At 33.4% G+C, this 288358-nt stretch overlaps 5 protein-coding genes and 2 long non-coding RNA genes across 11 annotated transcripts; 3 read left to right on the top strand and 4 right to left on the bottom strand.

The window, feature by feature from the left end:
- Nucleotides 1-58115: 58115 nt before the first annotated feature.
- Nucleotides 58116-83870, top strand: LOC145305226 (tryptase gamma-like). Its single transcript, XM_080146817.1, has 14 exons — nucleotides 58116-58162; nucleotides 59509-59565; nucleotides 59982-60029; nucleotides 62153-62253; nucleotides 62831-62975; nucleotides 63604-63701; nucleotides 65257-65310; nucleotides 78165-78207; nucleotides 78626-78697; nucleotides 79027-79088; nucleotides 80434-80544; nucleotides 81149-81246; nucleotides 81548-81645; nucleotides 81858-83870. Exons 1-14 carry the CDS (start codon nucleotides 58157-58159, stop codon nucleotides 82026-82028), a joined length of 1164 nt encoding a protein of 387 aa, XP_080002943.1. The 5' UTR covers nucleotides 58116-58156; the 3' UTR covers nucleotides 82029-83870.
- A 5522-nt stretch (nucleotides 83871-89392) lies between these two features.
- On the bottom strand, nucleotides 89393-203949 carry LOC145306122 (furin-1-like). 2 transcript variants are annotated; one of them, XM_080148076.1, is made up of 50 exons: nucleotides 203542-203949; nucleotides 197479-197523; nucleotides 195728-195792; nucleotides 195034-195076; nucleotides 194108-194188; nucleotides 159299-159380; nucleotides 158447-158502; nucleotides 153961-154015; nucleotides 151862-151927; nucleotides 151267-151314; nucleotides 146615-146679; nucleotides 146417-146493; nucleotides 144029-144101; nucleotides 143585-143622; nucleotides 139737-139813; nucleotides 139026-139136; nucleotides 136866-136978; nucleotides 136558-136644; nucleotides 134211-134296; nucleotides 130035-130075; nucleotides 128767-128874; nucleotides 128430-128504; nucleotides 127975-128051; nucleotides 126867-126928; nucleotides 125618-125686; nucleotides 125198-125260; nucleotides 124700-124762; nucleotides 123411-123510; nucleotides 122556-122621; nucleotides 113842-113953; nucleotides 113256-113314; nucleotides 112649-112737; nucleotides 105655-105762; nucleotides 105374-105434; nucleotides 105224-105257; nucleotides 104292-104397; nucleotides 103712-103818; nucleotides 102639-102712; nucleotides 102331-102422; nucleotides 101337-101404; nucleotides 100495-100576; nucleotides 98735-98810; nucleotides 97857-97926; nucleotides 97279-97420; nucleotides 94603-94661; nucleotides 93404-93471; nucleotides 92127-92176; nucleotides 91746-91812; nucleotides 91021-91110; nucleotides 89393-90900 (listed from the first exon to the last, which is right to left on the bottom strand). In XM_080148076.1, exons 2-50 carry the CDS (start codon nucleotides 197502-197504, stop codon nucleotides 90834-90836), a joined length of 3654 nt encoding a protein of 1217 aa, XP_080004202.1. In that variant the 5' UTR covers nucleotides 197505-197523; nucleotides 203542-203949; the 3' UTR covers nucleotides 89393-90833. The 2 variants fall into 2 exon arrangements, with proteins under 2 accessions (XP_080004202.1, XP_080004201.1); XM_080148075.1 differs by lacking the exon at nucleotides 105224-105257 and having other exon boundaries at nucleotides 105340-105434.
- LOC145305601 (uncharacterized) lies at nucleotides 178498-180793 on the bottom strand. Its single transcript, XR_013874634.1, has 2 exons — nucleotides 180491-180793; nucleotides 178498-179727 (listed from the first exon to the last, which is right to left on the bottom strand). It is a non-coding gene; the product is annotated as an uncharacterized LOC145305601 (long non-coding RNA).
- Nucleotides 203950-208056: 4107 nt separating the features above from the next.
- Nucleotides 208057-237563, bottom strand: LOC145305811 (uncharacterized). Of its 3 annotated transcripts, none has more exons than XM_080147635.1 (26): nucleotides 237514-237563; nucleotides 232796-232877; nucleotides 232478-232558; nucleotides 231807-231883; nucleotides 231107-231170; nucleotides 230027-230695; nucleotides 229456-229536; nucleotides 227898-227974; nucleotides 226180-226345; nucleotides 224460-225176; nucleotides 223892-224080; nucleotides 223559-223632; nucleotides 223130-223221; nucleotides 222670-222785; nucleotides 222100-222167; nucleotides 220587-220642; nucleotides 220008-220104; nucleotides 219259-219339; nucleotides 218826-218994; nucleotides 218670-218723; nucleotides 218073-218267; nucleotides 215820-216417; nucleotides 214501-215472; nucleotides 214022-214129; nucleotides 208874-210571; nucleotides 208057-208682 (listed from the first exon to the last, which is right to left on the bottom strand). In XM_080147635.1, exons 2-25 carry the CDS (start codon nucleotides 232862-232864, stop codon nucleotides 208875-208877), a joined length of 6567 nt encoding a protein of 2188 aa, XP_080003761.1. In that variant the 5' UTR covers nucleotides 232865-232877; nucleotides 237514-237563; the 3' UTR covers nucleotides 208057-208682; nucleotide 208874. The 3 variants fall into 3 exon arrangements, with proteins under 3 accessions (XP_080003761.1, XP_080003763.1, XP_080003762.1); XM_080147637.1 differs by having other exon boundaries at nucleotides 215835-216417; XM_080147636.1 differs by having other exon boundaries at nucleotides 232796-232871.
- Nucleotides 234406-235026, top strand: LOC145305813 (uncharacterized). The gene is made up of 2 exons (XR_013874713.1): nucleotides 234406-234615; nucleotides 234865-235026. It is a non-coding gene; the product is annotated as an uncharacterized LOC145305813 (long non-coding RNA).
- Nucleotides 237564-237565: 2 nt separating the features above from the next.
- LOC145305812 (uncharacterized) lies at nucleotides 237566-258901 on the bottom strand. 2 transcript variants are annotated; one of them, XM_080147638.1, is made up of 23 exons: nucleotides 258066-258901; nucleotides 257521-257599; nucleotides 256584-256967; nucleotides 254952-255030; nucleotides 254283-254361; nucleotides 253707-253770; nucleotides 250506-250529; nucleotides 249928-250031; nucleotides 249624-249687; nucleotides 249128-249234; nucleotides 248743-248807; nucleotides 248403-248477; nucleotides 247622-247735; nucleotides 247143-247197; nucleotides 246746-246837; nucleotides 245198-245279; nucleotides 244593-244677; nucleotides 243332-243362; nucleotides 242900-242996; nucleotides 241700-242430; nucleotides 241305-241367; nucleotides 240463-240611; nucleotides 237566-239731 (listed from the first exon to the last, which is right to left on the bottom strand). In XM_080147638.1, exons 1-23 carry the CDS (start codon nucleotides 258107-258109, stop codon nucleotides 237761-237763), a joined length of 4638 nt encoding a protein of 1545 aa, XP_080003764.1. In that variant the 5' UTR covers nucleotides 258110-258901; the 3' UTR covers nucleotides 237566-237760. The 2 variants fall into 2 exon arrangements, with proteins under 2 accessions (XP_080003764.1, XP_080003765.1); XM_080147639.1 differs by having other exon boundaries at nucleotides 242900-242993.
- A 1307-nt stretch (nucleotides 258902-260208) lies between these two features.
- Nucleotides 260209-275695, top strand: LOC145305810 (nose resistant to fluoxetine protein 6-like). Its single transcript, XM_080147633.1, has 2 exons — nucleotides 260209-260344; nucleotides 272260-275695. The coding sequence occupies exons 1-2, from the start codon at nucleotides 260292-260294 to the stop codon at nucleotides 274937-274939; spliced, it is 2733 nt and encodes a 910-aa protein (XP_080003759.1). The 5' UTR covers nucleotides 260209-260291; the 3' UTR covers nucleotides 274940-275695.
- Nucleotides 275696-288358: the final 12663 nt, after the last annotated feature.

The following is a 288358-nucleotide window of genomic DNA, read 5'->3' as shown; positions in this document are numbered from 1 at the left end:
GATCCCTGAGTTTAAAGCATCCAATAAAGATACATAAAAAGTACCCATCGTTTTTGAGCACCACGGTGGGAGAACCTGTAAATCTGTAAATGAAACCAGCATGATTTATTTTCCAATGTCCTCTCCCTCACGGAGTAGTACTAATATTGTATGCCCCTTTTAACGCTAGTTTAATAATGATAGCAATCTTTAATACACTAAATTTTACTTACTGCCCTAACCATACTTATTACTATTATTAAAACAACTTCTAAAACAATAATTTGGTTTGTAAAAAAGTGAAAATTCAGGGAGGGAGGGGTCATTGGGCTTAAAATCATGTGATACCCAAAGTTTTATATAAAAACAGCCTCTGGTTCTTTGTCTTAGATTTTAAGTAACAGTATATATTTTTTAAAATTATCATAAACATACAGAAGGATTATTTTTTAATCATCATTGGGAATGGACATCAGTTTATCATCCATTGTCTTATCCCTTAAGATCCCTGTAATATTAGTGTGTGGTGGACAAATAGCCCCGAAGGTAAATTGACCCCAAACCCTAAAAGTGTTCTGTATGTTCCATAATTCCCGCAAAATTACTAGTTTTTAAATCGCAGCTTGTGTCATAAAAGTAAAAGAATAGATGGGAATATGAGCTATATGTAAGATAGGGACAATGTCCCGATTTTGCATTAGATCTTCAAAATCAGCTAATAACTTCGGAAATATAAACACAGCTTAATCCCTACAAAATAACAAAAAAAAAACAAATTGCTGGCACGCGAAAAGGGTCTCTGCCATTTGGGGCATGCAGTTATCTTGATCCTACATCTACACTAAATACATTTATTGTTGTGTATTGAATTAAGGGCTAATTTTAATTACAATATTGATTTCAAATTTGCTATAAAGGTACATGTTATGATAGGATACAATTTTCGAGAGAAGTATTTATATCACTTTTCTACCAGATCTTTAAAGGAAAAATTACTTAGCACTCTAAAAACATTACTATTGCTAGATGTTAAGATGCAAGTTGTTGGTTTAGTGGTGGACAATAAGGTAATTAAAGCATTAAGCTAACAGGTGGATGTTGTTTTTTCTATATGCAATAATGGATACCAATATACACTTCTTCTCAATAATAAAAGTTGGAAATCTTCAATAAATATAGAAGGAAAGAGAAAAACAGGGAAAGTTGGGACTGTAAATTAAAATGACCAACAGAGATTCTTCAGTTGCAAATTTAATCTTGATTATTATGATTGAAGAGATACATTCATTTATTTCTCATTGTCTTATCTCTTGAGAGATCTCTGACTCTTAAAACAAATTTACACAGAAATTTTTTTGTAAAATAATTGCTTTTTTGCGTATTTGATTGAATACCCAAGTTTTGTTTCAATAGAGGGGAGTGGTAAGATTTATTTTCAATGCGAAGCTACTCAACAAATAAGTTCAATAGATAGGACAATAATAGACGTTTAATTTATAGTCATCCCCTATGATTACAAAGAAAATTACCCCTTCTGTAACTTATGATTATTGGTTAAAATTGTGAACACCGCAAGTTCGAACTAACCAAGCAAGATTTTAAATAGTACCCAAAGTTTTTAAGCCAACGAATGAGAGAGCTAGTCAATAAAACTTTGGGTACTAGAGTAAATAACAGTCTATTGAATGGAAGGTTTAAAAAAAGAATTTACTATGTTCTTTAATTTTTTTAAAACAATTAATTGATTGGTTTTCAGCTATTTTAGGGAGTTTGATTTTGTCCTTAACCTTTTCCCTTTTACATAATGATTTTTTAATTAATGTAATAAATTTTGATAATTTTCATGTATTTTATTAAATAACACAGGTTTATTGTTCTTATGCTGTGCTGCTTATGGACATTTACCCTTGTTTAAAATTAGTCTAATAAGAAAGAAATTTAAGTAAAACCTTTCATTTGTCCAAAATAAAAGCTTCTAAATATTTCTTTTTTAGAGAATAATTTTTGGTTTGATTTTATTCATAAAATCCTACTTATTACATTAATTATAATGAATGTCTTCAGTTTAATGTAATGAAAGAGTTTAATTTTTTTTTTTAAACAGAGGCGTGCAGAAGAGGGCTGTATCTACCCCATTACAACAACTATGGGGAGGGGGGGGAGTGACTACACTCCCCTAGAAGTACACCCACGTACACACCTCTACACCTATTATATTGGACTTTAAATACAAGGGTACCCAAAGTTTTACACTCACTTTCTTTGGAATAAAAATTTTGGGTATTTCTGGATTGGTTGATCTAATAATAACAATATCCAAACTTATCTATCAATAACTTTATTTTATAATGAAATTTATTTGTTTATCATCATTGGAGAAGAACCTCAATTTATCATCCATTGTCTTATCCCTTAAAATCCCTTCTAAAGTAAATAGAGGCAATAATTAGAACGAAAACATAAAATTTTAAAATCACAAAACCTTGTTATTTTACTTAACTAGAGTTTTTAGTCACTTAGGCTATTCAATCAAACTTAACTAGTAATCTATATAGTAGGAGCATAACTATATTTAGGGATATTCAGTGATAAGACAAAGTAATGTTCATTGTTCATCCCCAATTATTAAAACAATATTACCCCTCCTTTAGAATGAAACTAATACTTAAACAGTTTGGACACTACTGCATTGCAACAGCCAGCGATTGAGAGCGCATGTACATAAATATTTGGGTATCAGTATAATTTACAGTCCAATGTCTTTTCCCTCCATCCCTACGATTAAATCATTAATGTGATGTATATTTAAATTTAAAGACTATAAAAAAAGATAAATATTCTAATAAATGATGATGTTTAAATTTTGATTATGCCCCCAAGTGTATATCGTGCTGATAGGTGCACACTACGGCTACTCTATATATCAGGTTTGTCTGTTTGCCTGTCTGTTAGTAAATTATTATTAGTAATTTCTTCTCCATTGGCTCAAAATCTGTTGGTACTCAAAATTATTATTGTGTAAAATTTTCAACACTTTATGCTGTAAAATACACTGGTACCCTAAGTTTTATAACGATGTTATCTTTAAAAACTTTGGGTTCTTTTATTGAATTTTGATTGATTGGCTCCAAACTATTAGTGTTTAAACTTTTAAAAATTTCTAATCTACAAAAGGGATAATTTGGTTTACTATCATTGGGAATGCATATCAATTTATTATTATGATAAAAAAAAAAAACAATATTTTCATACTTTGGTTAGGAGAATCTTCAATTAAGTTTCAGAAGTCTATCTTTAATAGCAGTAGTAAATCATGCAACTTAATTATCCGTACAGACAGACAAAGTGAGTTTTAGATAAGAACAAGGATGACAACATCCATAAAAGCAAAGCTCTGAAACCTTATCACAATCAAACATTAACACTTGTAGAGTGTCATAACTGAAAAAAAGAAGAATGTAAATGCATAAATATAAACAAAATTGTAAATTATAGAGATGCTTCGCTTATAACATTGTTACCTTATTGTAAAAGGAATCAGTATTGCAAAAATTAGATTAATAGAATAATTACATCACATAAAAAATTCTAAATCGTAAGCAACTGTTATACGAATCATCATATAAAGTTTGAAATCGATAGGGCAATTCTAACATGTCTAAATTAACGAAAATAGCTAACCGGACGGATGGACATACATCCAGACCGATCCTAATTATAGAAAAGCTTCGTTCATAAAAACTACAGACAAAAATATTACATATAATAAACAACACATTAAAGAAGTTCATTATTTAATAATATTTTTTTGAAACAACTTTTTCATGAAAAAATAACCAATAAAATTGGGATTGGTAGTCCCATCCGCCCCTCCCCCCTCATTTCTTCCCTTCTTCTTAAAAAGATGGAGTGGGGAAGTTGTGGTCAAATGGGAAAGGAGGCGTTAACAGGAAATAGGCATTTTAGAACATCGTTTTCTTAGACTTACGTCCACTCACCCCTCCCCCCCCCCTCTCACGATATAAAAAGAGTAAGAAATTTGTTGAAGTGTAAAGAAGAAAAGAAGATAATCAGGGAGGAAGGGACATTGGACTGTAATTTTTACTTGTAAATCGCTCTTTTGTTTGTGGGCTTGAAAACTTTTATGACTTATATAAAATAGTGGCTACGTTCCTAGAGGCCTCTAGGGACACTTGAGGAGGGGAGAGTCGAATTTACTAACCCAATTTCTTATTTGATATTTTAAAAGAAACAGTAAAAAAAATTTGAGGGAAGGAATTTTTAATTTTAGTAAAAAATTTTAAATTTTTTGGGTGGGGGGTAATTTTTAAAGGTTTTTTTTCCTCTTGGGAGTGTGGTGGTACCCTCCCCCAAAATAGTTATAAACCTTTCCGGGACCTATGAGAAGCTACCCTGTAAAGGAGAACCCGATCGGTTCAGCGGTTAGCGAGATCCTTCGCTACAAACAAACAGACAGAAATCGTTCTACTTTGTATTATAGATTGTCTACTCCCTTAAGATCCCTAAATTGAATAAAACTAAAAAGGCAATAGAAAAATTAATTTATTACCATCCATGTAAATATTAAAAGAAAAAATCATAAGAAAAACATAGATATGATTGGATTGACTACAGATGGAGAATACCTTCCTGTAAAGCATATGAAACTGAGACTTCAGAGACTTTCAGCAGAACCTTCAACAATTTTTAGAAAAATAAAAATACACCATAAAATAGGAAAGAATTAATTTCATTCCAATGTTTTCTTAAAACTTGAATAACATGGCAATCATCTATTTACTGCACTAGCATTTAGGGGCTCTATATGCAATGGTTGATAATGAGCAGAAACATAGATTGAAAATATCCCAAAACTTTCTTCTTCTAATAAAATAACCTAAAACCATTTCTGGACCTATGTGAAGATTTCCTAAAATGGAGAACTCAATCGGTGCAGCAGTTATCGATATCTTTACCTACAACCCAAAACCTTACTACTTTATGTAATAGCATTGACATTCCTTTTAAATCCATTTTGAGATTATAAATTTTGAAATGTTTTGTCCACAATTGTATTATCCATTTTTATGCACGTATACGATAAAATAAAAGAACAATTCATTCCATATGTAAAAGGGGGAAGTGGAAAAAAAGAGAAAAAGAAAGGAGAAAAAGAAAGATAGAAAGAAGGGGAGAGCGAGAGAAAATTTGAAGTAGAGAAATTGTGAGGAAAAGCAGTAAAGGGGAAAACTGTCCGTCGGTTTTATAGCCGTATAAGGTGTGTGTTCGTATGCACAGGGTGGCTGAATATAAAGATAAATGTATTAAAGCAAAAATGTTTGATTATTGAATAAGAGGCAGGCTATTATTGATATTAACTATTAGAATCAGACAATATGTATCTTGAGTAACTCTATTCTGAATACATAATACTATTTAAGCAAATATTTAAATTTTTAGGACTTGAATACAGAGATGTTCTGATTATGTTATTATATCTTGTTGTCCAATGACAAGAAACATTTTGTATATAAGTACTAGGGCAGGTCAATTTGCAAGCTTTTTGGGATTTTCACATTAGTATATATTGGCAAGGGTTACTGGGCAAATATAAAACCCTGTGAAACTTAAAGAGGTTTTGTAATCAAAAAACAAAGGGCACAAAGACAGGTATAAAATGTGCCCGCCCCCTTATAAAACAAAAAATTTAAATTCCTTCAAACACAGGCATGTTGCATATCTAAATGACCGCATTGAAATGCTGATTACGAATTTGAAAAATATTGATTCAGTCTGAAATGATTTTCAAATAACCTACAGTTTTGACTAACTCAGCTGTTTTAGGTACTTAATGAGATCTTATTCGAACTCGGAGCACTATTTATAAAAATACTTTTTTATATTCAAAAATCTGCATTTCAATGCGGTCATTTTGATATATAACATACCTGTGTTTGAAGGAGTTTAAATTTTGGGTTTTTTAAGGGGGCGGGCACATTTTATACTTTAACTTATTCAAATATAAAAAAAAATGTGATATCTCTTATCTCATTTTGTAGTTAGTAACGTCAACATTATTAATTCTAATACAGGAAAAACTTTTTGTCAGACACCCTGTATATAGAAATGTATATGTGAGTGCGTGCTTTCAGACCAACTTTTTTTTATGAGTGAGTGAGCGCATAAAGAGAGAAAAAGTTCTTTTTCATTTCTCCAACACTTTTAGTTCTTCCTAGTCTGTGTGCTCTTTTACACACGACGACGGACTTTTAGAGTTCGCGAGTCCGTCCGTACTTTTTTTCCGCACGGCTTTTTGGAGAGTTTTTTTGAGAAGAAAGAGAGACATGGAGAAGAATAAGAAAGCGTAGCATATGTTGAACCGTGCATACACACGCACACACACACACATTCTCGCGCACTTTCACGGTGAGACAACACATTACATGCCTCGAAGGCCTTTTTTACCATCTCTCTCCATTTTCTCTCTTTCTACAAAAAGAACAAACTCAAACAGCCGCTATATACCATAAGTGATAATCAATGTTATGTGCTTGAAAATGATTTTAGACATTTTGGTTCAAAGTTGAAAAAATGTGGATTTTTTTACACATGTTAGAAAGTGGTTTGGTAACAAATTCTTATCATATATGTATTACATCTAAATGTGTTACTTTTGAAGTAACTTTCTTTTTAAACATAAATCTGGTTATCCCAGTTTTGTCAGAGAAAAATAATTTTGCCTCCAACTTTTCAGCTAACAAAAATAAAATTAAAATGAACAATTACAAGATTAAAAACAGTTTTGTGAGCCCTGAGAGGCTAAAGACCTGGGCTAACATAACTGGTATTAATCTTATGCTTTTATTTTAATATTAATATTCATGGAAAATTGTCTGTAATTCGATGCTGTACATTATTTTTCAGTATAGCTGAAAACCAGATCACATCCAGTGGATATGAAGCGGTTTCGAAGCCATTCTTTTTTACTGTACATTTTTACTATTAAATTCTAAATGATATTGAAGTTAAAGACACTTCCATTTTAACAGACGGGAAAGTTAGAGGCTTTGTGTGATATATTTGGTTATATTACATTGATATTTGATTATATTAATGTTCCTAAAGTAAAAGCAAGTTAAATTTCCAGTTAGTTTAAAGGACACAGTAAGTTATGTTTTTGTAAATCCATTTAGACATCTAAAACAGCTTTTCTAATTAAGTTACACTTCTATGAAACAAAACCTTATAATGTATTACCTTTCTGAGTAATATATGTAAATTATTTAAAGTTGCATGACTTTTAAGGGCTACTTATATAAGAATACGAGAAAAGTCATAAAATGTTTGGTCATAAAGGCTTGAATATTATATAATGTACATTATTATACATACATTTTTAAAACTAAAAGATTTTTCGTCGGTTGAAATTAAAACAAGGAGTGTTGTTTTCCTTCTATTCACATAAAAAATGTATCAATTTATTCCAGTGGGGGGGGGGGAGGGGGGGGGGGGTACATTGGGCTGTTTAAACACTAGTCCTCAAAGATTTATAATGTTTCAATATGTGCGTTTTTAAATATATATTATTATACTTGTTTTATACAGAAAAAGTATACAGGCAAAAAAATGGACGGACAAAATTAGTCATAAAGTAGATTGACTTCTAACAAATATTTAAAAAAATTTCATTAAAAAAACATTCAACCCTTAAATTAATGTATTTAATTTTGCATTAAAGAAGCATTTTTTGGGGAAAATAGATAATTGTTTTTTAGTATGACTTCAAAACCATTGTTATCCTCTGGATTAGTACCAGTTCTAAGCCATAATGAAAAATCATGTATCGAATCATATTATAGACAGCTTTCCACTAATAACAAAATTATCTTACATTTTTTTTATTTTAATATCCGCGGAAAGTTGTCTATAATACGATACAATAAATATCTATTTATTCTTTCTAAATTGTGGACTTTCTTTTATCAATCCATGTTCATAAAAAATCTTTGAAATTAAAATATGTAAATTAAACTTATTAGATTATGACAAAAGATCAAACAAGGGGGACAACATCCATATAAACATAGCCAAATTATTGATTAACATTAAATCCTATTAAATAAAGTAGTAGGTTTTTTTTTGTCTGAAGCTTAAGATCTTGCTAACCAGTAAACTTTACATAGGATCGTTTTAGGCTATTTAATTTTTAGATTGACGTCTTTGTATGGTTTTAGGATACGTTTTTGCCTTTCACTGTCCCTTTGAATATAGAGCTCCTAAATGCTAGGAGCTCAATCCTTAGTAAATAATTATCTAAAGCAAGTATTTAATCATATTAATTAAAGTTGCAATATGCATAATAGACTTTAAGATAGTAAAGAACATTTTTGTAAGAGTTTTATCAAATCCCTACGTTGATGTATACAAATTGACGTACAAACTCAAAATATGCAGAGAAAAGCTTCGCAAAAAATTATAAAGATGAGATCAAACTTTTATTTTTTGTTGAATATTTTTAAGATACAGGGAGAGAGGGGACATTGGACAGTTTATTATCAGAGATCTAAAGGGATAAGACAATTGCCGATTTATGTATTCCACAATGACCCAATGACGATACACAAAATTACCCCGTCTGTTTAGTGGTAGAAACAATTGGACACACAACTTTCTGAACAAACTAATCAAAATTGAAAAGGGCCCAAAATTGTTAACCCAACAAATAAGATCGTTATCATTGTCCCCTCCCTCCCTGGTTGAAATTTTCTTAAGGAAATGAATGTTGTCTACGTCAGAAGTGTTACCGAGCTTGAGTCGGGGCCTTTAAATTTTAAATTAAAGTTAACATTTATAGATTGACATGTAAAGACGATTAATTCATGTTCTTTTCTGATATGAATAAATCAAATTACACATTCTCTAGATTAACATTATTCGTTGAAAAGTTTTGACACTGCTAGTTTGAACCAACCAACCAATCAATCTTTAATAAGAATACCCAAAGTTTTAAGCAACAAATGATAGGTCGTGACCATAAAAACTTTTATAACATAGAAACAAGATTCTAATGTCTCTTTCCTCCCTGCTATAATGTAGTCAAGATATACATTCAATTAAATTTTAGTTTCTTGAATTAAAATTTTATAGACCGGAATTGTATATCAATGGTTTTAAAGATCGGACTTACATGTAAAGGAGTGGCTGATAACTATAGAAAAATACATAAAAGTTTACAATATTTTTTAACCAAATGTTAATATTATTACATTTTACAAGCGAAGATACACTCTATTAATACATATGTCTGTCCGTTTGACCGTCCTAATAGGGAAAAACAATTTACTTTGTTGTCATCAAATAAAGGCGTAGGATTTTCTGGAGAAACTAAATATAATCAACTTAATCCTTCGGTTTGTTAGTAATGCTCATGGGGATATAAAATTTCGGGAGATAAGAGATCAAATAAAATAATACAAGTTGGGAAGAAAAAAGTACGGTTTATAGACATTGCCAATCTAAAAATCTCTGTTATTTAGAAAGTACTTTTATTACATTTATGTAACAGATTTTTTTTCTTTTCAAATGTACATCATCATGTACAAAAAAATATAAAATAAGAACATCAATGAAAACTAAACTCTTGAAATATCAAAAAATAAGAAATCTTGACTTCAATTTTAGAAATTGAAGATTCCTAAACCATTTTGAAAGAGTAGTAACTCTATTATCACCACCTGAATGTCCGCACGTCCATTTATATATATTATAAACTAGCACCAATGGGTTCTGTAATCAAAGGGGATCAGAAGGAAAGAAAATAGCCTAAAACCACCACAGAACTTATTTGAACCTTGCCTAAATTTTAAAAAATCGGTTTAGCGGTTATAAAAATATGTTTACAAAAAATAGGATGTATAATTGTCAAAAAAATTTTAGCTTTACTTTTAAGAATGATATTAACCTTGTTTATAATAATTTGAACTACAATAGGAAAAACTTAAGCTGATTAGTATTTGATTAAGGTCGAAAGCCGTTACCTTTTACCAATTCAGTCATTAGCCCTTAACAAATCAATATAAAAAACAACTGCTTAATTCATACTCTAAAAAATAATTTTCTTTTTTTCTTATTTTACTCAAATATGTATTATGTCCATAAGTGTACCTTCCTTTCTTCTGAAAAGTAATGGCTTTCTAGGGCATAACTGTTGATTTGCTTATATTAATAACCAGCGGATACGTCACTAGAGGCCTTTAGGGGCACTTGATTTCGATTGTTTTACAAAGAAAAAGTAAAATAAAATGGTGGGGGCATTTTTTCCTAGGAACGATTTCTCATGAAAGGTTGAAAATACCCTCACCAAAAATAGTAAAAAAATTTCCCTTGATCTATAAGAAGCGTCACTATTTAGTGTTAAGAGTGTTTTTGTCGCCATATTCCCGGTCTAATTATCTAGTATAATAAGTTGTAAAATATCTCCCGCATATTTTTTAGAGTATTACAAATCTTCTTGAATTTGATGAGAAAATAGTGGTAGATTTTCTTAACTTTATTACACGGATTTTTTACATTACTGCTAATAAAAATATTCGTTGTAAAAGAAAATCTACACTATAATTCAAAATGTCTCCTATTTAAGATAGACGGCTGCATTTTTGAGTAAATTTCTTATACCAGAAAGCACACATTATATAATTTACTTGATTCGTTGGTCTGTCGGTAATTCTACAAAAGAGTTATACTCATTAATTTATAACTTAAAATAGCCTATCAAAAGCTATTTTAAAAATACGATGAAACCCAATACTTCGTTTTCTTTCCAAAATCCGATTCAATACGTTAAATTATGAGATTTTGCTAAAATATTTGTAGAATAATTTTTTGGTACATTGAATGAACACTAAAAAAAATTCTTGAGTTTTATTATAATGATAGACATCTAATTTTTCAGCCGTAAATATTTGTCATCTGGATATCGCAGGGAGGGAGGAGACATTGGACTCAAAATTATACTGGTACCCAAAATTTTTCTCTAATGAATAAGGTAAAGGGGATTATAAAACTTTGGGTACCAGTGTAATTTACAGTCCAATATTCCCTTACTCCTTTAGAAAATCAGGCAAAAAAGGGATAGTATATAGCAGTTTAATTTAATCTTTATCTACAATTTGCATTTATTCAATGCATACAATGACCATAATGGGGAGATGATATTGGAAAAATATTAATCTATCCTCACTTTACCTATTACACTAGTCCCCAAAGTTTAAAATAACGTTTTCTGATTGGTTGGCTTGATAACTTTGAATAGGATTGGTTGGTTCATTAAGTTGAGTGTCCAAGCGTTTTAACCACTAATGGTTATCTACAGAAGCGGTAATTTTGTCTATCATCATTGGGGAATGTATATTAACCCTTTAGATCCTTGGAATTAATAAATGATTTTTAACCCTTGGGGGCAATGAATTGCAGGGAAACAGGGAAGTATAAATACCCAATAATGATAAACAAAATTATACCTTCTTTAGATTAAAATTATTCGTTGAAAAGTTTAGATCCTGCTAATTTGGTAACTACCTAATCAAGATTTCACAAAAGTCCCCAAAATTGAAAGCACTCAAATGAAAGAGCGTATACTTTGGGTACTAGAATAACTTACAACCCATTGTCCCCTTCCTTCCCCGAGTTTAATATATGTAGTTCTAACCTAGGGTGCTTGCAAAACTTTTGAGACGAAAAAGGTGTTCAACTGCCTTTACCCTCTCCCTATATTGGGGGCGCGGGGTCTAGACGCCAATTTAATACGCAAATATTTAATGATTGATTTGAATTGATCATTGTACTTAAAGGGTTAGTGATATGACATCGAAAGAAAAAATGTGTTTCATAAACAAATGTTTCAATTTAATGTTGTATTCTTTCATAAAATAATTGAGAAAAAAATCATTTAATTCAAATTTATTTTGAAATATTTTGGTTAATGCACCTGTTATTACAATTTTCTGTGGTTGGAGTTACAAAACCTATCATCTTTTTTTGTGTGAAATAAAGTAATTTTTTAAAATCATAATTCTACAATAGCATTTGAATATTTCTCTTTCTCTTCCGTACTATGTTGACAAAGATGACAACATCCATGAAATCTAACTTAAAGATAAAAATTTGTACCATAATTCAAGTAACATGCACAAAACTAATAATATATACTAATCAATAATATCTAATGCAAAGTGTATAATACCAAAACCACAAAAAAATTATATGGTGGAGAGGAAATCCTTTTTGCAATATGATCTAATACCATAAGAAGTTTTTATTTGCAAATTACATAATTCATACAATAAAATATTGAAATTAATCTATACTCCTTTGTATTTTCCTTAATTAGTTAGCTTTTAAAGATTTTCTTCACATTTTACTTGAAAATAAGATTATTAAATGAACTTATTGGTTTACCATTTCAGAGATCTTTTAAATTAGATAGACAAACAAGGATGACAACATTAACAAAAGCAAAGCTTTAAAATTAGAAGGAAGGACAAATGAACAATAACTCTTGTAGAGTGTCACAACTTTAAAAGAAAATGTTTTTTGTAAGTCTAACTTTTAGTAACAACTATAGAATTGCTACACATTCACAATCATATTTAATTGTTATATGAATCAGCATTCAAAGTTTGAAATTGATACAATAATTCTAAGATGTCTAAATTTACATAAAGGGAAAACCGTTACAGAAGAAAGGACAGACCAACACAAATTATAGATATGCTTTGCTTTTAATAAATTATTGTTATAAATTAGCTGTGCTACTCAATTGCCCACAAAATCTTGAAAGCTATCGCTAAAGAATCATTTGAATAATTATTCATAAATTATGTTTTGAAATAATTTTTCATTGTTTCTATTCCAAGAACTAAGTTCATAAACCTAATCAGACCTCTCAGTGTTTCTGCATTCAGAGGAAAAATAGTTCGCCTTACAAATAAGAGAATATTGTTGAACATTGAAAGAAAAAGAAAAATATGAACAAGGATGAAGGGATAATTATACTGTAGGTAAACTGTTCTTGTACCCGAAGGTTTATATACATGCCGACTCATTCATTATCTCAAAACCTTTGGGTACTTTTATTAAGTCTTGATTGGTTAGTTTAAGTTTCCATTTCAAGAAGGAATGATTTTGTTTATAATAATTAGGGTTGCATGTGCATCAAGTTATCATCCATTCCCTCATTGTTAATTTATAAGATCACTGCATATGAAGCTGATCAAAACCAACTGTAAAGTATATATTTAACATTAACATGGGAAATGTAATACATTGTAACTCTTATTTAAAGTTACTTTTTCTTTTAAAACTAGAATTAAATACGAGGGTAGAGTTAACCCAACCCACCCCCAATAATTCTTCCTTCAATCATATTTAAATAAAAATCTCCTAATTTTGCACAAATGTTTTATTCTATTTTTCTAATGTTTTGTTTTTGTAGCTTTCCACAAAATATCATTACTTAGATAAATCAATATTATTACTTGGTTGTTGAAGCAGGTTATTATGTACTCTGCAAAAGTATACCCGCAGATAGGTTTTGTTACTCCTTTTTCAAAAAGTCATGCCTTAAAATTTGTAGATTCGTAGAAACACTTTTAACTGGCGAACCTTATTTAAATTGTGTTTCTTGTCTGTGTTTAGGTCTTGTTAACAATTGATTTATTACCCTAGATGATCAGTACACTTACATAAAATCCATCCAATCTAAAAAGGATAATAGTAAAAAAAAATTAATTTCCCGTTGTTTGAGTATCCAGTATGTAATTTACATAGACCGTCAGTCTGTCAGTCTTCATACAAAATATAGAATTACATGAGAAAGGTTTTGTGAAATTTTTTTCTTGATTTTAACAATGATATTTATATCTCCTTGTTCGTATTCTTATTCATGTTTTTTAATTGCTTCGCTACTTATGGATATTGCTTTACGATATAATTTCTCAAAAGCTAGTTTTCTCATAAGAGATTCAACTAATTTATAGCTGACCAATTATATGGACGAAATGATGAAAGGACTGCTTTACCACAATGAGTACACATTTTACCAAAAATATGGTGTGATTGTGATTGATCCTACATTGTGTTCCTATTGGCCCAATTAAGATATTGGGTATCTAGACTTTTTATATTTATTCCTTGTTAACAGACTTTAGGTACACAGATCAACACGGGTTATGCTAATTGCCAGGGATCTAAAGGGAATAGACAATGGCCTTTAAATTGATATACATACTCAATAAAAATACTTAATATTACCTCTCCTGTAGGTTACAATTGGTGGTTGTAACGTTTGGACACTGAACTTATTGAACCAATTAACCAAACTTTAATGAAAGTCCCCAAATATGTGAAGCCACCGAATAAGAAAACTTTAACAGACGATTTTAAATCTTCTATAATTGCTTGCTCTATATTTTAATGTCTACCATTGATAATGTTTTCTAATGGATATAGGATATACGTGGATATTTTGGCAGGGGAAAATTTGTCGTCAATTTAGCTTGCTAACATGGACCTCATTTATTGGTCAGTTCTATTTTTCAGAAGTTCTATTTTATCCAGCTGCGAGCCTCACTTTATCAGAGTACAGGAAAATCTGGTGCAACATCCAAATAATAATATATCCATTTGTTGTTTTCTGACTATATTCATCAAACTCTCCACCCTTTAAGTATTAAAACACTAGAGTTGGCTCGATATAATTATCTCCCTATTGGCTAGTTTTCTATATGCATATCTATTTCTCAATAAATCTATTTTCCTCACCCGGCATTACTATCTAAAAGAAAGTAAATATTTAATAATTTAAAGGATTTTTAAAAGATTTTTTTTAATTATATTTTTTTCTTTACATTACCATCACCAAAGGGTTAATGATGATGATTACAATTTTAGTTTAATATTTGAACACACAAAATGTCGCCACAATCGAATTCTTTTAAAACATAGTTTTCTTAAATTTATCATATTATAAATTTAATTTTCTTTTTTATGATTAGAAATTAAATACATCAATATAAGGTAAATAGCAACACGAAATGAAAAAAATGAATTTATTTTTAATAAAGTAAAATAATGGGTCTTATCGTTCTGGGCAATGAGAGTTTATTATGGATTATTGGAGCACTATGAGTTTTAATCATATTTTCCTTGGAAAACTTGAGCTCGTTTATAGACATTTATTTCCTATATAGATCTGACATGGATCTTGAAGCAATTAAGCAGGCCGTTTTGTACATGTTAAAAATTGGAAGATTTCATTAAATAAAAGTAATCGCAAATATACTTAGTAAATAAATAAAATATTCAAACATATTTTTTGAAAAACTTCCAAAAACCATTTTTGTAGCGACACTTAGAATCAGTTTAGTAAAAAAATATCTCACTTATAAAAAAAAATGTGGTAGCTCTGTATTTGAAAGGAGAAGATAGGCTTAAATTAAAAGTTAATAAAATAAAAATCAATAGCCTAAAACCATGCTAAATCTTCCATAAAATGAAGAACTCAATTGGTTCAGTAGCTATCGAAATCCTAAGCTACAAACATAAAAACTTTACTTTATATCTTTAAAGCTATCTAAAAGCCTAGCTACAAACATAAAAACTTTACTTTATATCATACCACTAGCGGCTTTGCCCCTAGCCTCTAGGGGCTTTGCCCAAATAGGAGATTTAAAAAAAAAATAAGGTGAAATTCGTAAAATGACAAAGGAAATCTTTAGCAAATTCTTAAAAAAAAAATTAGGTGGAGATTTTTTTGTTTTTGGGGGGAATGGGGGTGTACCACCCCCAAAGAAAATAGCTTAAAATACCACAGGACCAATAGGTATATACCCTGAAGAGTAGAATCCGATCGGTTCATTGGTTACCGAGATCTTAAGGGAAAGACGGACAGACAGACGGACAGACATCAAGCTACTTTTTATTATAGATAACATAAAGTGATGAACACAGTTTTTAAACATGTTATTTTTGTTTGATAAGTCCAATATACGGTGTTTCATTGTTTAATTTTTACAAATCTTCAATTGGTTATAAATAAAAAGACTTGATATTTGGGTGAGTAAAAAATATATAATGATTGGATAATAACAAGTCTTGCTATGCTACATTTGGTTGTTATTGTTCGCATTAAACTATTCTAAGCTTCTAGCGTGTCGTTTATCAAAAGATTTTGATAATAGCTAATTGTTCATCAATTTTTAAGCCAATTTGAAATCAGAGAGTTATTACAATACTACAAAATAAGAGAGATGGCACATTTGGTTTAACCCTTAGAATTAGACCCTTGAATAAAAATGTATATTTTGCAGCATGCTTAAGGAAGGGGGTAGTGCTGAATAATAGCCTAAAACCATCAAAGGAGTCATATCTAAAAATTTGCGAGATATTTTGCTTTAAACACTTTTCAAGTGTGACTTCAAAATCGATTAATATACGCTGGATTAAAACTCGTTGAGAGTCATACTAAATACCATGTATCGTAACTTGTTGTAGAAGCATTTCCGCGGATAGTAAAATTAAAAATCATAGATTTAAAAACCAGTTTTGATATTATTACAATGTTTCAAAAAAAAGTATTTCTTTTTATTTGGCCTATTTTGAAGGGACTCCTTTTTTATAATCTTGACTTAATCGCGAGACATTAAGGTGCTTTTCATCGTTAATGATTAAATGATTACAAATTTATTCATCTTTCTTCGTAGTTCATTAATCTTTGTTTTCAAAAGTGAAGGTTTTTTGTAAGGGTCTGTCCGTACGTCTTTCCTTACGCCTGTCCGTCCGCAAGCAACTGTTAGATACGATTTATTAAGTGTAGCAACTCTATAATCGTTACCAGAAAGCCAGTACCTTCATTTAAAACAATTTGATTGTTAACTTTTTTGACATTTTTTTGTATGTTAAATTATCCTATTAATCTTAGTTGGGGAACACTGATTCCTGGGACAACAAGGTACTATATTTAAAGCAACCTTTCCTTATAATAAAGTCATTAACATGTAAGTACATCCTTAAACAGAATCCTGTATTTAGTTAATTTTGCAACAATTTTGTTTACATCTTTTAATTAATATTCATGTTCGTTTGTTCTACCGTTTGATTTCAGAGCTACGCTTTCAAGGATGTTGTCTGCCTTGTTTAACACGTAAATCTTGTTCTAAACATTCAAGATTTTCTTACTGTTTATTTCTATTTAACTTTTTAAAAAAGTGATTTTAAGGGATAAGACAATGGACGATAAATTGATGTACGTATGACCCGAAAGGTCGCTTTTTGTTTATTTTATGAAGAAATGTAATTTAATTGTATGTGTAATGACTTGATCCTACTAGGTTGACTTGGAAAATATTTACTTTGGGCCAATTTGACAAGATAGGATTTAAATGTCTTTTTTTATTTCAAAAATAACGATTTCTAAGCCTATGAGACAAGAAAAATAAGATTGATTTGGAGGGACATCGAATTAAGTTTAGTGGTGTGGGGGGGGGGAGGATGTCAACCCTCTTTAGAAAAATTAAAATATGTTTATAAAAAGATTCCTGTATTTTTTAGACTTGTAAATTTACATTCTGCTTATTAAGTAATGACAATCTACAAATTTTAATATGTATGGCTTATTTTACTCGTATGGATGTTGTCAAACTTGTTTATTCTAACAATAATGATATCTATTCATTTTAATATTTCCTTTTTCCTTTCTTTATTTATAAAATTGCATCTAAAATTGAAATGGCAATAATATGAGGTGTTGCCATCACAAGTATCCAAACATAATTGATAAAAATCTTTAACATAATTTAAACATTTTCTTGGAAAAAAAAAATATTTTTTAGAACTAGCCGCAATAGTTCTATTAAATATAAATTTTGTTGTCTGCTAGAAATTGTGTTAATTATTTTTATTTAATTTTGTCTGCTAGGATCATAAAAAATTCAGCGGCAATTGCGCGCTAGTACCCAAAATCCCCAAAATCTTGCTAAATCCTTCTCAGACACTTATAGCTGGTATCCAAGGCTTGAGAACACTAACAATTGATTATTCGAAAAATTGTCCCCTCCCTTACTCCCTGGGGGTAATCACCAAACCTAAAAAAAAACTATCAAAAGCTACTGTGAAAATACGCCGAAATGACCCTTTAAATGCGTTTCACGATAGGGACTATACCCAAAAATTAAAAATAGTCAATCATATAATAAAAATAATTACTACAAAAAATTGTTATTGCTACGCTATTTTAAAAAAATCTGCAGTTCTGTGAAAACACAGGCATGAAAAAAAGGCTTTACAATGAAGAGTTGTGTTGTAATAAGGATGATAAAACATTTTCATATCTCATCTAGAATAGGAAGCAACAATCTTTAAATCAATATAATATAATAGAGTTTCCATAAAGTCTTCGAAACCGATTAATATCCGCTGGATTAGAACCAGTGCTCAGCCATACTGAAAAATTATCTATAACATAACAGACAATTTTCCACAAAAATTTAAATTAAAATCATAAAATAATTACCAATTTTTGTTAGCATGGGCCTTTGGCCCCACTGGGCTAACACAATTGGTTTTAATCTTAGAATTTAAATTTTTTTTAAATACGTTGAAAACTGACTATAATATACAATGCGAAATATAACTATTCCAAACTTCTAAGAGCGTTAAACTATTCCAAATTTTTTTAATATACTTTTCAATTAATCCATGAAAAATAATTATTGTTATGATTTCTTTTTGTACACTTTAAACTCGGATATGTTTTAAGTTTTTACAAATTATAGAACGTTACTTTCTTTCTTATGGTATTGATTTTGTAAAATTTTTCTTACCATTAAGTTATTTATTGTATTATAGACAGCTTTCCGCGATCATTAAAATAAGAATATATAAGATTAAATCAATTTATTATTTTCAATTTAATATTTATGTAAAATTGTCTGTAATACCATTCTAAACATGATTGTTCAATATGGCTGACAAATGGCTGTTCGAATCCGGCGTATATTAATCGTTTTTGAAGCCATACTGGAAAATAAGTTCTTTCTTTGAATAGGAATTATCAAAAGAACATGGATGACAATTGACAATAACCATTAAAGCGAATCTCAAGAAAGTAAACAAACAAACAATAGCTAATTTAGAGTAACTTCGGGGTAATTACCTGTAGAAAGAACGAATTATCTTTTAAAAGGCTGAACAAAAATCCTTAGTAAACTTTGGGTAAAATAGACCTAATGTGTTTTATCAACCAAGAAATCACTATTTTAAAAGTCTAGCTTAAAGGATGATAATATTGTGCTACACTACTATTATTGTGCCTAAATGTTATAGTAATCCACATTTGAAAATTTTATAAGGGTAAAAGATAATTTACACTGAAAAAATAGTGTTTAAAAGGCTTAGAAATAAGCTTTTGTAAGAGACGTACCTACTGCTTATTTGGTAATGATTATAGAGTTGATACACTTTACCATTTTATATTGAGAAGTTTAAAACCGATAAGACTATTCTAAAATACATAAATTAATGATCGGAGCTTTTTGTTACAAATGGACAAACTGATCGTTCCTATTTTTAGCAAAGATTTTAAAAAATCTATTTACAGTATTTTTATATAGCTGTAAATAAAGGACAAATTACTTTATTTGCTTTGTAAAAGGATACCGCCTAGATTAAATTAAAACAAAATATCGGCTTTTAAGTTTTATATCAATGGATTTTTTTGTGTGTAAAAAATAATCTTTAGCATATCTTGTAAGTGAAACTCTTATTAGAATAAGTTTGTACGTTTTTCGTTAACTTTCTACATCAAATATCAATTGTAAACCCATAAACGGCATTAATTAAATTAGTCATAATCAGAGCTGACACAAAAGCTTAATACTTAAGGACATAATTGTTCTTGTTAAAAATAAAAAAAATAGTTTTTTACTAGCGAAACTACTTCATAATTCAATTAGTATTTTCTTCATTCTGCCAGTCCGTCCGTAACGCTTAGAGAAAATCTTATTTTAGTGGCTGTTATTTATGCTTTAAGCTTCAAAAATTAAGAAAACAAAAAATGGGAATAGTCCCTTTCGTAACATCGCCCCATAAGGGGCGATTCGTAGTATTTTTAAAATTGCTTCTTATAGGTTATTTTAGGTTAGGTTAGATTAGGTTATATTGGGTTAGGTTGTTGCCCCACAGGGTTAGGTAATGGGCCTCGCGGGGGTAGAGCCCCCCGCAGGTGCTAGAAATAGGAGAAAAGCTACTGTGGAAAATACGAAGAATCGCCCCATAAGGTGTGATGTTACGAAAGGGACTATACCCCAAAAAATATTATTTCTGTAAAGAATTTTTTTATAAGGACCCATATTTTGACAATTGAACTCACTTCGCCGTTTGTCCATCTATGATATTTTTTTGTGCCTTGCTTCTTATGGATGTTGTCATCCTTGTTGATCTATTGAAAAGAAAAGATTGAATAGATAATTCATAATGAAGTAAGTTAATCATTTTTAATGAATAAGACTTTTCACTAATTTGGGAAACACCCAGTAAGTACTTTAAGCTGGGAGGGAGGGGACATTGGGCTGTTTATTACACTAGTCCCTAAAGTAGTCCCTAATAATGTTTTTTATTCGTTAGCTTAACAACTTTGGGTGCATTTTTGGAATTTTTATTGGTTGGTTCAAGAAGTTGAGTGTCCAAACATTTCAACCACTAATTGGATTCTACAAAAGTCGTATCCCAAAGTTAAAAAACCAAAACAAAAGTTAAAAAGACTTTTAAACCCAGGGAGGAAGATGTCAATTGTAGTTAAATTGATAAGCAACCCTTTTTAAAACCCTATTTTTTAAAAGCAGATTTAACACTAAAGATTTAGCGAAAGCTGGATTTATCGTCATTGTTCTATCTCTCTATCCCTGTGAACCCCGCAAATTTTAGCAAAACAAACGGAGCAAAATTTTGGCTGAAGTACATTTGGCTAACATGCTTTAGTTTAGCACCCTATAATTATACTTACTTAAACTTGATTACTTAATATATTCTTAAATGAGAAGCTTTTCTTAATTTAGGGTCGTTCCGTCCGTAACGTCCGTGCAAGTTAGAATCATCCTAACGATTTTAAATTCAAGCAATCTCTTTTTAGTGTGTTATCTCTTTGGAGGGTGAGGGTAAACTAAAAGATAGGATTTCTTGACATATAGGAATCTTTACTGTAAAGGAGAGCTATATCAGTTTAGCGATTAGATAGACAGACAAACAGACACACACCCTACCAACCACGTTAATATAGGATTTTTTCAGTATTTCTGAAAATGAGAGAAAGCTTTTATTACTTTTATTTAACTCGAGAAAGGTTTACATTTCTTAAAATTGAGATATTTTTTACTATTCTTAATTTTAGTGAACAATTTGAGTTTCCCATAATTAAATATTTAATTGACGCCCCCCTAAAACCAAAATCAAGGGGGAAGGGAGGCTGAGCTTTTTGAGGGTGCATTTTAGACAACAAGAGCGGTATTATTTTAGTGTCAGGAGGATAAATACACCAACCAGGTTTTCACCTTTTACATAATCAACATTCTATTCTTAAAAGTAAAAAAAGCTTCCTTTGACTGGTATATTGACTTGTTTAAAGGGGGTGTAGAGGGGTGTCTAGGGGTGGACATATAGGGGAGTGTATAGGGGTGGACACCTATGGGGGTGTATCCACCCCCATTTGAATACATATTTACTTACAAAGTAGGCAAATTAAAACCTTATAGAACCCTCTATTCGCATTAAAAATCTACCATAACAACAAGAAGTATAATTAAGAGAAGAAGGTGTATAATTATAAAAAGGATGACAACATCCATGAAAAGCAAAGCTCGACAATATTTAACTTTGGAAACCTTATCATGAGTGACAACAACATTGATAAAAAAAAAATTAAATATTATTCAAAAGTCAGAACAAAACTTTGTTTAATTACAATTTAAACGTACTTACATTTCATGAATTAGTAAAATAGATACTTTTTTATGTTAATATGTTTTGTTCTCCTAGTTTTCACCGTTAATTCCAAAAAGGTTAAAAAATCAACAAATTTAAAATGGACGAAGGGACTAGAGTTGTACCTTATTTTTCAAAGAATCACGACGCAAGACGATCTAACTTGCCTAAATTAACAATCAAAACGGATGTTTAGACGGACGGACGGACCGAACATAAATTTTGAAAAAGCTGTGCTTTTAAAGAATATAAATTATACAACTGTGTTTGAAATATAAAATCATTGAAATGGAACAGAAGCATGTGAAACCATATTTCGTTGCACTTTCACTCAAAGTTCCAATCGACCCCCCCCATTTCCTTAATTTATAAAAATGAACTATTGCTAAGGGGACTGGTTGGTTGTTTAACTGCATAACCATCCGGTGCTACCCAGTACCTAATAAAACCTAACCTTAAGCTGTCATATAGTAATAACCCCTCCCACCAAAAAAATAAGGGAGAGGGGGTGGGGACTTGAACATGCACACTGAGGGAAATTGGACATATTTTAAATGTAAAGTGTTTATTCCATGTAGCTAAAAACTTGTGGCTTTTCCCCTTGCTTATCTAGTCGAAGCCCCAGTAGCGGGTCCTTCGTAATATCAATGAGAAAGTTTTAAAGAGCAAAAAAATTAAGATATAGGGGGGGGGGGGGGGCGGTGATGTAAAATAAACAATTAAGGACTAAAATCATTTAATCTAAGCAGTGTTTAGTGTTTTTACAAGACTTACAAAATTGTGTAAGTTTTTAATATTTTTTGTTGTTTTCAATTCACACTTTGAAGTAGACTTTCCTTAAATTAATATGATTTGGTTTTCTTTTCAACATAAATAATATAAATTATTGCAATTTTTACAGGAAGTTTTAATTATTAGACAAAAGTTTGTTTGTTTATGTTTAGGGATCTTAAGGGATAAGACAATGGACGATAATAAATTGATTTACATTCCAATCTACCCCATCTGAAGATTAAATTTGTTTAAAAGTTTGGACACTTTCAGTTTGAAAGTTTGAAGTATGGTTATAAAACTTTGGGTACCAGAGTCATTTACAGTCTGATGTCCAATCCTTCCCTGTTTTGTTTTGATATTATTGTAATAATATTAGAGTATGATAAAACCATCCTAATGCCTTTAATCTGTATTATAAAGATTTCTTAACTTTCTTTATGTATTTAATACATGTTAAAATAAACTTCATTTGGTTGGTTCAAACTGGCAGTGTTCAGACTTTTCAACCAATAATTTGGGGTAATTTTGTTTGTACTCATTTGAGATGTAAATCAAGTTTATGCACTTGTCTTAACCTTTCAGATTTCATCATCATATATTATTTGCTTATTTTGAATGAACATTCGAATGAGAGAACCTTCACATAAAACTTTGGTTACCATTCCAATTTATTTTCCAATGCACCCTCCCATCCTAACAAACAACTATCATTGTTAAAAAAAAATATTTTCAGCTTTTAAAAGTTAAGGATCTTTTTTAACAATCTATTGATTTTTTGAGCGTTAATTAGCTAATTTAAAATTTTTAGTGGTGCTAGAAAAATACGATAAAGAAGCTTCTTTTAGACTTTTAAATTATTTTTAACACCTATTCGTCTTAGGAGTTAATATTTGAAAAATTAGAGCGTGGATTATTATATCAATTATGATTTTTTATATAAAAAGCTAAGAATCTTATTAAAAATGGATATACAGACTCTCTGGTAATCATTTCAGAGGTGCTACGCTTTTGTTTGAAACCAATAGGACATTTCTAACATGCCAAAATTAACAAAAACTTATTTTGACTTATTTCTTTTTTTTATTAAAATTGTTATTATGTATCCAAGCTAATAATGTTGAAAATCGACATAATTTGCCTATGGGTGGGCAACTACGGTATGCATACATTCTTGTAAAGATATTTTTTGTACAGCGAAAGAAAAATTAACTCGTTAAAATAAAAAAGATTCAGTAAGAGAACAAAAATCAAACATAAGCTTTTAAAAGATTAATAAAGATGATAAAATACATGAAAATATGTAAATAAATCTTCAAAGTCAAACATGAAAATTGATAAATCGAAATCCAAAATAATCTGTTGAATTGTATAAACATGAAAGCAACATAGATTGGCAAACTTTCAAAAGCATTTAACGTGTTAAACAGCTTTTTAAAATGATCCATCAGATTTGACCTAAACCACCAATTAATTATTGGAAACATGATGGGGTTTTAGACTATTTTCCTAAGACCCCAAAGCAAATAGTTAACTTAAACGCATTGCCTAATCGGTCCAGCTGTTTGCCAGATTTTGAGCTTCATCCAGACAGACAGACGGACGTACAGACGTTGCTTTACTTTAAATCTAAAAAATTCAAGAGGTGGGGGGAGGGTTGATTTAGTTCATTTAAACTTAAACTGGGAAATGGTTTATTTTTTTAGTTATTAGATTGATTTTCATTATGCATTTACTGATTGAGAAAGATATACCATACAGAGATAGATGGGTAGGTAAATAATAATAATAATAATAATAATAGAACTTTTATTCAATAACTCTTCAATCCTGTTATGAGTAAATCACATAGACAATTAATTATTATATTGAAATTACATGTTAATATTTCATATACTATCGATAATAATTATATGTTTTTATTATTACTGGTAAACATAATGGCGGATTTTGATAAACTAGGTGATTTCTCTTGGCGGCCCAGGTGTGGCTGAGCCTACTTCGGGCTGGACTGTGGTTGGTGTCGGTACCACTTTCGCCGGCCGGTAACCGCCAAATAAATGCGGATCAGAAAGTTATCCGCTCGTGGTTCCACCGCTTTACCATCTGCGAGCTCGCCTTCACTTCAGCTTTGTCTGCACCTCCCTCTCCATACCCTCCATATGTCAACCTTTACAGCAATGTTAGTACGTGACCGGTCAACGAATTGACCGGCTAGCGATTAGACAGATAGATTAATTCTGCGCCCGATATGGGAACATGAACCTAATCATGACATATAGACATTTCGTGTGACTTAGTATAGTAAAAAGAAAAGACAAAAAAAAAAGGAAAGAAAAGGAAAAGGAATTTGCAAAAAAGAATTTTGTTTGAAATAGAAATTGGAATAAAAAATATGAGAATATAAGAATCTCAGCAGGTTTCTAAATGCGTTCCCCCGCAAAATTGAAAGTAAATTATTAAGTTGAAAGATAGATAATATAATATTTTTACCCAACTCCCCCTGTCCCCCCTACAAAGATAAAAAAAAATAAATCTAAGAGGGGAAGATAAGGATAAGAAGCTTGATTTATTTTTGATTGTCGTGTCCCTGTGTTTATTGAAAGTTATACTAACTAACAAGAAAAAAATATTCTAAAACCTATTATTCATTAGTTACTGGAAAAAATGGTTATTGTTATTTTTTTCCTTTTGTTGGTCAAAACAATTTTTCAAGAATTTTTTGGGGGTATCATAGTGAAAAGTTGTAGTTTTGAACAATTTTAATTTTTGATTCGACATCTGTTCATTAAGGAATTTTATCACTAATCTTTTAAAAGTGTTTATAGTTGACATTTTAGCTTTCATTTATCATATTTTTCTTCAAAAATAATTTTAAGAATACTAATTATAAAAGCAAGCTCAACATAAAAATTACTACCTTAGATAAGTATATAATATATAGCAGTAAGAATTTTTGTCGAAGGCTAGAGATTTGAATAGTTACTGAACTGCCTGAGCTCTCCATTTTAGGTAAGCTTTATATAGGTCCAGGTAAGGTTTTAGGTTATTTAAGTCTTGTGATGAAATTAGGGTATTTTTTAATCCTTAGCACATAGATACTAAGTATCTTGTGGCACAGCTAGTACTATATAAAGTAGCAAGGTAATTTTGTTTGCACTTTAAGATTCTAACCACTGAACCGATTGAGTTCTCCATTTTTGGGAAGCTTTTAATAAGTCCCGGGGTGGTTTTAGGCTATTTTTGAACCATTCCTGATTACAGAGCCACTAGATGCTAAAAGGGAAAATTTCTTTTAAATACATATTTTTTTCTTTCAGAAAATGATCAAAAATTTCAATATAAACACATACAATAAATCAAGATTAGATTTCTTAATTAGAAAATTTCCTTTTCTGTATTTAATAGATTTCCAATTAATGCATTAAATAAAGTAATATAAACAATTAATTATTACTTATCTAAGAAATTAATGAATTAAATTCTTTGCAATGAAAATATTTTAAAATATACTCCAAGAATTTAAATATTTATACTTTCATTTAAATTATTATATAAAAATTACAGGATGTCTGTATCTTAAAATCTCGATAACCTCTTGACCGACATGGTTCTCCTTTACAGTGAATTTTCTCATAAATTTTCTCATTGGCAACTTATCCCCCCTCACCTTCCCTAAAGTGATCCTAGAGGCCTCTAGGGGCTTAGCATTTAGTGTGTTCATATCAATCTTAAAATTTTTGGTTAACTAACTATTTCTTTCCTTTAGACGCAAACTTTTTTCACAGCGCTAAAATTTTTTTTTTCGCAGCTTTGAAAGAAATCCTTTAAAATAGATAGAAATCATTAATTATATGTTTTGGTTTCTTGCTTTTGATTTACCTAATGGTATCTATCTATACCAAAGTATATTAATAACAAGTTGCATTCTTAACAACTTTGAGACCTTAAATGAATTTTGATTGGTTTGTTCAATAAGTTGGGTGTTCAAACGTTTCAACCACTAATTGATTGGCCATTGTCTTAACCCTTTGTATCTTTTTTGACATTTTCCCAACAGAAATCAAGCCACCACGAAGAATAACTGACATACATACTGACAAAGTGAGTTATAGAGTAGATTCTTGACGGGCATAAGAATGTTCAAACTAACCCTTCAAGTTTTCTTGTAAATTACATTTCCCATGTAAAAATAAGACAGAAAGACAAAAATGTATTATAATATGATTAAAATAATAAAAAAAACTAACAACTAACTAACAATTTATATAAGATGATAACATAATTATGTAATAAAGTTGCCAGGATTCGAACCCAAGTCTCATCTCATTGTGGTTTCACATCGTGTGGTGTTAAGCTTCAGCTTTCTAAACCTCATAAGCTGCATGAAAAGGTGTTGATCAAAAACCGCCAAATTATTTTATTCAAACTCTCACATATTCTGGTCTGAAGAATTTGGATAATATTCGAACACTTGTACCCCATAGTTTTGTTAGGTTAAAATGTCTGGGGTACTTTTTATTAAATCAATTTTGGTTATTTTAAACAAATTACCAGTTTCCAATAATATTTTTTTTATCTATAGAAATGGCAATTTTGTTTATCGTGATTTATGATGTATCCTCAAATGTCTTATCCCTTAAGATGAATGTTGTGTGATTTTCTGTATGTGCGGATTTGCGAGCACTGGTCTGATTTTTTGTGTTCGTGTAAAACAGTTTTCCAAAAAGTATATATTACCTAATTATATGGTAGCTGCGCTACTTTAAAAATTGGTTCTTTTGTAGAATTACTTGTACGTAATAGAAAACCTAGAACTCTGTCCAACGTCCAAACAACTCATCTTCGTGATTTCCGGTATTTAGCCACGCTAGAGAGATACACATTTATTTCTAAACTTTTTAATATTTTATATAAAAGATTTAGAAAATACATGATTAAAACCTCTGAGGATATTTTATAACATTGTACAGCAAGGACATTAACAACAAAACAATTGCAGATAACAAATGATTTAATGTACGATATTTGCCTAGAAGTCCTATATGGTAATGGTGATAAGTTGCGCCTGTAGTTTGGCCTAGGCATTCCATGCACTTCTTTTACTATTAATGTCATCTTTGCATGGTTATAACGCGGCTAAGATCATATGATCAAGCTAATTGCTGGAAAACATGTTGTTTAAAGCTAAAAAATGTATATTTTTAAGTGAAGAGTAATTAAAATTTCGGTTTCAAGATATAAATATGACGTTGCGTCTTATTGAAACCAAGCTAAGCCATTTTTAATTTTTTTTTGTTTTTGTCAATAGATTCATACCATCAAATTTTATCCAAATATTACTATTTGACTGTCTGTTTGGCTGTCTGTTTGGCTGTCTGTTTGGCTGTCTGTTTGGCTGTCTGTTTGGCTGTCTGTTTGGCTGTTTGTTTGGCTGTTTGTTTGGCTGTCTGTTTAACTGTCTGACTGTCTATCTGACTCTCTGTCTGACTGTCCGTCTGACTGTCTGTTTGACTGTCTGTTTGACTGTCTGTTTGACTGTCTGTTTGACTGTCTGTTTGACTGTCTGTTTGACTGTCTGTTTGACTGTCTGTTTGACTGTCTGTTTGACTGTCTGTTTGACTGTATGTTTGACTGTCTGTTTGACTGTCTGTTTGACTGTCTGTTTGACTGTATGTTTGACTGTCTGTTTGACTGTCTGTTTGACTGTCTGTTTGACTGTCTGTTTGACTGTCTGTTTGACTGTCTGTTTGACTGTCTGTTTGACTGTCTGTTTGACTGTCTGTTTGACTGTATGTTTGACTGTCTGTTTGACTGTCTGTTTGACTGTCTGTGTGACGGTCTGTTTGACTGTCTGTGTGACGGTCTGTTTGACTGTCTTTTTGATTAGTCAGTCTGTTGGTTTGTTTGTCTGTCTATCTGTCTGTTTGTCAGTCTTAACATTTTTTTTACAAATATATGCATATTTTTTAAATCTGTCTGTTTATCTTTTTGGCTGTCTTTCTATGCAAGAAACAAATATTATTTATCATAGATGTAACCATGCAGAGCAATTTTAACCAACCAAACATCTCCACTCCCTCTTTTCACCTCTTCCTTTTCTCCTATTGCCCTTTCTTTCCCTTTTTTTCCTAATGGTTTATCTATCTATCCATCTCTGTACGTGCTGTGCGCAATCCCGCGTCTGTTCGTGCTGCAACACAAAACCTCATAGAAAAATCCAGGAGAAATTTGGCGCGCATTTTCTTTAACAAGGATGTTTTCACAATATATCTATAATATTATGTTGTAATTTCTCAATTTTTCCAGTGAAGCTATCTAATTTATGATTTAAGATTTTGCTATGATTAAAATTTTAATTTAGCTATTTTTAATTAACTCCAATGTATGGAAGAGTAGAAATTCATTCCGCGCTGTCTATACCAACTTCGTGCTTTTTGTTTGTCTGTCTGTCTGTTTGTCTGTTTATTTGTTTGTCTTTCTGTTTGTTGTTTGTCTTTCTGTTTGTTTGTTTGTTGTTGGTGTGTTTGTTTTCTGTTGTTAGGTACTGAAACCATATATTTATTTAGTGTATATGAATTTGTTGAAAGGCACTTTTTTTATTCACGAAAAGAGTGTTCTATAAAGCTAAGCCTCAATAACTAAGCAGTCTGATCCAACTGAGGTCTAAAGCTCCCCGTAGGAAAAAGTTTTTTTTAAACAGTACATAAAGGTAAAAGTTTTTTTAAATCTACTTATATTACTATTAAAAGCTACAAAATAGCCACACCACAAAGTGGCCAAAAAAGCCTCAGGAGTCTGCACACATAAATTCAGACTTCCATCTTTCATAGCAACTGAGAATTTCATGAATTTATGAATTAGGTGACCAAGAAAGACGGACATACTCTAGTTAAATAGGATAGCTACGCTTCTTTAAATAAATATGATTAATATGAAAATCACAATATCAATGTCTAACCAATGCAGAAAAATAGCCTAAAATCCTCAAGGGCCTTTTTTGAAAATAAAATATAATAAGAATTAGTATACGCATAATACATATGACAAGCATCCGTATGTTCTTAAGATCTTAACAGACAAACCGAAAACTTTATATAATAGTATAATATATAATATAATATAATATAATATAATATAATATAATATAATATAATATAATATAATATAACATAATATAATATAATATAATATAATATAATATAATATAATATAATATAATATAATATAATATAATATAATATAATATAATATAATATAATATAATATAATATAATATAATATAATATAATATAATATAATATAATATAATATAATATAATATAATATAATATAAAATAATATAATATAATTTAATATAATATAATATAACATTATATAATATAATATAATATAATATATAATAGTATAATATTAATACAAGTTTTTGATAATTGAGATAACCAAGAGACATAATATCTGAATGGGCCAATAGGATACAAAATCACATGACAATAAGTTGGCTTTGAATAGTTTAACTCCTTAGGATAAAGTTAGTTTTGTAGAAACTATATGCTCGAAAATTCTAGGTGTTTTGTCTGATGTGGGAATTTATTTTTCAGTTTGACCAATTTTGGGGTAAGATGGATTATTTATATATAATATATCCTTTTTTTTAAATTACAATAAATTGAGCTACAATACGAATGAAAAATGTTATTCTTGTATCTATTTTGAATATGGATAGGGAAATTTCAATAATTACTTGGTTACAGAGAGGTGTGTTCATCGTGTCTTTATACAAATAAAGGAACAATTAAAATTGTTTTTGACTATTCGAGCACAGAAACATTTCCAACATTTTTAAATAAATTGAAAATAATGGTTTTTTTTATAAATAAGGATTGGTTTGTTTAAACTAGAAGTGTCAAATCTTTTAAGATTTACAGAAGGGCAAGGTTTTTAAATCGTCAATTTATTGTTTGTTGTCTAATCCTTGGTTAAGACGAGTGCTTAAAAAAACTGTTTTTTGTCTATTCACATTTCCCCTTTTCTCTGGTCCTTTTTGATGTTAGTTTGTTCTTTACATCGTTTGAATACATTAAAGGGTCATTGAAAATTTTGACTTCAAACATTTATCAAACAAGAATAACAAAAACGAAACAAGCGAAACTTAAAAAATCAGACAGTTAATAGTTATTTCTCGCAAGGTATTATAAACGGCTTTCCGCGGATATAGAAAGTACAATTATGAGATTAAAACTAGTTTTTTTAGCCCTGAGGTGCCGAAGGCACAGGCTAAAAAAACTGGTTTTAATCTTTTGATTGTACATTTCTATATTCATAGAAAGCTGGATATAATACGATGCTTGACATAGTTTTTTCGTATGGATGAGAACCGGTTCCTATCCACCGGATTCGAATGAATACGAGAAAAGAAATATAAAGACACAATGCATGAAATATAAAACAATATCTAGTCTAAAAAATGTATCCAAAACTTACTTAAAAACTTAATAGCTTATTTTAAGACTTGATCATTAAAATTCAAAATTCTTAATAAACTTACAGACTTTTGGTTTTGGTCTAAATTGTACCTAACTGTTAAAGGAATCATCATGCCAAGTTTAAAATCAATAGAACAAAACATATATTAACCAAAAAAAGGAAGCACGGACCTACCCTATTTATGGGAAAGCTTCGATTTGATAAAGACATAATTATTTATCTTTCTATTGCTTCTTTTAAATATTGATTTATCTTTGTTTTAGACTTTTATGTTTACGATACCTTTCTATCTATCGTTTTTCTCTCCCTGCATTTAGCGATCTTCCCCCAAAACAAATAACTCTTAGGGTTAAATGTAGGATCTATAGAGTAGCTTTGCTGTGAGTAAGGGAGGGTACATTGGACTTTATATTATACTGGTACCCAAAGATCTCTCATTAGTTGAGTTAAAAAACCGTTGGTAATTTTATCAAGCTTAATTAGTTCCAAACAATTCAACTATAGTTTTAATATATAAAAAAAGGTAATTTTGTTTACCCGCATTGGGAATGTACATCAATTTATTGTCCAATGTCTTATCCCTTAAGATCCCTGATTAATTGAGAGTTAAAGGTAGTTGAACTTTTCTGTGAATATGAGACGTACATATTTAGAATAATTGTTCACTTTACACAGCAAAAATTTTAGAAGATTTTTAACAACAATACTAACCATCTTAAGGGATAAGAAAATGGACGATAAATTTTTACACATCCCCAATGGGGATAAACAAAAGTATCCCTTGGGAAATTATAGTTTGAACCATTCAATCATAATCCAATGAAAGTATCCAAGGTTTTAATCCAACGTGTTTTTTTTTATAATAATTAGGTAATAGTATTGGCTCAAATTTTTCAATAGTGTACTTTAGCCGTTTTGTAAAGTCACTCTTGTTTCTGAATATGACTGCATAAATCGGTATTTAATTATTTGGATGTTGCACCATATTTCGCCTACTCTGAAAAAATGATCTTTCTAGCATGCTAAACCCTCCATCCACCCATTTACCTCAACCTAACTCTCCCCTCCTACTGGAAGAACGTATTAGCCAATAAATAAGGACTAAAGTAGCAACCTAAATTGACGACAAAATTTCTCCTGTCATGATATCCACATATATTATATCCATTACTGAATAAGATTAAGTGGTCGACGCCTAAAATAATCATGGGTTAAACGTTGAACTCACAGACTTACTGGAATATAGGGATGATCCAAATGAAAATAAACTATTCGTAGGCCATTTCAAAAAATGTAATAGTTATTTCTCGCATCGTATTATAAACGGCTTTCCGTGGATATAGAAAGTACAATTTAAAATTAAACTAGTTTTTTTAGCCCCGAGGTGTCGTATTATAAACGGTTTTCCGTGGATATAGAAAGTACAATTATGAAATTAAAACTAGTTTTTTTTAGCTCCGAGGTGCCGAAGGCACCGGCTAAAAAACTGGTTTTAATCTTATGACTGTACATTTCTATAATCGTAGAAAGCTGGATACAATACGATGCTAAACATAGTTTTTCCGAATGGATGAGAACCTTTTCCTATCCACCGTAATCGAATGAATACGAGAATAGTTATTTATCGTATATAGACAACTTTTCGGAGATATTAAAATGAAAAACGGGACTAACAGAACTGTTATTTTAATATTCGTAGAAAAGTGAGTGTAATATGATACTTTACATAATTGAGTATGCGAACTGGTTATAATTCACCGGTATTAATCGGTATTGAAGCCATGCTAAAAAATGAGTATGAATACTTCAGTTTACATACATAATAGGGAAAAGAAAACATAATCTATTTACAAATATAACTTTTTATCCCTGGATTTTCGAAAATCTTTGAAATACAATTATATAATCGTACAAAGTAAAAACTTAGTTTACACGAAATTACCAAAAAATTTGCATTTTAAGAATAATATATATTTGAATACAGAGCCATTAGACGAAAGGCTTTCAGCTTCTAGTAGATAATACGTGTCCAACAAAACTGGAAATAATCCTATATTCTTTTTTTTTACTATCCGTGGAAAACTGTCTATAATACGATATGATAGATAACTATTTATTTCATTTGAGACTTTTAAGAAGCTTTGAAAATTAATTTATTTCTAGCGACACATTATTAAATTTTATGTAAAATTTAACTATTAAAAGTATCAATTAATATCATGTTATACTCAAAAATACAAATTTTAAAGCCATTACATAAAAGGCCATTATGTTTTGATTAGCATAAAATAACCCATTTTAAAGCCACCCCTTCGCCTTTTTGTACAAAGGCAAGGATGGCAACATCCACATAAGCAAAGCTTAAGAAATAGAAAGTCGGACAAACCAACTTAAAAAATATAATTGATAAAATCGATGCATTTTGTGGATGTACTTACATTTTGGTAATTAATTTTAAAGAAGCTATGCTTTATTGTCTTAGGACTCATTACTTGCAAAAAGAAACATAAAATAAAAAAGTAAATTTGTTGTATTGATTTAGAGTTTCTACACTTTCCTGATTATACCTAATTGTTACAGGATTCAACAATTATTAAATGACTAATTGGATGGGCGCACCGACATTAAGTGTAAAAAAGCCTCGCTGGTAAAAATCGTTTTTATCCAACCCAATATATTGTATAAAATGTTTTGTAATATGACATTTTAAAATGTATTTAATAAACCTATATTTAATTCATACACTTTTAATCTTACTAAAATCTTTTTATACTGAAAAATACCACTACATATAAAGAATTTTTTCTGTCTGTCTATCTTTTCTTTTGTAAATGTTTTTGGTCGGTTTTTCTTAGAGTTCTTAGTCGGGCACAGAATCCTCCTTTTTATTTGGAGATAATTAAAAAAATATTAGATATATGGGGTGGGGGAGGGTGGGGGGTATCTGTTGTTAATTGTTACCTCAGGCTACACTAGATTAGTTTACATTGGATACAAATTGCCCCCACAGGGTTAGGCCACGCATGTGTGAGCCCCACAGAGGTGCAATTTTAAAATATGCCAGGAGGAGGTTTCTTATCTCAAAGGTACTTTGAGAGAAAGCACTGTTTGATCTAATCAATCTGTTTTTCTACCATAAATTTAATAGTCAATCAAAAAGGGGGGAGGAGGGGGTGTTGTATATCCCACCTAAAGTATTTTCAGCCTAGAGAGAAAACATTTAGAAAGATTTATGAATACATTTTTTATTCCTAAATCTAACGAAATCTATTAGTAAGCGAAGCAGAAAAAAAGTATTTTTTTATCTTTACTTTTGATCATTTAAAAATGTTGTCGATTTTAGTATCATGACTTTGCCAGATATATATCATCCACTATTTATCAGGGATCTACAGGGATAAGACAATGGAGGATGAATTTTTGTTGATACCCAATTATGATACACAAAATTGCCTCTCAAAAAAATTAAATGGTTAATTTAAAAAGATTGGACGCTGCTTGTTTAATCTAACTAATCTAGATTTTTTTTAAAGTACCCAACGAATGAGAGAAGGTGGTCATAAAATTTCGGGTCCCCCTTCATCCATTGTAGATAAATTTTTAGTTTTTTGTTTAACTTTTTGATAAAAAATAAGTTGTCTTTTCCCTGCGCCCATATCAATGATATTTTGTAGGATATGCTTTGCATACAAATATCTTTTAGGTATATTGCTATTAAGAAACAACTAAAACGGGGTGTTGAGAGGTGTCAACAACCCGATTAAAATCAGAATTGGTAACCTTTCTTAAGGCTCACACCCTCATGGCAAAACCCCGTGCACGCTACTTGCTATAAATAAACAAATCTATATTTATTTTATTAATAATTTTACTTCTTCAGACAGTTTATGGTTTAGATCCTTTCGCTTTACCAGAAACATAGAATGATATATTTTATTTTAAAAGTAAAGCCACATCATACGATTATAAACACTAGTAGAGTGTCAGAATTAACTGATACAGTCATCATACTAGGATTATTAACACTAGTAGAGTGTCAGAATTAACTGATACAGTCATCATACTAGGATTATAAACACTAGTAGAGTGTCAGAATTAACTGATACAGTCATCATACTAGGATTATTAACACTAGTAGAGTGTCAGAATTAACTGATACAGTCATCATACTAGGATTATAAACACTAGTAGAGTGTCAGAATTAACTGATACAGTCATCATACTAGGATTATAAACACTAGTAGAGTGTCAGAATTAACTAATACAGTCATCATACTAGGATTATAAACACTAGTAGAGTGTCAGAATTAACTGATACAGTCATCATACTAGGATTATAAACACTAGTAGAGTGTCAGAATTAACTGATACAGTCATCATACTAGGATTATTAACACTAGTAGAGTGTCAGAATTAACTGATACAGTCATCATACTAGGATTATAAACACTAGTAGAGTGTCAGAATTAACTGATACAGTCATCATACTAGGATTATAAACACTAGTAGAGTGTCAGAATTAACTAATACAGTCATCATACTAGGATTATTAACACTAGTAGAGTGTCAGAATTAACTGATACAGTCATCATACTAGGATTGAAATCTATAAGGCAATTATAACATGCCTAGATTTACCATAAGAGCTATCCATTACGGAAGGACGGGCGTATAGAACTTAATCATAGAAAAGCTTGGCTGTAAAAATAGTACTATTCAAATGTTGCTGTGTCATAAATATAATCTTACTGATAACAACTTGAAATTTGTCAAAAAATACCATTTTTACTGATAATATATTTTCTTTTTTTACCTTCTGAACAAGAATGACAACAGCCATTAAAGCTCAATAAGCAGAAATTAATTTCTAAGTCTAAACTAAATTGTATATAAATTGCTTAAATACAGGAAAATATTTAAAGCCATACTTACACTTTTAAGACTTCATTATGAGGATGTTTCGCTCTTAATGTTGTATTTTGTTGTCCTAGGAATCAATGCTTTAAATAGACGCACGGACTTTCTGTTGATGATTATATAGTTGCCATGCTTTCTAAAAATCATACCGAACTATTACAGAAATCATTATTCAGTAAAATAAAAACTATTAAAACCTAGAAAAATATGTATGTCTAGATAGCAAGGTATAGGCCAATAAGAACTATTTAAGAAAGCTTGCCTTTTAACTTTAAAAAAATATAGATAAACTATATACAGCTAACTTTGATGGGGATAGATAATTATATATCTATATAGATATTTAGATATCAAGAAAGATATCCAGGAAAAAATAGAGAAAGCTTATTTAAATGATGGCGCAACTAATTGAAAGCACGATTAGTCCTTAATAAAAGAGATTAAATAGAGTTATAACACAAGAGAAAGAAATACTTGTATCAGTTAAGGAGATGTAAATACTTTCCGTTCATAACTTTTTCTTATTTAGTAGGTAAGATAGGTCTAAGCCCATGAAAGAAAAATTCTTTATTATTATAAAACTTGATTTGTAAGGAAAAGAAAAAATGTTTTGTTTGTCATTTAAGATCTCACTTTCCACTGATTAAGTTATCAAAATTTTACTAAATCTTTACCTAAATCACAGGATAGTTTTTGGCTATTTATTTTGTCAGTTAGTTTTTGCCATATTCATATACAATTCACTTAGATGCTAGGGGCGCAGCTTTTAGTTCAAACTAAAATATCCGAGATTCTTACTACTCTACTGTGCTGAAATAAATTGCTTTTACATCGTGGAAGAATAGTTTTTAAATGAAAATTTCCCCACAATTGACATTTAAAATAACTGTAAAGGAATTTAAAGGGACTTAATTGGGAGGGAGGGGACATTGGACTTATAATACACTGGTACCCAAAGTTTTATAAACCCGTTATCATATTCGTACTTAATTTAATTTTGAATAGTTGGTTCCAAACTAGTAGTGTCCAAACTTTTCCATCAATAATTTTAATCTACAGAAGGGGTAATTTTGTTGGGGATAAATATCATTTTATCGTCAATTGTCTTATCTCACTTAAGATCCTGTGCTTAACGAATTAAAACCTTGATAGAGGGAAGTTAAAGCTAATATTCGTAACCCTCATTAAAAATATTTGGAGATGAATTGGTTATTTGATTACTGCTAAAACTAATAGTTTTGACATTTTGAGCATATAATTTTTTGATTATATGTAAACTAAAAAAGTAGATAAATATTTTGAAAACCAACCAATGAAAGTGATTTGCTATTCATTGATCAGCTAAAAAATACGGGGATATGCAAAAAGATGTTCTTTCAGTTGTGCACATTATTTGCAACATTCAAAATGTTCATATTCGGCAAATTTCATATTATCAAGCATATCTAATTTTCCTTATTGAACAATAACAGTTTTATCACATAAGTACAACATCAATTAAGATAAAATAAACTGTAATATATTGATCTTAACAATTTTTAAATAGACATGAAAGACAGACTCTTGAACAAACAACCTTTGCTAATATTTTTTTTATTTTTTTTCTGTTGTAGTGATGGAACAAAACCTAGGTGAAATTTTTTGCACAGAGCTGGTTTTAATTTACACATTTTTGCAAGGCATATTTGAAGACAGAACATGTATATAGTATTTTATAGATTAATATGGGGGAAGAGGTGACCAATCCTCCAGTTAAGAGCCCAAAACCTTGGTATTACCATATATTTGTATCAATGAAAGTCAAAAAGCTGACAGACAGACAGACAAAAGAAACATCAAAACAAAGTTTTAAGAAAAATATAAAACATGGAACTAATTATTAAATTAAGTATGATATGGCCTAGCAATGTCTCTACTCTTGTTAAATAAGCAGGTCCGTTTGAGATCTAAATATTAAATTTTACAGTATAATTTTCTAAGAAATACGATGTTGTAAGATTTACCAAAAAAAATTATTGCACTATTTTTTTTATTGATCTATTCCAAACAAATTACAAAATAAATCACATTCAACTGACAACCAAACAGTTTTTAAAACAAATTGAGTTTTAGATAATTTGCTCATTCACCCTTGGAATTTTTTAAAATTTAATCCTGTAAAAATTTTTTAGGAATCTTCTTATGTAAAATACCAAAAATATAAACTTAAAGCAGCTGAGATTTTATCACCATTTGATTTAGCTTTCTGATAAAAAAATAAACACATTAGAACACACCTTAGTGATAGAATAGCGACGTTACTAGATTAAGGTTGCAGGTTATTGGACTGTTATTTACACAGGTACACAAAGTTTGAAACCTCATTATCTTTTTTTATTGACTCAAAAACATTGGGTACTTTTAATGGATTTTGATTGGTTGGTTTCAAACCTCCAAAATTTACAACCAATAAGTTTAGTTTGCAGAAGGGGGTAGTTTTATTTATTATCATTGAAGATATATGTAAATTCACTTCAATTCACTTCTTGCCAATTGTCTTATCCCTCAAAATTCCCTGAGAAAATATTGAACCAAATGATTGATACTTCAATTTAAAAGGGAGTTAACCCACCTCCCAATTCAAAAGGTCAATTGGTCATTTAACATTTTCATGGATCATTCCATTATTTTCATCTTTTTTTACATAATTCTTTCAGACATTTTCAATCAATAACACAATTTTTTTTTGAAATATTGTTTGTACGAAGTAGCAAATGAAATGTATTGCACAACCTTTGTTTGTATGTCCTATTTATTTAGGTAGCTAGTAACAAAATTACGAGTGAACCACAGAAATCCCTCCCCTTGCACCTCTTATTTTTAGATTAAATATCTAGCCACTATGGAAATTTTACAAAGAGTGGCAAAATTTTCTTAGGGATATCTCAACCCTAACTTAACCTATCCTAACCTAAAACTAGCATCAAAATTACGATTTTCCCCAAAAAGATTGTTTTGGATTCCCTCTCAGTTAATCGGCTTAGTAAGAACACTATTTTATCAGTAGACTAAAAGATGAGATATTTTTGGGGAGAAATATGATTCTTTTGATGGCCAATCAATTTTGATGGTTGTTTTCAGAAGCGAAGCTACTCTGTAAGCAAGGTACGTTCGTATGCCTGTCTGCCTGCCTGACCGAGATACTAAGATTAATTGGCAAAAAGTTAAAATTTATCTTAATCAGGGAGGTGGGAGGGCATGCATTGTATTGTATAGCTTTAACAAAAGTTCCTGATTCGTTGGCTTTAAAAAGTTTCTGAGACTTTAATTAGATCTTGATGATTTGTACAAACTTTTCCAGCAATACTTTTGATCTATAATTAGGGGTAATATTTGCAGAAAATTGTCTGTAATACGATGCTATACATGATTTTTCAGTGTGGCTGAGAACAAGTTCTATTCCAGCGGCTATTCAATCGGTTTTAAAGCCGTACTGGAAATTATGTTATCAACTTATTTTTTCTTTATTGTTTGAAAAGTTGTATAATATTTCAATAACATAATTGTTCTTGATTTTCTCTATACTTTTTAGGCTACCCTTTAGAAATAACAATTATGGTTAAAGCTTTTTTCATGGTTTCTTATATCTTTTAGTGCCATAAAATAGTTGTATGTATGAATGTGTTTTCAATAAGATTGATCAAGACTTTTCAGGGAAGCTTTGACAAATTTTATTATTAATCCACCACATCCAATTGTAGGCTAAGCCTCTATTTTTTTAAAAAGATATAAAACCCTTGGGAAAAAAACTTATTTTGATTCTTTGATTCTCCCGTTTATTCATCTTGAATCTTATTTTAATGGTACAAGACCGACAAACGGGCAGACTTACAAACTGAACTTGTAGAGTGGCTTTCCTTTTAAGAATTTTAGTAGCCAATCCTAAATACCAATATTTGTATTTGCTAACAGGGATAAAAGGTATAAATGTTCATAAAATACTTGCCACTAAGTTATTTTTTTTATTAAAATAATTAATTTTAACAACTTTTGTACAATAGCATGCTTTATAAATGATATAGGCTACACCCCTAGAGGCATCTAGGTACAGTTGAGGGAGGCACGACGGGATAAATCGACCCAAGTAAAAGTGAAACTTATATTTATAAAAGGTTGATAATTATTACACTAAGATAACTACTAGGGTAGATAGAGTAGGCCAGAAAAAACAGCTGAAAACCATCCTACGCTTTAATATAAAAATAAAATAGTGACAAAAAATCGTACTTCTTTGTATAATAGGCCTAGCATCTGCGCCTCTAGCATTTAAGAGCTCTGTATTATACTTTATAAAATGAATCAAAACAACTAATTCAATAAGTAAATACAAATTTTCTTCAGATGCCACATCCCTTGGTCTCTGATCAGTTATCTGATCTTGTTTTAACATAATTTATTGCCTAAAAAAGCTGAGCATACAAGCAACCAACTATTAAAGTCTTTTTTTGTCCTTTCATCTGACTATTAGCACGATTAAATAATGGGCTTAGCTTCTATTTGTTTTGACCAACTAAGCATTTCAGTATAAACAACAACAAGAATAATAACATCACTAAAAACGAAGCTCCAAAATTGGAAGGTAGGACAGATGAACATTAACATTAGTCTCAGAAACTTATAAATTAGCAGAAGGATAATTTTTAAGTTTTAAGAATTGCTTTTAAATGTGATGAAAAATTGTCTAAATACAGAATACTATTTAAGGAGATATCTATTTTTTTTAAATTGATTGTTGAGAAGCTTCGCTTAAATTATTGTACTTATTGTCTTAGGAATTAATGTTCCAAAAATCTGATAAATATTGTCAAAAAAGGACAATTCTAACATGCCTAAACTAACAAAAATTCTTTAGTGAGTCCCATACCAAATTCAATCAATTGAAATGTAAGTGCTTGCAATGGATATAGGATATACCTAGAGATTATGACATTTTAGGTTGCTAACATTGAACTCATTTATTGGTCGGTTAGTTCATCAAGTAGGTGGGTAGGTGATTGGGGAAAGGGGGTGAATGGGGTATCGTTATGGTAGATTGCTGCTAGTTTCATTTATTAGAGAACAAGAAAATCAGGTGCAACATCCAATTAATAATAAATCCATTGTAAGAAATGTTTGCACAATCAGACATGTTTAAATAGTAAAAACTAATGCATTAGACATTAAGTCAATAAAATAAAATGTTAAGCATTTATAATAGCTAAACAAGACACATAAAAAAGGAACGTAATCAAATTTAAAAATACGAGAATACATATAGAGAAGAAACAAAATAACTTACATAAACTGATTTTAGACTATAGGGACGTACAGCCATAACTAGGTTATAGAGTATCTGCGCTACTATTCATATGACCACTCCTTCCCATATATTTAACTCTAAATTTTTTGTGCTTTCCCTCAAAGTGCCTAACGAACACTAAAACAACCCTTTACTTATTTTTGAAATAGATCGAAAGTAAGGGGGGGAGCCGGAGGGGTAGTTTTTTCTTAACTCCAGCGGAGGGTCCAAACCATCGGTGCCCTAACCATACGGGGCTACCCTATAGCCTAAAAAAACACCCCTCCCCACAATTCATTTCAAAATAAGGTGTGGGGGGGGGGTTTCTGTGCTCAACTAGGCATTTTTAGGAAAAATCGCAAAACTTTTTCTACCACAGAAACGTCACATAAAACTAATAGTGTCCATTCAAAGCTGCAAAAAATAAGGAATTTTCTTATATCTTAATTGGTTGATACAAATATAGAGATAGGGGTAATTTTGTTTATCATAATTGAGGGCGTGCCTAAATTTATCGTCCATTGTCTTATCCCTAAAGATCCCTGAAAGTAAAAAAAGTTTGTGAAAGTAAAAAGTAGATTTTTTACTTTTTTCGTTACATTAAATAAAAACCACATAGACTTGTAAATGTTGAAATTTATTTAGCAAGTTGATATTTTTATTTTGACATTTCAAAAAAGGGTTTCTTACATGAGTTTTTTTTATATACAACTAAACAAGTAAGATAATTTTTTAAGAAAGGGAGGGGGTCATTGAAATGCAATGCACACTGGTTCCCAAAGTTTCACAGACACGTTCACTTATTGGTTGGCTTATATACTTTGGATACTTTGAATAAAGTTTTCCACTAATAATTTTGATCTACAGAAGGGGTAATTTTTATGATAATAATTAAGGGTGTATATCAATTTATAGTCCATCGTCTTATGCTTTTTCAATTTTACCTTTGTCAATATTACAAATATTAACGGTCAAAGCTATCCGTTACAGACTAACAGACAGATTGTTAAGAAATAAAAGCTTAGCCTTTAAAAACATCATTAGTAATAATAAATCGTTGTAATGTACAATTAAATTACTTTTGGTAAAACCACATTAAATTCTCATATACTAAATGTTAAAAAAGCCTGTTTATATAGCATTAAACCTACCACATAGTTTTATGCGAGGATAGGGATAAGGTATACTAAAGAAACTTTCATTGGGTGGGAGGGGACAAAGGACTATTTATTATATCTACATGTATCCAATAAACATCTGTTGCCTCAAAAACTTTGTATACCTTATTTAAATATTAATTAGTTGGTACAAACCTATAATGTTAAATTTTTATACAAATATTTCTCAAGTCAAAAATTATTTTTTATAAATAGGGGTATACATCAATATATATATTTTTTGGTCTCCTTGGTTGAGAAAAAGTAGGAAAATAAAGGTTAATCTGGAATATGGCATATCAATATGATATGTAGACTTTCCTAAATAGTTGTCTAAAGCCTTACACATTTTTGGTGACAGAAAACAAGAAGCCCTAAAATGTGAGCAAGTTTAAAAGTACATGGGCAAATAAGAACTGAAATACTGCTTTAAAAAGTATTATTAGTATGTGGGTTTGTTTTCAATTCAAATAAACATTTTTAGAAATATTAGTAAAATTCAAGAAAAACTTACTCTACAAAATCAGGCTTTGAAATATCCTGTCACCAAATTTTGTGTATAATAATATTTTATCAGTGGCAGAATTTTTAAACAATGGTTCTGATATTTCAGATGATAAGCTAAAAGTCAAATTTATTATTTATTTCAGACATATGAAATGTGGCGTGTACATTGTACAGGTTTTTGCCAGGGGGGTAAAATCTTAATTTTAAGGGGGTTGTTACCCCCCTTTTTTCTTCGTCTCTGTGTCTATTAATCCTTCTTTCTGTTGAATTTTTGTCTAACATTTTGACATTTGTCATTTGCTTAAACCCTCAGAACGATCATACAATCGGTTCAGTGGTTAGCTAGAACTTATTGTACAAACCAAAAACAAAACTTTTTTCATATGACAGGATCTAAAACTTTATTACTTAAATATTTAGATCTATATATTATTTAGTCTATGTCTGGGATATGATATATTTGATAAGTGTCATTACAAGTAAATATAGTTTAATATTCTGATCTATATATTATTTAGTCTCTGAATGGAATGTTAAATATTTAAAAAGTGTCATTACGTGGCAAATATAGTATAACTAGAGTTGGCTCGATATAACTATCTCGCTATTGGCTAGGTTTATTCAATGATTTATTTACTTTTTATGGATTTACAATATAAAATACGCTCTATATTTCTATAAAATCCTTTCGTGGCATTCTTTTACTAAAAACCCACCTTGTATTGGCATAGTTTAATAACCAATTCAAAATTAATCTAATAACCTTTACAAACTGACATTTTAATTCATACATTTTATTTCACAAATTCACTCTCTTTAGATTTTTTTTGAAAAAAACGACATGTTGTAACATACCCAGTGGTGGGTTTTTATAAAAAGAATGATGCGTTTTTTTTTATCTTTCCTTTGTCATAAAATCTATGTACTTTTCTATGTCTCTCTTTCTCTCCCCCTCTCTGTCTCTTTCTCTCTCTCTCTTTCTGTCAACAATATTTTCTGAAACAATATTTTTAAATTTTGTATACTTTAGCATGTAAACTAAGGCTTTTAAATTGTAATCTTTATCCAATGTGGCTCATTTGGTTAAGGTGTCAGGTTTGAGATGTTAAGTTTCAAGATGAGTGGTTCAAGACTCACCACTGAAAAAATTTTTCAATCTTATATACTTTGTCATGTATATTAAGGCTGTAAAACTATAATCTTTATCCAATGCTTATATGGCTCTTTTGGTTAAGGCGTCAGGTTTGAGATGTCAAGTTTCAAGGTGGGTGGTTCAAGACTCACCACTGAAACATTATTTTTCTTTCAATTTTATATACTTTTGCATGTAAACTAAGGCTGTAAAACATTAGTCTTTGTCTCAAGTGATAAGTTTCAAGATGAGTGGTTCAAGACTCACCACTGAAAATTTTTTTCAACCTTATATACTTTGTCATGTATATTAAGGCTGTAAAACTATAATCTTTATCCAATGCTTATAAAGCTCTCTTGGTTAAATGGCAGGTTTGAGATGTCAAGTTTCAAGGTGGGTGGTTCAAGACTCACCACTGAAACATTATTTTTTTAAATCTTATTTATTTTGGTACATAAACTAAGGCTGTAAAACAGCTCTTTTGATTAAGGTGTCAGATTGAAGATGTCAAGTTTCAAGGTGGGTTGTTCAAGACTCACCACTGAAACATTATTTTTTTTTAAATCTTATATACTTTGGCATGACAATTAAGGCTGTAAAACTATAATAATTGTCTCATACTGATTTAGCTCTTTTGGTTTGAGATGTCAAGTTTCAAGGTGGGTGGTTCAAGACTCACCACTGAAACATTATTTTTTTCAATCTTATTTACTTTGGCATGTAAACTAAGTCTGTAAAACAATAGTAATTATCTCATGATAATTTAGCTCTTTTGGTAAAGGCGTCAGGTTTGAGATGTCAAGTTTCAAGGTGGATGGTTCCAGACTCACCACTGAAACAATTTTTTTCTTTCAATCTTACATACTTTGGAATGTTTATTAAGGCTGTAAAACTATAGTAATTGTCTCATGCTGATTTAGCTCTTTTGGTTAAGACGTCAGGTTTGAGATGTCAAGTTTCAAGGTGGGTGGTTCAAGACTCACCACTGAAACATTATTTTTTTCAATCTTTTTTACTTTGGCATGTAAACTAAGGCTGTAAAATAAAAGTAATAGTCTCATGCTGAATTAGTTCTTTTGGCTAAGGCGTCAGGTTTGAGATGTAAAGTTTCAAGGTGGGTGGTTCAAGACTCACCACTGAAACAATATTTTTTTAATTGTATATACTTTGGCATGTAATAGCTTTTAGATGTTTTAAGTGACTGTTAGTATAAGGTAAATGTTTAAAAATATTTTTTTACTCTTACCAAATATTAATTATTATCTCAGAGAGTGAAAATGATTATTAGTGTTAAGGGTAGATTTGAACCATCTGACCTGAACTGGAACCTCATCTCTACCCCTGAGCTACAATGACAGACATGAAAGAGAGTAAAATTTTAAATTATACTATAAGAATTATGTTTTTGTCTATCCTGTCTTTTTTCACCACTGATAATTGGTCTCCGTCATAGCTCATTTATAGAATGTCGGTTACCTTATCCGTATGATGCGGGTTCGAGGCTCTCCGAGAGGGGCGGGGTTTTTGTAGTTGTTAAAAATTGGAAGAATTTATAAAACAAAAGTTGTCACAAATATAGGTATTAAATAGTCTGATTGTTTAGATTTCAAATATTTTTAAATCTGATTTTTAATAAATTGATATTGATATTTTATTTTTTATTTAAAATGGCTGATCAGTCGGTTTGCTGGTCTGTAATTCCAAAAATAATACAAACGAACGCCGGGAGAGGCAGTACATAAGGAATCAAAACCAAGAAGATTCATTGTTCATGTGCATTACACTAAAGTTTTGTTACAACGATTTCTAATTCGTTGTAATAAAACTTTGAATACTTTGACTGAATTTGGATTGGTTGGTTCAATAAGTTGAGTGTCAAAAGTTTCAACCACGAATTTTAATCTACAAAAGGGTAAAATTAAGTATAATCATTGAGGATGTATATTAGGGTGGGTCGATTTTGGAATTTCACATTAGTAGACATTGGCAAGGGTTGCTGTGCCAATATAAAACCCTGTGAAACTTGAAAGAGGATTTTTAACCCATTAGTGCCGAGCGCCACTTTTATGGGCCAATCGAGCTGAAAATCTCAGGGAAGCTTTATAATGGTAAAAACGGAATTCCATTTTTTTTGTTTTGCTCTAGTGGCGTGCACAGGAAAGTTGCAAAAAAACCCGGTTCAGCCTGGCCATAAATACCAACCAGGCATTATTTGGGCGGTTTCCGCCGGCATTAAAACCCAGTTTTGTAGTAAAAACCCGGTTATTTCGGCCGTTTCGGGTAAAAAAGCCCGTTTGTCGAAGTTTTAAAACCCCACAAAAAAGGGTGTAAAAAAACGATAAAAAAATCATATAAAAAATAATAATTTGAATAAAACGAATTAACAAATAGATGTACTTGTCAATAAACATTAGATTTCACGAAAAAAATCAGCAACTTTACTATAAAAACAAAAAAGTTAGAAGGGTATTTTGAATTTTCATGATTTTCAAATTTTGTTGATCTATACCGGCAAACGGAAGTAAGCTAAACTGCCTGCTTCAGGGGGAAATGAAAGCCAGGGTAGTAGAGGGGGGATTCATACTGAGAATGATGCAATTATGAAGCTGGAAACCGTTTTTTTTTCATTTTTTGGAACCGGGTTTTAATACCCGGTTCGTCACTAATGGGTTAATCCAAAAACAACGGGCGCGCGGGGGGTATAAAATGTGCCCGCCCCCTTATAAAACCAAAAATTGAAATGCCTTCAAACACAGGCATATTGCATATCAAAATTGCTGCATTGAAATGCTGAATACTGATACGAAAACCGTTTTGAAAAATATTGATGCAGTCTGGAATGATTTTCAAATAACCTACCAAAATAAACAATATTGACTAAATCAGCTGTTTTTAGGTACTTAATGTGATCTTATTCGAACTAGGAGCAATATTTTTCAAAACAGTTTTTAGATTCGTAATCAGCATTTCAATGCGATCATTTTGATATGCAACATGCCTGTGTTTAAAGGTATTTCAATTTTTGGTTTTATAAGGGGGTGGGCACTTTTTATACCCCCCGCGCGCCGGCAGCCATAAGAGCCAAGTCACTTTTGAAACTTGAATGGGGCTTATCATACATATGACTTCCACAACTTAGGATAACAGTAAAATCTAAAAAAAGGGGGAAATGGGCCCACCCTAATGTATATCAATTTATAAATTCATCAATTCTTCTTATCCCTTTAGAATACCAAGACTCTAACCCCTGCAGGGTGCCGAATCTTGTATTAAGCTAACCTAACCTAACTATAGTAAGTAAAGTTAATCTGCAGAGTATATATCATTGTAATGTACAAATCTTAATCAATTTGCCTTTTAAATAATACATTCAACTTGTAAGATTTGTAAACTAGATTATTATGAACTTTGGTATTTTAACTGTTAATTAAGCATATGTTTTTCTCCAACAGGAAATCCAGGAATCTCATGGGATAAGACATTGGACAGTAAATTAATGTATTCACCCAAAAAATATTTATTGGGTGGAAAAGTATGGATATAGAAAGTTTGTACAACCCGATCAATATTTCTAAAGTTCTTCAACTAGCGAATGTGATATTGAACTTATAAAACTTAGGGTACCAGTATTATTTATATATCATTGTTCCCTTCCTTCTTGTTTGTACCGGTTCCATAACATACATATATATGACTTTCATCTTGATAATTATCGCCCCAGTCTATTCCAAATTTCTATGTCTACATGGATTTCAACCAATTCAGCTATTGCAAAGTAGTTATGCCCCTAGAGGCCCGTAGAGCACTGGGGAAAAGGGGGGGAAGTCGACCAAATTCTTTTATATTTTAGAAAGACCTATAAAAATTTAAGAGGGGGGGAATTTTTTTATATGTACCCTCTCACAAAATAGTCACAAATCTTCCCTGGACCTATCAAAGCTTCCCCTGTAATCGGTTCAGAGGCTTGTAATTAAGAGTCTTTGCTACAGATAGATATCCTGTTGCTTTAATATAAGGATACTTTTTGCTAATTTTGTTTAAACATTTCAGATTTGAAAATGTATGAGATTTCCTTCTAATATTGCAGTCCAAATAAACAAAAAAAATGACACTAGTAGAGTATCTTCGCTACAGTATTTACTGTGTAAGAAAGTATGAACCTTTGTTTTGACAGTAAGTCAGTTGGCTCTTATCAGGGAGGGAGGGGATATTGGACTGTAGATTATACTGTCCCCAAAAGTTCCTAAACACGTTGTGTAGGGATTAGGATGTTTTTTTTACTGATCTATACAAATTATTAGTATCAAATTTTTCACTGATAATCCTTATCTAATGAAGTATAATTTGCTTGCCATTGTCCTTTCCCTTAAAATCCCTGACTTATCATGGACTTTTACTTTACCCTAATTAGTTCACAGGCGTTGTAATAGAAATCTTGTTAAGGCAAGCTGTAAAAGGCAGCTCATACAAATAACGAAATTAATTCGGAAGAAAATCACGAAACCTATACGTGTTTTTCAGCTGTCGTTGGGGGGCAACACGTCGTTAAATTGACGACCTCTCCATTTGCCCCCCAAATATTATTTTAGATTTATTTTGCTTGTTGGTTATACCTTATTCCTGTGTAAAAGGGACAGTGGCGTGCGGTAGGGGATAGAAAGGTGTCAACATTCCCTTAAAATTGAAATTGAGAAGAGCTGTTTTCCCTTTTTTCGATGGCTTTACACCCCCCTAGTGAATGGCTGTGCACGCCACTGTATAGGAGCTGGAACATGTCACTAGAAGAGAAACAATTTTGCCTCTAATTTATTCACACCAAAAAAATATTACTCCTAAAGCAAATTAAGGTCCCAGGAATGTTTCCTTTAGCAGTTCCCAAATATTGCAAATTAACCATAAAAGAAAAAAAAGATTTTGATGTTTTTTTAAAAGCGAAGCTTTTCTATAATTAGGGTCGGTCCGTCCGTAACGGATAGCTTTTCTCGCTAATTTAGGCATGTTAGAATTGTACTATTGATTTCAAACTTTGCATGGTGATTCCTGTAGTAGTTAGGTACGATTTAGAAAGCGTAGCAACTCTATAATCATTACCAGATTGTCCGTATGTCCATTTAAACATGTTGATTTTTTTACTTTTTTAACAACAAATTTTTATGTGATCTATTAATCCGACTGATCTGATTTTTGGTAAACTGATTCCTGGGACAACAAAGAACAATATTATAAGCGAAGCAACTCTATAATTAAGTCCTAAAAATTTAAGTATGTCCATAAACATTACTCTGTATCAAGCAGTTTTACAAAAATTTTACTTACAATTTTGCTTCGACATTTATACATTTATATTCTGATTATTCATTTCTGACACTATACAAGTGTTAGTTTCCGTTTGTCCTACCGTTTCAGTGCTTCGCTTTTATGGATGTTGTCATCCTTGTTTTGTTAAGATTAAGGATGGGTTTCTAGCCCCTGTGGGATCTATCCTGCGGGTCTCTTTTAACCTTTGCACAACCGAACCTAACTCAAAATACGTTTGAAAATACGTTTTTATAAAATAAATTGTTTATAGTAATAATGATATATGAAGGAAACTGCAAGTGGCAGTAATTTATCGAAACTGAAGAATTTCAAATGTTTAAGTAATCCCATACAAAAACATGATAATATGCATTGAAATTTGATATAATGTGATTCATGCAAAGATTAGGTCAAATGAAATTTTTTTTAAAAATTAAAATATTTCATTTCCAGTATGGCTTTGAAACCGATTAATATTCGCTGGGTTAGAACCAGTTCTCGGCTATACTGAAAAATAATGTATAGCATCGTATTACAGACAATTTTCTGCGGATATTAGAAAAAAATCATCAAATTAATACTAATTTCCCTGGGGGAGGGGCCCGGGGGGGGGTTCAATCTTATAATTTTTTATTTTAATATCCGCGGAAAGCTGTCTATAATACGATACGATAAATAACTATAATAAGCCTGAAAACATTTGGACTAGGGTTACAGAGATTAATTTATATTGGATTCACCTATCTCTGTATATGTTTGTGGTAAGAAATTTATACATAAAATTCTAACTTGCCTGAACAAGTTTAAAACATTTGTTTAAAAATTGAAGATTTCACAGAAGTTGTCTTTTTATAGATCTTGGACAAAGTAGTTTCAGACAAAGTAGCTTCGGACAAAGTAGCTTCGGAAAAAGTAGCTTCAGGACAAAGTAGCTTCAGGACATTTACTTAAGAAAAGTAGCTTCCTAAGAAAAAAATAGTCTCCAATATAGCCGCAGCGCTCGGCCCCCTAGCCTATAACCTAACCTAACCTAACCTATGTTAGCCTCAGAACATTTATTTAAGAAAAATATCATCAACTGATAATAAATAGGTGGTTTAGAATTTCGTAGATTTTGCAAAAAGTGGTTGATAGATTTTTACAATTTTTAATATTGTTTTTACAAGTTTTAATAATGTTTTTACAATTTTTTGGTTAGGTTAGGTTATAGGCTAGGGGGACGAGCGCCCGCGGCTAGGAAGGCCAGAGGGCCGAGGGCGGCGGCTATGACCTTTATTAACAGTGGAGGCTACTTTCCTTAGGAGGCTACATTGTCCTGAAGCTACTTTGTCCGAAGCTACTTTGTCCAAGATCCCTTTTTATAAATAATAAAAAGTATGCATGAATATTCTAAAGCATTAATAGGACAAAAAATAAATCAGAACTGGTTTTAATCCAGCAAAAATGAATCTTTCTCAGGGACATCCTGAAAATATTAAATTAAAATGTAACAGGAAAACTGTTTAAGAAGAGCTTTTTAAAACTTATTTGCAAAAAATTAGCTAATTTATTTTTTTTGCTAATTTGATAGAATTTTCTTCCTAGTTTATTAAATGTAATTTCTTCTCAACCAGTTTTCTTATCGGGAAATTGCATCAAAACACATAATAGCATGCCTTACAACAAACCAAATAAATTCGTGATTTTATTAGTTTAAAAAGGCATACTTGGAGAAGAAGGGAACAATGTACTGTAAACTATACAGGTACCAACAGTTTTATAAATCAGTCCTATTATTTGTCAGCCCAAAAACTTAGGGTACTTTTATTGCTTGGTTTAATATAGCAATGTCCAAACTTTTCAACCAATATTTTTAATCTACTGAAAGTGTAGTTTTGTTTGTTGTCATTGGGGATGTAATTGAACATGTATTTGCTTTGTTTTTTCCCTTAAGTTCTCTGTTCAAGTCCATTATTTAAAGAAACAATGTGTGTTTTAGATGAAGCTTTTTTAAAGTTTTATACATATTGCTGTATGACACGGACACCTTCTTACACAAAAACAATGTTAAAAGTTAGTACATTAATTTGTTAGATGATATTATATACCAGCATACTACTTTTTTCAGGGAGGGAGGGCACTATATATGGGTCCCCAAAGCTTTATTTGTTGGCTTAAAATCTTTGATTTGGGGACTTAAATTTTGATTGGGTTTTACAAATTTTCAGTATCTAACCTTTCCACTAAAGGGGTAATTTTGTTGATTGTAATCTGGGATGTGCATAAATATTTTTTTTAATCCCTTAAAGTCCCTGCGTTTTTGCTTCCAATTTAAGCAGCTATCATTTTTAATTAAGAATAAATTCTTTTAAAATTATCGCTTATATACCCTCTAAAGCTTTTAGATTTATAATATAATTATAAAAAGAACATAATTTGCATATTAAAAATTTTAAGTTAAAAAAATGAAGGATTTTCGCCTAGGGTTGCTATATTCAAAAGGTTAGGCAAACGCAGAAAACAGGATTAACCCATACACATGATCTGAAAATATAATAGCCTAAGACCACACCGGGACTAATATGAAACCTCCTTTTAATTTGGAAGTCAATCAGTTCAATAGTTATTGAGCTTCAGACAGAAAGTTTTACTACTTTATATGAAAGTTACTACCATAAAACTGACTAACTAACTTTGGTACTCAAATCTTTAATTGGATGTTGCACCAAATTTTCATGTACTCCAATAAATACTACCAGCTGGCTAAATTAAATTATCCCCCATCCCCTTTATCCAATCCTCTCCACTCCTACTGGATAAAAAAAACTTAACAATAATTGAGAGGTCAATGTTAGCAACCTAAATTGACGAAATTTTTTCCCCTGTTGTCAATATATCCACGTATTCTATATGCATTGAATTGCTGAAAATTTTGGAATAGTTATTTCTCGTATCGTATTATAAACGGCTTTCCGCGGATATAGAATGTACAATTATAAGATTAAAACTAGTTTTTTTAGCCCCGTGGTGCCGAAGGCACCGGCTAAAAAAACTAGTTTTAATCTTATGATTGTACATTTCTATATTCGTAGAAAACTGGATATAATACGATGCTAGACATAGTTTTTTCGTATTCATGAAAACCGGTTCCTATCCACCGGATTCAAATGAATACGAGAAAATGTTTTATGTAAGCATATTAGATTTAATGCTTCATAGATAAGAAAAAAAAAGAATGAGATATGTCTATCTTATCAGTTTTTAAATAAAACTGGATAAAACATTTTAATAAGAGAAAAATACTCTTTTTTAATAAATAATTCTCTGAATTTGTACTACTTATGTATTTACATCATTTACTATTATATGAAGTAGCATAGATTTATAGCTGTAACTTAAGATTTTAATAATTATTGTTACAATTTTATCCCAAAAAAGATAATGAAACATTGCTATAAAATAAAAATAAAAGTTAATGTTTTATCCATAACAGATATAAAGATATAAACATTTAAGGTGTGGTTTTATCATTGGATAAAGAGATATGCCGATAGAAGACAAATTTGATCCTTTGCATTTAAAAAAAGGTTACTTTCTTTTTGTTGGAGGGATATATGTTGTTCTTATCGTACAAAGACGAAATGGCAGTTTTACTTAAAGTGCTTAGTTTATCATAAAACACCTACCACCCCCCCCCCTCCCGATCTTATTTTGAGCTAAATCTAAGAAATAAGTCTTTTGCTTGTTTGTTAATTACTTTTGGTCAGGCTAGGTTAAATAATACTGGGTAATGGTAGCCTTGCATGGATTTGGCCCAACAGGAAAAGGCCCCTTTGCGGTAAGGCATAGAGAACAAGACTCCTCCCCTAATTTATTTTAAAATATGAGGGAGGTTCAGCGATACAGCATCAACAAAATTTTGAAATATATTTTCTTGTGACATTTCCCTGAATTGGTGAGTCGTATTGGATTAAAATATTTAATATATCAATTCTGACATAAGAAATTTAACTGTCACGTTATATCTTTTGCAGGAAGGGGTTTATCAGGGATGTTAAGGGATAAGACAATGGAGGATTATTTTAAAAATATCGAAGATTATGATAAACACAACTAACCCCTTTTGTAAATTGAATTATTGGTTGAAAATTTTGGCCAATACTAGTTGGCATATAACCAATCACAATTTAATAAAAGTACCCAATGATTTTGAGTCAACTGTTAATTTTGGGTACCAGTGTAATTTACATATCTTCCCCTCCGAGAACAATTGTGTTTATAAAACAAAGGTTTTATAAACACAATCTCTCATTCGATGGCTTAAAAAACTTTTTTAAAAGCAAAGCTTTTCTATAATTAGGGTCCGTCCGAGACGGATAACTTTGTTCTTTAATTCAGGCATGTTAGAATTGTCCTATTAATTTCAAACTTTGCTATGTGATTTCTGTAGTAGTTAGGTACGATTTAGAAAGCGTAGCAACTCTATAATCATTATAGAATGTCCGTACGTCCATTTTAACATGTCGATTTATTTTTATGTGAAATAATTATCCGATTGTTCTGATTTTTGGTATACTGATTCCTGGGACAACAAAGTACAATATTATAAGTAAAGCAACTCTACAATCAAGTCCTAAAAATGTAAGTATGCCCATAAACATTTCCCTGTGTCAAGAAGTTTTTCAACAAATGTTTGACTTTTATTTTATCTTAATTGGTCGGTTCAAATTAGAAGTGTCAAAACTTTTCAACCAATGGTTTTAATCTGGCAGGGCTCAGAAGCTACAGTATCATTTAGTAGCAACTTTTATCAATTATCAGCTGCAACATAAGCTGAACCAAGCTATAGATGGGACGGTTACCGGCCAAATATTTTTATTTAAGAATTCAAATAAACAGAAAAAGAAGATATCTATAATACAAAGTAGAACGATGTCTGTCTGTTTGTTTGTTTGTCTGTCTGTCTGTCGGTTCAGTGGTTAGCGAAGGATCTCGCTAACCACTGAACCGATCGGGTTCTCCTTAACAGGGTAGATTCTCATATGTCCCTGGAAGGTTTATAACTATTTTGGGGGAGGGTACCACCACCCTCCCTAGAGAAATTAATTTTTTTTTAAATTTCTCAATTTTAGAAAGAGAGTTCAACGAAAAACAAACATTAAACGTAAATTTTTTTTACTTTTTCTTTTAAAATCTAAAAAAAGAAATTGAATATTAATTTCGACTCTCTCCTCCTCAAGTGCCCCTAAAGGCCTCTAGGGGCGTAGCCGCTAGTAATCATATAATGCTCTAATCATGACTTTGCTTGTTTTTAACAAACATAATACACCCATTATTCATTTTTAAAAAGCAAAGTTCTTCAAAACTTTATTCAGTTTTGTAAAAACAAGAATATTTATTTTCAGTAATATCAAAACTTTATTACAAACTAAAATACTTTTTAAAAATGATTTATAAAACTAATGTCTAAATCTTGTTCGTAATTCCCAAGTGCTGTTACAAACAGTATTATAATGATTTTTTATTTTGCTTTTATTTATTAGCCCATAGTCTCTAGAAGATAGCGAGGAACGTCAGGGAAATAGCTTAAAACCACCCAAAGATATTCAAACCCAATTCGGATTAGCCTCAGACAAATAACCTTACTACTTTATATAATAGAATGGTACTTTCTGCTCAAATGTTTAATTTTCATCCTTGTCTTACTTTTCCAGACGCTACAATACACCAGGCATCTACAGGGATAAGACAATGGCCGAGAAATTGATGTACATACTCAAAATTACCCCTTCTGTAGATCACAATTAGTGGTTAAGCGATTAAACACTCAATCTAATAAATCAATCAATTCAAATTCTTTAACAGTCCCTAAAGTTGTGAATCCAGCGAATAAGAAAGCATTATTATAAAACTTTGGGGACTAGTATTATAAACAACCCAATATCCCCTCACATTCTGACAATACACCTATTTTATTTAGATATCTTGATATTATCATAAACTAAACAAGGATGACAACATCCATTTCATTGTACCTACTCTTCCTAGGAATTGCAATTTTTAAAAATCCATGACAATATAGAATAATATAATGTAAAAAGTAAATATACAAATATCAGAAAAATTGACATGTTCAAAAGCGATGTACGGACCTGCTACTAATTGATAGAGTTGCTAAGCTTTCTCAATTATACCTCTTTTTGTACAGGAATCCTCATGGAAATTTTAAAATCGATGGGATGATAATAACATTTCGAAATTAACGGTTAGAGCTATACGTTATAAACGTAGATATAGAAAAGCTTTGTTTTTAATAATTTATACACTTTTAAATCAAAATGTATTTTAGAAAATTTTGGAAAAACTGATTTAAAGAAATACACACCCTTTAATTTATGTCAAGCTGTTATATGTCAAAATAGAATACTAAGTAAAGGATAAAACATTGGACCTAAATCAAATTGGTACCCAAAGTTTTATTATTCGTTGGATTCAAATGTTTTAGTAAATATATTAAATTTTGATTGGTTGGTTTGATTGTGTTCATCATTGAGGTTGTATATCAATTTATCGTCCACTGTCTTTTCCCTTTAAACTCCTGAAAAAAGTAAAATAAGTAAAGCCTATAACAAATATACTTATAATTTATTTACTTGTAACAAAACTAACCTAAGAAAATGATGTCCCAATTTTTTATGTACAAAAGTAAAAAACAGTTCCAATATTATATTAATTTTAAAACTTAAAAAACACAAAAATCTAATTTGTTTTGTTTATTTAAAGAAAATGGAGTAATAATTGATCAATTAAGAGACAAAACCATAAAAGCTAAAACATCAAAGGGGTTTCACAAGAGATCTTAAGGGATATGACAATGAACGTTAAATTGATTTACATTCCAAATTATGATGAACAAAATTAAACCTTACTTAGATTATTATTATTGATAAAAAGTTTAGACACTTCTACTTTGAAAATTCAATAGAAGTACCCAAACTTTTTGAGCCATTGAACAAGATAACGCATTTTCATAACTTTGGGTACCAGAATAATTTACATTCCAATGACTCCTCCCTCCCTAGTTTTTCGACAGAAACTCATAACCCTACAACCCAGGGACATAATGGATGGAAAATGGTCAATTAAACATTTTTATAAAGTTTAGCTCAATTAATAATCAAAATAGGCTAAGTTGCATTAGCTCTAGTATCCAAAGTCCAGGACAACCAAAATCATTAATTTTAGATCCATTTGCCCATCCTTAAATCCTTGCAAAGCCCAATCTTTTGTGTACTCAGACCCCAAATTATCGGTATGTCAAACTAAATTACTTTATTTCATGTTTTATGAAGAAATAAGGATGCCAACATCCATAAATGCAAAGCTAGACATATTAGATAATTATTGACTTATTAAATTACTTCTATTAAAAAACTTAATTATAGGAAAATCCCTTGCTTATAACAATGTGCCTAACAGTCCTAGGAATCAATATTTCAAATATTAAGTAAATAGAACAATAATATCATATAAACAGTATTGACCGAAAAGTCAACATTTTTCAAAATTTGAACTTCGGCCTTTTTTGTAATGGTTGTTGCCTTTTAAATGATTAGGTCAAGACTGAAATTTATCGGACAATTCTAACATGCCTATAAAATAACAATCAAATCTATCCATTACGGACGAACCGACCATAAGTGTAGAAAGCTTGGCTTAAAGAAACGTCAAATCATCGTAAATTCTAAAAAGCCAATAAAATACAAAACACAGAAAGCTACATTTGATGAAGTTACATAGTTTCTATTTACATTTTATATGTACAAAAAGACAGTGATATTAAATCTAATTTATTTTTTAAGTTTAAAGCTACCTCTTACTTCGTCTATAGCAGTATTAATTAACACCTTAGTAGCGTAGCTTCTTTATAATTCCAAATATTCGCCCGTCTGTCTGTCTAAAAGACTTGCATGGGGAAAAACGTGATTTTCTCGGCTGCTGTTTAAGTTAGACGACTAAAATTTCTGTTAGGATTCCCTTTACTGATGAACAACCAGTATGTAATAATTCTTGGTCCGTCGTTCCTGCTACAAAAGTCTAATACATTTTTCTGCTCTATCACTCACTTTTGGGTATTAAGTCAAAACATCTTTTGTATGCATTCCTAATAAAATATTGAGAGGAAATATGTTAACAAAGTCAATGCAGGGAAGTAGGGACCAAACATTGGACTGTAAAATTATACTGGTACCCAAAGTTTTATATGAACATTCTTTCTTTAAAAACATTGGTTACTTTTGTAAAATCTTTATTTATTGCTACACACTAACAGTGTTCAAAAATATTAATCAAATAATGGTAATCTACAAATGGGGTAATTTAATGGATATAGAATACGTGGACATTGTGCCAGAGAATTTTTTGTCAATTATGTTGCTGATATAGTCCTCAGATAGGGGAAGTGGGGTATTCTTTTCAAAATAGGTTTATCTAACTATCAACTTTCACATTTTCAAATTTGAATTTTTCCAAATATTTCAGATAACCATGTAAATAATGAGAAGTTAAAAAATCTACGAAATGATGGTAAGAATAATTTTTAATATCTTGTGTAGATTTGCTTGTCCTATTATATAAAGTAATAAGGTTTTTGACGGGAATAGTTTTATGTCTCGGAAAATATTGATTAGAATTGTCTGTACTTTCAAGAAGTTTATATACATGTCTTGGGTGGTTTTAGGCGATCATCCTGAACTCTCTCGTGCTCCCCTAGAAGCTAGGGGCGAAGCAACCAGTAATATATAAAGTAGTAAGGTTTTTTTTGTCTGTAGCTTAATATTTCAGAAACTACTAAACCAATTTAGTTTATTTTCGTTTCAGGAAAGCATCGCATAGGTTCTAGGCTTGTTTTAGCATTTTTAATTTTAAGATGGATTTTGGCTATTTTTCTACCCTTCCATACTCATTCAGATACAATTCCCCTTAGCACGTGAGGCGCAGCCGCTATAATAGGACAATTTTAATTATAAATTGCATTATTTTGGTTTGATTATCATTAATCATTAAGTTTTCAAATGATAGGAATATTTAAGTTGAACGTAGCATTCCTGATATCCATACAGCTTTGAGCTAATTAGATGATTCTTTTATGATGAACATTTAGATTCTGTTTCCCGAAAGATTGCATTGTTTTGAATTAATGGGACAATTCTATAACTTCAGGAAGATTGCATTGATATCGGGCTATCCTCAAAAAAATATAAAAAGTTTTCTCGTATTCATTCGAATCCGGTGGATAGGAACCGGTTCTCATCCATACGAAAAAACTATGTCTAGCATCGTATTATATCCAGTTTTCTACGAATATAGAAATGTACAATCATAATGTTGTACATTCTATATCCGCGGAAAGCCGTTTATAATACGATACGAGAAATAACTATTCTCGTATTCATTCGAATCCGGTGGATAGGAACCGGTTCTCATCCATACGAAAAAACTATGTCTAGCATCGTATTATATCCAGCTTTCTCAAATATAAAAATGTACAATCATAAGATTAAAACCAGTTTTTAGCCAGTGTCTTCGGCACCTCGGGGCTAAAAAAACTGGTTTTAATCTTATAGTTGTACATTCTATATCCTCAGAAAGCCGTTCATAATACGATGCGAGAAATAACTATTAAATTTACATGATAATTGTATTATTTGATTTTAGCTCCGTTATGAAGTCAGAGATTTTTAATTAATAGGATGATTCAATCAATACGAGTTTACATGACCTTGTTATCCTAAGAGATGATTTTTTAAAGCTTCAAATTATATCATTTATGTTCAGAATGCTTTGAATTAATCGGATGTTTCTTTCATGGTTATGATTGATAAAGGGTTATTCTAAGGTTTTAAATTAAAAGAACAATTTTTTCATTTCAGGTTGGATGTAGTGGGGTGTTGTTGGTGAGCTTGGTGGGTCTGGCACAGTTGTCCAGGAATGGATATAAAATACTTGGATATTGTCACAGATTCTTGCATACTGTGATAAAATGTTTTTCCCAGCTGGCTAATATAGTGATACTTATCTCCACCTTCACCCCCCCCCCTCCCTATGATGATATAAGACGGCTTTTAAACCGATTAATATCCGTTCGATTATAACCGGTACTCAGAAATACTGAAAATTTGTGAAAAGCATCGTATTACAGACAATTTCCCACGAAAATTAAAATAAAAATCATAAAACTAAAACCAATTTTAATCATATATTTTTTTCATTTCGATAACCGCGGAAAGCTGACTATAATACGATGCGATAAATAACTCATCTGAGGATTATATTAGCGACCTAAATGAAGGACAGAAATTCCCCTGTCACAATATCCAGGTATTCTATATCCATTATGTCCAGGTGCCAAGCACAGTTCTCAGATTTCTCAGATCTTCAACGACTTTTGGGGGTCAGTTTTTATTTTTATTTTTTATTATTATCAAAGCTTCTCTATAACTAACTTCTAAGGGAGAAATGTGTTTTGTAGTTTTGGATGTTGTCATCCTTATTACTGTCTATAAGTACAATTTACTGTAACATAAAATGTAAGAAATGTTCAAGAAAATTCTTGTGATTATTCCCCTTAATAATTTACTTTGTTTATTGAAATAATTAACTACTAAATTAATTGAAAATAATGTGTTCCATGTATTTTATGACTTTTTGCGGTTAGGTTTTACCTAGAATTTTCTATGTTCGTTGTCCGCTAGAAGAGGGAATTTTTTTTGATTTTTCTGATTTTGAAATATTCTTTAGTGATATTTTTAAGAAAAGCTACTCTATAATTACATCTGTCCTATCATATCCTTTGTGTAACTACTCTTTTAGTTTAATTAATGAGTCTTTAATACGTGATTAAAACCTTTTTAAATTCGCTATTTTCACCATATTATACGTTTCTTTCAATCACAATGATTTCGAAGGTGCTTTGACTTTTGTGTCAGAACCTAAATTGGGACAAAGTTCATTTCATTACTCTAGGTTAGGTAACTTCATTTCACTTTTCAATAAAATCTAAAATGCAGCGGATTTTGAGAAAATTAGATTTGAAAATTTCAAGTTTAATTTTTATCCCCTAGGAGTTATCGCATAATCATGACAAGAAAAGCAAAGATTATTTATTTAAAATTTTGAACAACTTTGCTTTTATAAAGTTCTTCATAAAACCACTCCTAAAGGGAGTTAATTAATGGCCAATTTTATCAGTTGCTTTGCTAAGGTCACGGAAATTCAGCCTTAAGTAAATCATATATAGAGAGGTTTTATGAAAGACTTTATAAAAGCAAAGTTGTTCAAAATTTTTAAAAAATCTCTCTCTCTCTCTCTCTCTCTCTCTCTCTCTCTCTCTCTCTCTCTCTCTCTCTCTCTCTCTCTCTCTCCCTCTCTCTCTCTCTCCCTCTCCCTCTCTCTTTCTTTCTCTTTCTAGTAATAACAGAAAAGAACATTTTGAGTGATCCTAAACCTCTTAGAATACACAATGCTGGTCTCCAAAACTGCGTAGGATTTTATTTTATTTGATCTATTCCTGTTTATTTATTTAACTCATTGTAAAAGTATTTTTATAAAACAGATTTATTTATTAGAAAACCGACAATACTTTTTTACTTACTCTTCGTACTTAAGTTACAATTAGGTTAGATTAGTTGCGGCTGGGCAAGCTAGTTCATCGGGGCCATTAAAACTCGTTAATCTTATAATTTTTTATTTTATTATCCACGGAAAGCTGTTTATAATACGATATGATAAATAGCTATTCCCCATAAATGATTTAGAGAAAAATATATTTGCTATTCTATAATTTTCGTCACATGAAAAAAAACACCATCGTAAATTTGTAGTAAAAATTATGTACGAAAGCCATTTTTATAACTTTTATTATTCTTAAATAAACAACACAAACAAAACATTCGGCTATAAACATTAAAAACTAGTAAAAAAATGGGGGCGAAAATAGAATTATTTTAAAATGTAAAACGGTTAAAGAATAAGAAATGAATTATTTGACAAATTGCCGTGCAAAAAAGAAAATCATATTTATGTAGAAAATAAATATAAAAACGGTGTTTTAACACAAAGTGCCTATAAGCGGAAGCAGCTTATAGTGCCTATAAAAAAAGTGACGTAATACAATACAATACAAATAACACAGCCCTGCGTGGTTACCCAGGACCCAATATAACCTAACCAAACAAAAAAAAACATAAAAGTAGAAAACTACCCCTTACCCCATTCTTATTTTAAAGATAAAGGGGAGTTTATGATAGCTCAACAGGGTACGTACATTGTGTGAACGAGACCAAGTATTGAAAATCACTTTACCAAAGGCTTAAATATCCTCTTACGCTCAAATTCTGATCCAAAGTTTATTTTGAAAATACTAGAAAAGGACAAAAGCAAGTATAATGATTGCTTCAATTCTCTTATGTTTTCTTAACTTTACCAATGAAATTTCTTATTTCTTTTTCTTTAGTAACAGTAACTGTAAACTTCCACTGCTGTGCTTCTTAGGCAAATAATTGTTCTTGTGTTTAGTTTGGAGATGGTTACAGTTCCCGCAGCAGTAGGACACCAAGATACCAGCAGTACTATCAGAACCAGTTCTTTAGATTACCCTCTTATAATTCTAGATACAAGTAAGTAAATACTAGCAGTACTATCAGAACCAGTTCTTTAAATTAAAATGTAATTATATGTGTATTGATATTCAACATATTTTTATAATATTAGCTGTTTTAGGGGGTCCTCGTTATTAGTTGTGGGGACAGTTATTAAAATGGATATAGAATAAGCGAAAATTTGACTTTACCCCATCCCCACTCTGACAATGGTTAACCAATATCTGAGGCCTGTATTAGCAACCTTAATTGACGAAAAAAATCCACGTAACCTATTGCTATTGATTATGACCCCATAATATTTATTTCTATCAAATTTGCAGGTTGGTTATATTTCCTTACATTTTAACAATTTAAATGGTTCCAAGGACCTTTAAAACATTTGTCTCTAAAAAGTTTTTTCTTTAATTTGTCTGTTACAATTAACGAAAAAACCCAATATAACCTGAATTTACATAAAAAAAACAACCCCTGCCCCCCCCCCCCTCCTCTTATTTTCATCTTATTTCTAAATAACGGGAAGAGGATTATGTGCTTGACTTGGCACTTTGTGGGAAACTGCCGTAACATATATGATTATAAATACTCTATTTAGTAAAATATTGGCAACTCCTCCATCAACAACAACAACTACAACTACTACCACAACAACAACCACAACCCCGAGGCCAAGTGCTCTAGAGAAATGGGGGAAACGGTGTGGAAAAAGATACTCCGGCTACAGGCCGGATAATAAAAAGGTAACACTAGGAATTTTTTTCCAGGATCCGCAGGATTAGAACCTGTTCTCTCTCAGCCATACTGAAAAATCATGTATAGCATCGTAATGCAGGCAATTTTTCATAAAAATCATGAAATTAATACTAGTTTTGTTAGTCCGGGCATTCCGCTATATGTATTAACTCTACCCATAAGGCGGGGACCCTGTCCTGATCAGCTAGCAACCTCGGAAATATAAACACAGCCGAGTCTCTACAAAAGAATAGAAATCATTTTGCTAGCAGACGATAAGGGTCTCACTCTCAACCACTTGGGCCACGTAGTTGTTTGGATTAAACATCTATTTATTGTCCTAACAGAAAATGAAAAGTATATTTGGTGAAACATCTCAATATAACTTTTCATGTATATATTACTACTTGGAACTTATACCAAATTTTCATATTCTCTAATAAAGTGAAACACGAATGGGCTAAAATAACGATTCCCCCTTTACCCCATCACCTCTCCTCCAACAGGATAAACTAACAGACCAATAAATGAGTCCCATGTTAACAAACTAAAGTGACGACAATTTTTCCCATGTTATAATATCTATGAATATTATTCATTCAATTCAATTCAATTAACTTTTGTATATATGTTTAGAGGCGACGTGGAAGAATCATTTGGTCAGATCCAGACAGTGCTGGTGCTAATCCAGCTCCAGATGGAACCTTTCCATGGCTGGCTTCCCTTTTTCTCAGGTATAGTTGATACATACAGGGTGTTCTTAAGGCTTATTAGTCCTTTTGTATTAAAGCTGTTATAGTAAAATTATAGACTACTACTGACCGTTTTAAAGGATAATAATGAAAAATCCACCAAATAATCAGGTAACAGTCTACAAGGTAGTACATAACCAGTTGATTTTGTTGAAATTAAGACTGATCTACAAGAAAAATATGCCTAGGTGATTTTTTACGACAGCTGGTGGTCAAACGGTGGATCACAAAGACTTACAAACAAACGCTTTGCTCTGGACACCCTATAGATAGAAGCTGCGCTACAATCTACAGATCCTAATTTTCAAAGCACAAGCAGACTTCATTATATATTACAGAATCTAAATATTTAACACATACAAAATATTTTTACTGTAAAGGTTATGGATGGTTGAATTAGTAAAAGAAAAAGCTTCTAAAAACTGACATATATCATATTAAAATCAATAATGATAATATTCATAACAGCAAAGCTCAATAAGTACACTAACGGAATAATATTTTTATAAAAAAATAATTCTTTATTGAAAAATGATTTAAAAATCTAAATACAAACTGTCACAAAGGAAAGCTATATAGTTTGTTTGCTCATAACATTGTGAATAAGAAATATTTTTTACTCAAAGTTACTATTAAAAGGGGGGAAGGTATTTTTTCTTTCTTTGTTTTTTACTTCTGGCAAGATAGGTCAGGTTATTTTGGGTAATCGGTAGCCACGCAGTTATAGACCCGCAGGTTGAAAACAGCTCCTCTCCCATATTTTCTATATATTTCAAAAAAGGGTGGAGGGTTTCATTGCTCCACAGGCACTTTGTGGGAAATTAAAGTCTCCCTTAAATTTCTAAAATTTTCAATTTTTTTGTCATTTCTCTTGGAAGGGGGGTTGTACCCTTCCCCAAAATAGTTATAAACCTTCTCAGAACCCATGAGAATTCTACCCTGTTAAGGAGAACCCGATCGGATTCGGTTCAGCGGTTAGCGAGATCCTTCGGTACAGACACAAAGACAAACAAACAGACAAACATTCTGTTAATTTAGTATAAGGATTAAACCCCATTGTCACAGGATTTTTTAGAGGCGAAGCCATAATTTCAGAGTATGTAGTTACGCTATAAAAGTGTTTCATACGCCATAAAAACCAATATTTATGATTCAGTTTCACTTTTACACCTATAGATCATAAGGCAGTTTTTGTCATTTTACTAATAACTTTCACAATTTCTTCTCTACGATTTGCTGCTATGTTTAATTTTTATAGATATCTTTTCTATAATTAACTTTGTCTGTCCGTGCGTCAGACCATCAGTCAGGTTTATAGCGATATTGGAGAATGAGATTTACTCAGCTGCTATTAAAGCTATGATTTTTACTTACTTTGACTGCCAGTTCTTCTATTTTAATGTTCTTCTTTCTCTTTCTTTTTCACCCGTTTTATAATGATCACTGGATATTTGCTTATTCATTCTGCCCTTTTGTCAATCCATATTATTTTGTTCTTTGCTACTTATTGATGTTGTCATCCTTGTTTTCTTTTCAGACGGGCGTCCGGTGAAGCCTATTTCATGTGTGCAGCTGCCATCGTTACAGACAGGTAACCTTTTATAGCCAAGCATGGACGTACAAACAGACATTTAATTGTAGAGTAGGTGCTAGCAGGGCGGGAGGGAGGGGACAATGGACTGTTTATTACACTAGTCCCCAAAGTTTTTAATAACTTTTTCTTATTCATTAGCTTAACAACTTTGGGGACTTTCATTCAATTTTAATTGGTTAGTTCATTAAGTTGAGTGTCCAAACGTTTCAACCACTAATTGTAATCTACAGAAGGAGTAATTTTGTTTATCATCATTTGGAATCCCTGAGATGCTAGACAATTGATAATAACTTTTTCTCTTTGAAATTTATAAATCTGAAATTTATCCAATCTATCATATTATATAGTTGTTGAAATTTTTTTAAAAATCCACCTCAGGGGTTTGTTGGTATTCAACTTAACAATGTCACAGATTTTTCGAAATTAAATTCGAAAATTAAAATTTTTCTTCAATTTTGTGAAATACAATTAAATTAGTCACAGAGAAGCTTTTCCTCTAAACTAGAAATACAAACATGAATGCATTAATTTATACATTTCTTAGAAATAATTTAGATTTACCTCAGAAGTGTAAAGTTACACCTGCTTAGGGCAGGGATCTTAAGGGATAAGACAATGTCCGATAAATTAATTAATTAATAAATTAATAATTTTTATGACAACTAAACATCTGCGCTATAACTAAATGTCTGTCCATCCATTATTTGTACTTCGCTTCTTAGGGATGTTGTCATTCTTGTTGAAACGAGAATACCCAGGGATGGAGGGAGGGGACATTGGTCTCTTTATTATACTGGACTAAAGTTTTATAATAATATTTTCTTATTAGTTGGCATGGCTCAACAACTTTGATTAATTGGTTCATTCAGTTGAGTGTCCAATAGTTGTAATTACAAAAAAAGGTAATTTCATAAACATAATTCCAATATGACCTATAACTTGAAATAAGTAATAAACAAAAACACCAAAAAATAAACCCACCCTTTACTAATTTTTCAAATATTATGGTGGGTGGGTTTCTTTGCTCAACTAGGAACCTAGGGGGAAACCGACACACATGCATTGCTTAAGATTTACCTCTGATGTTTCATGTACGTCATATTAATTTTATATTTTTAGATGCAAAGCATCTCTACATATATGAATGTCCTTCAACTTTACTCCAAAGGAAAGTAACCGTCTATTTCTTTATCAGATGAGATCATGAGATAACAAAATAATGAAATATGAAATACCCTTCCTCCCCCCTCTTGATTATTTAACATACAATATTACCCGATATTAAATTAGTGGTGTAAAAGTTTGGACACCAATATTTTGTACTACCCAAATTTGTGTTTATTCCTGCTTTCATAAATCTATGGACGTTTTGCTTACTTGTTAAAAGCGAAGCTGTTCTAAAATAAAGGTAGGTCCGTCTGTCAGTCAGTCCGTAACGCTATGGGGGAAATGTGATTTTCTCGGCTGTTATTAAATATAAACAACTAAAATTTTTAGTGAAGATTCCTAATAACTATGCACATCTAATCTATAAATTGTTTTGTCTGTCTGTCGGTCGGTCATCCCTCAAAAAATGTAAACCTTATTTTTTAAGGTTTCGTGATTTTCTTTATATTTTTTCTTATTTTCACTCTTTGTTTTCTTTGTTATAAGAAGTGAACATCTGCTTTATAGCTCACTTTGTCTGTGTGTCTATTTCTTACTTTTTTTAGGGAATTGCGTGAATTGCTACTTGTGGATGTTGCCATCCTTGTTTTTAGTATAAAACATGTACTTTTAATTAAATTATTCGCATTTTGACGTCAAATGCTAAAATTAGGTATTTATTCATGCACTTAGTTTTTTGTTGCATACCTATTCTGAAAGTAATATCTGTTCGTCTGTCTGTTTAATAGTCTCAGTTATATGTAGTCATGTTTTAGGCCTAATACTTAAACAAGGATGACAAGATTCTTAAGTAGCGATGCACAGAAAACTAGATGGACGTATAGACAAAGTGATTTTAAAAAGTAGATGTTTAGTGGTCATAAATCAAGAATAAAAATAACAGCAGTCGGTCTCAAATAGCAGCCAAGAACTTCTAACTTCTCCTATAACATAATAAACTGACGGACAGACGGACAAAGTTAATTACAGTGTAGCTTTGCTACTAAAAACAGTGTCAAAACTTTTAAAGTTTCTCGTGCACATTTCAATCTATGATTTTTGACAAATCTTTTTTGCACGCAATTTCGCATGATATATTTAATAATCTCTCAATACAATGTTTAAAACAAATAGCTTAAAGAAACAGTAAAGTACAATTCTTAAAATAAAATAGGAATATATTTCTAAATTCGAGGAGGGAGGTCAGGATTAGAAACGGTTCTCAGCCATACTGAAAATCGTATATAGCATCATATTAATGACAATTTTCCACAAATATCAAAATATAAATCATGAAATTAATACCAGTTTTGTTAGACCATAGTGGCTGAAGGATTTAATTTAATGATTTTCCATTTTGATATCCCCGGAAAGCAGTCTATAAAACGATGCGATTATTAAATATTCTTAATAAAGAACCTATTTTTTATTTAATCTTGATAAGTAGGTACAATTTAACAATGTCTGAGCTTTTTTATCAAGAAGGGGTAAAAATGAAAGATTTAGATCAGTAGAGCGATTATAACAAATAAAAAAAACATAATTTTATTTGTTATCAAACTGTCCCATTATTAAATTGCAGGAAAATAGGGGTATTTAGAGAACTATTTTAGAGAAGAACCACTACCAAACCAAGAGATATCGCAAAAAAAAAATATTTTAAAGGGCCGATAGGCGGCGCCAGTTTCTCAACTTAAATATTTTAAAAGAAAACATTTAAGTGCCGATAGATGCATAGATTTTAATTTCTAAACTTTAATATCCATATCCCCCTGACACATATAAGAATAAATATATAAAGTATAGATACCTAATACCTTTATTGGGATAATAGGAAAACAATGTACGTACAACCAGGATTCTAAATGGATAAGGCCGTAAATTAATGTACATATCCAATGATAATCCACAAAATTGCCCTTCTGTAGATTACAATTTGCTGTAGAAATGTTTGAACTCTCTACTTACTGAACCAACCAAACGAAATTCAATAAAAGTTCTCTAAGTTGTTAAGCCAATGAATAAGAAAACGATATTATAAAACTTTGGGACTAGCGTAATAAACAGCCTAATGTCCTCTCCCTTCCAGATGTACAACCCAATTAATCTATATAAGTTTTCTACAAATAAGTGAACAGTAGAAAAATAGCTTCGGAAATTTTTTTTTACTCGTATTACTGGATAAGTCATATGTGTACTATTTTAGGTTTAATAGATTATTATATCGAACAGACCATCTGTGTCGGTATGTATTTCTTGTATTCCCCGGCAAGTTCGAACCCATTAATCCCTTTTTTCCTTACACCAGAATTCCCCAGAGAATGAGTGTGTTATGCGGCATTCCTAACTAACTCCGCGCGTGGCTTGTAAACAAACAAAAGAGACGCGCACTTTTCCTTTGATGATTCCCATGTGAGGAGCTACGTGAATGAAAATAATGTATTGCTTGAATATACATGCGCTCTGATACGTGGAAGATCTCAAATAAGCCTTCCTGCTTAGTTTGACATCATATGTGGTAAGAATTTATCTTTTAATTCTTGAAAATAAGCGTAGAATGGTACAAATTTATGAAGAAATTTAAATCATTAATTTTTCAGCAAATAGACCATTTAACTGCTAAGTTTTGATATACGAATATTTACTTTTATATTATTGATTATTTTATTCTAAAATTATCAATTTCTGATGCGATTTAATATGATTCGTGCCAATTTTAAGTTTTTTAGAAAATTCATATTTTTATTAAATTAAAATCACGCAACCTCGATGTTACAAAATAATAACAATTAATTTTATGTAATTAATTCTTATATTTTTGTTTTAGACTTACTGTTTTCATGGTAATAAATACACATTCGTAAACTTCACTATGTTGGTCATTCGGAGGGCTTCGAGATAAGATTTCGAGAACGGCTAGGCATTGCGTTCCGAAACAATGAAAACAAGACAGAACAGATGCAGCTAAGAAGAATCTGTGAAGTTTTGTGAATGTGTTGGTTGTGATACCTTACCACACATTATTATAGTCATAATCAGTACAGTTAACTTTAGTGACAATCATGGGTCCTAAAAAGAATAAAGGTGAACAATTGGGAAAGCGGCTGCGCCCAGCCGTTGAGGCCCTAACCAGTGAGCTAAGTAGAGTGATGAAGTTGGTCAGTGATTCTTCAGAACTTGATGTTAGACATTTCACTAAGGAGTCAATCCTTGTCCATGACAAGTTCGAGACATTCGACAGCATCATGGTCGGTTTTAGCAAGCTTGGTTTGAGAATCCAAGAGCTTGATGAGTTTAGTGACATTTATTCTGATATAGTTACTGTGCAAAAAGACTATAGTGCTTTGAAGGACGCTCTTGATGCTATAGAAGAGCTTAGTGACATTCAAAGTGTTGTTGATTTAGTTGGTGATAATTTGCCTGACCATAAGGCTGAACTATATGATCGATGCTTGAAGATTGTGAAAGTTATTAAAGGGTCATATTTTCCCTTACCCGAACCAATTATAAACACTTTGTCTGCTTTGATGAAACGATTGGCTGAGGTTAAGCTTGAACCTATGAAGCCACCCACAACGACGGCGGGTGCCTCGACAGCATCGCCATTTGTGTCACCGTTTGGCACACCACAGTTCGGCACCGGTTCTATGTTCACGCCAGGATACATGAATCGTGTCGACGAACGTCTTCTTCCCTCCTTTGACGGCCAGGAAGCATCCTATGTAAGTTTCAAAGACAATTTTAAAAAGCTTACTGTAGGACAGGACCCGTCATATTTACAGTTATTGTTGAGCAGTGAGAAGGTCTGTAAAAATAAAGAGCTGAGACTCCAATTAACTCAGATTCAATCGCATGAATCTCAGTGGGCTTATCTTGACTCGCGTTTCAAGTCTAAGACACGTCAAATGCTCTGCCTTTTCAACCAATGGGAGAAGAAGTCTAAACCGTCGGACTCCAACCAGATTGTGACTGTGTTAGCAGAGTTTGGTGGTGCAGTTAGCCAGCTGGAGCAGCTGACTAAAGATGATGAAGATGATGAGGTTACCACCAGCCAGTGGTTGACCGTGATCCTTCTGGAGATGTTATCCAAGAAGTTACCCCGAGATTTTCAAGATAAGCTTAATCTGGCGTTGGGCTCAATGGATGTCCCAAACGTGCCAAAGTTGTTGCAGATTATTGAAGAGCAGAGGGGCGCTATTTTGATGAGGTGCTCGACTGATACGGACACCCCCTCTAAGAAGAAAGGTAATCCTGCGGCAGCTGCTACAGCTGTAGGTAAACCTGGGTCTCCAGCAAAGACCAAGAAGAAACAGCCTTGCCCGTCGGAAGGTTGCAGTTCTGAACACTTGTTGTTTAAGTGTTCCAAGTTTAGGGATTTGTCTGTTCCTGAACGTAAAAACTTTATCAAGAAGATTGGTGCCTGTTTGTTGTGCTTGCAAAAAGGGCACAGGGTTGCTGATTGCCCTAAGGCTGATAGACTTGGCAGCTGTACCATAGACAGCTGCAACCAGCCTCATAATAGTTTATTACATGAGTCTGTTGCTGGTGGACAAGTTGCGGCAGTTTATGAATCACAGTTGTTCAGCAAGAATAATTATATGCTGATGTTGCAGCAGCTGCCAGCTGTGGCGGCTGACAATCGCCAAGTCACCGTCAATGCAATGTGGGACTCTGGAGCAAATCTCACATTGATTTCTAGAAGTATCGCCAAGAAGTTAGAGTTGCCATCAACTGGTCGCACAGCTACTATTTCTTTGGCAGATGGAAAGAGCCAAGCATGTCCTACAGTTAAAATCTGCTTGGTTGACCGCAACCGGAATTGCCATATTCTGGAGGCGGCGGTAGTGCCCAGCATTGGTACTGAGGAAGGGTTACGTTCTATTAATCCTGCAGCCGCCGCCGAAATTTTTGATATGAAGCCTGATAATTTCTCTATGGTTGACGGTAAGATAGACGTGCTTATCGGTCATCTGACACCAGCTATGTTCCCGTGTGCAGATAAAATGGTTGGTGATTCTAGACTGTACAGAAGCTTATTTGGTACAGGTTATCTAGTTGTGTCTGCGGATGGCAGGACTGTTGCAAATCCTGTCGCTTGTAAAGCTACTAAGCTAGAGGTCAGCAAGATGGAGTTCCTTTCCACAGAAAGTTTGGGGATACAGCCGCCATCAATGTGCAGCGGCTGTAAGAACTGCCGCCATTTCGCCGCCATTGCCGCCGGGCAGTCCGCCTTGGACGTGCGTAAGCGGCAGCTGATTGAAGAAGGTTTGACACTGGATCTTGAGAGCCGTATCTGGACGGCTTCATATCCTTATAAGACGCCGCCAAGTGTGTTATTTGATAATTCAGAGCAGGCGTACAAGATTTGCCTGCGTGACCGGCAGAGAATGGTCAAAAAAGGCGAATACGATACTTTCTGCCAAGTGTTCAATGAAGCTGTTTCTCGTGGCGTGTACACAAAAGCGTCGCCAGAAGACCTGTCTTATACTGGGCCTGTGTATTATTCGAGCCTGGTCTGCGCATATAAAGAAAGTATTTCCACGCCGTTGAGGATATGCGCCAACTCTAGCCTCTGCTGCAAGGGGCTGAGTCTCAACAGTATAATGATGGACGGGCCAGTTCCATTATATTCCCTGATGCACAATCTTTTTCGGTTCAGAAGCTATAAGTGTGCACTCGTTGCTGACATCCAGAAGTTTTATAACAGTTTGTTAGCTACCTATGAAGATTCTCAGCTGAAACGTGTATTTTTTGCTGATACAGTTGATGGAGAGCCGGAGGTTTACCTCACCAGAACTGTCAATTTTGGTGAAGCCCTCGCCGGCGATTTGGCCGTGACCGCCCTCAGACTCACTGGTCGTATTTTTGGTGGAAGATCCCTGCAGGATGTTCATGATGTTTATGGATTTGAGAAGATTAGAGGTTCTGACGTTGTAGCCCATCAAGATGTGTGGAGAGATGTTCAGCAGCCACTCAGATCTGAATTTGTGTTGTATCAAGATCCTCCTTCTGTCAAATTGGAGACTTGTACTTACGTGGATGACTGTTTAAGCGGTCATAACAGTAAACCTGAAGCTGTCCAGCTGGTCCGAGAGCTGGAACAGATGATTGAACCTGGAAATTTCAGATTTAAATCTGTTATTTATTCTGGAGATGATGTTGACAGTGTGAAAGTTTTGGGCATTGTTTGGGTCCCAAAACAGGATATATTGTTCTTGCCTGTCAGAGCCAACCACGGCGCGAAGATAAAGGGTAGAAAGTTACTAGAAGACCTGGATTTGGAGGATCTCTGGAGAAGTCTACCTGAGACGATAACTAAACGAGAAGTTTGGAGAATCGTGCAACAGTTATATGACCCATTGGGTCTTGCAGCACCATTGCTGCTTAAATCCAAGCTGTGTCTACGCTCAGTTTGCATACATGGATGTGACTGGGATGATTTCATACCTGGAGAGTTGAGGTCAGAGTTCGTGAGCAGCCTCCAGGACAGGGCGGCACTTGGAAATGTGTCGTTCAGACGTTCGATGGTTCCTGATAAGCCATTGGGGCTTCCAATGGTAATTGGTTTCTGTGATGCATCAAGCTCAGCCTATGCAGCCATCACCTACCTGAGATGGCCAGTTGCTGGAGGATTTGATGTAGTTTTGTGTTGCGCCAAGTCACGTGTCGCACCAGTTAAGATTGAGTCTATACCAAGGTTGGAAATGCTATCTTGTCTAATCTTGGCAAGGCTTGTGGATACAGTTGTCAGAGCCCTACCTTTCAGCATCTCTGGCAAAGTATTCTTTAGTGATAGCAGCTGTGCCCTGGCGCAGTTATCCAGTGACAGTGTTATGCTAAATGTTTTCAACAGTCATCGTGTTTCTGAAATACAACAGTTGACGAGCCCTGATGATTGGAGATGGGTTCCAACCCAACACAACATTGCGGATTTAGCTACGCGAGGTTTGTGTACAATTGAGGATGTACAACCTGGATCTACATACCAGGAAGGTCCAAGCTGGTTGCACCTGGAACAGGACCAGTGGCCCGTTAAAACGGCGGGTGAGGTTAATGCATCTATTCCTGAGAGTGAGCTTAATCCAAAGATGGCGAAGCTCAAGGTAATGTTCACACAAATGGTGGACAATGATTTCTGGAGGTCGCTGGCAAGGAGGACCTACAGGCAGGCAAGAAGGACTGTATCCGCAGTTCTTAAGGCTGCCAACCGTTTCAAGTTGCTACTTGTTAAGAAACGTGGTGTTGTAACAAATGAGGATGATGGTAGCAACAATGATAGTTCTAGGTATTATGAGAACTATACTTTCACAAACACTTACTTGGATTCTGTTTGTGACCTGTTTTTGACATCCTTCAACCAAGAGAAGGAGATGACCATGGACGCCGAGGGGAAATTCGACTCTCTTCAACCGTATCATCACAAAGTCCAGGTTTGTTGGCCCATAGTGGGTCATGATGGATGTTTTCCTCTTCGGTCATTTACAATACTCAAAATGGCCGCCAGAGGTGATGAAGCTCTTGAGGCCGCAGCTGGAGGCCCAAGGAAAGTTATGAAGGACAGCCCAGGTGTTGTCTTGCTTAGCCGCCACAACAGGCTGGCAAAGCTCATCCTTCAACAGTCTCACGATGAGCTAGGCCATGGAGGCCATCGTAAGACATTGGCGCAAAGCCGAAGATATGCTTGGATCACACATGGCCGCATGGAGGCTATGAAAGTGGTCAAGAATTGTGCTGCATGTTCCATTGAATATGCCAAGCGTTCGAGTCCCGCAATGGCTAATATCCTGCCAGACCGTGTGGAGCCGTCAGTGCCCTTCCAAGAGGTGCACATGGACCTTGCGGGGCCCATAGAAGTTGTGAAACCTGGCGTTGGCACCAGGAATACCAAGACGAAGTACAAAGTCTGGTTTTTGATAGTAGCTTGTAGATTTACACAGGCTGTGTTTATTGATGTTTTGACAGATTATTCAACTGAAGCCGTGCTGGTCGGCTTGAGAAAACTTCAGGCGTTTTATAACATGCCAAGAAGAGTTACGACTGATCGTGGTACCAATATGGCTGGTACCAAACGCATTCTAGATGAACTTTTGAAGGATACCAGGATGCATTTTGAATGGCATCTTGTGCCCCCAGCTGCACATTCGTTCGTTGGCACTGTGGAGAGACAGGTTGGGCTGGTCAAGCGGGTGTTGAACAAGAAGTTGGCCGGTGCTACTGTAACCTTCAATGATTTACTGGTGTTGTGTGCTGAGACAGCTAGAGTGCTGAATTCAAAACCATTGACGTATGCCACTGCAGGAGAAGACGTCAATACCTGGAGAATAATTTCACCTGCTGATTTGCTTGGAGGCAGGACAAATGATGCAATCTGTACGTTTGAAACCGGTTGCAAAGAACCCATTACCAGGAGGTTGGAGAACTTGGAGGAGTTGACCAGGCAGTTCCATCAGGTGTACAAGGAGCAGCTCATGCCCAAGCTGTTGAAGTCCATCAAGTGGCGCCGCAACAAGGTGCTGCTCGAGCCAGGAGATGTGGTGCTTGTTGATGACAGCACAAGTTTGATGAAGAAGTTTAGACTGGGACGAGTTCAAGAAGTGCGCCCAGGTGGAAGGACCGTGGTTGCCAAATACAAATTATCAGACGACGCAGCCGCCACAGATAACGAGACTTCCGCTAGACGTCTTCTGAAGATTGATCTACCCAAAGTTTAGTATAAGTATCGTTCTTGTTTAACTTTGATTTTATTTTTTCGGTAGATTTATCAGATTTTTTTTTCGAAAAGTCAAAAAACGCAATTTTTGATACAATTTCGTTTAAACTTTCAAATCGATGCAAGATTTTTTTCACTTGAAATGCAAACTTAAGTTTTTTATACGTTTTCGCAAGTTCTTTCAATGATTTAAGTCTTTCCGAGACCTGGGATTTTTTTCGAGGAAGATTTCCTAGGTACCTACGCAGATATAAACATTTTTATCCTTGTTGGATTGAAATTTGATATGATAAGAAATTAACAAAATGAGATTTTTACATCATTTAAATATTTCTTTAAGATTTATTACAATCACATAAATAATTTAATATTACATGCATATTAAAATTATTACTATTTACCTTTGAACTGATGTACCTAAAGAAAAATGCAGATTTTTTCGCGATGAATTAAGTAGATTCTTTGATTTTCGTAGAATTCAGCTTAATAAGACCGCTTTACGACGTACCTAAGCTCTGTTTCCTCGGCCAGGCCCGACGCAAAACGGCAAAACTAAAGCATAAAATATTTTATTTTTAATTTTGATTTGCTTTGATTGATGAATTTAAAAGTTTCTTTGAATTATTTCATGATTCTTTTTATTTTTGATTTGAATTAAACATCACTAATTATGTTTGTTTCAGTTGATGCAGCCCTGCGCCAGAAATCCTGTTAGAAATTATGCAGTATCAAAAGTTGTGATGGAAAGTCATAACGTCCAACAGGATAGCTGGAACATGGCATTTATTAATTATTGATGGATATGTTAGTTTGTATCTTGAGGGATTCATTCTAACTGAGGCCCAAATTGCCTTTAATTATGACTGTATGAATATGTATATGTTGCTTTCTTCTTAAAACAGAGAGAAATTGCAGATTCAGCATTTTAGAGAAGTTCTTTTCTTATATTGAGCTTTTGTTTTATTTTGGTAAATTTAATTTGCACATTTCAATTGCAATTTTTATTTTACGCGATTTTGATTCACGAAGATTTAAAATTATGAGATTTTAATTTTCCGAAGTTTGATGATTTTTTACAGTCATATTTTATTTAGATTTAAGTATCTATTTTATTAAAACATGTTTAGATTTAAGGATCTTACTTATCTTATCTGAAAAATGTTTAGATGTAAGCAAGTTATTTTTCTGTCGGAGAAAAATTCTAATTATTGAAAAGTTTTTATGCAAATTTACTTTTCTTTTCTAGCAAAAAGATTTAGTAGAAGAAATGTTATTATTTAATCCTTCTTTCTTTTGATGAAAAAAGTTTGAGTTGATTATTTAATTATTGATGCGATTTTTAGTATAAAAATCACTTACCTATTTTATTATGTAGGTACCTATTATAAGTTTAGGTACTGATGATTATTAATTCATGTATTCGCAATTACATGGTCTGTAATTCTAATTTCATTTGAGATATGAGGCCATGATATAATGAGATGTGTGAGTGGTAAATGTGCATTTCATGAATGTTGAATGCTTTTCCCATTCCTTATTCCTGTCCTTATGTGGTAGCTGAGGCGGTTTGAGTTGTTGTGGTATTCGTAAGTTTCCATAACTAATTTTAGGCCTTATGGCCATGACATTTTAAAACTCTTGTAATTTATGCGTTATGAGATTGTGATTTCGTGGACACTGTCTGCACGCGTATTGCAAAGTTGAGGTATTGTGTTCGATTCCCAGTGAATAGACGGGTGTGTGTCGGTATGTATTTCTTGTATTCCCCGGCAAGTTCGAACCCATTAATCCCTTTTTTCCTTACACCAGAATTCCCCAGAGAATGAGTGTGTTATGCGGCATTCCTAACTAACTCCGCGCGTGGCTTGTAAACAAACAAAAGAGACGCGCACTTTTCCTTTGATGATTCCCATGTGAGGAGCTACGTGAATGAAAATAATGTATTGCTTGAATATACATGCGCTCTGATACGTGGAAGATCTCAAATAAGCCTTCCTGCTTAGTTTGACATCATATGTGGTAAGAATTTATCTTTTAATTCTTGAAAATAAGCGTAGAATGGTACAAATTTATGAAGAAATTTAAATCATTAATTTTTCAGCAAATAGACCATTTAACTGCTAAGTTTTGATATACGAATATTTACTTTTATATTATTGATTATTTTATTCTAAAATTATCAATTTCTGATGCGATTTAATATGATTCGTGCCAATTTTAAGTTTTTTAGAAAATTCATATTTTTATTAAATTAAAATCACGCAACCTCGATGTTACAAAATAATAACAATTAATTTTATGTAATTAATTCTTATATTTTTGTTTTAGACTTACTGTTTTCATGGTAATAAATACACATTCGTAAACTTCACTATGTTGGTCATTCGGAGGGCTTCGAGATAAGATTTCGAGAATGGCTAGGCATTGCGTTCCGAAACACCATCTATGTTGCTAAATCTATTCAGACTCCCACTATATACTTAAGACAAATTATCGCATTTTTTGCATAATTTTTTTTGATTCGTAGAAATTTTTAAAATCTGTGAAAATTTCCCTTATAATTATAGTTTTTCTTGTTTATACAGTTCTTTGAACTTTGCTTAAACAATAAATGGGAAAAATCAAAATTACTGATTAATAAAAAGAAGGTGATAGTTACTTATATCAACGTTGTTATAATCAGATTTCCGCGTGAGTTAAAATTGAAAAAATACTCAAATCAGTTTTGTTAGCCCGACGATGGGCCGAAGGCCCGGGTTAATATGATTTTTTATTATGGCTGCATATTTTAATAAGTTTCGAAACCCCCTTCATCCTTATTGTTTTGATAATTAAAAGAACAAATCCAGATCTAACCATGCAGGGCTGGTTTACCAAGTTCCCAATTTAACCTAACCTGATAAAAAGTAAGAAACAAATTTGTGTATTCATTTAAAAAATGAGCACTTTGTGGGCAATCGTCGATTATTTTTTTTCTAAAATTCTCTTTTTTTAGAGTACTGGTATCGGCAGCCCATTGTTTCAACGAAAAATTCAAGGTAATTTTTTTTCTTAAACTATAAACAAAAACCTTACTACTTTTTATAATTTTTGGAAAGTTTTCGTGAATCTATTAGTAATGGAAGTTATTACTATGTTCTAAAAGTGGAAATATCTCTTACCTTTCTTGTATTATTAGCCCCTTAATATCCACAAAAAAAAGGGGGGGGGGGCGTAATGACATCTAAACTTTAACAGTGAGCAAAATGGTCTAACTATTGAGCCAGATTCTTGAAACTTTTTAGGTTAGGTAAGAAAACCCTGCGAAAACGGGATTTTAAAGAATCTAGCTTAATGTTTACACCATTTTCCTCACTGTTTAAGTTTAGATGTCATTATGTCATCAGTTTTTTAAGTTTTACATTTTCTTTATTTCTATTGAATGCAAGAGAACCTAATTTTATCTTTGAATGCCAGGATGATGATTGGTTTGTAAGAGTGGGGGACAATTTTATTGCAGAGGCGGATCCTAGCGAACAAACATTTCAGGTTGGTAGATACTGATAGATAGATAGATAGATAGATAGACAGACAAACAGACAGACAGACACACAGCTGAAAAAACAAATAGATAGATACACAGGCAGACAGATACACAAATAGATAGACAGACAGACAGATACACAGATAGATAGACAGACAGACAGATACACAGAGAGATAGACAGGCAGACAAATAGATAGACAGATAGAAAGGCAGACAGACAGTTAGACAGACAGACAGAGAGAAAGATGAAGTTTATGATATGTATTTTTACTTGCAGAACATATAAATATTAAAGCTCCTTTGAAAGCATATTAACATCCTAATTTTTGCAGGTTGAAAAGATCATCAGACACGAAGAATTTTTGCCCCTCAGTGCTCCTGGGGGCGATGGAAGGTAGGTACACCCTAGGAATCATAATATTCAATAAATTCCAGGTTCTAAAGAAAATATTAGGGAGTTATTTTTTTCTCTTTGAAGGGTGGTGGTACCCAATCCCGTTTTAGATATAAACCTTCACTTCTTCCTACTAAAATTAACATTGTACAAGAGAACCTTATCGTTCCAGCGGTTAGGGATGTCCCTGTGTATAGACAAACAAACGGTTAGACATCCTCATACTTTTCGATAAACTTTTTCGTTAGATTAAAACTTAATTAATTAGGGGAGGAGTCGATTATGGATTAAAAAAGTTTTTACCAGTTCTCTCATACGTTGGCCTATTCTATCGATATAAAGGCACTTTGGCTACCTTCTCCACATGATATTATTTGACAAATGTTTGATAAGTTAGATTTTGTAGTACCTACCAATGATATTATTTAACAAATGTTTGATAAGTTAGTTTTTGTAGTACCTCCCACTTTCCCCTCTCCTTACTCACACGCACACACACACACACATAATTCCTGCTTCACTATTCCTACAGCCTCTATCTTCTATAGACAGGTAATAGCTATTTTAGTTGCTTGCGAAGCAGCAAATAATGCCCAATAAAAATGACGTCATGCAATACAAATGACCAATCATAGGCCAGTATATAGTTTACCATTAGTCAATTGCAATGTATACTGCTGACCTATTATTGGTCATAGGAATTGTATGACGTCATTTTTATTAGGCCCTAATTGTTGCTTCGTTGCTTGCCTGTTTTTCAGATCAATTTTCCTTCATTTAAACCTAATGCGTTGGGAGGTAGTGTATTTAATGCCCCCCCCCTCACTTTTTTTTCTCTGCCTAGTTTTTGACAGGGCTTGGCAGCCGCGCGTCAGCCGCCTGTAAACCTCAGAAAATTAGCTGGAAGTCTAAACCTGACCAAAATATGGCAATCCCTTATTCTAAAAGAAATTCTAAACGGTTTGAAATTTGAGGCTTAGCCGCGGCTGACGTGCAGCTTTCGACCCCTGGTTTTTAAGGTGTTATATTATAGTTTTTGTATTTCTCCTAAATCGAATTTGTAAGTAAATTGAAACCCAATGAAAGAAATAATAAAGGAGAAAAAAGATAGCTAAAATTTAAATAGGACGAGAAAGATAAATGGGTAGAACGTCTCTAGATAGCTTTATAGTCTGTATTATTGTAAACATTAAATGCTGCCCTATTTATCGAAACAATTGTCATTGTTTCAAGAATTATTTATTTTTGTTACTTTAAAGAAAATTTATTGCTACGGTTGAATATCTAAGAGCTTGATTAGTTGATCCTAATATTTTTCTAATATTAACTTGAATATTTATAATAGGAACGACATTGCCTTGTTACTGATCCGTCCCAGAAAACAGTTCAAGCGAATGCTCTTTGATAAATATGTGACACCAGCATGTCTTCCAGAACCTGATACTGGAATGGACAGGTAAATTTGGAGAAACTTATTGATTGATTGATTGATAGATAGATTAAAAGATGAATAGATAGATAAATCGATTGATTGATTTACATATTGATTGACAGATTGATTTATAGATCGGTTGATAGATTGATTGATAGATATATTGCTAGCTTGATTAATAGATTGATTGATAGAATGATTGATAGTTTGATTGATAGATTGATAAATTGATTGATAGATTGATACATTGATAGATTGATTGATTGTTTAATTTGTAGATTAATTAATTGGAAAAATGATTTATTGAAAAGTTGATTTATTGACAGATTTATTGATATATTGATTAACAGATTGGTTTGTAGATTGATTGTTTAGTAGATTGATATGTTGGTAGATTGATATGTTGAAGTTATTGATTGTTAAATCTTTGATTATTGGATTGATTGATTAATCAATTGATTGTTTCATTTATTGATAGATTGATTAATAAAATAATTATTTGGTTCATAGAGTGATTGATAATTTGATACATTTATTAATCTAATAATATAAAGGAAAATGATAAATTAAATTTATTGATCAATTGATTATTATTTTATTACTACAACATGAACTTTTTACTGTTTAGTTGGTTGTACAGTGACTGTGAGATAGTTGGGTGGGGTATGCAAGAGTATAACAACACAGACAGCTATCCGGACTCTGTTAGAGCAGCTTCTATACAAGGTAAATTGATAATTATAATCAACGAAAAACTATCTTAACTTATCTATCAGCTAAAAAGCGCTGTGTATTTTTGGCAAAGGTGTAATTTTAACAGAAATGTTGCCAAAAATACAGCAAAAAAAAATTGATAAAATCACACTCACTGTTTGTCAAAAACATGACAATACTTTTGTTAGTTGTAGGAATGGCAGCACACCGAAATATGTAAAAAAGAAAAGGGGAGGTCGACCCAACTAGATTGGAAGATAAAAACTTTTTAAAATAATTTCTTTAATTATAAACCATAACTTTTGTTTTGCAGTTGGATCTGTTGATGACTTGTACTGCAACTATTTGTATGGACGTGATGTGGCCGCAACTGGAAAATTTTGTGCAGGAGGCAAGGTTGATGCTTGTCAGGTAAAAATAAATAGCCATTGGCCTGCCGAAGGAGAGTGCCTATGACTTTTAAAAAAGCTTTGGTAGTAGTTTTTTATGTTTGACCCTTCATAACAAAAAATTGTTTATGATTAAATAAGGCTTGTATTTGGCATTTAATTATTTTGGAGGTTATTTAATGCTGTTGGTTTCCCAATCATTTCATAAATATAAATCCATAATAAATATTATAGGAGGATTCCGGAGGTCCTCTGATGTGTGAGCAAAATGGCCGGTACCAACTGGTGGGGCTGGTAAGCTCTGGCAAGGGCTGCGGCAGCTATCCCGGCCTCTACACAGAGGTGGCCAAGTATACAGACTGGATCATTGACTGGGTCAGTGTTCTCGATACCATTGAATTCTAAATTTGGCAGATTTTTTCACCTGCTGCTTAACAGAGGACGACATTAAGGTGGTCGCCATATTGGAAAACAGTTTAGCGCCAAAAGATGTTTTGGTGTCTTTTTTAGTGGCATAGCGACTGAGCATTAGTAATACATTTTACAGTTTTATTCTGTAAAGCAAAACAAACAAAAATGCCACAGAAAAAGTGAAAAGGATAATTTTTTAATGGCTATGCAAGAAAATCAGTGATAATCTCATTATTATTATTATTATTGTAATTAAGAAATATAATCATATGTCAATATTACTATCTAGATACTCATATTAATTTAAGGGAACGGCAATAATTTTATGTTTTGTATTCAAACTAAAATTTTAGACAGTTTAATTTGTCTATGTAAATATTTTTTAAGGTACTATTGTGATATAAGAATTATGAAAAAAACCAGTGAATTTGTGTTAATATGTAATCTTTTTTGGAGACCTCATTCATTTCTCTTTAAAAATATTTTCAATTTCTAAGGATAGTAAACGTTTATAGGCTATATTTTTCGTAAATTTTCATTGATTATTGATTTCATGTTTAGAGTACATTTTAGGGTAAAGCTTTGACATCTCATGTTGTTTTTAATTCAGCAATTTAACACTTTTTTCCTCTACTTTTTATGTACCCCGATTCATTTGAAATTTCATTTCCATTTCATCATGAATATTCAATAGGAAAAAAACTTCGATTTCCATTAAATTATTTAAGACCAAGACGAACTTTGTTTACTTTACACATAATCATAAAAAATTGTACATTATGCTTGGAAACAACGTTTCTCAAAAATCAGCCATGTGGCGGCATAAAAATGAGGGATTATCCATCTTTTTTATAGTGGTTTTCTTTTCCACTTCTCCTCTCACCTTCCTTATTTTTATGACGTCATATAGCTGATTTTTGAGACACTTTGTCCCCTTACGACTTTGTATATCATGACTAGTGACTATTTTTAATTTGTTTACAATTCTAATTAACTAACTTCACATAATAGGGAGAGGTCAGAAACAGCCTAAAACTACCACAAGACATTAATAAAGCTTTGAATTGGATTGGAATTTTGATTTGGAGTATATAAGACTGAAACAAAACAAAAAATACTTTTTTTATTGTTCCTTTTTGAACTATTTTATAATTCATTTGATTAATCATAATCTACTCAATTACTTACATGTAGACTGTATTATTTAAATTTTTTAGTGTCTTTGACTTAAGCAAGACTAAGTTGCGATTATAACTACCTCCTTTTAAACTAGACAACAACTTTGTTACTAGATAACCATTTACGAGATTTGACTGGGCATACATATGTACACACACACACACACTCAAACACCGGACTAAAACTATAGTATTGTGAATATAAGGGCACTATTAAAAGATTTAGATTAGATTTTATATTTATGTAGCTATGACTTCAACAAAATATACGATATTGTTACAATTTAAATCATACATCTACTTTGATTCGGATTTAATTTTGACTGTACTAATTGACTATGTTCTAAATGACAAAAAGTCTTCTAAGTCTAAAGATTATAATATGCTAAACTAATTAATATTGAAAACAAAACAAAGCATATACAAATGATTTTTTTTAATCGTGACAAAAAATTATTTGAAAATACTTCATTCTAAATTAATTTTGACGAAAAATAAACATGTAACAGTTGTCCTAAACATCCATGACTTAAAGACTTTATTGAATTGACTATTTGGCTAGATTATATAATCTTTTAACTCGACGACAATATTAGGTTAGGTAGGTTATATTAGGTTAGGTGATTGTCCCACAGGGTTAGGAAATTGGCCCCGCAGGGTTAGAGCCCCTCGCAGGGGCTAGAAATAGGAGAAAACCTATTGTGAAAAAATACGAAGAAGCGCCCTTTAACCCTTACAGATCGGGCCCCAATTCCCACCTTAATACATCGGGAGGGGGGGCTCTTTGAGCCCCCCCCCCCTCTATCTCGGGTCCTGGTACAGATAAAGACGTTAAATTTTTTTCTGGTGGTTCATGTGTATTTTTAGAGAAAATTACTTTTTCTTGTCATAGCGGCCAGACCGCTCCTTAGCCGCTTTTTAGCGGCCAGCCGCTAAATTTTTAAACAGCTGTAGAGCGGCCAATTTTGCAGCTAGGATGACCAAATTTTAGGACGAACTTTTATTTTTCATAACAAAAAAATTATTTTTTCTGATCATCGCCGAAAAACTGAAATTAACGGAAACCGCCATTTTCGGCGGTTACGGCGGTAAAACGGCGGTTGGCGGCGCAAATTAATATTTTATCTATTCATTATTGCTCAAGGATTTACCAAAAAAAAAATATAGGTCTCTAGCTGTAATAGAAGTTACGATATTCATGATTTATGTCTGTAGTAAAAGCCGGACAAAAATCGGTCATAAAGTCGGTCAGGGAGCGGTCAAACGGTCATAATACCACTTTTCTCAGAAGGTCATTGATATATAAGTATTCATCAAAAAAATTTTAGGTTTCTACCTTATACACAAAAGTCATAATGTAGAAATTAAGATTTATTTAGAATTTTTTCAAATTTTTTTTGCTACCCAACCGACTTTGACCGGACACCACGACCGACACAGACCAGATATCCTAATAAAATCAACTCTTGCCGACGTATAATTACTAAACTTAAAAACAAATAATTACAGCTCTCCAACTTACCTACAAAAAAAATGAGATTGAAAAAACTAGAGGGGGGGGGGCTCTTTGAGCCCCCCCCCCCCCCCCGATCTGTAAGGGTTAAGGTGCGTTGTCACGAAAGAGACTATACTACAAAATAATCTCGTATACCTACTTTAAATACTTTATTTAGTTTTTTTTGAAAAGGAAATTTTAAGACTAAGATATTTTTTATTCTAATCCACATAAAGACGACATTGACAATCTTTTGAAACCGACCGACACAGACCAGATATCCTAATAAAATCAACTCTTGCCGACGTATAATTACTAAACTTAAAAACAAATAATTACAGCTCTCCAACTTACCTACAAAAAAAATGAGATTGAAAAAACTAGAGGGGGGGGGGGCTCTTTGAGCCTCCCCCCCCCCCCCCCCGATCTGTAAGGGTTAAGGTGCGTTGTCACGAAAGAAACTATACTACAAAATAATCTCGTATACCTACTTTAAATACTTTATTTAGTTTTTTTTGAAAAGGAAATTTTAAGACTAAGATATTTTTTATTCTAATCCACATAAAGACGACATTGACAATCTTTTGAAACTTGATAAGCCATTAAAGAGATCTTAAGTGACTTATAGACATAGAATGACACAAAGACAATCAAATCGATAACTAGGTTTTTTTTTCTCGACAAAATACCTTTACAAAAAGTGAACTTGGCTGACAAAATATAGACATCATTTTCTAAAATAAATGACTTTAAGATGACTTTATAATCAATGAATCATATGTTGACTTTATGACTACACAATTTTAAAAATAATTATGAAAACAAGAGAAATTTGTATCATTAAAATTATAAAATTGATGCAATAAGAAAACTAATGTGTTTTTAAACTTATTGAAGCGTTAAACCATAAAGTTGATATAGAAAAGAAATCTTTAAAATTGGAAAAATAAAAAGTAGTTGATATAATCTAACAGAGATATTACACCTAAAGAAAAACTATTCTCTCGTCGGGTTTTCAATAAAATTCAGTAAAATATGTATTTTGTATCAATAAAGAATTTTAGATATAATCATAATTGCAAATTATAAAACTACTTATCCTTTAATTATAAAATCCATTTATAAAAAGCGTGAATTATATTTTTCGCTTTCTTATTTCCGATTTGTCATACACTTAAATTCATGAGCGTGCGGTAGGAGGGTGTCTACAGCCCCCCCCCCCCCCCCGATGAAATTCCCCTTTTTCATCATCCCAATAGTCCACAATACATTCAACTGATAAAACCCTGTGAAAGTTCAAGCTTTCAAGAAAAGACAGCGATGGTGGATTTATTATTACTTAGATCTAACACCAGATTTTCATGTTCTGTAATAAATTGAACTCTGTAGCGGGCTAAAATAACGATCTTTCCCATTCCCAACCTTTACCTTATCCTCATTCCTCCTACAAAGATAAACGGCCCGACCAATAAATGCGAGGAGAAATTGCAACCTAAATTGATGAAAATTTTCTATTGTCATAATATCCACGTATATTTTACATCCACTACTTTGATCAATGTTAATTTTTTGAAAGAAATCAATGATTTTTTGTAAATTATAGGGAAAAAAGAGAAAAATCTAAAAATCTACCAAAGGTTATTTTCAGAAGAAAAAAACGTGTCTTCCATAAAAAGCCATTATTATATTAGTGATAGTTATTGAAATTAATAATGTAATATTTTTGTATTTTACTTTTAATAATTTTTTTTATGTAATTTTAATAGTGAAGAGTTTGAATTGAGTATGGTATCACGAATTATAATCCTATGATTTTAGGGTATAAGACAAAAGTCAATAAATTAATAGATTCCCAATTATAATAAACAAAATTACCATTTCTGTTGATGAAAATTATTGGTTCAAAATTTTGGACACTAAAGGACTAACCAACCACCTATAATTAAAAGTACCCAAAGTTTTCGAGCCAACAAATAAATTGGTAATAAAAGTTTGGGTACCAGTGTAATTTACCTCCCCCCCCCCCCCTGAACACTAGAAAATTTTTATGGGATAAGACACAATACCAATAAGAAAAAACGAATATTTTGTTCCTAGACACCAATCCATCCACAATTACTTGGATGTTGCACCAGATTTTCATATACTCTAATAAAGTGTTACTCCCAGCTGGCTAAAATAACAATACGATCCGACCCATTTGCCACATCCCTTCTCCTACTGGATGAACAAACTTACCAAAAAATAAGGTCCATATTAGCAACCTAAATTGACAAGAAATTTTCCCCTGTCAATATATCCACGTATTCTATATCCATTTCTACACCATAATCACTTCAAATTCTTCATTAAGAGATATAAGTTTTCCGGAATTTTAATGTAGGGAGTAGATTTGAAATCTGCATCAAATTTTAAGGATTTTTTATAAAATTCGTTTTTTGTAAAATTCTTTATCTAAAAGCGAAAATACATTTTAAGTTAATTAATTTTGACCAATAGGATAGGTGGATTTTAAACTACCTGCGCTCTAATTGGTTGAATGATGTACGACATCCAATCAGAGCGCAGATTTTTTAAATCCACCAATCACAGATGCCAAAATTAATTAACTTAATTTGTATTTCCGCTTTTAGATAAAGAATTATACAAAAAACGAATTTTATAAAAAATCCTTAAAATTTGATGCAGATTTCAAATCTACTCCCTATATTACAATTCCGGAAAACTTATATCTCTTATTCTTCATCATACAAATACTAGTACAAACAATTATTAAAATATTCTTGATAATCATTTTTTACACACGTTATTTCAACAACGATAACAGTAATTTTTCGCATCCAATAATAGACAGCTTTCCGCGGAAAATAAAATGAAAAAAATAAAAGATTTAAACCAGTTTTCGAAGGGCCTGGCTAACAAAACTATTATTATTTTACTATTCGTGGAAAATTGTCTGTGATACGGTGTTTTAATGATATTTAGTATGATTGAGAACCAGTTCTAATCCAGCGGACATTAACCTGTTTCGTAGCTTTACTGGAAAATAAATTCTGATTGTTTGTTTAATTTGCAGATATACAGCGCGCGCGTTTTAATTGATTTAAATAGTGTAATGTGTTTAGGCAAAATTAGAGATTTAGAAATTTTCTAAGACAATGGCAATGAAGGAGGGGACATTGGACTTCAACTTACACTGGTACCCAAAGTTTTTAAACTATATTATCTTATTCGTTGTGTAATTTTATTGAATTTTAATTGGTTTGTTCATTGTCTTATCCTTTTAGATCCCTAGATTTTTTTAGTAAAAGGCTACAATAATAACACACGCATAAACTGTTCATACTTCAGATTGATTAAAATCGCTTAATAAAAAAATCTGCCATTATTTTAATTTAGGGTATAGAAAAATTTATGTGTGCCCTCATTCGGTGGCTATATAACATTGGGTTATTCAATCTATAGAAGAGTTAATTATGTTTATTATCGTTAAAGATATTTATCAATATATAGTCCAACGTTTTACCCTTTCAGATTGCGGATATGTACCTTGCATATTATTGTTGGTTTGCAAGAAAATAGACAAACCCCAATTTCTATAATACAAAGTAGAATGATGTCTGTCTGGCAACTCGAGTAGTACTTAATTTTTTTTTAATTATTTGAAATTAGTAGTGGCAGCTCCAGTAGTACTTAATTTTTTAAAATTATTTGAAATTAGTGGTGGCAGCTCCAGTAATACTTATTTCTAAATTACCTCTTGGGGTACAGCCCCTAGAGGCTAGAGGCGAATCCGCTAGTTCATAATATAAAACAGCCTAAATCCACATATAATATATATACTAAATTTCTCTTACGAATAACAAAAACGAACCTGCTCTTTCTGAGATATTTTGCTTTAGCACAAAGCCCTTTTAAAAAAACATAGTTTTTCTATGATTGGTATAGGTCTGTCTGTTCATAAAGGCTTGCTAGAATCGTTAATTAAGCATCATATAATTGTCCTTGCAAATTTAAACTTGGCATCATGACTCCTGTCACAGTCAGATTTGGAAAGCGAAGCAATTTATTGATTGTTACCGGAAAGTCCATTTAAACATGTTCATTTTAAAAAAACCTTTTTGACCAAACTTTCATGATATAATCAAATCGTTCTTGTTTTATAATAATGATTCCTGGGAAAACAATGTACAATATTATAACCAAAGCATCTCTAATATCAAGTATTAGAAAATCAACAAGTGATCTTTGAAAATAAAGATTCCCAGAACAAAAATCATGTCATTAAACACTATTCTAAATTCCAGAATTTTCCCCGTCTGAACTACAGCTTTGCTCGTTTGGATGTTGTCATCCTTTTCTAGTTTTCTGTTTGGTTAAACTCATAAAAACCCTAATACTGAACACTAAATTATGTATATTTAAAATATTTAAGTAAAATAATAGAGGGGGCAGGGGTTAAATGACTGTGTGTCATGGGGCGAGGACCCTATGCCGGCTTTCATGTATTTGAATATCAGCCAATAGCGTCGAGAATATTTACACAGCTTAGTAGCTACAAAAAAAAGCAGACGAAAAAAGATCCCCGGCCAACACAGGAACCAGGTAGTTATTTGGGTTTTACAATTTTACTTTTTTATAGAATATGGAACATATTTTGCAGGTGTTTAAAAATTTATAAATACTTTATCTTATATATTTTATTTATATATAGAAGTTTATTAACAATTGAAATACAATTTTGAATTATTATTATTTAATCTCTACAATGTAAAATATTCAAAACAAAATAATTAAATCACAGAATATTACAATTTTTATTTTTAATAACAAAATTTATTTAATTAGAAAAAATGAGCAAAAATATCATAATGTAATTATTTTTTTTTATTTGGAATTATGTTTTGTGATGTTTCGTAGATTTTGACTGAAAATATTCATAAAGAAAATTTAAGTATTTATATTTGATATTTTTATTCATGAAAGCTAGCTACCTATACATAAAATATTTTTTTTATAGCATCGTATAATAATACAGTTTTTCAAAACTGGTATTGATTTCATGATTTTTATTTTAATATTCGTGGGAAACTGTCTGTAATACGATACTATACATGATTTTTCAGTACAGCTGAGAGCCGATAAATCGGTTTCGAAGCCATACTGGAATAATAATTAATTGTAATCATATTAAATATCACATATCTATTAAAAAAAATTAAAAGGCCCTTCTCAAATAATTTTGTCGTTGGTATGAAAATGTCATTAGATATATCGATATGATGTCAGTTAAATCCACTTTATATTAAAGCCATATAGACTACTTAAATCCTTGAAATTGCATTGCATATCAATATAATGCAACAATTTTAGCAGGGCTAAAATAACAATCTCCAATCAATCCCCTTTACCACATCCCCTCCCCTGCTACTGGATCAATTAACAGACCAATAAATGATTCCACGTTAGCAAGCTAAATTTTGGCCAATTTTTCCTGTCATAATATCTACTTGTTCTCTCTTTATCCATTTTGCAGCCGTGCATAAGCAACATGAATAATTATACTCGTTTTATTGATATACATACGGACAAAGTGAGTTATAGAGTAAATGCTTAAGGCCATAAGAATATTCACACACAAAAATTGAACCATCTTTAGACTTTTTGTGTAATTCGCATTTCCCATGGAACAGACGGACAAAATAATGTGTAAATGGATGCGCAGAGGTCATAGAAAATATCAGCTATAATTTTTAAATTATAGCAGTTAAAATCACGTTCCACCTCAGCGGCAAAGATAAACGGACGGACTGCCAAAACGAATTATAGAGTAGCAACGCTAGGCCCTGCAAAAAAGTATAAACTAAACAATAGATTCCGGAAGGAATATTTCATTTGAAGGAAACATATTATGCCTCTAAATTATTCACCAATAAAAATACCTTTAACTTCATAAATTCGGATATTTTTTGTTAAATAGTGATTATGTTTGACTGGTAGAAAATTAAAAGTAAAAAGTTATTTTTCAAATGAAACATACCCCCATGATTGAGATTACTGACTCGTGGTTTCTGATTGGATAAGATTATGGCGGGAATATATTTGGCGGGAAAAAAAGGCTTATTGTCAGCTGTCGATTATTTGATATTCGTCTCCCTCCTCTTCTTCGTCAGAGCTGCAATCTCGGCTATCACTGAAATTAAAATATGCGTTTCAATCAGGAAGATGAGAGGACTTTGAAATGTAAATTTCACGAAGTTCCCAAAGTTTTATATTATTTGTTTGCTTGACTAACCCCGCAGGGATAACTTACCTAATGAAAGGTTTCTGGTCCTGAAGGTCTGTAGGGTTGACTGGTATCTTGCAATACTCTTCGCCCTGTCGTACCAGTCGATTCAGTTTTCTAAAAAAAAATAACATCTTAATATTGGTATCCTTAAAGCTTAACGAACGTTTTATTATTCGTTGGATCAACAAACTTTGGGTACTTTTACTGAATTTGATTGGTTGGTTGTTTTCAACCAAGAACTTTAATCTGAAGAAGGGGTAATTTTGTTTATTTTTATTGGGTATGTACTGTACACCAATCTATTGACCATTGTCTTATCCCTTAAGAATCCTAGTTATCAAGACAAATAATATAGCTTTACAATATGATAGAGATTTCGGGAATAGTTCCTTTCGTGACATCAAACCTTAAGGGGCGATTTGTCGTATTTTTAAAATGGCTTTTTATAGGTTATTTTAGGTTAGGTTAGGTTATATTGGGTGAGGTGATGCCCCACAGGGTTAGGTAATTGGCCACGCAGGGTTAGAGCCCCCCGCAGGGGCTAGAAATAGGAGAAAACCTACTGTAAAAAATACGAAGAATCGCCCCTTAAGGTGCGATGTCACGAAAGGGACTATACCCAAGATTTCATCTAACCAACAAATCAAATTGCAAACGTTTTGGGCATAAAAAGCATAAAAAAAAGTTTAATTAGTAAAAAAGTACATACATTTTTTACAAAAAAGGCTTAACAAAAAATTAATCTTTACCTTAAAGCTGCTTTCAACTTTGATTTTGAAGTAAAATATATCACAACAAGAGCTAATCCAATAACACCTAGAAAAGAAATAAAATAAATTGGTGTTTACCTTAAAGTGTCTTGCGTGCACTGAACCCCTACATCAAAGAAGGGGTTGGTGTCTTTACTTCTTTGCCCAAACCTTGCTGATAGCCCTAATATTGCAAAGCCTCTACTTGCACTAACAGACTACCCTGTACCTAATGTGACCTAACCAAGCCTGTCCTAATGTAAAACAAATAAACATAATAATAGCTTAGATCATCACATTTACCCCATAGTGGACTGCCTCACAGATTAAGTAAACAAAAGAGTCATTGTTAAATTAAATTATTTTAAAAAAATAACTTACCAAAAATACCCAAGAAAAATCCCTTAATTGTTGAACTTGCTATCAAACTTCTGAAATTAATTTTCAAAATTTAAATTTTATTCTAATCAAACACTTATAATAAAGTAACAGGATTTGCGTCTGTCTGTGTGCCTGTTTGTGCCGAACCACTGAATCAATACTGTTCTCCTTTACAGTGTAGCTTCTCTGGCATGTTTTTAAAAAGTATTTATGAGAGAAATCCCCCCAAAAATAAATAAAAAATATAACTAGTGCCGCCTAGCGTCCGTTTAAATATTTTTGTAAAACAGCTGATCTTAACATAGATTGAAAAAAAAAACATTTACGTGCCGCTACAGGCCTCTTGGGGCGTAGTCACTTAAAAAATATAATTTTATTTTCAAAAATCAAACACTTTCTTTAAGTCAAACAAACATAAATCAATTTTGTATTAAACTCATAAATGCAGCTGGGTAAAGACATTGTACTGTTAATCACTCTAGTACTCAAGGTTTTATAATCTCATATTCTTTAATTAAATATTTAGAAACTATCCAAAAATCTATCTATCTATCTATGTTAGTACCTAGTACACAAACCAAGAACACCATACAAATAATATGTTATCTATCTATCTATCTATCTATCTATCTATCTATCTATCTATCTATCTATCTATCTATCTATCTATCTATCTATCTATCTATCTATCTATCTATCTATCTATCTATCTATCTATCTATCTATCTATCTATCTATCTATCTATCTATCTATCTATCTATCCATCCATCCATCCATCCATCCATCCATCCATCCATCCATCCATCCATCCATCCATCCATCCATCCATCCATCCATCCATCCATCCATCCATCCATCCATCCATCCATCCATCCATCCATCCATCCATCCATCCATCCATCCATCCATCCATCCATCCATCCATCCATCCATCCATCCATCCATCCATCCATCCATCCATCCATCCATCCATCCATCCATCCATCCATCCATCCATCCATCCATCCATCCATCCATCCATCCATCCATCCATCCATCCATCCATCCATCCATCCATCCATCCATCCATCCATCCATCCATCCATCCATCCATCCATTCATCCATCCATCCATCCATCCATCCATCCATCTATCCATCCATCCATCCATCCATCCATCCATCCATCCATCCATCCATCCATCCATCCATCCATTCATACATCCATCCATCCATCCATCCATCCATCCATCCATCCATCCATCTATCTATCATCTATCTATCTATCTATATTAGTACCTGGTTATTCTGGCAGGTGATGTACACAAACCAAGAGAACCACACAGACAACATGAAGTTCCACTTTCCTAATAAATTGAAAGAAAATTTTTTTTTTTGTGAAAACGTCTTTGGAAATAAAATAATACAGTTCCTTGATATAGGAAATCAGATTATAAAAGTCTTTTCTATAAAAAAAATCTAAAATTGGAACAAACTTCAAACAGATAGATTTTTTTCTCTAGAGACCACTGTTTTAGAGGTCCATGAGATTACAACTTCAAAATAAAACAAACTATCTAGTAATACTTCTTGCTGTGTTCATTTGTTCAAAGGAAATATTCCATATCCCATTTGTTCTCTTAATGGTCATTTGTCTTTTGCTTCTCATTAAGATTTTCTGCTATTTTCTTGGAGGGTGTGATACATCTGTTTTCCAGTCAGTTTTTCAGTATGTCTTTTAGCCTGGCTGTCTTTCAATCTTTCAATCTGTATGTCTGTCTGTCTGTCTGTCTACCTGGATAGTATAGTAGTACAGCAAAGAACACTTGTGTATATCTGTTAGTCTATCTTTTTGTCTTGTCTTTCTATCTGTATGATTGTTATTCTGTCTGTATGTCTGTGTATCTGGCTTTCAACAAGAAACACATGTGTTTGACACCGTATACAACTGCAGTTCAGTCTGTTTGTCTGTCTGTCTGTCCATCTGTCTGTCCATCTGTCCATCTGTCTATCTGTCTGTACCTGGAAAGTAGTACAACAAGGAACACATGTGTTTGACCAAGTATCCAACTGCAGTTCAGTCTGTTTGTCTGTCCATCTGTCTGTCTGTCTGTCTTTCTGTCTGTACATGGAAAGTAGTACAACAAGGAACACATGTGTTTAACCAAGTATCCAACAGTAGTTCAGTCTGTCTCTCCATCTGTCTGTCTGTAAGTCCATCTGTCTTTCTGTCTGTCTGTATTTCTGCCTGTCTTTCTATCTGTGTGTTTGTCTGTCTGTCCATACGTGTGTCTGTCTGTCTGTACCTGGAAAGTAGTACAACAAGGAACACATCTGTGTGTCTGTCTGTCTTTATGTCTGTCTGTCAGTCTGTCCATCTGTACCTGGAAAGTAGTGCAACAAGGAACACATGTGTTTGACCAAGTATCCAATTGCAGTTCAGTCTGTTTGTCTGTCCATTTGTCTGTCTGTCTGTCCATCTGTATGTCTGTCTGTACCTGGAAAGTAGTACAACAAGGAACACATGTGTTTGACCAAGTATCCAACTGTAGTTCACCTTAAAAAAAAATATATATAGCCCTTCCATAATTAGCAGGGATCTTAAGGGATAAGACAATGGAAGTTTAATTGAAGTACATCACCGATGAAGAAATACAAATCTACCAGTTAAAAAGTAAAGAGTTTAAACACTGTTAATTAGAAGCAACCAAACAAGATCTAGCATATTTACCCAAGAATGATATAACGCGTTTTTGAATTTGAATATAATGAATGATATAACGCGTTTTTAAATTTGAGTATAATTTTGAGTCCAGTGCCCCCTCCCTCCCTGGTAATTAGGACTGGTCTTCTGTTTCTATCCTTTTAACGTATAACTTTACGATCAACTATTCTGTTGCACGATCTTTTTCTTCAAGTCCCAACTGTGCATGATAATAGGTTGCGACTGTTTATGGGCTAAGGAATATCAAAAATCGACGCAACCCAATCTTTCCCAGTTTTGTATTACTTTTGTAGGAACAAGATTCCAGTGACGTCATATTTTTCTTTCCCGTAAAAGGGAAGGGGGGAAGAAAAAAAGAGATGGGAGAAAAGGGGGTTTTTCCCCATCTCTTTTGAAGAGATTTTCTCCCCCCCTTCCCTTTTTCGGGAAAGAAAAATATGACGTCACTGGAATCTTGTTCCTACAAAAGTAATACAAAACTGGGAAAGATTGGGTTGCGTCTCAAAAATCTTTAGAAATAAAAGACAATTAGAAAAGTTCTAGTGATGAATTGCTTCGCTACTCAAGAGTTGTACTGAAGTATTTTATGAAACATCCAAGAAATTCAACTAACATTGACATCTTTTATTGACTTTAACCTTTTTCTATGTAATGTGATATCAATACAATTTAAGACCATTCTTTCAAAAAAAAGAAACACAAAAAGATAGATAAAAAGAGAAGAAGTGAAAAGTGAGAAAATAAACGAAATATTAATGAACTACTTTATATAATAGGAGATAAAAGACAAAATACAAAACGAACAATAAAGTAAACGAACTTTAAAGGAAATCTTATAATAAAACATTAAAGTTGAAAATTGGAAGCACGAGCTTTTATTGGGTCTTTGAATGTCAACTAGTATTAACACATTCAAAATGAGCAGAAAGCAATTTGCTAGCAAACTAAAAAGGCCCCACCACCATAATTGATGGCTAAAAAATTGCAGTTACTTTTTTAAAATTTTGATTAGTAAGTTCCAGATTAGTTTAGTCCAAACTTTTCAACCAATGTATTATTCTGCATGTTAAGTGCTTTATTTATCACCTTTAAAGGATGAAGGATAAATAAGCGTCCATTGTCTTATCCCCTAAGATCCCTGATTAGTTCATGTGTGTGAATTAAATATCAGACGACAACACATGCTCAATATTGTACTCAGGGATCTAAAGGGATAGGACAATGGAAGATAAATTCATCCTCAATGATGATAGACAAAACTACCCTGTAATCCGTAAATTAAAATTATTAGTTATAATGTTTGGACACCACTAATTAGGGAACCAAACTATCAAAACATGTATGTACCCAAAGTTTTAAGGCCAATGAATAAAATGAGCTGTTTATAAAACTTTGGGTACCAGTGTTATTTACAATCCAATGTTATCTGCATCCCTGTCTTGTGCCATTCTTTAAAGTACACTTACAATTTTTTTCGTTCGTCCGTCTGTAAGATCCGTTGGTCGGAAACATTAATTTCTTGGCTGCTATTTAATATTGATATTTTTAATCATTTGTATAATTATATTTTATACAAAGGATTTTTGGATCATGGAAAGAAAACTAAGTGGCGTGTATCGTCGTATTTTCACAGTAGCTTTTCTCCTATTTCAAGCTCCTGTGGACGTGGAGAGCTCTAACCTTGCGGGGCCTATTTCCTAACCCTGCTCGGCTAGCATTAACATTTACCTAACCTAAGCTAAAATAACCTATCAAAAGCTACTGTGAATACATGACGAAACCCTCTACTTCGTTTTCTTACCAAGATCCTATTTTATTTCTTTAAAACTGAATATTTGCTAGCTCACCTTAACCAAAGGTCCATCAATAATTTTTGTATATCCTTTTTATATAGAAGGGCAAATCCTCTAATTTTGTGCAATGATATATAATTCTAATTAAGAATCCAACATTTGGCAGATTTTCATAATTTTACATAATTAAATTTTAACTGCTAGAATATTTTACTTTAAAACTCAGATTTGGAGGAAGTAGACATTGGACTCTAAATTATACTGGAACCATAAGTTTGGGTACTTGAATAAATGATTGTCTCAAACTAGAGTAGTGTTCAAACTTTTCGACCAATGTGTTTAATTTACAGTATAGGTAATTTTTTGGGGGGATGTACATCTTCTTATCTCCCATTGTCTTATCCCCTGAGATCCCTGGTAAAACTTAACATTAGATACTTGAAAGATTCTAAGTTAAAACGAACAAGGATGACAACATTTCACAAATTTTAAGTTAAACGACATAAATACATAATAAGTACGAACAAATGTGGACACTCCCCCTTGTATTATGCCAAGCAAATATGATTAACCTAACCTAACATGTTTAACAAAAAAAACTACTCTCTACCTTCTAAATATTTTGAATTTTTTAAAATAAAAAACCGCCAGTTTACCTTTACAGCTGTTACACTGGCTCCTGCCGGGACCGGAGCATGTGGCACACGTTGGATGGCAGGAGACACACTGACCGTCAGACTCAGTCAGGTACAGGTAGAACCCGCTCTCACAGCCGGTACAGTAACCAGACTCAAGTACCTGAACAAAAATAATAGATATATATGTATGATAAGTGGATATTGTGACAGGGGAATTTTTTATCATCAATTTAGGTTACTTATAATATATATATAGTCATCAGATATTGGCCAATGCGTGCCTCCATGGGTAAGGGGAGGGGATAGAATAAAGTTTAATTAGCTAGCTGGAAATAGCATTTTATTAAATTAGGTGAAAATCTAGTGCAATTTCCAAGAAATTATATGTCTATTACGCAAATATACATTACACATAATTAAATATATTTCATCCCTGGAGGTTTAGAATGACAGGATGACATAGAAAATGGCGTACCTCCCATCTGTAGTCGATGGGTTTTTTTTTCTCATGGATAATTTAAATTAAGGAGTAGCTTCGTTACTAAAAAGGGATAAATTACTGCTAAATAAGGTTTAATTAATGCTATAAAATTCACCTTTTCTTGTCCACAAACCGTACAATTCTTGGGCGAAGGTCCTGTACATTCTACACAGCTTGTGTGGCATCTAAATCATGAAAAAATAATCAGTTATTTTTGCATCGCATTATAGACAGTTTTTCTGTTGTCCCCGAGAGGCCGAATCCCAGGGCCAAGAAAACTGGTTTTAATTAAGGAGAAAGCCATTTATTATTGTACATTGTCATGTTTAAATCTTTTAAAATTGTACACCTAAATATTTTTAAAACCCCGACAAAGATAACAGCATCAATGAGATCGAAGCACAAAAAAACAATAAATAAACGTAAAAACTGAATTATTGATTATAAATAAAATAAAATTACAAAGGTATCTTTTGATGTTTTAATTTCCCCCAGGGCGTTGAGGATTGGCGAAGTGACGGACAGACAAGGTGAAATTTAAAGTAGCTTCACTATCAAAAAAAGTAAGGGGGGGGGGGGTAAGTTCTGACACTGTGACTTACTTATTTGGGGGAAAAGTTTACTTTTGGGATGTATTTTTCTAAAATTAAAAAAATTTTGGATTTGGCCTCCAGGTTTAGGTGCTGCAGGCCTCCAGGTTGTCTCTAGCATAGACGTCCCAAATAAAAAAAAATACCTCTATGAAATAAAGATTACCCCTCCCAAATAAAAAAGCTTGGACGCCTCTGGTCTCTGGACAGGTAAAAATGAAAAAAAAATTTTTTTTTTAATATTTAGAGTTCAACTTATAAAACAAAATATTCATCTTTTATCTTCAAATAAGACAAAGCCTATGCACCCTGTTTACGCAAAAGTGTCAGTACTGACCCCCCCCCCCCCCCTTGAACAAAGATGTTTATTGTATTGCGGTAACAAACAAAAGAAAAATAATACCTGTGACAAGAATTGCCCGTCTGGAAATAACCTTTTGGACATTTCTCCCCGCACTCGCCACCTGCTTGCAGTAAACCTAAAAAGTAAACATTGAAACATTTCAATTTTTACAATAATTTGTTCGTCAGTTCGTTTATCCAATAGGAGGGGATGAGATGGGGTAAAATTAGTTTAAGAGAGGAATCGATATTTTAGCCCGCTCCAAGTTTCACTTGTTTAGAAAGTTTGAAAATCTGGTGTAAGATCCAAGTAATAATATATCCATTGTTACTTAATAATAATAATAATATTTAATCTCAAAAATTTAAAGTTAAATTTTGAATGAAAAGAATTGTAATTTTAGCGCAGGGGGAAATCTTATAAAACAACAAATTTAAGCAAAAGCTAATGTTAAAAACTATGGATTTAATACCATAGTAATATTTCAATTTTAACAATTAATTTACCTATAGAAACTTTTTTTTTAAATACCAAAACTTTCATATTCTTACTTGTTGTTGCTAAATATGTATATCTAAATTTGACTGTTTTATAATAACACCTTTTAAAAGGTAACTTTTTTTCAATAGAAATGTTTTTGTTAAATTTTAAAGAATAAAAGAAAGAACAAAAACTGAAATCGGCGTTTTAAATTTTATAAATAAATTTTATTATTTATTTTAGTTTAGTTCATTTTGTTAAAGAACATGTCCTAAATTTTGTGATTTTAAAACAAAAAATAGCTAGTCTGTGTTTTTAGTTAGTAGTAGATGTAGAATGATCCATAGAATTTAGACATGCAATCGGATTTTTTTTGTAGACCTCTTATTTTTGAAGTAATTTAAGTTTTTTTGTTTAAGTTGGTTTTAAGGTACTTAAACGCAACAAAGAAAGAATCCAATTGCCATTATGAGCAAAAATTGTAAGATCTTTAATCACTCTTACTATTAGTGTCACTTGCTAGATATAGCAGTAATATGTACCATTTTTAACGTCTCTAGAATGACGCCATTGACTTATCTCTGTAACCCTGGACAACTTTATAAATCCGGGAAGGATTACCAAATTTTAGCAATTCCTCTTAACTCACAGAAAAATAATATTTATTTTTTTCAGTATGGCTTCGAAACCGATTAAAATCCGTTGGATGACGACCGGTTCTCATCCATACTGAAAAATGATGTATAGCATCAATTAAAGACAATTTTCCACAAATAATAAAATAGAAGTTATAAAATTAATACCAGTTTAGTTAGCCCGAACCTTCGGCCAGTCGGGAATAAGAAGAATAGTTTCAATCTACAATTTTTTATTTTAATATCCGCGGAAAGCTGTATTTAATACAATGCTATAAATATAACTATTCTTTTGTTGCTAGTGCTTTGTTCCTTCATCTAAAGGCTCTGTATTGGAAGGCATGAAATGGCCTTAAATCATTTCAATACTTTATTTTGAAATAGCCTAAAGCCTTCCAAGGAGCTCAATCGTTTTATGGGTATAAAAAAACTCCTCAAAAATAGATATTACCCTTCCCTGGTACTATGAGAAGGGCCTCTGTAAAGGAAAACCATATCGGTTAAGTGGTTAAGGAGATCCTTCGCTTCACACACACACAGACATCCTATTACTTTAGTTTAACTTAAAAAAATAATATCGATATACAATGATTAAAGCCAGGCCCATAACAATCTATACAGGAGCTATGACATACTACTATATATAGTAGCTACATTGTAAGGAGAACCATATCGGTTCAGTGGTTATTTATTTATAAAATATACCTGGATTACAAGATATACAATGATTAGAGCCAGGTCCATAACAATCTATACAGGAGCTGTGGCAAACCTTACACACGGATTCCTAAAAAAAAAATAGTATTGTTCGTTTGTCTGTTAGGCTTTCATAATCATTTTGTTAGAAATAAAATTTACTAACTTTGTTCGTCCGTTTGTCTATTATGACTTTTAATTAATGCTAGCATTCTCGCCCCTAGCCTCTAGGGGCTTTGCACCAAGAGGTAAGTTTTAAAAAAATTGAAAAGAAAAAAATCCTAGTGCTGCCAATTTATGTGAAGTAACTGCCTAAAAAATTTCATTTTGGGGGGGTTGGGGGTGTCCACCCCCTAAGAAAATAGCTTAAAACCACCACAGAACCAATAGGTATATACCCTGAAGAGTAGAATCCAATCGGTTTAGTGGTTACCGAGATCTTGATCAGACGGACAGACAGACATCGTTCTACTTTGTATTATAGATTAACATCATAAATCTATTATTTAAGAGGAAAAAGTATTTATATGTTTTGTTTTGTTTTAATATGAAGTAGTATATACTATATATTCTTGCTAGAGGATGGGAAATGAAATTAGATTAAAAAGGATAATGTAAATAATATATTGCGGGGAAAGGTAAGGAGAACCGTATCGGTTTGGCGGTTAGCGAGATCCTTAGCTACAGACAAAAAACACTTTACTAAGATATTATAGGATTTAGAGAATAATTTTAGTCTTTATGCAAATAGGTTTCGGTTCAGCGGTTAGCGAGATTCTTCGGTACACACAAACACACACACATAGATCCTGTTACTTTTATATAAGGATTTTACCATGATGAAAGCTTACCTGATTGGCGTGATATCCTTTGGGACAAGATACTTCACAAGTTCCTTTTCCTTCAACCAAAACATAACCTTAACAAGATTAGTTACATCAATACTGATGCCTATTCCAAAAGAAACAAGAATAATTTCCATGAAAACTCATGCCTTTTTCAAATGAAATAAGACCACCGTCATTTTGTGTAGTCATATATCTAGAAGTTATTTTCTAGTATGGCTTCGAAACCGATTATTATCCATGGGATTAAATCCGGTTTTATGCTATACTGAAAAATCATGTATAGCATCGTATTACAGACAATTTTACAGGAATAATTTAATGAAAATTTATCCTACCAGTTTTGTTAGCCCGGACCTTCGGTGACAATAAAACTGGCTTTAAACTAATAATTTAACATACTTTTTTCACAATTGTACACATTTATATGATACTAGCGGCTACGCTAATATCTAATTTGAGAAATAATTTGTCTATGTTACGATCAGCTGTTAAATTCATGTCTCTACGCAGCGCCACTACACTAGCGACACTATGCGGCGGGAATATTTCAATTTTTTTCGATTTTATTGTGATTTCTCTTGGAGAGTAGTGGTACCCTCCCCTAAATTAGTTATAAACCTTCCCAGGACCTATGAGAAGCTACCCTGTTAAGGAGAACCCGATCGGTTCAGCGGTGAGCGAGATCCTTCGGACAAACAGACATCCTGTTACTTTCGTATAAGGATGAAAACTACCTGGTATCATTGTGTACACTTTCCAATATTACACTCTCTACATGGAGGTGTACATGTGTATAAATATTAGAGTATGCACTTTCTAAAAGTATTTATACACTTGTATACACTTTTCATAATAAGAAAACTACCTGGTAAACATTTTGTACACTTTCCATTATTACACTCTCTACATGGAGGTGTACATGTATGTAAATATTAGTGTGTACACTATCTAGAAGAATTTGTACACTTGTGTACAATGTACACAATAAGAAAACTACCTGGTAAGCATTGTGTACACTTTCCATTATTACACTCTCTACAAGTGTGAGGACATGGCTGACAGCTGCGTATGCTCTCAGAGGGATGATATCTAAAATAAAAAGAAGATCAGGGATCTTAAGGGATAAGACATTAAATCATGTACATCCCCAATAATGAAAAACAAAATTACCACTTGAAAAGTTTGGATACTAGTGGCTAAGAACCAACCAACTAGAGTTTTATAAAAGTACCTAAAGTATTTAGGCAAATGAATAAAATCACTAATGCAAAACTTTGGGTACCAGTGTAATAAGTCTAAGTTTACCTGTCCGGACATGTTTCAACACAAGTGGATATTAGCAGCCTATGGTCAGGATAACAGGAGGAACAATCTTGATCCTTAATAAATATAGATTGTAACAAGGATGACAACATCCATAAAAGCGAAGCACTGAAACGGTAGGACAAACGGATATTAAGTAAAATTGTAAGTTTTGTTGAAAAACTGCTTGATACAGGATAATGTTTATGGACATACTTACATTTTTAGGACTTGATTATAGAGTTGCTTTGCTTATAATATTGTTCTTTGTTGTCCCAGGAATCAATATACAAAAAAATTAGATCAAACGGATAATTAGATCACATAAAAATTTGTTGTTAAAAAAAGTAGAAAAATTTACATGTTTAAAATGGACGTATGGACATTCTGGTAATGATTATAGAGTTGCTACGCTTGCTAAATCGCACCTAACTACTACAGGAATCACCATGCAAAGTTTGAAATCGATAGGACAATTCTAACATGCCTAAATTAACGAATAAAAGCTATCTGTCTCGGACGAACGTACGGACGGACGGACCGACCCTAATTATAGAAAAGCTTCGCTTTTAAAAAGGATGACAATATAAATAAGTTGTGAAGCATAAACACATCATAGATGGACAAACGTACAAAGTGAGTTACACAGCAGATGTTCAGTTGTTGTAAAAAAAAAAGTGGGAGGGGGGGATAAAAAAGGGAGGATAAGCTACCAGACTAGAATTAAACAACAAGATCTTAAGTTCCAATGTAAAAAATCGTGATCCTAAGTATAGATAGATAGACTATACAAAAATTATTGAACTTATCTGGTGCTCGGTTTATCCGCAAGGTGAGGATTCCTCCCCCCCCCCCCCCCCCTGAAGCTGGTAATACGGAAACACCTATCCCGTTCACCCCGTTTCCCCCATTGTTCGCTAGGCACTTTAAGGGAGAGCAGCAAAACGCGACCCTTACCTAGGGACCAATACAAGCATAAAAAAATCTTTAAAAATAGGTTGAAGAGATATCTTTTTGGTTAAAAGAAAATTGTGGAAAAGGCAATAACTGTATGCCAATGCACAAAAAATGCCTACCTTAGGACCAATACAGGTTTTACAGGTAGAATGACAGGCCAGACAGGTTCCTAGGCCGCTGTACATGCCAGGCTGACAGCTCAGGCTTTCTGGAGGCAAACATTCACCTGGGAAAATTGATAAAAAAAGTAACAGGATGTCGGACTATCTGTGGGGAAAGATCTCGCTAACCGCTGAACCGATACGGTTTTCCTTCACAAAGAATCTTTTTATAGGTCCAGGGAAGTTTTATAATAAAAGTAGGCTACCTTCACTCTCCAAAGAAACAACAACTCTAGAGGAAAATACTCCACGCTTCCCCCCAATTATTTTTTCTTTTTAAAACTGAAATTAAAATGTAAATCTACCCCTTCAAGCCTTAATTAAAATTAAATTGTATTTAAGCCATATTCCTTTATTATCTTTAAATACGGTAATTCATATATTCGAATCTTAAATACGATAAACAATTACTTCTACTGGACAATAAAGTCATTGGTTGAAAAGTTTTAAAATGTACCCAAAATTTTAACGAGTAAGAACACTTTGGGTACCAGGGAATTTTACCGTCCAATTCCACCTTTCTCCTTGATTTTATTACCTGAAATGGATTTGACCCAATCCTTTTTACATCTAACACAGGTACCATCTGGGCCGTGGCATTCGTCGCATCCGTGTGGGCACGACATACACTCATTCAGTCCATCCTAGATTGATAAATTAATGGATGGATATAGATAGATAGATAGACAGATGATGACATCGAGGGGGCTTTGTATCGCTTCGTGTTCTAAACCTCTCCGCGCACCTTGAAATATACTCCGCGTCTTATAATTGCGGTGTAAAGCGTCCATTTGCCCGATAGACATCAAATGCTTTGATTTTACGAGCTTTGTTTGAAAGTCCTAACTGTGCATGGTAATTTGTTATTCCTGTCTATGGGCTAAGGCATTCTACTACACTTACTGTTACTGTCACGCGCCTGATAAAGCATCAATAGGTGCAATTTTTAACGTCTTTAGTATGACGCGGTGTTGTTCAGACTCGAACCCGACACTACCTTTAAGCAAGCCGACACGTTACCAATGCCGCGTGTTAGATAGATAGATGTAATAACTGTGAAAAATAGCCATGGTGACGATAGCTGTACATCGCCGCTAAAAGATAGATAAACAGATAGACAGGTGGATAGATAGATAGATAGACAGGTGGATAGATAGATAGATAGACAGGTGGATAGATGGATAGATAGATAGACATGTGGATAGATTGATGGATAGACAGGTGGATAGATAGATAGATAGAGAGGTGGATAGATAGATAGATAGACAGGTGGATAGATAGATAGACAGGTAGATAGACAGACAGACAGACAGATAGATAGATAGACAGATAGATAGATAGACAGATAGATAGATAGATAGACAGGTGGATAGATAGATAGATAGACAGGTAGATAGATAGATAGACAGGTGGATAGATAGATAGATAGACAGTTGGATAGATAGATAGATAGATAGATTGACATAGTACCTGTGAAAAGTAACCAGGGGGGCAGTAACTGACAGCGCTGCTGATAGATAGATAAACAGATAGACAGGTGGATAGATAGATAGACAGTTGGATAGATAGATAGATTGACAAGGTACCTGTGAAAAGTAGCCAGGTGGACAATAACTGACACAGCGGCGCTGGAAGTAGAAAGATCCTGGTTTACACTGCCCACATTGAGTGTCTAAACCACCTGGAAAAAATAAATATTAAGTAACAGATTTAGTTAAAAATGAAAAATAAAAAAAATATAAGATTAAAACCATTTTTGTTAAACGGGCTGAAGGCCCGGGATAACAAATCTGGAATTAGTTTTATGATTTTCATTTCAATATTAGTAAAAAAATTTCAGTATAGATGAGAACTGGACCCAGTCCAGCGGTTTTAAAGCCATACTGGAAAAATTTGGATACCTGTACAAGTAAGACAACTGGCATGGCAGGGTAGACAGGTTCCTTCAGAACTTGGAAAGTGTCCAGGATCACAGCTCTGGACACATCCGTATTTTCCCAGGTATAAACCTTAAAAACATTAAAATTATTGATTGAAAAGTTAGGCCACTGCTTGTTCGGAACAAACAAAAATTGGGCATTTTTAAGGGTCTTAAGGTATAAGACAATGGACGATAAATTAATTTACATCCCTAAATTACCCCTTACGTGGATCAAAATTATTGGTTGAAAAGTTAGGACACTGCTTTCTTGAAACTATCCAATTAAAATATTTAAAAAGTACTCAAAGGTTTTGAGACAGATAAACAAACAGACAGATTGACAAACAAAACCTGCATTACATAAAGAATAAATATACTTAAAGGACCACCCTCAACGTCACAAAAAATGGTTTTTGATATTATAGCCCCCATAGTGCCTATATGAAAAATTAAAGACCAGTTTTCCATACAATTTGGGGTCGGAGATTCCGAATCTGGCGTTCATTTTTATGTAGCTGACCTCCTTCATGCCGAAAAATGGCGCCAAAGTTGACTACCCTTCGAAAAATCCGCGAACAACAATTTTAGCAAAAAAAAAATCTACCAAATTATTTTGATCATAAGATAGATAGATAGTTAGATTTTAATTTTTTTCTTTCTTAAACGTTGAGAGAGAGAGAGTGAGAAAAGGAGATAGAAAAAAAGAAAAAAGGAGATAATTATAAAAGGGAGAGAAAGAAAAGATATTTTTTAGATAAAATAAATATAATATAATATATAAATATAGAGAGAGAAAGAGGGAGAGAGAAAAGTGGAAAGAAAGAGAGAGAGGGAGAGAGAAAAGGAGAAAGAAAGAGAGAGGAGAGAGAAAAGAGAAAGAAAGACAAAGAGAGAGAACGGGAGAGAGAGAGAGAGAAAAGGAGAAAGAGAGAGAGGGAGAGAGAAAAGGAGAAAGAGAGAGAGAGAGAAAAGGAGAAAGAGAGAGAGAGAGAGGGAGAGAGAGAGAAAGAGATAAGAAAGGAGAAAGAGAGGGAGAGAGAGTAAGCGAGAAAAGAGGAAAGAAAGAGAGATAAAGAGAGAAAAGGAGAAGAAAAGAAAGAGAGAGAGAGAGAGAGAAAAGAAGAAAGAAAGACAGAGAGAGAGAGAAAAAAAAAGAATAAAGAAAGACAAAGAGAGAGAGACAGAGAGAGAGAGAAGGAGAGAGAGAGACAGAGAGAAGGAGAGAGAGAGAGACAGAGAGAAGAAGAGAGAGAGAAGAGAGAGAGAGAGAGAGAGAGAAAAAAAAAAGGAGAAAGAGAGAGAGTCCAAGAGAGAATTAGAGAAAGAAAGAAAGAGAGAGAGAGAAGCAGAGAAAAAGAGTGAGAAGGAGAGAGAAGGAGAGAGAGAGAAAGAAAGACAGAGAGAGAGAGAGCGAGAGAGAGACAGAGAGAGAGAGAAAGAGAGATAGAGGACAGAGAGAGAGAAAGAGAGAGGACAGAGAGAGAGAGAGAGAGAGAGGACAGAGAGAGAGAGAGAGAGAGAGAAAGAGTGAGATAGAGAGAGGAGAGAGAAAAAGAGAGAGTGAGAGAGATAAAAATGAGAAAATGTGTTAGATAGATAAAAAGAGAAAGAGGGAGAAAAGGAGATCCGCGAACAACAATTTTAGCAAAAAAAAAAATCTACCAAATTATTTTGATCATAAGATAGATAGATAGTTAGATTTTAATTTTTTTCTTTCTTAAACGTTGAGAGAGAGAGAGTGAGAAAAGGAGATAGAAAAAAAGAAAAAAGGAGATAATTATAAAAGGGAGAGAAAGAAAAGATATTTTTTAGATAAAATAAATATAATATAATATATAAATATAGAGAGAGAAAGAGGGAGAGAGAAAAGTGGAAAGAAAGAGAGAGAGGGAGAGAGAAAAGGAGAAAGAAAGAGAGAGGAGAGAGAAAAGAGAAAGAAAGACAAAGAGAGAGAGCGGGAGAGAGAGAGAGAGAAAAGGAGAAAGAGGGAGAGGGAGAGAGAAAAGGAGAAAGAGAGAGAGAGAGAAAAGGAGAAAGAGAGACAGAGAGAGGGAGAGAGAGAGAGAGAGAGAGAGAGAGAGAGAAAGAGATAAGAAAGGAGAAAGAGAGGGAGAGAGAGTAAGCGAGAAAAGAGGAAAGAAAGAGAGATAAAGAGAGAAAAGGAGAAGAAAAGAAAGAGAGAGAGAGAGAGAGAAAAGAAGAAAGACAGAGAGAGAGAGAAAAAAAAAGAATAAAGAAAGACAAAGAGAGAGAGAGAGAGAGAGAGAGAGAGAGAGAAGGAGAGAGAGAGACAGAGAGAAGGAGAGAGAGAGAGACAGAGAGAAGAAGAGAGAGAGAAGAGAGAGAGAAGAGAGAGAGAGAGAGAAAAAGGAGAAAGAGAGAGAGAGAGAGTCCAAGAGAGAATTAGAGAAAGAAAGAAAGAGAGAGAGAGAAGCAGAGAGAAAGAGTGAGAAGGAGAGAGAAGGAGAGAGAGAGAGAAAGACAGAGAGAGAGAGAGCGAGAGAGAGACAGAGAGAGAGAGAAAGAGAGAGAGATAGAGGACAGAGAGAGAGAAAGAGAGAGGACAGAGAGAGAGAGAGAGAGAGAGAGAGGACAGAGAGAGAGAGAGAGAGAGAAAGAGTGAGATAGAGAGAGGAGAGAGAAAAAGAGAGAGTGAGAGAGATAAAAATGAGAAAATGTGTTAGATAGATAAAAAGAGAAAGAGGGAGAAAAGGAGATAGAAAGAAAGAGGGGGATAATTATAAAGTGAGAGTAGGAAAAGATATTTTTTTGGTAGAATAGAAGACCTTACGTGTAATCACCTTATAATAAAGATTGTCTGTCTTGTTTGTCTAAATGTTTGTCGGTTTTCTGTCTATTCTATCTGTTTGTTTGTCTGTTTGTCTGAATGTTTGTTTGTCTGTTTGTCTGTCTGTACTGAAGGATCTCGCTAAACGCTGAACCGTTATGGTTCTCCTTTACAGGGTATTTTCTCATAAGTTCTGGGAATTAAAATATATTTAGTGAACAAGGATGATAACATACATAAATGCTTAACAAAATGTGGGGCATTGTAAAGTGACAGCTAGGAATGGAGGAGACATATAGTTGAAAATTTACTGGTACCAAAAGTTCTTTTAAATAATTATCTTGTTCGTTGGCACAAAAGCTTTAGGTACTGTTATAAATTATGATTGATTTAAATTTTAATCTACCGACAGGGAAATTATATGTTTAGTAATTGGGGGGGGGGGGTATATTTATTAATGACGTTGTACATCAACTTATTCCATTGTCTTATCCCTTCTGCCTATCTGCTACAGAAATGGATATATAATACGTGTCTATTGTGACAGAGGAATTTTGTCGTCAATTTAGGTTATTAATATATAGTTCTCAGAAATAAGTCAATACCTTCCTCCATGGTAATGGAAAGGGATGAGGTAAAGTCATAAGAGGTGATTGGGATTAAAGTATACTAGCCAGCGGAGAGAAAAATTTTATTCCCGTATTTTATATCAAACTGTATCCATAGCTACAGGAATCCTTTAAAAAGATTTAAATAAATAAGTTGATATTATAATTACTACTAATTACTACTACTAGTTGCTTCAACTTCAGCCTCTGATAGAAGGACAGGAAAATAGCCTAAAACTACCCAAAGATATTTGTAAAGCTTCCCTGTAAAGTACAATCCATACAGACCAGTAATTTTAAAGTTAATTGACTTCAGACAAAGTGAAAAATAAAAAATATAATTTTTCGGGGGGGGGGGGGTATTTTTTTTCCTAGGAACTATTTAAAAATACTAGCGACTACGCCCCAATGCATTTCGGGGCACTTGAGGTGGATGGAGGATTGAAGTCGAACACACCCTGTTATAAATTAAGTTTTTAATAGAAATTTTTTTTTTAAATCGGGGAGGGGATGGTCATTTATTCTAGTGGCAATTTCTCTTCTGAGGGTGATGTTCCCTCCCCCAAAATAGTTATAAACCTTTCCAATAGTTATGAGAAGCTACAATGTAAAGTAGAACCATATCGGTTAAGATGTTGTTACTGGGTGATTTTTTAATAGGACAAAAATATTGCCTAATTTAACCCATTTACTTTTGACATAAATTAATGAACTATATCTTATTTTCTTCATTGGGTTGGGGAGTTTTGTGTAAGAAAAAAATATTTAGCGATCTGCTGATTACAAGTAATAATATATCCAGGTTCAGGATCTTCTTAGTAACAAGGATGAAAACATCTATAAGTAGCGAAGCACAAACAAAATCTTGAAAAGCCGAGAAAATCACTTCATGTCGGATGGACAGACAGACGGACGGACAGAAATTTGGAATTGTAGAGTAGCGTCGCTCCAAAAAAAATATGTTGTTATCTTGTAAACATAAATATGTAGTTTTAATGTTATGAAAAACAATATCATGTCAGCCACAACTGCTTTTATTTAAATAAATATTAACTCTTGAAATTGCATATCTATTGAATGTAAACAAGTAAGTGGGTATATCGATCCAGGTTATTTAAACTTTTTCTGTCTGTCTGTCCGTCATTCCTTAACGCCATGGGAAAAAAAAATTTTCTCGGCTGCTATTAAAGATAGACATCTAAAATTTTAAGTTAAGATTTTAATGGCATATGCACATCTAATCAATACATTGTTTTGTCAGTCTGTCTGTCGGTCATACTTCAAAGCAAACATTATTTTTTAAGGTTTCGTGATTTACTTTTATTTTTTAATTTTTAAAGAACTGAACATCTGCCCCATAACTCACTTTGTCTGTTTGTCAATGATATTTTTCTGTTTATAACTTAAGTTAATCATGAATGGGAATAGAGAAATTCACGAAAATCTAAAAATCTAGAAATGATCTAGCACCCCAATTAATAAACAAATCTTAATAAAACTTGGTGAAAATATGTAGAAAGTAACAGACAGATGGACAAAACAATGTATAGATTAGATGGGCATATGTCATAGTAATCTTCACAAAAAATTTCAGCTGTCTATCTTGAATAGGAGCAAAGAAAATCATGTTTCCCCCATAGCGTTACGGACTGACGGACGGCCGACAAACAAAGTGAATTATAGAGTGACTTCGCTTCTAAAAAGTATGACATTCCTAAAAGTGCAGCTTTAAAATCAGAGGAAAGGTCAGACGAACATTAACCCTTTTAGAGTGTTAGAACTTGTAAACAAATAAGTATAAACAAAATTGTCCTTATTTTTGTTGCAAAATTGCGTAAATAATTACGTTCAATTTTAGGACTTGATTATAAAGTTTTCTCGCTTATGATATTGTACTTTGTTGTCATAGACATCATTATTCAAAAATCAGATTAATAGGATAGTTATCTGCATGCAACAGTTGGTGTAAAAAACGTTACAACCACTGATCGTAATCTACAGAAGTTTATCACCTTTAGGAATGTATTTCAATATATTAGCAATTGTCTTATCCCTTTAGATCCCTTTTATTTGATCTTTTTGTTACGTTTTCTTTATTCTCTTTCTCTCCCTCGTATTATCTCTTTTTTCTCTCTCTCTCTCTCTAATATTCTTTTTCTCTCCATCGCATTATCTCTCTCTCCTTCTCTTTCTCTCTCTCTTTTTTCTTTATCTATCTCACTCTTTCTCTCTCACTTTATGTATTATTTTTTCTCTCTTTCTCTTTTTCTCTCATTCGCTCTCTCTCTCACTTTCATTCTCTCTCTTTCTCATCTTCTCTCTCTCTCTCCTTCTCTCTCTCTCTCTCTCTCTCTCTCTCTCCTTATCTCTCTTTCTCTTTCCTTATCTTTCTTTCTCCTTTACTCGCTTTCTTTCTCTCTCTCTTTCTCCTATACTCTATCTCAATGTGTTTCTTACCTTATCTTTTTCTTTCACTTTCTTTTTTTCTCTCATTCGCTCTCTCTCTCTCTTTCATTCTATTCCTCTCACTTTCATTATATCTCTATATTTCTCTTCTTCTCTCCCTCTCTCTCTCTCGTTCTCTCTTTTTCTCTCTCTTTCTCTCTCTCTGTTTCTCTCTCTATTTCTCTCTTACTCTCTCTCTCTTCCATCTTCCTTTTCTCTCTCTCTCTCTCCCTCTCTCTCTCTCCCGCTCTCTCTCTTTGTCTTTCTTTCTCTTTTCTCTCTCCTCTCTCTTTCTTTCTCCCTCTCTCTCTTTCTTTCCCCTTTTCTCTCTCCCTCTCTCTCTCTCTCTTTCTTTCTTTCGCCTTTTCTCTCTCCCTCTGTCTCTTACCTTTTCTTTCCCTTTCTCTCTCTATCTTTATATATTATATTATACATTTTATCAAAAAAAAACCTTTTCTTTCTCTCCCTTTATAATTGTCTCCTTTTTTCTTTTTTTCTATCTCCTTTTCTCACTCTCTCTCTCTCAACGTTTAAGAAAGAAAAAAATTAATTATATTTATTTAAATCTAACTATCTATCTATATTATGATCAAAATAATTTGGTAGATTTTTATTTTGCTAAAATTGTCATTCGCGGATTTTTCGAAGGGTAGTCAACTTTGGCGCCGTTTTTCGTGATGAAGGAGGTCAGCTACATAAAAATGGACGCCAGATTCGGAATCTCCGACACCAAATTGTATGGAAAAATGGTCTTTAATTTTTCATATAGGCACTATGGGGGCTATAATATCAAAAACCATTTTTTGTGACGTTGAGGGTGGTCCTTTTTTACTCTTTGACAAACTTCATACATCTAGACAAACATAAAACAGACAAACAGACAGACAAACAAACATCACCTGTATCACATAAAGAACAAACACTTGGAAATTCTTGGCTCTCTGACAAACTACAGACATATAGACAGATATACCAATAGAGAGACAAACAAACAGACAAACAAACATCACCTGTATCACATAATGAACAAACACTTGGAAATTCTTGGCTCTCTGACAAACTACAGACATATAGACAGATATACCAATAGAGAGACAAACAAACAGACAAACAGACAAACAAACAAACATCACCTGTATCACATAAAGAACAAACACTTGGAAATTCTTGGCTCTCTGACAAACTACAGACAGAACAACCTTCCCCACATTTTATACAGCTTCTAAACAAAACATATAAATATGTTAATTTTTTTATAAATGCTATAATAAGTATCACAAAAGTTTTTAAAAAGTTCAAAGAAGGGTTTAGGCTTTTGGGCAGCAAGGTGTGATCTCTCTCCAACCTCCCTACATAAATTTAATATCCAAATCAAAATTAAAATGGAAGGGGTATTCGCCGTGGAGGGAGGGGACATTGGGTAGTTTATTACACTAGTCCAAAAAGTTTTATATTCGAAGCTTAACAACTTTGGGGACTTTAATGAATTTTAATTGGTTGTATCATCAAGTTGAGTGTCCAAACGTTTTAACCACTAATTGAATCTACAGAAGGGGTAATTTTTTATCATTGGGGATGTATATCAATTTATCGGCCATTGTCTAATCCTTGGGTATTCGCCGTCACCATTATACTACGGACGAAGCCAATAGTAGTTGGATAAAAAAATGGTATTAAGAATTAACAGACTTACATATTAATATAAAGAATAGCTTTTCTCTATACATATAAAACTGTTACCTTTTTGTTGTATCTTTTGTATATCCTTTTGGACAATCTTTCACACATTCTGATTTATCCTAAGAAAAATTTTATCTGAGTTATGATTTAACAATTCAAAAAGGTTCATAATACAAAATTTAAATATATTTAATTTCATGTTTTTTGTGTCTAAAGCAATTAAGATTTTTGGCTGAAAAAAACTATTGTTTGAATCCAAAGAAAATCATTTTCAATTCTTTTAACTTACAAATTTTACCCCAAAGTTGGGGTTACCATAAACAACCCCAAACGGTTTTTTTTAACAAATCAGATATACTTTCGACATTTAACATAAAAATCCGTGTTTTTATCCCTTTTCCTCCACAAAAACTTTATTAAGCTACTTTGTCCAAGATCCGAGTATTTACATTATCAAAACATCAGAACTTCAATTTATTAAAACAGCTTCACCTTTTCTTCACTCTCATCTTTTTACATATTGTAGCGAATAATTGTAGGAATCATCACGCAAAAAATTCGGCTTCATACCTTACCCATAACTACAGACGGTTGGACAGGCGAATAAAGGACTTTATAGAGAAGCTAGCTCTGCTGAAAAGTATACCTCAATAAGATGTAAACTACTGGAGCAGTGAAGGCATTGGTTGGCAGACGGGCCATAACATTGAGAACAGCTGGCATCACATTTCTCACATGTTCGAGTCTCTTCTTGGCTTCTAAAATTATTTAAGTTTGCTAAAATCTAATTAAGATAAGATTTTAGATAAGATTTATTTCCTCTAAGGTGCATATAATTAGGACGAGTTACTAATAAAGTTTACAATTTTTGACTATTAGGTTTCTTCCTGAAAAAGATTGCATATTAATAAGTTACTAAGTTTCTTCCTGAAAGAGATTGCAGGCAAGATAATTAATAAATAAATACATATTATAGTACACAACTTTCATTGTGATAGATAAATAATCAGATTGTAATTTATTAGCATATTAAGATTCTGTAGTACATTTATTATTTATGTACCTAGCTCAGGGTTGTAGTGAACTTCTCCTTCCCCGTTCACCTACATTTTACATTTTACTATACAATTTATATATAATTTGAACACTGAGCAAGCTGTGAAGCGAGTGGATGGCTTAACCCCGGCCGGGGTTGTTGAACCGCAGTTCTTCGCGGCGCTTACCAAATCGTTTCAGAGCTTAGAAAATAGTTGTAACAATTTTAGTTACTTAACTAGACATATAAAGACATATATAAAACTACTATACTAAGGTATGCTGAATATACCATCTAACAATCATTCCACTAGAATCCATACGGGGTTTCCAAAAATAAGACCAATACAATTAGGTTATTGGTGCCATGGAAGTTGGCCATGTTTTTATTCCCGTTATAAACTGCGACTCCCACCGCCCTAACGTTCCCGGATTTAATGATTTTAAGAACTGAGTATTTTAAATCCCGTGGGATTTTAATCCCACATTTCTTTGATACCTGCTAATTTATTTCCGAACCGACACTTTATTCCTACATCCCTGTGGCGTTTATTAAATAAGAATAAATTTACATATTTGGGTTTTTCGTTAAGTAAAAACTTGAGGGCTTGATGGATTTTAAACATTGCAATAACAAGGATTACATATGTACGGTGGGCGCGCATATGTACCTAGTAAAGTAAGGAGAAAATGAAGAATATTATCTGAAAAAGCTAAGTAAAAATTTAGTAAAAAAGGAAAACTAAAAGAAGATTATGAGTATTTAGAGAAAAACAGACTTAACTAGACTTTCATTTAAGTTATTTAGGTGGCGACGTGCATTGGCAGTTTTAATATCGTGTGTAAGTATGTTCGGCTAGGTTTGTTATAGAGTGGCTTTGCTACTTTGAAATGTAATTCTTATTTAAGTTTGATATTAAGAATGTGCTTTTTTGTTTGATTCAATTTAGGAAGGATAAAAATCATTTTTAGAAACACATCAGTTCTGGAATTGTTCTTCGAGTGAAGATTCTTTTATAAGGATTAATAAGACGTTAAGACTTAAGAAGAGAAATTTTGACTGTAGAGAAGTTTGACATCAAGGACTGGAAATAGAGATAGAGAAGGAGATGGCAGGTTTGGCGCTCGAGTGGCTGCGCACCAGAGTTCTGACCGCAGCGGCCAGTCCTTGGAGTAACTTATCTGGGCGTTTAACAAACGCTTCTTTGTTGGCAGAGTTTTATCTCTGGGAGGTTCAAATTGAGGACGATGTTTACCTCGAAATGGCTGGGGTTTATGACGAGATAAATGAGCTGCGCTCATTTATTTTTGTCAGGCAACCCCGCAGCTTGACAGGCCACCTGTCCGGGCTGTGCTCTTTGCGGCGCACACAAGCCGCCGTCCTTATCGTCGAAGGAAGGCTTTTGGTGTGCGCGGAAAGATGCGCTCAGACTCTTAGTGCGCGGCGTCGGTCACCTTACCTGCCAGAAGTTGTTGACGCTAATGAGGATTAAATGACTGAGTGATCTGATCTGAGGAGGAACTGACCGACGGTATGGCTGAGTGAGAAGGGTGGAAGAAGAGTTTGAGGAGAGAGAGTGAGCTAGAGACTAAAGACTAAAAGACTAAGTGAATGGATTTAAGTTAGGTTGAACACCTGTAAATATTGACGCCTAATTTAGTGATGAATGTATAAATGAAAGAATTGGAAATATGTATCAACCAATCGTTTAGATATTTTAGTTAGTTAGAGTCTGCTAGAGTCACCTTACTCCGGCGCTTAATACCTATGTAACCGCAGCAACAACTAAATAAATAAAGAGTGCATGAAAAAAGTTTTGATTTATTTGTAAAAAATTGTTAAAATAAATAACCTCTCCGAATTAATGGATTAATTATTCACGTTAACAATCCTCTGCTGCTGCTGTTGTAAGTAACTTACGTCGTTGTATATCCAACCTCACAATAAACTAATACCTCAACAACTTAATAACGCCAATGCTACTCTATAACTGGGTGTTTCCGTGCACAAATATAAGATTTTTTCCAGCCAGAAATAAAATAAGATAGTTAAGAATGACAATGGAATTGATGAAGTTAATGATTGATGGAGAAAAGGATTCTTGGTGATATTTGATGAATATAATGAGTATGAATAAACATAATTAAGTTTAAAAAGTTAAGATTTTGGGAATTTGGTGAAATTTTGTAGGAAGCACTATATACCCCCCCCCCCCTAGCTACCCGGGTGAGAGATCGGATCTTACAGATCCTATTTTTTGATTTTTGAGTTTAAGGCATAGATAAATAAATATTAGAACACTTACCATTAGTAGAAATAAGTGATTTTTGTTTTTTATAGGTACCTACGTAAAATCAATTTGGTTAAGAAAGTAGGTGAAACATTTTCTATTGAATTCTTTTTCATTTACTATTTGTTTTATATTGTTGGGGAGACTGTTAAAAATTGTGGGAAAAGAATGAAGGGGTGAATTTAGTAAAAAATTTCTATTTGCTCCATTTGCGTATGCAAAATTATTTACATTTCTTGTGTTGTACCTGTGGCGATCACGGGAGATTTCCCAGGTATTATTAAAAATTTCTGGCTGTAAGCCGTGTAGGTACCTATACATAAATTTACAGACGTTAAATTTAATTAATAGATTAATGGGTAAAATCCCATTACTTTTAAAATATTCTGCTGTGTGTGCTCTACTGGGTAAGTTTTCTATGATTCTTACTGCTGCCTTCTGGATTTTCAAAATTGGATTTAAAAGATAGGCTGGACAGGCTGTAAAGAGAAGGCAGCAGTATTCCACATTTGCCTTAATATAGCTGGAATATAAAATCTTTAAGTGTTTCTTATCAAGCAAGTGGCGCATAACGCGCATAGAATAAATAATCTTTGAAATTTTTGCATGTACTTTTTTAAGGTGATAAGAAAACTTTAATTTTGTATCCAGACTGATTCCTAAGTGCTTTACAAAACCCTCATTATTATCATCTACAAGGTTTAATTTTGTGATCTTTTCAGGGATGCTTTCACCTACGTTGTTCATGTCTATGTAGACATTGAATTCCGTTTTCAATTGAATTTCTTCAGGGGTAAGATTTTCTCTGGGGGAAGTAAAGACCATAACTTTGGTCTTGAGGGGATGGATTAAGAGTTCATTTGCGTTATACCAGGCGGTCAGCTTAGGGATAGTTGTTTTTGCGAGTTCAATCAATTCCGCTAATGAATTTCTTTCCATGAAGGTTAGGGCATCATCAGCGAAAAGATTAATGAAAACTTCTGGGCTACAATTTGCAAGATCATTTATGAAAATTAAAAATAATACTGGGCCAAGGACTGACCCCTGTAATACGCCTATGATAATCTCTTCCAATGTAGATGAAAACAGCCCCTTAAAGTACACCTTTTGACGCCTATTACTATAATATGAACGGAACCATTGTAGTGGTAATCCCCTAATCCCTGCATTCTTTAACTTTTCAAACAACAGATTTCTAGGGATCATGTCGAAACACTTCCGTATGTCCAAAAATATGGACATACAGGAATTGTTTCGACCTAGGCACTGAGTGATCATATTTGAGAGGTCAAGAACATTATGGTAAGTTGAGATGTTTTTCCTGAACCCAAATTGTCTGCAGTTAAAAAAGTTTTTTTCATCCAAAAAATTTACCAAGCTATCGCATACGTATTTTTCCAGGGGCTTGCTTAGGTTATCAATCAATGATATACCACGATGGTTATCCCTTTGATTGAGTGAACCTGATTTGTGGAGGACAATAATTTTGCTTATCTTCATTCCATCAGGAAAAGTGCCAGATTGAAGGGAAAGGTTATAGATATGGCAAAGGGGGTGTGCGATAACATCCGCACAACGGGAAATTAAGAACATACTTACATCGTTAATGTCTGTGGACCTTTTGGGCCTGATGTTTCTTATAAAATTTATCACTTTGAAAGGATAGAGAGGTTCAAAAAAGATTGAGTCTTGGATGGGGGGGGGTAAATATTCTGCAAAATTTTTTCCTGTTGTTGGGATCTCAGGTTTAAGGGAGGTTCCAATCTGGCTAAAATAGGAATTGAATTCGTTAGCGATAGCTTGGTCACCCTCTACTTTCCTATCCCCGACCTCCAAATATGAACACTCAGCACTCTTTTGATCAAATCCTAGCATATCTTTTAAGCAACGCCATAATTTTTTACTGTCTCTGCCGCAATTTCTTATATTTGATCTATAGTATTCAAGTTTTGCACGTCGTACATTTCTATTGTAAGAGTTTCTATAAGAGTTATACAACAGCTCACTTTCCCTTGTTCTTTCCCTAAGAAAATTGTCATGGAGGGTGTGTTTGTGCTCCCTCATTCTCAAGAGGTACTCGTTCATGAAGGGCTGTTGGGGCTGGACCCTTAAGTTTTTTTTGACTTTTACAATGGGGCATAAGGTGTTGTATAACTCAAGAAACTTAACTATAAAATTACTATAGGCAACATTGACGTCATTTTGGTTAAGTACATTTGACCAATCGGTACTGAAAAGTGCGTCATTCAGTGAATTAATGTTATCATCGCCTAGCAACCTTTTTTCATAAGAATCAGGTTGTTTTGGTTTTTTGTTAGCATTAATTCTATACGCATTTATCAGCAACAAGTGGTCACTTATTTGTGATGTTAAGACACAAGACAACATAAGATTTGGAATAAAATTACCAACACCAAAAATGTCAATCAAAGTTGAAGTGTTTTTTGTGATTCTAGTGGCTCTGGTAATTGTATTCAAAATGCCGTTGAAATTTAATGACTCTAGCAGACGCATACTTGGGCTGTTGTTTTCATTAATCTTGAACAAATCAAGATTAATGTCTCCAACAATAAAAAACGGTAGGTTGAGTGACATAATCCTATCCAATAGTTCAAGGTAAATTTCAAAAAATTCATCAAGTTCAGCATTACTTTGATTAGGCGGTCTATAGGTGTTCAACACCAAGAATTTAAATCCATTAAACGAACATTTGAGACAGATAGATTCACATATACGTTCTTTAAAAGAGATATTGTCAAACATTCTTACTACTTTATAATGTTTTTGTACAAGTAAACCCACCCCTCCCCCCCTTTGTGATTTTCTAAGGTTGACATGCCAGTTATAGCCTTCGATATTATACACATCAAAATTTGCATTGGAATTTGCCCAGAGCTCTTGACATGCAAGAACGCTGGGCCGTATTCCTTTGCAATTAAATTTGTCTATGCACGCCACCAATTCATCAAATTTAGAGTTAATTGATTGACAGTTTAAAGAAAATAAAATTATCAGTTGTTCTCTAAAAGATTTTAATTTTGTTATTGCTTCATTTTCGGACATATATTGACAGTTAATACCAAATTCCTTGTTGAATCCATCAAAATGCTGGCCATAAATAGGGTTTAGGAGGTCTAGTGTCGGGTTGAGATTTAAATTAGCAGGTACCTGTTCATTTAATCCATTAGGGAGGCTTGTAGGGTACTGGTGTGGAGTCTAGGTTTATCGCAGGAGGATTAGCACGTATATCATCCAGTGGGAACGACTGAAAAACAATATATATCAGCATACATAAAACATAAACATATTTACAATAGTAATAATAGTGAAATAGATAAAACATTTAGTCAGGAGGTGATGTGCCTCCGCTCTTTACTCTTTCCCCCCCCCCCGTGGTGTATTTGCTAGATACAAAATCTGTAATCAGTAATTTTAATCTAAATGTTGACATAGGGGGTAGGTAGGTTAAAATAGAGTTAAATTCTATACGTGTGTTTTTTATTCTTTTGACAACGATGACAAGGAGAAAAAACAGATCAGAATTAATTGTGATACAACATATAACATATGCTGTGTTACATAGAACTAATGGATTAAATTAGTAATTAGTAATAAAGTCTTTGAGGACAGTAAGTATTTGTTATCTGCTCAAAAATAACTATCTATTTATTTTATCTTACTGTCGTTAGTTTTCTTTGCAGTTCTTGCAGGCAGAGATTTCAGTTGTGGTAGCGGCTGCAGTCTAGCTGAGTCCGCTTCTGGCTCCTTGGCTACTGGGCGGGCTGCTGCTGTGGCAGGGGCTGGAGCTGCTGCTACGTTGGATGCTGCTGCTGGAGCTGGAGTTGGAGTCGGCTCGGCTGGGGCAGCTGCATTCTCATCCTCGGCCTCAGGGACATCGGCGGTTGCCGTGTCAGAGGTGGTGGCGGGCTCCAGGGGTGGGAACTCGTCCATGTTGGCAGCGTTGGGAGGAGGTTCAAAGTTATCCTCAAAATCATCCTCTGTGATGAGGGGATTGCAAAACTTTGAGTTAGGGAAGAACGATCCTCTGTCTGTGTAGGGCACGCTGTTGTATTTGATCAGGGGGGGCTCCGTTGATGTGTTGAACAGCTTCTCGGTGCCAGGTATTTGTTTAGTCATACCAATTAGTGTGTCGGCAAATGGATTTAGTACTTTTTGCCATTTAGATCCAGACTTGATCTGAAAGGCCACAGTCTCTCCCATTATTTTCGTACGGGAGATCAGCTTAGTTGAGTGCAGAAACGTCTGGACGCTTTTATTCAAGCGCGTCGCGTCATACTGCACTTTCATCATTCTTCCTGGGTAATAAGGTGCAGGGGACACACTCTGGCTGGCTGACTTGTACTGGTTCATCTTAGCTGTATACTCCTCGAGGACGGGACGCTTGGAGATCATTACCGCTTGGAGGTGGACACGGCTATGAAACCTGAAGATGGCCTGGGGGATCTCCTTCTTCTTGGGGTTGAACGGCAAGTGGTGTGCGTACTCGATGACGTCCCCCCAGTACTGGGGGACGAAATCGAGGAGGCCATTACGGTGGGCTATCTTTAGTGAGGGCAGAATGAGTGTGTTGTATATCTTGAGCATCGTGATCTTCTCACGGCAGTGCGGTGACTGGAAGTTCGTCACCCGCAGGCTCCACGCCCTACTTCTCTGCTCGCGGCAGGAATTCTGAAAGAAGGAATAACGTTTAAAATTGTCATCGTTATTTGCTTGTGTTTTGAATTTACTCTGAAGAACCGCTATACTATCCTTAATCGCTTTTAGAGTTTCTGCCGATATTTGGGCATCCTTAAAATTATCAATTTGTTCAAGTACAGAGATTTTGTCACTAAGTTCGGAAAATTGTTTTTTAACCGCATCTATTTCTTTTTTGTGGCTAGAGATAGTATTAAAAACTTCTTCGTGTCTTACCTTAGCTTTTTTGTTATCATATTCCTCGAATTTTTTGTCAAAAATCACTTCCATTTTTTTCCAAAATTCAGGAGATGATTGTTCCGGCAACATTTTCAAGCGAGTGAAGCCGTGTGGCTAAGATGGAGGTGATTTTGAATGCAGCTAGCCAATAGGGTGCGAGGAAATATTGATAACAGCCAATAGCGTGGTTTGTTGTTGACGCTACTTACTATCTAGCCAATGAGAGCGCGACACAGATTTGGCCCTCGTGTGATGTGGCCAAGTTTAAAACAGAAATAGATAAAATACTGCGGATTTTTATTTCACTTGATTAGGCGATTTTTCACTAGGATAGTATAAAACGGTTTTACACCGGCGATTTTACCTAGACGGCGGTGTAAAATATGGTGCCAAAACTATATACGAGTTTGCCCATGGCTACCATATCTTCCCAGTACCAACACGCGGAGGGACCACGGACGTGGGGTAAAGGGGAAATTAGTAAAGAGCGGGGGGTGTGCTGTACAGACTAGTACACACACATGGGCTAGAGAGAGAGAGATGTTGTTCGCTCCACGCTCTGAATTAAACAAGATTAGCTTCTATGAAAACAAATGTTAGAAAAAGTATTTGGAGACCATCAGTTAAGAAGTCCCATGGATGACGTAAAAGCACAAAAAAATATTTAGTGGAAAAATAATGGCCTAAATCTGATTAATTTTGGTAGATAATAACCAGCATTGAACTGTGATGAAGAAACATGTATAGCAAAGAACCAGGGCCAGCTTAAATGAGAGATCATAGAATTAATTCGTTTTTTGTTGACCTCCTAACCTTTTGCAGGCTAACAAGGACGACAACATCCACATGTAACAAAGCACTAAAAAATCATGGATTTACAAACCGACAAAGGGAGATATAAAGTAGGTTTTCAGAAGCAAAAAGGGATAGGAAGAAACTTTGAAATTTAATGATGAAGATAGAAAATCAAGAAAACTTTTTATGTGATTATAGATGTGTACAAACAAAGTTAACAATATAATAGATGCTTTAGAGAATCTTAAATAAAGACTGAGAAATTCACGATTACAAAACTAGCATCGAAAGCAAAAATACTTACCCCTCGATATTAGTATGTAAAAGAGCCAAATACTCATTAGATTCACAGTTTTCACCACATTTACCACTAAAACAAAAAAATATATCGTACCAACTGAGGATGGGGGAATTGAATTGGATAACCCAATTTCTAAATTTATATTTTAAAAGATTTTAAATTTTTTTTTTGTGGTGGGGAATTTTCATTTTTTTTTGGGGGGGGGGGGATAATTTTTTTTCTAGGGGCGACTTCTCTTGGGAGGGTGGTAGTACCCTCCCCCCAAATAGTTATAAACCTTCCCGGGACCTATGAGAAGCTACCCTGTTAAGGATAACCCGATCCGTTCTGCGGTTAGCGAGATCCTTCGTTACAAACAAACAAACACAGACAGACTTCTTTTTTGTATTACGAGATCTTTCGTTACGAACAGACAAACAAACAGACAGATAGACAGACAGACATCGTTCTACTTTGTATTATAGATAGATAAATTAAAAAGCTAAATAAATAAACTATATAAAACAGGTTATTATATGTCATAAAACATTTAATAAGGAGATTTTCTCCCACATCTTATATGCCGACATCTTAAGGGACATGACAACGGACAATAAATTTATGTACATCCCCGAAGATGATATTCTAAATAAACCCTTTTGTAGATAAAATTTTTGTCAAAACTTTTTGAAACTGCTAATTTGTACGAACCAATAATGATTTATTAAAAGTCCTCAAAGTTTTATAACCATTGTATGAGTGAACACGTTTTAATAATACTTTGGGGACCAGTAAAATTTATCTCCTTACCTTTCTGCTCTAAGGTATTTACTTGAGTATTTGGGAGAAACTTATGCTATCAAAAGTAATAATTCTTACCTTTCTTTAGAACATTTTGTAATTGGAGCTTTAGTTATTTTAATATCAGCTTTGTCGGGTAAATAAACTTCGTTAGCAACTTCGCTCTTTTCTGGTACGCCTAAAAATACATTTTAAATCCTCTAAAAAATCATTTTTTAAACAGTTTACAGACAAAGAGACAGATGGACATATCGACGGATGAAGTGAGTTTTAGTATCCATTGATGAAAATAATTTTCCACTTCCCCAACTGTTATGTATAATACAGTTAAGTAAGTAAAATAACAAAGATGAAAACATCCATAAGTAGCGAAACACAAAAAAGTTCATGGATTTACAAACGGAGTTATAGAGAATTTTAGAAGTCATAAAAATGAGAGAGAATAAATGTTTATTAAAAAGTTTAAAAATTACGAAACCTTTCAAAAATATATTTGTCTTTCGTGGAATGACTAACATACTGTCGCACCAAGTAAATTATTTACTGGATGCTCTTTGGTAAATGGTATCTCCACCAAAAAAAAACCAACAGTCTATCTTTAATAGATGCCAAGAAAATCACATTTCCAACATAGTGTTACGGACGGAAGGACAAAGTGAATTATAGAGTAGCTTTGATGCTAAAAATATACTAGCAATAGAGAAAATTCAATTATAAAGTGAAGCAAAAAGCCTTTAGTAAAGATTGGCAATTTACAAAGAATAGAAGGGAATAAATAAATAGTTTTGTTTCATTTTCTCTGTGCGGAGAATACAGGGATATAAAGGGATAAGACAATAGACGATAAATTGATCTACATACCCAATGATAATAAACAAAATTTCCCCTTCTGTAGATGAAATGGAAAATTGAACACCTTCGGTTTCAACCAATTAATAAAGATTGAGGTAGGTTAAGTTTTTAAGCCAACCAATAACATTACTCGGGAAAAAACTTTAGGTACCAGAGTAATTTACAGTCCAATATCCCCTCCCTCCCTATGTAAAATTACTTTCTTAATATTAGAGCAACTATATCCCCCCACCCCTCACACCACATCTAATTATTAAAACAAGTCTTCACAAATGATTGTATTAAAATGATTTACAAATGGCTGCGCCCCTAGTATCTCGGGGTCATGTATTCAAAAGGGAAGGGCGATGGATTCAGAAAACCAATAGCCTAAGCCAATCCAGGGACCAATGTAAAGCAACTCTAAAATGGATAACTTAATTCGGTTTAGACGGACACTCACACATAGACATCCTATTACTTTTATATAAGGAATTAGACAATGCAACGAATTCTAAAAAAAAATGAAAAATTACCTGAATTCTGATTTTGATAAACATTTTTGTCAGGGAAAGGATCCTCTGATGTTCCATGTAATACTAAAATAATAAAATTATGTATATACGTCTGCCAGTCTGTCCGTAAAGCAATATGGGGTTTTGGAGGTTGTAAATATAAAAAATATTTTCTTGATTTTTTAACCTTTATTTAAAATAATCAGTTGTTCTCTAAAAATGCCTAGTCGAGCAAAACAAAATGTAAATAAAGGGAAAAGGGTATTTTTTCACGTGTTTGTGTTTTACTTCAGGTTAGGTTAGGTTTTATTAGGAAAATTGTATCCCGGCAGGGTTGGGGCAACGCAGGTATATGCCCCGCAGAAAAAATGACATTCTTATTTACAGTTTATTTTTAAAAATTAGGAGTCCCGGTTTCATTATCATGAGTCACTTTAAGGTAAAGCATCTTTCTTTTATGTTACTATCTATTTATCTCATTATCTATCTTATTAACTATCTATCCTATCTATCTATTACCTAGTTGCCAATGTTTAAGAATGCCATCAGCTTTTGCATCAAAATTGCCAGCGTTTTCAACATCTAAATTTTGGAATAGTTATTTCTCGCATCGTATTATAAACAGCTTTCCGCGGATATAAAATGTAGGTACAATTATAAGATTACAACTAGGTTTTTAGCCTCGAAGAACCGAAGACGTATTTTTTTCGTATAGCTAATACGGGAAAATACATAAGTTAATTTTTTGATGAAACAAGAATAGTGTTCATGAAAATTGATGACTTTCTAAAAAGAAAAGAAGAATAGTTTTTATGAATGATGCTTAATGGCAAAATTGTCTGTAATACGATGATATGTATGATTCTTTGTTATGGTTGAGAACTGGTTCTAATCCTGCGGATATTAACGGTTTCGAAGCCATACTGGAAATTATGTTACCTAAAAACCATTCTCCAGTAGGATCTTCACCCCAAAAGTGGACGGATAAAAATGGCCAGTCTTCAAAACCTAAAATATATTCATTTTTTAACTCAAGAAGGAAGTTGATATTGGACTGAAAATTAAACTGTTACCCAAAGTTTCATAAATAAATCATCTAATTCGTTGGCTAAAAAACTTGGAAAACTTTATTCAATCTTGATTAGGTAGTACAAACCAGCAGTGTCCACACTTTTTGGCCAAAAATTACAATCTACAAAGGGGTAATAGTTATTTCTCGCATCGTATTATAAACAGCTTTCCGCGGATAAAGAATGTACAATTATATGATTAAAACCAGTTTTTAGCCCCAAGGTGCCGAAGGCACGGGCTAAAAAAACTGGTTTTAATCTTATGATTGTACATTTTTATATTCGTAGAAATCTGGATATAATACGATGCTGGACATAGTTTTTTTCGTATGGATGAGAACCGGTTCCTATCCACCGGATTCGAATGAATACGAGAAACATGTTTATCATCATTAGGGTTATATTTAAATTTATTTTCCTTTGTCTTATACCTTAATATCCCTGCTAAAACTAGGTAAATTGTTAATAAAGTATGGCAAATAAATTGTTAATTAAATAAAAAAGCTTTTATCAGCTAATAAGATATGGGATACATAGAGCACAGTTTACATGAAAAGTTAATTAAATGATAAAAATGGATATAGAATCAGAGGATATATTGACAGGGGAAAATTTAGGTTGCTATAATAATAGGTCTCATTTATTGGTCAGTTCGTTCATCCTGTAGAAGGGGAGGGGATGGGGTATAGGGTGTTGATGGGAGGTATCATTATTTTGGCTAGCTGCGAGTATCACTTTATTAGAGTACATGAAATTCTGGTGCAACATCAAAGTAATAATATATCGATTAATAAATTATTTGGACAATATAAAAATAATTGGTTAGATACAAAATCATTAGAAGTACAATGGATATAAAAAAAACGTGGATATTATGACACAATTTTGGTTGCTAACATGGACATCACTTATTGGTCAGTTCGTTCATCCAGAGTTTGATGGGAGGGGATGGATAAGGTTTTTAACCATTCTAACAAGCACCAAAAATTTAAACGAATACGATAACGCCGTTCAAAACTTTTGGTACTAATTCAATTTATAGTCCATGTTCCCCTCCCCACACTATAAATTAAATAAGTGATTGTCTATTGTCCTATCACTGTATTCCTGCTGATTACCTGAAGAAATTTTATCTTGTGGTCGAGGTAATAGCAAATTTGATCTAGTTCCTCGGGGTGATCTAAATAATTTATAAATTAATGTAACAGGATATCCGTCAATATGACCTACAAAAATCTTAAATTGTTCTTTAATTTCATGGAAGTTTTTTTTATTAATCTAAAGAATGTTTTATGCCATTTAGTGGTAGTGTACAAAACCAACTTCCCCCCTCAAAACAACAAAATAATCAATCATAAAATTTAATAAACAAATATGAAAAAAAAAATCATCTAATAAACAGCACTAATTTTGAGTTTTTATATTAATTTATTGTCAATTGAAATATCCCTGGATTGCATGACAATTTACCGGCGCTTTCCCTCAAAGTGCATGTTGGGTACTAGCACACCTCCTCTTATTTTTTAAATGACTTTAAAAAGAGCAAGTATATTATAGTTAGATTATGTCTAGCCTCTGGGTAGTCCTTCGTGGTTACCAAATATAGCATAATCTAACTAACCTGCCCTAAAATAATATACACACTTTCCTTTATATTCAATTTGGTAAAATAAGAGTGGGGGAGTCAGTGATCAACAGACACTTTTGATTGAACGACCTTTTGATTGAACGACCTTTGTCTGGAAGTCCTAACTGCGAATGACATAATTAGGTGCCTTTATTAAAGTCTCTAGTATTGAGGGATATTTACCTTAATGATATTTTAAGATGACCTCTGGGACTGGGTGGATACTTGAGGCTAATAACAGGATATTTACCTTAATGATATTTTTAGATGTCCTCTGCGTGGATATTTACCTTAATGATATTTTAAGACGACCTCTGGGTGGATACTTGAGGCTAATAACAGGATATTTACTTTAATGATATTTTAAGACGACCTCTGGGTGGATATTTGAGGCTAATAACAGGATATTTACCTTAGTGATATTTTAAGATGTCCTCTGGGTGGATACTTGAGGCTAAAAACAGGATATTTACCTTAATGATATTTTAAGATGTCCTCTGGGTGGATACTTGAGGCTAATAACAGGATCGATATTTACTTTAATGATATTTTAAGATGTCCTCTGGGTGGATACTTGAGGCTAATAACAGGATATTTACCTTAATGATATTTTAAGATGACCTCTGGGTGGATACTTCAGGCTAATAACACACTGAACATGTTCCAAATATCTCACCTGTAATACAAATAATTTGGCAATGGATATATCATTACTTGGATATTACACCAGATTTTCATGTTTTCTAAAAAAGTAAAACACGCAGCGGGCTAAAATAACGAATCCCACCTTTCACCCCCTTTACCCCATTCCCTCCCCTCCTACTGGATGAACGAATTAACCAATAAAAGAGTTCCAGTTTATAAAGGTAAATTGAAAACAATTTTTCCCTTGTCATAATATCCACGAATATTCTACATCCATTACTTTGGAAACACTATTCCAAAAATGTTTTTTTAAAAACTTTGTCCTCCCACTGATAAAGTTAGATTTAATACAGCTTATGAGATTAGTACAAATATGCAAGCCATGGCTTTTAGTAAGTATTTTTCTCACCTTATTAATCATATTATCACAGCCATCAGTTATCATACTAACATTTACGAACATCCCCCGAGACTTCGGCAAAACCTGAAATTTTAATTCATAGTAGCGCAAGCAACTCTATAACTGAGGCCTGTCCGTCTGTCCTTCCATCCGAGAACGTTAACCAAATTAGATTTTCATTAATGCTATAAAAATAGAGGTTTGATTTTTTAGTGTGGATTCCCGTAACCATAGGGCATACAAAAATAAGAAATATTTTGCAATTAGTGAAAGAAGTAAAAATTAAGAATAGATTGGAGGGAGTAATGCTCACTAGCCACTGTGAGGGAAACTACCCCTATCCTACCTTTTGAACATCTTCTACATTAGTTTGACAGATATGCTGAGATGGAACTGTTTTCCATTTTGTTGCCAGTTTCACTAAAGCAGTGCCATCTAGTAGGCCATATCCGAACTAAAATAAAGTATACTAGTTTATAGAATAGTATAGATATAGTGCAGTGCTCCCTAGTAGGCCATATCCGAACTAAAATAAAGTATACTAGTTTATAGAATAGTATAGATATAGTGCAGTGCTCCCTAGTAGGCCATATCCGAACTAAAATAAAGTATACTAGTTTATAGAATAGTATAGATATAGTGCAGTGCTCCCTAGTAGGCCATATCCGAACTAAAATAAAGTATACTAGTTTATAGAATAGTATAGATATAGTGCAACTGAAGTGCCATTTAACAGGCCATATCCGATCTAAAAAAACAGTATATCATATATGTAATATTCATATGCTTAACTCATGCTGGGGGGGATAACCACTTTGGGCTACCCATTACCCAATATTCATATCCTAAAGTATTAAAAAGCTACCCCCTTTGTTTGAGATTTATTTGAAAGATGAAAATATTGTATTGTTTGTTGTGTTTTTCTTTTAAAAATGTAAAAAATTCAATTTGAGGTGAACACAAATTCTTAGAACATTTTTCTGTTGACAATTTGGTGATTTCACTCAAATCTATAATTTGACTGCCTACCCCCCACCCCCCTTCCCTGATTTATGATTTCTGATGAAAAAAATTATTCATTGCCAACACTGGAGGCTCTAACCCTACAGGGCTCTCCCAATGGGGCTGTACTAACATTAACCTAACCTATCCTAACTAAAATAAGCCTCAAATATTTTTTTTATTGAAACAGTTCATTTGTGGTACAGATGCAACATATAGGAAACTTCTGACATTTCTCTTCAGTTAAATGCAGTGTTTTCAATGTTTTACATTTTTCTTATTAAAACCAATTTAAAGGTATGCGAGTTGAGTTCATCTGCTGTCCATTGCGTTATTTGGAAATTTGATTATTTAGTGTAAATGTGAAGATAACCTTTATTATTGTCGAGTATCTATATCTTTTGATATGGGATTCACCTGTAGATGTCCCTAATCAATAAGTAACTCACAAAAACCTAATCAGACGCGTGGATAGTTTATGTGATTCTTGAGGGGTTTGGGAAAATGGGGAACTCCCACCATATTTTTTGTCTTATTGGTTTATATACACCCCCTAAAACCCATCTAAACCCTTCAACCACTAAACCAATTTTTGCCATAAAATTTATTTACCTTATGACTAAAGTTTCGTCCAACTGAATTCACCTCCCATCCTAAAAAAATAATTCTTTTATAGAATTAAATAGATGTCTAACTGTCACTGTAGCTCAAAATCTCACTAACTTCTTGACCGATAGGTTTTTACTTTACAGTAAAGCTTCTTTAGGTCTAAAGAAGCTTTATAAGTATCTTAGGGGGTGGGTACTTCTACCAACACAAGATAAACTGCTTCTAAATAAAAAAAATATAAGTGAAGGGTCGACTTACCCCTTCCTCCCTCTCCCTCAGTTCCCAATTGGTCTCTAGGAGCAGAGCCTCTAGAATCTTTATATATCAATATACTGAAGACCCAGGGATTTTAATGAATCAGACAAAAGACGATAAACTGATGTTCACCACCAATATGATAAAACAAAATTTTGTCGATAAAAATTAATAGTCAAAAAGTTTGGATACTGCTTCTTTGTGACAACCAAACAAGATTTAATAGAAAAGTTCCTAAAACTTTGGATACCAGTAAAAATTACTGTCCAATGTGCACATAAGGTACATCAAACACTTTGCTAATGTCAAAGTGACAAACATTATAGAAAAGAAAGAATTAACTAAAAATCTAAGTATGAGATAAAGGACAAAGATAAATTTCACTGTTAATCAAAGTTGTTTTAACACGAAATGTTATTCATTTACAAAAACGTTTGGTACTTTAATCAAATTTTGATATGGTGGTTACAAACTAGCAGTGTCCAAACAGTTCCACCTTTTATTTCCAGAATTAAGAATTAAATTATCGCCTGACATAGCAGGAGTAGTTACCAACCGGTTTTATGTCTCAATGATAGAGTATTACTTGTATAGACTCCCAATATTGAATATTATCGCCTGACATAGCAGCAGTAGTTACCAACCTGTTTCATGTCTCAATGGTAGAGTATTACTTATATAGACTACCAAATATTGAATATTATCGCCTGACATAACAGCAGTAGTTACCAACATGTCTCAATGATAAGAGTATTACTTGTGTAGACTACCAAATATTGAATATTATCGCCTGACATAACAGCAGTAGTTACCAACCTGTTTCATGTCTCAATGGTAGTGTATTACTTGGGTAGACTACCAAATATTGAATATTATCGCCTGACATAACAGCAGTAGTTACCAACATGTCTCAATGATAGAGTATTACTTGTGTAGACTACCAAATATTAGATATTATCGCCTGACATAGCAGGAGTAGTTACCAACCTGTTTCATGTCTCAATGGTAGAGTATTACTTGTATAGACTACCAAATATTAAATATTATCACCTGACATAGCAGGAGTAGTTACCAACCTGTTTCATGTCTCAATGGTAGAGTATTACTTGTATAGACTACCAAATATTGAATATTATCGCCTGACATAGCAGGAGTAGTTACCAACCTGTTTCATGTCTCAATGGTAGAGTATTACTTGTATAGACTACCAAATATTGAATATTATCGCCTGACATAGCAGGAGTAGTTACCAACCTGTTTCATGTCTCAATGATAGAGTATTACTTGTATAGACTACCAAATATTGAATATTATCGCCTGACATAACAGCAGTAGTTACCAACCTGTTTCATGTCTCAATGGTAGAGTATTACTTGTATAGACTACCAAATATTGAATATTATCGCCTGACATAACAGCAGTAGTTACCAACCTGTTTCATGTCTCAATGGTAGAGTATTACTTGTATAGACTACCAAATATTGAAAATTATCGCCTGACATAGCAGGAGTAGTTACCAACCTGTTTCATGTCTCAATGGTAGAGTATTACTTGTATAGACTACCAAATATTGAAAATTATCGCCTGACATAGCAGGAGTAGTTACCAACCTGTTTCATGTCTCAATGGTAGAGTGTTACTTGTATACACTACCAAATATTGAATATTATCGCCTGACATAGCAGGAGTAGTTACCAAACTGTTTCATGTCTCAATGGTAGAGTATTACTTGTATAGACTACCAAATATTGAATATTATCGCCTGACATAGCAGGAGTAGTTACCAACCTGTTTCATGTCTCAATGGTAGAGTATTACTTGTATACACTACCAAATATTGAATATTATCGCCTGACATAGCAGGAGTAGTTACCAAACTGTTTCATGTCTCAATGGTAGAGTATTACTTGTATAGACTACCAAATATTGAATATTATCGCCTGACATAGCAGGAGTAGTTACCAACCTGTTTCATGTCTCAATGGTAGAGTATTACTTGTATAGACTACCAAATATTGAATATTATCGCCTGACATAGCAGGAGTAGTTACCAATCTGTTTCATGTCTCAATGATAGAGTATTACTTGTAAAGACTACCAAATATTGAATATTATCGCCTGACATAGCAGGAGTAGTTACCTACCAGTTTCATGTCTCAATGGTAGAGTATTACTTGTATAGACTACCAAATATTAGATATTATCGCCTGACATAGCAGGAGTAGTTACCAATCTGTTTCATGTCTCAATGGTAGAGTATTACTTGTATAGACTACCAAATATTGAATATTATCGCCTGACATAGCAGGAGTAGTTACCAACCTGTTTCATGTCTCAATGGTAGAGTATTACTTGTATAGACTACCAAATATTGAATATTATCGCCTGACATAGCAGGAGTAGTTACCAACCTGTTTCATGTCTCAATGATAGAGTATTACTTGTATAGACTACCAAATATTGAATATTATCGCCTGACATAACAGCAGTAGTTACCAACCTGTTTCATGTCTCAATGGTAGAGTATTACTTGTATAGACTACCAAATATTGAATATTATCGCCTGACATAACAGCAGTAGTTACCAACCTGTTTCATGTCTCAATGGTAGAGTATTACTTGTATAGACTACCAAATATTGAATATTATCGCCTGACATAGCAGGAGTAGTTACCAACCTGTTTCATGTCTCAATGGTAGAGTATTACTTGTATAGACTACCAAATATTGAAAATTATCGCCTGACATAGCAGGAGTAGTTACCAACCTGTTTCATGTCTCAATGGTAGAGTATTACTTGTATAGACTACCAAATATTGAAAATTATCGCCTGACATAGCAGGAGTAGTTACCAACCTGTTTCATGTCTCAATGGTAGAGTGTTACTTGTATACACTACCAAATATTGAATATTATCGCCTGACATAGCAGGAGTAGTTACCAACCTGTTTCATGTCTCAATGGTAGAGTATTACTTGTATAGACTACCAAATATTGAATATTATCGCCTGACATAGCAGGAGTAGTTACCAACCTGTTTCATGTCTCAATGGTAGAGTATTACTTGTATAGACTACCAAATATTGAATATTATCACCTGACATAGCAGGAGTAGTTACCAACCTGTTTCATGTCTCAATGGTAGAGTGTTACTTGTATAGACTACCAAATATTGAATATTATCACCTGACATAGCAGGAGTAGTTACCAACCTGTTTCATGTCTCAATGGTAGAGTGTTACTTGTATAGACTACCAAATATTAAATATTATCGCCTGACATAGCAGGAGTAGTTACCAACCTGTTTCATGTCTCAATGGTAGAGTATTACTTGTATAGACTACCAAATATTAAATATTATCGCCTGACATAACAGCAGTAGTTACCAACCTGTCTCATGTCTCAATGGTAGAGTATTACTTGTATAGACTACCAAATATGAAATATTATCGCCTGACATAACAGCAGTAGTTACCAACCTGTCTCATGTCTCAATGGTAGAGTATTACTTGTATAGACTACCAAATATTAAATATTATCGCCTGACATAGCAGGAGTAGTTACCAACCTGTTTCATGTCTCAATGGTAGAGTATTACTTGTTTAGACTACCAAATATTAAATATTATCACCTGACATAGCAGGAGTAGTTACCAACCTGTCTCATGTCTCAATGGTAGAGTATTACTTGTAAAGACTACCAAATATTAAATATTATCACCTGACATAGCAGGAGCAGTTACCAACCTGTTTCATGTCTCAATGGTAGAGTATTACTTGTATAGACTACCAAATATTGAATATTATCGCCTGACATAGCAGGAGTAGTTACCAACCTGTTTCATGTCTCAATGGTAGAGTATTACTTGTATAGACTACCAAATATTGAATATTATCGCCTGACATAGCAGGAGTAGTTACCAACCTGTTTCATGTCTCAATGGTAGTGTATTACTTGTGTAGACTACCAAATGTTGCATGTCTCTCCATGTTAATGCAGGGTTAGCCTCTGTTTTTATATCAACTTATTTGATAAACCGATTTTATCTACATTATTGGGATAGGCCACCAGTTTAAGGGGACCGAACAGTTTTATAAGTTTTCAAATTCTTTGGCTTAATAACTTAGGGGACATTTATTAAATTTGAGTGGTTGGTTCATTAAGTTCTTTATTTGTCCAAACGTTTCAATTCAAATTGTAATCTACAGAAGGTATTATTTTGTGTATCATCATTGGGGCTGTATATCAATTTATCGGCCATTGTCTTATCTCGTTAAAACCCATAATGAAAAGGCTATTACTGACTGAAACATTAATAAAAAGAACTGAGGTGGATTCTTAAAAAACTCACTGTTTCACTAAAATTAGTGAGGCTTGCTCAAAATTTTTGTGAAAAATCCTCAAAAATCGCATTAAAAATCTAAAAAATTAAACAAAATCTTATGTTAATAACCATTTTATAATTTTATTAAATTTTTGTAGATTTTTTATGCGATTTGGAGGATTTTTCACAAAAATGTTAGCGAGCCACACTGATTTTAGTGAGGCAGTGAGCCAAAAAGTTTTTTTTTAAGAATCCTCCTCTGAATAGTAGCTACCTACGCTTTTAATGATTAAAGTATGTACAAGAAGAAATCTCAAGGGATAAGAAAATTAACAATCAATTGACGTACATCCTTAATGATGACAAACAAAATTACCCTTATGTAGATTAGATTATTGTCTGATAAGATGTTGCTTGAACCAACCAATCAAGATTTTGATCAAACTAAATAGAAATAGTATTTTATAATACTTTGGATACCAAAATAATTTACAGTCCAATGTCCCCTCCTTCCTTAATTAGACTAAAATAGCATTATTCAATTCAGCTTATCATTGAATATACTAAAGATAATTTGGCAACATATAAATTCAACAATACGATAATGAACAAGGATGACAACATAAAAAAGTAGCGAAGCACAAAAAAATTATGGATGGAGTTCGGACAAGCAAATGTTTAAATCAAGAATAGAGATTATTTTTTTAAAAAAATACATAACATTGTTTATTTTTATATCTATCTTTTATAGCATGACTGACAGACCGACGGACGAAGTTGATTACTTATTTTATGCTCATCAGTATAGGAAACAAAAAGTTATTCACTCACAGCGTTACGGGCTGACGAACTGACTGTGTACTATAAAGTAGCTTCGCTTCTAAGAATGAGCTATCAAATTAAGAATTCTCGAAAAGTTATAGTACGAAATTCAGCCATAGGTAGCCTTTAATATTTTGTGGGGAAGGTAATAGTGTTATATGGAGGTTAAAAAAGATACCCTTTTATATTTCAGTTGCGTGTGTTAGGGGGGAGTATAGGAGAGTCGACACTCCCCTTTAAGTTGAAATTTGGAAGGCCTGCCTTCTCCTTTTTGCATTCCCTATTGGTATCACAGCCCCCTGGTGAATTGCTGTGCACGCCACTGCATTTAATTCAATTTTTTTACTGTTTCGTAACCTATATTTGCCATTGAATTAAACTTGTTTATGTACATAAAACTTATTCATATTTAAAAATTATTTTCTACATTCACATAAACCTGTACTGAGTATAAGTTTAAATGTAAATAATTTTATTAAACTTAAATATACATTTCAATATTCAAGTTCAAATATATCAGTATATAGACGTCCAAGAGTGGGGGGTAAAGGAGTGTTTACCCTACTTAAACTTTGAAATCTCTCATTTTACCCCTTTAAAACTTTTTATAAAATTACATTAAATAACACCCTCAAAGCTTTGAAAACCCTTCATTACTCCATCAAAAATAAAAAGCATAGATGTCTCTTTATCAGTACGCTATCACTTCGAGAGAGATTATATAGTCCTTTGATAAGTACTTTTTTTGTCTTACTTATGTGAATATTATTAACCTTTTTATTATACTAAAATTAATCAATCATCTTACTGCTAGTTTGTGATTATTTATGTAAAATGTATGTATGTCTCTTTTTATGTAAAATATTTCATTTCAATATTGACAGATATAGAGCATCACATAAAGTTAAAATTTTTGTTGTAAGTGGACCGATCAAGCATTGATCCAGCTTGCAATAAAAATGAGTTTCTTTTAAACATCGCAAAAATATAAAATTTATTAATTGTTTGCTCTGCTTAATTAACACTGACCGATTTCCACCACCCCCTCCCCCCTTATGCACCCCAAGAGGCATCTAGAGGTGTAGCTGTGAAAGTTAAATCTCAAATAGAGTTGACTATATTCCTAGAGCCAGAGCAAGAACGCCCGCAGCCAGCGGAGCGGAGGCAGATGTTCCAGTGTGTCCTGACGTGCAGAGCCGGTTCTTTCTCAACCTTAACAAATGAAAAGTTGTATTTATAAAAGCGTATCTTTTACACCAGTCCGTTAATTTTGGCATGTTTAAATTGTCCAAACGATTTCAAACTATGCATGATGATTCCTGTAATAGTTAGGTACAATTTAAAAAGTCCGTAGAAAGAGAGCTTTCCCATATTTACCCTTTGACCAATTAATTTATCGACCATCTTTCTTTTACATCGCAGCAATAATGTACCTTGCATCTTGATCCACAGTTGTGATACTGGCGTCCTGTCCAGGCGTTCCAGAGCTGTAGGTTGTTGCCAGGGTGCTGGAACATTCCTCTAGGTACCAGGGCTTCAACCCTCCCTGAATATAGATAGATATATATAGGCTGATGCTAGGTCCAGGGAAAGTAATAACAAGAGAAATTGTTCCTAAAAATTATTCACTTGTTTCTCCCCCCCCCCCCACAAATATTTTTTTAAAAACTAAAATTTAAAGTGGATGACATTTCACCCCAATTAACCCCCCCCCCCGGGCCCTCCCCCATTTATCAAGAACACTTGCTAATAAATATTTTTTGTTATTTTTCCTATGTTGGATGAACAAATTGTCCCATCCCCTTGAAAATATATCGAGATTGATCTAAGAAAAGTTACTCAACCCCAAAACCCAACCCCCATAGAGTCTAAAGGAGAAGCCATCAGTTTATTAATATAACAAACTTTACTAGTCAATATCTTGTAAAAAAAAGAGCATGTTTTGTTATTTGCGAGGATTTTAAGGGATAAGAAAAAAAACGATAAAGTGATATGCATACACAATGATAATAAACAAATTTTTTCCTTCTGTAGATTAAAGTTATTGTCTAAAAGTTATGACACTATAAATTTGGAACCAACATATTAGGATTGAATAAAAGTACCCAAAGTTTTTGAATCAACTAAAAGGAAAACGTTGTAAAACTTTGGGAACCAGTGTAATTTGCAGTCCAATGTTTCCTCCTTCCCTGGTTATTTGTCTTGAGTTTATTTTTCTTGTATCCTATACTGTAAACACAGGGAAAAAGGAATCAATCAATATAAAATTTGAGTATGGTCTCTTTTGTGACAATGCCTCTTAAGGGGCGTTTCGTCGTATTTTCACATTAACTTTTCCCCTATTTCTAGCCCCTGCAAGTGGGCTCTAACCCTGCGGGGCAATCACCTAACGAAACCTAAAATGACCTATCGAAAGCTACTGTGAAAATCGAAGAAACGCCCCTTAAGAGGCGTTGCCACGAAAGGGACTATACCCTAAAATTTATTTATAATTACCATTTCATTTTTTGTCTATTTAAAAAGCAGTAAGGGAATTGGACATTGGAAAGTAAATTAATTATATTGGTACTCAAAGTTTTATAAACACAACCTCTCATTCGTTGTCTTTAAAAACTTAATAGTTTCAAGCTAGCAGTATTAAAACTTTTGAACCAATAAATTTAACCTACTGAAGTGATAATTTTGTTAATCAATAATGGGAATGTACATCTAAATATTTAAGATTCCTGGGGAAAAGTTATCATTAATCATGCGAGGAAAAGACCATCCCTTTGTCCACTGTGGAATGTAATATTTTTTTTCTGCTTTGCCCAATACATATCTTCTCATACCTTACATTGTAAAACATTGTTATTACATTCTTTTACTTTTGTTACCAACATGTATCTTTTTTCTCTTTAAAAAATATAGTAAAACTATTTTCACATTTTCACTAAAACTATAAGAAAAAAAAAATACATTTTTCATCTACTCTCAAAATTGACAACATATTTTAAAGCTTGCTAATTTTAATTTTGTCGCTGATAAATTGAGCACTATTTGTACATATTTACAGTATGATTATTGTTATTTAAGTATAAATGAGATAAAAATTACACCTCTAAGTTTGCAATAAGTCAAAAAAGTGCGCCAAATTTTACTTGCATTGTTTAAGATATTGAGAGGTTGATTAAGGTAGAAATTTGTTGTAACATTTTTGGTTTGCATTAATAATAACACACAAAATATACCCAAAATATAAAAACTTGAATAAATCTGTATATCTACAGATGTTAAAAAGAATTTTAACAATTTTTATATATTTAAAATTTACATTTACCTACAGTGTGTTTCATTTATTTTTGTGTCCCTTATGTCCATTACAGTACAATACAAGAGTAAATCTCAAAATTTGCATTAAATACATAAGCACACAAATTGTACCTGTGTTGCAGAAGAGATAGAGAGGGTATAAACACTGTTTGTATTTTCATAACATTACAATTACTTTCAGTATTTTGTATTTATTTTGATGTGTCTTATGTCGGTCCATTACAGTGCAATACAAGTAAATCTCAAAATTTGCATCAAATATAAAAGATCTCAAATTGTACCTGTGTCGCAGAAGAAATGGAGAGGGTGTAAACACTGTTTGTATATCCATCACAGTTGCAGTTATCAGTATGTCGTCCTCCATTCCCACTAGCCCACACAAATATTGACCCCTAAAAACAATTTATTATCTTTATGTGCAAATGATTTAAAAGAGAAAATGGCAACAAATGCCTTTTTCATCTTATAATACAAAAGTTGCAAGTCCTGTTTCAGCAAAGAACTAATTATCACAATGTTTAAAGAATCATTTTTAGCTGTTGTTAACCAGTTTACTATTTAGACATTTAACATCCCTGGTTTCTTATACTTTCACAAACAAATATAAGTGAGCATATTTTATAACCGCTTAATTTGAGAATACCTTTACCTCTCTGTCTCTCCTTCAACGTTCATATTTTATAAACGCTCAATTTAATATTATCCCTTGCCTCCAACTCTCCCTTCAAGGTGCATATTTTATATATTTGCTTAATTTGAGAATACCCACTATCTCTCTGTTTCTCTCCTTTATAGTGCATATGTTATGATGATAGCAGAGAAAATGTGATATCTTGCGATCGTACGACGCATCATAGGCAATAGTATCTAAATTTTTACGTTTTATGACTTTTGTCCAACCCTCATATAAAATTCAGGGAAGGGTCCTACACCCTCCTTATAAAATACGAACATTATATTTTATTATCGCTAAATTTAAGAATATCCCTTACCTTTCCGTCTCGTCCCTTTGAAATACCATTAGTGAAAGCCTTGCTCGCCAGGGGACCAGGTCCGTCAACTGTTTTACCTGTAAAAAAATAAAATTTGAAATAAGAACGAATATGTACAATTTAAGGAATAAAGTAAAATATCAAAATAAAAGGGTATAGTTTCTTTCTTGGCGATTCGTCGTGTTTTAAAAGTAGCTTTTGAGAAGTTTTTTAGGTTAGGTTAAGTGATTGTCACGCAGTGTTAGGCATTTGGCCCTGTAGGGTTAGAGCCCCCCGAAATATTTTACTTATATTTAAAATAGTTTTGAGTTAATTAGCAAAAGATATACTTTGAAACAATTAACGTTTGTAATTTTTACATTTGTAATTTTAGTCTTGAAGCTATATATACATATGATTTTTCCTTTCAAGATAAAATCATACACATTTTTTCTATGACCTGTCCCTACATCCTTGATAGCACAATTATATAATACACCAAAAGATAAATTAACATAAAAATGTGTAAAAACGTGTAAATTTGTGGCTCATTTTTGGTCTGTTTTAAATGCATTAAAATGCAATGTACTAAAAAATTATTGAAAACTATGAAGAATTGTCTGTCTGTGTGAAAATTGCAATGTTTGTTTTTAGCTAATTTAAACTATCCTTCAAAAATAGCCTTAAACCTGTTGGTTTAATGCATACAAATTTTTGCACAGTGGTTTGTAACAAATTAACAGTCATAAACCCATTTACTGATATCCATAGTTTATAAAGAGTTATCTTACTCAGTGGCAAAAAAAAACTTTGGATATCTTTACTTAATTTTGATTAGTTATTTCCAAAACTTTCAGCCAATTGTTTAAATCTACAGAGGGAGTATTTTTATTTATTCAACATTATGATTTATATCATTCACTGTCTTATCCCTTAAGAACGCTGCCTATATCTTACTTTGCCTATGCTAAAAAAAAGCTTATATAATCTTTTTCTAATAAATATTGCATCATCATAAAAACAAATTTTAAGATTTGAATATTCATGTGAAATATTACTTTAAAAGATTTCCAAATCAAACCAATCTAAGTTTTTAAAAACAAATTTTACAGAATAATTATGTAAGTCAGGTGTCTTAAAGGATAATTGTAATATCACAAATCGATGTAAATGACCATTGATGATAAACAAATTACTATTTTTAAAAGGTTTGAAATATTGGTTAAAAAGTTAGAAAACACAAGACAAAATTAAAAGATTACCCAAAGTTTTTGAGCCATTAAATAAAATAATGTAGTAATTAAACTTTGGGTACCAGTGTAACTTTCAGTCAAGTGTCCCCTTCCCCTTCCTTCCTGATAACAATTACAAAATAGTTGTTATAACCCAGAGGGTCAGAAGGATATGATTCTAGGACAGTGGACAAAATAATGTAACTTCTCCCGGTCATACGCCGTCATGCGTCATGTTGAAAGGGTTACGCAAATTTCAGATCCCAGATTTCGCAATTTGAGAAAAACTTATCTTTATATTATAGCGAAATAAATAATCTTGCAAGCATCGCTTTTATCTTATAGAGAAAAGTAGTAAATTCAATAGTTAAACCTGAGATCTAAAATCTACGTCACCCTTACCACATGACGCATGACCGCTACGATCGCGAGAAATGGCATTATTTGGTTCTCTATCGATAAGAAATCTCAAATTCTTAGACTAGAACTAAGGCATCACGTAAACCCCTTGTGCATTTGTTTATACACTTTATGTACTTGAAAGATTTAAAAATATATCAAAATAAACTTAAAGTGATGAAAATAAGATTACTATGAAGATTTAAAGATTATTACACAGCACTTTTGTAACTATATTTCTCTATTAAACTTACTATAAAGTAGAAATAACTTTAATTGGTTTTGGCGACCTCAATTTATTCCAGTATGAAAATGGTAAGAAGTTTGTCTTTCTGTTAATCTCCTAGCTTGCCGGGATGGACTTTGCCACAACTCCAAAAAGACTTTTTAGACTTATAGATTTGTTCCATGTACTTTTTTACTTTTAGTTACTTTAAGGAAACTTAAGCATTATCTATACTCATAATCTTTATATAAAAGTAACAGAATGTTCTTAGTTACAACTTAAAAATAACAATTTAGTTATGATCACATGGATATATTTTGTATTGCCATATTTTTCTACTTTGAAACATTTATGGTTATTACCTGTGTATGTTTTTACAATAGAGTCAATAATATTCGAGGTCTTTCTTTATTTTATTGTTTAAAAAATCAGTTTTAAAATGATTTAACCTCAAAAAGGTCGCCTGTGTTTAAATCAATCACTTTAAATATTTCTTTAGTTAAATACCGCGTTTGCGCTTTTGATTAAATTGACAACTGGAAATAAAAAAGTAAATTCATTTTTCAATTGCTGCGCTATGTGAGAAAAATATCATATTTTTAAAATATCATTTTTGTTATATTTTTAGAGAAAAAAAACATAGGGTAAACTAAGTATAATAAAAGCACACCTAGGAGATTTATAATATACAATTTATTTTTATAATAGAGATATAAGAATAGATATTCAAATTTCAAATCATTATTAGAAATTTTATAAATTTTTTGGTGCTTTCCCACAAAATACCCATTGAGCACTAATCTATTTCTGAAAAAATCGAAATTAAAATTGACCATTGGGAAAAAATATACTCGCCTCTCATTGGTTATTTTATCGTATGGCGTCATTTTTTTATGCCATTTTGCGCTGTCTCGTTTTACAGGTCCTTAGAGAAGAGAGTGGGAGAGAGACAGAGAGAGAGACAGAGAGAGAGAGAGACAGAGATAGGGGGAGAGAGAGAGAATGAAATGAGAACATAGAATATAAGAATGGTGAAATACGTCTCTATATCCTTTACCTTTATAATTCTCATAAATAAAATGTCTTACTACCAAGGAGGTGGGGACATTAAATGTAAATATAAATGGTACCCAAAGTTTTATAATCTTATTCGTTGTTACAAAACTTTGGGTACTTTTATTAACTTGGGATTGGTTTCTTCCAAAATAATTTTTAATCTAAAGAAAAGGTAATTTTGTTCCTCATCTTTGGGGATGTACATAAATTTATTGTTTATTGTCTTTTCCCTTAAGATCCCTGATTACTACCGGCTCACACTTAGACAAATTTATATTTATTGAAATAATTGCTTTATATAATATATATAGAGAGTAATCTTATAAAAGCCTAGAGTCTAGGATAAAACTTTAATATAGAGATATTAAATTGAATCATTTAATATAAAAAAGATTATACAATTAATGACAATTACACTTTATTAGAGAATTAATAGCTTCTTCCATAGCCTCTAGGGGTAGTGGGTTATCCAACCCTCCATATTTTTAAAACAAAAAAGAAAGCTAAATTTTTGTAGGTTGCGTGTGGTTACGCACCGCACCTCTAAGTAGCAAAAAACATGCCCTCGATTGATAATAAACTTTATTAGAAAATGTTAAACGATCTTTCCAGACGAAATCCTAGCTGGCATACTAATAAGTGTCCATTATTAAAAACATCTTAGAACAACTTGGAATTAGAACTAAATAGTCTAGGATATATAAATTTTGATAATTAATTATAAAACAGTTAGGTTACTTCATATTTATCGCATCGTATTATAGACTGTTTTTCGCTTGAAAACTTTGGTGGCGCCGAGGGGGCCGCAGGCGCTGGCACGCAAAAAAAATTTGATGATTTAATAGTGGCGTAAAATTTTCTACAATACGATGCGATACAAGGTTTCTAAGAATGACTTAAAACCGGTTTCAAACCAGCGGATTCGAAACCACACTGAAACAAATATTAAATCTTACCGTCATCCTCCGGGCCCCAAGAAGCAGAATAAATATCTGTATGGGCAACACATATTCTTTTATTTTTTTCAGATACAGAATATTTAACGAAAAAGATTTAAGGACAAAATAAAGAAGTCGTTGTAGACTTATAATTAGAACCTATACATCTAGCTAGAGGCCTTTATGATCAACTTGCAATTTTGGTTTAAAAAGAAAAAAAAATTTTCAGGTATCCTCCCCTAAATTAGTTTTGAACCTTCCCTATACCTTATCCGTTAAGCAGTTAGCAAGATCCTACGCTAAAGACAGACAAACAACGTGTTACTTCTAAATAAGGATATGGCATTTGCTTTTTAACATAGGCAATTTGTTTGAAAATTAGGTTAAGCCTATTCTATTTTTTCTATTGAGCTATCTTTGCTTATAATTCTTCTTTTAAGTAAACAATATGTTGTTTTTCCTATATGTGAAGGGTTTAATGAGAGACCTCTAGCTTCAATAGCATCGTTTACTATACCATCAAGCATTCGAACACCTAAAAATAATTGTTTAGGTATCAGTTTGTCTGTATATTTAATTTAGGTATCAGTTTGTTTGTATATATTTAATATCCGTCTGTATTTCTGTCTTTCAATAGGTCTGTCTATTTTTATTTCTGTAATGTAAGCCAGCTTCTCTTTTATATAAGAGGTGCATTATTTGCCAAATGTACCACTTTTCTGCACTACCTCTCCGGTTTTGTTAATACTCTATATTTTGGTCCGGTGGGTCATACAAGGATGCTGGATGGCCAAAAAAAAGTTTCAGAGTCCCTGGATGTCTAGATATCTAGCTATCTATGAAGGTAGGTAACAAAAATGTAAAAAACACCCATTTTTTCACAATTTTAAAAATTAATTTTTTCATCAATCTTACATCCAATCTAAACATTTTATACACCAAAATGATCGTCTATTCATGTAAAAAGCGCACATCATGCTATTTTGGCCAAAACTCTAATTTTACAGGGTGTCCAACAAAAAGTGTATTTTGGATATCTAGCATAATACCCAAAATACCTGTCCGAATAAAATCATTTTTTTGGCTTAAATCCTGTGTTTTATCTGTGTGCATATGTGGTATATAACGGTTCGGACCACCCGGGACTTAAGGTTGTCAAATTTCACTTTGGGACACCCTGTAAATGTGATTTTTGCGTCTGTAGAGCTAAAACTTGGTCCAAATTGGCTATTTTTTTTTAAATTACTCTAATATGTGTCTTATTATGTTTGGCCATAGTGTTTTCTGACCAGATCAATTTTTTCATATTTTTTGGACACCCTGTATTTTCAAAAAAAGAGAAAACATTTTTTTTTCTTTTTTTTTTCTATTTTTAAGTTACTTAAAACTGTCATATAGATACAGATTTTGACTAATAACAATAATATTTGCCTATTTTACAATTTTTTACACTTTTGGGACACCCTGTGCATGTTTTTGAAAAATGATGGTTTTTGCCCATTTTTGGGGGAAGGAGTCGTTTTAGGGCCATAGACTATTTCTTCATTTTTGTAGAACTTTTCAAGACACATCATTGCAAAAACCGAACCGTTTTGCCGTTATTCACCGCCAAAGGCGGAATTTTTTACGTTTTTTGCTGTTCCAGAGGTTATAATGGGCATTTGTGGTAAGAAGACGTTGATTTATCAAGATAACTGTGAAATACTTTTATTTAGGCATATTAATTTACTAAATTTCATGTGAAGTAAATTTTTTTGTATATCCAACCGATTTTTGTCAAAAGGAATTTCAAATGCACATGATTTATGTTTCTTTTATCACTTATGTTATAGCAATTATTTATGTTATATTCACTTCATTTTCTTGTTTTAACAATTGAAATCCATCTCGACGAAAAACGGTTAGCTGCACAAAAAATTTTACTTAATATGAAATTTAGTAAATTAAATTACCTAAATAAAAGTATTTAAGAGGGATCTTGATAAATCAACGTTTTTTTTACCACAAATGCCCATTACAACCTCCAGAACGGCAAAAACGTCAAAAAATTCCGCCTTTGGCGGTGAATAACGGCAAAACGGTTCGGTTTTTGCGGTTTTCGCATAAATAACAAATGATGTGTCTTGAAATGAAGAAATAGTCTATGGCCCTAAAACGACTCCTTCCCCCCAAAAATGGGCAAAAACCATCATTTTTCAAAAACATACACAGGGTGTCCCAAAAGTATAAAAAATTGTAAAATAGGCAAATATTATTGTTATTAGTCAAAATCTGTATCTATATGACAGTTTTAAGTAACTTAAAAATAGAAAAAAAATAAAAAAAAAAAAATGTTCTCTTTTTTTGAAAAAAGAGGGTGTCCAAAAAATATGAAAATATTGATCTGGTCAGAAAACACTATGGCCAAACATACTTAGACACATATTAGAGTAATTTGAAAAAAATAGCCAATTTGGACCAAGTGTTAGCTCTACAGACGCAAAAATTACATTTACAGATATATAGATAGCTAGATATCTAGACATCCAGGGACTCTGAAACTTTTTTTTTGGCCATCCAGCATCCTTGTATGACAAAACGGACCAAAATATAGAGTATTAACAAAATCTGAGAGGTAGTGCAGAAAAGTGGTACATTTGGCAAATAATGCACCAAGACTGTTGTCTGTTTTTCTGTCTACAATGAAAGTCTGTAATGTAAATCTGCCTGTCTGTTTTCATTTGTTTAATGTAAGTCAGTCTGTCTGTCTCTTATCTAATGTCTGTCTGTCTGTTTGTCCTTTTCTTGTCTGTAGTATAAGTTGTCTGACTGTTCTTTTTCTGTGATGTAAGTCTATCTATCTATATATACCTCCAATGCTAGCATTGTAAGCAATGCCAACTCCACAGACATCATTGAAAGCAACGGCAGCTACTTCTCCTGCGCACCTAAAAAAAGGTAAATAGATAGATAAAACACAGTTGCTCAAAATAAAAACTTAGTTTGGTAGGGTGGGTGGGGCTATATGTCTCCCCCCCCCCCCCCCAATTCCCCATGGAATAGAATTACCTTGTTCCATGTTTATTATCTCCATTATCCTGAGGCATTGGATCATCATCATCATTGTTTATATCCTGAATATTGATATCTATTTAGTATAATTCTATGTTTATTAACTCATTTATCTTGAGGCATGAACTATGAACTATAATTTAAATAATGTATTTATTATTAATGGATCTTACACCAGATTATCATGTACAATAATAAAATGAAACTTGTTGTTGGCTAAAATAACAATTTCCTCCATCCACCCCCTTTACCCCATCCCCTCCTCCCCTCCTATTAGATGAACGAACTGACCAATAAGTGATGTCCATGTTAGGAACCCCTGTTTTCCCCTGTCATGATATCCAGGTATATTCTATACTAAAGTATGTTATATTTTAGTTTGTGATGAACTTAAATAACTTTTTGACTTTTTTCCCATTTGTCGAAGGCTAGCTTTTTATCAAGTAGTATATAGTAATCCGTTACACTAAATGTGATTGTCTTGATTCTTTTTACAGATAAATATATGATTGATTTTTTTGTTTGAATACATTATTTTTTAAATTTATATAGTTACCATAAATTAAAGTACTTTATTTCACCTATAAAGAATTATATTTAAAAGTTTTATGCAAAGCAAACACCCACAAAATGAACTTTATGAATCCAGCTCCAAAAGTTGTAAACTATTGCAGTGATCTAAAGGGATAAGACACTGGCAGATTAATTGGTTTACATCCCAAATGATGATACACAGAATTACCCTTTCTGTGCCAACCAATTAAAATTCAATAAAAGTCTTCAAAGTTGTTAAGCCAATGAATAAGAAAACGTTATTATATAAAACTTTGGGGACTAGCGTAATAAACAGCCCAATGTCCCCTCCGTTCCTGAAACTATTGAATTTATATGAACCAAATACTCATATTTAACAATACTAAACCCCAAATTATGAAGGTGTTTAAACAGTAAAGCTATCCTTTTATATTAAGTAGCAAGGGTTTTCTGTCTGAAGCTTAATATTTCAGTAACTACGAAACCGATTGAGTTCTCAATTTTAAGGAAGCTTAACATGTTCCATTTCCTTATATTTGAAGTATTAGTTTTTTTAGTCTGAAGCTTAAGATCTCAATAACTACTCAGCCGATTGGGTTCTCTACTTGGGGCCTTTTGATGGTTTTATGCTATTTTATCATTAGATTTTGTTCGATGGATAATACAGCAGGTTTTTTATTTCTATTCCCTTTAGGAGTCCTTATCCCGGCAAGGTTACTCTGTACCCAACTTAAAATATCGATAAATAGATTAAAATATCTTTTAAGTCTACATTTGTGATTTTTTTGGATCAAATAGGCAACTAGGATAATTTTGAGAAAAAATGGCAATTTTACATAAACATCTGAAACTATTAATTGAGTGTTAATGTTTAAAATAAATTATTCACAGTTTAATAAGTTAGAACAATGGATATATAATACGTGGATATTGTGTATTTTTAGTCGTTAATTTAAGTTGCTAGTATAGTACTCAGATATTATTATTGGTAATACGTTTCTCGGATCTACTGCAGTTCACGGTAAAATATTGCTGGTAACGAATGTTGCCAAAAATCTATGAATTTGAATCATGCCCGCACTCTGTTTTAAGCGGCATAAGAAGGCCTACGAATAATCTGGAATAGCCATAAATAATTAATGCATAATTATCTCGCAGTGAAGAGAAATGCGCGAAAAAGGTTTATTTTACGCGTTTATTCTTCAGTAAAGCTTTCCCTGTGCATCATGGGATCTTAGCTATTCCATATTATTTGAATGCCTTCTTATACCACATAAAATGGTGTGTGGGTATGATCTGTACGTTCAGCCGTTTGGCAGATTTTTGGCAATATTCGTTACCAGCAATATTTTACTGTAAACTGCAGTAGATCCCGTTTCTGTATGTTCAGGTCAGGGTAGGGGATTGGATAAGGTCATCATGGGGAGGGTATAGTTACATTAGCTAGCTAGGAGAAACATTTTATCAGGATATGCGAGAATCTGTCACAATATCCACATATTCTATATCCATTATTAGAACTAAAGATAATACAAGGTGGGGTTACTAAATTGAGAAATCATAGGGAATAAGACAATGGACGATAATTACGATTACTAAAATTACCCCTTTTGGAAATTTTTGTTTGGTACCAATCAATGCCAATTTAATAAAAGTACCTAGCTTTAGGAGCCAACGAATGAGATAACGTATTTATAAAACTTTGGGTACCAGTGTAATTTTCCCTCCAATATCTGGAGGAGTTGATATGCTTTTGATCAAAATTAATCTTCCTCAAAACTGATTACTTACTTTGGTAACTTTAAATTTTTTTTTGGAGGTGTAAATTATCTATTTCTACCTCATCCCACTTTTGAAATCCAACAAAAAGACAGACGATCATCCAATTACTTTGCAGTATAATTATTTTTTTTGTATATTATATATCACCATTATAAAGCAGGGATCTCAAGGGATAAGACAATGAACAATAAACTTATGTCCTTCCTCGATGATGATAAACAAAGTTAGCACTTCCGTAAACAGAAATTATTGTTGTAAAGCTTGGACGATACTAGGTTGCACCAACCAACCAAAAGAAGATTCAATGAAAGCACCCAAAGTATAGGAGAGTTTTTTAAAACTTTGGGTACCTGTGTAATTTACATTCCAATGCCCCTCCCATCGTGATCCTAAAGACAATTAAAGTCTGGAAACTAACTAATCATTAAATATGCAATTATACAAACTTGTTAATCATATTATGGAATTAAAACAATTATCACCATATTAATTTAATTCCTGGTTTAAAGACAATACTCAAAGTACATGATTAATACCCAGAGATATAAGTAATAAGACAATATGGCCGATAAATTGATGTACATTTCTAAATGATGAAATACAAAATCATCCCTTCTGAAAATTACAAATAATGGTTGAAACCAGAGTTGCGGAGTCGTTTGATTTTGGTGCGACTCCAGTTCCGGCTCCGCGGAGCCGTCTGTGATGGTGACGGCTCCGGATTTGGCTCCGGCTCCGACCTAAATCAAGAAAAACTCGACATATTTTTACCCACGCCTATTTTTGACTTTTGAAGGTTTTAAAAGTTCAATTTTTGATAAAAATGGACTTGAAAAACTTACAAGGGGCATTTGCACATGACAAAACAGAGTTACCAAATTATATTTTATAAAAAAAATCTCTTTATTTATCTAGTACGGAGCCGGAGCCGTTTTTTAACGAAAATTACGGCTCCGGCTCCAGCAAAATATGGCGGCTCCACAGCTTCCGGCTCCGCAACACCGGTTGAAACCTTTGAACACTTTACTTAATAAACCAACCATTCAGGATTCTTAATAGTCTCCAAAGTCGTAGAGTCAAAGAATAAAACGTTAATTTAAAACTTTGGGGACCAGTGTAATAAACAGTCCGTTGTCCCCTCTCTTTCTCTTGATAATACCTCTGGGGAAGGTAGGTAAATGGATATAGAATACGTTGATATTGTGACAAGAGAATTTTTGTCGTCAATTTAGGTTGCTAATATGGTCCTCAAATATTAGTCAATACGTTCCTTTAAGGTCAGGGCCGAGAGAGGATGGGGTAAAGTCATAAGAAGAGATGTTGGTATCGTTATATTAGCCAGCTGGGAGAAACATTTTATCAGGGTATGCGAGAATCTCTCAAAATATCCACGTATTCTATCCATTGTTGGTAGATTACAACGTAGAACCAGTCATTTATAGTAGGTCCTTAACTAGACCGGCAACCCCTTTGATTGTACGATCATTGTCTGGAAGTCAAAACTGTTCATGGCAATCAGTTGAGCATGTTTCTGGCCAAGGCAATACCCATACTATTATTATTACTGTCGCGAATATTACAAATAGCAGCAGTAGGTACAACTTTTAGCTTCTTTAATTATAACGAGATTCGAACCAATCATGCCTTAATATACGATATTTTTTTTCTTCTGTTTTATCATCTGTTTTTTGGGAAGAGTAACTACACCCTGTTGTAGAAATAGTCCCTAGAAAAAAAACATTTACTTTCCCCCTAAAATTATGTTTCTCTAGAACTGGTTTTTAAGGCAATGGGTTTAGCCTCTACCCACATTCTTCTATCTATATTTTAAATATTAGATTCTAGGGACGAAGCCGCTAGCATTAATATTAAAGTAAAATAAAAATTCGCTTCAAAATTAATTTCATACATACACTTTGTTATACAGTGCCTACATAAAATTAATTAAATTAGTAATCATAGTACATGTACATTGTACTAAATACTAAATACTAAATTTTATGCCAAAAATTAAATTATTTTCATTTTATATCATGTATTTTATCAGTAAATTACAATAATTTAAGTTTTTTTTTAATATTTTGTATACAAATCTTAATTTTGTTTTAAATATATTGAGGTTGGGTTGGGTTATATTGGATACGGGGTAGCCCCGTAGGGTTAGGTCCCAAAGGCATTGGAAAAACTACACCCCCCCCCCCCTAAAAAATTAAATGTAACGCTTTTAGATTGCTATTTCAGTCAAAGCTATTCGAGTAAATTAGAACGACAAGACCTTTACCGTGACGTACGGACACACACTAATTATAGAAAAAATTCGCTTAAAAAATTACCTTTGAAGCAAGTTTATCATAGTTGGCTGCAAGGTCTGGGTGATTGTGCTAAAAAAATAATAAAAACGTAAAAACTTATTTATCGCATCGTATTATATATATACATAGATTCTTTACACAGAAATTAAAATGAAAAATTAAAAGATATAAACCAGTTTTGTTAGACCTGAGGGGCCAAAGGCCCGGGCTAACATGACTGGTTTTAATTTCATGATTTTTATTTTAATATTCGTAGAAATTGTCTGTAATACGATGCTCTACATGACTTTTCGGTATGGCTGAGAAACGGTTCTAATCCAGCGGATATTAATCACTTTCAAAGCCTTACTGTAAAGAATAACAAAGAAAATTCTCTCCCCCCCCCCCCCCGCCAACTTTTTTTAAGTCTAAGAAAAATGGGGATGGGGGAAAGTTGCTGAAAATTGGCCCTAGAACAAAAGAAAAATGCGCCAAAAGGAAGCAGCATATAGTGCCTAATATAATGCCGTCATAAAATACAATTGACCAATGATAGGCCAGCAAACATTTTACTATTTGTCATGTATACTAGCCTATAATTGGTCATTTGAAAAAGCAGCTGAAAAATGTGACTAACCTGAATTCCATCATCAAGAATGGTGACCACAACTCCTTTGCCTGTGAACCCCAATTCCCAGGCTCCCTGGTTAGTTCAACAGTTCTTTATGCACTGTGTTAAACATAGCCAAATTTTGGGAGGGTAAATCCACCCTCCCATGAGAAATTGCTTCTGGAATAAGGGCACCTAGACGCCTATAGGGGTGTAACCGATAGAATCTTTCTATATTATTATTTTTGGGAAAGTTTGAAGGTTAAAGTGCTTTGTTTTGTATCGGGCTAAAAAACACAGGTGGGTTACATGGACGTCCAATGGGGGGAGGATCAAGGGGTGATTATCCCCCCCCCAAAAAAAATTAAAAATTTTGGACGTCCTTGCCTATATTATATAAAGATTATCCCCCCAAATAAAAAAGCTTGGGTAACACAAAACCAGTTCTGGCTATCACATTGTGTATAATATAGGAAACCAAAAATTAAAAGGATGTAGAATACACATCGAAATTATGACAAGGGGAAAATTGTCGTCAATTTAGCTTGCTAACATGGAAGTCGATTATTAGTCAGGTCCTTCATCTAGGGCAGCGGATCGGGTAAATGGCGTGGAAGAGTGGAATCGTTTTTTAACCCGCTACAAGATTTGCTTTTTAGAGAACATGAAATGAAAAATTGTTGCAATATCATAGTAATAACATATCCAGTCGTATAAGTTGGTATTATTTAGAGCACCTAGACAAGGAAGGCATTTGATCGATTTACATCAATAAAAAATACGTATCTATATGCAAGGCGCCAATAGAAATGCAAAAGGTAAATGTAAAGTAAGTATTTAAAATATGTTTCGTTGGATACCACATTTTATTTAAAGGGGACAGCGGGTCAAGTGTCATGTGTGACGTCATCAAAATATGCCTAAAGAGAAGGGTGAGAGGAGAAGTGGAGAGGAAACCCGTAATAAAGAGATGGATATTAGACGTATTTTTATGACGTCACATATGACACTTTTCGTTGTCCCATTTTAAACAAATGTCTTTTTTCAGGTTCAATTGTAGATGTATAGATGCTTATAACATAGAATTAAATAGTAATAAACGAAATTCAAATGTAGAGTAGGTTTGTTATTCAATGAAAAAAAAATGAATAAAAGTATCGAAAAATATTCCAATCAGCTTTTACAACTTTTACCATTTTCTGATCAAAAGAAGGATAAAGAGAAAATTGTTGAATAAGTATTTAGTTTCATTCTCCAGGTGTTAATACAAACACACAAAATTTCTAAAATAGATAAACAGAAGTTCTATATGGCCAATCCGGCCTCATAATCTAGCAGTCGAATCCTTTTGTTTTACATCCCTAAAAGCGAAGCTCAAAAATCAAAAGGAAGGACAAACGTACAATAACTGTTGAGGAATGTCAGAACTTGATAAGCAGAACATTAATTCTTATTTAAAGTCTTATCAAATTGTGCATAAATTTGTTGCGAAATTGCGAAATGCAGGATGCATTAAAAGACAAGACATTCATTTTTAGGATTTGATTATAGAGTTTCCTTGCTTATAACCTTATTACCTTGTTGTCGTAGGAATCATTGTTCCAAACATCTGATGAATAAAATAATTATACCATACAAAAAGATGTTGTCAAAATTAACATGTTTTTAAATGGACGTACGGACTTTCTGGTAACGATTATAGAGTTACAACGCTTTCTGAAGTACATAAATAAATATTTTCTAACGTGATAATAACGTGTAGGAACACCTATAGTTGTTACTGAAGAAGTGGGGAGAGAAAATAATACATATCTATATATTTCTTATATCCATCTTATAATATTTAGACTTTTGACTGATATATTGATAATTCTGTTAAACATTTGAATAATTGTTGATTTAGTGCATGAAAACTTATAAATTGTCAAACCAGCTAGCTTTTTCCCCTGTCATTCATTGGTCAATTCGTTTATCCAATAGGATGGGAGGGAATGGGGTAGATGGGGGAGATCGTTATATTAGCACACAGAAAAGTTTATTTTATTAGAAAATTATGATAATCTGGTGTAAGATCCAAGTAATAATAAATCCATATTATATTGATTGATAGTATAAAGAACTAGTGCCTGTATGTTCATATCAGATCCATCTTTAGCTCCATGGTTTAGATACCACTGCTCACTAAACAAAATAATAGTAGAGATAGGATGTTTGTGTGTATGTCTGTCTATCTGTAAGTATGTGTGTTTGTCTGTCTTTCCTTAATTTAGTTAGTAGAGATAGGATGTCTATCTGTATGTTTGTGTGTTTGTCTGTCTGTCTTTCTAAATATATGTCTATCTTTTAGATACCACTGCTCACTTAACAAAATAAAATAATGTAGATAGTAGAGATGGGATGTGTATCTGTCTGTTTGTACGTTTGTCTGTCTCTTTGTCTGTCTGAATGTATGTCCATCTTTTAGATACTATACCACTGCTCACTGAAAAAAATAATATAATGCAGTTATTATAGATGGGATGTCTGTCTGTCTGCTTGTCTTTGTATCTATCTTGGCCATTGCTTAATCAGGAATATCCAATAAAAAAAGATTCATTTCTCTAAACAGGTTTTATGTCCTGCAAAACCTTACAGATAGACCGACAGATGAAACAAAATTAAGAGTAGATGCTCAATTTATACGAAAAAAATATCTGCTATAGTCTATCTCTGATGACTGCCTAGTAAATAAGATTTTCTATTTGGGATTTCAATTTTCAACGCCTTTGATTATGACCGACAGACCGATGGACAAAGTGACTACATGCTCATTTGGTTATATTTCAATGAAGGATGGACAGATGGACAAAGTAATTTATAAAATATCTTCGCTACTAATAAGAATGATTTGAATATAATCCCATTCTTACAAGTTACAACGGTATTGATATTGATATATTTTACTAGTTGTTGTTGTTGTTGTTGTACTATAATGGATGTAGAATACGTGGATATTGTCTAGAGAATCTCGCATATCCTGATAAATGTTTCTCCCAGCTGGCTAATCCCTCACCTTGTCCTAACTCTTAAGACTTTGCCCCGTCCCCTCCCCTGACCAATAAATAAAGACAATATTTGCAATCTATATTGACGACAAAAGTTCTCTTGTTACAATATCCACATATTCTATATCCATTAGTGCTATTGTATAATCAGGGATATAGGAATGGGTTAATGAATAGGTAATTAATCTTCCTTCCATGTCTCCTCATGTAAAGACACTCAGTCCCTTAGTACCCCTAGAGCCTAAGAAAAGGAGCGTAGAAAAATAGCCTGAATTCTTCCCATAAATAAAATATAAAAAAAAGGTTACCTCACTTCTTATAGGATGGGCCAAAAATAAAATTTAAATCCGATACAAATTTGCCATAAGAGGTGATTTTTCTTTGACGGGAGGAAGTAATCTACTACAAAATATTTGAAAAATTTCCATATCATTGCCTTTACAGAAAAGAAGAAAAATCGGTTAGCAAGAACTTAATATACAGACAAACGGACTTCCTGCTATTTTTAATATCACTTTCTCTTTGTAAATTACTAGATAGCACACGATACTAGATACACAATAAATATTGCAACATCCATACAAAAATCATTTTAGTTCCAATATTCACTATATAACCCCTAAAAAATCGCGGAAATGAACATGTATGTTTTTTAGGTGCAAAGCTTCTCTATATTCTGTTTGACCATTCCTCTATAAAGCAGTTTTTTTTAAAGATTCCGCAGACTTTTCTAGCCTTTAAGATCATCACCCAAGGCGCAAATCTTTCCGCCGTTTGTGAGATCATAAGGCATAGAAATTAAATACTTTAGTTTGGAGAGTGAAAAATAAGTCTTTTTTTAATACTGCGAGAGGACATTGTCTAATAAAATTTTACAACACGGCACAATAAATAAAAATATTATCACCACTTTCTACTATTTTATATTTGTACTGCACTCAGTTATTTTAAGGGATAAGACAATGTACGATAAATTGATATACATCCCCGATAATAATTAGCAAAATTATCCATACTATAGATTAAAATTATTAGTTAAAAAAAATGAATAATATGAGTTAAAAACAAATCACGACAACGAATAAGTTTACGTGCATAGTAATAAAACTTTGGGTACCAGTATATTTTACAGTCGAATGTCCCCTCCCTCCCTGCACTGTACTACACTTCATTCTCTAGTTTATTTTGTTTCTTTTATTAAACGAAGCGCTACTCTATACTATACTAGCGGCTACGCCCCCTAGAGGCCTCTAGGGGCACTTGAGGAGGGGGGAGTTGAATTTGATAACCCAATTTCTTATTTTAGATTTCATAAGAAAAAGTAAAAAAAAATTATTGGAGGGTGGAAAATTTCTTCTTTTTTTTGGTGGGAGGGTGCCGGGTGCCCCCCCCCTCCCATCATTTTTAATTTAGTTAAAAAAAATTTTAAAAATTTTGGGGGGGGTATTTTTCATTTTTGGGGGGGTTAGGGGTGTCCCACCCCCCAAGAAAATAGTTATAAACCTTCCCGGGACCTATGAGAAGCTACCCTGTCAAGGAGAACCCGATCGGTTTAGCGGTTAGCGAGATTCTTCGGTACAGACACACAGACAAACATCCTGTTACTTTAGTATAAGGAACTATATATCAAAACCGAGACCGTTGCCTAACACGTGGAAATCCGCACGTTGGTTTCGAATCTCGGCTCAACAACTCGTCAGCTATATCAGATGCGCAATATTATTAGTGGGGGAAATGCCTTGGCCAAATAAATGGGCGTAAAGCATTAACACGCACATTTAGAACTTTCAGACAAAAATCGTGCAATAATAGAGTTTGATGCTATTTTTTAAAAATATCATTTTTATGGTGAGGATTAAGCATTAAGTATATATAATTCACTTGGTCTGTCGGTCTGTCTGTAATTATCTGGGAATATGAATTTCAAATTTACTCATTTACTATTTGTGATAGAGCCTTAAAACTTCTGGCCAATCAAATTCTGAAACTTAATTCATATGTATGACGGTTTTGAGGACTTTAAAAAAAATATTTCAATGATTTTTAATCTTATCTATATGATTAGCAACTTATGGATGTTGTCATCCTTGTTTTATTAGTGTTGTTTCTAATTGACAACAAATATATTGTTCATCATCTAATAAAAAGTAAATCTTAAAGAATCTTAAGGAAAAGACAATGGACGTAAAATTTATAAACAGTGTACATCCGAGAATGATAATAGTTATTTCTCGCGTCGTATTATAAACGGCTTTCCGCGGATATAGAATGTACAATTATAAGATTAAAACCAGTTTTTTTAGCCCCGAGATGCCTGGTTTTAATCGTATGATTGTACTTTTATAATCGTAGAAATCTGGATATAACACGTTGATGGACATAGTTTTTTCGTATGAATGAGAACCGGTTCCTATTCACCGGATTCGAATGGATACGAGAAACTAAATTACGCCTCTTGTAGATCAGAATTATTGGTTATAAATATTGGACACCACTATTTAAATTAATCAACCAAAATTTGAAGCAATTGAATGAGAGAGTAATTTTATTAAACTTTGGGTACAATGTACAGTCCAATGTCCCTTCCCTTCCTTGGTATTTTAGACAGTTACTGAGTTTACTGTAACGACTAAATCATACCAAAGACGTTAAATAAGATTTGTAAAACTCAAATAATCTTTAGGGAGGTAATGAATCCGTACCATCTCCGTATAATGAACTGACATATTTGGGGTTCAAAATACCTATGTCGTTTTTTTAATATTCTAAGATATATATTAGATAAATATTTTCTACTTTTAACATTACTGTTTATTTATGTGATTAAATCAAAATATTTAATATCAAAACCGATGAGAGGTTATTGTAAACATAAACTAGCTTAATTCATAATTTTTAATTTTTGAACACATGTAACAGAAAACTAGGATAATGAAGCATAATGTTTAGCATAAGTTTCAGTTTATATCTTCGCCCCTAGCCTCTAGGGGCTTTGCCCCATGAGGTGATTAAAAAAATTTAAAGCGAAATTCGTAAAAGGACCAAGGAAATCTTCAGCAAATTCTTTTTTTTTAAATGGGGGGGGGGGATTTTTTTGTTTTGGGTGTCCAACCCCCTAAGAAAATAGCTTAAAACCACCACAGGACCAATAGGTATATACCTTGACGAGTAGAATCCGATAGGTTCAGTGGTTATCGAGATCTTAAGGGAAAGACGGACAGACAGATGGACAGACAGACGGACAGACAGACGGACAGACAGACGGATAGACATCAAGCTACTTTGTATTATAGATAGTTACTTAAAAAGGATGACAACATTAGAATGTTGACAAGAAGTCTATCTTTAATTGGAGCCGATAAAAATAACGATCCCCCAAAACGTCTCTTACAGACAGGCGGACGAACATTTCGAATTAAAGAGTAGCTTTGCTCCTAATAGGAGATATAAAGTGTGATAAACAAACAAATTTTTAGGGGACGAATTGTTGAGAGGCCATTGGAACTGATAAAAAAGAATATTTAAATTGACGGAAAATGTGTAAAAAAAAAACAAAATTATTACTTACTTGAATAGTGGATCTGTTATTTTAGGCAGTTTACTGGCATCTCTCTTAACTCGCCTTCATTTCATTTAATCAATAAACATTTATTAAATTTAAAACTAGCGGCTGCGCTCCTAAAGGCATCTAAGCCCACTTAAGGAGATGTATTGTTGACCCTTAACTTTAACAAAAATTTTCTTGGCGAGGTTGGAGGTACAAATTAGTTTTAAAAAACCTTCCTTGGACTAATAAGAATCTTATCTGTAAAGTAGAGCTATATCGGTTTTTACTTATTACGGTGAAATTAATCTAAATTGTTGCAAAAATAAACAAAAGATTAGTGTCCCATTTGAAATTTGTCTTCCTGTTTGTCTGTCTGTCTGTCTTTTTGTGGCTGTTTGTGTGTGACTGTCTGTTTGCATCTGTTAGTCTTTCTGTGTGTATATCTGTATCTTTATGTCTGTCTGTCTGTCTGTCTGTCTGTCTTTCTGTCTGTCTGTCTGTCTGTCTGTCTTTCTGTCTGTCTTTCTGTCTGTCTTTCTGTCTGTCTTTCTGTCTGTCTTTCTGTCTGTCTTTCTGTCTGTCTTTCTGTCTGTCTGTCTGTCTGTCTGTCTGTCTGTCTGTCTGTCTGTCTGTCTGTCTGTCTGTCTGTCTGTCTGTCTGTCTGTCTGTCTGTCTTTCTGTCTATCTGTCTGTCTGTCTATCTATCTGTCTATCTGTATCTGTCAGTCTATCTGTCTGTATATGTAAGTATTTCTGTATATGTCTGTCTATCTGTATGTATATGTAAGTCTGTCTGTATATGTCTGTCTGACTGTATCTGTAAAACTGTCTGTTTGTCTGTCATTAATTTTATAAATATTGATAAAAATTCCTAAGTTGTTTCTGCTGATCAAACCAGATTATTTCTGACTCATTTCTCAATACTTCAGCATGGCTCTCACATCTTGATATAGATCTAAATATTTATATAGATAGATAGATAGATAGATAGATAGATAGATAGATAGATAGATAGATATGTGTGTGCGAATGGGGCGTTTGTCCATATTTAGGTATGGAGACCGCTCTTCTATGAGTACTACTAAAATCTAATTTTAATGCAATACACAAAGACATTCTCATCGTCGGTTCGTTTGTTTAGAATGCTTAACCCTCTATTCCCACAAGTATAATACGAATTTGGTTGAGCTGGTGGAAGCTCAACAAAAGACCCACGCGAAGTATTATGTTGCTTTAACCTAAGAATAAATGGTTGGTTTTGATATTCGATCAGAATTATATAAGTATATTAAGTATTAAGGAAGGAAAATGTTTTTATAAAGTGTATTTATATTACAAGTGCATAAGTTAAGTATGAAAATATTTACAGGATAAGTGTTAAAATTATAAGTAGAGTAGGACAGAAAAGTGCCCTAAGTCCCAAGCAGTGAATTGTGCTAAGTGTTAGAGTTCTAACATAAGGCCTGAGCTCAATTCATGCTAAGTACTAAGGGGCCTAAATTTAAACTACAATGCATGCCAAACAACTAAGTCATTACCTTTTAAAGCCAGAAAGAGAAGTTGATGGTAGGAGAGTTAATAAATAACTGAATAAATTCAAGAGGTACATGCTATAACATTAGCTCTGGACCAGGATTTTAGTGTTTGTCTGTGCAATTAAATATCTGTGTGTTAATATGTGACGTAAATCAGGCATGGTTGTAGGCATACATATTTGAACTGGTTGTTTATATGATTACATTAACTATAAACATAATATCTTTAATAAACATATACTATTAGCAAATCACATACAGATTACCATGAATAGGCTAGCGTTACCCATATATGGTGTCATATAGGTAAAGATAGGCCTATGAATGCATAAATTGATACAAATAATGCCTTGGGCCTAGCTAAAGTAATTGTGTCTTGCCCCTGAGTGCTACTAGTTAATTGCAGGGCACGTGTCAATCAAAGGTTCATAATATGATCTATAAAGTGTTGACTTTATATCAAGCATAGATAGATAGTTGTGGATGCGAAGCATTTCTGTAAAAGTCTCATATGTACGTTCAAAGAATTTGAAAATTGAGGATCGCATCTCCAATGGGGGTAAGTTGTTAAAAAAGAAAAAAGAGAAAAAGAAAAAGTTTAGTAGTCCCAGTATATAGGCATATATAATAAACTATAAATGCATTCCAAGCTAAGTTAAATACGCTTTCCATTAAGAAAGTATGCTTTGCGTATTTTCATAGCTGGGTATACAAGATGATAAACCTCCCAAATAGAATACATTCTTTTCTTGAGGGGTTTAGTTTTATCTAACATTGTCACATCAATAAATGTTTTTGCGTTGGTTGTTCTGGATAGTTCAGCTTCTTCTGATGATGAACTAGGTGGTGAAGTGCTCTCGTTCGAAGTGTAGGTTGAGGTTGGGGGTGAGGTAGATATGTAGCCAAGGGCGTCCACTTGTGCTACCTCGTTTCCATTCTCGTCCAAGGTGATTGAGTGATTTTCCAGGTCATAGTAGAGTTGGTTGAGGTCATTTGTAGAGAGGGATAGTGTGCTGCTGGAGCTGATGTCACTATCGGTCTCCACTCTACTACCTTCTGTGGTATTCAGGGCTGTATTTAACAAGAAATTCCTGATGGTGATGGACAGGTTCTCTGAGAATCCATCGTACTCTGGTGTGGTGATAATGTTGTTGTTCTCGTCTATAGTGTCAAGGTGTTGACAGGAACACAATCGCAATCCGTCCAAGGTAGGGTGGTGGTAGGGCTCCAATACTCCATGATCATCTAGGTTATCTCCAGGCTGGTCCATGGTAGATCCTAAAAAGAGTTAGTGCGCGTGCTCCAACCGGTTCCTTGGGGTATCCTGGCTATGGTAATCTAAACAAAAGAAGTTTTAATAATCTTTTATTAATCCTTTTATCCCTGGGATATTCTAGAAATTCTTTTCGTTACAGATAGACCTATAATGGATTGGTTAGTTATCTCTATTTCTGTTAAATATAACTGTTTCCTGAATTTAAACAATATTTTATATAAAAATGTATAAGTACAATTAGTATTTACATATCGTATTAATTTCTTTGGTTACATTACTCGTATGTATGTAAAAATATAAGATTTTACTAACAATAGTTGGTAACCCATGTTTGTATATTTTGTATATGTACATATGGTTTATACCATTGTTGGCAATAGCTGTATTTATGTTATTTTTAACATGAATAAATTTTAATCATTTTAAAGACTAATATCTTACATTACGTCGCTGTCAAGTGTACTTTTTAGACTTAATATCTACAAAATATGTCGTTCGACGTCCGTACTTAAATTTTACGTAACAATAAGTTGTCAACCCTTTGTTTATGTTTGGGCGGTCAAAAGTGATAGGGGTTGGATTTGAGCGAGGTTATAAAATGCTGGCGGCCCAGTTATTATGCTCATTTTATTAATAATTGTCTTTGCGAGCGGAGCTTGCGTTCGAGTGTTTAATTTTACCGCTAAATTCCAAGAGAATTTATATAAAAGTGATAAAATATAGTAACCCGTTTGTTTTATATGAATGTTTTTATGTTATAGATTGTTGATATGCCCACTATTGCATTCGTTAGCCGCTATTTAAGACTCAAGAATCTTATTTTCTTCGTCGATAAGGCCTTTATCACTGTATTTTAAAACGAAAGTGGGTTAAAAGCAATATGGGTACATCTTCAATATATGACAATTTTGTTTTATATAATATTTGTAGTTTTGATAGGACATATCTGAGTCATCAGGTAAATTGACGTACCTTGTTTTGTTTACGTTTTCCGTCTGCAAAAGTTAAATTCGTTCATCGTAAACAAAACTTATATTGACACAGATATGTTCCATCATTCTATTCGTTTTAACTTTTGATTACAGCATCCCCTTTTTATAATCAGAATTTATTGAGTCCTGATTCAAATCTTCTAAAACAATTTTACTATAGGTTTTAAAATAAGATTTTCTTTTTACTTAATTCAATTATAATGACGCTAATTGATAGGTTATTTACGTTACGAGTAACTCAACCATATTTAAAAATGGTCGCTTACAAAAATTATATTTAGCTAGCTTTATCGAAAGTGTTTTTTAAAACGTCATTGAAAATATTCAGATTTAGCTAGTACATAAGTTTTTAATTGCTTGATACATCATAATGAATATGTTTTTGATAGCTCAGCGATAGCTATTTTTAAGCGTTGAATCATGTAGAATTAATTACATATTCTTTAACTTAATTGAATCTAATAAAACAAAGTTTTAATGTTTGAATAGCGTAACGATAGCTATTTTTAAGCGTTGAATCATGTAAGATTAATTACATATTCTTTAACTTAAAGAATTTTACTTTTAGATGATAAATCAAAGTTTTAATGGTTAGGAGGCTCAACCATAGTTGCTTAGAATACAAAAAAAAATATTCGTGTGTACAGTCTTTTTCATAAAATTAACTTTACTATATTGCCTTTCAGAATCACTAGTCCTCTATTTTAAATTTACATTCGCTCATAATGTATATACCTGACAGCCTGGACGCGCATCAGAATATTAAGGAAAGATTCGAGGAATCGATGAGAGCGGCTGCGGCCACTCTTGCCAATTCCTCGTTTCTTGAAAACTCCTTAGACGACTCGAGTTCAGTGTACAGCGACCAGTCCGGGATGCCAAGCCTTGCTGATGTCGATGACTATGGGAGTACAAGTACTTTTGATACTGTAGAGTCCGAAAGGGATCAAGGGGAGATGTTTGGCAACGAGCATCTCTCACTGATGCTTAGTAGAACGATACAAATCATCTGGTCTCTCCTCAATTCGGTGATGCAGAACTCCTGCGGTGACATTGGTGACGATGTTGCCGGAGGTGATTCTGGGTCTGCCGAGTCGAGGAGAGACCAGAAGACGAGTCTGGACACATTCAACATGGATGGCTTAATTAACATGTTGTTGGGTTTAGGCTTGTTTTCATGTGCTCTCATAGTGGTCTTCTTCGGTGCTGTAGGGCTTGAGACTCTTAACAAGATTAGACAACACCTCAGACAGGTCGCTGGCTCGCTGGATAAGAGATGTATGTACGCGCCTCCGAAACATAGGCGTCAGGACCATTGAGCTTCTTCACTGCGGTAACAGGACCAACAGGACTAGATCGGGGGTTACGTCGCCAACTGTGGAGCCGTCGGATACCATGTACGAAGCCGCGTCCTCTGTGGTGGATGATATTCTGTCAGATACACAGGTGAATTTTCTTCTGTTGTATATTTCTTTTCTGTTTTGTATATTTTTTTTCTGTTTTGTATATTTTTTTTTTCTAGCCACCCGTTTTGTCTAATAAAGCATCATGTTGTTGCAAGGTTGTTCTGTCCTATTCTCACTTCCTCAACGTTGACTTTCGGCTCTTCCATATATATCGCTCACCGTTTTGTCGTCGTGTTATGTCGCCAGAGAAATCCGCTCGGTTACCGCAATTAAATTGAGATACCAGTTAACATTTACTAAAATCTTAATTAGCAACCTAATATTATTTCCCTCTGGGAAAGTTAAGAGTTTGCTCGTGCCGCACGTTTCTCATTGGGGGTTTAAATGTTAGATCAAGACTTAATGTTTTCTTTTTTTTTGTTTTAGGCTCCCTCTGCTAGTCCATCGACTCCAGCCGAAGTGAGATCCAGAGTTGGGCTGTTTGCCGTACACCGTCTGTCTGCCACTGAGGATCGAGTTACTGGAAGTAATGTGCCTGCGGGATTGGACACCTCGTCGGGAAGTCCTGGCTTCCGTCCGTTGATCTTTGATCAAACAGAGCGTCTACATGTAAGTATCCATGCTTTAGTTTTCTATTAATTTTCAGAAAGAGGCCGTACATTTGTACACGTATCTAGAGGTATTTGCAACTAAAATTTTTTTTTTATTGGTAGAATATTAATCTTAAAATGTATGGTTGCATAAGCAATTTTGAACCGATCTAAGATTTTAATTCTAGTATAAAGTGGGTTGAATTGCTACCTAATCATATAGCTTTACAGGATTTTAGGCATTCTCATTTCCTGATTTTCCTAGATTCTTTGTTGGCTTTGCGATTAAACTAATAAGATCTATTATATTTTAGGCGACCAACTCAATCAATCTGGAGGAACACTATACAAACATGCTAAGGTTTAGCCCGCCCAGTACTGGAGGGTCTGCAGAAGGATCCAGCTATAGTTCATCTCTATGCTTAAGTCGCATTGATTCCCCATCTGCAGCGGACCTTTCAGCGGTAAGTTTGCTACATTCGTTTAATATTATTAGTCGCCAAAACTACGTGACTTGAGGTAAAGAATTTGGTGACTTTAGCTATGCGTATATACAATAAGTTATTTTAACCATGGTGCTATTCCTTTTCCAATGGTTAGCATTATGACTTTAGCGGAGTTAATAAAAATTTTCTAAAAGTATCAGGGCTGCTCAATTATCTATATGGGTAAGCATTATTATATTTCTCCCTGATTATTTGTTAAGATTTTCTGTTTTAAATAATATTTACTTCCCTATTTTAGGAAGCGGAAAATACACTTCCTCTGGTGAATGTGTTCGAGATTGATATACCATCCAGCCAGTTCGGTTCCGTGGGTAGTGAGATTCGGTTCCCATTGCCAGAGAGAATTGTTGGAGGTTTAGAGCGGCTGTGTCTTACAGTGGAGACTCCCACCCCATCTCTTCCGCCAGAGACTGCCTCAGAGACGGCTAGCCTGACTTCAGTTGCGCGTTCGTCGGATAACAGCAGGGAGGAGTCCGATGCTGAAGGTGTCCCTCGGCGACGGGGTTCTGCCGGCCCTAAGCGTACGCGTTGAAGTGGCGAATGTTAGCTTGGTCATAGACATTGTAATTTTTATTAGACAAAGACTGCTCAGACACGTGTGACAAAATTCTTAATCTATGTAACTAGTCAAAATAGTGATTACTATTTAGTAAAATATTAGACGTTATGACTTTCATACTGTACAAGACCAAATAATTTACACCATTGTTATTTTGTTATATCATTACATGTTAGCTTGTAAGGAACTTAGTATGTAAGGAGATAATGGTATAAGGTTGTATTTTCTTTTCCCCTAATTTAAAACTTCGTGTAATCTCAATTACTTTCGTCATAGTTGAACTAAATTTCTTTTCTCAATATTATATTAACAATTTTAATTTTCAGCCTTATATCACAATTTATTCATTCTTGTTAGCTTTTAAGGGTTATGTATATAGATATTTAATCGAACTTGCGCCTCAGTACCTTTTCTCTGATCTTTCATTTATATCCATCCCTGTGCATTAATCGTGAATTTTAATTGTGCTGTGATATATATAGAGGACCTGTAAATAGCATATTTTTTTTTGTAACCAATATCTAAGTAGACTGAAGGACTGACGTTAGACAAAGCTATTTAAATATGCTTATTCAAGTACTTGTAAGAGAGATATGTAAAGACTGTTTGTAAATTTTAATATTTGAGCAATTAAAGTAGTATCATTGATCGGGTAATTTCATTAAGGAAAAATTGTTTAACTTATTAAGGTTTAGAGTATATATCATTCCTCTTCAAAACTATAGAACTTTACATCCCTTTAATTCTTACTACAATAGCCGTAAAACTTAAGTTTCGGGGTAAAATTTTCTTAGGCCTGTCATTAAAGTTAAATCTAAATTTTTATTTCCACCAAATAGAATTTTCCTGATTCAAATAGAGTCGTTGATAGGCTGTGTGCCTATATATATATATAAGTTTTTGCATTTATTGCTCAATTGTTTTTAATGATCTCGGAATTTTTCTTATGTGCCAGTATACAGCTTAAGTCAAAAAAAAATATATTAACTATATTTGTTAAAACTTGTCAGAAATCTTTCTTATTATCACAATTTCGTTTTCCAAAGATTTTGTTAAATGAAAGTTTATATTCTGTTTTCGAAATTATCTTAACTTTATAACTTTCACCAAAGAGAAATATTTGTCAAATTTTTATACCTTTTTCTAAAGATTATCTACTTTTGTTAAAATAAATATAGAGATTTTAAGTTACATATATACTTGTTAATTACTGGTTTACTATATGTTGTGTAAAATTCTAATTACGTAGCTTACTCTATAAGCGTTACTTGTTCGTTTGTCACGTTAGTAGTGATAATAATTAAATTAAATTATTACCTTTATGAAGCGTTTAGCCTAGTTTTAAAGTTTGCTTATTTTATAACGATTAAATGAGTAATAACATTACCTACTATGTTCTTTTGGTATCATAATTACTATATATGTGGTTTTATTTTCTTACCGTTTCTATCATTACCCTCTTAGATAACTCATATAATAATAACGTGGAGATTTTTATAAGAACGTACAAGAATATAAGTACAATATTGTGTAGGTAACTACGAGAGTATTATATTTTCCGTTTGGCAAAGTCTTTTATATCGTTGGGAATGTCCGTAAGTCATTCCATCTGGATGCATTAGAAGTTAAGGCATAGGAATCATGTTAACTTGTATATTTATCTAACTATTCTGTTTGAGTTTCTAGGTCGATAACTAGCGGTAGTTGCGGCGGGGTGACCTCTCCTGCCGTAGATTACCGTTAGGTTATGATGATGTGCATCTGGTCGTTGAGGGATAAGCGTTCTACCGCGTATACGCAAACTCCTCTGAAATACTCTTAAAGGGACTGTGAACGAGAATTTTTCTCATCTTAATATCAAATCTTAACATTATCTCATTCATAATATCTCACAGATAGAGCAAAACGCGCTTTTGTTTGCTTAAAAAATGACTTTTTCCGCCGATTTTTATAAGGTACAGGGAAAGGAAGAAATTTTCCGTATTATATAAAATGTGCATTAAATTGCCTTTTTCTCTCATTATAGCTAAAATTAAACTTTTTCACATAGTTCCTGATTTTTCCTAACCGTTAAGCTATCTGTAGCTGCAAATTATTAATTAAAATATGAACCAGGCACAGAGAAATTGATAAAAGAAATCAATTTTTTTTTGGAAAAGTCCAATGCGCCATTAAAATTACATAACATAATTGACCCCATGAATCTACTGTGTTTGAAACAGTAATTTTTTCTTAGGTTCGGAATACATTAAGGATAGCGCTTACACTCTTCCCTTTTTTGATAGCTTCCCCTTCCTTATTTTGGTACATCAGCTGGACAGCTGACTTGTATAATACATAAACATTTTATAAAAAATACCTAAACAACACGCTTGAATATGAAAGTTTATTTAACGTTTACCATTAATTTGGTGACAAGTAAAAATAACAATTGGAAGTATAAAGTAATAAAATATTATACATTTTTAAAAATATTCTTTTCCTCAAAAATAGTTGAAAATTAAAACCATAGAAAAAAAATTGTCAACTCTCTCTGTTCTTAATTCGTTTTTACGCAACGCCGCATGTAGCCGTAGCTTTCTTAGCATTCTAATTTTTAATATAAAATAGAAAGTGAAAGTAAGTTGAGTTTTTGTAACTGTCGGTAATCGGTATGCAGTGAAGAAATAAATAATCAGGAAAGAAGGGGACAATGGACTGTTTATTTCACTAATCCCCAATTATTTATTTCAACGTTTTCTTATTATTTGGATTAACAACTTTTGGGGATTTTATTGCACTTTGTAATGGCGCCAGTTTTTGCCATTCCCGAGGTTTTGATGGGCACATTAGGTAGGAAGGAGATGTTTTATTTTGATGACTCTGAATTACTTTTTTTTAGGCAATTAAATTTAATACCTATTTATCATATGAAGTTTTTGTTTTAACCTGTTTTGACCAGATGAATTTTATTTGAACGCAGTTTTATACTTTTTTTTACATTGATATGTTACCAGAGCAGATAATGGGTTAATTTGAGTGTTCAAACGTTTCAACCACTTAATCCAGAATCACTGGAGATGTACATCAATTTATCGGCGATTGTCTTATCCCTTTAGATCCCTGAGAATTATTAGTTATTGCAACAAATCCTTATACTAAAGTAACAGGATGTCTTGTGTTTGTGTGTTTGTACCGAAGGATCTCGCTAACCGCTGAACCAATCGGGTTCTCCTCAACAGGGTAGCTTCTCATAAGTCCCAAGAGAAATGACAAAAAAATCGAAATTTTTTTAAAATTTAGGGGAGACTTCAACGTCAAATAAAGAGGTATCGTACTTAAAAAATTAACTTTAACAAACAAAAACATTTAAAGTGCCACTAGAGGCCTCTAGGGGCGTAGCCGCTAGTAATATATATGTTAAAACAATAATAACCAGTTTTGAGTTATACACAAAAGTTCCCAATATTTGTGGGAAGATGATTTTCCTTTCGTGTTTTTCTGTCAGAAATTCTTTACATAAAAATTCATCACAGAAAACCTAACAAAGTATTTAATTTTCAGATAAAATGAAGTCAGAAATAACTCAGATATTTTCAGCGTCACACTTGCTAGTTAAGCTTTAGGTAAATTAATAATTTCATTTCATTTGTTCCACAAATTAAGAATGATACAAAATTAGCATATACCAGATTAGAAATCTTCATCTTTTAATCTAAAGTTAAACTACCGGCTATAGAAGCTTTCATAAACTGAAGAACTCAATCGGTTCAGTATCTACCGTATATAATCTTAAGACAAAAAAATACTATTTTATATAATAATCTGTAGTTTCTTGTTTATTTTGTGTTAGATTTTGTATGGTATTTAAATTTATGTATTTACACAAAGTAAAGACAGTAATCTTGTTTTTAATTCTTAAAAGCATTATCTAGGTAGTGTTATGAAAACTTTAGTTTTACTTAAGACGAGTTATTGAAAGCGAAGCTTTTCTATAATAAGAGTCGGTCCGTACGTCCGTCCGTCCGTAACAGTTACCTCTTTTCGTTAATTTAAACAGGTTAGAATTGTCCTATCGATTCCAAACTTTGTATGGTGATTCCTATAACAGTTAGGTACGACTTAGAAAGCGGAGCAACTCTATAATCGTTACCAGAAAGTCCATACATCCATTCAAAACAAGCTTATTAAACGTCAGTATGACCTTAAACAGTAACATGTCAAATTTTGCAACAAATTTACTAACAATTTTGTAAAGACATATGCATTAATATTCAGTTCTGAGACTCTGCAAGTGTTATGTTCGTTTGTCCTTCCATTTCAGAGCTTCAAAGGACATTACTTCGTTATTATGGATGTTGTTATCCTTGTTAATAGATGGAGGGGGGGGGGGGTTGATACCATCCTTTTCTAACCCGTATTTAAGCTACTAGAGATTTGATCATTTTCGTTCTCTCTCTCTCTCTCTCTCTCTCTCTGCCCCCCCCCCCCACACCCCCCAATTAGGATTAAAAACATATTGAATTTGAATTGTTTATTTTTTGTTGAAAAAAAGGTTGAATGTATACCAACTCTTTGAATACACGATTGTTTTAATATCCTTTGGCAAATTGCTGGCAGCCAAGTCTCAGCACATATATTATTAGAACCCGATTTAAAAGATCTAAAATAAACAAGAAACTTTGGCTACAGTAGGGCTAGCTCAATCGTTCAACTTCTTTCAGTTTTAAAATTGAATAACGGAGCCCAATCAATTCAGGACATTACTGTGTCCGCATTCTGTCATTCGTATGTCCGTCCTTTCGTCCGTCTAAGTAAGTTAGTAAAAAATCTTTTTAATTGTGGGTTCTTTTTTTGGTTAGTTTTTTTATTAAAGAGGACTATCCACGAACAAGAGTAAGTGATTCTAAGCATCTTCCAGCATTGATCCTTAGCATTTTTTTAGTGAATATACTAGGTTTATGTTAATTATTTAGTTTATTGACTAAAAAATTAAGTTTTAGCATGGTTTTGTATGAAAAAAAACCTTGAAATGTTAAGCATAGTCTGGTGCAAATTCATCAAATGTTTTGATCAAACTGTTGTTTTAAAGCTCTGACACAAAAGTATATCATTTTGATTAAAAAAAATGTTTAGAAAAAGGGTTGGTAGCTTGTAATATTTTAAACAGTTTAATTAATGTACCTTTTGCAATTTACAGCATTTGATCATCATCATCGCCATTTATCTCTTCTTTCCAGAGCATAGGCCACGCACAATGGTTCTCCATTTATCTTTGAATTGGGCCTCAGTAGAGGCTTCAAGCATTTGATGCTTTTATTTTATTTTGTCCTTTGAACTCAACAAAGTAGTTGATGATATTGTATCTAAAAATGCTTTACATTTTAAAGTTTTTTTCATATAAAACCATGGTGAAGCATAACTTTTTAGTCGATAAACCAAATATTTAATATAAACCTAGTATATTCACTCAAAAAAATACTATGGATCATTGTTGGAAGGTGCTTAAAATTACTTGCTCATGTTCGTGGATTGTCCTCTTTGAGCTGATCTAAGAGGGCGATACATTTCTATATATTTTGAGGCATAATTTGTTGAAAAATCCTAAATAATTTTCTTTATACAAAGTGCCCCTAGCCAAAGAAGAAAATAAGTTGTATTTTTATTTCCTGTCAATGACAAATGGATTAAATCAAAACACTCAAGGGAAAGTGGGGGGTCTGTATTGAAATTCATACTTAAACCGCCAATTAAAGTGTCTAATTATTTAGAACTGTGACTCCAAGATGCTTGTTTCCCCAGAAACTTTATTCCTGGCAGCATTTTAACTCTTACAGGTATTTTTTTGATACAAAATTAAATATTGGTGATCTTTGAGTAACAACTTTAAAAAAAAAAAATATTTAGTTATTATGCTGTTTAAAGCAACATTATAGTTCTGTGGTTAGCGAAAGGAAAAGCAAAAAAATTTAGCTACTATACTTGTTTAAGAATAAGAGGATGTCTGTCTTTTTGTCTAGCAAAGGTTCTCACTAACCGCTGAACCAATATGGTTCTTCTTTACAGTGAAGCTTTTATATAATAGGTCCAGGGAGGTACACCTCTATTTTGGGAGAGGACACTTCCACCCTTATAAGATAAATCACCATTTATAGAAGGGAGAGGGGGGGGGGGGGTAATGCAACCATCTCGTAATCAATGTGTAAATAACACTTAGAATTCGAATTTCGATCTGAAATTTTGCATGAGTAATCCTTGGTAGGTTTTTTTTCCTTAAATCGAACAAAAAGTTGGAAAAATAACGGCTAACGGCTGGCGGCTCAGCCGTTTAGCAATTTTTTTTGGCTATTTTCAAGGCAAATCCATCACAATACCTATCTCCACATCATACTCTTTGCCGCTCCAAAACGTTTTTAAACAGTTCTAGCAGGTAGTTGCTGGTACTAGAAATCTAAAAAATGCTTTTTTTTCTATCATTTCACATGATTTAAAGCAAAAATATGTTGCAAAAAGTTGATTCCTACGTAATTTATGACAGATTTGCCCTAAAAATAGCCACAAAAAAATGGCTAAATGGCTGAGCCATTTAGCTGTTATTTTTTCATCTTTTTGTTCAATTCAGGGAAAATAACCTACTAAGGATTACTCATGCAAAATTTCATATCGAAATTCGAATTCTTAGTGCCATTTACACTTTGATTACGAGATGGTTGCATTAACCCCCCCCCCCCCTTAACAACCTCTCCCACCCAATTATTTTTGGAGAAAAAAAGTATGGCTTCAAAACGTTTAATCTCCGCTCGATTAGAACCTGATCTCAGCTTTATTGAATAATTATGTATAGCAACGTATTATATACAATTTTCCACGAATATCAAAATAAAAAGCAAAAGATTAATACCAGTTATTTTTAACTGAACAAAACCAACTAACTGGTTTAATCTTATGATTTTTATTTTGATATTCGTGGAAAATTGTATATAATCCGCGAAAACCTATATATAATTCTATACGATAAATGAAATGTGGACTTCTTCACCCTCCCTCAAATGCACCTATAGGCCTTTAGTCGACAAAGAAAAAATATTAAAACTAGTGATGGGAATCCGGATCCGGAATCCGAATCCGGAATCCGCCCAATTTTCGGCCAATTTTGGAATCCGAATCCGGAATCCGTTTTTTATAGCGGATTCCGGATTCTAAATTGGTAGGCTAAAATTACCGTCTTTTTTCTTATAACTCCCTCTGTTTGAAGGCAAAGATCAAAAAAAAATTTTCTACATAACAAATTTTAATAATTACTAATGTGATGTAAATGTTTTAGTTATGCTGGAAGTCAACACTTTAAACAAATCAAGGCTTCAACCAAGTATCATAGTGATAAATTAACGAAAAAAGCTATCCCTCTGTGACGGACAGCCTTTTAAAATACTGCTAGAATCCGGAATCCGAATCCGGAATCCGCCAAAAATAAGAATCCGGAATCCGCAAGAATCCGTCACTTTTTTTGACGGATTCCTTCAGAATCCGGAATCCGAATCCGGCCCAAAAATTCGACGGATTCCCATCCCTATTAAAAACAATATTTTTTAGTTCAAATGTATTTTTGGAACTACCCCTTATCCTAATTAAAAATTCTTTTTTTGCATTTACAAAAATTAAACACATTATTCCTTTTATATGTTACCTATATAAAGTTATAAACTTTGGAATTGGAAAAAAACTAATTAGCGGGTTTCGTTGTATTATCACAGTAGTTTTTTTTCCTATTTCCAGCCCTGAGGGGGGCTCTAGTCCTGCAGGCCTATTTCCTAACCTTGCGGGGTAATCATTAACATACAGTTAACGTAACCTACTGTAAAATAACTTATCAAAAGCTGCAATATACGACGAAACCCGCTACTTCGTTTTCGTTTCATAATTCTAAACTTTAGTTTGACTTAAAAAAACTTTACTAGGGAAATGAGTTATTTTTTCTAATCGTGATTTTTCTTTGAAGAGTTGTGGTAACCCCCTCCCCCCCCCCCCCCTCCTCAAAAAAAGTAATAAATCACTAAAAGAAAGCTTCATTATTCAGGAGAACCATATCGGTTAGCAAGATCCTTCAGTACACGGACTCGGACATTCAGCCTTTTTTTATGAAAATCAATCTTTGAATCAAACTATCGGCTATACTCTTAGATGGGCAATTAATTCGGAGAGGGAGGGGTACAACTTCTTTACATTTACAATTTTAGTTTTACAAAATTGAAAGTAAAAAATGTTGGGGGGGGGGGGGAGTTATTATTTCTCTTAAAACGTTACCCCAAAATAGCTATAAACTTTCATAAAACCTATATGAGAAGCTACATTGTACAGAAGAACCATTTAGGTTCAGCGGATAGCAATATCCTTGAATAAACGCAGACAGACGCACATAAACAGACTGTAGTTGCACAGAAAGAATTTGAAATTATCTAAAGTGAAGTTTCATATAGGTCCTTAGATGGTTTCAGGCTATTTTTTTATAAATAAGTCTTGGCATGGTTTGGGCTATTTCTCTGCCCTTCTATATCCCTTCGAATATAGAACCCCTGGATGATAGGGGCGCAGCCTCTAGTTTCAAGTAAAGTAAAAGTTCAAATAGCCTCAAGATAGTATTCCGTAGGGATATAGCACAGAAACTAGAAATATATAGTTTTTCTTAAGAATTAAGTGAGAGGGATAGAGTTTGGCTTTAGGAAATAATTTACAGTCGTTCTATGCAGTAATTAGATACTTGTTTTGCAAAGTAGTGTGATGTATATGTGTCTGATTGGGTTTTAATTTTTGTTGTTGATAAAAGCATTAGATAATTAACCCCCCACCCCCATATCACAACCAATTATCTCAACAAAACATTGATCTTACAGACAGACGGACTTTTGAATTGTAGAGTAACTAAAATAACAGGATTCTGTCATATATGTTAAATTTGACCCCTACTTTCATGGGCGATTTTTATCGGAAAGAAGGAGATACCATACTTCAAATTACTTAAGACCTTTCCTTGACCTATTTTTTTTATAGATTTATCGATAAGCGAGATCTTTATGTTAACACAGATATACAGTGTTTTTTTTATGAGCACTTTTTTGAAAGCAATTTTACCCCACTTATAGTTATCAGAATTTAATGATTAATGGCTTATTTTCTTCGTTTTTTAAGGGAAATTATGAAACAACAAAAAAAATTACAGTTTTTGTTGAAAAAGTACAGTAAAGTTGAAAATTAAAAACTTAGGTGTCAACATATAAAAATGGTTTTAGCGCATTTTTCTTAAAAAAATGGATTTTCTGTAGTCGACTTTGGGGGGCCAGTACTCCCTCCCTGGTTGAGATATGACCTTCAAACTTTGATATGTTCTAGTACATGTCCCTAATAGTATCTGTATACATTTTTAGCTCTATATCTCAACTTTGAAGTGTTTAGCAGCCATTCTTGCAAAAGGTTGATTATTTGAGCATAAGAAAAATGCGCTAAAACCATTTTTAGATGTTGACACCTAAGTTTTTAATTTTCAACTTTACTGTACTTTTTCAACAAAAACTGTAATTTTTTTTGTTGTTTCATAATTTCCCTTAAAAAACGAAGAAAATAAGCCATTAATCATTAAATTCTGATAACTATAAGTGGGGTAAAATTGCTTTCAAAAAAGTGCTCATAAAAAAAACACACTGTAGAAATATTCTTTATATTTTTTTTCATTTTTCAGGTGTTACTTTATGTTGAGATTCGAGAACTTCCAAAACCAAAACCTTCATAATAAATGAAATCAATGAACATTGTTTATTTTGTACTTTTTGTATTGTATTTTTAAAAATTTTGATATAATAAAAACAACTGTAAATTCTGTGAATTCATTTGAATTTTAAGTATAAAACATTTTTAACAGATTACTTGTTTTTATGATATTTACAATGTTTAGCTTTTAATAGCGAGGCTACTTTATGATTAGAAATTTTCGTCTGTCTGCTATGTTAATTTGAAAACTAAAATTGGAGATTAAACTCAATTGCCGCAAGGAAAATATAATTTTCTCAGCTGCTTTATAGATAGACGGCTGATTATTTTTTTTGAAGATTATAATATCAGCCATTACTATACAACGCACTTGGTCCGTCAGGTAGTCTGTATTGTGCTAGAAAACATGAACCTAAGACAGAGGTCAGATTAAAAAAAATTGCTGACATTAAAGGTCAATATAACTATTTACCATCTATACTCTACAAAGGTGGATGGCGAGGGTGACACTAAGAAACCAAACCAAAAGTTAAAGGAACTCCACTAAAGACAGAGTTACAGCACTGAACTTTGGCTTGGCGTGGTAGATATTAAAATGTATAATGTGGAACTGTGAATATAATGTGGAACTACAGCTATTGGCAAAAACTGCCGTTTTCCGCCGAAATTTTTTTTCTTTACTCGCTAAATCATATAATAATCGGAGACAATCTTAGTTTTTTCCTATCAAAGATTTTCAACATATCAAAAAAATCTGAAGTGACGAGTGTAAATATAAGAAAATCCTCTTATAAAAATTTCTTTTTTCAATCCTTATTCTACTATATAAAGTAGAAAGTTTTTTTTTGTCTGTAGTGAAGGATTTCTCTAGTCGCTGAACCAATTTTAGAGTGAAGCTTCTTATATGTCCAAGGGTAGTTTTATGCTTTTTTATTTATAAAAAAAGTCGTTGTAAGGTTTTAAGCTATTTTACTGCACTTTCATATCCCTAGACACCAGGGACGCAGCCGCTAGTCCGTATGATAAAGTAACAGGATGTCTGTACCGATGGATCTCTCTCAACCGATCGGGTTCTCCTTTGCAGGGTAGCTTCTCATAGGTCCAAGAGGCATAACAGCTAGATTTGAAAATTTTGATTTTCTCAAATGACTCAAATTATTTAATTTGGCTGAGGAAAGGCAAAATTAAATTTCGGCGGAAATTGGCTGTTTTCGGCAATAGATGCGGTTGTGATGGAAAGCAATTATGTAATTGTTACCAACATTTATCCTTTTTAAAAGTGAAGCTTTTCTATGATTAGGGTCAGTCAGTCCGTCCATAACAGTTAGCTCTTTTTTTGTTAATCTATACATGTTAGATTTGTCCTATCGATTTAAAACTTTACATGGTGGTTCCTGTAGTGGTTAGGTACGATTTAGAAAGTGTAGCAACTCTAAAATCGTTACTAGAATGTCAATATGTTTATTTTAAACATATTTATTTTTAACTTTTTTAACAAATATTTCTATGTGTTATAATAAACCGATTGGTCTGAGTTTTGGAATCTGATTCGCACAACAAAGTACATCGTAACTCTATAATTATGTCTAAAAATGTAAGTATGTCCTTATCCTGCATTTCAGCAGTACAAGTTTACTTACAATTTTGTTTCGTATTTAATACATTTAAAGGGTGAGCAAAACAAACTCGTACATTTTAAAATTCAAATTGCACGGCTTGTGTTAATGTTAGAAAACAGGTGAGCATACCGTTAGAACTGCTATAAAGTCTATTTTTTGGAAATATAAAAACAATTCCTGTGCTAGGCATTGGTAAAGAGCTACGCGTTAAAATGTCCCAACTGACGTTAAACTTGACTTGCGAGTATATTAGAGAATAGGGTGTGCAAAAAGAGCTACGTACATTTTGAATTTAAAATTCCGTTTGTCCTACCGTTTCAGTGCTTCGCTTTTATGGATGTTGTCATCCTTGTTAGAATTCAAATTGCGCGGCTTGTGTTAAAAGAAGAAAATTGTTATGCATACCGTTAGAACCGCTATGAACTATTTTCATGGTAATATAAGGACGGTTCTTGTGCTACAATGAAATAATCTAGGAGCTAGGTGATAAGATGTCCTAAATTTTACTGGCAAGTCAAGTTTCGAGTCAGTTGGGACATTTTAACACGTAGTTCCCTCACTATACGAAGCAGAGGAATCGTTTTTATATTTCCAAAATATAAACTTCATATCGGTTTTAACGGTATGCATTTTAACAAGGATGACAACATCCATAAAAGCGAAGCACTGAAACAGTAGGACAAACGGACATTAACACTTGTATAATGTCAGAACTGAATAATCAGAATATAAATGTATAAGAGTAAAAGCAAAATTGTAAGTAAATTTGTTGAAAAACTGCTTGATACAGGATAATGTTTATGGACATACTTACATTTTAAGGACTTGATTATAGAGTTGCTTCGCTTATTACATTATACTTTATTGTCCCAGAAATCAATATGCCAAAAATCTGATCAAACAGATGATTAGATCACATAAAAATTTGTCGTTGAAAAAGTAAAAAAATCAATATGTTTAAACTGGACGTACGTAAATTTTGGTAATGATTATAGAGTTGCTACGCTTTCTAAATCGTACCTAACTACTAAAGGAATCACCATGCAAAATTTGAAATCGATAGGACAATTCTAACATGCCTGAATTAACGAAAAAAGCTATCCGTTACGGACGTACCGACCCTAATTATAGAAAAGCTTCGCTTTTAAAAATGTACGCATAGTAATTTACAAACTTTTCAGTGTAATATCCAAAAACCGCCTAGGGAAATTTTAGGTACCTTTGGAAATACATTTGGATTCACACAATTATACTAGAAACGTCCAAATATTAAATCATTGCCTCAGAATGTTAGAATGAAGTATTATCTAGAAAGTGAAGCAACTCTTGTGACTATTTAATCGGAAGACCATAAATACACTAATTTTTTAGATATTTAGTTATGTTCTCAGTAAAAAGATTGTGCGATCAAAGGGATGGTTGTCTAAAGAGCATGTGAACATGTAATCATGATCGCACAGCACAATTTAGTAAGATTTAGTTCAAAGATGCAATAAAATAAGATCTCATGTCTATCCTCTCCTCATAAAATATCTTCAACCTGTATGTCCATAATATTTGTATTGTAATTTAGGGGAAATGTGACTTTCTCGGCTGCTAATGAAGATAGAGAGTTATAATTTTCAGTGAAAATTCCATTGGCAAATGTCTGTCTATTCTATACATTATTTGCCCCTTGTCTGTCAGTCGTGCTTATAAACATGTTAATCCTTTTCATGATTTTCGTTCTTTGCTACTTATGGATATTGTCATCATTGTTTTATTTAACTTCTAATACATTTGAAGGTGGATAGGTTAAAATTCAACAAATAAAACTTGGTTGGCTCATAGAATGTATGAATCAAGAAATTCTTTCTAAAATAAGTATTTTATTTATCAAAACATAAAAAACATATAACAGTAACTTCAATCTTTACAAATAAATACAAACAATGATCAAAGTTGTGTTATACAATATTTAAAGGAGTCATTCCATGTCATTTTCAGGTGAAATTAAAAGAAAGATAAAATCCATAGGTAGAAATTATAAAAAAATGTTTCCATGAAGTGCATTTAACAATTTCAATTCAATATTCAGATGAGAATAGTTATTTATCGCATCATATTATAGATAGCATTCTGCAAATATAAAAATAAAAATGTTTAAGATATGAAGCCAAACTGGAAATAAGGGAGAGGGTGGAAGTGACAATTTTTTTAAACCAAATATAAAAGTCAAAGAAATTCAATTAAATAAAGAGTTACAGCTCTGAGATTTGACATGGCAGTTGTTTTGTAGAGGTACAATATGGAAATATGAAGCAACGGCGGTTGAACCACCGCTCCCGCCGAAAACCGCCGTTTTCCGCCGAAATTTATATTTGCCTTTTCTCGCTAAATTAGACAATTTTCAATCATCTAAGATATTTTTTTCCATATAAATTTCCCTTATATGTTCACTTGACACTTGGAATATTTCAAACATGTCAATATCAAGATTGCAAGTGTCAAGTGTAAATCTATTTATACTTCATACTTCCAGTAAAACCACAATTCTCAACTATTGCATTAGCAGCCCTCCACTTTCCTGACGTTCCTTATATTTGCATTTGGCGAGAAAGGGCGATAAAAATTCGGCGGAAAACAGCGTTTTTTGGCGGGAGCGGCGGTTCTTCTGTCATTTCCTCACAATTCCGCAACTGCCATGTCAAATCTCAGAGCTGTAACTCTTTATTTAGTTGCGTTCCTTTGACTTTTAGTTTAGGTTTAAAAATGTCACTCCCGCCTCCCCTCTTTTATAGTTTCTGGACATTCAAATTAAATCTCAAATCTGTTATAAAAATAAAAAATTAATAGCAATTAAAACAATATTAAATGTTTTGTTTACTGCAATGTGTAGGTGTAATATCTTTGAATTAAAAAATATGACAAAAAATCACAAAAGTTATACATGTATTTAAGCATTGAATTATCCAGTATCATGATTTAATTTTTAAAAACAAAGCTCTGCTATTTCAAAACCCAAAATATTGAGCTTTCAACAATGTGATTTTGAATGATTATCTTCAGTTTGTCTGATATCACCGTCGTTGCCATTATCTAAAGAAAAAATTGTTTTAATTAGATAGATTAAGACAACGTATATGTCAAGCTTGGGCTGATTTTAATTTTGAGGGATGTAAAAAAAAAATTGCGCAATTCGCACATCTATTATTCAATTCAGGGATCGACACTTTGATTTTTGAGTGGGTGGATGGACATATAGGGGGGTGTAGGCAACCCGCTGACATAAAAAATACACCCTTTTGTTGTCTGTTATACAGCCCCATTGATTTTTGTATAAGGAGGAGTCACATTTTTTATTGCGCTTCACAACCCCCTGACAAAACCCTGTGCACGCCACTGATTAGAAGGTGTTGTTAATTCATTTTAAACATGATTGACGTAAATCCTTATAATAAAGTAATAGAGTCTTTGTTTCTCTGTACCTAAGGATCTCGCTAACCACTGAACCGATCTGGTTCTCCTTCACAGGGCAGCTTCCCATAGGTCCCGGGAAGGTTTATAATTATTTTGGGGGAGGCTACCACCACACTCCCAAGAGAAACCGCCCGTAGAAAAAAATACCCCCCCTCAAAAAAAAAAAAACTAAATTTTAAAAAATGGGGTTTGGTATTCAACTCTCCTCTCAAGTACCGCTAGAGGCCTCTAGGGGCATAGCCGCTAGTAAATAATAAAGTAAATAAATATCCTATACATTCATGTTCAAACAATTTGGATCAATAAAAAATAAATCCATATTTATTACAAGCCAATCGGCGACGTGCTTTGGCTTTCATCTTAATCTGTATCAAATATTTACCTTTCACAAATTTAAGTAATACGGATGTGGTTCAACTTTGATGTTAATCATATTCTTAATTTCTGAAATTTTAAAATGTAAAATCAAACATATTCTAGGATTTTTAATATTATATGATACATGACAAATGTTATAAAGGTATTGTCGTCTAACTATACTCTTTGTTAATCCAAAAAATATAGAATATTAAGGCAATTGAATTAATATGGTATAAGAGTATAACATAATCTCATCAAAAAACATAAAAAATCATCACAATTTAATAGGACTTAATTAACTATTTTCTAGGAATGATCATATTAGAAAGGCTACGCTTCGTTTATTGTACTTAAACATATGAATATATGAATATATATGAAATATAAAAATCCTAATTCTTCAAAAATATTTAAGGGAAGCCCTACTACGTTTCCAATTTTGGTTTGTATGACTTATAGTTTTTAACTATTCTGCATTAACTAATTTTGTCTTTCATATTATAAAAAACTAAAAAATGTTAATATGTTTTAAAAGCTCATTTTAATCTAAAAAATCAAATTAAATATGAAACAAACTCGGAAATATTTAAAAAAAATTGAACTTTCAAATCTGCTACAAAACAATAACAAAAGTCAGCTGCTACAAATTTTTCTGTAGAGGTAGAGATGGACAAAATATTAGTCGTAATTTTTAACCCATACCCAAATGAGTATTTGTAAAAAACATATGTAATTATTCATTTTTATCAAACTATTTTGCAATAAATATAATTACAGCATTATAAGACTATGAAAAACAAACTTTTATTCTTTTATACAATGATAAGTAACTAAAATGAAAACGGAAAATATACTCAGGAGAAATTTGTCTAATTCTATATATTCTATAAATTGGTATAAGGATTTGGATGGAAGTACTAGCCTAATCTAGACATTATACAGATAATTTCCATTTTAAAATGCTTCATTTATCGACAATTACACAGTAACAAAACAGTAAAATAAAAATTCGATATAACATAACTAATTAGACACTGTTAGGAAAACTTTCAAGCTATATTTTATAACCAAATTGTCATTGGAAATAGATTTAAACAGTAAAAATGTAGTCAAAGCAGCTTCAACAATTTTTCTTCCCTTCCCCAACAAGGTTTTTTCGGGTTTAAAAAGACAATATTTTTTTTCACAAGGAACTTTCAGATATTTTTTTTAGTTAATGTTGTTTTAAAAACACCCTTCTTTCCGTATATTAACAGAAAGTTTTAGCTTCACACTCCCTTTAATATTCTTTTCAAGAGTCTGACTAGGAATGTAGTGATCCTGTCTAATATTATGACCATGATAATTGTTATCGACACGTATATAGCTATTTCTTCTATATGAGCGAAGATAGTTCTAATGGTCAATGGTTCTTTAGGTTTAGGTGGGCACAGTGATTCTGACGCAAATGGTAAAGTTCGTGCCGTGGTCTGTCGGTCATATCCTAATGCGAACTGTGTGATCGTATCTCCCAATGTGAGATTATATGATCCTCCTGTTATAATAAAAGGAGTGGATGTAATAGTTATTGATGCATTCTCTAAACTGCGATTAGTATTCTCACTCAAGCTAGTAAAGACAATTCCATCTTGCACATGAGCGTAGGGATAAGTCTGTTTTGCCAAAGGGCAGTGCTTGGTTATCAATGTTTCATTAACGCTAAGTAGTCCCTTAAGGCACTGGTCAGCTTCAACCGGTAGATAAGCGTTATAGTAAGATTGTCTGTATACTCTTTTGGTTTTATCCAAGTAATAAATGGAATCGATATAGCATTCATCAAAAGGAATCGGTGCATATCTGTAGATTTTTATTGGCTCAGAACTTAATTCCATGGATAGGATAGTGGTGAATGATGTTGTACCACCACTTAAACGACTTTGGACTTCCAATCCAAGATTATGAGTATAGTCCAAGTTAAGCTCTTGCCTTACAAAAGTTTTAATAGAGTCTGTGATGTCTGTCTTTGCAAGATCTTGAATTAGAGTAAGTCTGAAGTTTAAGTCTGCTTTAAGCTCTTCTAAGTTCGTGATGGCTAAGTTGCTCAAGCTATCAACATAAGAGTATTCTGCTGTTTGCACAAAGTTAGCTGCTTTGGCATGAAGAGTTATACCACTTACAATTTGTGGTACTATCTCCGCAAGCAATAACTGTGTAAAATCAAACTTATCATGATCTAGCTTATAAGAAAGTTTATTTACGTTATTAGTCACTTCAATGCGGTTAGAACTTATTAAAGGAGTTACTGTTTCAATAGCTTCCTTGATTTTGCGGATAAGTTTTATTACTTCAATAAGCAAGTCCTTAATCTTTTTGGTATATAACTTGCCTATAAGTTTAGTTTGTGCTGAAGTGAATGTGCGTCCATCGTAGCTAATGTCTAATTGAGTCTTCAGGCCATCATAGATTGCTATTTCAGGCGCTGTATTGCCTACAGATATATCAACTTGAATGGATTGAATTGCTACAGCAGTGTAGCCTATATACTCTCCACTTTGATAGTGAGTGGGTATCAAGTCTGTCATTGTGTTTGCTGTTGTACTATAGTAGTACGTACTTAGTATTATTAATATTATCTTAGAATACATTGTTAAACAGTTAAGTTTATTTAATAGATGCTTATATCCACAATCAAAAGTTACTTTTCTGACTGATACACTTACACTAATAGATAAGGTCTTCACTGCTTGGAGTTCTATGATAAACTAACTTATTTTTCCAAAATCTATTTATTATCCCACTTTCGCTACTGCTAGATCCTGAGTGGGCGTTTCCGGTTTCTAACTATAATTAAAGTTTTTGACATATTTTTTTTGTATGTAGATTGGTTATAAGCTTAATAACTAATCAAGTTCATCTCAATTCAAGGCATATATATATAGGTTGTCTAATAATATTTTTATGCTTGTGTGATTTACATAGTTTGTATTAGATATTTTAACTTTTAACTCAATTTTGTATATATTGGGTTACGCAGTGACATGCGTATATTTGTACAGTTTGTATTACACGTTTGACTCTGTTTAGATTATACAGATTCAAAACTTATACATATACAATTTTCCTTTTATATATTTTTGTGTATAAATATTTTTGAAGGGATCGACTTATTTAGTCGACGTGTATTGTATATGGTTGGTCTCCCCCTGTCAAGAGAGAAGACGTAAATTTTACCACTGGATATATAACCTTGAGTGGGAAAATTCTACATAAATTATGATATCTCTGTTATCAGATTAGAATAACATACTATTATATTGTTCCCGAGTTTACAGGGTAAACGGAAATGCAAGTGATTGTTATTGGATTTGATTTATATCTCTCGAAATCTGATATTATAATTTATGTTCAATGTTTTATAGATATGAATTCTGTACGTGTGCAGAATTATAGGTTTTGTATTAATTAAATTGCATTTTGTTATAATGGTAGTCATTCTGCTGCTTATTTGTGCATAAAGAGATGACTGTGCACATATTTCTGGTCGCAGATTTTGCTTTGGCCAGAATTAAAGCGGAAATGTCTCGTTTAGTTAATTATCTTTTAGTCCATGACTTTATTGTAAGACTTTATAATTACTCTTTTGTATTCTCTATGAAAGTGTCAAAATATTAGCCAATTGGTTTGAAACTCTTTGATTTTGAAAGGGTATTTAACTTGTCTGTATTTATATCAGATCTCCTTTCAACCATGTTTATTTTGAAAACTTGCAATTTATTAATATTGTGAGAGGATATGTGTGATGTTAGGATTGGTCTTACGTGGAAAGTATTTAATTAATTCCATGAATATTCTGTAAGTTTACCTTTTATTTTTATGTGATTTTTAGTTGTAATCTTATCTTTAATTAGCAATTAAAGCAGGTTTTGGCATCTTTTAAAAATAGATATAGGGGAGTTTTATTATTTAAACTTTTAAATATCCCTGTTTTATCAAAAATTGCGTACAGCATATAATATCGCGTAAGGAAAGAAGAGCAATAGTGTTCCCTTCTTATAGTATGAGCTATAATTAGTTCATATGGTTTATAACTTAAATATTTTATGGCATTATTATTAGTTGTGTTGTTGTTATAGCAGTTCAAATCTAATTTGGTTAGAACTGTAATATACCTGTTAATCATTTGTTGACAAGATGCATTGGTATTTGGGTTATATTATAGTTCTGAAGTTTAAAGTTTTTAAAGAAGTCTGAGTACAATATGCAAGAAAGAAAAGTTAATCTTGTTTTGATTGAAATTTTCTTTGAGGGTAGGCAATGGTTTTTGCTTAATTACTAGATCTTTAAATAAAATCATTGATGGGTGAAATTGTGGCATATCACAATGTATACTGTTGTTGTGTTCTTAAATAAAAGCATTAAAGATATAGTTTTGTTCGTACAGATTTCAATCGATAGTTTTTGTCTTTATCACACTTATATACAAATTAGATGCACTTTGCCGCAGCATGGGTTTGGGTACATGTTTCAGGCATTATTAAAGGCTGATGGGTTAAGTATCCGAGTTGTGTTTCTTAGACTTAATGTTAACTGCAAGGTTACTTAAGAATTATAATTCATAGGGTTTTCAAGATAATCAAAAATTAAATTCAAGCGATTCAATACCGTTTTCCTTAGCTTGCAAACGCAACGATAAGCTTGGTATCTTATCACCAGGAATGATATAGTATTGTATGCTCATATAAAGATTAGATCAGGTGATAAAAATGGTCTGCGAGTTCTGACAATGCAGTTTATAATAAGACTATTACATAAAAGCTAGAGGTGGTACTAGCTTTATTTGACAGGGTTATTTTACATGTCAATGTGCTAGTTAATTCTACCAAAATTGGTCCAATTGCCACCCTTTCTTAGTGTCCTCTAAGTTTTACCTTTGTGCTAGGGTTGAGACAAAGTTCATCCAACCCGAAAGTATAAGTGAGATCGAATGTGCTATTGGTTCATTTGTGCCTATTGTTGTGAATATGCGCATAAAAAGTTTTCTTTCAGTAAGATCTGTAAGTCCATATATCTTTTGAAAACTGCTATGCTTGTTTTCAATTTATACTGCGATAGACATGTAAATCTAGAACCAAGGAAAAGTTACAACTTTTCAAAGTAAGTGAAATTTTCTCAAGCTAAATTTTCTATCTTTTATGTGCGTATTCTCCACAACTTTCTTCAGAATATTCAAAATGTATGCTCAGTAATTCCGACTTCGGTTTTAGATAGTTCAATCAATTTAATGATACTCCCTGAGTATACTGGGCTCCTGGGATGGAGTGTACTATCTAGGTCATGTCCTAATATATATATTTTTGTTTTATACAATTTTGTCTTGTCTGTCTTAGGTTGAGTTGTAGTGTAAGATTTGCTTCACAAGTAATGATAGTCTTTAGGCAAAGTCCCAGTGGTATTTTGGCACTGTTGATTGTTCAGGACTTTTCTGTCTACATGTGAATGTATGAAGATTTTAGAATTATGCCATAAAACATTAGCTATATTACTATTCAAGTTTCTCTTTTTTTTTTTTTTGAAATAGTAGTGTGTGAAATTTTCAATCTTGACCATACACCTTAACCTAATTTCTACAACATCATCTATGTGTTCAATGAATTTACCGTATTCAGGAGTAGATGAGACTGGAATTTTTATTTAGCATTAAGATGATAATCAGATTAAGATCCCTCATGATATGTGAGTGCCCTGTTCGATAGCTGTATGAATTAAGGTGTACCTATCAGCTTAATAAGTTAATCAATGTAATTATTGATTTTGTGTTTCAGATTGGTATAAGAGTATTATTGGGTTGGTTACTAGTAATTAGAGTGGTCTAATTAATAGCTGGCGTGTTTCGGGCTATGGCAAGTTGATCCAATTCGTCATCAGATTCGTCTACTTCTGGTAGCATAGGTAGTCCATATATGAATGATCCTGAGAAGTCAAAATCAACGACTACCTCTCTGACAATAGATTGGTCGCTGGACTCTATGTAACCAGTGATAACTGTGTTGGTGATAGTGTGATTGGAGTTGTTGATTATTAAAGCTCTGCCACTGAGTTGTCCATCATCATTGATAATGAGTTGTGTTTGTCCAGGTAAGATCTTAATTCCTGCATTTTCGTTTGAAATATGATCGTCGCTGAGGATCACTTGTGTTCCAGGTGCTAGGTTGAAAAAGTGGTTGATATTCATTACTATCACTTGGGTTTCTTTAGCTTTGATCTTTTTAACTACTCCTGTACAGAGCTGGAGCTCAAGTTCAGAACAGAAGATACTGCTCAGCGGTCCTTCAGGGTGAAGAATAGAATACAAACACGGTGCTAACCGGTATTTGTCTGTGACAGGCGTCCATGTTAGCTGTAGGCTTCTAATACCATTCAGTCCAATTATCATAGGTGCGACATCCTCATGGTCTTCAGCTACAATTGAAAAGAGAATTGGGTAATGACGGCTTGAAAATGATGTGGGGCGAATCATGAGAGTTACTTCTCTGGGTTCGGGGATCTTGTGATCTGCACATGTGACTGGTAGCTCATGACTTTCTTCCAGCTGATTTTTATCATCGTTCATTACTATGCCAAACAACTTGCTATAGTACCTGGCTGATATGGTGTTTTTATCTGTTGCTGAGTCAAGTAAAGCTGTCATGCGTACATCATAGTCATATTTACAATCTATTTCTTCTGGCATACAACCAGAGCAATGAAGGTACAATTTTCTTTCTTCCTCCTTTGCTGGTGTAATGTTATCTCTTACTTGATCTTTAGGCTCATTGGGAATTATTTCCGCTGTGGCAGCTGTGATTCCACTGAGGTTACAATCTCTAGATGATTCCTCAGCATTGGCTTTAGCCCAGTCTTCATATGTTTGCCTGAAGACACCACTAGGTTTCACCTTACCACTATGGTATAATTCCATCATGGCTGGCCTTCCAGGACATAAGTGTCGAGAATGGTATAACTCTTTACCATATGTCTTATAACAGTTTGTGCAGAAAGCTGATGTCAATACAGTTGGGTACAACCGCCCTGTATCATCACATAATAATCTACATCCATCAGATATGTTGTGAGAATATTGTCCACATGCTACACAGTAGCGTCCAGGTGATAACCTATAAGAAGCCTGATAATCCCGCTTGGTATTCCTTTGAAAATGTCTGTCCCTGTTATCCCTGTGATGAGGTTTGGGATTGGGTGATTTTGTAGCCATTTCTTTAACGGTGGATTTTCTTCTATGATAATTTGAGATGGCCTCTATTTTGGCAATTTGTCTGTCTCTGTAGTTAGCTCTTCTCTCTTTAGATTTCGAAGTGTTGGTGGTGTGGATTCTCTTGTGTTCTACACTCGTTGTACAGTTTGTGCAGAGATTCCTTCCAACTTCAAGTGAACCACTCGTGTTAGGTCTACCAAGTTGTATTGTGTTCAGTTTCTGTGAGAGTAGAAGTTCTTCTGCTGGTTCTACTACTTTTGTCCGCCTGCGGGAAACAGTTTTCCACGAGTCTGATAAGTTAGCTTGAGTTGATAGTGAGGCCAGAGACATCGCATTCAATTCAGGGCTCATATTCCTCTTGCCAATTTGTTCTGATTCTTCTAGATTGGATATTTGTATTTCCTCATAAGCATCGGAGTCTCTAATGTCTGTATTAGCTGAAGGGGTGTTTATACCAGGTGTTGTCGAGCGTCCCCGACAAAGAGTGGTTTCCTTACCAGCTTCATCATCCTGCTGGCCTTGCTTGCGGGCAGATGACATGATAATAGTTGTAAAGTCTTAGAACTAATTGTTAGTTCTTTTAGATGCCAGTGGAGTGTTGTACTATTTTTATGATAAAAAATAGCGGAAGTTCGAGAGGAGTACAAATAATGGGTATAGTTTAAAACAATCAAGAATCTGTTTAAGTTAACAATTCTTTGCTTTAAAATGTGTTTAGCTATAGATGAGTGTGATATATGCTTCACCTATAGTTGTTTCTACGTCGTATATACGTGCGTGTGAGCTTTTGATTGATATTCTAAAAATGTGCGCTAATGCACCCTTATCCTTAATTAAGCTCAACTGTAGAAACACTCCTACTTAACTTTTATATATAGGTTTATTTATGGAGTCAATTTGAGCTAGTTAGCTATTCAAATCGGTTATTAAGTTAAGTAATGTTTGCAGCGGAGTTAATTTGGGTATGCTTATATACTATCGCAAATTAACTTTTAGTTTGCTCAGGAGTCGACTTTCCTAGCAAATTATGGTTGTCGAGAAAAGAAACAGCAATTTATAATCCTTGTTGAACTCTTACTTCACTCTAAGGATATGTGTTTATAGCCTACGATCTACTTATTCCTGTAAGGCTATTATGAATATAACTTACTAAGGTTCACTCCCAAAGGATCGTCTATATTCTAATAATATTGCAACAATTTTGCCTGAATGTCAAAGATCTCGCCACCTCTTACTTATAGTTGTATTAGGGGTTTCCTTCCAATCCTATAACGTAATTTGCGCAAAATTGGGGCTTCACTTATGACTTCAATTCTTATAACTGTAGTAAGATATACAATTTAGATATACCTATATTTATATATGTAAAGATTGTTTTCAAAATTATCTGACCGGATGTAATCTAATTATAATTAGTAGTAATACAGTATTCAAGTGCAAGTTTACTCTGAGGAAGTGTGAGATCCTACACTAGGTGGCCAACCTATAATGTGGAGGTTGTCAATCAAACTTCAAAGGAGCCTATCAACTTTGAATTAAACGATACTTATACTTTTGAAAACTAATCTAACTGGTTTTAGTGCACTTCTTTCTAATTTATCTAAAGGTAATCTGTTAGGTTATAAAAACTCTGGGCTATATGTAGACACACTTTTATGTTACTTGGTTATAGTCTATGTGCTAGTAAGCCTAAGTAAACATACGTTTCTCGATATGAAAAAAATTTTTTTTTATGATTCCGGATATTTAAAGACAGTAGGGTACTTTTCCGTAGTACTTCTGCTACTTCTTTTAGAGACGTCCTACTCTCCCAAGGTAGGCTGCTGCAACCTCCTGCTGCGTTTGGTTTATAGAACTTTGTCTCTTAAAGTGTGCTATTCAGTACATATAGGGCCTATATTGTTGACTATACTTTTATATCACTAATGGTCACTATCACTAGTAATTAACTTGTCTTCACTTTCACTGCTGAATCCTGGTGGTACATGAAATAGAAATGTTAGCATTAACAAAGTAAGTAAAAATTTAGTTTTCATGTCCTACTTATTGTTGAGTGAACTGTTTATTGCATTTATGTATGTGTTTGTAGGGAGCATATAAAAAAAAATTTTATAATTTAAGATTGAATTAAAAACTTTCTAAGTCAAAATAAAATAGAATTACTCTAAGTCCAAAGTTGGAAAATTTTGACTAAGTTCAAAAAGTTTCTAATGAGATTATTCTAAGTACAAAGTCAATAAAATTTTGGCTAAGGGGAAAATTTATGAACATATCTTAGGTGCAAAATTAATAAGTTTTGTCCAAAAAAAAATTCTTTTTCAATGAAAATTATACCAAGTACAAAGTTAGTAAATTTTGACTAAGTCCAAAAAAAATTTTTTTCAATGAAAATATGCTAAGTACAAAATTAGTGAATTTTGACTAAGTCCAAAAAAAAATTTTCAATGAAAATATGCTAAGTACAAAATTAGTGAATTTTGACTAAGTCCAAAAACTTTTCAATGAAATTATGCTAAGTACAAAAATTAATAAATTTTGACCAAGTCCAAAAATTTGTTCAATGAAATTATGCTAAGTACAAAAATTAATAAATTTATCTTAGGACAAAAGAAATAGAATCACTCTAAGTCCAGACGTGGAATATTTTGTCCGAGATGAAATTCCCTAACAGTTCATTCACAAAGCTACTTTTAGAGGTTGCCCTTAAGTCAAAAAAAAATAGAATCACTCTAAGTCCACTATTGGAATATTTTGACTAAGTGCAAATCTCGCCAAGTTAAGGATTTTAAAGTCATAAAGTATTAGAGCGTTAGAATTATCCTTCACCAAAAGAAATAGAATCTCTCTAAGTCCATAATTGGAATATTTTGGCTAAGACAGAAATACTCTAAAACAAAATTTTCTCTTAAGTGTGGAAAATGAAATTTGTTAGTCTAGCTGGAAAAATTGCAATTATTACAAGTCCAAGTTTTGGTGAATTTCCAGCCAAGTTCACAATTTCATAAAAATTACTATAAGTCCAGAGATTCAAGATTCTCTCTGTAACAAAAGAAATAGAACAGTGCTAAGTCCAAAAGTGGAATATTTTGCTCAGAGACTCAGGAAATCTCGGGAATTATTGCTGATTGCATACAGTAATTTGTTTACACTTATATCATTCCAACCGATCGATGTTGAGAATATCTTTGAGACTTTGAAATATTTTGTTTAACTCAAAATTTTTGGAGGAAATAGTTATTTTGGTACATCCGCATATAAATCAGAATTGCATTAAGAATATAAGTCCTGGGCATGTATAAGTAAGTGCAAATCTCAGAAAATCGGTTCTAACGGCACCAAAGTATTAGTACAGTTTAACTTGAGTATAAATGCTACAAGTTTGTAATAATCTTTTGGCCCTTTACTACGACTCAAGAGTACTAACTGCTTTCGGCATATTGTTTCAGAAACATGGCTCCAAAGACAATATGTATCCCAACTAACAGCGTTTCCCGTGTTCTATAGGATTTGCTCCTAAGTTTTCATTTAATAAGACAGTTCAAAATGGTCCTTTACAAATAGTATTTTGATAGCTTATAAATGAAAAGTTACTCCATGCTTGATTCTTAATAAGTTCTGGTTTAAGTATCAAAGATTCAAGTATTTCAACACTTAGAGAATTTCCGAATAAGTAAAAATCATACTAAGTCCGAAGATTTATATATATACTCCGCCACCTAGCACAACTCCTAAATTTCAAAATTCTGACTAAGTCCAAAAATCAAAATTTTGCACATAGCTCAATCATAGATTGTTCCAACCCAAGTGTTTTACTAAAGAGAGGCGGACATGGAGGTGCCGGTGTGCTGGTATTCTCTAGGGCCTCTAGAGTGTCAACCAGTGCGAGTGTCCTTATAGGGCGGCGACCAATGGCCACAAATATGCTAGCATTCTCTAGGGCCTCTAGAGTGTCAGCTAGTGCAACTGCTCGTACACGAGGCTCTCAATTGCATTTGTGTCGTGCCTTTCAGTCCCTATCTCTTCAAACGCCTCATAGTCCTAACCTTGCTCTCAAATAGTATCACAGGTTTTGGTAAATCCGATTTTGCCATAACTACAATTATTCGATTTTGGTAAAAATACCTGCCTTAGGCGGTTCGGGTACGGTAAGGAAAAAAAAGAAAAAAAAATTTATGAAGTAAAATTTTTCCAAGATACAACCGGTAAGTTGCACCATTGTGTGTGCGAATGGGGCGTTTGTCCATATTTAGGTATGGAGACCGCTCTTCTATGAGTACTACTAAAATCTAATTTTAATGCAATACACATAGACATTCTCATCGTCGGTTCGTTTGTTTAGAATGCTTAACCCTCTATTCCCACAAGTATAATACGAATTTGGTTGAGCTGGTGGAAGCTCAACAAAAGACCCACGCGAAGTATTATGTTGCTTTAACCTAAGAATAAATGGTTGGTTTTGATATTCGATCAGAATTATATAAGTATATTAAGTATTAAGGAAGGAAAATGTTTTTATAAAGTGTATTTATATTACAAGTGCATAAGTTAAGTATGAAAATATTTACAGGATAAGTGTTAAAATTATAAGTAGAGTAGGACAGAAAAGTGCCCTAAGTCCCAAGCAGTGAATTGTGCTAAGTGTTAGAGTTCTAACATAAGGCCTGAGCTCAATTCATGCTAAGTACTAAGGGGCCTAAATTTAAACTACAATGCATGCCAAACAACTAAGTCATTACCTTTTAAAGCCAGAAAGAGAAGTTGATGGTAGGAGAGTTAATAAATAACTGAATAAATTCAAGAGGTACATGCTATAACATTAGCTCTGGACCAGGATTTTAGTGTTTGTCTGTGCAATTAAATATCTGTGTGTTAATATGTGACGTAAATCAGGCATGGTTGTAGGCATACATATTTGAACTGGTTGTTTATATGATTACATTAACTATAAACATAATATCTTTAATAAACATATACTATTAGCAAATCACATACAGATTACCATGAATAGGCTAGCGTTACCCATATATGGTGTCATATAGGTAAAGATAGGCCTATGAATGCATAAATTGATACAAATAATGCCTTGGGCCTAGCTAAAGTAATTGTGTCTTGCCCCTGAGTGCTACTAGTTAATTGCAGGGCACGTGTCAATCAAAGGTTCATAATATGATCTATAAAGTGTTGACTTTATATCAAGCATAGATAGATAGTTGTGGATGCGAAGCATTTCTGTAAAAGTCTCATATGTACGTTCAAAGAATTTGAAAATTGAGGATCGCATCTCCAGATAGATAGATAGATATATAGATAGATAGATAGATAGATAGATAGATAGATAGATAGATAGATAGATAGATAGATAGATAGATAGATAGATAGATAGATAGATAGATAGATAGATAGATAGATAGATAGATAGATAGATAGATAGATAGATAGATAGAAAGATAGATAGATAGATAGATAGATAGATAGATAGATAGATAGATAGATAGATAGATAGATAGATAGATAGATAGATAGATAGATAGATAGATAGATAGATAGATAGATAGATAGATAGATAGATAGATAGATAGATAGATAGATAGATAGATAGATAGATAGATAGATAGATAGATAGATAGATAGATAGAAGATAGTTAGATAGTTGCGCTACTGACACAACTGACAATGTTTTACAGTATTTTTAAAAGATAAATATTCTTTTGAACAAATAAAGCCTTTGTTAATTCTAAAAAGCGATAGACAATAAGTTTTTATTTCATTGTTTTTTTCACAATACATATTTTGCTGGGAGTTTTAAATTGTGTCATATTTTTTTGTACTTTGAAGAGTGCATGAAAAGTATGAAGAGGGCAAGAAAAAAAGGAAAATCACTAAAGACATCCAAGGGTAAGATAAAGGGGTATTTACTTTGAAACCACTTATTTATTTCCCTAAAAATAAAAAAAATACATTAGATTACACCCCCTAAAACCTTTGAAACCCCTCATTTTACCCCCTCTTGATATAAAAAGCTTGGACGTCCATGGAAATATTGTAAATGTGATTTTATAAACATTAATTTTCGATATTTAGTAAACCATTATTGGGGTTTATTACCCCACCCTTCCCCCATTTAAGATTTTTAAAATGCTTGGACATCCTTTAGGCTAAGATTTATATAACACACTTTTAGTGCCTAAAATTCAGGGATCTAAAGGGATAAAATAATGGCCGATAAATTGATATACAACCCCAATGGATATAAACGAAATTACTCCTTCTGTATATTACAATTAGTGGTTGAAACATTTAGATAATCAACTTAATAAATCAACCAATAAAGATTCATTTAAAGTCCTCAAAGTTTTTAAGCCAACGAATAAGAAAACATTGATATAAAACTTTGGGGACTAAACTTACCTCTTACTCAGCCTGGGTGACACGAAGAGAAAATGATTTTCCAAGTCTCCAATTTGACCCTTGTTGATAAATCCATTTCTCCTAAAACAGAAAAAAAAACTTGCTAATAATGTTATTAAGAGTTAAAGAGTGGCTGTTCTGCAAAAATAGCAGGAATAAGACAATGGACAATAAATTGATAAATATCCCAACAAATAATGATAAACTTCTACTGTTAAGTTTAAACATTTCTAGTTTGAAACAAGTACCCCAAGTTTTAAGACCAATATATGGGAAAGCAAGTTTATAAAACTTTGGGTACCATTACAAATTATAATTTAATGTTGCCTCCCTCCCTGACTATAAAGTATAATAATACTCAATATTTTATAAACGCATTATTTTATCTGTTACATAAAAAAATTTACTCAAATCTTAATTGGTCGGATCAAACTAGAATTGTGTAAAATTTCAAACCAATAATCTAAATCTAGAGAAGAGGTTTTTGGGTTTTACATCAATTAATCGTGTAATGTCTTAACACTTTTTATCATTGTAATGCCTTTTTTTTGGGACATTATGAACATTTTCGTACTCGTTAAATTGAGAAAAAAATATTTATACATTTAATTGCATTATTATTTCCGTTTTATCTCATTTTTATTATTTTAAATTGTCACGAAAAACACAAGTGTTTTTAAATACGTAAATAGTTTTATTTTTTGTAAAAACAAGGATGACAACATGCATCCATAGCTGGCTCAAAGGCTCAACAAAATATGTTGAGATGCTTCGCTTATGCACTGAAAACAGTCGATAATATCACATTTCCCCCATAACGTTACGGACGAACAGAGTAAATTATAGAGTAGCTTCGCTACTAATAAAAGTTGAAAGTAAGCCAGTATGACGTCATATTTTATATGCACAATGAAAAGATTACCTACCTGGCTATATCTTCAGCAATACTAGGACCCCCGGGTATATGAACTTAATTTCAAAATAATCATCAATCCAATTTAATAGAGTAACATAATGTTTGTATGTCTGTCTGTTAAGATCTCGTTAAAGACAAGTTATATATTTATAGAATTAAGGGTTTTAGGACATTGTGATAATAGGGGGGGGGGGGGGGGTAAAGAGACCCAATTCCAAAAATATATGTCTCTCATAATAAAAAGGGATACAGGCTTTGAAAAATAGAAATCTTAAAAAAATCATGAAAAATTAGAATAAAAAAGATATAATTTGTTAATTTAATGGGTCATCTAAAAAAAGCGCCCATCTCAAAAAATGTATTAAAATTCCAATAATTTAAGAGGTAAAGGGTACAAAATACAATCTCCACATCCAAATCCTTACATATTATCGTCTTAAATAATTGTTTCAAATTGCTGGTGAAAACATTCATAAGGATCAAAGAAGAAAAAAGTGAATTATAGAGCAATTGTTTAGTGGTCACAAACAAAAACAGAGGAAGAAACTGGTAAGCGAATTTGAGAAATGATAAAAATCATAAAACCTTTATGAGAAAAAAAATATTTGTTTGTCCTTTGTTGCATGACCGACGGACAAACAGACAAAGTAAAATGTATAACGAGTACATTTTGAAACTTCACACAATGATATTGATTATTATGCCTGCAAATTCGTTCTGATAGTGCTGACATGTTCCAGAGATATGGATCAGGACAACCAACAATCTGTCAATAATTTTATATTTTTATAAGCAGCTGTGTTTAGTGCCCTAGGGAAAATAAGGATAGTTGTCACTGCTTTTGGCCTTCCTATTCTATTGACGTCATAGAAGAGGGAGAGAGAAAGGGAAGGGGGAAAGAACCCCTAGAAAAGAGATGGGCTATAGGGTATTTAGGGTATAATAGGTAGGCCAAAAGCAGTGACATCTATCCCCATTTTAAAAGCCAAGAATGGTTTTAAAATATACGTAGATAGATATTATGACAGGGAGGAAATTGTCGTCAATTTTTGTTGCTATTTTCTCTGTTATTTATTGGTCAGTTCAGTCATATAGTAGGAGGGGAGGGGATGGGGTAAAGGGGGTGGAGGTATGGTTTCTTTATTTTAGCCAGCTGCAAGTTTCACTTTATAAGAGAACATGGTAATCTGGTGTAAGATCCAAGTAATAATAAATCCTTTAATCCAAGATTTTCTACAATTAGGATCAATCTATAATACAAAGTAGAACGATATCTGTCTGTCTGTTTGTTTGTTTGTTTGTTTGTAGCAAAGGATCTCGCTAACCGCTGAACCGATCGGGTTCTCCTTTACAGGGTAGCTTCTCATAGGTCCCGGGAAGGTTAATAACTATTTTCTTGAAGGGTGGGAGACCCCCCAACCCCCCCAAATAGATTAAAAATACCCCCCCAAAAAAAAAAATTCTTTTTAAAACTAAAATTAAAATAGTGGGGTCGACTACCCCCACCCCCCCGAAAAAAAAATAAAAAAAAACCCCAAAGATTTTTTTATTTTTTATTTTTCTTTTAAATCTAAAATACCTACGAAAAATTGGTCTGATCAAACCTCTTGGGGCAAAGCCCCTAGAGGCTAAGAGCGAAGCCGCTAGTATTAAATAAGGTACAATGTTATTAGCAAAGTTATAAGTTAAATTATCTCTGTAATCAAGTAAAGTTGGGTTATAGTCAAATGATCTAATTAAGTCAAAGTGTTCTTAATTAAAGCAAATATATTTATAATTGTCAATAAATAAGAACAGCTTGACCTAATAAGAGCATTTTCTACAACCCATCACCCAACTTTACAGAATTTCGCGAAAAAAATACCCTCTTTATGTTACATAAATGCAAATATGATGTGCAATGCTATTTTCCATTTACATAAACCCCAAATGTATTTCGCTTGTTACCCAACAAAACTTTAAATTAACTGCAAATTAAAAGCAAAAATATATTCCATGTTTTAAATTAACACATTAAAAGTTGCTAGACATCAAAATAAAATATATTTACATAACAAATTTTTTATCTATTAAAATAATATTTTATCAATATCAGCTGCGCCCTTAGGAATAAGAAGGGGGCAGAAAATAGCCTAACACCATCCCAAGTCTGAGATCTAGAAATGAAATAGCCTTTAAAAACCCAGGGACCTATGTGAAGCTTCAAAAAAAAAGAAGAACAATCATTTCAGTATGTTATTGAAATCTTATAGACAAAAAAACTTTAAACTTTGTACACTAAGACAGCCTTTAATAGTAGAAAAAGCTAGATTTCAAAAAATCATATCGTCCAAGTATTACGCAGATCGTATTATTGAAATGAATGACATGTAACTTAATTTAAGTTTGACGGATTATTTTGTCTGACAGCCCATCTAGGGTAATAAATCTATTGTTATAAATATAAAATTTCCTGAATAATTGTGACCATTTTGTCTTCATAATAAGAGCTCAACACAACCTAAACAAAAGTGAAATAGTTATTTATAACATCGTAGTATAGACAGCTTTCCGCGGATAGTGAATTGAAAAATTTGATCCAAAAGCCCATTCTAACAAAATATTCATCATTTATACCTTTGGTATTTTAATTGAATTTTGATTAAATAAAACTAGTTGTTTACAAATTTTTATTTAGAAACTTTCCTAAAATGGAAAACTAATTCGGATCAGTAGTAATCAAAATCTTATGCTGCAGACAAAAACCTTACTTCTTTATATTGTACTAGCGGTTACGCCCCTAGAGGCCTCTAGTAGGGGCACTTGAGGAGCGGAGAGTCGAATTTTATAACCCAATTTTATTTCGGGGGGGAGGAAATATTTTTCTAGGGGCGATTTCTCTTGGGAGGGTGTTGGTACCCTCCCCCTAAATAGTTATAAACCTTCCCGGGACCTATGAGAAGCTACCCTGTTAAGGAGAACCCGATCGGTTCAGCGGTTAGCGAGATCCTTTGGTACAAACACACCAAACATCCTGTTACTTTCGTATAAGGATTGCAACTATATTGTTATTGTTATTTAACTATGTTGTATAAATTATGAAATTGATTATGATAGGATTTCTCGCTCATACAAAGCCGCAAGAAATCTACCTTTCCCCATTTAACCCTCCCTATCTAACTACAATATAATAGGATTATTGCCTGAAATTATTGAAAGTTAAATCATCACTCCAAGTTTTTTTTATATTATATGACTTAGTAAATAGACAGACAAATGGACATGCGCTAACTATAAAGTAAATAAAAATAGGTTAATTTTTGCTTTTATTAATGGATTTTGACAAATGATTTTCGATAGGAATTTGAACACAGTAATAGTGTCTGACTGATTATGACGTAACAAAAAACAATTAGCCAATGAGAGGCCGTTATTGACCAATGGTAAAATTTATAGTGGCCTCTCATTGGCTAATTTTTTTTGTTACGTCATAATCAGTCAGACACTATTACTGTGTTCTAGGAATTTGAATATTTATTACAAATTTCTATACACTAACAATATAATTATTTTTTTTTGCAAAAATTGAGTAATTTCGGATAATACCGATAAAAAAATCCAGTATTGCTTCGAAACCGATTAATATCCGCTGGATTAAAATCGGTTATAAGCCAACGGCAAAATCATGTATCGTATCCTATAATATCCAGTTTTCTACCAATATAAAAAATGTATATAAATTTTCACTCCTTCGTCATCTCGAACTTGTTTTAATACAATGTACATGTTAAAAATTTAAATGAAAAGTATTTACTTTGACTGTCGGTCCAAACATTGAAATAGTAATTCAGACCTTCAAAATAATTGCAGATACCCAACTTTTTAGTCGCACGACCTTTGTTTTAAAGTCCTAAAAATGTATTTTAATGTGATCTACCATTGAAATTCGCAAAGTTGTGCATCTGACATAGCAGCAGTGGGTAAAATTGATAATATAAGATTCAAACCTTTAACCTTCATTAAAAACGAGCGATACGTGTAAAGCTAAAGTCGCGGTATTACCAGCTTCCAGGGGCATTTTTTTACGCATAGATAGTACAGAATACTCATGCATTTACCTATCCCTATACATTATAATTATCAATGAATATATAATACGTGGATATCATGACAGGGGAAATTTTGTAATCAATTTAGGTTGCTACATTGGTCCTCATTTATTGGCTAGTTCTTTCCTCCAATAGGAGGATAGGGTGTGGAGTATCGTTATATTAGCCAGCTGGAATAAACATTGTATCTGTAAATGTAAGAATCTGTCACACAATATCCATGTATTCTATATCCATTTAAATAACACTGTCAGAAATTATCAGAATATGTCTATGGCATTACAAAATAATTAATGGGTTTATTGCAGAGAGGGGAGGGGGGGCTATTGGATTATAAATTACATTGGTACCCAAAGTTTTATTATTACATCCATTAATTCGTTAGCTTAAAAACTTTGGGGACTTCCATTAAATATTGATTAGTTGTTTCAAACTAGTATTGTCTAATAATTTCAATCTACATAAGGGGTAATTTTGCTTATCATAATTGGGTATGATTGATTAGCTTGGTCAAACTAGCATTGTCCAAACTTTTCACCCATTAACCTAAATATCATTGAGGATATAATTCAATTTATCATCATCCATTGTCTTATACCTTAAGAATCCTGGTTTATTGTGGTTTTCTGTTGGTCCATTAATTTACCCAAATTTCACATACCTTTGCTAGGCTCTATAAGTTATTAATGTGGGTAGCAAAGAAGCTCTATAATTATATATATACAAGTAAAAGGATGTTTATCTGTGTGTGTGTGTGTGAATGTAGCTTAAGATCCCGCTAACCGCACGACCGATTTTGTTCGTCTTTACCGTTTAGCTTCTTATAGGTACATTAAAGGTTTATATCTATTTTTTTTTTGGTGGGGGGGAGTGGGTTCTTCAACCCATCCAAGAGAATCTGGCCTGAAAAAAAATAAAACCCTCAAAAATTATTTTACTTTTGCATTTTAAAACTGTACTTTTACTAAGTCAAAGTTTTTTTTTGTGTTAAAAAAATAGGTGTAAATATGTTAAACTTATTAGGTAATGATTTGCTATCAAAAAATACCACAGCCTATATTAATCAATCATAAATAGCACTAGCAAAGCTGCTCTATAAAGCTGCTTAAGACAAAAAGTCCGTTCGGTTCCTATTTCATATGTATTGCTGATATTTTTGTAAGAAAAAAAATTCGGATTACCGCTGCTTGTAATCATTTCCAGGAGACTTTGGATTTAAAATACACTAGTACTTAAAGTTTTGGGTACTCTTATTGATTTTTGATTGGTTGGTTCAAAATTATAAGTGTTCAAAGTTTCTAACCGATAATTTCAGTTTACATAAGGTTTAATTTTGTTGTATCATCATTGGGTGGGATGTAAATCTATCAATCCCCATTGTCTTATCCCTCAAGATCACTGGATTATTCTTTACAATAGTTATGTTTTTTGTAATGAATGATTTTTTAAATTATAAAATGTCTAATGACAAATGTTAATTTTCATTATGAAATACTGTTTAAAATCTTGTTTTTCTTCTGCAATAATTTTTCCTAAATTGAAAAAAAACCTATGAATCACATATGTGTATAATTAACCAGAAGGAAATATTGGATTATATATCACACAGGTCCCCATTATAAGCACGTTCTCATATTCATTGGCCTAAACATTTTGGGACTAAATGTTTTAAATATAGAAGTGTCTAAATTTTTAGGCAATAATCCTATTATATAAAGCTACTGTGACACTAGATTCAGACCACAGCCAACATCAATCTATTGGCCTAACCTCTGCAACTTTCAAGCAAAGATATAGTAGGCACAAATCCTCTTTCTCAAGAGACACAGCTTGCACAAAGCTATCTGATTTCATCAAAACACAAAGACAGAAAAACACAAACTATAAAATTGATTGGTCAATTGAAAAAGTAGCAAACCCTTGCAATCAATCTTCCAAAAAAATGCAACCTTTGTTTAACATATAGCTTCGAAATAATGAAAGCTTTCATATCTAACATGCAAACTTTAAACACCAGAAATGAAATCTTCATCAAATGCCCACATAGAGACAAATTCCTTCTTTCAAAGTGCATGACGTGAACCATATTCAAAGCAGTATTTTTTGTTATATAAATGTTTTAAATTGTAACTGCAAATGATAAAATATGACCTATTTTTTTTCTCTTTAAAGATTCCCTTTAAACACCACCCCCTTTTTATATAAAGATGCTAGTCCCCCCAAGCCCATGTAGGATACGAGCTGTGAAAAAAAACCTGCAGGGGGTACAATTTTCTAACACATACTTCTTTCTTATTATTTAGACTTCTGACTTAGTCTATTAAAAGGATTAAAAATGCAAGGACATATATTTTTTTAACTCTTATTTTATACATTGGAACTGATGATCTTTTTAATAGTGAAACAATTGTCTTCCATCAATAAAAAGTTAAAGAAATAAACTGTGTTTATATTAGGGTTGGGCCGGATATCCGGTGAGGCCAGATATCCGGCCGGATATCCGCCCATTTTCAATATCCGGCCGGATACCAGATATTGAAACTATCCGGCCGGATATCCGGCAATATAATATTTTATATTTTACAACAAAAATTTCTGCTTTTTTAATTATAAATGGCTGTAATTTTCTTATTATTGAAGCTATAAGAACAATTTTTTCTGAATATGTTTATCTTTATGTAAATTTTATATTAGAAATCTCAAAACATAAATTTTGGCAGGGGCAGCAGTACTTGGCAGCTGCCAGCCTCAAACTGGCGGTCGACAGGTAAACAGCAACGGATTTTATGAAATTGTAATATGTCATGAAGACATATAAAAAGCCTAAATTTAAAATTTGAAGTCTCTAAGTCAAAAATTGCTGTCACAGGAACCGTTTAAAGATTTCTGGAGACCTGGAGGTTCAGGACTTGCAGGACTATACCTGGAACCTGAAAACGACTTGAACACCTATATTTCATATGAGGATGTACGACTATAGAATATTTAAGTTTTTGATAACATGAAATGTTTTGTTTAAGTAAAAAAATATTTTACTTTTTACTTGAATGACCTTGCCAGGTTTGCTGGCATCCTGTGCCCGCCAGGAAGGAAGTATTCAAAAAATTCCAACTCTCAGTTATGTGCTATACCCATATTTCGAAAGTCATTTAGTTCTAGCCCTATACCTTTTATACACAGAAAAAATGCACAGGGGGGGGGGGGGCATGTGTTCAATGCCACCTCCCCACCCATCCTCCAACAGGGGTTAATATTACAGATTGAGGGTAGTAATAGTTTATTAGTTTAATTGCTTAGAAGAAAGATCATTTAATAGTTACATATTTTATAAGTTTTAACCTGAATCCTTATGATAAAGTAACAGGATGTGTATCTGTTTGTCTGTACTGAAGGATCTCGCAAACCGCTAAACCGATCAGGTTCTCCTTTACAGGGTAGCTTTTTATAGGCTCTGGGAAGGTTTATAACTATTTTTGGGGAGGGTACCACAACTCTACCAAGAGAAATCGCCCCTAGAAAAAAAATAACCCCCCCCCAAAAAAAAAAAATATTTTTATTTATTTTTTCAACTAAATATAAAAATAAGGGGCGTTAGCCCCCCCTAAATTTTCTTTCTTTCTTAAATCTGAAATAAAAAAAATGGTTATCAAATTCCACTCCCCCCCCCTCTTGTGCCCCTAGAGGACTCTAAGGGCGTAGCCACCAGTTTTATATAATAAGATGCCAGTAATTTGGCCGGTTATCCGGCCGGATATCCGGTAGTTTGCCGGATATCCGGCGTTGGCCGGATATCCGGCCGGCTACCGGATATCCGGCATTTGAAATCGGTCGGATATCCGGTATCCGGCCAAAAAACTATCCGGCCCAACCCTAGTTTATATATATAATAAATAATATATAAAGTAGTAAGGTTTTTATTGTCTGTAGCTCAAGTTTTTTATAACTACTTAAAAGTTTTTTTATGGACGCTTCATATAGGTCCCAGGATGGTTGAGGCTATTTTACTTTCAGCCCCTAGATGATTGAGACGCTTTCATTAGTTCCATTGTAGAGTAAACGTTTTTCTTAATTAGAGGTGTTTATCTAACTATTATCGTCCATTGTCTTATCACTTTAGAGACTCCTTTATTTAATCAAAAAACAAAAATAAACCTAAATTACCATATAATTCTGATAACAAATACTGTTTCCATTATTTTTAGTTTCTCAAACTTAAAAATCTCATAAAAAGATTCCCATTTAATTTTTTTAATATTCGTCATTTCAATTTTTAAAAAGCTGTCAAACTAAATAACTCTCTTTGTTCGTTTTTCCGATTTGTTGGCTTTTATGAACATTGTAATCATTGGATTTATTTACCTTGGTAAAAAGATGTAATATACCATTTGATAAAGTATGTTGTAAATTAAAGATTTAAAATAATTTTCTACCTTTTCATGTGTGTGTCTTTTCAGCGACTGAACCCAAGAATATTTTTCAATATTTAATCTCAACTGCAGAAGCTCGAACCTTCAACACCTAGGTACATTCACACCTCTTGTTGTGAGGCATTGGACACCGCGAAAGTCAGGCAGCCGTGAAAAAGCCGGCTGTTCAACGGAGCCAAAAAAAGGACGGACTAAAATTTCTCTGAGAGCGCGTTTGCTCTTAAATTGAAATCACTCTCACTTTTATTTTTAACTAATAAAATGATTTTATTTTCGTGTATTTTTCTTTAAATTTTATCACTGCATTTCACAATTTTAGGCATTAATAATTGAAATTAAAATAGCAGTCAGACTGGTTTAATTAGTTTTTATTAAGCAATAAATTGAGTTGTTGTCATGTTAACATTTTATATTTTCTTTCTGCTAGCAACTTCACAACATTTGTTATTCTTTTATAAATAATGGGGTGGTAAAAAATATTTTATTATTGTAGGTTATTAAAAAATAATCATTTTATTTTATTTTTAAGGAAATAGATCACTTTTTTAAAAATCAAAATTCCTAAAATAAAAATCTACAAAATGTATATACGCCGATGTGACGGAGGTTTACTCCGTCAAGATTGCGCATGCGTCGTAAGTGAAAGTGTCATGAGCGTATATCGTAATATGTGTGTGTGTGTTTCAGAGAAATTGGAGGGAATGGGGAATATAAAGCAGGGAAATTGAGTGAGAGAAAAGGAAAAGGGAGAGAAGGGGGTGTGTGTGTAGAGAGAGAGAGAAAGAGAGGGAGATAGAGAGATAGAGAAAGAGAAAGAGAGAGAGGGGGGGGGAGAGGGAGAGGAAGAGAGAGAGAGAGGAAGAGAGAAACAGGAAATATAATATGTATTTATATTTGAAATGTATGATATTATACGTATGTATAATTGTTTGCAAATTAGTATAAATAATTATTTTTATCTGATAATATGCACGTTTTACTTTATTATTCGAAGCGCAGCTACTCTAGAATTATATAGTTCTGGCCGTCCGAAATTACCTCGACTGTGTTATAAAGCAAAGATTTTTTATACTTTGGTAGGTCCGTTTTTCTGTCCAATTTTATCGTGATATAATTTTGATTTTCGAAATTTACCTTAAAGGCTTTGAACCAGAAATTATATGGGTTCCTATGATACTTTAAAGTGGATCTCAACTTAATAACACTAAAAACATTGAAAATGGTACCTACTGTTGCTATATAAGGTGCGTGACCTTACACCCTACCTCTCAAATGTTATTTCCCTGGGGGTAAATTTTAAGTTAATTTCCCTTAACATTAAACCCCAGTAAAAAAAATTCCCCCCCCCCTTCCACCCAACAAAAAACAAGTATTTGATATTGTTTTGGTATTTCTGTGCTTCGATAAATAATGATGTTATCAGCTTTATTTAATTTCATATTAACCTATTCCTGACTTGCTGCACCAATAATAAAAGTTTTCTTTCAATGGCCCAGGATTTATTTTCAATAAAACTAAAAGTGTAACAATGCAGTAATATTTTCCTCACAAATACATACACACACACACAGGCGTGCAAATTGGGGTGTGTGTAGGGGTGTTTACACCCTCATAAACCCCTCTACAGTTACACCCCACTTATACACTAATACTAGGGGGGAGGTGTATCTACCCCACTAGGTGTCAACCCACCTCATACACCCCTCTTTTAAAGGGTATCACTCTCCTAATACAGCCAACGGGGGGTAAAAAGGGGAAAAAAAACCATACACCCCTTAAATCTAGAGGTGTTGTGTAACATCAAACTCTCAGGTTGTGCGAACTTTGTTTGGAAGTACTAACTGTGCAAGCTAATGAGTTGCGCCTGTTTATGGGATAAGACATTCCCCCTTATCTTACGATCAGTGTCACATGTCAGTGTAAAAAGGGAAAAAAACCATACACCTCTCTTTTAAAGGGCATCACTCTCCTAATACAGCCAACGGGGGGTAAAAAGGGAAAAAAACCATACACCCCTTAAATCTAGAGGTGTTGTGCGAAAAAAAAATACTCGCTTCGCGCCTCAATTGACAAATTCAGGGACACATTTTTTTTACTTTTGAGTTAGTAAAAATGAACCCCTTTTAAGGGAGGTCATGCTTCAATTGCATCCTTTTGTCAAAACCCTCCGCACGCCAAAGCATATGTACACACACACACAAAATATATTTACAGGGTCCTGAAATAGTAAAACCAAAAACTTTACAATGCAGCTAGGATTTGTAAAATATTCAAATAAGAATATATTGTATATATATTTATACAGGGTGCTCAAAAAAAGTTACATAATCCAGTAATATTTGCACACAGAGTGTCTAAAAACTAAACAATGCTGTAGCAATAATTTACCTAATCCAGTTGGAAAGGGATTCTCCTTCAGTTTCAAGTGATCATCTAGGGAACAAATTCCGCTTGTAATGGGATGTGATAGTTCTAACGCCGAATGGGATATTTGGTAACATTATTAAGTAACATTAAACTCTCAGGTTGTGCGAACTTTGTTTGGAAGTCCTTACTGTGCAAGCTAATGAGTTGTGCCTGTTTATGGGATAAGAAATTCCCCCTATTCTTACCATCAGTGTCACATGCCAGACATAGCAGCAGTAGGTAACATTTTTTCGTCTTTAGTATTACCTATAATTGTATACTAAAACCAACGACAAACAACTATTTTAAAGTTTTATTTTATTTTTGACACCCTGTACTAACTTTTAAACAAATAGTAATAAAAGAGCTTTATGGATCTATAATAATTCTATATTTATTGTTGGAATTGAAAAAAATACAATCGAACTAAAGTAGTAGGAGCTAAAAGTAAAACATTCATTAAAATTATACAAATATGAGTACTAGGTATATGTCCGAAACTCGACAAAAATTGCTTTATGAATAAACGGAAACAGCATAAAGTGCCTCCAATTAACGTTATACAATAAAATGACCAGTGAGAGTCCAGCATAAATCTTAACATTGGTCAATTATAGTGTATACTGGCCTTTCATTGGTCGTTTTATTGTATGAGGTCATTTTTTGGCGACACTTTATACTGCTTCACAAACAGAGACCGTAAGAGATAAGATGACAGAAAAAATTATTTATGTACGCCCTAATATAAAGCAACAAGGTACCAATTAAGTATCTCTATAATCAAGTCCTGAAACTGTCAGTATATCCTTAAAAAGTATCATGTATTCCAGAAATCATTTGTTTAAACTAATAAATGTATATTATACTACAAGTGTCAAATTGTTTATTTGTCCTATCTGATTTTATTAGTTCGTTTTTATGCATGTTATTATGATTGTTTAAAATTAAGATTAGTTGATTAAGAAATTTGAAGAATTTAAATTTTTTTACAAATAATTTTAATTCACTTCAGGGGCATGTTATCCCTAAAAATCCCTGCTTGAGAATATGAGTTATTTTTATACAAATGTAAAAATTTCACTCTACAAAAACAGGATTCAAAAAGTTTTTAATGAAAGGGAAAAGTTTTATTGATTTTGTGCCCACTCTTAATGAATGTGGGAAATTTAATTCTTTTAAGATGACAACAAAATTATCTGTCAGGGTCCCTGGCTCAAGGAGGGAGGGGACATTGGGCTGTATTTTGCACTAGTCCAAAAAAGTTTTATAATGTTTTCTTATTCGTTCGCTTAACAACTTTGGGGAGTTTAATTAAATTAGGATTAGTTGGTTTATTAAGTTCTCATTGTAATCTACAGAAGGGATAATTTTGTTAATAATCATTGAGGATGTACATCACTTTATCGGCCAATGTCTTATCCCTTTAGATCCCTAATTTTCTGTGCTTTCTCTCAAAGCACCTGCCGAGCACTTAAACCCCACTTCCTTACGTTTTAATAAATTAAAGGTTTCTTTCCGATGCCTAACCCCTGCGAGGGGGCAATAACTAATGAAAATTTACCTTTCCCATTCCTATCTTAAAATTATTTGAATAATAAGGAGGGGGTATTCTATGCTCTACATGGCATTTTGTGGGAAAACGCCGAATTGTCTCTAAAATAAGAATGACAATATTCATGAAAGTGTACTAAAAACAAATTTGTAAAAACAGAATATTACCAGAATGCCTTCGAATCAACCAATACTGAAAGATCACCCTGTTTTTGCTGACCCTGCCCTTCTCTTATTTTTTTAAAAATGTCTGTGCTTATCAGTAATGCTCTCTTTTGTTGAATATCAACTGACTATCAAAGGCCTCGTGAATGTCAAACTAACAATAGATAATAAAATAACAAGACTAACATATCAGGATGGCGCTTATTTCTCTTATTTGTCTGTTGGATGTAGAATCTGATGGAAAAGTAGCCTAAATTACTAGTAGGGTCATTGTCTTGGCGTAAAACAGACAATTCTTATTACCATACAGTTAGGACTCAAGACAAAGGTTGTGCCATCAAAGGGTTGGGTTGGCCGTGTAAACATGCACTTTTATTTTCACAAAAATATTGAAAATTAAAAAATAACAAAATATATTTTCAAAAATTTTAAGCATAAAGTAAATAATAATAATTCTTACATTCAATCTTACATAAATATATTACTGGGCACTTCTTCCTAGAACATGAGTTTGAAAACAGTAAAATAATCGAAGATCTTAATGTTTTGTTACTATAAAACCTTTTAGCATTTTAAAAGTGAGTAGATTTTTTTATTTTGAGATACAGTGAAAAACCTGTTTTTAAAACTTTAAAGTGTACTTGAATAAAAAATCTTTTATGGAATATTTTTTCCAATTAACTCAGTTGTTGGTTCAATGGTTACATCTATACTAAAATTTTGTACTAAGCTAAATTATTTTGAACTTTAATCATTTTAAAGTTAATACTAATTAAAAGTTTAATCTCCAAAAGGAAATTGTTGACATAAAATTGCCTACAAGGTAGATATTTAGCACGCGGCTTAGAAAAATCACACGCCTAAATCCTTGTCTCTTATCTCTGACCAAGACCTAACCCAGGATATTTCACTGTTTTCAAACTCGTGTTCAATGGAGGTGTGAAGGATGAATCATTAAAGTTTTCATATCACTTGTATACCTAATAAATCTGATTGTATAAATTCAACTGTAAGCGTGCATCCTGAAAAAAAGTTAAAGGCATATTAAAAAACAATATAATTCATATGTAATTAAGGTCTGCTTATTAAACATAGAAACTTGAATTTATATGCATTCTGAGTCGCTTAACACAACAGTAAAGGATTTTTTTCTTAATTTTAGTTACGCAATTATTAAATATTTTCATCCTTGTTTGCTTAAAAGTCAAATTACCTCATTTTTTAGAATAACCATAATTCTTTCTAGCATCAAACTGAGCTCTTTGACCAGAATAATCAATGTCTCTTGATCTATCATGATGGTGTCTATCACTTTGAGTTCTTTCTGCAGGTGGTTCTCTTCCAAATTTAACAAAAACTACTTCACTTTCTTCCTCTGTGGCATGTGGTCTGTTCTTGTTATATTCTGAAGAAGTGGCTCTTTGCATTTTATAATCAGATGAATGGTCTCTTTGTAATTCATATTCAGATGAATGGTCTCTTTGCATTTTATATTCAGATGAATGGTCTCTTTGAAATTTATAATCAGATGAATGTGCTCTTTGCATGTACTCATTAGATGAATGTGCTCTTTGCATGTTCTCATTAAATGAAGAATATCTTTGCAATTCTGATGAATGTTCTGAGCCCTTATCTGCCCATGAAGAATATACTTTTTGAAGTTGGTCATTATCCCAAACATTAACTTTATTTGCCCAGTTGTCTGGTGCATATTTCCTAAAGACACTACGACTATTTCCTTGCTCGTAATTGGAAGAATTGCCTCTTTCCATACTATGCATTTTTCTTTCAATGTTGGCTTTAGCATTTTTAACATTATTTTCAATTTTAATTTTGCCTTCGTTGCTATAAGATGGGCGTCTTTCTTTGTAATAATATTGATCTTGATCAATATTATAATCAAAGTGTTGATCTCTTTCATTATAATACTCTGAGTTGTGAGCTCTTTGGGTGTCATGGTCAGCTGTACAATCTCTTTGTATTTTTGAGTCTCTTTGCCATTCATAACCAGAACAATGATCCCCCTGATCAGCATAATCTAATCTGTGACCTCTTTGCGAATTGTACTCAATTGAGTTATCTCTTTTTATTTTAAGATCAATTGAACGCTCATACACTGAAGAATGACCTCTATGTGTGCCAGAAGCTTTACTACTTTGCTCCCAAACGCTAATGCCCTCTGAACTATGACCTCTTTGCGTGCCAGAAGCTTCATGACTTTGCTCCCAAACACTAATGCCCTCTGAACTATGACCTTTGTGCGTGCCAGAAGCTTTACAACTTTGCTCCCAAACGCTAATGCCCTCTGAACTATGACCTCTTTGCGTGCCTGACGGTTTATGACTTTGCTCCCAAACACTAATGCTCTCTGAACTATGACCGCCATACATGCCAGATCGGATATAACTTGCTGACTGCTGCATAACATCTGAACTTGTACTTGCAGTATGTGAATGAACATTTTCCTGTAAATGTTGTTTATGTATAGAACTTTTTTGATAACTTCCCATCATAGGATTACAGACATCATATCTCACTGGTTTTGCCATTGGTAACTCTTTAGCCTTTATACTTTCTAAATCCATTATATTTATATTTATAGGTGTAGGTCCATCTTGTTTAGTTTCATCAGAATCCTCATCAAGTCCAGCAAGATCTCTTAACATTGCCATTTGTTCCAGGGTCTTTAATCTTTCCTCCTGCATTCTTAATCTCTCCTCTCTAATCCTCAGCAACTCAAATTGTTCTCTAGCAGATTTCTTTAGCAGTTCCCCAATGTCAACGTCAACCAGAGGGTTGTTTGGCTGTTCTTGTTGCAGTGATGATGAGCTCTTACTATCAATTATGCTGGTTGAACAGCTTGGTTCTGGTTCCTGCTCTGGAGATAACCGTTTTTTCTTAGCTTCCACTTCTAAAAAAAATTCATGTGAAACATTACACACAGTAAACTTTGGGAGATTATTGTTTGGCGGTCCCAAAAAAGGTAAGACATTGGGCAGTTTAAAACACTAGTCCTAAAAGTTTTATAAAAATGTTTTCTTATTCTTTGGCTAACAGCTTTGGGAACTTTTATTGAATTTTAATAGCTTGGTTCATTGAGTCTCTAAACGTTTCAACCATTTATAGTACTCTTCAACCGGGGTATTTTTGTGTCTCAAATTTGGGTATGTGATTGTGCATTAAGGGGGGGGGGGGGAAGTTCTGACACATTTGCGTAAACGGTGATTATTGGCTTTATCTTTGGACTGAGAGGATAGGTTATTAGGGATAAAATCATTCTTATATGATGAATTTCCCCCAGATTTAAGATTTTTTGGATAGGCCTCCAGGTTCCGGAGCTCCAGGCCTCCAGGTGGTCTCTGGACAGGTAAAAAAATAAAAAATTCTTATTTGAACAGTTAGAGGTGAGTTTATAAAACAACATAAGCTTCTTTTTATATATTATTTATATATTTGAAGAAAAAATTACAATCGGCCTCCAGGTTCAGGTGCTGCAGGCCTCCAGGTGGCCTCTGGACAGGTATAAATCCAAATTTCTTATTTGAACAGTTAGAGGTAAGTTTATAAAACAACATCAGCTTCTTTATATATATCATTCATATATTTGAAGAAAAAATTACATTCGGCCTCCAGGTTCAGGTGCTGCAGGCCTCCAGGTGGCCTCTGGACAGGTAAAAAATCAAAATTTCTTATTTGAACAGTTAGAGGTAAGTTTATAAAACAACATAAGCTTCTTAATATATATTATTAATATATTTGAAGAAAAACTTACATTCGGCCTCCAGGTTCAGGTGCTGCAGGCCTCCAGGTGGCTTATGGACAGGTAAAAAATCAAAATTTCTTATTTAAACAGTTAGAGGTAAGTTTATAAAACAACATAAGCGTATTTTAATATATCATTTATATATTAGAAGAAAAAATTACAATCGGCCTCCAGGTTCAGTTGTTGCAGGCCTACAGGTGGCCTCTGGACAGGTATAAAATCCAAATTTCTTATTTGAACAGTTAGAGGTAAGTTTATAAAACAACATAATCTTCTTTTTATATATCATTTATATATTTGAAGAAAAAATTACAATCCGCCCCGAGGTTCAGGTGCTGCAGGCCTCCAGGTGGCCTCTGGACAGGTAAAAAATCAAAATTTCTTATTTGAACAGTTAGAGGTAAGTTTATAAAACAACATAAGCTTCTTCTTATATATTAAAAACTACTTGCCTAGAAGGTGAATCTATTAACGATGTGTCCATTATTTCAGATCTTGTTAAGTAGTCTAAACTGCCAGTAAATGTTTATATGAAAATTATGTAAAAAAAAATTTGCACCCCATCCTAGATTATCTGAAATTAAATATTTAGGTATTAGGTATCCTCTTAGGATTTATTTTTCTTCAATTTAAAATTTTGAGTACAATAGAACCTGGCCACGGCTCTCGGCCTTCTGACCTGCCTAGCCATGGGTACTCAGCCCCCTAGCCTATAATCTAACCAAACCTAATTGTAAAAAGTGCCGCTGCCAGGTTTTAAAGTTTAGTCTGGGGATAGCAAAATTTTCAAAATTGAAAAAAAAATTTTAAGAGGATAACGCCCACATATAATATTATTAGGTCCTACACATTGAGACTTCAAAGGTTTAAATTGTTCAAAGCCCGAAGCTCCTGAGCCTGGAGGCCAATTGTAATTTAAAATTATACTTATTATAATATTATTTTGGAGGCCATTTGTAATATTGTCTTCAAATATATAAATAACATATAAGCTAATTTTTTTTATAAGTTTACTGCCATCTGTTGAAATAAGAAATATTGATATTTTACCTGTCCAGAGTACACCTCGAGGCCTGCATCACCTAAACCTGGAGGCTAATTGTAAATTATTCTTCAAATATCTTTAAAGCATCTAAAAATAAGCTCATTTTGTTTTTTATGTAAACTTGACCTTTAACTGTTCAAATAAGATTTTTTTGATTTTTTTAGCTGTCCAGAGACCACTTGGCGTGCAGCACCTGAACCTGGAGGCCGATTGTAATTTTTTCTTCTGATATATAAAAAATATATTAAAAGAAGCTTATGTTGTTTTATAAACTTACCTCTAACTGTTTACATAAGAAATTTGGATTTTTTATCTGTCCAGAGGCCAACTGGAGGCCTGCAGCACCTGAACCTTGAGGCGGATTGTAATTTTTTCCTCAAATATATAAATAATATATAAAAAGAAGCTTATGTTGTTTTATAAACTTACCTCTAACTGTTCAAATAAGAAATTTTAATTTTTTACCTGTCATGAGGCCACCTGGAGGCCTGCAGAACCTGAACCTGGAGGCAGATTGTAATTTTTTCTTCAAATATGTAAATAATATTGTAAAAGAAGATTATGTTGTTTTATAAACTTACCTCTAACTGTTCAAATAAGAAATTTGGATTTTATACCTGTCCAGAGGCCACCTGGAGGCCTGCAGCACCTGAACCTGGAGGCCGAATGTAATTTTTTCTTCAAATATATGAATAATATATATAAAGAAGCTTATGTTGTTTTATAAACTTACCTCTAACTGTTCAAATAAGAAATTTGGATTTTACACCTGTCCAGAGGCGACCTGGAGGCCTGCAGCACCTGAACCTGGAGGCCGATTGTAATTTTTTCTTCAAATATGTAAATAATATAGTAAAAGAAGCTCATGTTGTTTTATAAACTTACCTCTAACTGTTCAAATAAGAAATTTGGATTTTATACCTGTCCAGAGGCCACCTGGAGGCCTGCAGCACCTGAACCTTGAGGACGAATGTAATTTTTTTCTTCAAATATATGAATAATATATATAAAGAAGCTAATGTTGTTTTATAAACTTACCTCTAACTGGTCAAATAAGAAATTTGAATTTTATACCTGTCCAGAGGCCACCTGGAGGCCTGCAGCACCTGAACCTGGTGGCCAATTGTAATTTTTTCTTCAAATATATAAATAATATATAAAAAGAAGCTTATGTTCTTTTATAAACTTACCTCTAACTGTTCAAATAAGATTTTTTTATTTTTTTACCTGTCCAGAGACCACCTGGATGCCTGGATCTCCGGAACCTGGAGGCCTATCCAAAAAATCTTAAATCTGGGGGAAATTCATCATATAAGAATGATTTTATCCCTAATAACCTATCCTCTCAGTCTAAAGATAAAGCCAATAATCACCGTTTACGCAAATGTGTCAGAACTTCCCCCCCCCCCCTTCATCTGCCATTGTCATATCCCTTTAGATCCCTGCCCAAAATATATAATATTTCTTTTCATTGAACAATCGACCAAATCACTAAATCTTTAAACAGAAAATTCTGAAATCTTTAATTCGCAGAAAAAAGAAAATAAATTTACCTGTCTCATTATTAGTCTTTCTTTTCTTGTGAAAATGGCGGGAACTATTTTCAAAGTCCACGGTCACTTGTAAGTTATTTTCAAGTTTTGTTTGAAGGCTGGTCGTTTCTAAAACATCAAAAATTACAATTGCTATTTAATATTAAAGATCCTCCACTCTCCATTGGTTGTTCTGTATCATTTACTGTGTTTTAATTTAATGAAAGAAGGCCATACTTGACTTTTTAAATAACATCATCCTGCCCCCCCCCCCCCCCATACATTAATTAAATCCGGCTAAGGTGCCCAATCTTTTAGGGTTAAACCATTTTAGACTTATACAAACTACACTTTCTTTTAATTTTTTTTCTCTTAAGAACTTACAGCTTTATCAAAAAAAGTAACTTAAATAGTCAGAAGCGACTTTTGATTGGACAGTAATAGAAAACTATAAAGGACCTGCACTCAAAAAGTAATTGAAATAGATTAATTAAAGATACCTTTAGTATTCTTTTGTAAATGCTTATTTATATCTTTAATAATTCTTTTCTCTCTCATTTCATCTTTTAAATCTTTAGAATTCTTGCTTGAACTCTTTCTTTTGTCTTCTTTCAATTCGTCCAACAAATCCATTTTCTTCCTATTAGCATCTTTGCGTTTATCTCTTTCACTGGACAGATCTCTTGACCTTCTACTTCTAGAGGAGCTTCTTCGTTTTCTCTTTCCTCGACTTTTGCTTCTTTCTCTACTTCTGTCTCTATGTGATGAGCTTGAATTACGTCTTCTGTTGCGGCTTGAACTTCGTGATCTGTGTTTTCGTTTTCTACTTGAACTTCTATGTCTTCTATCTCTAGATCTCTCCCGTGATCTATGCCTATCTTTTCTAGATTTTTCAGTTCTTGGATTAAATTCATCTTTCACAACAAAACATTCCCTGTCATCAAATGTACTTTCTTCAACATTTGCCTGGGGAACATTTTTGGATTTATCAGCAGTGGAAGCAGATATTTTGATGATAATATTTTCACTACCATCTGCACCAACCACTGAACGCGTATTATGGGCAGGGTCATCATTTATCTCAGCACTGTTATCAATGTTCTTATTTTGTAAGAATTCATTGTAATAGCCAGTAAATTTTAAATATTGACCATGATCATTATTATCCAATGATTCATCCGTAGGTTTGGAATAAGGTATCAGGTATGATTCCAGTGACCTGAGGTCATCCGGATGAATACTGTCATAATTCACTGCAGCTTCATTCAACTTTCGACCAAAAAGAGGGGAGTCAGCATTATCAATATTTTGTACGTTAAGATCTGTAGAACTTCCAGGATGGGTTTTTAATGAACTAGGACAAGGTCTGAGTAAATTAAGCTTGTCTGTTTCCTTGTCTTTTCCCCAAAAACTGGCGGCTGCTGGTCTTGGAAGAGGTTCACTAAGTCTTGGCTGTGTTAGTTGATTGATTCCTAAAATATAAAAAAAATTAACAAGGATAACAACATCCTGTGTCAAGTGAAAATATACTAAGGAAAATATTTAACAAAATGTTTATCTCAGATGATTGAAAATTGTCTAATTTGGCGAAAAAAAGTAAAAAAATTTCGGCGGGAAACATCGCCGTTTCTTCACGGTTCCAAATTGTACCTCTTTAAAGCAACTGTCATGCCAAATCTCAGAGCTGTTGAATTCCTTTGACTTTTAGTTTTGGTTACAAAAAGTTTCACCACCCCCCCCCCCCCCCCAAATTTATGGTTTCATCAACTATATCGAAAATAAAATATAAATTTTTAATGTATATTCAATTTAGCATTACCTGTAACACTATTACCAGATTCAGAAGTTGACGCCTGCTCACTATTTCCTCCTTTCTTTTTCTTCTTCTTCTTTTTCTTTTTGGACTTCTTGGGTACGTCAGGACTTGGACCTACTGCTGCTCTGGCTGTACTCAAGAAAGTGGAGGTTTCATTTAACGTTGGAGCTTTTTGTGTCTCCAAAATGGAGGGATCCTTTGCTATTTTCTCAAAGAACTGGTCAATCTGATACCAATCCCCAGGTCCGATTGGAGGATTTTCAACTAAAGGATTTTTAGCTGTGACATTTGGAACATTTTTGACTACAGCTGTAGGTTGGTGATTTTGGGCCATTTTTGTTTTCGGAGGATTTTTCATAAAATCTTTTGGGACATTTTCTAGTGGTGCATCAAAGGATGTAGATTTAGGAACACTCACATACCAATCTTTTGGGCCTAATTGGGGAATTTTTATTTTTGGCGGCGGGGGATAGGCCACCATTTTAGAAGAACTAGGATGTGAAGTTGGCTTTTGTACATTTTTTGATGGTTCTATGACAGTAGGAGTCTTGGCAGCTTTCACAAAGAATTTGTCTATTTTGAACCAGTCACTAGGCCCGACCTTAAAAATATGTGTATTTAGACAAGGATCTTATTCTTAAGGGATTCTACACGTCACCTTTGGACATACTCTACACTTAAATTGCAATGTAATGCGCTCAATCGCCTAGGGTATCGACACCCATCAGACATGAGACAACCAACCCTTTGATTGCACGACCTATGTCTGTGCATTGTAATGTGTTGCGCCTGTTTTGGGCCAAGGCACTACCCCTACTCAAACTATTTATGTAGCGCATCTGATATAGCAGCAGTAGGAACCATTTTACGTCTTTAGCTATGACGCGGTGTCGGACAGAGATTCGAACCTATCACCTTCCCGACGACGAGCGGATGCGCTATGTGCTGAGACACAGTCGCGAGTTCTAAAGGAATAAGACATAGATGATAAATTGATATACTTATACAGAAAAGATTGAAACTGTATGTACAACCCAATCCAGATTAATTAATAAAACCAAGTTTATAGTTCAATTTCTTCCTTCTCCCTGGTATTTAAGTAGTTGATAATATTCAAAATGAGTTTTGGGGAAGGAGAGGGCAATGGCTGGAAGATTAATTAATGATTTTTTTTAGGGGAAGATTTTTTTAACGTCCATTGTTTTAACTCTGTGCCTATAATATACAGGGTGCGGCACATAAATCCGGACTTTTTCTAATTTGTAAACAAATGAACATAAAATCGTCAATTTTAAAGATTTTATCAAATTTTAAAAACTGAGAGGCAAAATAGGTATATGACTATTAGATTATTCAATAAAACCGCCGCTAGCCTCAATTATCGCCCCTACCCGCCCCCTGAACCGCCCGCAGGCCCTGATCACCATGTCCCTGTACAAGCTGGCGAAGTTCTCCTTGATAGTGGCAATGGGGGAGGTCTTTGTGGTATAGGCACGTCTATTGGTGCATGCTTCAAAGTAGCTGTGGGTCAAATAGTCTAATGGATTAAGATCTGGGCTGCTAGGAGGCAACATTTCCTTAGGGACGTGAGTAACCGCAGGATCTAAATTCCCATCTTTCAAACTACCCTTCGACACGGCGGCTCTTATCTAGGCCACAGTTGAGCTAGAACAACGTTTTATACCTTTTTGGAAATGGCATGAAGATTTAGCTAGGGTTGTCAGCACAACCCATAGTCTAAAATGAGATTTAAGGTTCCATATGGGCCCCTGTAGACGAGAATCGTGAAATTTTCAAGATTTTTGGCATTTTTAACATCTTACAGTCTGCCACGTGTCAATTTGCCGGAGTACTACGGCCAAGTCAACTTGAAAAAAGAACTCTAGTAATTTCTAGTACCTAACTTATGTATCTAACAGTACCTTCAGCAAGTTTCATGAGCAACCTGCGCACTTCGAATTTGCCTAGTTGAACATATGCGCTGCCAGCTCGTAGTACACGTCCTACATCGTCCAAAGATTTTTATGGGTAAAAAGGTCATTACCTAAGCTTTCCATAGTGGGGTCAAACGTCCTGATCGGTCAAGTAGTCTTGGCGCTATGGCCGTTTAAAAAAAGTCCGGATTTATGTGCCGCACCCTGTAGTAGTAAGATGTTTAGTGAAAAAAAAATTTTGTGCAAAATGATACCAAGACATTAATGAATCTTATGCTAAATAACCTAAACTAATTCAGTTGGAAAAATAATCAAATACTACCTGTAAATCTTCCAAATTCTCTGTATCCACATATTTCCCAGTTGAGCCAGTTGAAGCACCTCTACAAGATTCATTTGGAACAAAATAATTTGTAGTTTCGGAAACAGCTGGTTTATCCTTGTTTATGTTTTGATGAATGGCTTTAATAGTACGCTTATCATTGTCAGGTATCCAGATTCTTTTATCCTGTTGCCTCTTTATCATTTGAAAAGAATAAAATTTATTTTTTAGTGTAATATTCAGAGAGAGAGGAGACATTAGCCTGTTTATTACACTAGTCCCTAAAATTGTATGACCAGAGTTTCTAATTCGTTGGCTTAACAACTTTGGGGACATTTAATGAATTTTGATTGATGGTTCATTAAGATAAGTGTCCAATCATTTCAACCATTAACTGTAGTAGAAGGGTTAATTTTATGTATCATCATTAAGAATATACAACAATATATCGGCCCTTGTCTTATCCCTTTAGATCCGTGGTAATATTACATAAAGGGGGTGATCTTTTTTTGTAGAGATAAGGTAATTCAATTGCTTTGTAGTTTTACAATTATAAAAATAAAAATATTTCTATAATTAAGAATATCAATAGTTTACCTCTTTCTTTTCGTAAGGAAGCAATCCAGTCATTAATGACATGTTCTTTACACCCTAAAAAAGTAAAAGTAAATGCAAAAATCATTATAAAATGCTTTATTATTTATATTTATGGATATATTTATATTACAGTTGAATTAAACGAAAATATCTTACCCAATTATGAAGATATTCATACTTTTTTTGCAGCAAATCAAACGTGTTCTGAAGTTCCTTGGAAAACTTGTGGAAATAGATACTGCTGGCTTGGGCTATCACAGTTCCCTCTTTGAGAACAACATCTTTAAAGGGCTTTGGCACCAACACGATTCTTACTTTGCTCTTACTGAAATATTCACAAGACTCTTGGAGTTAACTGTTTTACTCATTTGGGTCATTATCTGACAGGGATTTGACAATAACAATTAAAAACGTTTGAAAATTCAAATTAATGAACCATTAATTTAAAATTCAATAAAAGTTCCTAAAGATGTTAAGCTAACGAACAGCAAATCGGTTTTATAAAACTTTGGTGACTAGTGAAATAAGCAGCCTAATATTCCCTCCCTCCCTGATACAGGTAAAAAAGTTTTATTTCTAAGAGTCTTGCCATGAATAGGCTAGAGGATTTAAAATATCCAAATCAGGATGAATATTGGACAATAGTAAAATATCTTCTTGTGGCAGAGCTGCTAATACGTTAATATTTATATGTTTACATTTCTAAAAAGTATTCCAACAATATTTTTTTATTATTTTTGGTTTCGCCCAGGTATAAATAAGGTATAACCAACAAGCGAAATAAATATAAAATAATATTTGGGGGGCAAATGGAAAGGTCGTCAATTTTACGATGTGTTGCCCCCCAACGACAGCTGAAAAACACGTATAGGTTTCGTGTTTTTACCCCGAATCAATTTCATTGTTGGTATAAGCTGGGTTTCGCCCCCTTTTTTGGGGTAGAACTTCCAGTGTCTTCTCCCTAAGGGGGGGGGGGGGGGACGTAGCTCCCCATATCCACGTCTTAAGCCTTTCTGTATTAATATAAAACTTCCCTGAATATTAGAGAACGATCGGTATTCGGGGAACTAATTTACATTCAAACAGAGAGACATCATATTAGTTTTCTAAACTACTTTTAATTCCCATAAATAAATGCATTAGTAGGGTTATTTGGAACACAAGAGGAACCCAATTTTTGTCCTCCTTATGAAGGGCCACCATATAAAAAAGGAGGGACCAAAATTTTTTTTGCAACACATAAATGCTGAAAAATAAGAGGATATATGACCAAAAGGAGGTGAGGCCGAAATGAGGAGCTAAAAAGTACTGCATGTAAGCTTATAAACATAATTTCCTTTGTTTTTCTTTTGTTGCGAGAAATCTAAATCTTCAGTAAAATTTGGACTTTCCTTCTTCTTCGATAGTTCCATCTCAGCCAGTAAGGTAAAAATACCTAAATTGTAACATTAAACAGTAAAAATGATTTTTAAATCTGGTACATTTCATGGTAAAATATTGCTGGAAACGAGCATTATAACAACAAAAACTAAGGCTGCAAGCGACCGAATGGCATAACATTCATATGGTATTCGCAAGTCGTTATAACCGGCATGAGAGAGCCTACAAATAATCTGAATACTCTTGATTTGATTATAACAATGAAAAAGGAGAGCCTGACTCAAGGTCACGTGTATATCATAACCTATAAGTCTTTTTCGCGCATTTTTGTGTGATGCAAATTAAAGATTATTATACCTAATTACGATTATTTCTATAGACTTTCTTTTGCAATAATTACAAACATAAAAAGTACGTTCAGCTGCTGATAGCCATTCAAGTTATTAAAGCAGAGGAGAAAATTATATTTCTTTCTTAACTTAACGGACAGACAGAGTGAATTAAAGAGAAGCTTTGCTACTGAAAATAGGGCTTTACCTGAGATAACTGTATATTTAGGCACTTTAATGGGAACATTTGTGATAGTTTGGAATCTGGGAGGTTTGGTCAAATAAATCAAAAAATTTTAAATCTAATTTTCATGATGGAATATGGGTTATCATTACTTGTTTAAAAGTTTGGACAATGTTATTTGAAACTAATTTTATATAAAAGTATTCAAAGATTTTAAGCCAACAAATAAGAGAATGTGTTTTTAAAACATTGATCACCAGTTAAATTTAGTAGGTACAATGTACCATCAATCTCTAGCAACAAATATATACTTTATCTCTTAAGATGGGTTTAAGCTTTTTTTAAAGGGCGAATATAGGTTCGATATGATATGAGCTTATATCAAAGGTGCCATTACATACTTTTAGAATATCTATGCCAAATTTAGTAATTCAAAAAATCCTTAAGTAGATTTTGCAATTTTCTGTTTCAATTGAACATATAATAAATGAGATTGCCGACAAAATCGATTATTTTAGCCCTTTACAAGACTTTTTTTTGACTATTTTGCTTAAGTTTGATTGATTATTACATTGGCACACATCTTAAATGATAATTTAAATGTTTATTATTTTAGATTAATACTATTTTATTTCATTTTAAAAAAGTGTAAAAATAATTTGCGTAGAAGTGAGTCAGGAATATTGACTAGGGTTAAATAATTTGTCTTAAAGTTTATTTTCTGTACAAAGATAATTGATTAAATCTAGATGATATAAACACCCTTAATTACGCATTTTCAACACACACTCACGGCCACAAAAAAACAGGGATTTGAAATCATTCTTCCTCCAAGAAAATTTTATTGATTATTTTTTTTTACTTTTTATACATTATTTGGTGTTTTTTAACTTTTAAATATTTTACTTTATAGGTATATTTTGTACGAAGGTAGAAGGAGGGTATATTACCCCTGATTAACCTTTTTCTCATTTATTTGTACTGCAAAATAACAACAGTATTTAGGCAAACTCTACACGCATCCTGTTGTGAATATGGGTATTTGAATATGTTAGGGAACCACTCCTCTGACGTCACAAATTAACCCAAATGGCTAGGTTTTTAGCTATAACGGCCTTATCCAATGGAATATCTTTATTTGCTTGAGTTATTCATAATGTATATACTTGCACCTTTGATATAAGCTCATATCATATCCAACCTATATTCGCCCTTTAAGAGTATTAGATATCTAAACCCGTGCGGGATAGGGCAAAGATATTTTTGTTTGATCATTCATACAATCTCAAAGCTAAATATATCCAGGGAGGATGGTAACATCGATCTGTAATTAAATATGGTACCCAAAGTAGAATAACAAACACGCTTTCCCATTTGCTGTCTTAAACTAAGGTTGGTTCATACTACCAGTATCCAAACTAACTTTTCACTCAAAACTTTAATCTACCGGAAAAATTTTGTTAACATCATTGGGGATGTATATCAATTTATGGTGCAATGTCTTATCCCTTAATATCCCTGGATTTATTTGACGTACCCTAATTTTTTTACATCTTGATGCCTTGGTGTGCAACTTTCAATAAATTGTCCAATATTTTGACAGGGCTAAATAATGGTTTTGCTTCAAATTTTAAACTTATATAAAAAACATTATAACTTTAAAATTACAAGACAATGTATAAATCTGCTTATAAACAGTTTTAACTTTCTTTACCTATCCTTTTCTGGTGCTTTCTTCCAAAGTGCCTGGTAATCAAAGGAACCCACCCACCCTTATTTTTGAGTAAGTTGAAAAAAGTGTTAGGAAGTTCTTTTTCCAAGGTAACTCCTGCTCAAAAACTGCCGTACTTATACCTGAGGTGAATTCTTTAAAAAACTTTTGCCCCAATAAAATCAGTTTGCCTCACTAAAATTTTGGTAAGGCAAAATTATCCCCTCTAAATTTTTAGCGACCATCACTGATTTTAGTGGGGCAAACTGATTTTAGTGAGGCAAATCTTTTTAGGAATTCTCCTCTGCAGTGCTCTAAACCTACAGGGCTACCCTCTACATTTACAATCTAACCTAACCTATCTTGAAATGCAAAATAGATAATTTAAAGCAAAACCTTAGTGAAATAAATATCCTTCTTCCCCAGTAGTGATGCCCTGGGGAGCCTATAGTGTTCATCAATTTTGTCTGGCTCCAGGGAGGCAGGGATCAGGGTCCAGGTAGAACCTCTGTGATCATTGTTTTTGTTTTGTTTTCACGGTATAGTAAGCTACGCCCCTAGAGGCACCGGGAGACAATTGAATGAGAATGGAAGAAGTCTAGTTTTTTTTAGATATTTTTTTTTTGGGGGGGGGGACTATTTTAATAGGGGCGATCTTTCTTAACCTCCTATCCCTATGCCCAGCACGTGACCCTAGTAGATTAGTTGAAAATGGCTTGGCCCGCAAATCATAACTATTCACATTTAAGAGTCATAGACAACAGTATGCGATAAAAAGAGTTAATTTTCAGTTGGGTATAACTTAACCTATATAAAGTCAATTTCTATAATAATCTTTAAACAAAAACATTCCTGTTGTCTCTTATGACTTTGGTCCATCTTGGCTTTTTACAGATTTCTTTGACAGTAACTTTAACATTCACAGAAACGGTGTCAGCTTTCAAGTGCCTGTTTAATTAGGGTTGTGCAAACTCTTTACTTTTATCAGGAAATGCACCTGATCTCTAAATCTCAAATGGTCTCAAATGATTCCAAATTGCCAAATTCGGCGAGAAATGTAATAAAAAATTTTTTGGCGACGGTGAACAGCGGGTGCGGCGGTCCCGTCGCCGGTTTTGTTTGAAAGATACCAAAACTTGAGGTAATTAGTGACACAATAAAAAAGATTTAACCCAATTATATCTAAAACTAAGGAAGTAGCGCCCAAAATAAAATTAGTCACATTTTACCACCCCCCCTCTCCCTCCTTTAAATTAATATTATGATTAATGTACAACAAGCTAACCTGAGTTTGACAGGGATAGGTGTGTTGAAGAGAAAGAAATGAGAATGGATTGTATCCACAGATTTACTTTTCACCTAAAAAAATAAAAATAAAATGGACACTGGACTATCAATCATACTGGTACCCAAAGTTTAATAAAAATGTTCTCCCATTCGTTAGCTTAAAATTATGTACAAAGTACAATGTACATGTATTAAATCTTAATTGTCTTGTAACCCTCCGCCTCTTTTACTCCTAACAACTGCTCTGTAACTGACTATCCATATGCCTATTCATAAATGTTTAGGCTTAGCTCGTTATGTATGTTGTCAACCTTGTTTGAATACAACTTACCCCTTCCATGCTCCAAGGATCTTCCTCAAGGGCAGGAACCTCAATTTCAGTTTTATCTTTGGCCTTTACTATCTTAATAGCATCTGCTATGATGGTATTAATAATCTTGGCAACAACATAGTCTCCTTCCTTCTTTAATTGAGCGGCACTGTCTTTTATGCCCTCGGAATCGCCTCCATTAACTCCAACCTTAAAAATTCTTTTTATAAAAAAAAACAAGATCAATTAAATTTGTCTTCAGCAAGACTTTCATATTTAATAATACTAATGGAGTACACACACACACAGTATCTTCAAACTAAAAGGAGAACCGAATAGAGAGCAGCATGTTGACAGAAGCACAATACATTCACCAATGGACAATTATGACCAAAATGTTTGTTGTACATTATGATTTAGTAATATCTATTTGGTATATTCTAAAAAAAATAAAGGTTTAATACTGACTTTGTTAAATAAACTACATGAAACTATCTCTTAACTCTTTAGGTAGAAGACAACATCTAACATTAGTGTTACTTTTTTTGTAAGTTTAAAAATCTTTGTATACTTGAGTAGAATGTCTTACCTGGTCTTTTCGCATCATCTTTTCCAGCTTAAATTGTCTCTTAGCTTCGCCCAGCCCTCCTCCTTGAACCTGGATTTTCTTGTCACCCATCTTTATAATACACTTATTCTCCAATATATCTTTCACCATAAAATCATCCGTTTTCAAAGTAAATCCAAAGGTGTTGTTCTTTTGATTTGTTTTATATCTTTGATACTTGCCACTGTACACGACTAGAGTTGTTTGGCGGTTTTCTGCTTCCACTTTGTAATCAAGATACGGGTTCTCCTTTCTTATAAAGTTGGATAACTGTACCGGCGGTCGGCAAAACGACATTGGGATGTTGTTGAGGAAAAAGTATCTAAATCCTTTTTCTAGAGCTTTTTCCCGCCTTTTCTCTTTTATTCTTTCACTGCGACATGGTCTTTTTTCAATTTTGTCCTCACAGTTAGATGAATCAGTTTTCTTGGTCTCATCAACGATACAAATGTCATTATTAGAATGGTCAACGATTTGTTCATCTTTGTTAGGTTCTGATTTATCATTGCCTGCTTTATCTGGATTCTCATTGTTTTCACTGTTACTATCCATGAATTGAAAACTATCCTTCTCTGATTCATTGGCCAGGACTTTAACCATAACCACATCAATGATTTCATCAATTGTCTCAGCAACAATAAAGTCAGGTTCCACATTTATTTCAGCATCAATGCTCGTGGAACCTCCTTCAATTGAATCCTGAAAAAAATAATAAGTAATTCCAATATTAAAGGTACATGATGGTAGAAGCAAAGCTATACCATAAGCAATCGTTTTCGTACTTTTCAACAATACGTCTTTCCTTCTGTTATCAACTATAAGTTAAGTATGGATATAATAATGCTTTATTTTTTACTAGCGGCTACGCCCCCTAGAGGCCTCTAGGGGTACTTGAGGAGAGAGTCAAATTTAATAATTCAATTTCTTATTTTATATTTTAAAAGAAAAAGTAAAAAAAATTTTGGGGGGGAGCGAAAATTTTTTTTTTCGGGGGGGGGGGGGGGAGATTTTACATTTTTTAGGGGGGTTGGGGTTGTCCCACCCCACAAGAAAATAGTTATAAACCTTCCCGGGACCTATGAGAAGCTACCCTGTTAAGAAGAACCCGATCGGTTCAGCAGTTAGCGAGATCCTTCGGTACAAACATACAAACACACAAACATCCTGTTACTTTATTATAAGGATTATCATGTACAAATAATCTGCACTCAAGTCTAGGTTATCATTTCAAGAGCGCTACTACTGAAGGCAAATGTCTGTTTTTGATGAGTTTAACGTCTATAAGTAGCGAAGCATAAAAAAAACATGAATGGGCGGACGGACAATGCGAGTTCAAAAAAGATGTTAAATAATCAAATATGATGATAAAGAGAAAATTACAAAATTTGCCTTTTGTAGCATGACCGACATACCAACTTATCAATTATTTAAAAGACTTGATGCTCATTGGTGTAGGGACTTTTTACAAAAAAAATCAAGTCTTCTATCTTAAATGGGAGCCGGGTACATAATTTTCCTGACTGAAGTTGCAAAAAGACGAACATTATGAATTATAGAGTTGCTTTGCTTCTAGAAAGACACAAATGAAAAAATAAACCTATGATAGACGCAGGGATGGAACAATGGACGGATAGACCTCTTTAAAACACCCTAGTAGATCTAATTCAGAATTAAAAGACTTTTTTTAAATTTTGATCAATACCTTTTGAGTTTTAGAAGTGTCAGCCAAAGCCTTTAGTTTTTTTGTCTCTTCCCAGGCCAGATTTTTTTTAGCTTTCTTAATCAATGAATGCAATCTTCTTCTGACCTCTTTAAGCTCAGCCTCTGCTTCTTCGTTTAGTCGATTTCTTTCGAATCTTTTCTTCAACCTGCACACAGATTGTTACTGTGAAAAGGGGGTAATTTTCCCCGTATTTTCCGTAAAGTTGTGTGCCAAATGAGCATATTAAGACAAACTGTTTTTAATTATGACCATTTCATATACAGATTGACCCCCGAAAAAGTATTTTTTAACATCTGCAGCCCGTATTTCTCAATTAATTATTAAAAAATGTATATGTCCTTGTTCTCTATAGATTTCCACATAAGTAGATATAAAAATATTTTTTTTACCTCCATTAACACCGGAGATTTTTAAAGCTAAAGTTTTGAAAAAGTGACTGAGAAAAAGAATTTTTTTTTGTTTCTCATAATTTTTGGATGGTTATATTATGTTTATCTGGCAACCGAATAATAATACACAAAGAAAAACAAGTTAACTAATCATTTCTTTTTTATTCCATCAAAAAATATTAATTTTTAATGGCAATAAATACTACTAAATGAATTGATTGTTTGCAATTTTAGGCTATTTAGTTACCCTCATTTATGAAAAGGATTAATTATGTCAGATGCCCCCTTTTCTGACATCTTAATCTTTTAATAGGGGGTTATTAAGGCTTTTTAGACTAAAAAATTATTATGTTGTAATTTTATTTTCTTTATAACTTTTTTGTTATTAAAGTTAGGATTATGAAACAAAAATAATTTTCCTTATATATTCATAAAGATTTATTTGGTGTTTTAATCTAAAACAATTTTGCCTAATAAGTAAGTTTTTCAAAATATTATTAAGCTAAAACAACTCAAAAAATATGTTACTCAAAACCTAAATTTTTTATTTCATTTTTGTATAAAGTTTCTGCTAGTAACAAAAATAATAGGATTTCTACCTTAATTTTGCTAAAAAAGTCGTTTCATGTTAAAAGTTACTTTTTCCTCAGTCACTTTTTCAAAAGTTTAGCTCTAAAAATCTCCGGTGTTAATTGAGGTAAAAAAAAATATTTTTATATCTACTTATGTGGAAATCTATAGAGAACAAGAACATATACATTTTTTAATAATTCATAGAGAAATAAAGGCTGCAGATGCAGAAAAATACTTTTTCGAGGGTCAATCTGTATATATATATATATTATTAAGAACAGTGTGACTTAACAAGCGCATTTAACTAAACAGTTATACTCAACTTTACGGAAAATATGCGAAAAAAATCCCCCCTTAGTTGGTATTTTCAATTTTAACTGGACAAACCAATACCATCTAGGTATACAAGTTACGTCGATTTTATTTCTGGCAATCAAAAAATCCAATAAAGTGTAGGTAATTTTTGAGAAAATTAAGTTTGAATACTGAACTTCAATGACCTTGGCAAAGCAATTGGTAAAATTGACCATAAATTTTCTAAAAAATTGTTTAATGCATAAAAAAAACTTTTTATTTCAGAATTTTAAATTTTAAAGTTGGGTGTAAACTTTTAGCCTAATGCTTTTATTACGAACAGCTTGACTTAATAAGAGCATTTGACTAAAACTAAGATACACCCAATTTTATGGAAAATACGCGCAAAAAAGACCCCTTTTTCACAGTAATGAACCATGCCTGTGATGTTTTCTTTTCATCTCTGCAATCTCATCAGTCCACCAGGCTGGCATGGGCATGTTGTCAAACCATTTCACCTGAGCATATCAAATCATCCATTATGTTGAGTTCTCAATTCTTTAGTAGCTTGACATGACGTCATCCATAGAAGCAAAGATCAATAAATCAGACAGCATGACACTCGAACATTAACAGAGATTCGGCACTTAAAAAACTTAATTTTGTTTAGAAGTTTGAGAGAAAAAAAAACGATGCAAATCTCCCGTAAGATCCAAAAATACAATTGCTGTAGTTTTTTTATACAATAAGTGGCTGTAGTTTTGAAAACTTATGTGTATTGACAATATTCAAATCAACAAGAAATACACCTAACTACTTGCATTTATACAACCCTTAAACTATAAAATAAAGCCAGGGGTGTATATTCTGCACAAGATTCATTTTCCCCTGCTGCAATTTTTTCCCCTCCTAATTTTTACCAGCAAGGAAGGGAAAAAATGAAAGATATTTTCATATTATACCCCCTCCCAAATATTATTTTATTTTTTTTTTCACCAAGTAGGGGATAAAAATGGAAAAAAATATTTTCAGTTCTCTTAATTTTACATCCCCCTCTCCCCCCCCCCCCCCCCCCTCCAACCACATATTTTTATTTTTTTACCCTCCTCCCCTTAGCAGCAGGGTTGGCATAAAAAACCCAGATTTTTTTAAAATGTACCTTTGTCGATAATGTTAACTCTATTTTGACTCATAAGGAGTACTATTTTCAAACAAATAATAGAAATTATTAAACCATCTTATTTTAACTATTGTATAACTGCATTTTTACTGCTTATTTTTATATACAAGTAACGGAATGTCTATCTATAATATGTACCAAATTAACTCCCTAACTACTGAACCGATATGGTTCTCAATTACAATTAGCTTCTCACTACTTTGGGGGGGGGGGGGGGGGAGCAGATTTATCTTAGGACATTTGTGGTGCCCCTCCCAAAATTGGAATAAACCTTTCCTGGACCTATGAAAAGCTACCCTGTACAGGAGAACTATACAGATTCAGCGGTTAGCGAGATCCTATGTTACAGACAAGCATCCTGTTACTTTATAAAATTATTTAACCATATATCTTAAAATTCCTAAGTAATACCTAATCTTTAGAAAACAATAAAACCCCAAAAAAACGGATTTTATTAATAAAACCCGGGGGTTTTTTATAAAACCCAATGGGTTGGGTTGTTTTTTTAAAAACCGGGTTTTACCTACCCTGCTTAGCAGGGTTAAATTTGCAGAATATACACCCCTGAATTGAGCTCATGGGTTCGCGGGCGAGCTTCAGAAACATCCATAGGTCATAACCAGGGAGGGAGGGGACATTGGGTTGTTAATTACCCTAGTCCCCAAAGTTTATTAAACCCTTTTCTTATTCGTTGGCTTAACTACTATTAAACCACTAATTGTAATCTACAGAAAGGGTAATTTTCTGTATCATCATTTGGGATGTACATTCTGGCTATTATCGGCTATTGTCTTATCCCTTTAGATCCCTGGGTCATACCTGTCCAAAAGAGTCTTCTTGTTGTGAAAGCCTCTCTAATTTGATATCTCTTTTAGCCTGTTCCAGAATTCCTCCATGAACCTTAATAAAGGGTAGATAGAAAGGGGGGTGCATGCACAGGATATTCTCCCTCCCACTCCATCAATGAATTAAAGTGGGTTTTTTAAGTTAGAGAGGGGGGAGGAGGGGTTTAACCAAATTCTGGGTGGTAGAAATTCAACTTAAAATTTTAATAGAGGGGGGGGGGGAGTATCCCGGAGATAAATTAACACCTTTTATGAATTGAATTAAAAACACAAATTTTGTTTCTGTCTCATTAGATACTAAAATGAATAAAGAATATAGGTGGATATTATTACAGGGGGAAAATAGTCGTCAATTTAGGTTGCTAACATGGACATCATTTATTGGTCAGTTTGTTAATCCAATAGGAAAGATAGAATAGGGTAAAGGGGGGGGGGTTAACTATCCTCATTTTAGCCAGCTTCGAGTTTCACTTTATTAAAGTACATGATATTCTGGTGTAAGATCCAAGTAATAATAATAAATTCATTGATAATAACTTCCTTACCCTAATTTTCGTTTTTTCATCTAACTTGATATGATAAAAATTCTTCACAATATCCCTGGCCAAAAAATCATCCATTTCAACCTTGATATGGAAAGTATTCTTTTTCTTATTTGTTATATACCTCTCACAGACGCGAATCTTTGTTTGCCGATTTTCTGACTCAACAAAGTAATCTAGAAAGGGATTGTGTTTTCTTATTTGATTTGTTAATTCTTCGGGCTTGCGCCAAAATTTCATTGGTATGCCGTTAAGGCTAAAGCAACTAGACCCTCTCTCCCTTTTTCCTGCCCTTAACAAATCCCGCTTTATATTTTGCCTTTTCTTTTTGCTTGGTTTTTTATCACTAGTTTTATCACAGCTGGTTGTATTAGATTTCTTTACTTCATCAACAATGCAAATTTCATCGTCTGAAAGGTCAAAGACATCAATTTCTTTATCCTTGTTAGGTTCAGGAGGTTTATCAAGAACTGATTTTGTTTGGTTGGAATTTGGTAGATTTTCGGGCGAAATTGGAGGATTTTTTGGAGAAGTTAGAGTATTTTCATTACTTTGACTCTCATCTTCATTATTATAAAGACTATCTTCTGGATCATATTTGTCTTCATTGGCATTAATACTTTCAGAGTTATCGTTGCCCTGACCTTCGTAATTTTCAAAGAATTGCCTCCCCTAAAATGAAATTTTAATTAAAAATGCTTTTTGTAGAATGAAAATATAATGGATAACTTATGATTACTTATGAATTATGGCTATTTGACTTTTGACATTGCTGGTTTTAACCAACCAATCAAGATGTAGTAGAGCCAACCAAATTTTTAATTCACCGAACGTGAAAACTTTGCGAGTACAATCTTAATAACTGAGTAACAGTAAACTATTCAAAATTGAAGATTCCACCATTTATGCGCTGGTCCACAATGTCTATAAAATAAGCCAACATAAGAAAAGTTGCATAGGTTCCAGTACCAAAAGTCTAGGACACTAGAAAAATTAATTCTAATATCCCTTGTCCCATCCCTTAGATTTTAACTCATTCATTTCAAAAAGGTTTATTAAAGACTATTTTCAATAATACTTTACCTGAAAAATGACAAGATCATGCATGGGTATCTCCTTATCCAACCTGTAATCATTCACTGCAGCCCTGTATATTACAATAATGTTATGGGGGTGCTATCATTTCTGCTGGGATGAAAAGGAATAAGACAATAGTAGCTAAAGGGGGGGGGGGGGAGTTCTGACATTCTCGTTCTCGGAACCTGGAGGCCGAATCCAAATTTTTTTTAAAAATAGGAAAACTACATCCCAAAAGGAAACTTTTTTGTTAAATAACCTATCCTCTCACTCCAAAGACAAAGCCTATTATCACTGTTTACGCAAAAGTGTCAGAACTTCACCCCCCCCCCCCTTGATGTACATACATCCCAAATAAAGATAACACAAAAATACCCCTTTTGCAGCTTACAATTAGTGGTTGTATTGTTGTAACGTTTGGATGGACACTCAACTTAATCAAGCAACCAATCAAAATTCAATAAAAATCTCCAAAGTTGTTAATCCAACGAATAAGAAAACCTTATTATACAAACTATGGGGACTGGTGTAATAAACAAAACAGCCCAAATGTCCCCTTATTTCTGCAAACATCACCAATACAGACAATAAAATGGTGTCAATTTCAATATATGATATAAATTAAAATAATGGGGTCGAGGCATTTTTTCTTTTCATTGTTTATTACTTTAAGTTAGGTTAGGTTTAGTGTAAATAAACAACAAACCTTAAAATTTTGCAGTTCTGTAAATGATCAATTCCTGCTGGGCTACCACATATCCAACATTTATTCTTCTTCTCAACCTAAAAATAAAATTATTACTTTAAGAAAATACTTGTGCATACGCCCTAAAGGCAGTTAATTGGTAAAGGGGGGGAGGGGGGTTGAAGTAAATTTTTCTAGAGGCGATTTCTCTTTGAAGGGTTTTTTTACCCACCCCAAAAATAGTAGTAGGCCTTCCTTGGAGTGCCTGGACCTAAGTTTATTCCCCTCAAAAAAAAACCTAATCGTTCCAGCAGTAAAAGTGATCTTAAACATAAGACAGACGTGCATCGTTATACTTTGTTTTGTAGATAGATAACTTACATAGAACTTGGATGAAAATGGTTCAAGTACAGAAATATGCAGGGATCTAAAGGGATAAAAAAAAATGGCCGAAAAATTGCAGTAAAATACCCAATGATGATACACAAAATTAAAATTCTGTAGATTGCAATTAGTGGTTGAAGAAACGTTCGGACACCAAACTTAATGAAGCAACCAATCAAAATTCAATTAAAGTCCCAAAAGTTAATAAACTAACCCATGAGAAAAAAAATATTTTAAAACTTTGGGGACTAGTTTAATAAAAACACAAATGTCTCATTCCTCCCTAGAAAAATGTGAAATGTTCCTACCTGATCCTTTGCGCAGGATCTGCATGCTTGTACACCACAACACACCATTGTGATACCTCGCTGGCACAGTTGGCTGCAGATCTTAAATATTCAGGTATGTTAAGGGATAAGACAATGAAAGATAAATTATTTTATGTCCCCCAAAATTGCTCCTTCTGTTGATTAAACTTTTTAGTAAAATCTTTTGACATTGCTAGTTTAAATCAAATAATCAAGATTAAACAAACGTCCCCAAAGCCAACAAATGAGAGAACGTATTTGGGTTATAGTATAACGCAATTCCAATATCCCCTCCCTTACTTTATATGTTTAATTTACCTGGCAGGAAAGAAGTTTTTCAATGTAGGGATCGGCATTGCGCCTCTTGGTTACGTAGTAAGCATCCATTTTAGGTCTAGTTCTCAAATATAAGAGTTTTTGTTAAGATGACTTTTAGTAGGTAGTATCATTGAAAGTCTACTTTCATTGAATATCAAAAGTTTTCTCTGTTAATTTTGTTTTTAATTGTTAAAGAACAGGAAGGCGTTTTGATATTTTAGAAAACCAGCTTGTAATGGACAAATATTGATTGTGACTCTTTAGGAGACCCTTGGCACAGTTGAGAGCTTGACACTGAAACCATGGAGTAATGATTTGAAGATAAGGCATGTGGTTTTAACCAACTTGTGTGTGTAGGCACACTGCCTTCGAGATTACTAAGATGAATAAAAGGGGCGAAGATTCAAGATAAGGGGCGAAGCTAGTTGAGAGACTGATGTACGTTGAGACCATGGAGAAAAGATATGAAGATAAGGCATATGGTTTTTTACCAACTTGTGTGTGTAGGCACACTGTCTTCGAGAAAGGATTAAGAGGAGAACTTGTGAAAGTGTAAGACAGAAAAATCCCAATATACAGCCTACAGAATGCCTTCAATCTACTCCACATAGCCACCCAAAATAGTTCAAATATACATTTTTATTTGTTAAATCTACAACTTCTCTTTACTAGTTCCTCTTTGAAGGATTGTCTACATTTTATTCCTTAAACCTTTACTTCTCTTTACTAGTTCATCTATGAAAAATTGTCCTGAAATTAAGCCGTAAAATAACAGTTTGGCAAATGAACTTTTTATGTAATTGTAAATAGGATATATTGTAAAAAATGCACTTAAACTCAAAAGTAAAAAGCAAAGCAAATTAAATTCTTTTTATATTTTTCAGAAAGTAAAGTAAATGAATCAATAAGTAATATTTAATTATAAGGGTGGCCATAATAGGTAAATCATTTTATATTATTAATTTTGTAATCACCTTGAGGTAAATTTAGTTATCGAAATTAGTATCAAATGCTATACTAAAGTCAAACTACATTGTATCGAAATGAACATTAAATGCTATACTAAACTCAAACTACAGTTTATCCAAACGAGTATCAAATGCTACACTAAAGTCAAACCTACATTTTATCGAACGAGTATCAAATGCTATTATAAAGTCAAACCTACATTAAAATAAGAACTCATATGAATTAAATCAAAGGTTATTCTAAAGTCTAACCTACATTAAAGTGAAATCATTGGAATATTGAGCTTAAATTTACTTAACCTTAAATTATAAACCCAGCCACTAGATGTAGCTTTAAATAATGCTATTTCTTTTTAGGTGGTTGTTCAAATCAGTAGCTGAGATCCTGTATGGACTAAAAAGACCCCTAAAGCCGGAAAGACCCCTAAAACCAGTAAGACCCCAGCTGACATTCAAGCCTAGTAGCGGAAAACAAGCTCTGTTTAAGCGGACAACAAGCTGAAGTGTGCCCTGCCTGTAAAGGGGCAGCTTAACACACTATAAAAAAGGTATAGAATATTATACTCTTTTCTATTACCAAGGCCTTTATTTGTTTCAAAGATTTAATTAAATATTCAACAATGATATTTGGAATCTACTTACAATAAAGAAGTTTAACTTGAATGACTCTTACAATTGTTTTCTTTGTAGGAGATACAACAAGATCAGCTAAATTAAAACCTATTGAGACCAACAACAAAATTACTCAAAAGATCATTAACAAGGAACCTTCACCAACCCAAACAACGCCACTTGGGGATATTGATCTGTACTATTCAAACCTGGAATCAAATCTAAATCTGATGGAGCCATGTAAGTAAATTTTGCTCATATTCCTAAATAGACAATTACAACAGACATTAGTGAATTCTTTGTTGATTACAATAAAGTGTAGCATCTCAAAACATATAGTTAATTTTAACCCTGCCTTTACTATTGTATTTTAGCTTTTATTTCTTTTATTTCCTTTTTTATTATTTTATTTTCTTTTATAATTGCAACTTGGTCACCCTCTAGTAAATTGTACATAACCTACAACTAATATTATCTTTTTTATTGTAGGTTATTTGTAACCGGATTACCGTGTGTATAAAACTGCTCTCATATTTCCAGACTACAAACATAAAAAAGCTGATAAAAATAAAATGATCAGCCCACAGTAAAGGATAAAATTAACCAGACCTAGTGTACGGACCCCACAAAAGCCAAGGTGAGCCGTCCGCTACACAGCTCCAATGGGAAACCCAGTCAAAGAATTTTTTTGTCAATTCAAGTTTATATGAAGAATTATTTTTAGCGTATGGGTGATTTAACCATACATGCCATTCTCATGTGCAGGGCGACCACTCCAAAACAAAAAAAATATAGTATTTTTATAGTATATTTTTAAAATCCATATAGTATATATAGTATATTTTTTCTAACTCATATAGTATGATATAGTATCGGACTTAGAATTATTAAGTAATACATATTATATACATCATCAATAATAACTCAAAGCATAGCTGTTATCAAAGCAATTTCACATATAAGGGGCTTACTCTGTGATTATTAGGCTAGGTATTAATGTGAGACTATAGGTTATTTAGGAAGTTTACTTTTGGTTAGTATTTCACATATATTTAATCATTTTTTGGTCTCAGGTTCAGGTGCTGCAGGCTATCTGGAAGGTGGTTTCTGGACAAGTAAAAAAATTTGAATTTCTGTTTGAAGAGTTAGAGATCAACCTATAAAACAAAATATGCATCTTTTTGGATGTTATTAACATAAATGAAGAAAAAATTAAAATAGTTCTCCAAGTTCTGGTCTTGCAGGCCTCCAGGTCCACTCTGGACAGGTTAGATATTTATTTATTTGAAGAGTTAGAGGCCAACTAATTAAACAGAATATGCATCTTTTTAAATGCTATTAACATGGAGGCCTCCAGGTGGACTCTGTACACGAATAAATAAAAATTTTAAACTTAAGAAGTTAGAGATTTATTAAACAACATAAGCATCTTTATAGATGCTATTTATATGTTTAAAGAAAAAAAATAACTAGCGACCTCCAGGTTTTGATGCTGCAGGCCCCCAGGTGGACTCTGGAGAAGTAAAAATCAAAATTTCTTATTTATGTAGTTATAGGTTAGTTTATAAAACACTATAAGCATCTTTTTAGATGTTATTTACATATCTAAAGAAAAAATACAATTGACCTCCAGGCTCTGTCCAGAGAAAACCTGAAGGCCTGAACTTGAACTCTTAAAATAAGAAATTTTAGTCTTTTATCTGTTCTGAATGAACCTGAACTTGGATCCCGATATGTTAATATTATCCAAGTAAATGCATATTCTGTTATATAAATAGACCTCTAACTCTTCATATAAGAAATTTTATTGTTTACCTGTTCAGAGTGGACCTAAAGTCCTGCAGGACCTGAACTTGAAGGCCGATTTATATATTATCTTCAGATATGTTAATAATATCAAAAAAATACATATTCTGTTTTATAAGTTGACCTCTAACTCTTAAAATAAGAAATTTGATTTTTTACCTGTCCAGAGTGGACCTGGAGGCCTGCAGGGCTTGACCCTGGGGGCTAATTTTCAATTTTTTTCAGATATGTTAATAACATCCAAATAGATGAATATTCTGTTTTATAGGTTGACCTCTAACTCTTCAAACAAAAAATTTGAATTTTGCCAGACCAGAGTGGACCTGGTGGCCTGCATGACCAGAACTTGGAGGCCAATTTTGATTTATTTCTTCAGATATGTTAATAACACCCTGAAAGATGCATATTCTGTTTAATAAGTTGATTTCTAAATTTTACAATTTTTTTACCTGTCCAGAAACCACCTTTTAGACTGCAGCACCTGAACCTGGAAACTTATCTAAAAAATTATTAAATATAAGTGAACTAATACCCAAAAGTAAACTTTTATCCCAAATTACCTATAGTCTCACATTGATACCTAGCCTAATAATCACGGAGTAAGCGAAAGTAGTAACTTCCCCCTCACCCTTAAGTTAATTCTATGAAAAATAACTGATATTTTAATCATAATCACAAACAAAAATATATTTTAAAGGATTTTCTTCATCTCTTTTTTACTGTACCTAGAGCTTTATGCATTTTTGTCATATCACAGTATCTTTTGAGCCCCCCGCAGGGGCTAGAAATAGGAAAAGACCTACTGTGAAAATAAGACAAAACGCTCCTTAAGAGGCGTTGTCATAAAACTGACAATATTCGTTTTTTGTTATATGAATCTAATATTATATAGTATATATAGTAAATTTTGGTCAAGTAAAGGTAATAATATATAGTATATATAGTAAATTTTGGTCATATAGTATGATATAGTATCCAAATTCATCCTATATAGTATAAATAGTATATATAGTATGCAGTGGTCGCCCTGCATGTGATTTATGTGAACAATCACTTTACTTTGACGTATCCTGTGAAAACACAAAAGGATTTTGACCATTGAACAAAATCTTCTACATCAAATAGCAAAAGAGAAACATACATTTCTAAGAGAATTACAGACAGGCCGATAGATCAAGTAATTTATAGAGATGCTCATTTCTAAGGAAAAACTTTACACACAAAAAAATAATTGTCTTGCTCAAAAAGATCAATTTACATTTGATTCTCTTTAGGTAAGACGGGCAGAAAAGAAGGTTATTGAGAAGCTTCACTAATAACAACAATACATACCTTGTATCTTTCAAATCAAGGTGTAATAGTCATAATTTTCATCATTTTCAAATCTGAAAATATAAATCAACAAATATAATTCTTGGCAATTTTACAACAATTAAATTATTATCACAGATTAAAAAATAATTTTAAAGGAAATATTGGAGTTATATAAACATAATATTTCAAAAATTATTATTCTTTTTTTTTTTAAATGCAATCATCTCCAGTAATCGTTTTTGCTAGATCTAAGATCATAGTCTTGTTATCTTCTATGATCATAGTCATCTGATCTTCTATGATCATAGTCATCTGGTCTTCTATAATTATAGTCCTGTGATCTTCTATGATCATGGTCCTGTGATCTTCTATGATCATGATCTACTGATCTTCTATGATCATGATCTACTGATCTTATATGATCATGATCTACTGATATTCTATGATCATAGTCTTCTGATATATGATCATGGTTTTGTGATCTTCTATAATCATAATCCGCCAATCTTCTATGATCATGTTCTACTGATCTTCTTTGAGTATTTTCCTGTGATCTTCTATGATAATGATCTCCTAATCTTATTTGATCATGGTCATCTGATCTTCTCTGATCCCATTCTTCTCTTTTGTGTCGATCGCCACTTGATCCCCTGTAATCCCACTCTCCTGATTGATCATAATCATGAGGTCTATGGTCTTTATAATCCTTTCTGGTATAATCTTCATATCTGTAGTCTAATGATCTATGGTAATCTAGCTTGTTAATTCTGGCATGCTCATCTTGATCTCTTGAATGGCGGTTATCATCAGATCTTCTATGATCTGAGTAATTATCTCTATGTTTGTCATAATGATGTCTTTCTTCTTCTCTATAGCTCGATGAGTGATGGCTTCTTTCTCTAGCATGTTCATATCTTCTATCTGCATCATATCTTAGAGATCTTTCTTCATCTTTCCTTGATCTATGAGAACTCCTTTCTCTTGATTTTTGACCATATCCATCATGTTCACTTCTTTCATTAAATCTTTCAAGATCTGTTTCTCTTGAATCAATTTCAACAACTCTTCTCTCAGTTTCACTTTCTATACTAAGCTCTCTAGCACTTGATATACTAGGATTGTCAATTCTTTCAGAGTCTTTGTAATGTGATTCTCTCCTATCTGATCTTTCTTGACTTATATGTCTTGATTCTCTATCTAATTGTTCTTGACTTTTATGTCTTGATTCTCCTAGACTATGCTCTCTTGATCTTTCAATATATCTTTCATCTTCTCTTACTTTATGATCTAGATGATCACTGTGACTAGAACTTCTATGATCATTAGCCTGATATCTTTCATTCAATTCAAAATCCTCATTATGTTCATTATGTCTACTTTGTTCTCTTGATCTTCTGTGATATTTTTCTTCATAATTATCTCTTTCTTGGAGTCTTTCATCTTTTAAATAAGCTCTATCATGACTAGTTTCTAAAACCTTTTCATGATCTACTTCAAAAGATTTATCAAGATCTCTATCTCTGGACCTATCATTTCTTTTTTTGAATCCTATGTCTCTTGAACTTCCAGGTCTGCAATAACTTGGCTGATCAAAGTCTTTGTCAGAAGTTCTTTCAAAAGATTTTTCATATTTTCTGTCTAATGATGACTGCTTCCCTCTGTCTATAGACCTATCTAATGTTTTATTCAAACTTCTATCTCTTGAACTGTTAAAACCTCTATCATTTGAACTTTTTCTGGACCTATCAGGGCTTTCATATTTTGATGTTTCATCCCCTTTCAATTCTTGCTGATCCATTTCTCTCAATCTATTTTCAATCTCTTCCAACCTTCGTTGTTCCTCAGGGCCAAATACCTCATTGTCTTTATCACTTGCATCATCAACATCATATATTTCTTTTAATGTATTTTTTCCATATGATCTTCTATGTTCATTTTCAAGATTTTGGAGATTTGAACTATTACTTGAACTTCTGTGATATCTTTCGAACACTTTACTACCTCTGTCTTTGGAAGATTCTTTTTCTCTTTGGCTTGATCTTGATTTTCTGTTGGATCTTTCTTCTGTAATGCTTCTATCTTTCTCAGCTGATGTTTTAAAATTAAGATCATCTCTAGAACTAGAAGGATGATCATGTTTGATTTCTTTGGAAGATTTTCTGTCTTCACTATCTTCTCTCTCTGATGATCTTTTTCTTTTGTTTGACTCAACTTTCTCAGCCTCTTGCTCATCATTCTAAAACAAGGATAATTATGTCCATAAGTGGACAGCAAAAACAAGAAAACGCCATTTGATGAAAAGAAGAGTAAATTGTTATACAAAAAGTTGGGGGAAAATAATTAAATGCAAGCAAAGCAATGTAATTTTGAAAAAAAATAAATTGTAATTTTTGAAAGGTATTATCAGTCAACCATTAAAATAACATGTTCATAAACTTATTAAATGTAAAAATGTAAATTTAAGTTATTTCAGGCTTTGTTGAATGAAAGATAAGCAACCCAGGGGCTTTTATTCAGCTAATTAATTCCATTTGAAATTGCCAAAAATTAAATATTTTTTTGCAGTAAAGTTGGAGTAAAACTTGTTATTTTTGGTGTAACTGAAAAGGAAGTGGGTAAGAAGGGGAAAAAAGGGAATGAAAGGGTTAAGGGGAAATTTTCACTTAGAATTGTTTGTCAGAATCACATTCCCTTTTCCCTGTAAGCAACTTATCTTCAAATATTTTCTTTCTAATCACAGACAGAATTATGAACTATTCTGTTGAAGATAAAAATATCTTTTATTTCTTTGTTGTAACGTTTTGACATGAATTACCTACAGACAAACACTGGTATAGAGTCAGTTAGCAAATAAATACAATTCTCATAAGAGGAAATCATGTTTGCTAATGTGTTCGTTAATTTATTAACAGTATTTTCAATTTCAATAAACTTGAATACAGAAAATAATACAGATCTTAATCTTACCTTTAACGATTTTTGCAATTCCAGCACTTCTTCTTTTAATTTTTTAATTCTTTGCAATCTCTGGAGTTCAAGTTCTATTTTCTCAACTTCTGGGTCAGTCAAATCTTCATCTACTAGTTTCTTTCCAAATATAGGTGATTCTTCATCATCTAAGAAACAATGATTATTGAATGGATTTATTACCCTAGATGGTAATTTAAGTACAATAATATGACCAATTCAAAAGTGAATATCTAGCAAGACGAAGATATTTAATTTATTCATATTCAAACACACCAACACATATACCTATTGAGTAGCTGCTCCCATGGATTGGGGACATTAGACAATAAAAGGGGGGGGGGGGTTAATGCAACCATCTCGTAATCAGTGAGCAAATGGCACTTAGAATTCGAATTTTGATCTGGAATTTTGCATGAGTAATCCTTGGTAGGTCTATTTTCCCTAAATTGAACAAAAAGTTGGAAAAGTAACGGCTAACGGCTGGCGGCTCAGCAGTTTAGACATTTTTATAACTATTTTTAAGGGAAATCATCACGAAACCTATCTCTACATAATACTCTATGCTGCTCCAAAACGATTTCAAACGGTTCTAGCCGCTAGTTGCTGGTACTTAGAGTGATAAGTACCCAAAGTTTTATAGACAGACATGCTCTCTCATTCGTTGGTTAAAAGTTATGGGTACTTTTATGAAAATTGATTGGTTGCAACAAACTTGTATTGCTCAAACATTTCTTCCAATATAATAAGTCAACAAAGGGGTAATTAAACATTAATTTATCGTCCATTGTCTTAACCCTCATATCCGTGAGCAGCTCAACAAAGGTTATTATTGACCCTACCTTTAGCCCAGAAGATGGCAGAACCTCCAACAGTCCTTGTAGAGGAACTTCCAGGTAGGGAATCTGCAAAGAAAGAAAAATGACAATTATGTCAAGAATTAATACTAAAGTGACATTTGATTTTAGATGAAAAAGAATTCAGCTATTGATTTTGGATTGCTATTGTGATTGAATAATTAAATTGTACCTATTATTTTAATTTTATAGTGGGTTTACCAAATAGATATCTTATTTTACGCAATTACAAATTGAATGTTTCTAAAATCAATCAAAAAGCAAAAAGATAAAATATTTTAAATTGTTTAATTTCTAATTTCACTGGTGGACATATTGGACATCATCAAGGTACCTTTAGAATTAAAGATCTCAAAATGAACATTAAAGATAAAGCTAACCTGAAAACTGTGATACCCCAACAGAAGGATTTGACCATTGTGGAGGGTAGGGAGGCGGTACAGGGGCCGGGGGGTAACTACTTGGGGTAGGCAGTATTGGGGGTGGTAGAAATGATATAGACGGAGCCGGAGGTGCTTGGGGACGGTTTTCACCCCCGTCAGTGCCATAGGTGTCAGGATTAAGTGAATCTAATGGGTCATACGGTGTTTGAGCATCATATCGTTGCACTGGCCTCAGCTTTTCTTCTTGAAGTGGAGGATATTGAAGCATTTGTGAATGGTGAGGAGGAAGTTGATAATCTTGAGGTGTATCATATGATTGACCTTCCTGGTCATATCTCATTGGTCTGTTGAGCTGATCATTTTGTTGACTACAAGAAGGTTCAATTTGTTTTTGTTGGTCAAATTGAGAAATAGGATTTCCTATTTGATTTATGTTAGATGGTTCAATTCTTTGTTGTAAATTTTCTTGATTTTCAGTTTGCCTATCTTCGTCTTTATCAAACCAGTTTCTGTAATCATTAGTAGGAGCATTTGGATCAGCTGCAGTTTTTGTGACATCATAATCAGCTGATTCCTGTGCAGGGTAATTACGTTTTGATTTTGTGGCGTCATAATCAGCTGATTCTCGTGCAGGGTAATCACGTGATGATTTGGTGACGTCATAATCAGCTGGATTTCGCGAGTAATGACGTCTTGAATGCTTGTATTGGCGCCTGGTGTCTATATCCCTAAAATTTGTTTGATTTAAATTTTAAATATATAACTTTTGCAACGACATTTTTGTCCATGCATATATAGCACATGTAAAAAATAGCTACATTTTAAAATAGGTAGGTAAACAACATTAGTTTATATAAAAAAAAACTTATGCATTTCTAAAAAGATTACTGTCCTTGCATGTACAGATCAAACCCATTATAAGGCAATTAAGACTCCAAATTTTAAAAATCAAATTGACAATCTTATGAAAATGGCCAAGATAAACAAAATTTTAAAATGTGTGACTGGTACTACAGACAGACTTTTCATGAGAGACCATTGTTTTAGAAGATATTATGATTTTTTTTTTGGTGGAATAAGTAAAATTTACATGCCTTTGTTTTATAAGAATTAAGTTACTTAGTTGTAAGTCATATGTGCTAATAACATAACAATTTGAAATCAAATATTTGAACTCAAAAATCTACTAATCCATACCTGGAATCAGAATATTGCTGTCTGGTTAATTTTTCCACCAGTGCTATTTTTTCCTCCAGCTTTCGTTTTGTCTTAGCAAGTTTTGCATGTAGATCTACTGTAAAAAAAAAAACATAGTCAAACATACTTTTTATCTTAATACTTTTTAGGACAAAACTAATTGACTCGCAATTTAAGTCAACACTATATTGAAGAAGAAATACAAAGAATCCGAAAAAAAATATCATAAAATAGTAAAGTTAGTAGTTATAGTTTCGTTATAGTTTCTTTGCAATTCTTTATAAGGCGCTGTTAGGCTCATTTTGACGGGCGAATCGCGCAAGTTTTTTTTTAATTCAACCTAGACACCCCCTTTGCTATATTAGGGTCGTATACACCTCCCTTCTGTACGCCTCTGTTTAAGATTATCAAAATTTAATAAAAGATATTTACCTTTATGCTTGGAGGCTCTTTGAATTATTTGCTGAAAAAAAATATTTAAATGAGATACATAATAATCACTAAGAAAGCATAACATACTTTTTAAAAGATGACTATCCACGAACAAGAGCAAGTGATTCTAAGCATCTTCCAGCATTGACCCATAGTATTTTTTTAGTACCTAAATATACTAGGTTTATGTTTAATATTTACTTTATCGACTAAAAAGTTAGGTTTCACCATGGTTTTATATGAAAAAACCTTGAAATGTTAAGCATAGTTTGGTTTGATGAGTTCAAACTGTTGTTTAAAAGCTTTGACAAAAATACTATTGTGATTAAAAATGTTATATTTAGAAAAAGGGTTGGTAACTTGTAAACAGTTTAATTAATGTATTTTTGCAATTTACTCAACAAAGCATTTGATGATATTGCTTTAAAAATTGCTTTACATTTCAAAGTTTTTTTTCATATAAAACCATGGTGAAACCTAACTTTTCAGTCTACTAGGGGTCAATGCTGGAAGATGCTTAGAATCACTTGCTCTGGTTCGTGGATAGTCCTCTTTTAAGCGCGTGGGATTTGATTAAATCCTGATTAATAGGTTAAAACTAGCAGTGTCCAAACTTTGCCACGAAAAATTTTCATCTTCTAAAGAGGAAATAAAATTTTGTTTGCCATTATTAGGGGTGTACTGTACATCAACTTATCGTCCATATTCGTATCCCTTAAGATCCATAGGAAAAACAAGGATGACAACATCCATAAAAGCGAAGCACTGAAACGGTAGGACAAACGGACATTGACACTTGTATAGTGTCTGAACTGAATAATCAGAATATAAAAGTATAAGAGTCAAAGCAAAATTTTAAGTAAATTTGTTGAAAAACTGCTTGATACAGGATAATGTTTAGGGACATACTTACATTTTTAGGACTTGATTATAGAGTTGCTTCGCTTAAATATTGTTTTTTGTTGTCCCAGGAATCAATATACCAAAAATCAGATAAAACGGATAATTAGATCACATAAAAATTAGTTTTTTAAAAAGTAGAAAAATTAACATGTTTAAAATGGACTTACGGACATTCTGGCAATGATTATAGAGTTGCTACGCTTTCTAAATCGTACCTAACTACTACAGGAATCATCATGCAAAGTTTGAAAGCGATAGGACAATTCCAACATGCCTAAATTAACGAATAAAAGCTATCTATCTCGGACGGACCGACCCTAATTATAAGAAAAGCTTCGCTTTTAAAAACACTACAAACCTCGGGAGTCAACCATTCTTGGGGATATCCATTTTGTTTTATTGGTTCATAGCTGGACACAAGGGCATAGGAGTTAGTGCAACCTATGTCATAATATTTCAAAAAAAAAACATTTGATATTTTTGTTTCTATAGCAGTTGGTTCTTTTTCTTAAGCCGGTGGCTTTAATGTGGTAACAAATTCAGGTACACCGACAAACGAACTAGTGCGACAAACGCTCTAGGGAAATAACGTACTAACATACAAGGGGGAAAATCTGTTAGATAATACTCTCTAGGATTTTGTTTGATAATACATTATCTAGTAGATTTTGTTTTTGTATTTGGAAGATTTTACTTGATTTATGTAGAAATTTAGAGGAAACGGCGGGATATCCAATGAAAATTTTCAATCGACTTTTGTTCTGGAGCATGGAACATTAGCTACCAACTTTTGCATTTGTTAAATATCTTAGTTTTGAATAAGGAAGTATTAAGTAGATATTATTTTATTATTATACTATGATTAACAGTAAGGCTGTTGGATATACCTAAGTTATAGATTACCTTCGCTACTAATATTATAATGAAAAATATCATCATGTAAGGTTTTTTTGAAATATTCCTTTTTTCCAGCGACTCTTGATTTGAGTGAAATATTGTAAGATTGGTTTAAACTTCTCTTTCTCAGGCATAAAACTACCCTCTTCTGAAAATAAAATATAACAAGATAAGTTTTCTTAAAACTTATGCCTTTGTATTGAAATAGGGATGATTACGTCTAATGGAAGTGAAGCTGTTTTAAATTATAGGCTAAGCATTAGGTAAACATTAAAAAAATAGAAAATAATAGAAAGAATAAGAAACATAGAAAGAAAACTGAAAATAACAGGAAGAAAGATAAAGCAAGCTCTCGACCATTTCTTTCCTAGGACTATAGAATCTTGTTGTTGTAGCCCTGATTCTCTGAATTTAGGACTCATATGCACAAGGAGACTGGAAGTGAGAATCCTTTGGCTAATCTTAGATTGGTAAGCTTCACGCACAGCTGATTGTATTCTATGTTACATTACAAGCTGACCCGCAATTCGTGGAAGCTGCTCAATTATTACATCACCCTGGCCTAGAGTTTTGGCAGGTGTTCCATATTAAGCCACCCTAATTAATGGCACTCTCATACGAGGAGCATGGACGAGGGAAAGCATGGTTAAAGTTGCTTGATTTGTAGAATCCTAACTTTCTACAAATCTCCCTCCATACAACCTTAGGGCATCTCAGGGAAGGTTGCAATGCGTAATCATAATCCGACTAATTGCGATAGCATTTGTCAATCAAGTGCAAAGTCTATGTGGGGGACTTGGAACTCGGTTTCTCCCAACCACAGCATAGTGCACTAACAACTACACTATATTGCTTGTCATGTACCCATGTACATTACTATTAGATAGACAGAAGGACAGACATATAAGAAAACAAGTAGCTTCGCTACTAGATTGTTACTGGATAGACAGATCCATTCCATAAGTATTTATCTATAATACAAAGTAGAATGATGTCTGTCCGTCCGTCTGTCCGTCTGAAGCTTAAGATCTCGGTAACCACTGAACCGATTGGATTCTACTCTTCAGGGTATATACCTACTGGTCCTGTGGTGATTTTAGACTATTTTCTTGGGGGGTGGGACACCCCCAACCCCCCCCCCCCAAAAAAAAAATCCCCCCCTATTTTTTTTTTTTTTTTTTTTTTTGCAGAAGATTTCCTAGGTACTTTATTTTTTTTTGCAGAAGATTTCCTAGGTCCTTTATTTTTTTTTTGCAGAAGATTTCCTAGGTCCTTTATTTTTTTTTGCAGAAGATTTCCTTGGTCCTTTACGAATTTCACCTTAATTTTTTTTTTATCACCTCTTGGGGCAAAGCCCCTAGAGACTAGGGGCGAAGCCGCTAGTATTCTTATAAACTACTTGGATCATGTAAAGAAAACGAAGTTGTTCCTAAAAAAAATAGAAGTTGTATTCCAAAGGTATTGGAGGGCTATTTGCTTTCCTTATAAGTGGACCGCTGTTTCAGTAGTAATAGTTACTAAACAAATTATCTTAAAATAAAAAATGAAAATAAATCAAATGCAAAAATTTATTTATATACAATTCTTTTATATAATGATTTTAAATTTCCTTACCTATGAACTTTTTAAGTGTATGAGCTTTTTTGACTGCAGGTACATTAAAGCGGGTGGGCAGTTTGCCAGCAGAAACTCTTAGTGCATTATATCTAAATAAAAATATTTGTTACGAGCCCCTAGGAGCAATTGAGTGAAGGGAGGGGGATAATAACCTTTCCAAAAATAGTTATAAACCTTCCATAGATCTATAAAAGACAACCATATGTGTTACAGATATCATTTGCTTCACATACATTTTTTTAGGGGCGATTTCTCTCTACCAGGATGACCTCCCCCAAAATAGCCATAAACATTCCCACGACCTTTGGTAAAGGAAAATCATATCGGTTCAGTGTTTAGCAAGATCCTTCCGTACACAATGATAGACATCCTGTTACTTTTATATGTACAATACCTGTTTCTCAAAGTATCTATTTTCGCTCCTTCATCGCTATAAATAGTTGCACAGCCTGAAATAATTATTCTATTATATAAAGTATTAAGTTTTTTTTGTTAGTCAATCAAAAGCTCGCTAACTACTAAACCTATTAGGTTCGCAAGTTTAGGGATGCTTTACATAGGTCCCGGGATGTTTTTAGGCTATTTATTATCTTTTCTCCGCCGTAACTACTCTTTCTAAAAAGATCGCATGACTGCAAGGGGCGCCTCGGCTATTAAGATAAAAGTCTTAACCATAAGTTGAAGTTCAGTAAGCTAAGAATGTTCGACTATGGATTTTTTTATATGCTTAAACAACTTTAAAAACAATGCCTTGTCGTCCTAATCATCTCAAATATCAGGTTGATAAGATAAATGATTATGATCATGTAAAATTTCCAGATTATGTAGGTATTATACCTAATTGTAACAGGAGTCATTAGCTTTTAAGCATACCTGCAATAATCTTTTCCAGGGCTTGCGGGAAGAATGTTGAATCGTTGTCCATCTGGATCATAACCCCGCGGGCGTTGTGCAACAATATCTCTGCCTCAACTGTCATGTAGAATACTAAACACGAAAAGTTTCTTTTTATGTAAACCCAAACCAATGTGCAATGGAACAAAGATTTAAGGATTTGAATTATTTAGTTTCGCGAGCAGGGAACTAGATTTTTGTTCCATGCAGACATCCGGATCCGGATCCTCCAAATTTGGTCAATGCGGATCCGGATCCGGTTCCGGATCCTTGACAATAAAAATAAAATCACCAAATTTTTCAAAAATATTTATTCTTTAATTCGAAGTCAAAAATACTTTAAATTTTCAAGTCTGACCCTAAACCTTAAAGATTGGCTCTCATCAAGAGAATGTCTGAGATTTTATATAAATTTAGGTAGATTTTTCCATTTTTTCCGCATTTTTTTGAGTCCAAGGATCCGGATCCGGATTTTTGGACTCAAAAATATGCGGATCCGGATCCGAAACTCTGGTTTAAACACGTTCTCTTACTCATTGGCTTGAAAAAAAGTTATCGAATCTTAATATTTAATCAAGAAAAGGGATAATTTTGTTTAACATTATTGGGATATACCTATTTGATCGTTTATAGTCTTATCTCCGAATTAATCCATAAATCTTGGGAAGGAACTTAGTCCCTTGAGCCAACAAAAACTAATATTATAATTTTTTTCCTATCCACAGAAGAGATACCTAGGTACTTTTAAAATCAAACTTACTTAAAAAGCAACGACTTCCTTGTTTTTTGAGAAAATTGTAAAACCGTTGATATCCATCCTTTACATCTACACAATCTAAAAAAAAAGAAAATATTAAATAATACTAAATTTAAATTAAATTGATATTGGTTAAAACCATAGCAATAAAAAGCAAATTTTAACAAGCATTTTGTTACCATTACTTCCAAATGATTGTAAGCATAAATTACACGATTATCCATAATTTTTTTTACGAGATCTAAAATACGTTACCAATATCCTATTGCGTATGACCGCATACAACCCTGAAATCTCATATTTTCTCTGCTACCATCATTTAAATGTTCTAAGAAAACCTAACCTAAGATTTCCTCTTCATTCCCTGGCTGAGTGTATTGTGCTTTTGGCGGGAACAGGTTGACATTCCTTAATAAAAACTTTTTTGGATCATGGAAAGAAACGAAGAAGCGGATTTAGACGTATGTTCAAATTAGCTTTTCTCCTATTTGTAGCCCCTGCAAGGGCTCTAACCCTTCAGATCAATCAATTTACCTAACCTAAAGTAACCTATCAAAAGCTGTTGTGAAAATATGACGGATACCAAGGCATTCTCTTACTATTTATGTCGCACATTCGATATAGCAGCAAGTAAAACGGTTAATGACTTTAGTTATGACGCGGTTGTGGTCGAGATTCGAACCCATCACCTACCATATGATGTAAATTCGCGGGTTTAAAAGACCTACTTGTAATTGAAATACTGCAGTACTTTGGACTGTTCGCACAGTATATGTTTGGGTGGTAGGAAGCTGACCTCAAATCCAACATTATTCTCATTGGTTATTGCACCAAGCTAAATTAAGAAATAAGTTGGTTTAATACAATTTAACAGAGATAGGGAAGTTTTTAAAGTTTCAAAGTTTTCTATGATTAGGTTCGAACGTAACGGATAGTTCTTATCGTTAATTTAGTCATGCCAGAAATTTATTTTATCCATTTCAAACCATAAATCTTATTATAGACATTAGACATCTATTCGCGAATATTAAAAAGTTGTAACAACTTTTGTAAGCCCCGGGTGGCCAAAGGCCCGTGCAATTGCAAGCAAAACTGGAATTAATGTTAAGATTTTTATTATTCGTGTAATACGATGCTATACATGAGTTTCAGTATGGCTGAGGGCCGGTTTTAATCCAGCGGATATAAATCGGTTTGGAAGCTATGCTGGCAAACAGTTACTACCTGTAGCACGATAGCTTGATCAAACTTGTTGAACACCAAAGCGTCAATGGCAACATAAATCTTTTATATAAAATTCCAAATAAAGTTTTGTTATTGGTTGTTAGTATTTAATCATGTAGGTATGTTGTTTTTTTTTTAAATAAAACAGAAACTATACTTTATACCTAACTGACAAAAGAGTTAGAGGATAAAGGTTTTCTTCAGTATATTTTTAAAAACCCAGTTTTTGCCAAATACAATTTTGTTAGGTAATGTTTTAAATTGATCTTAGTTTTTGTTGTGTTTATATTTGAAATTTTCCTTTGTCAACGATATAAACTCTATTTCTCCAATTCGTGGATTCGAGGATTTTTTCTGCTTTGTCTGTTTTTGTTTTTGGGGTTCAATGGTTGAAGCTAACAGTGAATTCTGAAATAATGGATTTATTATTACTTGGATCTTAAACCAGATTAACATGTACTCTGATAAATTGAAACTTGTAGCTGGCTTAAAAAACGATCCCCTCAATCAACCCCCTTTACCCCATTCCTTATTTTCCTACTGGATGAACGAACTGACCAAAAAATGATGCTCATGTTTAAAACCTAAATTCTATAGCAATTTCTGAATTATAAAGATGTATTTACATAAACAAGGCTAAGGATCTTGAGGCCGAGGGATAAGACAGTGAACCATAAAATGATAATCAGCCGCAATGATAATGGACAAAATTACCCCTCTCTAAGGAGGGTGTAGGTACCCTTCCCCAAAATAGTTATAAATCTTCCCATAATGTATAAGACGCTTCAGTGTAAAAGAGAACCACATAATATCGGTTCAGCGGTCTTTTAAAATACTATAACTTACATTATATCTACAGAAATTTAATAAAACTGAACTTACCAAATACTTATCAAAACCTCGGCCCTAAAATAAAAAATGCCTTTAGTTTGTGATCATTATTTACCTACAATATAAATAATTCTACAAAGGGGGGAGGCGGATGTGCCACTTTTTGAAACCCAAAGTAAAACCTGCATGATCTCAGCCCATAAAAGAGTTACAGCTCTAAAATTCTGCACAGCAGTTGCTTTTGTGGTGAACAATATGGAACTGTGAAGAAACGGCGGCGGAACCGCCGCTCCCGCCGAAAACCGCCGTTTCCCGACGAATTTTTTTGTTGCCTTTTTTCGCCATAATAGACAACTTTCAACATCTGAGATAAACTTTTTTTTCATAAAAATTTCGCTTATATTTTCACTTGAAACTTGTAAGGTTTTACACTTGCAATTTTTTTTTAATATTGACATGTTTGAAATATTACGTGTCACGTGAAAATATAAGGGAAATTTTTACAGGGTGGCCACAGACTTTTTTTCAAAATAGTATAAAATAGTATGCAAAAAAAAAGTAAATAGTATGCAATAGTATGTGAAATTTTTAAAAATAGTATGCATTTTAAACAAAATAGTATGAAATAGCAAGCATTTAAAACACTATAGGGCCTTAAAATGTTGGTTAGCTATCAGTAATTTGAAATGTCCGTCTGTCCGTATGTCTTAGTTTGGGGGAAACGTGATTTTCTCGGCTCCTATAAAAGATAAAAGGCTGAAATTTTTAGACAACATTCCCATTATTAAGGAGCACAATTAACTATAAAACATCAATGGTGGTAGGACCGCTTTTTAGCAGGTTTTAGGCTATTTTTGTATTTTTCACATTTTTCTCCATACCTTTGGTGTTTATGGCCCGATTTCCGAAGTTTTTCAGTTATATATATCAAAATTTAATTTCCTGTCGTTTCAAGAAAACATCAATAGCGGTCAGACTGCCTTTTTGCAGGTTTTTGGCTATTTTTATATTTTTCACATTTTTCCTCCTATCTTTGGTGTTTATGGTCCGTTTTTAAAAATTTTTGTAGTTAAATATATCAAAATTAAATTTCCCGTTGGTTTAAGCATCCAGTGTGTAATTTACTTTGACCGTCAGTCTGTTAGTCAAGTCATAGTACTGAAATATAAATATTAAGAAATTAAAAACAAATGTTGAAAAGGTTTCGTGATTTTTTCCTAATATACATGCTTTAAACAACTAATATCTAAATTCTTATTTATTTGTTTGTGCTTCGCTACTTATGGATGTTGTCATCCTTGTTGTTCATATATAGGACAATCCGGTCCAAAAGTATGTAGCGCAGCGATAACACTAAATACTGAAATAAAACTGATATACTAGATATGGCATATTTATTTAAAGTAGATCGACACATTCCAATAGTATACAATTGATTCTAAATTCTTAAAACCAGCCTATCTATGATTAGAAAGTACGTAACTTTTTAACATTTTTCATATAGACAGTAGCTGCGCTATTTCAAGTTGTGTATGTTTAATTTATACTTTTTACGTCAATATATTGTCGCGACAGGTTATGTTCAGTGTCAGTATATTGTTTACCTTTACTACAGCTGGGAGTTTTTTTAAGTGCTGCTTTTCTATAAATAGGTTCTCATGTATGTCCGTCCGTACGTAACGGATAGCTCTTGACGATAATTTAGGTATGTTAAAGTTGTCCTATTGTTTTCAAACTGCATTATATGATGTCCGAAACCGTTAGATACTTTATAATTATTGTCAGTATGATTTAATTATGATTCAAAGGAAGATTAGCCACAATTTTATGAACGATTATTTTTAGTTTAATTTTTATCCTATAATATAAGTAGTAGGTAAGTTTGTTTTTCTAAAGCCAAAAGTATGTTGGTCCTAATCGGTTATACTTTTCAGCTAAGCTCCTAAAAAACTTGGTTGGTTTTAAGCTATTTTCCTGAGGCGAGGGGCGAAGCAACAAGTGTTATGTAATTGATAAATCAACCCTATCATCTAATTGCAAAAGGGGGGGGGGGGGGGAGAAATGTGGTGACACGTCACACGTGACACGACATACCAGCAATTTTATTTTGGGTGCTACTCCCTTAGTTTTAGAGATAATTGGGTGAAATCTTTTTGGTTGTGTCACTAATTACCCCAAGTTTTGGTATCTTTCAAAAAAAATCTTTACATTGAATGTAGAAATACCAATAACTTTCAATAAAGGTACAACAATCTGAACTGAAAGAATACTTTCTTCTGGAAACATTTCTAAAAAAAAATTGAAAACAAAGTAGCGATTTTGCCGTATTTTCACAGTAGCATTTGATAGGTTATTTTAGGTTAGGTAAGTGTTAATGATTGCCCCGCAGGGTTAGAGCAGGGACTAGAAATAGGAGAAAAGATACTGTGAAAATGCGATGAAACCGGCTACTTGGCTTTCTTTTCATGCTCAAAAAAAACAGTTTGTTTTAGTTACCTAAAAATTGAAGATTTATCTGAAATCCAAAGAAATAGTGGAAATAGTATGCAATTTTGGACAATAGTGGAAATAGCATATTTTTTTGGAATAGTTTGCATAGTATGCAAAAATAGTGGAAATAGTGGAAATAGTATGTTTGTGGCCAGCCTGTTTTTATGAGAAAAAAAGTTTATCTAAGATGATTGAGAACTCTCTAATTTGGCGGAAAAGGGCAAAAAAAATTCGGCGGGAAACGGCGGTTTTCGGCGGGAGCGGCGGTCCGCCAAAAGTTTCTTCACAGTTCCATATTGTTCTCCACAAAAGCAACTGCTGTGCCGAATTTTAGAGTCATGCACGTTTTACTTTTAGTTTCAAAAAGTGGCACATCCGCCTCCCCCCCTTAAAGTTGAATTTAAAACGCAATTAAACATTTTAAAAAGATTTATTATCCTATAATATAATGGCAAATCAGACACAATCATACGGCCAACAATAGTAAAAATTGAGAATAGCTGCCATTTCGCAGTCGCATTGTAAGCACACTTTCTAACCAATAATGAAGCCGGATTGTTTTTACTCTGTATTCCTATTGTTGGAATTTTATGGAATCTAGAAGTGAGTGGGTACATTTTCACCATATGTGTCAATATTAAAAAGAGAATTAGAAGCATGCAATAAATAAATAATGCTTTCTTTTAACTAATTCCGAACAAACAAAAAAATGGGGTGGGTTGAAATGCTCCCCCCCCCCCCTTAAAATCAAAATTCATTAACCTGGAACAATAATAACTTCTCTGGCACAACTGGTTTACCACCCCTCACTTTCTTTAGGAAATATCTAAAAATTAAATATTAGCTTAAATAATATGAATTTCCGTGAGTTCAGGGGGGGGGGCGTAATGACATCTGAACTTAAACAGTGAGCAAAATGGTCTAAATATTGAGCTAGATTCTTGAAACTTGGTACATAAGCCTAGTCCTATAGGTAGGTACTACATCTAAATGGCAAAAAAATCAAAAAAAAAATTTTAGGTTAGTTTAGGTAGGTAAGAAAAACCCTGCGAAAAAGGGTTAACTCTGGGGACCTTTTTGGTAGGTTCCAAACCACAAACGTCCAAATTATTGCAGACAACTAATAATTGCAATGATTGCATGACCTTAGTCAGGAATCATAACACGGAAATGATTTGCGCCAAGGCATTCCTCTCATACTCTTACCATCAATGAACAGATTCTTAACAATCCCTTAGTGACAAACGGTCGAACGGATGACGGAAATATGATTGGCATTTTTTGCAAAAATCTTTATGTGACGGACTTGCGGACAGAAATTACGCAAAATATATTTACCGCATATTAATATCAAAACAGATGTTCTTGGATTGTAAAATCTGTGGGCAGGCTTCAGTCCAGCATTTGGATCCAACCTAAGAAATAAAATAATAGAAATGTCTTTAAAAAGAACCATTAATAAAGTATTACACAATTCTATTATACATTACAAACAAAATTATTGTCAAACAATCCGGAAAGCCAAATGAAGATATATGTGGATAAAAACCAACTAATTCCATAGAATTATTTTTAAAATAAGGTGTAAGTCTAACTTGCAATTGTCTAAAGCATACTTGTAGAAAAAGTATTCTAAATAATCAAATTAGTAACAAAAAATTACTAAATGTCAATTGCCACATACGGGTTGGGGTTTAACAATCAAAATTAATTAAAGATAGGCAAACACTCCTTTTTTGTCCAAACACCGAAGGTATTTATGTCAAATAACAAGACAACTAACACTTTGATTTTACTACTTTTGTTTGAAAGTCCCAACTCGTGAGTTGCACCTTTTCATAACCTAGGCATTCCTTCTACTCTTACTATTAAAGTCACGCTTCAGCAAAAGGTACCAATGTAAACGATTCTAGTATGAATGTTCAGCCTAAAACCCGACAGGAAGCCGAAACGCAAGCAATGCCGCGGATTAATCCAATTAATCGCGGATTAATTAAATAGTTTCCTTTGTACAAGCACATTGGAAGCAGGCCTCAGCTTTGCAGCAATCAACATTCACGGGGTTAGACATCATGCAGTGACAAATCTAACAAAATAAAAAGGGTTAGTTGCACGAAGTGCATTTTAACTTGAATTTAGTGAACTGAATATTTTTTTTCTGTTCAATAGCTTAAACTACATCTCTATAGGGCATATATTTGAAATAATTTAAATTTTCTACCAAGTATTTTTAAAATATCAAGAATTGAAAATCATATTTTTGGGATATATGATTTTGCAAAATAAATGCCTAATTGATTGGTATTGATTATAATATAAACTAATATATGTTAGATGGCATTCTTTTAACTTATGCTTGCAATCAAACTTGTTAAATGCACTATATCAATGCAACTATCCCTTTATATAAGATAATTAAAAACAAGGATGACAACATCCATAAAAGCGAAGCACTGAAACGGTAGGACAATCGGACATTAACACTTGTATAGTATCTGAACTGAATAATCAGAATTTAAAAGTATAAGAGTCGAAGCAAAATTGTAAATAAATTTGTTGAAAAACTGCTTGAAGCAGGGTAATGTTTATGGACATACTTACATTTTTTGACTTGATTATAGAGTTGCTTCGCTTATAATTTTGTTCTTTGTTATCCCAGGAATCAATATACCAAAAATCAGATCAAACGGATAATTAGAACACTTGAAAATTTGTTGTTACAAAAGTTGAAAAATCAACATGTTTAAAATGGACGTGCGGACATTCTGGTAATAATTATAGAGTCGCTACGCTTTCTAAATCGTACCCAACTACTACAGGAATCATCATGCAAAGTTTGAAATCGATAAGACAATTCTAACATGCCTAAATTAACGACATAATGTATAAATGTCGAATCAAAATTGTAGGTAAATTTGTTGAAAAACTGCTTAAAAACAGGATAATGTTTATGGACATACTTACATTTTTGGACTTGATTATAGAGTTGCTTCGCTTATGATATTGTTCTTTGTTGTCCCAGGAATCAATATACCAAAAATCAGATCAAACGGATAATTAAAACACTTGAAAATTTGTTGTTAAAAAAGTAGAAAAATCAACATGTTTAATATGGACGTACGGACATTATGGTAATGATTATAGAGTTGCTACGCTTTCTAAATCGTACCCAACTACTACAGGAATCATCATGCAAAGTTTGAAATCGATAGAACAATTCTAACATGCCTAAATTAACGAATAAAAGCTATCTATCTCGGACGGACGGACGGACGGACGGACGGACCGACCCTAATTATAGAAAAGCTTCGCTTTTAAAAATACCCCTTCTTTGAATTAAACTCATTGCTAGGGAAGTTAATATAAGAGATTAAACCAACCAATAAGAGAAGTATATGTTATCAAAAGAGAGGGGATATTAAACTGTAAATTACTACGGTACCCAATGTTTTAAAGCCATGTTTTCTTATTTATTGGCTTAAAACCTTTATTGAATTGTAATTGGGTGGTTCTAGATTAACATAGTCCACACTTTTAAAGCAATAATTTTTATCGACAGAGGGAGTAATTTTGCTTGTTATAATTAAGGGTAAACATCAATCTATCGTCCATTGTCTTATCCATTAAAATGCTTCTTACCTGACACATAAGAAACGGCATAATAAGCTGTTTAATTTGTTTATCCAATTCAAGTTTACTGAAAGTTTTCCATTGAATGGGTGGTCCAACCAAAACAAACTTTGTTCTACCATCAATTTCAGCAGCTGCCTTCTTGCCATACAGTGTTTTTAATTCCTTACTTATTTCAGATTGTTTCGAGCACTTTTCGATGCTTTTAAGAATATCTTTCTTAGCTTTTTTCTGTTTTTTCAAAAATTTTTTGCTTGGTACATGTTTCAGCTCTGATATGACTTCCACATCACTATCGCTGACAGACTCTAGGACATCATTATTTTCTGTATCTGATATATCTGATAGCGCCGGAGATCTCAATTTTTCTTTAATAATTGAAATTTCATCATCCTAAAATTAAAAAAGATTATTTTTTAATAATGTGAATGTAGCAATACAGTCCACGTTTATTTACAGGTATCTTAAGGGATAAGAAAATAAATGATAAATCAAAATACATCCCCAATGATACAACAAAATTACCTACCCCTTTATTAGATTAAATTATTGATTGTAAAGTTTGGACATTACTAGTATGGAACCAACCAATCAAAATTTGAATATAAGTTCCCAAATTTGTTGAGCCAATTAAAAAGATAACGTGATTATAAAACTTTGGGAACCAGTGCAATTTAAAGTCCGATGTCCCATCCCTCGCTACTTTTAAGGTCTTGGATAAATTGAAGAGTTTGGGGTAAGGGGAGAGTTTTTGTTTGGGCATCTGCTATATTATTATTAAACACTTTCTAGCTTCACAGGGTTAGGGCTAGGCATAGGAAAATGAACAAACCCAATCCCATTATTTTCAACAAAAATAAGGAGATGGGAGGAGGGGTATCAGTGCTCAACTGAAACTTTGAATGGAAGCACCGAATAAAAACCAGCATAAAAACACATTAGGTACCTCTTCCTCTATAACTTTGTTTTGAGCAGTATCATCAAATTTTATAATAGCAGAATCATCATCTTTCAAGAAATCTTCTAAATTTTCGGAAATTACAATATTACAAAGCAACCTTTACTCTACTAGGTATCATTCCATAGAAAAAGAAATCTGTATTTAAGGAAGACAGAAATTAAATGGTCTAAAACCATACCAAGACTCAATTGATTAGAGATCTTAACAGATTTTACCAAAAAAATAGGTGCTTTTATTTTTTCGAGGTTAGGGGGTAATTTTTATCCAGTGGCGATTCTTATCAGAGGGTAAATGTACCCTCCCACTAAAATAATTTTAAAATTTTTATGGACCTATAAGAATCTTCATTGTAAAAGAGAACAATATGAGTTCAGTAGTTAAAGCGATCTTAAGCTAAAGACACTCACAAAATTGACAGACATCCAGTTACTTTAGGTAATAAAAGGATTATATTTTGTTAAATACCAAATTGTATATTTAATAGGTACTATATCATTATCCATTTCATTTCATAATATTGTAACATCCCTCGAAATTCATTTTTAACTCGAATTTTCGGTTTCTCCTCAGACATTTTGTTCTTATATTAATAATAGTTCATTATGAAATAAATCACAAAGATGACAACATAAATCCATAAATGCGCAGCTCAACTATCGGACATCAGTCAACCCGAACATTATCTTTAATGTAAAGTAGAACGATGTCTGTCCATCTGAAGCATAAGATCTCAGTAACCGCTGAAAAAATTAGGCTTTTATCTTAAATTGAATATAGCTCCTAATCGATCCTGCGGTGGTTTTATGCTATTTTATTGAAAAAAATATTCTTACCCAATTTTTTTATCTTTTAATTAGGTATGTACGAAGTTGTCAAAACTTTCGTAATAGGTACGTAGAACGATTCTAAATAACTTTGGGTACTATTGTAATAAACAGCCCAATGTCCCCTCCCTCCCTATCTATTTGCCCAAATGAATTGATATACATAAGAAAGCATTACGTTGTATTATCGACAAAGCGCGCTAGAAAATATATAAAGATGCTTTGCTTATATAATTGTGACAGTCGCCACAAAAACATACAAAATTAAAGTTAATAAAGGCAATATATTCTTAAGGAAATTCTGATATTGATTCTAGAATTGCTACGCTTTCAGTGTATATAGTATATACATAATTTATTGGTACAGGAATCATAAAATCGAGATATATTAAAATGCGACTTTTTAACAAGACAATTCGCAATTGACAAGACATAAGCAATAAATATTGAAATAGGATTTTCATTTTATGATACTGTAATTCTGGTTGAATGCTATTTTCTTCAATTAAATTAAAATATTTACATTTACTTACTAAATTACTTTGGAAGTAACAAAGTTGTTGCGAAAATAAAAACAATAACAATGGAAGCAAGATAGACAATTTATCCATGACATATTTTCCCTGTTTTAAAAATAGACTTTTTATTAAAATTTCAATTGACCAATCAAATTTTTGAAAAGTATCAAAAAGTCTTAATAAAATTTATTTCAAAATTAAACAATTTCACCCTCAAAACTAAGAAACATATAAAAACTAATTATTTTATTGTGGGGAGAAAATGATCTACAAAGTATTTGTACAAAAACCATCAAGAACGTGTTAATGCCGTGATAAAACTCTTTATTGCAAAAGTCGTCTTTTTTCAATATAAATTTTATTATTGCTAGGAAATTTGTCCAAGCATATTAGGTGGGGGGGGGGGGGGGGGGCATAGGTAGTACAATAATAGCCTAAAACCACCTTAAGGCATAAATTTAATAAAATCTCCGAAAGGTTTGGATTATTTTTATAAAACATCTACCTTACATATAGTAGATGAGTAAAATCATAAAATGGATTGTAGCTAAATTATTTATTTAATTTACTGTAACGGATGGGCAGACATAAATATCAATGAAGTAATAGTTGCTATACAGAAAAAATGCATTATTCATTGTTTTCTCAAAAATACACTTTTTTTAAAATTGTTATCTTTTTCTTTTTAAAAAATTAACAGAATGTTTTTTTGTCTGCGTGTACTGAAATATCTCGCTAACCGCTGAATTTATATGATTCTCCTTTCCAGTGTAGCTGTATGGGGGAGTTTACCACTACCATCCTCCCAAGAAAATAACCCGTAGAAAAATGACCCTAGTGTAACTTTAAAAAAATTAAATTGAAAGTTGGGAAAGGTCAACTCAGCCAACCCCCCCCCCCCCCTCCCCCCTTGAGGTCTCTAGGGGCGTTACCGATAGTATAAATATAAAGCCAATGTTAAAGCATGCGCTATCTCCATTTTAAAAATCAGGCATTCATCTTTTATATGGACTGACATACCTTATTAATAGAGTAGCTGCGCTCTAACAATCTAAAAAAATCAGAGACTTGCAACAAAAAGGGCAGTAACCCCCCCCCCCCCCTCCCTATGGAAAAATCCTTAGGAGAGGGGGGGGGGGGTACAAAAACCATTTGAAAGAAAGAAAAGATCTCCTCCAACAAAGACAATCAGACTTCCCTAAAGGAGGACAACCTTAAAAGTTTATCCCCGCCCCCAATCAAGCTGTATTTAAGGGGGTGGAGAGTCCACCTCACACACTTATAGCACATGCAGTGCACGCCCTTGAAGAGAAGGATACAAAAAGATAATAATTGATGCATCCAAAAATTGTCTCTTATCATTATTTATTTATTTTTAAATTAAGACAAAATTCTTTGTTCACAGTAAGAAAAGATGATTCCTAGAGAAATATTCATACTTTTTCTTCTTCATTTTTCTGGTGTTAGGTAAGAATTTTTAAGTAGTAAAACTGATTTATTTTTAGAAAAATTCCGTCTGTCTGAAATGTGATTTTTTTTAGCTTTATTTATTGATTTCCACATATCTTTGGTGTTTTTGGCCAAATTTCAAGCAAAGATATATTAATGAAGGTTTTGTGATGTTTTGATCATCTTTTTGTTCTAATAGCATTCTTTCCCTTTCTTTTTTATGACCACTTAACATTTGCTTGATTCACCTTTACCGTTTGTCAATCCATGTGTTTTTGTGCTACTTATGGATGTTGTCATCCTTTTTAAATGTACACACTTTTATGTAAATAATTGAAACAATTTTATGTAAATAGTTTTTTTTTGTTCTTTGTGTGTTATTGATAGATTAGATAGATGTATTTCAACATAAGCATACAAAATGATAATAATATTTCTTACACATATTTACAAAATTTTATGCATAGTTTGGTACTTTCATAACCTGGGTTGGCCGTTGCAAAAGCTGGAAGTACCGATTTAAGACAAACATATCCAAATGATTTTTTAATGTTTCTAGCTACATAGAAATTTTAATCAGATAATTAAATTGGATATATACATATAACATATAAATAGGTTTAAATAGTATAAATAAATAGTAAGGTATTAATGAAGCTATTAACACTATGATACAATGGGGTTAGAGAAATTCAAATTTTGATAGTAAATTAAGGCAAATTTCAATTATTTTTACAGACAAAACATTTTTGCTTATTACAATTAAAACTCTTATATTTATCTAAAGCTTTCTTTTTGATGAGATTTTTAGTGGATTTTTTAGTTTCAGCACACCTTATAGCAGTGTCTAGGTTGTTCCATATTTTAACAAAGCAAAAATTAGGAAAAGTTTCTAGAGCTTTATGTTTAGGTAAAGGTACTTTTAATTTCATTACTCTGTTGGATAACATTGGTTCAAAAATATTATTGAATGAGTCTGGCATTTGTCCTGCAAGGAAACTTTTTACAAAGCTACCTATGTTAACAGTCATAATATCTTCAAGTTTAAGTAAATCAAGTTTTTCAAGTAATGGATCTACATGAGCATTGTACTTTGCATTAGCGACATATCTCACAGATTGCTTTTGTTTTAATAATAATCTACTCATTCCCTCACATTTAGCATTACCCCATGTTATTGTGGTATCCGCCGAGGATAAATGGCAGACACCAGAGTTCAATTAGACTACGGCAGTGTGAACAGACGTGGACACCTTACTATAGAGAAGCTACGCTTCTCTAACAATCACTAAATAACAAACAACATCTATTTCAGTTGTCCCTTTATTGAAGGTCTAAGGAATACTAAAGCTATATACAACAAACAATAGTTACACAGATAGGAATAAATAATCATAACATAAAAGCATTATAATACATATACAATAGTCAGTTTGGGCAATAATGATCCCCCATCCCTGGAAAGGGTGGGGGGAATTAACAATGCAGCTTAACCATAATAAAGCTTGTCAGATTCAATCATTAATTTTAGGCATAGGGAGGGGGTCGGCAGACCCCTTCCCCAGGACTCGGGGGAGGGCCGTTGGCCCTTCCCCGAACCCCGGTCAGGGGTGCCATAGGCATGGCTCACGGTTGCCGAATACCACAACTCTCCCCTCGGAAGGCTGGGAGGGAGCCTCCCTACCAGACTTCCGACAGTGGTTGAGGCCTTCGGTCCGCTCCTTAGGGCTAAGATATATATACAAATGATAATGATTCAATGGAATACTAGTGGTGATTTTCAGGGCTGATGGGCTCCCAACGTGGGGTAGAAGGTAGAGGCTGGTTTTGGTTGGACACGTAGCTCAGCGCCGGCAGGTGTCAGGTTGGCGTGTGGCACAGCTGTGGCTGGGACGGTCAGCAGCGGGGCATCCTGGTTGTTGTTGGCAGCGGCTGGGGCACTGGCTGCCAAGTTGACCGTCTGGGCGGCAGCCTGACCTCCCGAGGGGCCGCGGGGTCTTCCAGAGGGCGGTCCTGGCCTGCCTGGGCGGTCATGCCCGCTATCGGCTGATCGCATGGACACCATTTCCTCGGCTGCTTCCCGGCCGATGGGAATGGCATCCCAGTCTACTGAAAAGTCCCGAGACTTGGCATGGGTGAGCCAGGCTCTGGCCAAGGCCTTCCTGTACAAAGTTGGATGGTACAGGAACACTTGTGACATCACATTCATGGCGGCCCGTACACCTCCTTGTGCGGCTGCCAGGGAAATGATGGTCAGGTCCCCCAGCAGTTTGAGGATTAACAACAGCAAGCACAGTATGGCTGCGCCATCTCCCCACTCGTGGATAGCTTGTCTGAACCCAGCCCAGACATCCAGGGCGGCCTCTCCTTCCTCCGCCAGTCGGTCGATGTTGTAGGACACTATCCCATGGTCCCCAGTGGCCGAACAGCTACCTTGCTGAACGCATGAGCCATAGGACAGGCTGGTCAGCATGGCGCTTTTATACGCTGGGAACGCCAGCAGTTGCTGCCAGTCGTTCAACTCAGCCTGCGAATACAAGCCCCCTGAACTGAAGTCATCCAGGGGTTCTGTCAGCAGCTGCTTGGGCGTATCCAGCGGGGGTGGCCTCTTCTTAGGTGCGGGGGTTAACTCTATCCAGCCTTCCTCCGCGTGCACAGTCAGGGGGTATGTGGAGGAGCAGGGAATCTTGGTGGCGTGGCCGCTATACACTCGTGTCACGGCGTCTACAAATCCTGTGGGTTCCACTGGTACTTTGTCCCAACATTCCTTGCTTTCACGGACAACGTATTTGTTGCGTTGGCAGGTGAGCTGGAGCAGGACATCTCCCCTCAGTACTGAGAACGTGCTCCCCTGGACACGCACCGGGTGGGCCGGGTCTAGTTGCTGGAGCTTCCAGCAGTTGGCCGCTACTTCTTCTGCTGCTGTGCTTTTCATGCGTGTCTCCAGAGTAAATCCAATATAACCTGCATGTATCTGGGCCTGCAGGGGGACATCAACATCCCTGGCCGATACTCTGGGCAGCTCTGGGCAGCGCTGCCGCGGCTGGATCAGCTGCCACGAACAATGCTGGGTGGTTGGTGGCATGGGCCTCAAAGTCGCAGTTCACTATTGAGGTGGGGTTGGTCATGTTGATGAAAAACTGGGCTTGATGGTCAACCAGGAACGCATCCATCACTAGGCTAGGCTGGAGGCTGCGGATCAGCCTCAAGGGGCAATCTCTCCCCAGGTGGTCCCACACGTAGGTTGCTTCCCCAGTGATGCAAGACAGCTCAGAGTGGGGACATTCTAAGGCCAGGTGGTCAGATTGGGACTCCACCCGCCCATCCTCTACTACGTAGGTCTCTTCCTTGACCAGCAGCCGTCGTTCCTGGAGCACTAATTCATTGCGGTACAGCTGGCCCTCGAAGTGGACGTCCTCCCCTTCACAACCCACCCCCTCGGGGCTGTTGACAAGGGCGCCCACCATATCAAGGGTGAAGAACAGGGGATGGTTCAGCTGGAACGTCAGTGGCTGGGTCTTGCCTGGCAGCGTGTAGACTCGGTTCCTGGCCAGGTCTCGGCACGTTTCTGGATCGATCTTGGTTGGCCTCATGAGGGTGGGGACCGAGGTCACCTTGAGGTGACCCCATACCCCACACCTGAATGTCCACTGGGACACAGTGAGCTGACAACTGTATCCTGTTGTTTCCCTAATCTTGACTTGCTGCAGGACGTGTACTTCATGGCCCAGGGGCACCTCCTGGTGTAGTGGTTCCGTGCTACACATCTTTTCCTTATTGTAGGCTGTGACGTGGGTGGGGTTGGCGCAGTCCCACCCCACCAGGACGTAGCTGGTTGTAGGCCACACGGCTGCCAGCAGTAGTCCCCACAGGACAATCCACCAGTGTGAGAAGCTACCAGACAGCCATCTACCTCGCGCACGCGGCTGGGGATCTTCGGCTCGGGTCACGGCTGCTTCTCGGGGCTGGACACGGCTGGGTTGCTCCTGGCTAGATACAAATTTCCATTGAGCGTTATCTTTGTGTAGCCGGGGCACCCCGATACCCTCCCCAATGACAGACTGGCAGGCGACTGGCGCTTGCCTGGGTGTCGGCTCCCCTAGCCCCAAGGGGTCCCTTCCCTTGTCCATGGCATGCCCAGTGGCATGGGGCTGAAGTGCGTGTGGCACAGGCTCGCCCTGACTCACGTCCCTCCCCTGCCCTAGGAACTCAGGTGCATGTGGCACAGGCAAGTCCTTATATCCCCAAATTTCAATCTCCCCAGCCTCTGGTGCAGGGGGCACAGGCAAGGTTGGGGTTTTACAATAGTTTGGATACAACACATTTGTTAAATTCAACTTATCCTGGCTCGACTGGAAGTGCTGGGCAGCTGGGTTCCTTCGGCTGGCAGGGGGCGCTGGATGGTGTATAGTTGGGCTCTCCCTACAGGCTGGTGGCGCTGGCTGACTGGGGGTGACGGGTGTCACCCCTTCCTCTGGGACTGCTGGCTCGTTCCAGGATCCAGGTATCTCGGTGGCGGCGACGGTTGTCGCCCCAGGCACCAGGTTGGAGGCGCTGGATAGCACCCCCCAGTCATCGCAGGTGGCGGCGCCGGGTGGCGCCCCATACATCGACTCAGTGACGCTGGGTAGCGCCCCTCCACTCTTGCTGGGTAGGCTCGGTCGAGCAGGCTCCATCATGTTTAGGCTAAACGGCTGGGGCCTCAGAACTTCTGGCTCGGCGATGTTGTTGGGTTGCACAAACTCCGGCCCCAGGTGGTTGAGACTGAAGCCCAGGCCAACCCGGTTGGGTTCAGCCGCGCCTCCCAGTACGTTGATCCTAGCTGGAACGGTCCCAAACTGCGGCATTCCGTCGGCTCGGCCCGCTGCGTTGGGGACGGCTGCTTGCTGCGGTGGTGCTGGGGGCGCGCTCCCTTCCATGTGGGCTACTCTGCTGGGCTTTCCTGGGGGAGCACCCTTGTCTGCGGTGCGCCTACGGCCGGCTACCTGGTCCCAGTCGGCTCTGCACTCGGCCGCCGTATGGCCGGCGTAGTGGCAACGCTCGCACTTGGCAGGACGGTCACGGCGTGGCTGGGTGCGTCTCTCCTCTAGGCTGACTTCCATAGGCGTCGGGCAGTCTCGAGCTCGGTGGCCTTTCCCTTGGCAGCGGAAACAGCGGCCTGGAATCTTGTCATCTGGAGCGACCTTCCCCATCTGGTGGAGACCCGGAGCCAAGGCGCCAATCTCCATTGGCTCCGACTCGTCATAATGGGGCAACTGGACGCTGGCTGATCCCGTGAGCCCGTCGGTGGCGTCCACTAGGCACACACCCTCCTTCAGCTGCTTGGTAATCTTGTGACGGTGAACATGGCTCGCCTCGTGTACTCAGGTACAGAGGCGATCTCATGACTCATCATTTCACGTTTCACATTAGCGTTACGAATGCCACGATTTAATTCGTCGACTAATAATTCGAGATCCTCATGGCTGTAGGCGTCCCTATACAAGGCACACTTTGTAGATATGTATGCTTGTATAGGTTCTGTCGAGTGTTGCCTGTAATCCCTGAACGCTTGTTTCAGCGTCTGGGATTCAAAGGCGGGACGAAATAACATTTCACACTCGGCCTTGACTTGTTCGTATGTCAAGGCTTGGCCTGCCTCGCCAAACAGATGAGAAGCCATTTCCGCCGCTTGCCCTACCAGTGACAGTAAAAGGGCGTTGCGGCGGTTGAGGGAGTCATGGGGCGGCACGCGGTAAGCCGCCCATGACATCTCGAGTCTGCGGATGTGGGAACTCCAGGATTGCTTGGGCGGTCCTCTATACTCCGGCAGGTTACTCAGCATCAGCTTGCGGTACTCGGCTGGAGCCGGCTGAGGGTCATCCTGGAGCCATCCTGGGGCTTGGTCGCCTCCTGGCGCTTGCGGCTGCTCCATCGGGTCAACGGTTCAACGGCGGGACACAAAGTTATAAGGCAATATTATAAATGGTTTGTCACTTGAGGCTTTCTAGCCTAACAGCCAACACTGTTTTATCACTAGGTTGGTAGTTTAGTTACAAAGATATAACTTAGCTGTACTTATCACTAGTTTTATTCTGAGGTTGTAGAGTAGGCTGGTAGGGGTAGATAGTTGTTGAGGGTCTGAACTGCTGTCAGGAACTGATTTGGTTTTCCTTTATCACACTATAGATAGGAGGAAGAAGCTTGTAATTCTTTATTTTCTAAAAATACCTCTGTTAGATGCTATGGAGTAGCTCCGCTCCTGTGTGTGTGTGTGTGTGCGTGAAATCTCCTGTCCTTGCAGCGCGCTTATGCACCATCAAATCCGCGCACACAGGTAAAACGCGCACTTATCCCTCAACTCGCTCTCTCATTGGTCCGCTTTGTCCGTTGAATTTTATGATATTTCTGAACTCCGTTGCGCGACCCGTAAATGGCGCTCTGTGTTCCCGGTCGCTAGCTCCACACCGTGGGCGGACTTAGTCAAGTGTGGGTAGGAGGGGGGAAGCGCGTGAGGGGACGGGGTAAATCCGTCCGTTCCCCCTGTGAGGAAGGGGGAGTGCTGTGGGTTTGAGGTAACTGTGTGATGAGGTAATGGTGCCCTTTCTCCTTAATCCTAGGCTTATCTGTTATGTCACCTTGATTGTATTTCCTTCAATGGAGAGTGGGCCCCTCCCTTTCCTCTGGAATAAGGGGTGTATTTTTGTTGTGCTGTAGGCTTGGGTGGTTAGATTGTTTATCAAGGCATTGTTATATTACATCTAGATTCTATTTTTGGCCTTATCACAATACATAACAGATTTGCTTACCAAACCTGTTCTATTTTTAGTTGTTATCACAATACACAACAAATCCAAGCCTGTTCTATTTTTAGTTTTATCACAATACACAACAAATTGTTTGCCAATCCTTGCTCATAAATCTATTATTTAACCATCACACTAGGGTGGTAATCCCTGCAATGTGATATAATATCTGCTTTTCTAGATGGGTGGCTGCGCTGTAGCCTCTCAGGATACTTGGAGTTGACGTAGTTTTCTCTGCTTTGGTACACTACACTCGTATGTTGGCTCGCAGCTCGCAGCTATGTGGCATGTTTCAGCCTATCAGCGGCAGGGAATGTCCCGTCCTGCTAGCGCCGCTTATCCGAATCCGGCTGATGGCGGCAGGGAATGTCCCGTCCTGCTAGCGCCGCTGGTTCGGATCCTGCTATCTCTTGCAGTAAATGTTGGCCTATTTTCAGCCGTTTGCACTGATTTGGCCTGTTTCAGCCAGTCCGCAGGCCTGTTTCAGCCCTTTGAGCGCTCAATTCTCCGTTAGATGTCGGCGCTTCTCGCGGTTCTCCGTCAAGTTTTGCTGTTTCACTTCCACAACTGCCGGATGCAGAGTTAGACCTTGCTATCCAGGGTGGGTAATTCAGGTTGCTTGTGTCAGTTTTGCCAGTTTCACTGCTGGGAGTACCTTAGCCTCAGCTGCGCGTCTGCTCTACACTTGTGGTTTGCCGTAATCTCACACAGCTGTCACCAAAAGTTGTGGTATCCGCCGAGGATAAATGGCAGACACCAGAGTTCAATTAGACTACGGCAGTGTGTTCAGACGTGGACACCTTACTATAGAGAAGCTACGCTTCTCTAACAATCACTAAATAACAAACAACATCTATTTCAGTTGTCCCTTTATTGAAGGTCTAAGGAATACTAAAGCTATATACAACAAACAATAGTTACACAGATAGGAATAAATAATCATAACATAAAAGCATTATAATACATATACAATAGTCAGTTTGGGCAATAATGATCCCCCATCCCTGGAAAGGGTGGGGGGAATTAACAATGCAGCTTAACCATAATAAAGCTTGTCAGATTCAATCATTAATTTTAGGCATAGGGAGGGGGTCGGCAGACCCCTTCCCCAGGACTCGGGGGAGGGCCGTTGGCCCTTCCCCGAACCCCGGTCAGGGGTGCCATAGGCATGGCTCACGGTTGCCGAATACCACATTATAATAGAAAATTCCAAGTGCGATTTTACAAGGGAATTATATATAGATTTACGAATTTTAGTTGGTGCAAACTTTTTCAATTGATTTATTACAAAATTAGCACTAGATACTTTGTTAATAACTGAGTTTTATTTGCTTGAAACCAAAGTTTAGCTTTTTCTAGTTCAATGTTAACCCTTTCCTCTAATCTTTTTAAATTGCTATCACTGTGTGCAAAAATTGTGTCATCAGCAAAAAGTGAAGAAAATATATCAATTGCATTTGGCAAGTCATTTATATATAATAAAAACAGTATAGGACCCAGAACACTACCCTGTGGGACTCCATGGGTTATGTTTTGAATAGATGATTTGACACCATTAATTTCTACATATTGAGAACGATTATTTAAATAAGAATGAAACCATTTATTTGATAAACCTTTAAAACCATAATGGTTTAGCTTGGTTAAAAGAATTTGGACGTTGCAAGTATCAAATGCCTTTTTTAAGTCAATGAAGCACCCCAGTGTGTATTCTGGTGTTTGAGAATCAAGACCTTGGTATATTTTATTCAATAATTGAATTAAGGGCTGTGTTGTGTTGTGCTTGGGTCTAAATCCATACTGATGTTTATAAAGAATATTGAACTTATTTAAGTATTTAAACATTTGACAGGCAACTATTTTTTCCAGTAGTTTAGAAAAGGCATTTAATATACTAATAGGTCTATAGTTATCAAATGAATTATCTCTTCCTGATTTAAAGATTGGCAAAATTTTAGCGCATTTATAATTGTTTGGAACAAAGCCATGTTTAAATGAAAGATTAAATAGGTGAACAACAGGATCTATAATACTTGGCATAATTTCTTTTAAAAGTTTAGTAGAAATATTGTCAGGTCCACAACTTAGTTTAGGTTTTAGCTTATTGAGAGTAGAAAAAATTATTTGAGGGGTGATTTTTTGAAAGACAAAATTTTCATTGACTGCAACCCCAAGGTAGTCATTAAAATCATTTTCGCAAAATGGAATTTCATCTGCTAGGCTGGGACCAACATTAATAAAAAAATTGTTAAAACCCTCACAAATATCTTGTAAGTTTTCATAAGATCTGTTATCATCAGTAAAAAGATTTGGGATAGAATGCGTTTTTTTATTCTTGTTAATAAGTTGATTAATTGTAGACCAAGTTTTTTTCATGTTAGACGAAAATTCATTGAATTTAGAAAAATAGTACTCTTTTTTGACTTTTCTAACTGCAGATTTATAAATGTTATTTGCAATGACAAATTTTCTATTGCTATCAACGGTTTTATCCTTAAATTTTTGTCTTAATAACATTTCTTTTTTCTTTCTTAGGTTTAATAAAGCTGGTGACATCCAGGGATTTTGGGGGATAACTCTTTTGTTGGGTTTTATAGTTTTAAAAGGGAAACATTTTTCAAAGTTTTCATTGATAACATTAGAAAAGTTTTCAAAAGCACTCTCTGGATTACAATCTGTAGTTATGTCAGACCAATCAAAAGAGGATAAGGATTGCTTAAATATTTCAGTATTTTCATTAGACATATTTCTTTTTTGTATATAAGAATCTTTGTTTTGCTTAGGATTACTAACATTTAAGTAAAATATTGGGAGATGGTCAGATAGACTTGAGTAAATAAGTCCGGCATTGTAATTATCCATCCTTTTATTTGTAAAAATGTTATCAATCAAAGTGGCACTTGTTGGTGTAATTCTGCTAGGTAATGTAATAACTGGTAAAAAAGAATGAGAGATCAACATATTTAAAAAGTCGTTGGTTGGAGAATGTTCATTATATTTAAGCAGATTAATATTTAAGTCAGAGCAAAGAATTATTTCTTCTGCATTCATAATTTTGAGAGAAGTTAGAGTTGTATTAAGCCAATCAGAAAAAAATTGTATATTGCTATTAGGTATTCTATAAATATTTGCGATTATCTTAAACTTGTTTCTTGAAATGTAAACTTTAATTATTAAAGATTCAAAATTGTCATTAAAGCACGAGAATTCTTTGATAATTTCATAGTTTTTTAAGTTAGATAAATAAATAGCCAAACCCCCTCCCCTCTTTACTTCCCTATCTTTTGAGATTAGATTATAATTATTTAGACAGACTAAATCTTGATTTTTGATTCCCCACGTCTCTTGGACACATAAACAAGAGAAATTAAAGTCTTTGTTTTTGGATTCCTCTATCAAGTCTCTAAGATCATTTGATTTATTTGAAATACTGCGAATATTTAAGCTTAAAACGGAAAAAATTTCACTTTTATTACTAACTAGCGATTTAAATTCATTTTGATCAACATACTTACAACTATGCCCAAAATCACTATTCAATACAAGCTCATTCTGACCATTACTTGAAATTAAATCTATATCATCATCAAAGCCCTATAATAACAGATAAGTTTAAATTTTACAATTAAAAAGTGCCAGTTTGGAAAATTAATTTTATAAGTTATACTATTAAACCCCAAAATAGTAAACTTGATTATCATATAGTAAGAGATTGGTGACATACAATAGAGATAAAGTGTAGAGTGGTGACGTTAGTTTAGACATATATTAGATTTGATATCAGAGAATGATTTTTAAATTTAGAATCAATTTAATTCTTTTTCACATATTTTGGCTTTGTATCAGATTTAACACCAACATGTTTAGGCAGATAGCTGTCGATATCACTTATGGTGTAAGTAAACGAATTTTCACTTTTGGGATAGTAAGTTAGCCAAACGGGTTTTTCGCCTTCTTTGACAGTCATGTTAATGTCTCCATTTTGGTTTGTATCAAATTTGTGAATGGATCCTTTTTTCTTTAGAAATTTGATATGACCTAAAATCTTATAACGATTTTTAGTTAGCTGGAAGTTTATGAAGAATCTTTGTCTGGGAATGTATGACTTTACCTTCGGCCCAGGATGTGAAGAGTCACATTTCTTGGTCATATCCTCCCCCTCCTTCTTGTCCCCCTCCCCCTCCTTCTGGTCCCCATACCCCTCATTCTTGACCCCCTCCCCACGCAGAGCCCCGCCTCCATTTTTCGGTATATCTGACTTCTTTACTCCTCCTCTTTTGACAGCGGAAACCAGATCAAAATAGGGTGACCCATTTTTTCTGTTCCAAATTTTTAGCAGGACTGAGTTGTTTTTTAGTTCATGTACTGCTGTTATGTCAGATTCAGGAATTCTGACTCCGTAGCACTCCTTGACAAGATCTAATGTCCTTTCTGTCAGAGTTCTTGTGTCCTGTTCATCATGGGGTTCAAAGAGACTTTTCCATCCTTTTTCAACATTAGGCGGGCTAGTAAGTATAAAGTTGCCCTTAAGATTACGTTGCAATGAGTAATCTGCCGTATTCAACGCTTCTTTAGCCTCAGCCTTAGCAGTCTTCACATCATCCTTCAGATTTGTGCATTTGCCATCTTTGCCAACAGTTTTCCACTCTGATCCACTAGTGGAAATTATGTGCTGGCAAACAATAAATAGGTAGTTTAAAAGTGCTTTGTTGTTATTAACATCAACTTCACACTTTTCTCTTCCTATTTTCTTCAATACATCTTTCACTACCTCGACATCAACTTTCTTGGCCATTTTTTTAGAAATAAAAATTTTGTGTCACCCTACTAGTTTAACTGTAATTCACATGAATAGGATTATAGCGGTCAAACTAATTATGTGTTGCTTGCTTGAGAACTAGATCACAACGTTTTTGATACACATGGTTTTCGTTAGCATTGAAGCTGCTCTTATAACTAATTTGAACTGAAGTGATTGAAATGGAAAAATAGCAAGATTTTTCTAATTTTATCAACATTGTAAACGTATATTTGAATTTTCTCCAATGTTTACCTGATTTTATTTTATTATTATTATAAGGTTTAACACAAGACTAAGAATAATTAAGAAATGCTTAACTTCTAACTTCAAATTTATATTTTTTTCAGGCTTCAAGCCCCAGAACTGGACTTGGATCAGTTTGCCTGGTTGACTCCACTGAAAGGTGATATATCAGAGGAGTGTTTGGCTGCCAGCATCCAATATGTAGACACCTTTGTAAACCTTTCACCTGAACTTACAAGTATACCTGGCCCGATCAGCATGTTTGACTCCAATGGAAAGTTACCACTTGAGGGATTTCTTTCTGATACCATTGATATGCCAATTGACATCTGTCAAGGAGATGAAAATTGTATTTACTCTCTTCCTGATCAGCTCAGGTATATCAATGCGAAAATTCCCGTTGGATATAACATAAATCCCGGAAACTTTGATGAATGCCTTGAAATTGATAACTTTGAGACAGCCTATTGTGTAATGGCGATCAATGGTCCACAACAAAGTGGAAGGAGTAGTTTACTGAAACTGGGAAGTTATTTGACTGATCTTGATGACAAGTTAACCAGGTTTGACATTATAGATAAATTCAAGAATCTACCCTCAAATACTGAATCGAGACAAATTTCCATGGATTTACCTTCCATTAGGTCTTATGCCTCTGAGTTGGCCTTTTACAATATAAGTGTAACTACAGATAGATTGTTTCTGTCCATGATGTCAGCATATGCCATTATTGCTAGTCCAAAAATTGGGATGTGTTTTCCAAAGGCTTGCACTGTAGAGGATGTAAACACAAACTTTGCCAATTTAACTTCAAATTCTCATCTACCCATTGAGGTTACCATCAATATTGAAATTAACGGAACACTTATGAATTATACAATGGAATTGCCATCTTCTGAGGTAACTATCAATACAGGCAAGTGTTATACAAGTGATAATGTCCATGGTGCTCCACAAAACCTGCCGTTTGCCTATATATTTTTCTACATCCTGTTTAGTATAATCTTTGCACTGGTGATACTTGGAACATTGTCAGAATTGGTCTTTAAATTTGTTTTGAAAAAGAAGTCTCCTGACTCCCTACTGGTTAAGATAATTCATTCATATTCAATCTACTCAAATGGCAAGAGACTCTTGTCTACTGAATCAGTTGGTAAAGATCACTTGGACTGCATGAATGGCATGAGATTTTTGAGTATGACATGGGTAGCACTAGGCCATTCTTTTATTGGTTCCCAAGGGGCTGTCACACGAAACACTGAGGCTGCACTTAAAATTTATAATGGAGAAACAAATTTTGCCCTTGAGGTTATATTAAATGCATTGCCATCAGTAGACTCATTTTTCTTGATGTCAGGAACCTTGACAACATACATTTTTCTAAAAGAACTGGAAAGAGCTGGCAACAATCCTATCAAACACACTGTAACCTTGGTAATGTATTATCTTCATAGGTATTTGCGACTAACTATACCTTATGTTTTAATCATGGGAGTGGTCATTTCAATCCTACCTTATGTGTATCAAGGCCCTGGATGGAACTGGGTTATCCTGGAGTCTGAACAATGCCAGAAGAATTGGTGGAAGCATCTCCTTTACATCCACACTCTTGTAGAAGACAATCAAAGTGATTTCTGCATGGGAGTCACTTGGTACCTTGTTGATGATATGATGTTTCATGTTTTCTCGCCAATTGTTATCTATCCAATGTATTTTCTATACAAGATGACCAAAAAGCATGTTTGGACAGTCTTATTCTGGGTTTTCAGCCTTGCTTGCTTTACATTTGGTGTTTTCTACATATCTTATACTACAGAGCAAATAGCTTCAGGAGTTGAAAGTGATCGTATCCACACACATTATTTGTATCATGTTACATTTTACTTTGCACCCTGGACTAGGTATCAAGCTTATCTGGTTGGCATCATTCTTGGTTATATACTACACAACTGCAGAGGCAAGACTATCAAAATAAGGGATGATGTAAACATCTTTGCTTGGCAAGCAGCATTTCTTGCAGCATTTGCTGTTGTTTATGGACTTCATCAAGCAAGACAAACCCATAATATGTCTTTATTTTCAGCTACCATGTATAACACATTTCAGAGACTGGCATGGAATGGTGCTCTTGCATGGGTCATTTTCAGCTGTGCTAAGGGCTATGGTGGTATTATAAATGAATTCCTATCATGGCCAGCTTTTGCTCCATTGTCAAGACTAACTTTCTGTACCTACCTTATCCACCAGAATGTGATAACAATGTTTTTCAAAACAGTAATGTCATCCTTCCCGAATGATTTTGAGATGTTCACAAGTGTTTGGTATTATCTAGCAATCCAATTTATAAGCTGTGTCATTGCCTTTTGGTTTGCTCTAATATTTGAAGTCCCTGCTACCAGAGCGGAAAAGCTGATTGTTGATGCAATTCTAGGCATAATTATCAAGCCAGAAGTAAAGCAACATGTAAATATCAAAAGTTCTATAATAAAGAAAACTGATGATACATCTGCTGAAAATTTCAAAGATAAGAATGTTATCGAAGATGATGGATTTGTAGAAAAACAAACGCAAAGGAAAGATGCTATTGTAGCTTCTGATAGAAATGAGCAAGCAGAGTTTGGTAGTACAGACTGTGATAAATCTGCTGAAAAAAACAATAAAACATATTCCGCTGATTCCATCACTGAAGAACCTGGTTCAATAGATGGAAAATTATCCAATGGAATTGATCCACCATCCTATGACCAACTCATGCGTGATGCAGATGCCATACAGAGAGCTTAAACTATTTGTCAAGTTTGTTTTTACTGATTTTGTAGAGGGTACCACCTCCCTCACAAGAGAATTTGCCCTTAGAAAAAATACCCCCTCTCCCAAATTTTGTTCTACTTTTCTTTTTAAAACAGAAATTATTCAAATCTTTATTTTTAAACATCTCTATAATACAAAGTCTATAATACAAAGTAGAATGATGTCCGTCCGTCTGTCTGTCTGTCCCTTAAGATCTCCGTAACCACTGAACTGATCAATTTAAACTCTTAAGGGAATATACCTACTGGTCATGTGGTGGTTTTAGGCTATTTTCTTGGGGCGTGGGACACCTTCAACCCCCACCAAAATGAAAATCTCCCCCCACCACAAAAAAAAATATTCTTATTTTTTTCAATTTTTTCAATTTTTTATGTTTTTATATATTTTTATAAATCTTTATATTTTATTATAATTTTTTTTATTTTTAAATTTTTTAACATACTTTTTTATTAAACTCTTTTTTATCATATTCAAAAGGTTGTAAAAACCTTCTTTCTCCTGTTGAGGCAAAGCCCTAAAAAAGCTTATGACAAAGAAATATTTAAAAACATTGAAAAAGATAAAAAAAATTTAAGTATTTAAAAAATATCAAGAAATACAAAAAGTTATAAAAATTTATAAAAGTTATAAAGTGTTATATAAAGTTATAAGATACAGAAAATATCTATAAAATAAATGTAAAAAATAAATGTAACCAAAATTTTTGAAAGAAGCTGTCTTAATTATTTTGCTTTTTATTTAAGATAGCTAGTCGGTGCTTTTAGTAAGTAGTAGATGTAAAATTTTCCATAGAATTTAAATATGCAATCGTTTTCTTTTGTAGACCTCTTATTTTTTAAGTAATTTAAGTTGTTTTTTTAAATTTAAGTCGGTTTTGAGGTACTAAAACAGAACAAAAAAAAAGAAAAAAATAGCCATAATGAACAAAAATAGTAAGATCTTTAATTTGACACCTTACTTTTTAATTTTGTTGAAAAAATCTATTTTTTTTAACCTCGGTGAACAAAAACTTTAAACTGATTTATATCCTGAAATAGACATAAAAATATGTATTTATATATACCTTTAGAATGAGAAAAATATTACAAATCCATTCTAAGCAAAATTGAAAAAAGTAATAAAAATGAAAAAAAGTATTATATTAAAAATGGCCAAAAATATTATACATTAAAGACAACCTTTACTTTCATTATTCAGCTGTGAATTAATTTAGCCCAATCTCAATTTCTATTTTACATTTGTTTTGTTATGAAATTAATATTTAAAGAAATACTTTTTTATGATGTATTATCTTTATTATTTTTTAATTAAACTATTTGATTTTTGTTCTAAATGATCATCAATAAGACATCTAAAATGAATGACCCTCTTTAGATGAAAATGGAAGTTGAAAGCTAGAAAAAAAGTCTATATAAGTTACCTTTACATGGCAGAAAGAAATTGAGACATAGCTTAAGTAAATGTTGCCAGTAATGTTATAATATTTTGGCAATTTTCATATAATTTTTTATCATAGTTTATATAATTTTTTTTTAATTTTTGCTTAGAATGGATTTCTAATATTTTTCTCATTCTAAAGGTATATATAAATACGGTACTACGTCAAACCCTAGATACGCTAAACAGTAGATGCGACAAATGCTAGACAGACAAACAGTAGACAGACAAACCCTAGACACGACATACGCTAAATACGACTAACGCTAGAATGCGACAAACACTAGAATATGACAAACGCTAGATTTTTTCTAAAGGCGACAAACAATAGATACGACAAACGCTAGAATTAATCCTTATAAAAAAGTAAAAGGATGTTTGTTTGTCTATACCGTAGGATCTCGCTAAATGCTGAACCGATCGGATTCTCCTTAACAGGGTAGCTTCTCATAGGTCCTGGGAAGGATTATAACTATTTTGGGGGAGGGTACCACCACCCTCCTTAGATATTTTGCCCCTAGAAGAAATCCCCCCCCCCAAAAAAAGAAGTAATATTTTAAAATATACTAAAATAAAAAATGAGGTTGATGGGAGGTCAAAAGTTTTATAAGAAAGTTTTCTTATTCGTTGGCTAAGCAACTTTTGGCACTTTAATGAATTTGATTGGTTGGTTTAATAAGTTGAGTGTTCAAACGTTTTAACCACTAATTTTATGCTATAGGGGATGTACATTTTCGGCCATTATCTTATCCCTTTAGATCCCTGTATGATAGTAATATAAATTTAGTATTTATGAACGAAAAAATCTTTGAATATTTTTTAAAGTTTAAATTCTAGTGTATGTCGCTTCTAGTGTTTGTCGCACTTTTAAAATTCTACTGTTTGTCGCGAAATTGAAAATTCTACTGTTTGTCATAGTCTAGTGTTTGGCGCATCTATTGATTGTCTGTCTAGCCTTTGACGCATCTACTGTTTGTCTGTCTAGCATTTGTCGCATCTACTGTTTGACGTATCTAGTGTTTGACGTAGTACCATAAATACAAATTTTTATGTCTATTTCAGGATATAAATCAGTTCAAAGTTTTTGTTCACCGAGGTTAAAAAAAATAGATTTTTTCAACAATTACTCAACAAAATTAAAAAAGTAAGGTGTCAAATTAAAGATCTTAATATTTTTGTTCATTATGGCTATTTTTTTTCTCTTTTTTTGTTACGTTTTAGTACTTTAAAACCGACTTAAATTTTTTTTAAAACTTAAATTACTTAAAAATAAGAGGTCTACAAAAAAAAACCGATTGCATATCTAAATTCTATGAAAAATTTTACATCTACTACTTACTAAAAGCACCGACTAGCTATCTTAAAGGGCGAATATAGGTTTGATATAATATGAGCTTATTTCAAAGGTGCCATTATATAGATTATAAATAACTTAAGGATATTGACATATCTAATTGTATAAGTCTGTTTATAGCTTAAAACCTTTCTAACTCAAGATAATATTATGTAATAAGTGTGGTTCCCTAAGAACTCAATTACCCTAGCATCACACAAGGCTTCGTACCAAGGTTGAATTAAAAAGCTTTCGTTAAAGGATAGTCGTAATAACGTGGAAACCAATTAATCAGGGGTAAATATACCCATCTTCTACCTTAATACAAATTATACAAAGTAAAATATTTAAAAGTTTAAAAAAACATCAAATAATGTAAAAAGTAAAAAAAAAATAATTGATAAAATTTTCTTGGAGGAAGAATGATTTCAAATCCCTGTTTTTTTAAGGTTCGTGTGTGTGTGTGTTAAAATTGCGTACATCAGGGTTTTTATATTTTCCAGAATTAACCAATGATCTTTGTACAGAAAATAAACTTTAAGACGTATTATTTACCCTAGTCAAAACTATACAAGCACTTTTACGCAAATTATTTCTACGCTTTTTAAAAATTGAATTAAAGAGTATATAATCTAAAATAATAAACATTTAAATTATCATTTAAGATGCGTGCCATTGTAATAGTCAATCAAACTTAAGCAAAATAGTCAAAAAAAAGTCTTGTAAAGGGCTAAAATAAACCGTTTGTCGTCAATCTCATTTATCATATGTTCAATTGAAACAGAAAATTGCAAAATCTACTTAAGGATTTTTTTGAATTTTTAAATTTGGCATAGATATTCTAAAAGTATGAAATGGCACCTTTCATATAAGCTCATATCATATCGAACCTATATTCGCCCTTTAAATAAAAAGCAAAAAAGTTAAGACAGCTTCTTTTCGCATTAACTTTTGGGAAAAAAGCCCCTATAAGGTTAGGGCGAAGCTGCTAGTTTACAATCTATAATACAAAGTAGCTTGATGTCTGTCCGTCTGTCTGTCCGTCTGAAGCTTAAGATCTCAGTAACCGCTGAACCGATTGGGCTCTACTCTTCAGGGATTATACCTACTGGTCAGGTGATGGTTTTAAGCTATTTTCCTGGGGGGTGGGACACCCCAACCCCCTAAAAACTAAAAAAACCACCCCCCCAAAAAAAAATTTTTTACGTTTTTTTGCTGAACAAATTGGGCTCTTTTACTCTTCAGGGAATATACCTACTGGTCCTCTGGTGGTTTTAAGCTATTTTCTTGGGAGGTGGGACACTCAAACCCCCCTAAAAAAAAAATCCCTACTTCAAAAATTTTAAATTTTTCTTTTATTTTTGTAAACAAAAACCCGTAATTGGGGTGGGGGAACCCAACGGCTCCATGGGGCGAAGCCCCCATGAAATTACCCCCCCCCAAATTTTTTTATTTTCATTTTTACAAATTTAATTTTTGTGTATGCAAACAACCTGGGTTTAATTTTTACGAATTGAAATTTTTGTGTATACGGAAAACAACCTGGTTTTAATTTTTATGAATTGAAATTTTTGTGCATACAGAGCACAACCTGGGTTTAATTTTACCACAGAGTAATTAAACAAAGAATAACTTTTTTGAATATTTCCATTTAGGAGGGTTGACTTCCTATTACTTCATAGGGCGAAGCCCCTAGAGACTAGGGGCGAAGCCGCTAGTATAATATACAGTATATTTTGTAAAACATGTATCCTTCATGTGTAACCTTTATACCTTAACATATATTTATATTAAATAAATAAAAATGTCATAATACATTTTGAAAACATCATCTAATTATTTTGAAACAAGGATGACAGCATCCATAAAAGTGAAGCCATAAAACGTTAGGACAAACGAAAATTAACGGTGTTAGAACTGAATAAGCAAATTATTAATGCATAAGTCAAAAAATTGTAAGTAAATTATAGAGATGCTTCGCTTACATCATTGTACCTTGTGGTAATAGAAGTCAATATTCCAAAAATCAGATGAAAATGATAATTATGATATACGAAAATTAGTTGTCAAAAAAAGTAAAAATTCAGCATGTTTTTAATGGACGTATGGGAATTCTTGTAACAATTATAAAGTTGCCACACTTCCTAAATCGTACTAAAGTGTTATAGGAATCATCATGAAAAGTTTGAAAGAGCTAACTGTCCTGTACGGACGGACAGCCGACCCTAATTATAGAAAAGCTTTTATTAATTCCTTTAAAGATAAGTAAAATTATATAAAACGTTGTTTTATTATGAAATATGTGTGTATATATTGTATGTATATTATGTATATTTCCTCCACCCTCCAATACTTTTCAACCTCTACATACACAATTTATCAACAAAATGGCCTTGAAAATTTTCAGGGATAAAAAATTAGTAAAACACTCATACCATTAACAGAAAACCAAATATTAAAAATGTTTAGCCTGGCGATTGACTCTGATGTTCCAGGATTCTAAAGGGATAAGACAATGGCCGATAAATTAATGTACATTCCCAATGATAATACACAAAACTACATCTTCTTTAGATTACAATTTTTGGTTGAAACGTTTTGACCCTCAAATAAATGAACCAACCAATCAAAATTCAATTTAAGTCCCAAAGGTTGTTAAGAAAACGAATATGAAAACGTTATTATAATACTTAGGGACTAGATTAATAAACAGTGAACTGTCCATTCCTTCCCGGCTAGTGCATAGAAACTAGATACAATCATAGGGAGAAAATTAGGTTTTTGGACTGAGTAAAAAAGGTGTTATGCTATAGTTATTACTAATAAGTGTAACACAGGGGAGGGAGGGGAATATTGGGCTGTTTATTACACTAGTCCCCAAAATTATAGAATAACGTTTTCTTATGTTTTGGATTAACCAATTTGAAGACTTTATTTTGATTGGTTGCTTCATTAAGTTGAGTGTTTAAACGTTTCAACCACAGATTGTAGTCTACAGAAGTGTTAATTTGAGTCTCGGAATAAGAAAAGTTTGGGTACTAGTGTAATTTACAGTCAATTGTCCCCCCCCCCCTCCCATTTCTAAATGGGTTTATCACACGACTGAGAATTATTTTCTGTTGTATTTTACCTATCCATCTGGTTAATGGTAAATTTCTCACCATCTATTTTTATACCATGTTTTGTTAGGGTGTGTGTGTGTGTGTGTGGGTGTGTGTGTGTGTGTGTTTGAATGTATGTGTATGTTTTAAAAGCGAGGCTTTTCTATAAAGGGGATCAGTACGTATGTACGTAACGGCATTAATTTATGCATGCTAGAATTGTTAAACTTTGGATGATGAATCCTGGTACAGTTAGGTACGATTTAGGAACCGTAGCAACTCTATATATAATCGTTACTAGAAAGTCATTAAAAACATGGTGATTTTAACTTTTTGGACAACATTTTCATCTGATTTTTAGATCATTGATTCGAACTATGTACAATATTATATGCATCTCTATAATCAATTCCTAAAAATGGAAGTATGTCCTAAAACAGAATCCTTTTTTTACGCAATTTTACAAGTTTTTATCCATTTTGTTTATACCTTTAAATTCATATTCTGCTGACTAAGTTTTGACACTCTACAAGTGTACATGTTCTTTTGTTCTACCGTTTAATTATAGAGCTTTGGTTTTCTGTATGTTGTCATCCTTGTTTGAGTGTATGCGTGTGTGTGTGTCTGTGTATTTTGGTGGTTTATGAGTTTTTGTGGGATTTTCAGCGGATATTTTTGTATTTTTATAAAAAGCAAACTATTTCTGCAACTTGCGTTTACCGTTCGTTTTTCTGTCAATACTGAATAGTTTGTCTGTCAATTCTGGATAGTTTGTCTGTCAATGCTGGATAGTTTGTCTGTCAATACTGAGTAGTTTGTCTGTCAATGCTGAATATTTTGTCTGTCAATGCTGGATAGTTTGTCTGTCAATGCTGGATAGTTTGTCTGTTAATGCTTGATAGTTTGTCTCCCAATGCTGGATAGTTTGTCTGTCAATACTGGATAGTTTGTCTGTCAATGCTGGATAGTTTGTCTGTCAATGCTGGATAGTTTGTCTGTCAATACTGGATAGTTTGTCTGTCAATGCTGGATAGTTTGTCTGTCAATGTTGGATAGTTTGTCTGTCAATGCTGGATAGTTTGTCTTTCAATGCAGAATAGTTTGTCTGTCAATGCTGGATAGTTTGTCTATCAATGCTGGATAGTTTGTCTGTCAATACTGGATAGTTTGTCTGTCAACGCTGGATAGTTTGTCTGTCAATGCTGGATAATTTGTCTATCAATGCTGGATAGTTTTTCTGTCAAAACTGGATAGTTTGTCTATCAATGCTGGATAGTTTGTCTGTCAATACTGGATAGTTTGTCTGTCAATGCTGGATAGTTTGTCTATCAATGCTGGATAGTTTGTCTGTCAATACTAGGTAAGTTTGTCTATCAATGCTGGATAGTTTGTCTGTCAATACTGGATAGTTTGTCTGTCAATGCTGGATAGTTTGTCAATGCTGGATAGTTTGTCAATGCTTGATAGCTTGCTTATATTATAATACAATGTAGAACGATCTGTCCGTCTGCCTTAAGCTTAAGATCTCGGTAACCGCTGGTTCGACATTGTTGCGCTGATCAGGGAATATAGATACTGGTCTTGCCGTAATTTTACTTTTCATGGGGCGAATCCCCTAAATGCTAAGGCGAAGCCACTAGTAATTTTTTAAAAGTGGAGGTATTATACAATCCTTAAATAACCAAGTAAAATTGCTAGGTCTATCTTATTTAATATTTATTAACAAAAAGTGAACTAATATTTCTATTACAAATATTGAGTTTAGTTTTAAAAAGAAAAAATAGGGGGGGGGAGGGGTGCTGGTGTTTTAATAGGGTCGAATTCTCTTGGGATGGCGGAGGTACCCCCCCCCCCCCCTCCAAAATAGTTATCAACCTTCCCTGAACCATATCGAAACAGTTTAGCGGTTAACGAGATCCTTCCATAGAAACACTCAGAAAACACCCCGTTACTTTTATATAATGATAAGTTGCGTTTCTTAGTCACATTATTGTCCTTGTTATTTTACTTATATAGCAAAGTAAAGGTAAATATTTTGACAAAAATATGGCTAGGTCAGGTGAGAAACAGTTTTTATATGAAACAAGCATAATTATGTTTATTGGTAGCGGCGCATCCAAAGTTTTAATATTTTTTAGAAAAGTACAAAGTGGAGATAGAGATAGATACATGATAGAGAAAGAGAGAGAGCGAGCGAGAGAGATAGAGAGATAATTAAATAGAAAAATAGATAAATGGATAGATAGAGAGTTGCGAACAGACTGACGGATAGAGTAACGGACAGTGACAGACAGATTGACGGATAGAGTTACGGACAGTGACAGACAGAGCTACGGACAAAATGACGGACAGTGTTACGGACAGAGTTAGAGACTGAGTTATAGACAGAGTGACGGATAGAGTCACGGACAGAGTCACGGACAGAGTGATGGACAGAGTTACGGACAGAGTTAGAGACTGAGTTATAGACAGAGTGACGGATAGAGTTACGGACAGAGTCACGGACAGAGTAATGGACAAAATGACGGACAGTGTTACGGACAGAGTTAGAGACTGAGATATAGACAGAGTGACGGATAGAGTTACGGACAGAGTCACGGATAGAGTAATGGACATAGTGACGGACAGAGTGACGGACACAGTGACGGACAGAGTTACAGACAGAATGACGGATTAACGGACAGGATGGCGGATATAGTGACGGACAGAGTAACAGATAGAATTATAGAAATATTAGACTGTTGTCATAAAGTCTAGAAAAGGCTCAGGACGAATAAAAAACTTCCCTTAAAACTTTCTATTACAGTATAATAATTGGATCTATTTATAATAAAAATAAAACTTTATTTTAGATGTTTTAGTATAATTTATACTCTAAGAGAATTTAATAAAGAGTACATTATGGAGGATAGAGCAATTATTATTATATAAGAATTCTGTACATCAAGAACAATTACATCCAATAGTAAGAAAGCTTTTGAAAGGATTGTTAATTAAAATAGTTATTTAAAACCAAGAAAATATTTCAGAGGCCTCTGGGGGCAAAGCAGCTATTTCTATTGTATAAAATATATTTTTCTGTAGATTAACTACTGAACTGATTGAGTTTTCCTTATAAGGGAAGCTTCACATAGGTCCCGAGATGGTTTAAGGTAGGGTTGGGCCGGATACTTTTTTGGCCGGATACCGGGTATCCGGCTGATTTCAAATGCCGGATATCTGGTATCCGGCCGGATATCCGGTTAACGCCGGATATCCGGCCGGATAACCGGCCAAATTACCATATATTAAAGTAGCAAAAAAAATTTCTTCATAAATCTTATATAAATTTACATAAAGATAAACATAAAGATAAAAAAATGTTCTTCTAGCTTCAATAATAAGAAAGTTATAGCCATTAAAAATTTTAAAAAGCAGAGATTTTTGGTGTAAAGTATATAAAAATTATATAGCCGGATATCCGGCCGGATAGTTTCAATATCCGGTATCCGGCCAGATATTGAAAATGGCCGGATATCCGGCCCAACCCTAGTTTAAGGCTATATTATTTTTAGATATAACTTTTAGTATTGTCTTCCCAATTGAATGAAGAGCATCTAGAAGCTAGGGGCACAGCAACTAGTATTTTATGGAAAAGTAGGATTAATACATTTGCATGTTTGTCTGTCTGTCTTATTTTGTTCGTCTTTATTTTTGTCTGTTTGTCTTTGTATCTGTAGAGTGAATACAAAGTACATTTTGGAGGACAGAGCAAAAATTATGTAATAATTATCCTCTTTTCTATATCTAAATAAAAATTAACAAGTCTTAATTGTATTCATTATATCTAATAATAGCGGTTACGCCACTATGAAGCCTCTAAGAACACTTAAACGAATTTGAATTCGAATTTAGTTTGAAAAAGATACGAAGCCCAATCTGTACCACTTTTTATTCCTGTGACGTCATAAAATAAGGGATTCTTCATCTTTCCTACTTCTCCTCTCATCTCCCTTATTTTTATGACGTCACAGGAATCTAAAGTGGTACAGATTGGGCTTCGTCATTATGAGAAAGCCTATTTGTATCCTTAAAGGTAATTTTGCCATGGTAAAATTATCCCTTTAACTCGATTTTTGAAATGGTGATTGCCAAAACAATTAGTTATATAAGGAAAGCGTTTCTATACACTAAGTCAAAAAAGTAAAACTTTCTAATTTATGCTATTTTAAAACACAGAACAATGTTTATTTATTTTAGTTAATGTTTGTTTGTCCGACTCTTTTATTTTATAGGCTTTTTTAAAGGATGTTGTCATCCTTGTTAAAAACTATCTGATTTAATTTTGATAATAAAATTTTATAAATTAGAGGAGAGAGCATAGTATGTTATTGTTTCTTTGTCTATTGCTGCAACTAAACCCCTAGAGGCCTCAGGGGGCACTCAATGAAAAAGGGGGAAGTCGATCTTCCATTTTAGTTTCAAACGGAAAAAGTAAGTAAAAATGTTATTTTTTGGGGTGGGTCTTTTTCTCGGGAAGGTGGTGGTAAACCCTCCAAAGGCGTTTCGCTGCAAAGGAAAACCATATAGGTTTAGCAGAGAGCGAGATCCTTCGCTCATACAAACAGACAGTCATCCTGTTACTTTTATATATGTGTTATAGTTTCCTTATGAATAGGAATGAAAAAAATAATAAGAGTTTGTTTGTGTAAAGCTCAAGATCTTAATAATTACTGAACTGACTGGGTTTTATTTTTAAAAGCGAAGCTTTTCTATAATTAGTGTAGGTCCGTCCGTCCGTACGTCCGTCCGAGATAGATAGCATTTATTCGTTAATTTAGGCATGTTAGAATTGTCCTATCGATTTCAAACTTTGCATGGTGATTCCTGTAGTAGTTAGGTACGATTTAGAAAGCGTAGCAACTCTATAATCATTACCAGAATGTCCGTACGTTCATTTTAAACACGTTGATTTTTCTACTTTTTTAAAAATAAATTTTTATGAGATCTAATTATCCGTTTGATCTGATTTTTGGTATATTGATTCCTGGGACAACAAAGTACAATATTATAAGCGAAGCAACTATATAATCAAGTCCTAAAAATGTAAGTATGTTCATAAACTTTATCCTGTATCAAGCAGTTTTTCAACAAATTTACTTACAATTTTGCTTCGACTCTTACCTATACTTTTATATTCTGATTATTCAGTTCAGACACTATACTAGTGTTAATGTCCGTTAGTCCTACAATTTCAGTGCTTCGCTTTTATGGATGTTATCATCCTTGTTTAGGTAAGCTTAACAGAGGTCCTTTGATGGTTTTAGGCTATTCTATTTAAATATTAAGAACTTGTGATGGTTTTAAGCTTTTTTCTAGACCCTCTATGATACTTCCAATACAGAGCCCCTATATGCTAGGGACATAGCCGCATATAAAAGATTTTTTATGGGGGGTGGGAGGGTCGCTACAAGAAAATTAAATCGAGGAATTATAATCCATATAGATGCTAGAAGCGAAGCCTCTAGTCCATATTAAAAGTTAAAAGAGGATGGATTACGTAAATGTTCATTCTATATTTTATTTTGTATCGGCCTCCATTTTTTTATGAGGACTCGTTTTTATGAATCTGAAAGGAACCTAAAATCTTATAATTCTTTTCACATCCAAAAAGTTTATATACAAAAATATTTTTATCTCTCAGATGTTTATTTCTTTAGGTAAGGTTAGGTAAATTTATAATTGGTAGATGGTAGCCCCGTAGGGTTAGGATACCGCAGGTTAAGGTACAGTAGGGTTAGATCTCCCGCATAGGAAAAAACATTATTTGAAAATTAAGTGGGTCCCTTCGACATCCACTTTGATAGAAAACCGATTCAAGTCTCCAGATTTTAAAAATATTTGGGTCCAGTATATTTTACAGTACAATGTCCCCTCCCTCCTAATATTCAGCAGTAACGGTTTTTTTGACGGACAGACATAATTGTAAATTAAAGGACAGCTTCGCTGACAAAATAAAACAAAATAGCACCCTTTTTTCAGAGGAGGCCCAGACCTTAATTGATTTTACATAATACCCTTTTCTCTTTAACTCTTTGAAGGAGGCCCGGACCTTAAATGCTATTATGCAATACCCGTCTTCTCTCTCTATGTTGAAACGTAGTATTTTAATTTTTAACATGTTTTTAAACAGTAACAGGACGTTTGTATGTATGTGCGTGTCTGTGTGTTTTTACCAAAGATTCTTCTTTGCAGTGAAGCATAGGTCCAGGGAAGGTTTATAAGTATTTTTGAGGAGGGCCGTTTTTTCTTTTTAAAACTAAAATATACATTGGAGGAACGACATCCCCTCTCCCCTTCCCTCAAGTAACTGTAGAGGCCTCTAGGGGCGTCGCCGCTGGTTAATTATATAGCACTTTTTTAATTGTTGCAGTTAATTGTTCACTCATACGAAAATATAAATTCACAGGTTAATAAAGACTTTTATAGGACCAAGTACTAACCTTTGTAATTACAATTTCTATAAAAAAGAGTAATTTCAACACCCTTAAAGTTGAAATATTTTAAGGCCAGATAACGCAGTCACAAGCGTAGTAAAACAGGTAGCGAGGCACAAAAAAACCATGGAATGGAAAACAAACAAAATATATCCTTATAATAAAGTAACAGGATGTCTGTTTGTTTGTCTGTGTGTCTGAGTGTCTATTTGTCTCTACCGAAGGATCTCGCTAACAGGGTAGCTTCTCATAGGCCCCGGGAACGTTTATAACTATTTTGGGGGAGGGTACCACCCAGGGGCGTCCAAGCTTTTTATTTTGGGGGGGGTAAAATTTTTTTAAGGGGGGGGTAATTCGGTTTTGGGCGGGTAAATTGGCGCGAATTTACCCCGGGGGTAAAATTTGCTTGGGGGGGGGTAATTACCCCCCCTGAAATCTGTTGGCAGGGGTAAAATTTCCCCCCCCCCCAAAATTTACCCCCGGGGTAAAATTTTGGGGGGGGGGTAAGTTAAATTTTATCAAAAATTTAGTATTAAAAATGCGCGCGAAGCGCGCAAAAATTTTTTTTGTTAGAGATTTTCTATTTTGGGGGGGGTATTTACCCACCCAAAATTGTTTTGGGGGGGTAAATACCCCCTCCTAAATGGTTGGGGGTGCCTACGGCACCCCCAGGGTAGGGGTAATTTTTAAATGGGGGGGGGGTAATCGCCCCATTACCCCCCCCCCCTTGGATGCCTATGGTACCACCACCCTTCCAAGAGAAATCACAAAAAATGTAAATTTTATTTTACTATTCTCGATATTACGTAGAGACTTCAACCCAACACATTTGAACTAAAAAAACGTACATTTAAAGTGCCACTAGAGGCCTCTAGGGGTGTAGCCGCTAGTTTACATAAATATCAGATTAGATGCTCAGAAAAGAAATAAAGAGCATGATCGACAGACAGACGGACACTCAAGTAAATCACATAGCGTTACGGACTGACTGATGTACAGACAAAGTTTATAGTATATATACGGTTATAGAGTAGCTTCGCTACTA

Source organism: Acartia tonsa, chromosome 14 (assembly GCF_053477335.1).
Source record: "Acartia tonsa isolate MP-2025a chromosome 14, ASM5347733v1, whole genome shotgun sequence".
In the NCBI taxonomy this organism is placed as follows: domain Eukaryota; kingdom Metazoa; phylum Arthropoda; class Copepoda; order Calanoida; family Acartiidae; genus Acartia; species Acartia tonsa.
This window is presented reverse-complemented; position numbering and strand designations above follow the sequence as displayed.

Bases quoted from the DNA above. Each gene is read 5' to 3' on its own strand.
- LOC145305810 (XM_080147633.1), top strand. From the start codon at position 260,292: ATGATTCCTAGAGAAATATTCATACTTTTTCTTCTTCATTTTTCTGGT. The intron at 260,345-272,259 runs GTAAGAATTTTT...TATTTTTTTCAG, and splicing joins CTTCATTTTTCTGGTGTTAG to GCTTCAAGCCCCAGAACTGG.
- LOC145305226 (XM_080146817.1), top strand. The intron at 63,702-65,256 runs GTATAGTTGATA...TTTTCTTTTCAG, and splicing joins CTGGCTTCCCTTTTTCTCAG to ACGGGCGTCCGGTGAAGCCT. The intron at 78,208-78,625 runs GTAATTTTTTTT...TTTGAATGCCAG, and splicing joins GTTTCAACGAAAAATTCAAG to GATGATGATTGGTTTGTAAG.
- LOC145305812 (XM_080147638.1), bottom strand. From the start codon at position 258,109: ATGTCTGAGGAGAAACCGAAAATTCGAGTTAAAAATGAATTTCG. The intron at 244,678-245,197 runs AGGAATATTTCA...ATATTATGACAT, and splicing joins ATCAAGAGTCGCTGGAAAAA to AGGTTGCACTAACTCCTATG. The intron at 242,997-243,331 runs GTAAATATCTTT...TTTTTTTTACAG, and splicing joins AAGAGCCTCCAAGCATAAAG to TAGATCTACATGCAAAACTT.
- LOC145306122 (XM_080148075.1), bottom strand. From the start codon at position 197,504: ATGAAGACAAAATGGTCACAATTATT. The intron at 128,505-128,766 runs GTAGGATAGGGG...TTAAAATTTCAG, and splicing joins ATGTAGAAGATGTTCAAAAG to GTTTTGCCGAAGTCTCGGGG. The intron at 98,811-100,494 runs GTATATTTTATA...TTTACTTTTTAG, and splicing joins TTGTATATCTTGTAATCCAG to GTTTACTGCAAGCAGGTGGC.
- LOC145305811 (XM_080147635.1), bottom strand. From the start codon at position 232,864: ATGGATGCTTACTACGTAACCAAGAGGCGCAATGCCGATCCCTACATT. The intron at 223,633-223,891 runs GTAAGTTGTATT...TTATTTTTTTAG, and splicing joins ATCCTTGGAGCATGGAAGGG to GTGAAAAGTAAATCTGTGGA. The intron at 216,418-218,072 runs GTAGTATTTGAT...CATATTTTTAAG, and splicing joins AGAATTTGGAAGATTTACAG to GTCGGGCCTAGTGACTGGTT.